The sequence below is a fragment of the Zosterops lateralis genome (genome assembly GCF_965231275.1).
Source record: "Zosterops lateralis genome assembly, chromosome: 5".
In the NCBI taxonomy this organism is placed as follows: domain Eukaryota; kingdom Metazoa; phylum Chordata; class Aves; order Passeriformes; family Zosteropidae; genus Zosterops; species Zosterops lateralis.
This window is the reverse complement of record NC_139766.1, coordinates 61,123,567-61,353,671: the sequence shown is the minus strand read 5'-3', so window position 1 is coordinate 61,353,671 and position 230,105 is coordinate 61,123,567. Positions and strand designations below refer to the sequence as shown.

At 40.3% G+C, this 230,105-nt stretch overlaps 4 protein-coding genes and 1 long non-coding RNA gene across 20 annotated transcripts; 3 read left to right on the top strand and 2 right to left on the bottom strand.

The window, feature by feature from the left end:
- Window positions 1-39,296: 39,296 nt before the first annotated feature.
- Window positions 39,297-71,539, bottom strand: ANAPC10 (anaphase promoting complex subunit 10). 8 transcript variants are annotated; one of them, XM_083861551.1, is made up of 6 exons: window positions 71,383-71,539; window positions 70,507-70,704; window positions 65,242-65,358; window positions 63,838-63,928; window positions 62,976-63,096; window positions 39,297-39,677 (listed from the first exon to the last, which is right to left on the bottom strand). In XM_083861551.1, exons 3-6 carry the CDS (start codon window positions 65,354-65,356, stop codon window positions 39,447-39,449), a joined length of 558 nt encoding a protein of 185 aa, XP_083717677.1. In that variant the 5' UTR covers window positions 65,357-65,358; window positions 70,507-70,704; window positions 71,383-71,539; the 3' UTR covers window positions 39,297-39,446. The 8 variants fall into 8 exon arrangements, with proteins under 8 accessions (XP_083717677.1, XP_083717682.1, XP_083717681.1 ...); XM_083861556.1 differs by having other exon boundaries at window positions 70,507-70,548; XM_083861555.1 differs by lacking the exon at window positions 71,383-71,539 and adding an exon at window positions 71,067-71,110 and having other exon boundaries at window positions 70,507-70,548.
- Window positions 71,232-88,696, top strand: ABCE1 (ATP binding cassette subfamily E member 1). Of its 2 annotated transcripts, none has more exons than XM_083861550.1 (18): window positions 71,232-71,345; window positions 77,988-78,155; window positions 78,465-78,550; window positions 78,935-79,032; window positions 79,429-79,546; window positions 81,359-81,496; window positions 81,640-81,709; window positions 82,773-82,869; window positions 83,829-83,918; window positions 84,511-84,632; window positions 85,296-85,517; window positions 85,941-86,000; window positions 86,085-86,143; window positions 86,298-86,408; window positions 86,499-86,641; window positions 86,735-86,857; window positions 87,810-87,921; window positions 88,164-88,696. In XM_083861550.1, exons 2-18 carry the CDS (start codon window positions 78,053-78,055, stop codon window positions 88,209-88,211), a joined length of 1,800 nt encoding a protein of 599 aa, XP_083717676.1. In that variant the 5' UTR covers window positions 71,232-71,345; window positions 77,988-78,052; the 3' UTR covers window positions 88,212-88,696. The 2 variants fall into 2 exon arrangements, with proteins under 2 accessions (XP_083717676.1, XP_083717675.1); XM_083861549.1 differs by lacking the exon at window positions 71,232-71,345 and adding an exon at window positions 71,839-71,940.
- A 1,663-nt stretch (window positions 88,697-90,359) lies between these two features.
- On the bottom strand, window positions 90,360-115,608 carry OTUD4 (OTU deubiquitinase 4). Of its 5 annotated transcripts, XM_083861546.1 has the most exons (22): window positions 115,450-115,607; window positions 113,808-113,891; window positions 110,854-110,904; window positions 110,450-110,496; window positions 108,590-108,662; window positions 108,050-108,131; window positions 107,674-107,818; window positions 105,680-105,737; window positions 105,175-105,292; window positions 104,881-104,945; window positions 103,067-103,167; window positions 101,677-101,801; window positions 101,379-101,559; window positions 100,649-100,814; window positions 99,725-99,842; window positions 97,989-98,044; window positions 97,281-97,439; window positions 96,625-96,763; window positions 95,539-95,618; window positions 95,349-95,463; window positions 94,637-94,677; window positions 90,360-93,042 (listed from the first exon to the last, which is right to left on the bottom strand). In XM_083861546.1, exons 1-22 carry the CDS (start codon window positions 115,534-115,536, stop codon window positions 91,816-91,818), a joined length of 3,318 nt encoding a protein of 1,105 aa, XP_083717672.1. In that variant the 5' UTR covers window positions 115,537-115,607; the 3' UTR covers window positions 90,360-91,815. The 5 variants fall into 5 exon arrangements, with proteins under 5 accessions (XP_083717672.1, XP_083717670.1, XP_083717673.1 ...); XM_083861544.1 differs by having other exon boundaries at window positions 95,349-95,618; window positions 115,450-115,608; XM_083861547.1 differs by having other exon boundaries at window positions 95,349-95,618; window positions 97,356-97,439; window positions 115,450-115,608.
- A 3,726-nt stretch (window positions 115,609-119,334) lies between these two features.
- LOC310909340 lies at window positions 119,335-132,693 on the top strand. Of its 2 annotated transcripts, none has more exons than XR_014590065.1 (4): window positions 119,335-119,448; window positions 121,864-122,027; window positions 123,420-123,584; window positions 128,572-132,693. It is a non-coding gene; the product is annotated as an uncharacterized lncRNA (long non-coding RNA). The 2 variants fall into 2 exon arrangements; XR_014590066.1 differs by having other exon boundaries at window positions 119,335-119,487.
- An 11,437-nt stretch (window positions 132,694-144,130) lies between these two features.
- SMAD1 (SMAD family member 1) lies at window positions 144,131-222,747 on the top strand. Of its 3 annotated transcripts, none has more exons than XM_083861021.1 (7): window positions 144,131-144,185; window positions 199,199-199,822; window positions 211,302-211,559; window positions 214,186-214,302; window positions 217,089-217,310; window positions 219,276-219,532; window positions 220,927-222,747. In XM_083861021.1, the coding sequence occupies exons 2-7, from the start codon at window positions 199,423-199,425 to the stop codon at window positions 221,068-221,070; spliced, it is 1,398 nt and encodes a 465-aa protein (XP_083717147.1). In that variant the 5' UTR covers window positions 144,131-144,185; window positions 199,199-199,422; the 3' UTR covers window positions 221,071-222,747. The 3 variants fall into 3 exon arrangements, with proteins under 3 accessions (XP_083717147.1, XP_083717145.1, XP_083717146.1); XM_083861019.1 differs by lacking the exon at window positions 144,131-144,185 and adding an exon at window positions 178,648-178,753; XM_083861020.1 differs by lacking the exon at window positions 144,131-144,185 and adding an exon at window positions 178,899-178,985.
- Window positions 222,748-230,105: the final 7,358 nt, after the last annotated feature.

Here is a 230,105-nt window from a genome sequence, read left to right as displayed (position 1 = left end):
ACTAGAAATAAACAATATTCCCTAAGAGTATTGACAACAAAACTATTTTGTCTCCCTTCTTTTTCTTCTTGGTACTTGGCTAAAAGTTCTGGATTAAATTTTATGTTCTAAAATTAAATACTCACAGTCAAAATTTATACCTTTATGTCACCTTCTACTCAAAGTTTCAGATAGCTTCAAAAGGGTCAATTAACTCTCTAAATATATAATGAATATTAGCTACATCTTATAGAAAAGAAAGCAAAAATAAAGCTGGCATAATGAATTTGAATCTGATTTTTAATGCTGACTAGTCCAAGATCTGGAAACAAACCATTTCTGTTACTGAAAGACTATGAATATAGATTCTGAATAACAACCACTAAGTTCAAAAAAAATATACACTAAAATAGTGCTCAACAGATGTGGAAAAAAAGTCATAGATATTATCCAATAGCCACTTCTTTCTCTGTGTTATCTCAATCATTACTCTATCCTCAGTTCTGTATGAATATCCACCACTCACAGACATCTTTTATGGAACAACCTCTCTTTACCTGGAAGCAAATCCTGTTCTTTGCGGAGGCCTCTCCCACTCCACTCTGCAGATTCCCCAGAGCACAAATGCATGACTTACAGAAAAAAAAGTTTGAGATATTTATTCATTTGTGCTGGCACACCTGACCACACTTCTCAGTAAGTTTCCTACAAAACCCCAGGCGAAGCAGAAGGCTTTTCTAAACATCTGTGGGAGTCTGTCATACCTATGCCCACAAACTATTTGCCCGTTGAGATATCCAAAAGCTGTCACGGTCTTTAAAAAGTCAGCCTCTACTGAAACAGAATCCTTCTCTAAACAGAGTGGGAGGTTAACTGATTTCATTCTATCTGCTTCTATTCTTTGATTTTATCTTTTAATATTAATATCCTTGAGACCACCCATCAGCTAACCTGCCTAACAAAACTTACTGCCCAGTTATCTGATCAACAATTGCAGTGAGGCAGAACTCCCTAAAAAGATGCAGAAGGTAATTATTTAATTACATTCTTATATCATGGATCATTCCATTTGATTTTTTTTCATCTAAATATTCAAAACAATATAGTGGATATAGGTTGACATTTAAGATGGTAGGACACTTAAGCACTGAGATTTGATTCAACAGGATATTTAGACCCAAGTAGTTCTACTCAGATTAGTTTGCAAATAGTAAGCTCCAAATGCCCTACCTTTAGAACTTAGTAAAAAAAAAATTTCATCCTCTTTAAATTTTGAAAACTTAACTTGATGTGATATAAAAATAATTTCTATGCAACATACAAGACTTACTGAATGACCTAAAGTTAAAGGAGAATGAGAGGACTGTTTGTGGTGAACTTGGTAGCATTAATGTTTGAACTTGATGATCTTAAGGGTCCTTTCCAATCTAAATGGTTCCATGATTCTATTTTTAAAAATTCTGAGGGGAAAACAAACCAAGAACCATTGTTATATCTCTTTATCCTATATTGTATATACCGTTTGTTTCAAACAGATTCGAAATTAAGCAAAGCTAAAATGGAGCATTGCTAAAGTTCTATGAAGCCTGAGAAGATTGAAAAGCAAAGGAGGTTTGCATTACAGATATTAAAACAGCTGACTTTTCCATTTGGGCAGCATACTACAGTCCAAAGCATAGAACACATTCTGAATGCATGGCTGCTCTAGAAATGCTCCTCAGTTGCAGGGAAGGAAATATGGGATTAATAACATTCGCTCCAAGAGCAGAATTTACGACTTGTAAAAGCACAAACCACACACTATATATTGATTAAAGGAAAAAAGGTCCATCCAGTCTCATTGATGTGTTGTCAACACCATGTCACCAAGTCCCCGAAAATGTGCCACCTAGTGGAGCCTGTGCCCACGTCCTGCAACCCAGGAACAGCCAGATCTGCTCTGGTTCCTTCTGTTCCCTTGCCTGGGAGAACTGCTCGGCATTCCATTCCTCTCACTGCAAACCACCCATGCTCCTCTGCCCTCCCTGAAAAACTTGCTCTGCTTACAATTTAACCAGAAGATTTCTAGAATATCGACTCCTCATGACTAAAAACACCGAAATAAACCCTGAACCAATACCAAAATTAGTTGAGCACAGAAAAATGTGCAAACAGGAAAACTCAAATGCAGCATTTAATTCTGCTGTCTGCCTAAGAGTGGAATCTGCATGACACATTATTCCAGTATAACAACATTTTTCCAATATAAGATATTCCTGATTCTTTTCCCCTAACCAGAAGTAAAGGATGGAGATGATGAGAAAAGAGCTTTTCACTGCTAAACAGGAAGAGAGACACACGCATAACTCACATGCCTGAGGAAACAGCTGGGAAAATTAATCTGGAGACTGAAGAAGGCAGATGAAACCAAATAACATCCAGTTTCAGCTACCTAGAAGAGAGTAACTTCTGAGCCTAAATTCTACATTAATATGCAATTTTCCACAGGCTGATTTTATTTTCCAAAGATCCTGAGCACTTCTGATGGCAATGCTATAGTTGCTCCTATAAATTTATAGCACAAACCCAATCAGCCTCCACCTTTCCCCAAAAACTAATTGGTCTTTTTTTCTTGAATTTGAATACCAAAATACATAAATTCTTTCAATCTTAAATTAATCTTTCAATCTTATAATTAAAGAGTAGAATTATTTTTTTATGAAGCATAGTTGTATTAGTTATAGGAATAGTCCAGGACAGAATACACTATGGGAGGAAACAAAAATTACACGACTTCAAAATTATGCAAGTTGTGAGTTGTATACGATAGTCAGTTAAAGTATGAAGTTGTCAGTGCTGAATGTCTTTTAGAAGAATAATAAAAGACATGTTCATAGAGCCTAAAATACTCCAAAAGTTATGCGCCCTTACCTGTTTTCTAATTGCAGGAAAACTTGAGGGTACTAAAACAACAAATAACTGACAGTGAGGTGTAGTTTCACAGTTTCACTTTTCTTTTGCATGAAATTTTCTGAGGTTAAGGATCTTTGCTTCATGTAGTGGGAGGTACAGTAGGCAATAAACATAAGAAATTTCAATAGAAATAGAAAAAAAAAGGTCCAGAGAAATATGAACTACATTTACATACTGAGATTCTCTGGCAGCTGCACCAATGTGCATTTCTAACAAGACCAGACCCATACAGACCATAGAAGGATCACCTATAGACCTTTTTCCCCTCTCTTGTTCAAAATTAGTTGTAAGTAAATACAATAGTGAAGAAGCAAAGGAACAACACCCATCCCACAGAAAGCACTGTATGGAACAATTGGGACTCTAGTCCAAAACATTACAATTAAGTATTTTTGGAAAATGTGTAAATATAGGCATCGCTTTACCAGTCAGAGATTTATCGCAGTGCAGAGGTTTCTAACACAGATACGGCCAGTGCTCTGTTAAATTCTCTGTTTGTTCTTTGAGAAGGAGCAGTCTGGCCAGAGGAAACAGAGTAGGTTTGGTGATAACAGGGGAGTGCAGGCATTTCAGAAGACATCCATGTGTTAAGATCACAGGGATGGATATTAAGCATCTGCTGAGGAAAATGAACATCATCTAGATTTTTATCATGTTGCCCTCTATACTATGGTAAGGCCCAAATGCTTCACTTGAGTTGCAGCTGCTTTATTTGAACAAACAAAAAAACCAACCAACCAACCAACCAACCAAAGATGAATTCCTGCCATGTATCCAGTCTAAAAGACTCAATTGGACAAAAAGCTACAGAATGCTTTCACACTCTGAAATAAAAAGAAAATCCCTGGAAAAGAAATCTTGGTTTTCCTAGGTGAGACAGAGACACACCTCCTCACCCCAAGACACAGCATGTTCTGGGAAACAAAAATAGGCTATATTTGTAATTTTTTGTAAAAAATAAGTTCAGATGGTTATTTTTTCCCCTCCAGTTGCCTATGTGCTTCTGCTGCCAGGACCTTAGCTTGTGGATTGGAAAGGTAAAATGTTTTCACCTTAGGCAGATGCAAAGATTAGTAAGTTATTCTATAATATCGTGGCAGCTGCAAATTACCCAACTAGTCTAGTGAAGATTAACTTCCTTTGCTCCCACATTGTCAAATGGTGATTTCCTCTTGTAAGAATTTTTGGTGTTCTGGTCAAAGTATAAGCAGAGCCACAATATTTCAGACTTTTGTGCAGTTGAATTTTCTCTTATGAGAAATTACAGATTCCTCAAGTTTGTGTCAGATGGGGGGAAAAAATCTAATCTAAAACGAAGAGCCAATTTTAATGAGAAAGAATAAGCAAATTAGTCATCACATCTCTAATGGTTTCCCCATACACATGTTCCCTGTGCTGTCCAGCACTGCCCATGCCCACAGCCAGCCTGAGCTGTGAGACAGAGTTCCACTGCAGTGAGCCTGGACCAGAGCAACCATCAGGAATTAACAAGGGATGAGAAAAGCAACTGGTAACAGTTAAAGCAAGTGTTCACAGGCTGCTTTGAATGGGTTGCTCTGCATTCTTTTGCAATGAACAGGGAAAGTTGTGATTGGCTCCATATGACTGGCAAAGGTGATGATAACATGACTTATGAGCAACCTGCCACAAAAAGTATTTATCTTGCAATATATGAGGTGTGCAGGAGGAAAGATGCTCCTCTAGAGGCACATCACACAGTAGTTAAACACACAATTTAGTGAGGTGATTATAAAATCACCTCAATACTCATGTAAGCAAAGAACTTTTGCAGCCACAAGGCAATCACAGGTATCAGAACTGTGAAGAAAGCAGTGGATTTTACTCAATTCCTGCTTTTAGAATCTCTACTAAATAATCTCAGACCTTGAAACCAGCACAATGTGCCAAACAATGACACAGGTATCATACTTAGTGAAAGTGATAGAACTTTCCAAATCAAAAGGAACAATCATGTTTGCTTCCTTGCTGTGTGACACATTACCACAAAGGTCTCCTCTTCGCTTCTTCTGTTCTTTTCCAACCAGTTGTAGTCTGGGTTCTCTCTTACTCATTGCAACTTCAGTTGTTTCCTCTTTCAAGTCAAGTTTCCAGATGTTGCTCACCCTATTTTTCCCTGCCACACACCATCCTTTGCCTGAACTTCTCCACCATTCCCTTCTGTGTTTCCCCCCACTATTCAACTCACAATCTAAGGCAAGATTTGGAAACCTGTTGTAAATTACATTAATTGGCAGTTCTTTCCTGCAGCTGTGTGCATTTCTTAAGACCACATACTTACAGGGCTTGGGGGGGTGGTTCTTTTTTACCTTCTTTGGACAAATTTTATACTAAACCAAATTGCACCTGGTTCCAACACCATCTGAATAGTCATGCTGGTACCTTTCAGGGGTCTTAGCAGGGACAGGTTTATAATTATTTTGTTTCGTGTTCAAATGGAGAGAGTTGTATTGAAAACTTACGAGGAAAATGGGAATAAACAGAACATGCTTGAATACTTCATGTTATCTTAGGTAGCTCATCATTTTTTTCCTACATGTTAAATGCAAAAACACATTTATTAATATAGAGCTTTAAAAAATGTGAGTCATAAGGTTGTCTAGTAAAAAAGTGAGGCTGCATGAGCATGGGCAAAGAGTTTTATTAGCCCTACTAATAAGGAAAGTTTCTATTTTTATTTAGAATCAATTTAACCCACATTGTTTCAAAAATAATTATTTAGAAAATAATTTAGGTTACCTTCAAATTATAGTATTAGTTTCCACAGTTCATTTTATAATATGGCCTCATAAATTAAAAACAAAATCCTGAAATTATTCAAAGAAAATACAAATAAAACCTACAAGTCAGACCACAGCAATGTAGTATGCCAAAATAAAACCCTGAATCTGTCCAATATCTTTGAGTCCTAACAAAATCACTCAAGAAAAGGTACTGTTTCTTTACACATGCACTACAAAATCAGTAAGGAAAAAGTAACTAGGAAGAGAAAAAGAGAGGGAAAGGCTTTTGAGTTTAGATATTGTGACTTTTCCATTTAAAACTAGGGGGGGAAAAAGCCCCTAGCTTTGTTGAAAAATGAAAAAGTGACGTCCAAATCTTTCATTTATAGATACATCTGAATCAGAAAGCTCAAAACCACTGTGGCGGGATATCTGTAACCAGTAAGGTTGTCTGTAGAAGACACATTTCCTCTGACCTCCAGTACCTCTTCCCCAGTCTAAAATCTTGATTGCAAATGCAAGACACACCTGGAGTCATGTAGGGAAACTAAAATTACCTCCATCAGACATATCTGAGGCCCCAGCAGTGATGTATCCTCCCATATTCTGTGATGTCAATGAAGCCCTGCTCATTCCCAGCTCTGTGTCCCTGTCCCTGCTCCCTTTTCCCTATGCTCTGTAGTACTCTGGCTCTCTCCTATACCCTTTCCCCTCTTTTCTTCATCGCTTTCTTCTCACCCAAATAATACAGATGACAACCCAGCTCAAATAAATGCTGTTCCTTCAACGAGAGCACTAATGGTCTTCATGTAGTTACCAGTCTCCCCAAGGACTGGAGGAATGAGGTATCCCTCAAATCTCTCTCCTTCTACCAAACAGATTTTAAATTAGTCAGGGTTTTTTTTAAAAAAAATCACATGTTAAATTGTGAATAGAGTGAAAAATGTAGTAAGTACTGACTGTCTCCATGCATAGAAAAATAAATTTCAGATACTTTCTGGCTGCATTTCAATTTCTGTTTGCTTTACTAGACATTGGAGAGTAAAGGGGTTGACAAATAGCTTTTTTTCATGTCTAGTAGAAGAATGATGCCACCTACTCCAAATCCTACAGCTCTTTGAGCTGTGAGACTCTATTGGCAACTTTTGAATGGCAGCATACTGACCAATTTACAGATGAATACTAAAACTCATGCAAACTGAAATAAGTTAATCTCATTTGTTTTCATCGGTTTTAACAACAGATTTTGTTCACATTTCCTCCAAGAATATACATTATTAAATTAGGCCTACAAATGCAATATCAAAACAAGTACACATGTCACTGATTTAAATTTTCCTACGGACTTTTTCTGTATCTTGCTGTGCTGCCAGGTTTCTAACACAGAGTTTCTGAAAACAAGGAGCTTGGACAGGGTTGAAATTGATGAATATTTGAATGCAGTGAAGCTCCACAGCATTAGACCAGCAGGTCTGGTGAGGCTGTGTACAAAATAACATTCTTTAAAAGTAATCTTGTTACAATTAAATTAACATGTAATAATACAGAAATTACATGCATTTCTTAGGATTACATACAAAACCCTGACAAGCCAAACGTATCTGAGGTTTGTCAGTGCCCCAACATGGCTATACAGTGATTCACCAGCCTGCTGGCCAATCTATAATGAATTAAGAGAGCTTCAGCTGCATCCAGGGTTCAAAACCACTTGGGTTCAATTATCATCCAATCAACTAATAAAAAATATAAATATTTTTATTTTTAAAAACAAACTTGTACTATTGATTGGACTGTGTGGTTTAAATCAGCTATGGAATTTGGACAAACAAATAAGAACCATTTTACATAGCCAGCTGCACATCAAAAGTAATTTTGCAACACAAAAATTTTCTGGCCAGACCTGCCTTTCAGACAGTTATAGATCCCAGTGGAGGCATGGGAAGACCAGAGTTCAAATTCAGTTTACTATGGCAGTTCTCCCAGCTCTGAATCTCAGCCATGTGACTGGCAATGCTTACTGTCACCACAGGGGAGTCTTAAAAGGGAAAAGTGGTAGCTCTGACATTCAAAGAAAAAGCAAATACTACCATACAAAACTCGTGTAAGAGTAGAATATTTCTCAGTCAAATTTCAAGCTGTTTCTTAGCATTATGCTGGTGGTTCTTAGCATTGTTGAGCTTGAGAATGACTGCAGACCTAGAATAAATACTATTCACCCAGAAAAGTGCATTTGTCACCTTATCTGCTTCACTGAGCACACCCTGAACAAAGTAGATACCTTTTCCATGAGGAAAAGGTAAGAGACATGATAACTACATCTACATGAGCAAGCAGTGTTACTGAAGTCACTCCCCTACTGACAGAGCAGTTACTACACTGACAGCCTTGAGAATCTGACATCCTGTACAAATACGATTCTTGACACTTTCAGAATTTCTTTAGTTTGGGGTTGTGGATGGAACACCAGTAGAGTCTGGAGTGTGCCTTCCTGGAGTACAAATTTCTCTTGAAAGGAATCAAGTTTTTGTCCCCTGGGACTTCACTGTGATACAAACCAAAAATGTAGCAAGTGGAGACTACTGTGAGGTTTGTTTCAAAAGCACACCCTTGATCTGCAATAAGCATGTACCTGAGGTTTAAAAGCATGAAAAAGTGTCCCAGGGGAAACAAACCAGTACCTACTATGATCATCCTCAAGTCACAAATATTTATCATCACAGCAACATATCCAGGCAATGGATTTAATCCTTCTGTGCTTGTCTTAATGCCAATGCAATATTTGGAAGGGACACATGGCATTTTAAATTTTTTTTGCAAACTTTTCAAGTCCTTTCTTCCCAACTCCAACATTATACCTGTTCTAGCAATCACTATCCTTTTGTATGTTTCACTTTAACGGTAATTTAGGAAGACTTCTTTCACAGAATCACAGATTAGTTAGGGTTGGAAGGGACCTCTAGAGATCATCCAGTCCAATCCCCCTGCCAAGGCAGGGGCACCTGGAGCAAGTGACACAGGAACACAACCAGGTGGGTTTGGAATGGCTCCAGAGAGAGACTCCACAACCTCCCCAGGAAACTGTTCCAGTGCTCTGCCACCCTCAAAGTAAAGAAGCTCTTCCTCAGGTTTAAGTGGAACTTGTGTTCTGGTTTGTGGCCACTGCTCCTTGTCCTGTCACTGGGCACTACTGAAAAGTGTCTGGTACCATCCTCTTTGCACCTGCCTTTGAGATATTGATGTGCATTGCTGTGATCCCTTTCAGTCTTCTCCAGACTAAACAGGCCCAGCTCCTGCAGTCTCTCCTTGTAAGAGATGCTCCAGCATCCAGCCCTCTCATCATCTCTGTGGCCCTTCACTGGACCCTCTCCAGGAGCCCCTTGCCTTTCTCGTGCTGGAGCCCAGACACAGCACACCAGATGTGACCTCACTAGCGCCAAGGAGAGCGGCAGGATCATCTCCTCCAGCCTCCTGGCCCTGCTCTTCCTGATGCACCCCAGGATACCACTGTCCCTCCTGGCTGCTCGTGGCCACTTGCCATCCATCAGGACTCCCAGATATCCTTTCACACAGAAATGCTCTCTTCTTTTCTTCTTCTGTTAGCTTCTTTCAGTGATTTATTTATACTGAATTCAGCACCATGAACTAAACATACAAACTACATGTTTATATCAATATAACTTATGCATTGTAATCAATCCAGATTCAAATAAGAAAAAGAGCCCAGGCATGGTAACTTACCCTGAAAAACCATTTCTTATGTCCCTATACACCCCAAAGCAACTGTAACACAGAGGTTGAGAACTTTAAGGGACCAGACACAGAGATAGCACCTCTTCATAACTGAAAAGTACCACGGATGAGGAGTGACGGTAAACCTAAATTCAGGATACTGACATTATTCAAATTGTGCTGGTTGTTTGTGACATCAGCTAGTCTATATTAAATAGAATACCTAAGTCTGGCCAGTGCACAATAATAGCCAAGATGAGTATAATAACTATTATCATAAAAGCTTGTTGAGAAATCAAAATAGAGCATAATAATGCATATGGGTAGTGTAGTTTGTGAGGAAAACCTATGCAATTCCATAGTTGATTTTATATTTCAATATTTGAGGGAGCAAAGTATCCAGCTTTCTATGCCAAAAGCACATCAAATATGAGAAGATTGACAAGATGCTTATTTCAGGGAGCAGTTTTGGGGAACAGTCACCAGGACTGACCCAGTACTGACACAAACAACCTCAAAGCCCTGGTTTTACTCACTTGTACAACTGGAAGTAATGACCTGTTCTCAGCTTTAGCATAATGGTGATTCAGCATTTAATCCAAACCTCTGGCAAGCTAACAAGCACTGCTAATCACAAATTGGAGGAACTGAGGAACAGGCTGACCTTGCAACAAGAAACATCATATTTTACCTCTTCTGTTACTTCTGAAAATCTGTAAACTCATAAATGCAAAGTCATAAACTATAATAGAAGACTACTGTTAGTGAACAAGAAATTATTGAGATTTTGTGGAAGTCTTTTCATTGCCAATTTTATCTGCATATTTTAAAAGCAAATGGAAATAATGCTGTCATGTAGCTGCCACTTAGTACAGCATACACACAGATTTGAAAACTTCCCTTCAACTATCTTCAGCATTGTAATTTTTCAATAATTTAGCATCATTCTCCACCAACAATACAAATGTCATTGACACATCTCTTTGTAAAATCTGTCTCCAGCTCTGTATTATAGAGTCAGTGACAGCTATGACAATGTGGCTTTGGCATTGAAAGGTGGCTTTGCTATCAAAAGTGCACAGAGGAACAAAATGTTTCAAGAGTATCAGACAATACATGAATTTGTCATCTTCAGATCATGTGTGACCTCTCTAGTCAGGCCATCCCTAGCTGGTGTGACAGTGACTCCTTTAGAACAGATTGGTGTTTTAACAGTAACTATCAGATAATCAACCGTATCAATAGAATTACTGCTATAGTTGCCAGCATCTGTGAAAAAGCCAATCAAGAGTTCAAAAACTACATGAGCATTTAAAAACCTACCAGACATTGTATTTTTTTCAAGTGACTTTTACCATTTATTTTAAATCTCCCCTGCTGACGGCACTACAGCTTAAGGATAAGAACATTTAAACTTGTTTCAACAAGCTAACTCCAGGAGGAGAAACAATTCTGTTGAGGTATCAGCGAGCACGGTATTTGGTTAATTATCCTGCCAAAAAGCCAAGTGATTAGCTTAGCTAAGTGCCAAATGCAGGGAACATTGTACAAACACTGCTACGTGTGTTGAGCCTGTGCTGTACAATCACCAGATTACAGGGCTGTCGGTCTGCAGGGCTGAACTGGGTTTGTGTGGCAAGGCTTTGGCACAGTGGTGGCTTCTGTGAGGAGATGCTGTGTGATGGAGCCAGTGCCAGCCTGGCTTCAGGATGAGCCAGCCTCTGGCCAAGGCAGCCATGGTGGTAATGCCTCTGGGAGAATGTATTTAAGAAGGGGAAAGAGCTACTGAGTAAAGCAAATTACAGCCAGAGAAGAGGAGAGAATACATGAGAGAAGAAGCCCTGCAGACACCCAGGCCAGTGAAGAAGGAGGGGCAGGAGGTGCTCCAGGTGCCAGAGCTGAGATTCCCCTGCAGCCCATGGTGCAGCCCAAAGAGAAGAAGCTGCACCCCTGCAGCCCATGGAGGACCATAGTGGAGCAGAGATCCACCTGCAGCCCATGGAGAATCCCCCCACTGGAGCAGGTGGATATGACTGTGTGAAGCCTGCACTGGAGCAGGCTCCTGGCAAGACCTATGGAGAGAGGAGCCCACACTGGAGCAAGTTTGCTGGCAGGACTTGTGACCTTGGCGACCCACATTGGAGCAATTCTTGAAGAACTGCAGCTTGTGGGAAGGACTCAAGCTGGATAAGTACATGGAGAACTGTCCCCTGTGGGAGGGACCCCACACTGAAACAGAGGAAGACTATGAACAGGAAGGAGGGGCAGAGATGTGTGATGAAGAGACTGCAATGCCCCTTCCCCATCCCTCTGTGCCCCTGGATGGAGAGGAAGTTGGGAATCAGGAATAAAGCGAAGCCCAAGATAGAGGGAAGTTTGGGTTGAAGGTGTTTCTAAGATTTTATTTTACTTATCCTACTCTGATTACTTGGCAATAAATTGAATTAATTAACCCAAGCCTTGCCTCTTGTGTCTGTGACACGAGTAGTGGGTGAGCAACTTCTCTCTGTCCTGATCACCACCCACCAACCTTTTGTTATATTTATTGCTCCCTGCCCTGCTGATGGAGTGGCTTGGGTGGGCATCTGGCATCCAGCCAGGGTTAACCCACCACAAGAGCCTAAATTCTTGTGCCAAATGGTGCAAAAGCTGGTCTACGCAAGATATGTGCACAGAACAAAATAATGAATTTTGGCAGGACATAATTGCAATTGCTGAGTCAAAGCTGTAGTCATACTTTTTAGAACCATTTAGGAGACATATTTCTGATACATAGCTTATAGATAAAATCATAATTAAGCTATTGCTCTCCCTGTATTTTTGCCACTTATTTTTAAAAGAGCTGCAAAATTTCTTTCCAAAGACAAAAGCAGTGGGCCATTTTTACCCCTCAGATTGGGAAAGTTCTGAAAAACATTGCAAACATATCAAATGGTTTCTTTACATGTTTTTCATCTAAATGAAATTTTTAACATATAAAAATTGCAAAAGTTAGAAAGCAGTACGTTCACTTGAAGGCTTCTTCAAGTGCTTCCTAGCTCCAGCTACTTGGGTTCCATGCAGGACAAATTTTTATCTCTGAGAAAATTATATTTCAATGATAAAGCCTGGCAAATGCACTAGAAAAAGTTATGAAGATAAGAATACATGTCACAAGACTGTAGCCCTCAGAAGGAATGGGACCCTTATTCTACCACAAGCAGACAACTACCAATCTGATTGCAAAATAAAGTATTTATGTTATTTTGAACAAGTCAAAAATGGCCCACTAAGGAAAATGCAACTGTTTTTTTTAATTTTCTTGTTAGTGTTTTTTCTGTAAAAAAAAATGCATAGAGAAAAACCATTTTTTATTCACAAGATATAAAAGGAGTATATAATTCTCCATATTATTTTAAATTCTGTTTTTAGTGGGCAAACAAAATAGCTTACTTAGGGTGTACTTAATATTCTTTTAGATTAGGAAGGTCTCTTCTTGGAATCAGGTCTTCCTAGTTCAACGGCAACTGTCAAACTGAGCCTCCATGGGAGCAAAAGGGCTGACCAAGTTATTCATAAAGGCAGGAAAGACAAACTTGTTAAAGGTTAACAAAGTTATAAGGAGGAGAACATATTCTGATTCATTCCCCTGGCTGCACCACAGCCAAAGGCACTGCTGTCCTCATGGGGAGAGTCAAAAGACACCAGGCTTATAAAAGCCCAGAGGGCTAAAAGTGGATAACAACCAAAAGTGATGGCTTGAAGCCATCAGTACATTTCCTTCATTTGCAAAAAGAACTTCAATATGTGCTTGAAATGCTTTGTTTTAATTTGTTAGCTGTTCTGCAAAGATCTCTTGATAATACAGAATTTTTCCACAATAAATGTTGGCCAGAACAAGTTTACTCTAGAGTTTTACTCTATCATTGAGCATTTACAAAATAAAATAAATTTAAATAAGTCAGGTTGGCCAAATGCAAACCACAAATCAAAAAAACCACCAAGTAGGGCCATCCTCCCTGCCAAAGCTTAATGTGACCTAATGGGAGAGCTGTAAGAGGTTAGAGTTGGTTTTTTATGTAGCTTCATGTAATATTTGGCAAACCAACCGGGCCGGGTCAGGACTCCTGATCCTTAAGCAAACACTTGATGTAATTTTTTTTCGCTTTTTCACTATAATAATACTCTGCATTCTGCCCTCCTATGACCTCAGCCCCTTTTCCCCAGGGTGGGTCGGATTTAGAACCTCCTTCTTCACTTACGAGTGCCATTTGAATCAGCCCCTTCCAGATGTGTTTCACCTCCACCCACAACAGGCCCTGCAGGTCCAGCAAAGTGCAGAGAGGGAGAAGGAACCGTGCCCTGGCAGCACATCAGTTGGCTCCCAGCTTCTGCCTGAGTTTATTATTCATAGCACTGGTGGGAGGGCAGGGGGCAGGGTGACTCACACAACATCTTGTCTAAATTGAAAACCAATACCAACCCACACCCCTGCAGCAGAGCTGTGGTGGGTCACTGTGGTCAGCTCTGCTTCCAGGGGGTGTCTGGGCCCCAGGGATTTGCTGCTCCAGGCTGAGCAGGTCACTCAGTATCACTGAAATGGGAGAGAACAGCAAGTTTCTCTCTCCCTCCAACCCCTTCAGAGAAGTGACCTCCATTGTCTGTTCTCTCTGAGAGAAGTTGCTTAATGCTTGTGACAAAAGTGAGAGTCAGTGTGAAGTTACACTAAATATTTTATAATTTGCATGAAATATATAGAGGAGTATAAACCTCCACCCCAGCATTCCAACTTAGTGCTACCCTAAAATATATATAAAATTAAATAACCATCTTAAACCAGCATCCATCCAAGTAGAAAAAGGAATGTTATTTAGCCTGAACTCCACAATATTTCAAATGCAAGTGGACAAGAAAATTATGGTCCTAACTACAGATTGAAAGAGTAATGTAGTATGGCAGAAGTAAAGAGGTATTTTCTTTCAGGTACTGCTGTCAAGAAAACAGTAGTTTAGCTGTACTGGATTCAATAGCAAAGTATTTGCCTAGCAAAATAAGAGTTAATGTGTTCCAATAATATTTTAAACTAAAAATTCCAGTGTTTCTGCCACCATGAAAGAACTTAACTACCTCAGAATATGTGTGTATCTTCAACAGTGATGATATGACTTTACTCACTTGTGCTGCTGTCCAGGCTTTCACTGTTTAACAATTCTGTATAATCTCACCTTCTGCTTGCACTCTTGTGCTATTTTTGATGATCAAATACCTAATCCTGTTGTCAACACACCCTGCCCCGAAGAGAATAAGGGCAAAGTAAAAAACTCCAAAACCCCAGCACCTGGAACAGGTGCTCCCAAAGAATAGGGAGCTGGGATGGGGATCCATCAGCGCCAGCCCAGGGCTGCCAGGGAACCTGCTCAGCTGAGGAGTGATAGGAAGCTCCTGGGACGCTCGAGGTTGTTTCAGCCGCCTAGAGCGAAGCAAAGGCAGTGAGGACAATAGGAAATGTCCTGCCTCTATGTCACAACTTCTACCTCCCAAGGGTTCCTTCCCGCCGGGGATCCAACAGGCAGGAGATGCCCCACGTTTCCTGCTCAAGAGTGTCACAGTGGCCCCAAGCGGTAAGGAAGGAAAACTTCAAGCTGAAACCCGCAAGTCTTCCTGCGGCGGAGCCAAATCCAAAATTGAAGGAATGTGTGACAAAGCTGCCAAAAGTGTGACACTTGGCAGCTCTCCCAGCTGCCTTCTACTACTTCCCTTCTAGCCCCCAAAGTATCTGTGATGTGAGTAAGGGGCACTCTTTAAGTAGCTGTTGGCCCTTTCCCACTGCAACTGCTTGGAAGGACTCTTGGCTTCTTCAGGCGTCACTGGGTTAAGGTGGAGAATGTGGCTCCTGGGCCCTCTGCCCGTTCCTATTCAGATGGTGGAAAGCAGCACGGGAGATGGCTGGCTCCTCCTGAATTGAGGAAAGCTTCTAGCAAAATTAGGCTCCTTTCTTTGCAAAGCTACACAGAAGAAAATAAAGCAACAGCCAAAAATCTCTGCCCTTGCTTTCTCTGAACCCCAATGTCAACTGGAGTTAACTCCCACTGAACTATATTCCAGCTAAGGACAGGAATATCTCACTCTGTTCACATCTGTCCCACAAACCATTGTCTCCCTGGAGGTACACACTGTGCCTTTACAATCTTTTTTCAGTATCTTTGATCCCAACACATTGGTAGTGGGAATGTTGGCTTTAACTCCTTTCCTTGTAGGTAGGACACTCACACTTCAATGAAGTCGCAAAAGCAGTAAGTATAGAAAAACCTCTCCCACCTCATCCTTGCTTATAAACTCTTTTCATCTGGCTAAAATTAAATTAAAATTATTTCCTCACAGTTTATATTGATATTTCTAATATTTCATCTCCAGAAGGGGTAACAACCCATCAAATTACCAAAGTGTTCCATATTAAGTTACAGTCTCCATTGAACTGAATGTCTCACTGATTGCTATCCATGTAAGGATAATTGTGTTTCACAATTGCACTAACATTAAAAAGCATAATTATGTGTCAACTTTTACCCCAAAAGTTGAGCTTTGTACAAATGTGCAGGTATATTCAACCAACAGTGCTAGCTACAAACCAAGAGAAAAGGACTATTTGCACAAACAAGAAACCAGTCACAGAGGAGCAGAATAAAAATGGAAATATATTATACCTAAGTTATCACAAGGATAATTTAATTATTCAAATTATAATTTCAGTTGGCACAGATATTTACACACAATATTTATAAAAGGTTTGAAATGTGTGAGCAATGCTTTCATATCTTACTGATAACTTGGAGGGCACAGGCATGCAATTAATTATGCGATTATCCAGAGGAGAAAGCAGCACTGCATTATTTCAAGTGAACTCTTGCAGTTCTTTGGAACATTCCATCCTGCTACCCATCTGACGTTACCGAGTTGAATTTGAGATATCTGACACACAAAGCAGACATCATAGCTGGCTATTTTGTCTTTTTTTTTTACAGCCCAGAAGATACAGCCTGATGTAGGGATTTAGGTTCTTATCCCTCCTGAGCCACTGGCTAATTGTGTGAAATCAGCAAAGTCTATTAACCCCTGTAGTTGTCCCTGCTGGTAAAAAATTACCTTTTGTGACCTCTGAATGAAATGTAAGATATTGCCATTGATGAGGTGACCTGAGGAATTTACAAATAAGTTCTAAAATTGACAGGGCTATGTTAGGAAAACAAGTTTTATATTTCCAAACTATAGACAGATATTTATATAGAAGACATAGATGAGATATTGAGGCCCAAATCCCTTCTCTGAGTATCCTACAACTACAAAGACCCCTCAGGAAGCTGTAGGCCAAAGTAAGACCATTTGTTTTACATGACCAATGTCTTCAATAATTGGACACTTCAAATTTAAATGTGTTTCAATACAAAAATTTTAATTGCATTTTGTCAGTGAGTTTTTAATAGAAGTTGTCTTAACAGGGAACCACAAAGATTAAACAAATCTAAGAAGACAGTAATTTCTGCTGGAAAGGTCATTGAAAAATAACTATGGAAAAACATATATCTTTCCTTTTCAAGAATTCTGGGCTTCCATTTGGGTCTGAATGCCAGAAACCAAATGTTACTTTTCCTACTGTCATCCCTAAAGAAGCAATCACACAAAAAATTGTACCATTTTTTTTCCTCAAATTTCTGTAAATGCAGCCACTTTCCATCTTCCTAAATTGAGAGACTTCACACAAAAAAGCTAAGACTGCTGTTTTTTAATATCCTATCTCCGTGTTTATCTCCCTCTCAACAGCACAAGTTCCTTAGGAGCATAACTCCACTCAGACACTCAAGCTCTATTTGCTCATCTGCTTCTGCATCTCAAGAGCCATTTCCTTCTGAGAGAAATTTCAAAATGGAAAATTGGTTTTCTCAGTCAAGATCTGAGCCCTCCATACAGTGTTCAGAGCCTGGCAGGAAGTTGCCTTGCTTGAACTGGAAATTGGAAACTGGAAAGAGGGAATAATTTTCTTTATGCATGTATGTCTTTCCTTGGTTCTCTTTGAGTTACTTAGCTTAAAATTGCCATCTGTTTACACACTTATTTTTAAGTGTAGGGTTGAAGTTTTTTCTTTCACACATTTTATTTTCTCCATTTGAAAAAGAATTAGAATTTTTTTTAAAGAATGGGGTACTTGAGCACTGCCTTAATGTAAAGGGAAGACTTCACTGGCCTGTGCTCAAGTCTCTCACAAATTAGTGTTTGATATTCAGTGGCCCCCAATATAAACTTTATTGTATGGGTGAAAAGTAGGATATCAGCACACAACAGAGATGCTGCCCAAGAATTCAGTTTGGTTTAGAGCCCTGAAAAACACCACAGTGATTTTCAAACTTTCACCACAAATCAAGGAGGCATGGTAACTCCAAAAGAGGATGAAAGCCCTGGTCATCATTCCACAGCCTGCTGTTGTTTCACAGCACGAGGGAGATAAGGACAGAGAACAGTAATTTTTCACAAGTGAACAGAATGTTCAAATCTGCTTGAACACAGGGATTTTGTAGAATAGGATAAATGAACTAAACCTGCTGTTCTACACATCCCAAACAAAAGTAGTTCAGCGACACAGTGGTACCATAATTGCATCAGGGGGCCTGTCAGAAAATTATTGAATAGCTAAAGCATTAGGTATTTTAAAATTTATTATATTTTGTGACCAAACTGGCAACTGCAGAGGGGTTGGGACTATATTACAGTGCAATAAAAACCTCATAAAACATTTAAACAAACTCACACATCTGCAGAGAGATGGGAGGTATTATGTAATGCAAGTCATTGCTAAAGTCACCTCTCACCCTATGAGCTGCTGCAGGAGCAATGTTCAGTGTAAAGTACCTCTGTGGTTTCTCACTCTGTCTCACTCACTCCAGCCCCCAAAACACACTCAAACACTCTCCTGCATGGATGTTATTTACAAAAAGGACAACCCGGGTTTGAGTGTGGTTTGGTGCTTTTTTCAAAAATATTAAACTTAGGAGAAAAAAAGTTGAAAATAAAACCTAAAAAAATCTGGAATTATTTTAGTTTCAAACAAACAAGTGTAGAGGCAAAGGAGATCCAAATCTCATTTTGACTTAATCTCCATACTAAGGAGGTCTTGGACACAGGTCTTTCCTTTAACTCATATCTAACAACCTCCAGAGGATTTCACTGGATTTAATAAAGAATATTCCATGGACAAATTCTTGACCTACATCCTAGGCTGGCATTCCTATTGTGTTTGTTCTTAGAAAATTTAACAAGAGCTCTACAGCATTCCTTTTGCAGATTGCCAGAGAGCTTATGTCTCAATTATATGCAAATGCAGATGATAATGTGTGAGGTAGGATCCACAATTTCACTCAGGGGACTACCTCAAAACCAGTCCAACAATCAACAATACTCTGTCCAAACCACAAAAGACAATGAGAGATGAGTGCTTGGAATGTTTTAAAGGATTATGGCCGCCAAGTTGTTTGAAGGCAGTCAGGAATGTATACTGAGTTCTCATTAGAGTTCCTCCCTGGCTGCTCTCTTCACTGAAACATATTCAGATCAGCTCCCAAAAGACCCTTGATGAAATATTAAGTTACTGAGCTGGAAAAAACAAATATCTTCAAAGTTTCATTTCTTTCATTCTTGATTTTGTACTGACCTACTCTGAGACATGACACAACATGGGATAAGAACACTCTGCAATGCAAAGCAGCATAACCACCACCTTTCCTACTATTGAAAATAGCACTATTTTTGCCAGCTGGAAGCTGAGCAGAAGCTTTGTAAAATGCTGAAATCCTTTGTAGCCTGGTGGTTTATGTGAACAGATATTATCTTAGAATACTGAAAACTTCCATCCACTTTGTTGTTAACTCGATTCTTTTCTGCTTTTATTTCCTAACTTAAAAATCCCATTTTCACGAGTAAAGGTGCAGACCAACAGAATCTATAACCCCAACTGTTAGCAGTAAAACCACTCTAAGTAGCATCATATGCTTCATCTTCCTCTGGTAGCAGCATGTCATTAGTAAGAATATTCCAGCACAAGATAAAGAAAAAGGGATGGATGAGAGGGGAAAAAATTCTACTCATAATGATGATTTCTAGGCTGTTAAATTGTTCCTAAAGAACAACTCAAACACAACAATCTCTTCCCAGTTTCAAAAACATTTTTCAGAGCTATCATGAGATAAAATATATATTAAAAAAGCTGCTGAAGTCATCTAAACTCTAAATAACCTACCTACATCTCTTCCATATATTAATTGAATACTATATTAAAGGGTAAATTTACACAGTGTCTCTTGTTTACCAACCCACCATAAAATCATGTTGTGATCATGGATTGGAGAAGTTTTGAACATATTAATATTTTTGGAAGAGACCTTGAAAAGAGTTCCAGCTTTATCAGCTTATCTCATGAAACCAGCCTAGCTCTCCTATGAGACTCTTCCTCTTAAATCCCATATAGTGCATTCCCATACAGTGTAATGGAAAGCTGTTCAGTGAAGCACAGAACCCACCTGGCTTTGGGAAGAGCAGTCCATAGGGGATATTAGGGATATAGTGTCTCCATGACACCACGGAGTGGTGGGTGCAACAGTGTTTAAGCAGGAGAGGCATTCACCAAACCTACTTTTGGACTTCTGACTGAAGACTTTTCAATTGATTGGTAGAGCTCAAATTCTCCTCCAGTGGTTTTGAAAGATCAACATGCAAGATCAACATGCACTTCAAAATTACAGTATAAGATCTCATAAAATAAGCTCCTGGTCTTACAGTTTTGGGAGCTAGCCTAGCTGGACTCTGTAGGGAATGTGTTATCTCTGCTTAAATCCTTTAGGCAGATCACTGCCAGCATGGTTTCCACAAGAATTTAAAATAGTTCAGGGCTAGTCATAGTTTATAAGGGCATTCAAGGAACCACTGTGCTGGTTTGGGAGTACAAAAGCTCAGCACTACTGTTGCTATCTTTCCTAACCATCTCTTGGTATGGCTGCTAAGAGAGTGCTTTGTGTCAGTATTTTATGACTGTCTCTCAGCAGTCCTGCAGTTCCAAATTAGGCTTCTGTCCAAAAGGAAGGCTATGTGTACAAAACAAAAGCTTTAAATTACCTTTGCTGACACAAAAAGATCTGGAATGCCAGTGATGAATTAGATGCATTCTAGGGTCCATGTAATTTTTTGTACTGAAAACTTTAAATACATATATAGATGCACATTCTCCAGGTCAGTACCTGAAAGTAGTCATGATGAATGCTTATGGGAAAAGAAAAATAAGAAACAGGCAAGCATAACTGATACTTCCTGGACACATTGTCCCACATCTAGCCATGTGTGACTTAAGAGTGTTTCTGGGCTATTCATGTTATCCTTCATCCTCTGAATTCGGCAGAGACTATGAATTTATCATGGTCCCAAAAAGGAAGGATATTCAAATTAAATAAAGTTTTTTAAAAAGAGAAGTATAGTTCCAAACTTTCAACTCACAACAACTTAATTTAGAACCTGCTGAAAAGTGTGTTAGCTTCAACATGAGACAGGCCAGGCTCTAAAGCTTTGGGTAGCTGGTGCACAATACAGTTATTACAGCTTAATTAATTCTACGGTAACGTGTGATCAATATTCAACATTCCTAATAAACACAATCACGGTGTGTTTCTTACCAATGGATAAACTCATCTGTCATTAAAATTAAATTAATTGCTCATTGACTTCCACTTTTTGTTGGAAAGGTAGCTTTTTAAAACTTGCAGTGCAAGCTCAGTAAGTTCTTCATATCTCAAGTCAGTAAAATGGCATCTTTAGTAAAGTTCCTATGACTGAACTGTTTCTATATTTTTCTGATGTAGAAACAAACTCTAACTTAATATTCTCCCAAGAGTGCAAAAGTACAAGTCATTTGATATGTGAGTACATTCTAAAATACGATTAACAAATATTTATCAATAAAAATTGCGTTGATTTTTTCTAGGACAAAACATCTTAGGATGTGACAGAGCAATGCACAGTCCAAAGCTTCACAGTAGCACAGCATTGAAAAATGCATAAATAGCATTTGTTAATCATGAAACATCAGTGGAGCTGCCAGAATGAAAAAAAAATCCCAACCCTGAGAAGTGACATCACCGATAAAAACAAATACATAGATATTCAAGGAAAAGGCACTTTTCTCTAAGAAGCTTAATCTCCATTGAGTGAGAGATTTTGCACCTAAGACTGCAGAACTTCTAAATACAGAGCACAGAGTAGCTGTGGATTTCTTTCAAACTAAACAACTCAAGCTACATATAGAAAATTGCTCAGCCATGGTTTTTATTGTGCACTCAAGAACAGAGAGAATCCAAGCACAAATAACAGTCTCTTACTGTTAAAGCAAATGCCATTTACAAGACTGTGTTCTACTAAGTGTAGAAATCACACAATGCAGTTTAAAGGTTATTTTACAGTATTCTTGGAGGAAATAAATCACTGTTCTCAGTAAGCAGTCTTAAGCAGCACAGTAATACAAGACTGCTGTACCTGATGTCCTTGGCTGCTGCAAATTATAGTAATTCTGGGTCAGCCAGTGAAGCCTCTTCCATTGATAAAACAGTGTAAATCTAGTATCAACTATGAGAAGTTCAGTCTTGCTTAATATTCCTTCAACTGTATATGTATAAACTGATAACTAAATTAGTACATATAAAATTAATATACTTCTATAGGCATACATAAAAGAAGTGAGGACTAGAGTTGATGACTCAAAAAGTGTCTTCAATCTCGTATCTCTATCATTACTCCTCACAAAAAAAAAGTTTCCATGACTGTGATTGTCAAATGAAATGTAGCAATTTTGGTTTGTTTGTGAATCAGCAGTATTGATGAAAAACAGGAACAAATTTAATTATGAATTCTATTTTTTGGTCTGTCTGTTTGAGACCCAGATAATTGAAAGGATGTTACAAAAATATTTTTGAAATTCCTCCACAGAGTATGGAAGGAGAGTGAGTATCCCATAGAATAATATACTAGTCAAATTTTACAGCTTGAAAAAATGTTTTAAAATACCAGATATTTTTATTGAAGTTGTCTGTTGGATTTTATTTTTTTTTTAATCTCTTTCTGCCTTCGTTTTCCACACAGTAGAAATTCTAGACTTAATGACAGCATGTCAGAGGACATGCCCTCTTGGGAGAAAATGAGTTCTGGAGGCATCACCAGCTAAGTCTTACACATTCAGCAACTGCTCATTACTCCAGTTAACCCAGATCCTGAATTCTGACCTGCCAGAGGACAGCACATCACACAACAGAGGCAGAGATGAAAATTCAGTTTTAAATACAAAGTATTCAGTCTCAGGCCACGTCCCAGCAGTAACTGGAGCTGTTTCAGCAGCTGGTGGCTGCTGTGCCCGTGTGCCCACACCATCTCAGTTTTCACAAATCTTACCGGAATTCCAGGAGAGGTGAGGCAGGGGCCACTCTGGTACACACACAGGAGGAACTGACTTCTCTCTGGCTTTTATGCCTGCATAAATATGCCACAGTAGTGCCTGGCAGCTTATCAGAAGGCCTAGTGCCTGCTGAGTGTGTAAGGAAAGTAACACCTGGAAATTCTCCAGATATTCATAATATTACTCCTCTGTCAGAGGAGGCTTGACTAAAGATTTGTCTCAAAAGTGGACATGAGAAAAGTCTACAACCACAGAAGCTTATGCAAGTAACAATTATGCTTCAAATTTCATTGAGATTAGATACGCTCGTAAATGAAGAAAATGTAAGTCCACGTTCTGACTTCTTCATTCCTGTCAATTAGTCTAAGCAGTATTGACACACCAAATTCTGTGAATGATGCGACTGAATCCCCACTGACTCCAGCCTTATCATCTCAGTCAGCCCGGTCTCCTGCAGCAAGAAAGTGGGATTTTTTAGTTTTAGAGAGACTTGTTCTATTTGTACATAAAAGGTACAGGACAGATGATAGGTTGCTAAGTACAGGCTTATTTAGCCCATTTGGTCCAAGAAAAACCCATCTGCACAAAAAACTCTTCTAGCAAGGGACTTAAAAACCCTTAGTTGGGGATTAAATGGCTAACTGTATTCCCATTGCCCTTTAGAAGCATGAGAAATCCAGGAAAAGAGGGTGGAGTAAGCTGAAAAGAAGCTAGTTACTCAAGAACAGTTTACGCCAATTCAAAAGAAAAATTAGAATTCTTTCCAAAAACAGAGAGTTTAAGTGAAAGTCACAATCTGTGTTTAGACCATTTGTGTGGGATTTCATGTTGAGGAATGTATTTGTTTACTTTTCAGGAGAAGCAGCCATACTTACTGTAATCCCAGAAATATATGAACTCTATTCAAACACATTTCAGTAGCAGAGCCCAGGAACTACCACTCCACAGTGCAATTTTGTGCAGAGCCACATTACAACGGGGCTTTCCTTCTTCCCTTTGAACATTTCTTTCTCCTACAAGTAGGGCTGTGGGGACCAACCCCAGGATCCACCCTTGAGAAGGCTTTCCTGTGCTTAGGCTTCTGCTCATTTATAGATGACATCTCACTTGTCACTTTAGTAACATCAGGGCTCTAATTGAAGAAAGGGTCCAAAAATTCAAATTTGTTCTCCCTTCCCCAGAGCTTGCAAGACAACAACATTAAGCCTGAGTCTCAATAAACATAAAAATATTGTCACAGAGAATCAGAGTTATATCACAGAAGGTGTTCCCTGAAACAGCTCCCAAAGGTTTATTGCTTTGCCAGCCAGTGGAAACCAGAGTTCCAGGCTGGCTAATCTCAGTTCCCTTGGCAGTGTCTGGTGAGAGACTTCAAGGAAGAGTCCTCAAAGGGAACAAGTTGAGCATGGAGCTGTCTAGGACTCATCTACAGCAAATACCTTGGAGATGGGGTTGCTTTACTCCTGAAGCTAGAATATGTTAACAGAACACAGATAGGATTCCAGCCAGTAAACCTACACCAGCAGTGTATGTGCCATGGTTTCCAGCAGCGATATGTCAGGACTGGGGTGCAGACACAGCCAGCACAGTCTGAGATGGTGGTACAGACATGCTCCTAAACACCTCCCTCTGCACTATGGAGGAAAGTGGAATTCCCTCTCCCTCACCCACCCACCATCCATGTGCAGGGCCAGAGCTCACCAGCCTTCCTGATCCAGTGATTTCAATCCACATCTGTTGGGTCAGAAAGGATGCAAGAACAGGGAAAGCGAAGGGAGGAAAATAGTTTATTGATTTTTCATGTTAAGCTGACCCACTTGAAGGAAACATTAATCAGGCCAGCAGAGGGAAGAGAACACGATTTTTATTAATTCCTAGAGACGTGCCCAAACAACCAGACTAGAGTATTTTCCTCTGCTCGTTCATAAACACACACACCAGTGACTCATAACTGCTAATTAAAATCAGATGTGGGTGATTCCATAGATAGCCAGAGGAAATGAACCAGTGAAAATACAGGTCCAATGGTTTTCTGGCATAGTCAGATAACAGAGTGGGCATTTGGAGATTTAAAAACTGTATTAAGAAACAAAGGATGGCTCTTATTTAAGCCTTTAAAAATTGACTTTGTGACCTAGGCCAGAGCTCACATAGATAGAGGAAGACATGAAATTTCTGGGGCTACTCAGGGCTCAGAGAGCCCAGGGAAAGACCATTGCAGGTTTTCTAGTACAGGTATCTCTTGGAACTTTGCACAGCTAAACTCCATCACAATGATGGAGAAATTAATCCCTGTTGTTACATCTACTTTATACAACATTTCTGGCAAGTTCTAAATTATCACAGGGGAAGAGAAAGCTTTAACTAAAGTGCCTGAAGGGCCACCAAAAATCTAGCAAAACAGAGCATTTTTCTGGTGTTCTTAAGCTCACCACCCATGCACAAGTATACTTAAAAAAGAATCTCTCAGCAATTGAACAAAAGCCATGTCACATTAATAGAAATTCAGCTTTTTCCTATCTTCTGGAGGCAAAAGAGCATTGTCCCTTCTCTTCAAGAAAAACTGGCACAAACTAGACTCACAATAGCCCGGCCTCAGAGTACCTTACATTAAATATGTCAATATTGCTTTTATCAGTACTTATATTTTTGTATTGCAGAAATTTTATTTTTCTCCTGGATCCTTATTTCCCATAAAAAACTTTCTTTAAGTTATATATGGCCTCATATGTGCTGTGCACATCCAACTAACAGAACAATGGGTGATTCACTCCTTTTCTGTCATTAGATTGAAAGAGATTCTGCATTTCATGTCAGGAGAGGAGATGATTTGGTGCAATTTGCTAGAACCAATCTCTTGGAGTTTGCCATCATAGTCCCTGCTTCACCTTGTATCAGGATCTGGAAGATAGCAGGTATAAGAGAAGGCATAGTTTGTTAGCTTTCTGCCACACAGGGAATATTTTATCCTGTGAAAATTCCTAATCCTAAGTGTTCTTGGTACTGAAAGACTTCTCAGCAGGATGGAAAATACAGTCTTTGGTTTTGGTACAGATTTGTTTCTTGAAGTTTTGACTGTACATCAGTTTTGATTGTCTATAAATGTCAAAACTAAGCACCTGTAACATTCTGCACATTTTATACTCTCTGAATGCTTTGACTTCAGAAAATCTGACACCATTTTATGACATGTAATAGTTATTTCCAGAGCAATAAACAGAATTTTCTACTCAATAGCCACCTCTGACGCATGGAATAAGCCTCAAGCAAAATTAGGTCTCTGATATGTCAATACAATATATTAAGTAGAGAATAATGAGCTTGATCTTAGTCTTCAAGTTAAATAATTGATGCACTTGCAACAGTCCTTCAAGACAGCTCTGACAAATAACGTGTGTATTATTTAATGTTAATTTTAGTTGTATTACTGACTTTTAGGAGATTGATTCTGCTGAACATGTATGAGTAACAAAACCTGCAAACTGCCATTATTTAGATTAGCATGCCAAGACTAAGCTGTTTTAAGCATAAGCTGAAGCATTCAGTACCACAATGCTTTCTGCATGGTCCTGCAAAGCTCTTTGGAAGAATTAGACACAAAATAATCACACAAATCCTGAAGTTGTAATTTGTGATTCGAAGCAAAATGCTACAAAAACAGGAGTCTGTTTGATTTTGCCTCCCTAAAATAGGAGGAAATGGAAGTGTGTGTTTAGAGAAGATTAAAAACTAGAAGTCCGCTGAGTTTCTTCACCAGTGACAGAGGCATTTCAACTTCCTATTGTTTTATATTACATTATAAACAACCTAACAAAACACTATGTTTGGAGGTTTAATAAATAAACCACTATAGAAAGTGCTGTTCATCATCATACATAATTTTCACTACATACAACTCTTGTAACTTCCAGTGTATCAGCCAGCATATCCCTCTACTACTATTCACACAGAATTTTTTGAGAATGATAGAGCACAATGGTGTCATGCTGCCTCATCCACCCATAGAGTTAATAAAATGTTAATGTTGTAGCAGTTTTAAAAAAACAAGTTTTGGTCCTATCCCTTTGAGTGGAAGTGTCCTTAACCAGGCTGTCATTGACAAAATCCTCTGATTTTTAAAAGCTATTTTTTTCTCGTTAGCAAAGTATAGCCTAACAGTGCCTTTACTGTAGTCTTGCATGAAAATAATAATTTTTCTGTACTTTTCCTATGACAAATTTATTTTTCCTATATGCTTTTACTGGCTGGTGCAGTTGGCATGGCTTGACTGACAATGAGCCAGAAAGATGTTGAGTGTAGGGAAAACTCACAGCTCTCTCAGCTGCTGGCACAGGGGAGGGGAAGAGCACAGCAGAAGTGATGCATTCAAGCACAGCCCTGTGAGTTAGCATTCCCTGCCTGCCAGCTTGGGAACACTGCTGCCAGTGCATGCAAATGCAGATTATTATTCAAACCCCTGTAAACTAAGAGAAGGTGTTGGAAACCAACTGCCCAGAAAAACATAGCAAAATGTTGTAAGTATTCATCAATTGTAGGAGCAAGTGAGCACTGTTATTTGAGCCCAGGATTTGAAGAGGTGAAGTCGATTTGCAAACTAAAATGCGCTATCATGCTTAAAACAAAACCTGCTAAGGAAGTTTACAGCACCTGTAATGTTTTACTGTGTTTTGTTACCAGAACAGAATTACAGCCCTATTAGGACACCAATCTAATGTATCCTTATCATTTATGAGAATATCACTGGATCACAACACTGTAGTTGTGAGTCTTAGAGAGAGCACTTTAATAATTCTATGTGGTGATAGAGTCTATCAAGTGATACAATGCCAAAGGAAATAGCAAAGTTGGTGGTCCTGAATAAGAAATCTGTATAAAAACAACTCATCTCAAATCTCCAGTCACAGTTCACTGCTAGCTGGGCATTAGTGATTTGAAGGTATCACTACCTATGATTGGAGTTTTAAAATTACATTCAAAGAAATTTTGTGAATTTTCATCTGAACATATGGAGAGGAAACATCAAAATATCTCTCTGGTAAACAGGTTCCTCTGATTTTGAAACAAATCCTAGTTATGCACGTGCCTACAGAAAAGTAAATTAGAAAAAGTTCAGGAGGTGAAAACACATATTAAAGAATTATTATCATGCTTCATAAAAAAACCAGAGGAAAATCCCTTTGTCAGATAGGACAAAAATAGTTTTGAATCAGTGAAGTTGAATAAGAATGAATATGTGGTTCTTCTGATCTAAGAAAGCCCAGAAGACCTAATAATGTCACAGGACAATATAATAGGTCATAACACAAACATACAAGCAAGATAAGCTAATCATCCAGTCCAACAAATGCCCATAGACTCTTTTTCTTCTTACTTCAGTAAGCTGTGAAGTCCAGGAGAAAAACAAAAGCGTGCTCTAACAAGAAGCAGATACCAATTCAAAAAGAACTTATCTCAATAAATGCTAAAGTAGGCATGGACAGAAGAACACATACATTAAGAGCTAAAGCACTTTCTTTTTGGAATCTGTGATGACCGAAACCAAGATGAATATGACACTATCTGACTGGCCTAAGTTTAGTTGTAAGCAGTGTTGGCCAAAAAGTGCATTCAATAGAGTATATCTAAGATCCAGTGCTGCATGTGTTGGAAAAGAAATGGCAGAGAGGAACACCAAGATCTTCTGCAAACACAATCAAGCAGATACCAGAGGTAGAAGTGGAAAAGCTTTAGAAACTGCATTACTTGTGATATTTTTGAGAAGCGGGAAATGACAAGTAAGTTCTGTGGCAAGGAGTTTATTTTAATGGAACAGCAGTAAAAGGAATGACACAGTGGAAGCATTTTGTGTGGTCCTGTTCATATTTTCACTGGATGGACAGAGTGCTGATTCCACCATAAGCTTTTATTAACGGCCAAATCCGACAAGATGTGATTTTAAGCTAAAATATATACATTTATAAATTGTTTATTATTTAAATTTCAAAACAAGCATAGCATTCAGACTAAGAATTAAGCTCTTGCCAATTTCATAGAACATAACACTACCAAGGTTATGTATCAGTCTAAATATTTTCTCAGTGTACTATGATGAGAAAACAGTTAGGGTCTTTTCCCCTCCTCCTTTCTTAAACATACTCCTTCTCAAAATTTTGGGTTTTGGTGTTACTGAAATGCAATATTTAATTAACAAATCATAATGTTTCTACTCTCAGTTGGCTTCACATTCTACACAAGTTTTGCCAACAGCAAAATACTAAAGAACTTAATCACTGAAAAATGCACAAATGGCAGCAACAAATAAATCCATAAGGTCCATTTAGTTCAACAACCTGTCCCTGACAGGAGCCCAGGGAAGGATCCACTGGGTTCTATGATATTTTCAAGCATTTTCCAGTGCTTTGGAGAGTGCTCTGAATAGCAGAGAAAAATCTTCACCTTTGAACCTAACACATATACTCATTCTTTTTCCCACATTTGTTGTCCCCTGTAGTCACTTCATTTCTCCAAATTCTTGTTTCCCTTATCCTTTTCCAAGCAAAAGTTGTTGGGTCTCGTTAGGGGTTGACAGCATCCTGCTCCTAGAAAGGCACTGGTATAGACCAATGCCAGCAAGCAACTCCCAAGGGAACAGAGTAAGAGGACAAGGATGGTATTTCACACAGTACTCCAGAAATCTCCAACAATTTATGGCCTTTCTTTTGGATTTCATATCCTTCAAAGGATTTTTCTCCCAAGAATTTGTTCAGTCCTGTCTAGAAACGATGCAAAAGCTTAAAATGTCTCCAACCTGCTTCAGCCAGGTTTAAGCTACACAGCTTAAATACAGCTTTAAGAACAATATACTTTTATTGATTTTGAACTTCTGCTGACATAACCTGATATCCTCTCATTTTTTGTATTGAAAAGATATAGGGAGGAGAAATCAAATCAGTCCCTACTCCCTCCACAGTATTCATTATTTTAATCAGTTCATTTGACAGTGCTCTGTTCTTAGCAGGCTGCTTTTGAACAGGTGTGTGAAACAAGGAATTACATTCAGAGCAGGGATTTGTCTGGAGGTAGCACTTCTTTCTAACCCAATTCACCCACCCCCACGGTAATAGGAGCTACCATGAATTAGGTGGGGAGAGACTTTCTATGCCTTAATTATCTACCAGGATGAACAGACTGGCTTGGGTTGTTTTTTCCTTTGGCTCTTATTTTGGGTTGAGTGCTTCAGGACCACCAGAGCACAAAAAGGCTCCAGATGATCCAAATTGTCTTTGTCAAGTACTTGCTTGCTTTCAGCAGGGCTTTTGCATTTAGGAGGTTGAGTTTAGAAGCCCCTGATAGCCCAGATGTTCCCTGGTATTTGAAGGCCACACAGATATTTGAGACAGTCAAGATGGTTGAAAGATCTATCTAAATCAAAGAGAACCTTGCATGACAGAAAAAGCCTGGCTTTTTAAACACTCTTTAATAGATTGGGCATGTTACAGGCTTACACCAGGAATCAAGAACCATCAAATAGCCCCCCAAAAAGGCTGCAGTAACGAAATTATGCCCAGGTTGAAACCCAGTGCTAATCTAAGGGGAAAGGGGCAAGAAAGAAGAAAGGAAAGATTAATAATGACAGAGCTTAAAAAGCAAAGAGTGCAACTAAGCCAGGCTCACAGGAGAAGCTCAGGAGAACAGGACAGGAGTTACTCTGCTCCTTTTATTACCATACAGACTGCACACTGGGGAAGCAGATTCACAGCAGGGTGCTGCAGACAGTGCTAGGTTAAAACTCTCTCAGAGCTCACCTTGGGACACTGCTTACTCCAGCACAAATCCCCCCTGGAAGCTATAAAAAAGCATAAAAGAACAAAGATATTTTCACTACAAGTACCCTTGGCAGGCTGTACCTATATAGAAAGGTACTTCAAGTAGACTGGGGAAGCAAATAAGTGATTTTAAAAACTCTGAATCCATAAACCTCAAATAAAAATAGCTATTCTGATTGTACTGAAGCTTAGCTAGTTTCCGTAGAGAATGAATTTCTTCCCAAATGGGAAGGTCCACACAAAGTGACAAAGCACATTGCCCAGAAGATACTTTTTGGTGAAATGTGAAACATTACCCAGGGTTCATTCCCTCTCACAGATCTCTTCCGAGTTTCTCAAAACTTCGTCAAATTGCAACTCTGTTAACTGAAATTTCCCATACCAGCTGTCTGCCTCAGGCTGAATTTATTTTTGAAAACTCCAGCCAAAACTATTCGGCCATTTCAGAGAAATGCTCTCACATCTTTTATTTGGAAACTTTTAGCACTCAAATGCTTCAGAGTTTCTGAAATTAGATGGGAACAGAATGAGAGTAGGAGAACCATAGAACCATTTATGAAAGTCTGCCCAGTTTTGGCCAAGCCTAAAAATGCACAGAACAATCCTGAACATGATTTGGTGTGAAGCTACAGAGCAAAGTCAACCTTTTGCTGCAATAGCTGCTTTCAGATACTGTATCCTTGGGCTGGGTTGAGTATTATAACCAAAAGCAGAAAACTCTCTCCCCTGTGCTCTCAATAATCTCATCATCTGTGACTTCAGCGGGATGGGAAGAGAGCTGACAGGCAGAATATGGATTATGCAATGTGGGGAGGAAGCATGTGGTATTAGTTGGGACTAGCTGGGAAAGAAAGGAAAATCTTCAGGATTAGTGGAGGAAAAATGGAAAATTAGGGGATTCAGGGGGGATATTGAGAAAATGAGAAGTGGGTGAGAAAATGTATGACTAAATAGGATACAAAATGCTGCCACAGTGACTGGAAAAGGGACAGAGACAGAGGGGGAAGGAAAATGGGGGTGAGGGGAAAATTAAAGCCTAGGGTGGAAAAGTGCTCAGACTTGGAGATGAGACTGGGGCAAGTTTGAAGACTGGGGAGGAAGCAAGCACTGTAAATGAGCAAAGCAGGGTCCAGACATGACTTCTAGAGAAAAAAAAACCTAGGGCTTCCATCAGAAGCCAGAGAACTAATTGAATGCAAACTTTTGTCCCCAATAAGTGAATTACATAGCTTTTAATGGAAAGCACTTTTTGGGGGAGGTTTGGGGATTTTTTAAGGCTGAATAGAATGAATGATGCAAGCAAGCCTCTGCCTTCAGCAACACCTGAGAACACCAGGTGAACTTTCACTAATACTTTAGAAAATCTGAACCAGAGCTTTCAGAGTAAATCCTCCAAGAAACAACGAATGATCACCTATGAAAATATTCAAGTGACTTTGCTAGGGTCACTGTGTGGGAAAATAAAAATGGAGTCCAACTTTCCAAACAGCAATCTGTCTTAATCAAAAAACCATGTCCTCCCTTTCTGCAAGACTTCACCTTATTCACTCCATACTTTTCAAATTTCCAGAAGAGCCAGAAGTAATAGACTCCTTTGGCTATGTTATTTTGATTCACTCTTAAAATAAGGAGAGGAAAAAAGAACACAATCATATACAAAAGACAGCATAAATTATGGGAACAGGAGAATAGTACAAACTATTTGGATAATCCTGATTTTTGACAACATAGATAAGCCTGTCATTGCAAATTTCCCAAGACATGTATATCAGTCTTTTTCCATTTAATATGCAAGAACTGATTTGTGGCTTCCACAGTTCCACCAGTTTAATTAGGTTGCCTTTGCTTTATGTAAACATGAGAACAGTTAATTCTTCTATCTGGAAGAAATGAAAACTACAGTATCTGGAGGAAAGCAGTCTCAACAGCCATTTATATACTCAAAAAATATTTCTGAGAGATCCAGGGATGACACAAACACTTTGTTGGTAAATATCATAGACAAATAATCTGTTTTTTTCAGGGCCACTCATATGAACTTATCTCCTCTTAGAATTACAACTACTCGATAAAAAGCCTGCATAAAATATGAAAATGAAGGCAACAGACAAAAAAAAAAACCCATCACAAAGGAAGAATTAAAAGCAAAGAATGAATTAATTTTTTTTTAATTACCTTCCTCACTGTCTTATTGTAAGGCCTTAAAAAACAACACTGAAGAATACAGTAGGGTTGGAAATGTGGGATACAGCAACATCTGAACACATGTGCTCCCACTGAGATTTACATCTCTGCCTACTAGGAAGGTTTAGAATAACTTGAGACTTAGCTCTTGTCTTAGTACAAGTTATGTATATCTTCATTCTGTTTGATTTGCTAAAACCAGAAACCTTTATATTGTCACTTCTCAGTTATCTCTAGTAGAAGATTAACAATAGCCTGGAAGCTTTCAGTAAGGCCTCAGTTTAAACCTTTGCTTCACTAGTATTCCCACTGATTTTCCAAAGGGAAAGTGCACCTTTAGAAAGTGCTGTAATTCTCCCCTGTCAACTGCCAAATAACAGGAAATAGTACCAGATAGAACAGACAACAAAGCATAACAGATGAAATATTTAAGACTAGTCTCAACTAAAAGAGAATAAGCTTTAATACTGAATACAAGAGGTCACAGGATCCTGGCCTAGCAGTAGGTCTTATATTAAAAATCACACTGCATTTAAAGATAAAAACATTGCAAAAATCACACCAAACAAAAATGAGGATTAAATTAAATACAAAAGATTAGATTGTATGGGTTTCTTTGTTCTTAATAGAAATTCTCTTCAGAGATGTGTGCCCCAGATTAAAGATTCTACTCTGAAGCACCAGAATGAACACCTCTTTATTTTATACCCACTTTCAATGACAACAGGAGAGCAATCTGAAGCAGTTGTCTAGAAAAACTAGTAAAACCTTTGCAAAAGAGCAGTAAGCTCACCTTTTACTTGAAATTTCTAATCGGTTTGAGCAAAGGGAGAAACATTTTTAAAGAAAATGCACAAATGCAGAGAACAAGACAATTCCTTTCCTGAGGTGTTTTCTAATTAAAATGCCCAGACATTACTTTGCCATAAATTATTTGCTTGTCATGGTAGTGTTTTTCTAGGGTGAATGAGACTGTTTATAGAAGCTTTCCTCTTGGCTGCTTCACTTTACAGATTGTATGCCAGTACAAAAATATGGTAAATATTGAAATGAAACAGCCATTAGGAATTTTGTTTAGATCATTCTGCAAGCAAGACATTGTCACCTACGCAGTATCAGTCATACACTCAAAAATATTAAATATTCAAAAAGTGAAGTGTTGCAGAGCTCTGATGCTTTCATCTTATACAAGGAATTTTTGCCGTCTAAGTGTAGAAGATTTCAACAAATTACTTGTTCATACTCCATTGCATGTGTATGGAATTTACTCATTAATTTTGTATATTGAAAGAAGCATTTGAGAAAGAAACTTCCAAAACTGCTCCAGGTTTGCTTCTTTTTTATCTATATAGCTGGGAAGTCACTGATCCCATTTAATTTCCTTAAATTAGAGTATCGAATATTGGCTAAACTGTTCCCCTACAGTTATTTATAATTATTATTATATAGTTATTTATAATTAACAGCAGTAATTCACTTCAGTGGGATCAGAGTTCAGGTATTTAATGTTTCCAGTGATCCCAAACTTACTTTCTCACTTCATATATAATTATGTCTGGATCATATCTTCTAACAGCATCAAGTATTAGCATAATTTTCATTACCTGGGCTTTAGGGTTGGGGCTTTTTTTTTTTTTTTCCATTCTTCCATTAAACTAAAGCATGCTAATACTGTTGACTGCTGCAAGAGAGGTTTATTCTTTGGGGCAAACAGAGGAACTGTCACAGGCAATTGTTAGGCTGACATAAAACAGCTCGTTGAAATGTCAGCCTGGAGTTACAGCAAATATGTCACGTGAAGGATGACTTTCAATTTGCTCCCATGAACAATGCTTAATGATGCTTTATGCAGCTTTATAAAAGCACCTTAACACCTTTCTGATCTAAACCAGAACACCTAAGTATTCCAAACCAACAGCAGACCACCCAATACCTTTGCCTGGAAGCCTCAGCAATCCCATCTTTAGAGGGACATACTCTTAATACTATGAATATTTTAACTGCATTTAGATTATTATCTTATGCTCCAGCAAAAACACTATTGCACTTAATTAAAGAAGTAATGTGGTCATTAAATATTAAATAAGCAGCTATTTTTGTGTATACATGCAAAGGAATGCAAAGCATTCTTGTAATCAATGCATCAATGTTAATTAACCATTAAGACAGAATGACAAAACTTAGGAATAAGAGCGCAAAGGTTACCAGGAATTAAACAAGTCAGGCTCTGAAAGCACAGCACTGTACTGCTTCTTATAACCATGGCCTCTTCAGAGCCCCAAACCTCTACTTCCCCCATGCAGGCAAGCACATGCTGAGGTCAGTCTGGGTCATCCAGTGATCCCAAAGAATTCAGATACATTCTCCTAAAGCTGCAGAGCTTACTGGCAAATTCAAGAAAAATATCCACTGAAAATTATCTCCATAATTCATTTACACAGCAAAACACAGTAACAACACTATAATGACTATTTATTCTTTCATTTAGGCCTGGCAGAGCAATGAACTCTTCAAAAGAAGTATATTGCTAAGCAGACCCATCCTGAAAATACAGGTTATAGAAAAACCCACTTACCATTCTGAAGCAAAGACACATTTATGGTTGACAAATGGCCAAAGTCTTTGGGATTTCCTGAGACATTCACTGGAGTAGTTTCTGACTCTCCTTTCTTTACAGGGTGTAGTACATTTCAGCTCTAATTAGGAGGCCCAGTCTTAATACCCTGACTCACTTCAGGTGACATGAATTGCTTAAGCACCTGTTTCACTTGCAGTTCTTGAGTACAGGCAATTACAATTATTGCTGGCTATTGCTGTGTGAAAGGTGGGCATTTTTCAAGGAATGACTTAATGCTTAGAGCTGTGGCTTGCCTCATTAGGTGAGGTAACAATCTGCCTTCCCAATATCCAGTAGCTCTCCATGGTCCTTCACTCTCTTCCATCACTTCATTCATTGTGCCCAAGTTCATGAGTTTTTGCTAATCAGTACTGGCAATTTCAATATCTGTCACTCTCTAACATATAAACAGATTTCAAGCCTAAATGATGTTTCAATACAATTACTTCCCTTAAACTGTTTCAACACAGGTGAAGAAAAACAAGTACCAACAGCAACACTTCAGGGAGGTAAGAACAAGCACCAAGGCTCAGCTGAAGTTTCAGTGGTGCATCTATAGTCAGAGTGCTGGCAAAAGCACTTCCCCTACAGACTAAACCAGAACAGCAGAACTCAAAACACAGTTTAATCTTTTAAATGGAATTACATACAGAAAATGCATTACTGAAAATTTTGTCTTTGAAACAAGATCATTATCTGAAAATCAGCTTCACAGTGAAGAGAAGATAGACAGTGATGATATGGCTTCAGCTTCCAGCTCTGCCAGAGATTCCCTATGTGAATTTAAACAAAACAGAAATGTTTTGCTCTTCTGTATTTTAGAAACCAGGAGCAGCAAATACTTCTTTTCTACCTCTCCTGCCATCTGCCTTTTTTATTTACACTGTGGTGCTAAGAAGACACACAGACATGACTTAGTCAAAACACAAGTACTGTCCTTCATTTCAACAGGAGCTCCTCAAGATCCTGGTCACTTGGTTACCTCCCTCTTCTTAGTGTCTGCAGAGGAAATAAGCTAAAGTCCAATTAAAAGGAAGGTTTTCACATACACTGGGAATCAAATTTCTGTTCTGTGAGGCAGAAAGGCCCAGTGACCTTCCAAGAAAAGGTCTTAAACCCCCTAAATTTCTACTATTTGAAGTGATGAGTCAGATTGCTGCCAAGTCATGATTTTTCAGGACAAATACATCTTCCATTTTGTCTGTCATTTATTCCAGTATTACTTGTATTACTCTGTATTTATCAGGTGCTTCTTATACAAAAAGAAAGTCATAAGATTCCAAGCAACTGCATGTCTGAAAACAATGAACAAGGAAAAGAAGCTGCAGCTAAACAGAACATACGTGTAAGGAACTTCCTGAATGACTTGGCAGCCCAGTTTGTTTATCACAATTCAAATACTAAGTACTAGATTCATACACAAAGGCAGCAACTTGCTTTATTTTTCAGACACACTCATCTAGGATCTCATCACTTAAAAATCAGCAGCCTTATGTGACCAAGTGCCAAAAATGTTAAAAACCTAATGTACTTCCACAGATGTTAAATACCAATGCAATGCAATATATCTACAATTGTTGCAAAACAACACAGAAGAGATTTCATATGGATTTAGAATGGCCACTGCACTTGTTTCCAAGTAAGTAGAGATTCTTTCCCCGACAATAAAGCTGGACATAACCCAGTTTACTATGGGTTCTTAAAACCACTTGAACACAATCTGTAATTTCAGAAGAGCAGGAGAAGTAGTCAAGCTCCATTTCAGCTCATTCAACGACATTGCCAGAATAACAATTCCAAATTTTTGACACAAATGCTGGCCCCTACCCTGTATGAGCATTGATGTCCTGAAAAAAACATTAAAAACTAGAATAGCTCTCTAAAGATCCAAAAATTATGCCTACTGATTGCAGGACAGAAATAACAGCAAGACTGTGCTGACAGGCTTGTTCCTAGTTTACTGGATAATGTTTGGCACAGAGCAGTATTAGTCCAGATATCACTTGCAGAGTGGCATGTATGAAAAAATAAATGTTACTGACCAAAGTACAAAATTACCAGAGAATTATCTGTGGTGGAATCTTTAAGTAGGAAACAGGGGCTTGATGATGCAAAGCTAGGATGGACAACTACCATCTTAACTTCTGGGAGAAAACCAGGAAAATTCCATGCCTAATAATCTCCTTTCTTAAAAACAATCCATAACTTTCCACAAGTAGATAAATCTAAGAGAGGTTTATTGTTTTTTTAAACAGAAGAATATGAAGTGGACATCAAAAGTACATGATTTGCTTCAATGAAGTGGAGTGTACAACTCCCTGACACTACATAAGAAAATTCATAAAGTGACAGATTTGGTAAAGAGCACAAGTTCAGCCAGCTTCTGCTGAACAGGAATTCTGCACATGATCCATCCTCCACAGGGAAAGGTAAAGTACCATTAAGGTCATCCTGAAATGACTGGATCCACATTTAAATAGAAACCCCAAACTAGCCATGCACTCCTCTACAAGGTTCTTTATCAGGAAATGCCCTGTTTAATGATCCCCCTGAATACTGTGGAATTCACCCACAGAAAAAACTTCACAGTAAACAAAAACTTCATCAAGTATAGAAAACAAATTTCAACAGTTCAATCTTCCTCCTTCTTTGACAACTTTCCCATTTTCCTCCATTTTACCTCCTTTCTCCTCTGCAGGATGATGTATCATTGTTTGATGAGCCTCCATTATTATTAGCCTTTCCTTGCTACAACTAAGAGGAGTGACAAAAGTTTTCCTTCACTGAGAATAGTCTGGATTGACCATCAACTTTCATGGTGCTATGAGGAAGAATGGGTTTGATCAGTACTGAACATTTTAAAAGAAGCTTTTGTATTCAACAATCTCTCTCTCTAAAATCTAGTCATTAAAAAAAAAAGATTAAATAACTAGTGATTAGATTATGAGACATCAGTAGAGTAGTCACAGCAAGCAGACAGAGCACACATTTTCCTTGCAATGCCCTTTACTTTAAAACACACATTAAAAGAATTCTGTGCTCTGAACATGAGATTACTTGTGTTCAAGGGAATCTGAGTTCCCAGTACTTTAGAAGGTGCACTGGACCACCACACTCACTCCTGTATTGCTGCAGGATGCCAGAGCATTCCTAAATTGCCTGTTTTCAACAGCTATCATGTCTTAGATGACCTACACTCAGTGTATCTGTATTAATGTATATACTATGTTGAATAATTTGGAAAGGTTTGGTTGTCTTCATGTCATTGTCATCTTCACTGCATTATCAGTCACTAGAACAGGCTCCCCAGGAAAAGGATTATGGCACCAAGCCTGTTACAGTTCAAGGAGCATCATTTAGCTTTAGGTAGTCCTGCAAGAAGCAGCAGATTGGACTTGATCTTCCCATGTCCCTTCCAACTGGAGATATGCTGCAATTCTATGATTAACTTTGCAGTTACAAAGAAGGCTAAATCCATGCACACAGCCACTGAGCAGAAACAACCCTCTGGAGACAAGGTACAACACATCAGCATAGGCAATAATGGGAAAATAGTACTGGTAATGTCTTTAGATCATGTCTGTTCAAGAAGAAGATAAACTTTTTACAGAGCAATTTTTAGGTAGAGGAATGAACTGTTTCCATGCATCATCATTAGGGGAAGAAATCATCCCCCAAAATACCTGTATTGTATCAAATTAATTATTGATTCCCACCCAGTCAAATACATTCTTTTAAGAGTGCCTGGATTGTTTTTTCCTCTCTCAGAGAGCACAAGAGCACTCAGACTCCTTGAAAAAGAAACAAAATTACAGACTACAACACACTGTAACACAAGATTACCTTTATTTCAAAATTGTACAAAGTATAAACATAAAGATATAATTACACTGAAGTAAACCCTGCTCTTTAAGCATCTGAACACTTTAGCAATGATACAGTCATGAAAAAATACCTTTATTATTATTCCTCATGAGGAAATTTTATCTGATGGAGCGATACATCATGAAATCAATTGTTGTACATCTGGGAAATTTACCAATGGAGCTCTCTTCCACAGGGGTGTACACTTTGATTTGCCTCATGTGAGTGTCTCTCCCATTCTGGTGATTGGCCAGAACAGCAATCTGGATCATGAAGGTGCGAATGGGCTTCTTGTGAGTATCTGTGAGAGGAACATGGATCCAGCCACTGGGTTCCACTAATTCCAGTTGCTGCCAAAAGCAAGACAGAAGAGCAAATCATTCAGAACCAGTTAACATACTCCATATAAATGATCACATATTAAACCCATTTAATAAAGCAGTCTTGTTATTAGATTTTAATTATTTTTTCAAATTAATTTGAAATAACAGAGTTGAATACTCACAGCTAATTTACTGCTCATGTAAATGTATACAAATTAATTTGGTTGTCTAGAGCTGTGTTTGCTTTTGCCTTTCAGAATCTACTCCTAATTTTTTGCCCTAATCTTAAAATAAAAATCAATATAAAAGAATAGAGACTTCAGTATAAATTCAAGAAAGTAAAAGTGTAGCATTTGGACCTTCTTACTGAAGATCAATGCTCAAGGATGGCAAAATATGCATTTTATATTGTTTTATCTAGGCACCCTGAAGTACAATATACTAGAGTGACTTATGTAGGAAACTAAATGCACATAAAGTTCTGGGTTTTCAGAAATTCCTTAGATTATTAGGGGGACTGGGGAAGAGGAAAAGGAAGGTGACAGGAAAAAAGAGAGGATACCTCAAATTTCATCTCATGTATCAAGACAGATGCCTGGCCAATTAATAATAGCTGCACAGCCATTAAATCACATTCTAATCACATATGACTTGCCTTTTATACAACATACCCAGTGTGATATGATGATCTTTTCTTTTTCAGTTTTAATCCTCCATAAACCAATGTCAAGGCAAGCAAAGAACAGCATTTTGTTAACTCTAAACCACATCACTGACACAACAGATTGCTGAAATCCAGCTGGATGCTATGCAGAGCATGGTAACAGCTTTTGTTTAAAGCTAGCTGCCCAGCTTCAAAGCACAGCTCAAAACACACATGGAAGAGCACACAAGTAAATAGAAGTCTTAGGGGGGAAAGAAAACAAAACACAAAACAATTGTCCACTAGCAAGTGGATTCACACAGCTAAGCAAATAAGAGTGCTGCTCTTAGCAGCTGAGTTCCCCTAAGGAAGATGTATGGGCTTTGAGCAGCACAAAATTCCCATCTTTCTCCTGAAAATACTGCATGGCACATCCTGGCAAATGCCTTGTTTATGCTGAAGTTTTCAAAAGACCCATCTGAGAGCTACTGGTTCAGAGGCAGCAGACACCCTGAGAAAACAACCCAAGAAACAAGTAAGACAGTTTGATGACTACTTTGGTTTAAAGTAGCAAACAAAAAAATCTTTTACGCCTCCACCTTAAAAGAAAGAACAAGAAAAAACAACCCAACAAATAACCACAACCCAAAGCTCTCCACTGCTGCAGACTCTCCAACAAATTATTTCCAAAGCATTACATTCACTAAACCTTAGCAGCAAATCATTTCACCCTGGGAGCTAGACATTTCCACAAACACACAGTCACTTATTTGTCGTAGCACTGTCCCTTGCAAAAACTTTAAAAATCTATTTGTTTGTGTGTAGGAAACTTCAGGTAATGGCTGACTTTACAAAGGGATGAAAAAAAGATGTCTTGTGGAAGCAGCTTTACAAAGGGCAAATTTATCACGGTGAGGTGGCAGTAAACAGCTTGAGCAAAGATGCTTTCCATCTTCATAGTAAACAGAGGAAGTGGATCCTCCTAACACTTTATTCAACCACTACTAAGGGCCAGTGACTGTGATTTTGAAGAGAATTACAAGGCTATTGCTAATTAAACTCGCATTTAATATCATTCTCAGTGTTTACAAATTTTGACTGCTAATTGAAAGAGGAAAATTTGAGTTCAAGAGCTAAGACACAGATTTTTTATGTTTAGATCAGTATGAAATAGATTAGTTAACACTAAGTAACTTTTAGTAAAAAAAGAAAGGTATGAAAGATAAAAGTATGGCATATTTTTCAATGCTTTGTTTCATCCCTGTTCAGGGGAGGTGGTTATATGCTCTATTTACAGCATGTTATTTTCCAGTCCTGCTACAAAGACAACCTGTTCTCCCCAAGTCTTTCTACAGAGATGGGACAAGTTATTTCTTCACCTGTAAAACCGGCAACTGAGGCATTAGGTTAATTAGACTAAAAGGTTCCCTGGCTCCAGATGTCAAACTTCACATACTCTGAGCCAGTTTTCACTGTCTTAAGCGAAATACGGGATTTTAAAGGAGGTTTAGCTCCCACTGAGTTCACTTGCAGTTCTGCAGTTCTGTGAATGGATACAAGTTCCCAAGCCAGCCACAACACAGAGCCTGAGCAGCCACCTAGGAGCAGTCACTTGAGTGCCTCTTGCAGAAACACCATGACTGAGCACAGACAGCACAATCCATCAGGCACCACTGAACTGTCTTAGCCACAAAGACTTTTTTTTTATTTTCCCAAACCTCTGATTCCCTCACTCCACATTTTCCAGCTTCCCTAACAAATGAATACACAACCTTTACTCATACAGATCCTGGGCACATCTTCAGAATAGGCCCCTTCCCCCAGTCCAGTCAAACAGTTGCCTCTTGACCAAAACACTCGTGATGAAGTTGGAGGCTACAGTGTACTAAATGCAAATGTCAGAGTCAGACTTCAATGTCTGAAAAAAGTGAGCTCTTGACTTCTGCCCTCTAAGCAACATTCCTCTACTGATGTTTGAGTCCAACCTTTTTATTTTAAATTGATGACCACATAGTTCATTAAAACCTTGATACAGACTCAACTACTGAGGTTTAAATGCAACGAAACCAAACTGAACATTCAGTAGAAAAGGAAGTATCGTTTTGCCAGTATGATACATATTTTCCGTGACCAAAGGAATGGTATAAACCAGACACACACATTCTCCCAAATTCTTCTCCTCCACATCTGTCATGCTCTTTCAGATGAGTGAAACAGTTTCTTTTTCCAGAGGGCCCAGGTCTGTCACCAGGGAGAAGGAACAGGACATGGGAATAGGCAGGGGAGATATAAGACAATGCTGCCCACTCCTAGCTCAGTGTCAGCACCCAGACCCAGCCATCACAACTCCTAGCAGAAGTGGGATGAAATATGCAGCTCTACTCTGCCTGGAGCATTCCCAGTGTGAACAGAATCTAAAGGAAGCTTACTGTGAAGTTTTAAGAAATTCCTATTAAGTCCATGCAAATGGCAATCTTTCAAAGCCTTGTAAACTGGTCTGGAAATTTGGGTGGATTTTTACAGGGCAGCAAAAGGCACATCCTCAACACAAAGGCTGAACTATTGCCAAATTTCAAATCCTTGCTTTAGAGCTTGGGGGCACTGGAGCATCAAAGAAGGACACCAGAATATTCTCACACAAGCAAAACAGCATACTTTTCACTAGCCTTATTCTTGGAACAGAACTGCTTTGGCTGAAACTTTCAAAAAATTCAACCCAAAGCAGATATCTGGCATGGAAAAATTTGCCTGAACCTAACTTTGGCAAAAATCAAAGTAACCAAGAGTTAAACCTTAAAATGGAAAGGGTCACACAACCTTAAGTACAGGTGGCACTGGCAGCTCCACCCATAATAAATACTATACTTGAATTTCAGTTGACTTTGCTCAAAGTCAAGCTTGTTCTTCAAAAGCACAGACCACTGTATATACATATAGACACACAGATATTTATATTTCACCTCAACTCTATAGCATCAGTCCCCTATGAGCAAATACCAGATAAAGTTTCCCCCTGTGTTTTTAATCTTATGTAGATCATTAACACTCAGTCATAATTAACTGTCTTCCAACAGATTTTTAAAAATCAGCTTTATCACTATTCACCCGAGGGAAATTAAAAATTCAAAGTTTCTTTCTGATATGTTTTTTCTTGAATTTTTTTTTTTTTTTAAGGAAAATGTAGGAATGAATCAGTGCAAGTTCAGTATTGGTAACTCAGGACAGTTCCTGCAGCTCTGGACTAATCTTACTGTACAATATACTAAAAGCCCAGGGTTTGGGGCTTTTTTTTATATCTGCTTCTAATACTATAAATTTTGTGACAATTGGAAAACAAGAAGATCATGAAAGTCAAAATAAAAGAACAAAGGGATAAAAATTGAAATGGAAAAATCACTCACTTGTCCTTGCTGCTGTTATACTCTAGCTCTTCTCCTGCTTTCTCTCCGTTGCTTTCTTATTTTTCCTGTCCTCTGCGTGCTACAGCTTTACCTATGGACATATACTTCCAACTCCATGAATCCACATTATTTGGAAAGCCAAAGGAAAATTAATGTTCTCAATGGAATTCTCCTCCCCAGCCTATTTAACAGCCCTTTTTCTTCACTTTATTGTCCAGTCCAGAGGTTCTACAGAATTCCATATGTATTTGGCAAGGCTACTACTGCAACTAATGTGTGTCCTACCATAGCAGATGCAAACCACACAACAAAATGCAAATTTAAAAAATTTTAAAAGACCAAGGCAACTTGAGGATACACTTCAGAGAGATGACTGAACACAAGACCAGGGCTTTTGGGAGGAAGCTGCTTGTACAATCCCTAGCCTCTTTATAGGCTAGGAAGTTATTTTCCCAAAGAATACTTTTCTAGTGTATTAATCCTACCTAAATTGAACACTGACCTCTTTTCCATACTCAGTGATATTTTGTCTACATTCTGTGGCGTCTCCAAATGGCATATAACTCTAACTGCTACTTCTACTAGGGTTACAAAGGCAACCCAAATTTTTGGCTATATTTACAGTCGGCTAACTTCCTTGAAATAAGACATGATTTTTCCTGCCCTTTAAAGGTATCTTTTGTGAAGATATAGAGAGGAAGAAACTCACTGTAAGTAGTTTCACATTCAGCGTAATTACAAACACATCCCAGATGTATGTTAGACAGGGTTCCCAGCTCAGGGGAATAAATATATATAAGAAGGAAAAGCAGCTCATTTTTTTCCTCTGGGAAGCATGTGCAGAAGAGGACCCAGGTACTGACAGAAAGCTGAGAATCCTTGCTGCCATCACAGCTTCTGCATGAAACAGGATTCTGAGATGTTTGTACCTCATCAAATTTCTGTTTTATCAACTTTACTACTAGATTCAAATGGCTGTGAAATCAAACAGCATTTGATTTTACTGCTTCTACTTTTCTCATAAAAATGTTAAAGCTGCTTTTTGTTTTAGTGACTCAGCCAACTATGAAATTAAAAGTAGTGGCTAGACTCTTCTTCATACATATGATTTTGTCTCTCTCTGTGCTTAGCTAGTTCTTACAATACAGTTTTTATAAAAACCTAAGCTTTTCAAAGCAGGTGTTCTCAATAAACAATGTATTCTTCCAAGAAGAAGATTATAAAACTAAGTTTCAGGAAAAAGAAATGCTATGTTCAGAAATTAAATATTTATCAATACACAAACTTTCCCATGTAGGAAAAGGCTTTTTCCTGCTTAGCCATTGTTTTTTACATCTATCTGAATATGTTTTCACAACAACTGGCAAGGAGAAAGAAGGCTGGCTCAACTTCCAAAATTCTATTTCCATAATTGCCATGTCCTACCATTTAGTTACCAGGACTGAGAATCTGTGTGCCTCTGCATAATTCCAAGTATTGGAACTGTCAACACATGAAGTAGCAGAGCTTGGGCTTCAGCCATCACTTCACTTAGGAAGGAAGAGAACCAGTTAATAGCAGTGATGCACCAGTTCCAGCAGAAAAAATGAAGCATGTCCAAAAGAAACTTGGCGAGTTCCAAGTGAGCCAAAGGAGGGACACCACATTAGCAGCTTAGCAGGGAACACAGCAACAGGCTCAAAGGACCCACTGTGAACAGCACACTTGTGTGCTTGGGTGGAGCAGCGACCACCTAAGGAGGTGCCTCTGTGGTCTTAATCAGCCACCTCCTTAAACGGTCAAGAAATCTCATTTCAGCCCATTAGGCAAGAGAAGTTTTCCATTCTTTTAAACAACAGTTCCTGAAGAGTCTAAAGGAGCACAGTCCATCCCTCAGGAAGAGTCAGCTGTGGATTTGGGTAGACAGGAGACCAGTGAAACCTGCAAACACTAAAAGTTCCTCTCTTTTAGTATCCTATGGGCTCTTTCTTCAAATAAAGTGAAAGAAATAACCTTTGGGAAGACTGGAAGGTTGAAAAAAGGTCCAAAAGATCCCTGCAAGAAGTTTTATAGAACTTCCTTCAGAGTATTCTGCTCCAGATGAAAACACTAAAAATTAATCAATGCCCAGGTGTGTTAGAAAGTTGTATGCAGTTAAAATAAAGACAACTGAACACTCAAACCAAGCTATAAAGAATATGTAGAAAAGAAAGAAAGGTAAATCTAGAAAAGCAAATCCTTGGTGGGTCAAGGACTAGTATTCACAATGCTAAAATACAGATTCTTACACTGCGCCTTTCCAAATTTCCTGTTTGGATTACCTGAGCAGCACAAATACATTGGACAACATCAGTGGGTTGTGTCCCATTGCTGCTTTCTGAAGGGAGCAGATGATGCCAATTGAGCCATGTATGATGGACCCTAAATTTCATCTGGCAGAATGACTCACCAGCCAACTCATTAAATGGTCTCAGTGCCTGGTCCATTTTGATATTCTTTAGAATTGGGTGTCCTGATTATCATTTTTCCTATACAGTTAAAAAGAATTCCTTTTATTTGATTCTGCTAAGAAACCAATGCAATATCTTCTAAGATGCACATAGTTGATTCAGGCAGAATTTCAATATTACAACAAGAATAAAGTTAGGAAGAACCGAAATTTAATCCATGGAATGGTAAACTGGGAAAGTCAGCTTTATGAATGTCCTCATAGTCTGTCTTTGAAATCTGCTGAAGTCAAATGAAGAACACCTAAGTGGACAACAGTTAAGCCCTAGACATGATGGGGAGCCTCTGCTGAGTAAGTGTGCACATACACTGACCCTCAAAAGGAGGAAATGGGGCAGTGGCACACACTGTGGAACACCAAGAGCTTTAGACATGGATTCACAGGAGAAACAGCTCTTTCAAAAGCACCAAGTGGCAAAGAGTCCCACATAATGATGCCTGCAAAAGGGTCAAGGCTGTGCTGAACTGCCCACATACGCAACTCCTGACAGATGAACTCATGGATGGTCTGGACATGTGTGGAAGGGCCCCTGTCCGTGGTACTTAAACAACCACCACCCTACCCCACAGACCTTTGCATCTGCTCACAGCACTTGCACAGTCAGGTACATCCAGCCTGACAGACAAAATAAATAACCTGCCAAACGTTCAACCTCTGTGAAATTGTCAGCCAGAACTGTCTGACTCAATTGCAATTTCAGAAAATATTCTCTGTTTAACTCCTGGTGGCAGGAAAAAAAAGCAAAAGGAAAGGGAAAAAAAAAAAAAAACCACAAAACTGACAGCAGTCTTTGAATACTTCATTCTCTAGAATGTGCCCGAAAACAGCTCTTCATTCTAGAAAATTTACCTGCAGAAACCAGCAGGAATTTGTCACAGACTGTTTACTAGGAAAATCTCTCTGGAAGAAAGAAACACTGTTTTCCCATTTTCTCTGCCATATGCACTTTTTTTCTTATAGCATGTTCTGTGAAGAACAATAGATAGGCATTTATTGCAAAAATACATACCTCAAGAGATATATATTGCTTCAGAGAAGGACAAAAATGTTGAACAGTCTTGGACAGTTTGCTTTTCAGTCCCACATTATTAAGTCCTATTGTTATGTGAGGTCATTTGAACTTTCACATAATATTTCATGCTGGACACATCCATAAACTAAAACTTGTTAGAGAAAGAATGCTATGCTGTGTATGCTTTAAGTGGCAACCATCCTAGCCACTGGAACTTCAGAAAATAATAAAAAACCTTCTCCCTGTCCCTTTGAAAAGCAGGAAGATCCAACCAGCAAACACAGAACAACAATGCAGTCTAGAATGGAGTTTCATATGTACAAGTATGGAATTAATGCCTAAAACTCCAAAGCAAACCTTCTACCCACAGCAGGGATCTAAGTTTAGTTTGGTATCAGCTAAAAAAGATTTCACCTTAACAGGAATCTCTTGCCCCAGAAGGAATACTGCCCCCAACTGAAATCAGCCATAACAGCTGTGAAATTTTGGATCTTTGCTTTAAAGGAAAACGAGTCTCATAACTCTTTTAAGAGAGGCAGTCAAGAAGTGGAGGAAGGCAAGGCAAATACACCCTAAGTGCAGTAGTATTCTCCTGCAGGGACCTAATCATAATCCACAGCTGTCACAATGCACAGAAATGCCAGACCTTTGTAAGGGCACTGCAACTTGAGAAGATTCCTGGTATCAGGGAAGTCCTTCACACCTGCAGGGACTTGGCTCCAGTGTGAACCTGTTACTTCCCCTGAGCTTGGCAGACAGCACACTGAAGATGAAAAAGCTACAAAAAAAACCTTGAGCTCTGGAGTGGTGACCTGGCTGACAGTATCAAAAAACAGGTAATGCAGCCCAAAACAAGCTTTCTGCCTCAGTTTGCCTATTTCTGGTACCTAAGGGAGTTCAAGTTTTAGTTGCAGACATAGTGGAACAGACTGCATCTGGACAGTGTGGCCTTAAAAATGAACGGTAGAAAATCCATGGTTTGCTGAAAGTCTTTTCAAAATTCCAGCATTCTGAAAGAAGAATGAGGGACTTCTTAAATATATTTTTTTAAACCAGGCTACTTTACAACTCAAATTATTAGTAGCTTAGAGTATTATGGAGGCAGAAGTGACAAAAGAAACAGCACATTTGAAAAACCAAAAAGCAATGAAAAAATTACTATAAAATATATAGCCAGCACTGTACACTGCACATTTACAAAGAAGTGCAAATCTCATTTAGTGAAAACAAATGTTTCATACCTTTAGGGAAGCACTTCAAATCACTCACTGCAATGATTCTTCATTTTACAAGTAAGTAACTAAGGAGGAGACCCCACGTGCACAAGGTAACTGTGTAGGGATACTTCTAAGTGAGGATCTGGCAGATGATGACCAACCCATACAAGTACCTTTTCAAGTGCTTTTGAAAATCCTCAGTAACTTTTACCTGATCAGAAGCTTGGGAAAAAAAAAAAAAAAAAAAAAAAAAAAAGAAAAAAAAGAAAAAAAAGAAAAAGAAAAAAAAAAAAAAACAACCACCCACCTGTCAAACATAACAAAAGCTACTACAACATCCCATGTTTACTCAAACAAATAGTACCACCTGCATTCAAAAGTTTTTAGTCATAACACAAAATACAAAATAGTCACAGAAGTATCAACCCCCCCATGTGGTTAAGTATGTGGACTAAGGTTTTCGTAACAATGGAAATAGGGCACAGAGTTCCTACTTAAGACAATACATTACTAGCACTTTTATTTAAGTTTGTATCTTAGTCATAAATTTGAATTCTCACCCCCCTCAAGCACTGAAAAGCCCTAAGATTTTTCTGTACTGAGAAATCAAAATCTAAGTCCTTCCCTTTAGAGCAGCACTCACCCAAAGTAAAGACATCATCTCCCGCAACTTCCAGGTGAGCCTGGATGCTCGCAGGGAAGAGAGCAGCACTTTAACCATCTACTGAAGGGGAAACCAGTAATGAGAGAGCAGAAAGCTTCACAAAGAGAACAGAAACAGACTGAAGTGGGGTAGTGGAATATTCTACTGCAAAGAAGTCTGAACATATATTTAAAAAACCATGTTGAAGCTCAGGTGGATTTGCATTACAAATGGAACTGCTGACTGAAGAACGGGACAAAGCAGCTGCCTTTTATGAAAGGTAACAGAACAGGCTGAACTTGCTGATCTTAGAGGTCTTTTCCAACTTAAATGATTCTATGGTTAACACCACAGAATCTTCCAAGAAAAGGAGTATAGACAGAATTTTCTATGAGCAAGAAACAAGTGCTTTGAACAGTGGCCTCATACAAAGGACCTTAAGGCAAATAGAATGAACACATTAAAACCTAGAAGATAGGAAAGCATAAAGGGAGAAGCCCTATGAATTTTTTTCAAGCTAGAGCTGCTGGGTACAAGCAGGGACAATATAAATGTATTCTATGGGTGCACTGCACAAATTGATTGCAAATGGAAGTTAAGGCTGGAAAACATTTCTGGGAAATAACTAATTTTACAAAGGGGCAGAAGTTTGCAAATTCAGTGAAAACTGTATTGCAGATGTCTGCAGTTCCCATTTCTCCTAACATACATAATGGAATGATACTGTGTTTGTGTGAAAGTGAAAAAAACCCCAGGTCATAATTTACCTTCAAAATTGTTTAGCCATATCCAGGAAATATGTCTAGACATAGCTACAGTTAAATTATACAAAGAAAGTATTTTTTAAAAAAAATTATGCAAGGAATATTAAAGATTTAAGTGTCTGAAAACTGGCCACACTGAGTTAATTCTCTATCAAACCATCTCAAATAACTTAGCGGCAATAACCTAGTGACCACATTTCATGCCATGCACTTTGCATCCCAGAGAATGCAGAAAATTAATATGGGAAATGAACAAATGTTAAAAAAAAAAAAAAAAGAATATCACGATATTTTTAAAATAGTCCATAGGAGTTGTAGCAGCCAGCTGCTAGCTCTCAAGCACTCTTATAGGTGAGGGGAAGAAAGTACATCAAAACTAAAAAAAAAAAAAACCTCATTCCCCTCACTGAGAAGGGCTATTACTATACACTGAAAAGAACTAGATTTCTGATCTTCTACCAGAAGACAGGTCCATAAAACTGCATGGCTCTAACTTTTTACCTGTTACACAAGATGAGTTCCCAAGTGACTTTATTTTTCAGGAAAAGACTGGAACAAATTATACCTGAGTACTACCAAATTAAAAAAACTCTACTCATTCTTTACCAGTGAGAGGACAAGTTGGTGCTTTAAGACACGAAAAGGGAAAGCATTTCTCCTGGTTTCACAGGAGTGGCTTTTTTCTGAGAATTACAGAGGGCCGTCTCTCCCAAAAATCAAGGAATTTAAAGACCTTAAACCTCTGTAAATAATCCCCAAATCCTGCAGAAGTACACTATGCAAACATTTCTGTGTCTGGATAAGGAGTCTGTGGACACTCAGTAAAGGCAAGTGAGGCAAAATCTGATAAACTTTAAGATCATTTAAGTGTGTTGTAGCACACAATAAACAAATGCAAAAGATTGTTGTGAAAACTATTTGTGCAAATTTAAAATGCAATGTAGAGTCTCATCTCAGAAAGATCCCAAATTCATAAACATGTCTCACTGGAGATATATTTTCATATGAACAAACTTTAAAAGATAAGAAATATATCTGTCAGAGGTTCAGCTGGATACTTTTATGTGAGCCAGAATATACTGCCATAAATTTGCAAAGCTGGAATCAGAACTGTTGCCCAATGGAAGCATTTAATTTTACATCCAAACAGAATTTCTTTAATGTACTGGAACAAATGCAGTAGAGTTTTTACCTTTTGCTTGTGTTTTCTTACAAATCAATAAGAAAGCGTGTCCAAAAAAAACCCACAAGGCTTTTTCCTGTTACCGTATGTGGAGATCAGACTCTGCTTCTTTCAATCTAGATAAATCTTACTTCTTGAATTCTTTCTGGGAGTCAAAGGTCCCTCAAGTCACCATTCACTCAAAAAAATGTACAGTTTAAAAAGGTATTCAATGGTGCTATACACTGTTGGGCTCCCTCACTGCAAGAGCATTTCTGCCACAAACAGCCTGGAATGGCCTTAGTGCTACATCCTACAGACCAGGAGCATGAGCTCTTCACCAGGAACTGTATAAGAATCAAAATAAAATTACATCCTAAGAATGCTGCTGAAAAATGAGGAGGCAGTGGAAAACAAAGCATGAGAATGAGATAATTAAAAACTTGTTTACCAGCAGGCCTGCTATTTACTAAGTCTACAGCTACTGTGGGGTGTCATCTTACTGCTTAGCAAAGTGCAGTCAACAACAAGCAGATGGAATTGGATTGCAAATCTATGTGACTTTGTATATCTACAAGTCCTGTGGCTACATATGCTTCTCTGCTTAATTTATTTCTGCTATGCAAGTAAATCTTTAACTTCTCATGACAGTGTAAAGAAATAGAAGAAAGTCCAGTAATTCCACAACAGAAGTTCCTACCCCAGCAGTGCTGGATTTACCAAAAGCTGATTTATGAAAACCTCTGTTACACATGGTGAGCATCATGATCACAACACAGACCTGGTCAAGGAGAGGGAAGCCTACTTCACAATTTTATTTAATCATTTCTCCTGATTCGAAATTGCAATTCTTTTTGAAACAATGAAAAAATGTGACTTGATTTTTCTCTTACTAATTATGTTCAATAACATCATCTTCCTAAGAAGTAACAAATTAATCTCAACTAAGAGAAACAAATTAGGGTTTTTTGCATTTGCTAGTAGAAATAATCCAAAAAAATCCTTCATACCCATAGCTGAATTTGATTCTGACAGACACAGAGGGGGGAAAAATAATAATTAAAGAAGTATTAGGGGCTTGGCCACATGATTCACTCGAAAACTTTGACTGAGAACAGAATTCATAAAAAGCTTCAATAAAAACTGCATTTGTTAACATTCCTTTAATGTGAGACATAAAACACTCCAGAATTCATTCTGAAATAAAATAGGACTGTTAGATAAACCTGCTTTAGGAATTGGATGAAGGCAGCTAGAGAGCACAGGCCCTCAAGCCAGACACATATGCTACATTATTATTCTCACTCCACCCTCTCCTGTGTGTTCGCACAGAAAATGGAAAAAGCCTGGGAAAGGTTTTTCCGATTCAAACACACGATCTCGGTTATCTTATGACAGATTAAGACAGAGAACAGCCCTCAGAAAGAAAAAATTTATACTTCATATCTATAGAAACATTTCCATGCATTACTTGAGATAAGGAGCAGGATAACACTACATTCAATCCCTTCCCACCCAATAAAACTTAGCAAAGAATTGAATGTAGACCCCGGGCAGCAGCGTCCTCATCAAAGCCAGACGCAGACACGGGATCCCTGACCAACAGAACAGTTCAGCAACCACGGGAACAAGACCTCCCTCTGAAAGAACTGCCATGGTGGTAGCTCTGAAGCAGCTGAGTCTCTTGCTCCAGAACCCTACATTTGTTCTAGTTCTCTACCACCTAAACACTGAGGATTGCTGTAATTTACCACATCAACAGAATTCCTTTCCAGAACTACTTTCCTAGTGACACCGTGAATAATCTCAGTTTTCCACTAGAATGTTATCCTTAAGAGTTAAAAAAAAAAGGTTGATTGTAATTATAAAATCCCCCCACATACCTACACAAAATATACTTGTTCCTTTATTTCTACCTGAATTCATGGAAATTTTTGGTTGGGTTTTTTTTTGGTCCTGACTTGACAAAGCATGGCACATCCAGTGCATTTAACAGATTTGTTTTGGGGTTTTTTTAATCCTAATTAATAGCAACACCTGATAATTGCCACAAGGCAGTATGTGCTACAAATAGCCAAGTGTGACTGCATCTGTAGGGATGTAAATAAAGGCAATATAGCATGGAAGCCACACATACAGAGAATAATAAGTGGTGGGCAAATTGGCTCCTAATTCCTTCTGAATTGGGGCTACTTCCTCTCTCCACCCACTGCCAAACTGTTGGTTTGGCAAAGGGTGGTGAATGCAGTCACAGGAGGTTTCCAGCTCCTGGTGCTTACAAGATGTTCAAGTGAAACAGAAAATGAGGTCTGCTATGCCAGCTGACCAGCAGCAGTTGAGAAGACAGCATAAAACTTTCTCAGGTATTCAAGAAAATTCCCATTCCTTTTATATCTTTTCTTATGCTTAAACCAAAATTAAATGTTGACTGCTGGCTTTACTCTTTGGAGGATTTTAATCCTATGCTAGTAGCAGCATCCAGAGGGATCAGAATCAGTCTTGGATTTGACCTTGCTGCACGTATTTAGCAGTTCTTAAACTCTGAAAATGCTCCCTCCAAGGATTACTCTCCATAGTTAAGTCTATGATGGCAATCAGGTAAATCAAAGATGATTGTTTATAATTCACTGACTTTATCCTCCCAATCCTATTTCACAGTGTAGAAAAAAGTAGCTTAAAGGCAAGAAGTTTCCCAATAGTGAGCAACCTCTCCAGAAAGAGGAAAGCAGGAGTGAGTGAGTGAGCAGCATCCTACTGTCAGCTTTGACACAACTGTTTTACATCCTTCAAGCAAAAGATGGTGGTGTGACTCCCACGATGTTTTCACATTTGGATCCAAAATCAGGGGAGATAATTTTGGATTATTCAGGCCTAGAGAACTTACAGAATGGGAAAGAGCATGACTATAGCATGTGGTAGGGTACAAGAAGAAGAAAAATAAGATAGAAAAACAGCTCTTCATGTAACAAATTCCATGCAGTATGCAGGGCCCTTTACTACACAAAAATATAATTTCCCTTCCAAATACAGGTCGGCTGCACTTTTCCAAGATCTCCTTCCTAACATGCTGCCTTCTTGAGATCAAAGAAGTGTCCCTTGCTCCAGATAGTTTCTTCAATGGTACCTACCTCCTTGCTCTGCTAACTAACAGCAAGGCTGGCTGTCTAGAGTTCACTTCCTCAAAAGCCAATAAATGATACAGCCAGCCAACAAAGATTTTCATTTTTCCCTAGTTCAAACCTTGAAGCTTTATGTGACCAGGAACTCCTTCAAACACCCAAGTAAAAAGCTGTATTAAACAGTTTGTCTCCAGGGTCTCCATCCTGCTGTCCAAGTACAGAGAGATCAAACACAAGAGAAAGTAGATGTTGCTACATGCTCCAGTTTGCAAGTGCAGGGTATCACATGTTTTGTAAACCACAGTTCAAATGAATTCCGATCAGCTGAGGGGGTTCACCTGACTGAGCACCATGAAGACGTTCTAGATGAGCATCACACCGACACCCACCATAAGCTGCAATGCTGGAGGCACTTGGATGTTTTAAAATGTCAACTAGACACTACACTTGCATTAAAAAAGGAGGGGGAAGGAAGGGAAGGGGTTAAATATTGAAGTAGGGGAACTAAGTATGTGAGTGTCTTCTGTGATGCTGTCACCTCCTCCTCCATCCACCTACCTTCTTCCTCACTCCCATGTTCAGTCTTGGAGAGAATGCTTAAAGGAAGTGCACCGAGATCTTTCTTGTTACAGTTTTTATGTTGCCAAATCCCTGCTTGCTTCTCTTACTTCTGGAACATTAATGATTATCTGCAAGAAGTATCTAGTGAGCCTACACTGGTAAACTGTAATTAGAAATCCCTACAAACTTTGAAAAACTATTGACCAACAAGTATCCCAATACACTCTCCAAACACAGAACCTTTATTCCAACAGGAACTCCCAGTAAAAAATGATGTGTGAACAGCAGACACTGATGTTCACACAAGCTTTCTGCATACAACCCAGCAGGCGATTTTTCTGGGTTTTCTGGACTATGCCCTGGAGGTGCTGGCACAATGGAATTTCAATACCATAACTGCTTATTTCTCTGTGTGCCAGCCTCTGAAATAACAGGTAAAAAGAAAAAAAAATACACATAAAACAAACATTCTCTTTTTTAAAATTACAGGAATCACAAAATGAAATGTTTTTAATTCTCTAGTTCAAACGATGTAATTTATAACCATGACACAAATAGGGAAGAAGCACAAAAGAAGGGAAAATACAGAAATAACATAACGTTCCCAAGGTTCAGTTTACAAGGACCTCACACAAAGTTTTTTTTTTTGCAACTCTTACTAGAAACAGTATTATTTGCTAAAAATGCAGTAGCTGCCAAAAGCTATGATCCATCTAAAGCAAACATGTTTAAGATGGAAATAGAGTGCTAATGCTGAAGAAAGACAGAATTGAGTATACAAGTTTTCTTTTTAAAGTGTAGAAGCAACTGCAGTACAGAGTTAAGTTTGTTTTTCATCTTTCTGAGCAAAAATCGATTGTATTTGCAGATAAGCACCTAAATTAGAGAGAAGTTCATTAAGACAATAACAGAAGTAATCAAATTTCAAACTTTCTAATTAAACCTCTTTTTCCTGCAGAAGGTTATTGGGAATTCAACACTAGCCTCGGTTCACATGATAGAACAATGGGAAAATTTTCCGAATGGTTGAACGCTAACCCTGACAAGTGTGGAGAGCCAACTACAATACATTATATGGTAGCATAACCTGCCACCCACGTTGCTGAGAGAACAGCTTTCAAACACATGCACCGAGCTGTAAAACCACAAAATCCCTTATTACACATTGTCCCTTACTTAAGGTGAAATACACTATTCCCCTCCCGCCTCCTTTTACAAATCTTGGTGGGGTTTTTTTAAACCTTCATCTCTGAAGTTTATTTAGCAGCTAACTAGACCATTTTTCAGACTTTATTTTCCAAATGCCATTTTTCCTGTTTTGTTTTCTAACCAAAATAAAATCATGTTTTTATAGTACACAGTGAATGAAGCCTGTTGTGTCTTTCACTGTTGCTTTTTTTTTAATACTACTTCCACCTGTGTGATATTATCCAAACTTCTAAAAGGAAATGTCTGATATATGACTAATTCACTTGTGAAGACTTATTTCTGGAATGAAATGTTTTCCTCTTTTAATGGGAAGATACATGACTCATCATTGGGTAAAGTAAAAAAATGGTTACATCGAGCTTTTGATTGGAAGACCAGATATTCTGATATTTACTGCAATTCTTTTCCACCGTTATGCAATCCCAATATATTCAGAAAGATAAACTGCCACAGCCTGTGTGGTTATAGACACTGGCATTCATAGAAGTCAACCATTGCTGCAGAATGACAAACACACTCCACCCTCATTACGACATGCTGTGGTTACCGGCCAAACACCTTTGCCTTTTCTGAAAAGGCGACATTATAATAAAAGCAGACCAGAAAACAGATCACACAGGGGGACCCAAGGGATGGTAAAAGTATTAACAACTGGTAGAAAACATATCTCTGAATATGGAAAGTGAATCACTTAATGACTTGAGGAATGCCTACAGCCTCACGCTGCAAAAGGAGCCCACTGAAAACTGCTGGTACATACAACTTTCCTGGTTAATGATTCCCCCCTCCTGCCCCCTCCCACTGCACATGTCTGCTGCCTGAATCATTGCATTCCAAGATAGTTAGAGGATATACACAGTTTCTTCAGGGGTTTTCAGTTGCAACTTTGCTGGCAATGGGAATTTTATTTGCAAGTGTTTCTATTCTACTGACAAGGTCAATTAGTCCAAGGAACGATTGGTTGCTCTGTCTGATAGCTCTGTGTATTTATTCAAGCAAGCACTTTTATAACCCACAATTGAATGCAGACAGTTACCCTTGTAAACACAACTGTCCACTGGGATTTTCACTACATTTTGAGCATGTAAAAGAAAAACATGCTTTTCTTCCTTCAGCCTGATAGCACATAAGTTTGATTACAACTTGGAAATTTCAGGGAGTGAAGGGCATGGAGGCTACTGTTTTAAATAGATATGATCTACTGTACATCAATATACATATATGGACCAATTCCTAGGAGCTAAAGAACACAGAAATTTGGCTGATCACTCTAAAAATTTGGGAGACTATCAAAGGGAGACATATCAGCATCTCTGCTCTATCCAGGCATTAAAAAGGAAAAGCCACGGTGTAAAAGAAACAAAGCTGTATGTAGCACTAAGGACTAAAGGCTACATCAAATGCTTTCACAAAAGCCAAAAGCACAATGTGTGTGTGTGTGTGTGTGTGTGTGTATGTAAATCAGCTGCAGAAGTTGGTAGAGTTAAAAATAAAATTAAAGAAAAAAAAAGATTATTCCACAGCTCTAGCTAGAATTTTTGTATATAGGCAGCATGGCCATGCCACTGGCAAAATATGCAAAGAGGAAAAATGACAGATCCTACTGTCACAGAACTTTTATTAACACATACACGTGCTCCCTTCACCATACAGGTACTCCACTTCCCTCATAACAATTATCTTCTTGTGGAGAAGAGATCCTTCATTTATACTAATTAGGAATGGTAAAGGGGCTGGTCTATTGGTACACTGATCTCCATTATTGAAGTCTTCCCTGAATAAATCTTTCAGGGATATAGAGAAGGTAAGAAACTATCAAGGAAAACCAGCAGTTTTTCCCCTAATATGACTTCTAGTCTACAGCAGTAGTATTATCCTACATACTTCAAAAGAGTGCTAGAGAAAATGCTCACTGAAATTTGCAGTTGTTTTCAATATAAAAAGTTCAAGCATTTGGTTCCTGCCTCTCACACACAGAGCACTGTGTGCAACCTGCTCATGGCCACCAGAGAATTTGTTTAAAGTATTGTAAACAGAATATAATAGTGAAAGTTTGCACTAAAGCCAATGAAAAATTCCCCCATCATGCTGGAGGATGGTTTACCTGCACTGATAACATACAGTTTTAAAAATCTGAATTTTTAAGCCACTAGTAGCAGAAAGATTTTTACAGAAGTAAAATATTTAACAAAGATTTGGGGGAAATCTTTTCAAATCCTCCTACTAGAACTTCACGCAGAGAAAAGAGATGAAAAAAGGTAATCAAACACTTGCTACAGGAAGAGAAGGTGTGACCTAATTGTGGCCTTCCAGTACCTAAGGGAACCTACAATAAAAGGAACAGAGACATTTTACAAGGGCATGTAATGATAGGACAAGGGGGAACTTAAACTAAGGTTTAGATTAGATATTAGCAAGAAATGCTTGACTTTCCAATTTCTTTTCCATAGTGGAACTTAAACGAATAATCATGAGAAAGGTTGTAGGTGCAGGAGAGGTTTTCACACACATGTAACACTCAGTGCTCCAATGCATTCCTAGGCTCTCTGTATTTGAGTTCCCCCGAGGAAAGCTCTGTGCTTCATCAACTTGCTGCCTTCCATGGAGCTGTTGCCACATTGTTTCACATGGCTTTTCCTCTGCTTCAGAAAGTAAAGTCAGACTGACAGAATTAAAAATACAGGGCCTCTTTAAGGTACCCTTGCCTAATTGAGCCCTTGTGTGGCAAGAAATAGGTTTGTTTCTGAATGCTCAGATACAAAAGAAAAAATATCTTTTACATGTAACATGTACCTCAGCATAAAAACCATGTTTCATTTTCCTCTACAGAAGAGATGTTTGTTTCTATTAAAATATTATTTCATAGCAAGGTAAGATTAAAATGCTTAACAATTTTATAGTGTGCAGGCCGAACTAATTTTCCACTATTCTACTAGCTCTAATTCGGACCTCCCTATTTGTATACACACACCTCATATGCATAAAAGGCTATTTCAGTAACTGCATTTTTCATGACTGTACAGAAAGCTCTGCTCTGATGTCTTACCATTCCACAGTATCAAAGGGCAGGAAAATTGTAATCCTGTTCATAATTTCCACAGTTTGAAGCACATATTAGTTATTTCCATAAGCACATGAATGATGAAAAGGTCATATCATCTACAGTGATGATGATATTGGCAGGGAACAGTGATGTTACATCATTTAATTTGCCTTCTTTTTGTAAAGATGAGTTCATGTGAACATCCCAGTTGGGGATTCACAAAATATCCTCTGCTGAAAGGTGGAAATTTGTACAGAGTATAAATGGAAATAACCCTGCTTCTGAAATTTGATTCCTACCCTTGACACCAATCACAAGGCTTAATAACTAACCAATACCAGTAGAGCATTCTACTCCCCTGCTTTGCAAATTTCCAGCACCAGTTAATTTTGATGAAAGGAATGGGTCCTGTGTGCATCCTAATGAAACAAATCCATACTCAGCCAGCAGTAACAGCAAGACAACCAAAATGAACAACTGGTGTGATGATTGTGTCTATGGAGCATCCTAGAGAGCAACAAGAAAGACTACAGATCAAAATTCTACAAAACTAAAGTTTACTTAGTCTTTTCTTAGCATGAAGAGTAGCTTGCAGAAAGCAGACTATTTTTAATTGATATTCTGAACTCAAGGAATGATTAGTGGTCAGAAATGCCTCTTTTCTCAATTGGAAAAAAGAACAGAGAGGAATGGTTTCTAACCAAAGTACCTGAAGCCTAGTCAGAAATCTAAAGAAGCAACAACTCAGTACTCCACTTTCAGTGGAAAGCAGTTTAAAATGCACCTTAGAGATGTTTGATTAGAAACTCACAAGAATACATCCTCTTGATTGGTTACCTTGCAACAGCCCTAGGACGAGCTACCATGTCCTTGCTCGTCAGGATATAAATTTACTCCACGTGCAGAAAACAAGTGAAGATTGCTCACTGATGGATTTCAGAAAACGTCTGGCTAAGTCCAACCTCTTCACTACAGCCCCTGGACACTGCAGGAGTAAAGGCATTAGAGTAGGGTCACACTTCCTTAACTACCTCTTGGAAAAGCCCCCCAGCTTGGGCATTCCCCCAGTTGGTAATTCCCCTCTCTAGTGCAGAACGTCTCCAAACATGAAGAAGGAGCCCTGTCCGTGGTGCTCAGCCACAACCCCACAGCACCAGGGAGGATCCTGTGCTGGCACCTGGTTACAAAACACCAGGCAAGGCCAAAGGGATAGAAAACAAACTGAAAACAAACCAGACAGCAGTCCAAAGGAAAAGCAAGCAGACAAAAAACTCCAACAAAAACCTTAAAGAAAGACCTCACACTGTTGCCATCAAAGGTGTATTAACATTAGAGGGCTTCCACCTGAGTCTGTGTAAAGACCCTACATTATAGGCTGACAGCAGAAACACTACAAGGTGTGTGTATATATATATATCCTGAAATACTACCTGCACTTAGCATCAAAACACTTAGTCTCCTTACAAAAACATGAAGTGCTGAACATCTAAATTGGGCCTCAGAGGGGTACAAATGCAATAAGCAGATGAGCATCACTTGAAGAGACCAGAAATCTCTCGCAGACAACATTTCACTCATATCCTTTGCAATGGGTTATTTTTACATAATGAAAAAGTGTAATAACTTAAATCATACCCCGAGGAGTCTGGATGCTGTTACAAAAATGCCTCTACAGACTATCTTGTCCATCCAGGCTGTTTGTACCATCATGTGGGAAAACCCCACGACTGGAAATGAGAAAATATTTGCTCTCCAAGCTTGACAGCTGTGACACAATGGCACTTAAGTCACAGGAGAAGGCTGAGTGCACACACCTTAACTGCAGTGAGCAAGGGAATAACCCTGCCAGGTTGCAAAGGCTGTTCTCACCCTTACGATGGGGTACAAACAAGGAGGAAGAAACCTTTTATTCAGAAAACAAATTCCTCTTAGGTTCCAAAAAAGATATGTCTACAAACTAGAACACAAACTAAAGGTGATCTTACATTTGTGACAAAGTTTAGCCTAACAGCATATTGCATTGTGTTGAAAATTAGACCATTAGGAAAGAAAACACGTTCATTAGACACTATGAGTTGGGCAAGCATCCATGGAAAAATATAAAATGCTTTAGCCTGATTTTCCACCCAGTTAATCAGTACTGAAGCCAATGGAATCATTGTATAATTAAGCAGATTTCTGTAAAGAGCTCATAACAGTTCACACTGCTTTAATAACCTCCCCATGTGTCAGGGAAGCTGAAGAAAGTTTCAGGACTGAAAATTTAAGAAACAGTATCGAGCAATTTAGGAAATATGAAAATTGATAGCAACATGTAACATCATGGTGATGACTGTCACAAGCATTTTACAGCATCAGTGTATTGTATCTCAGTAATAAGAAGCATGACCATATTTTCTCCTCAATTTGGAAGTAAAAAAAGCACATGAGCATGTGGTATGCATAAGAATTACTCTGTCATGCATCACATTATGGTCACATTCATATCCCATAAAAAATGCTAGTAACTTGTTTCAATAGAAGTACCATTTTTAACTACATACATTATGCATAGAATCCCGTGTTTGGCAAGAAAAGAGCTAAAGAAATACTGCCTGAGCCACTGGAGAAAACTAACACACTTGTTACACATTTTATTGCTTTACAGTTCTTTAATATGTTAATAACACACGTACCCTCAAGAGTGGGAGTTTATCACTGTATGAGAAACTTGAGTTAGGCAGTGAGATGTATAGTGCTGTACTAAGCATGACTAGAGAGAGGATAATAATCATTTAGTTACTGAAAGGGCAGATAGAAGTGCAAAAATCAAAGGGATCATTAAGGACAACAATGACATCTAGTGGACACTCGGGAAACTGACCCGCAGCCCGACGGGAAAGGCTCCAGCGGCCGTTCCCCAGACACCGCACAGCTCCCACAGTGCTGCGGTACAATTGGGAACGCGGAAAGCAGAATTTGCAGCGGATCAAAGTCAAAATAACGTGGGGATTCATCTCTTCCAAAAGAATATTTAATTAACTTACAGAAAAATAAAACACGTCAAGGGACTTCCATTTAAGATAAAAGTATAGGTCAAAACTTCAGAACACCACAAATCACTGACAGGACGTAGATAGATAATGCCAACAGACACCTCTACTACACTTTTTTTTTACTCCCACTGCATCTACAACCTTTTACTTACAACTTGCTCTTGGGGCTTTAAATTGTTGGAACTGAAAACCAAAGTTAAAAAAATAAAAATCCCAGAAGTAAAATACATTTGAGCCACCATTTAGCACAACTCTTTCCTCATCATCCCAATCCTTCTGTTATTGTAATACCTGCCATATAAGGCTGTTAAGTTAAACCTTCCCAAAATACCAGCCAGTAACTGCTGAGCTCCAGAGAAGAGGAATTTGAAACATGAGGCTACCCTGACTCAGAATGAGCAAAGATACCTGCTTATGAGTAACCCAATTAGTTTCCAAGGTGGATTTCTACCAAGATCATGGATTATTTCAAATCTGCTTTTACTGTTAACTAAAAGGTAAGCAGAGAACTTAAAGCAACTCAAATCTTACCACAGTTCTGACTAAAAACATCACTGTAAAAAAATACTGGCTTTGATCATTTTATAAATAAAAACATTAACAAAACACTACAACTCTGTCTCATTCAAAATCTTTAACTGATCTGAAGAACTGAAAATTTGATTTTGCATCATATTGATAAAAAACTGCATCCCATCCAAAATTTTTACATCTCCGTGACTGTCCAGTATTAAAGAAAAAAAAAAAAATTAGAAACAATACTTACTTAAAAGTAAAACTTAACTTATGCACATATTCAATTATAATGATGTTTGGTAAAAGTCTGATAAAAAAACCCGCAAAAAAACAGAAACCAGTCTTCTAAATTTACAAGATAAAAACTAAAAGCAAACATCAAAATAAACCCAGCCATTTTCCCCTTTCAAGCACAATGCCATATTTTACCTCCAAAAAACCACTTTATTACATCAGATGTCCTAACAAGAGAGAGCTATTTTAAGACAGAATACAAAGCATCATTGACCTACCCGGATTTCCTGGAGGTTATGGAAATTATTTCCTACTCTGACAGAGATTTTGCTTGGAGTGTAACTTTCATCAGATTTGTAGTCTGCATAAATACATAAGGTCTTCACTGTTGTTTTTCTTCTGCAAGAATCAACACAAGCTATGTAAACATCATAAAGAAAAATCTTCAAGATGAGTTTGTTGCTAGCTTGCAATAACTAAAGATTTAAATATTCTGAAAATGAATATAGTGATTCATAAGTAACTTGCTGTTGAAGAACTAGGTGATTTTTCACATTTATGCACACAGTTGATTTTCACCATTCTCCTTTGCCTGCATTCAGAAATGTCAGTATACCAAGAAACAGATGCCAAATAAGCACTTAATGAAGCTTAAGTTAGGCTTTTCAAATATGGGCTCTCTTATTAGATCAAGGCCTTCTCAAGAAAGTAAATAAAAAAGGGGGACAAATATCTCATCTCAAGTTTGGTTAAAGAAAAAGTACTGAAAGCATCCTATATAGGATGAAATTAAAAAAAAAGGGTTTCTAAAACTCATCTATTATGTTACATAGGAGTCATCTACTCGCCAGATGACACTCAAGAACACAAAAATCAGGACACAAGTCACCTCACATGAGCAAATGTGATGCTGTCACAACTGACATACCATTAAACATTCCTTTTCGTTGCTTATTAAGGCATTTAGTGATCACAATATTTGAAAAATCTCATTTTTAGAAATGCTATCTGACTTCTTACCAGTTGGGTAACAGAACTAACCCAGGAGCTCTTGCACTTCCAGAATTCCTATCTTGGTGAACAGTAATGGATATAAAGTTACACAAAGCACCCTAACCCACAGGGAGTATGTTTTAATACCTAAATTGGATGTTCACCAAATGAGGCTGTGATCCATCTGACTGCCAGTAAGTTTCTAGATTATCATCTCGTAACTGATCCACTCCAAACCCTAAGAAAAAGAAAATGTGATAATCTTGAACACCCCATTTCTGTGATACAAATGTAGCTCTTCTTCAACTGTTACAAATTAATGCCTCCCAAGTTATAACATACTAGGACATATTTCTATATATCCAAGGTGCATCTATGCTTTTCTGACACAAAGCTGAAATAGGGGAATCTGCAGAAGTTCAATACTATTGAGGTCTGTGGGGTGCAAATCCATGTCAACATGTCCTGGAATTCCAAGTGGTTAGGTAGTAATTCATATTGGTTGCCAGAGCAATAACTAACAGTTAAACTTTTCCACCTCTTCTGTAACTTAACTGCTGAACTAAAGAAAAATTATTAGCAGAGACCATTCATTATAAAATTTTAGCCAAACGTAACATTTTCTTTTCAGGTCATGTCCTGAAATATTTTTGCTTTTTCAAGGACTAGCTAGAACAGGCAATAGATGGCAAAACCAGTATTCCTAAAGGTTAATGCCACCACATTTGAAGAAGTAACTCCAGCTTTGTATTTTCTATTCTCTCATTATCTGTCCTTTTACTAATCATATCCTTTTGTTGATTGTCCACACTAGTTGCAGTTCTAATACAGCAGCTGAAGTTTAATCTGCAATAAAAAATTCCCTTCACCTTGTTTAAGCAACAAAACCATGAAACATTTTTCTCCAATATTCCAGGATTTCAGAACAAGGTCATTCAGTCTGAGCACAATATTGTGACATAAAGGGATCACTGACCCTAGGCTGCAGCTGATCAATTCCCAACAGATATTTCTGAAATAGCAACTCAACTACCCCAACGGGAAAGAATTTTCAGATATTTTGAGCAGGTATCACTAACTGCACCTCAGGACCACAGGTTCATTTTACTTGCAGGGTTTTAGGGCCACCCTGTAATGCCTGAGGCCACACAAAGTTACAAAGTTCAGGCAGAACATTTAGGTCACCCAGCTGCATTGTCATCCTTAGTTAAAAATGGAAGACACTCAGGCAAAATGCCAAAGCATAGAAACAATTTTACTGTGCTGGGGTATGATTATGCTTGCATGGCTTAGTTTGTTCATTGTGTAAATAAATTAAAAAAAAAAAAAAAAAAAAAAGCTAATATAAAATATGTAGGAGTTCTGTTTAGCTCCTATGAGATAGTTCCTCCTAGCAGGATTTCTGATACAGTTCTAACTTTCATACTGTATCACACATAGAGAAGGCCAACATTAGTTGTAGAGACCACAGCCTGCACTACAGCAGTTTTACTGTGTGGATGCCAGAACATAAATGTACATTCAATTTTTCACATCATTGCTGTGGTTTACCTGGCTTACAGGATGAAAGAGACCAAACTGCTTGTGAGCCTATTTCTCTGACAGTACCAGTCCTCTCCAGCTGCTTTGGATCAGCACCAGGTGGGGTCTTGTTTGGGGTAGTCATTTCTAGTGAGAGAAAACAAGTGAGTTAGTTGACATATTTTTAGCTTGATGGGGAAATTAAAGGATTTTGTTTGTTCACACAGTCAGTTTAATTCTTTGGGCCCACACTTTTCTAATAGCCTACAGAATATGGGTTTATACATACACACACATACACTTTTGCATGTCAGTAGAAAATTTTATATATATATATATAAAGTAATATGTATAAATATATAGAATATATATGTGTAATATATCTAAGAGGTTCAGCATATATGTAAATTTTGTGTCCTTAAGAATTCAATGCATACTTAGAACATTTATAAGACACACTTCACTTGTATCATTCTAAGTTATGCATACTGAGTTAGGGTTTCAGAATTTGGTTTTTGCAGTTCTGTTTTTTAAGAAATTAAAATTTAAAATGTTGATTTAGAGGCTAGCAGTACAACTTCATTCTCTCCCACAGATACACTTGAAAAGTTCTCTTAACCTACAAATTCAAACTCCAGCAAGAGATACTTCTCCCCTAACATAGGAAATGGGAGTTTAAACAAATTGTATAATTTGTAGCAATTGGTTATAGCCACATTTATTCACAAACCATTTCCTTTCCTTTACAACTTCATCTGGAACCATTAACTTGTGACTTGCATTGTTCAAGTAATCACACTCAGTCTCAACAGCCAGACTACCACCACATATACAACAACTTAATTAAGTTGGGTTTTGTATAGTACACAGCACTTCATTATTTCCTAGGAAGTGGCTTAAAATATTTTTTTTTCATTCCAAAGAAACGTAAGTTCCACAAAAAGAGCTACATTAAAGTTTAAAATTAAACATAGAGCACTAAAGAGTCAAGGAATTAGAGCTGACCTCTCATCCTTTGCTTACATGCATGACACCTAGTCATGCTCTGCTTATCTCAGGAAAAGTCTTGCAGTGCCTGTCCCAGGCAGAAAATAAGGGACTGAGTCAGGCTGGGACCCACAGGATCCAGGCCTGACCCACTACAGAACAGGCAGAGACAACATTTCCTATGCCCCAATGACTCTGCAGCTAGAAATCCTTTGTGGGACACAGGAAATCTGAATTCTGTAGTGCACTAAACACTTCCTATTGGCCCTTGAGTATTTTCTTTTAATTTTGCAAACACAAGACTTGACACAGATATTTTACCTGCTTTCTCATATACAACACTGCAGTCCTAACTACCATAAACAAAATCTGAAGAAATCATTGCATGTGTGAAAAAATCTAAATACTGACAACAGCAATTGTCACAAAAGGCTTCAGACAAAATCCTTGTTCAAACACCATCCTCTCAGAAGAGAAGTTGGACACTACACAGCTAATCCTACAGATGTCTCATATATATATTCACAGATATATTAATCCTAATGCCATCTAATTAAAAAAACCTTGGAAAAAATTTCAAAACATTTAGTGCACAGCTATTTGAAAAACAAACATTTTTCACAGAATCGCAGAATGGTTTGGAGCAGTGGAAGGGACCTTCAAAAATCATTTAGTCCAACCCCCATGCTGCTCTAAAATTCAAACTAAGTTTATTAAGCATTGGGGAGACTATTGTCCTGGACTTGTGAATTTTAAAGCTCAAATAACTTTCTCATCCAAACCTTGTGCAATTTTTTTTTTTACTTTTGTGACAGTGAACTAAGAGAGGCTGAGTTGCATTCATTTTAACTCTCAGATTTACAGACATCAAAAATAATGTTCTTCTGACCTCTAAAAATAAACATAGAAAATTCAACGTCATGAAGTAAAGCTGAATTGTTCACTTGTAATTCAAGTGATCACATGTCAAAAACATCATAGAAAACACCTTTTCAATATTATCACCAGCAAGTCTTTACACTCTTTTGACTTCAAGGGAAAATGAATGAAACACTCCAAATCCCACCCTCAAAACACAAGGACTATGCAAAGATTCCATCAAAACCCACCAAAATAAAGTAAATCACAGAAATTACATTGTTCACTCAGATTACATCACAAAATTGATTACACATGCTTTTAGAAAAAAATTGGAATTTTCAAAGTATGCAAAATCCCTTAAGATAATGATGTTAATATTTCCTATAAGCTTCAGCACACACAGCAAAGTTCTAAATAACTTAATAATGCAAGACTTGTATTGTACTGGTTCTCAAAAGTTGGAGGCATTACATCTTGGGGGTCTGAAACATACAGCAGGAAACACCATTCAAGTTTCCTACTGTTTTAAACTGAGCTTATTTCTTTCTATCTAACAGAAAAAGCTTCTCAAAACCCAAAATTTCAACGCCAAACCACTGCTGGCAAATAAATCACCCACATATTGTGTACTAGTGATGAGAAAGACTGAAAATTTTCAATGGTTGAACTAAATGAGTCAGAATTTCATGACAGAACTCCTGCTCAAGAACAATACATTCTGGATAGCTTTGCTGAACCTCCCCAGTACTCTCAGAACTTTAAAATCTGAAAGCTTATAGAAGCACTAAGAAAAAATAATGCAGTAACAGGCCAGCTCACTCAAGTAACACTTCTGGACATTTTACTAGCAGAAGTAAAAGTACCTCATTGTAAATGAGACATCAATACCTAGCTCTAAAAGGAATTTAAGTCACCTAATAAATTTTTTCTTTGCTTTTTCAGGCTGCGTTAGAAGAAGTATTTTTTTTTAGAAGGCATGTGCTGAAAAATGGAAAGACACACTGCATCTTTATAAGCATTGCCTGGAAACATCTCTGATTTTCCAATTCAGTTATTCCAAAAGATCATTAACAGGCTGCTGTTTCCTTATTAACAGTGTGAATATCTGAATGTCTTAATGACATGACCAAGGCCACACTTTCATTTTGCCATTTTTCACTCTGTGGTTTGCACATCCTTTGATCAAGATAAAACGGCAGCTTTCTCTCCCCTCCTTAAACTTTTTATCCCTCATCTTCCTCAGAGAGGTCCTCTCTTTTCCAGAAAATATCCCAGCCCTGTGAAGTATCAGCCAATTGAAGATGTTTTAGCCAGCACAGTTTATGAAGAGAGTGAAACGGACAGTCTGCCTTCCACAACCAAAGCAGTCAGGTTGTTCTGAGGGTACCAGCAGGAGACACCTTTGCAAGGTGCACAGCTGGAAGCAAACCCTTGTGTAAGCACACAGCACATCCAAGAGGAGATACTGCAGGATTCATCAAGGGCCTTTCCTACTAAAGCTCCATAAAAATCCAGGCTCAAGGAAACCAGCAGATTCCAAAGCAGTTTTCCCCTACCAAAACTTGTAATTCCAGCATGTTGTATGCACAGAACTGTTTAAATACACACCTGCAAGGGCCCTTGACAGACCTGACTGTGCCTGAGAGGTGTCTGTCCAGACATTTACTTCACAAAAAAAGAGATCTGTGGACATCCAGCTTCAGATTTCCTAAACCTAAAAGCTAAAAGTTTCCCTGTAGCATCCAAATCAGGTATCACCTTCTAAAAACAAGCATCTCTTGATCTACAGAGAACTCAAAGACTTGTTAACCATTGGCCTTTACTTCCCAAACCCTTCTATTGATGTGAGGGCACCCATCAAATTTGCACTTAGTTTCTTTTTTTCTAGAGTATCTATGCCTTTCAAACTCCCCCCACAAAGTTTAATTAACCTAATAGAGTCTAGGTATTCAGCACTATTGTTAAAAAAACCCAAACTGACCATTTTAGCTAAGGTCCTTTTTCAGCAGAGTAATCATTTTCCTTGTCTTTATATTTCCTCACACTTGTTTATATGATAAAGCAACACCTGGGTAGTTGAAAGAACATAATTCTCAATTAATACTTGTTTCATCATGTATCACAGTGCTCCAATGCAGTATAAATACCCAGTACATTTTGGGATACTGTTTGCTGTTCACTGACACCCTTTCCACTAACCAGGCCTTTGATTTATTTTTTTTTATTCCTGTGTTCTCTTCCTCCTTCATTTCCTGAGCTTCTCTTCCTGTGTTCTCTTCCTCCTTCATTAACTGAGCTTAGTTATGCTGATTTCCAACCTGCCACCAAGCTTCAAGAAGCCCTCAGCTGTACAGTGCTTGCAATCCTTTCAATTTCATGTTCCACATTACAGGAAACAGTGAAAATACACTCAAAACTGAACCCTCCAGGAGCATGTTTCATGACACCCCTGTTTAAAAATGAGTTATTTACAAGTCAGATTCAAAAGCTCTTAAAAAAAGATCTTTTAGAGCACACTTCAGTAGCTGGAACAATGGCAGAAATCCTCAAGACAGACTCCTCATATTCCCTCCTCATTAAGTGCACTGGCTACTGTAAAAAAAAAGTTTGATCCAGACTACTCTCAACAAACCATACTAGAATATTTCCTGTGTGCACGCTGATTTTAATTGTCCTCTACTTACCGACAAATTCCCTTCCCAAACCACCTCCTCAGAATCCTTCAGGGGATCAGAGATCATCTGGCTTTTCCCTCTCTTTTTTTTTCTTTTTTTTTTCTTTTTTTTTTAATTTTTTAATAGTCTGATTGCATTCCAATAATATAATTTAATTCCGTTTTAGCAAATATCTGACTGCAGTCTTTCCAGGAAAACTGAACAAAGGCTGCACTGACAACTTCAGCATTTTTGCAACATCCATATGACTGTTTTTCTTAACAGAAGGAATTTCATACCTAAGATTCCCTGATTATCTTAGCTGCAGTACTCATTTTATTACTCATTTGCAAGGTCTTGTCCCTGCTCTCATATTCTTTGGCTGGACCCTTACTCATCTAAGGCCTTTAAAGATCTCAAGATATATCCAAAACCCAGCCTCTTGCTATTTTTTTCATCAGATGGAAGAATAAACGTTAAACATTAAAATTATTAATCATCAATTAATATTTAATGATAGTAAGCATTCAGCAGCACCCTATTTCAACCAGCTTTCTTGTAGATTTGATCCCTCAGATTATTCTCTCAATACGACTTTAATAAACTTATTATTTTTACCCTGCCTCCAGTGCATTGCTTTAAACCTGTCGGTGAAAATTATTACTCTTTTATTGTCAAAAATGCATTTCATTAAAGATAATTGAGAGAATTAATTTAGCTATTTTATACATATATTCCTCATCAATCTAAAGACGCACTTTTTAAAAAATACATTTTTGTGAAAGCCAGTTACCTGGTAAGGCTACAAGCTGTTCCTCAAAGGAGGCGAGCACATCTTTACAAGGAAGGTAAAGTGCAAATATTAGGTGGAAGCCGTCGTGAAAACCAAGAGCAACCAGAGGATGAAGCTGCTTTGAAAAACCAACCGGTAGCCGCCGCCCCACGACTTGTTTGCAGGACTTTCGACCAATATTAATTATATTAATTATAACTGCAACAATTATAAATAAATATAAATGAAAATTACCCAGGTTTACAACACCACATTACAGCCGCGTCCCCCAGGCCTACAAAGCGCTCTAGTATGGGAAATAAGGCAGCAGCACCCACTCACGGCAGGGCCCCGCCGGCTCCCCCCGGCCCAGGCTCCGCTCTCCGGCCTCGGGGGCGATGCGGGAGCCCCGCGCGAACGGCGGGAGGGACGCGCCCGGGCAGCCCCCGGAGCCGGCGCCAACGGCTCGCCTCAGCCCGCCCAGCTCCTGCCCGGGCTGGACCTTCCTCCTCCTTGTCCTTGTCCTTGTCCCTGTCCCCTCCTCACAGCCCCAGTAAAGCCGCAGCTCCCACCTTTCCCACCTGATCCCGCCGGGAACAGCCGCCGCCGCCGCGGAGGGGCCGCAGTGCGCAGGCGCCGCCCCGCCCGCTCCCCCCGAGGCGCCGGGGCCGCCCCTCGCGCGGGGCCAGGGGCGGGGCCAGGACGGGGCGGGGGCGGGGCCAGGGGCGGGGCCTCTCGTCCCGGCTCCGCCCGTGAGGGAGCGAACCTGGGGCGTGCTCGGGCCCGGGCATGGAACACGAGTTCCCCGGGAAGGCTCATGGAAATGCTTCCCCACGGGAAGGAAAGCGCCTAGTCCCAGGGCAAGTAAAGGCTAACAAGACCATTTTATCTTGGTACCTTTCGCGTTGTATCAATCCCCGGGCGTATCCGACACTGCAGTTCGGTTCCTAATGTCGAAACTGCTGTCGCGAAAAGGAACGGCAACACTTTTCCTTAAGAAGAGAAGCACCCGGTCGAACTGTTGCTCCCTCCCGTCACCACCTACCCAGTGGAGGTAGAGGCCAGCGAGACCTTTTCCAGCGTTCCTGGGAGCTCGTCGGTCCGGCCCGGGGGCTCCCCTCGGAGCGGGGCGGCCGCTCACAGCCCGGGAGGCCCTCCTCCCTCCGCGCTCTAGGTCTCCATGGTGAGGAGGGCCGCCCTTCCTTCCCTTCCCTCTCCTGCTGTCCCTGCCGAGGGCCGCCCTCCCCTCCCCTCCTCTCCCCGTGGCGGGTGCCGAGGCCCCGCCCCCCGGGCCGGACGGCCATCTTGGCCGGGTGGCGGCGGCGGCGCGAGCACGTTGCGCGCGCGGGATCACCGGACGCCGTTCCCCCGCCCCGGCGCGAGGGCGCCGCGCGCGCTCCCCGCCCTCCTCCTCCTCCTCCTCCCGGCCCCGCCGCACCCCCCCCACAGCTCCCGGTAAGTAATTCCCGGGGGAGAATTCCCCCCTTCCCGCACGGGAATGGAGGCGGTAGGGAACGGGCCCCCCTCCCTGTACCGCGCTGCCGGGCCTGGGCCTGGGCGGCGGCCTCGCCCGATCCACCGCGGGAGAAGGGTGGGCTGGACCGCGCCCCGCCCGGGCCTCGGGGCCGGAGGCTGCCGGGGATCGGGGCGCGCTGGCGGCGTGGGCACGGCCCGGCCGGCGCTGCCCGCACACGCGGTACGTCATCCCCGGCGGCTGGGGTTTTGTGCCAGCCGGGGTCACAGAGCGCCGGCCCTGCTGCTGCTCCCGGCCGCGGGAATGGCTTCCCTGGGGATGCACGGCGGGATCCTCGCCTGCTCCGGCCTGCTCCTCCGTGCCTGGCTCTGGGAGAAGGAAAAGCCGGCATTTTGCTCCAGTGAAAACGGGGAACTTCCTCCTCGAGGTGGGGGGGAAAGGCGTATTTTGCCTTCTCTTGGGGGAAGCTGATATCCACGTGGGTGCCGGTGGGGCGGTGAGATCGAGCCTTCTTGCAGGTGCGATAAGATAGCGGGGTAAGGCCATTTTCTGCGAGTGTATGTAAAAACAGAAGAAGAAGTCGGCAGGGCTTTTCTCAAGGACCATGATGGTGTTTCCTGGATTCCTGCCTGGAATGCACTTGGATGCTTCACCTGCAAGTTCCTGTGACAGTTTTCACGCCCTAATTTAAGTTCCCTGCTGTGGTTCCTTCCATAAACTGCAGTCCTAAACCAGTGGTCGTGAAATACTTTCATTACTTTCATTAGGTTGCTAATTTATGGGTTCGTTCTCACGCGTTTCCCTTCATGTTAAGGGGAAACGTTGAAGATTGAGTGATAATTAATACTGCTCAGTACAAGCTAAACACACCCACTCGTTGTGCAGCGTCAGTATATTTGACCATATGCTTTCATGTTAACGTATTTTCTTATTCATGTCGTGTCTTATGAGTAACGTAATGATTGAATACAGTAGGGAAATCTAGGGCATGTCTAAACTTCTTTTTCTTTACATTGCCTCAGTTTCTAAAACAGATATCAAAGCCTTAAGCACAGAGTGGTTCTTGTATCATTTGCTATTGTTTCTGCTTTAATACTTAGATATAATGATCTATATGCAGTTTGAAAATCTGTTTTAGCTTTCATTTCAGTTTTTTTTTTTGGGTATTCTGGTTCTTGGCTTGCTTGGTCTTGTTATGGTGTGACTGTGTGTAGTCCATCAGCAATGGAATTGAGAGGCAATTCTTGACCTCGTTTTCAATGGCAGCTGGAAGTGCTGCTCATCCTCACTTCCTTCCTTCATTTCTCTCTGAGGTCTGATGCAGGGTAATTTTATAAAATGCTCATTGGTTTTGTGCAAAGTAACTAAAGCATGACACAGCTATGGACCCAGACCTTGCCTTCACATCTTTCATTGAATAGTCTCTGCTTCTGTTTCAGTCTTCATTTACTTTTGATGTTTTTTCTTTGTTTAAGTCTGAATAATTCCTTGCCATTACAAATCCTTCTCAGTCGTAATTGCCTTGACTTGAGAAATTAGAATTTAGTTCTAATGTCTGTGGAAGAAATAAATATTATTAATGCAAGCACATTGCACTTGTTCTACAGATTGTACATTGGTGTTGCCTTCTGTGACAGATAGCAAGGTCTGCATGTGGGCTGCTTTTTTTTTTTGTAATCTGGTGTGTCAGGGTGTGCAGCAGCTGTGTCAGGCAGCCTGAGAATGCGGACTTAGAGTGCTTGTGATAACATGTTTTGTGTCTTATTTTTAGACATGTTTGGGTTTTTTATTTTAATTAAATTATATAATTGAACATAATGGGCAGCTTTTGGCTTCAATAAATGATACTGACAGAGGTTTTAGGACATTTTCTTTTTTCTCTAGCCAGCAGTTTTTAGTCATTCTCTCCTTTCCTTCACGTGTGTTGCCAGTCTGTTCTGGGAAGATTTTCTGTTGCCACACCATCATCATTCACTAATTCAAAACAGCTCTTTACCCCAGTAGTTAGTAGCAAATGAATATTTTCATACTCTGTTTTTTATTCTCTTCTTCTTGATATGGAAAGGAGAAGCACAGTCATGAAGTCAGAAGCTTCAGAGTTCCAGTTTCTCCTGCCCCTAAAGTGCTGACTGCACTGCTCAGTTACTGGTGTGTTGTACTGTAACAGGGCTGGTCTGTGCTCAGTGTCCTGAGAGTTCTACATCTGTTCCTTGGAATCATCAACCATCCTAGTCCATATGGGCATTTAAATGCCACTCAGCTAACTGGATGTAAATATGTAACCTGAGTTCAGTCTGGTTTTGGACAATTTATTTATTTGTTTCTGAGTTCTAAGTAGATATTATTATTTTCTTTTGTGGACAGTTGTAGATGTCAGTACAGTCCTGGAAATATTGCAGAAGTTACAAGAGCTACAATTTATTTTTTTTAATGAAAGTGGTGAAGACCACTAGAGAATTTTGAATAAACTGATGCTTCTGTCACTTAGATGTGAGCAGAGTGGGAGGAGTGTGTGTCTTCATGCTGCTTCTTGCTTCTGTTCCCCCACCACGTACTCTAATAAATGCTTAGTGTACATTCTTAATTCTCTGACCCCTTCAAAACTGTTCACCACAGATGGGCATTTTCACATGTAAGTCAGTATTGGGGAAAAACCCAAACTTGGGCTGTTTCCTTGCTTACCAACCACAGTCTGATCCAGCAGTGAGTGCAAACTTCAGTCTGATTATCCCACCAAGACCATGGAAAACTTGCTGAGGGAATTGGCAAGAATTGCTTGTTTTGAGCCTTTCCTGCCTTGGTGTTTGAGAGCAGCCCCATCCCACTCTCCTGCCTTGGAGCTTGGGGCTAAACCCCGGCTGAGGGGAGATGCCCGGCTTGCTCTGCAGGAACTCAGAGCAGGGGCTGGGGGGCTGGGCAGAGCGTCCTGCTGAGCTGGGCCACGGCAGGTTTGGCTGCTGGGGCTGCCCTGTGCAACCCACAGAACTGGTTCACTGCTGCCTGCAGCTCTGGTGGAACATCCACAGTGCTCTGTCTGCTCAGGCCTTGCAGAAAGGGCTGGCCCACATCAGACACTTCCTTTGGCAAAACAGAGGGAATGATTCACCCCCCAAATACTCCTCACACTGTGAACTGCAGGATTTTAGTGAAAAGCACTGACATGTCTTCCCAAAGAATGTATCTTTATTTGAAGTAATGACAGCATCCAGTACCTGTCCCCAAGAAAATGACCCTGACTCAAGCACCTTTATAGTCTTTGAAAATAAGGCTTTCAGTTTGTTGTTTTCTGATGTATTAAAGTGAGAACTGCAGACCATAATTCCCTGTCTCTTGGCCTGATCTATAGATGCAGTTTCAATGTTCAGCCCTACTTTGTCAGTCTGGTCTGACAATACAGAACTGTTGAACCGCTTTTAATTTTATTTTTAATATTCTGTCATTTATTTTAAAACAGCAGCTGTGTTAACAGGACTTTCTGGCTTAGGAGATTTAAAATAGTAAAGAAAAAAAATGAAATATAAGTAGAAACTGCCACAATAAGGTTGACAGCGTGACTAACAGTTACATTCATTTATAGGTGATGAGGAATATCTTTTGACGTTAGTTTAAAAATACTTTGGAAACTGAATAAAGGAATAAGACTACCAGTTTCAAAAGGAACCACTTAAAATATTTGTACCTATGGGAGTAATGGACTTAAGGATACAATAACATCTGCTTTTCTGACCTTTGCTGTTAAATGTCCATCTTCCACCTATTGCAGTAGTATCTGGAGGATTCCTTCCAACTGAAGTTTATGGAAGTGTAGAGTTTAATATGATAAATTCTTGCTTCCTTCAGGAGTTTGCAGGTCACAGCCTTTCTTCATCCAATAGCCATATGTAGTAAATATAGTCTGTAAACCACTGTAGGATACTTTTGTTTGGTGAAGCAAAGGTGAGCTGGACATACAACAGAAAAAACTTCCTTTAATTAGAAATGTTGGAATCCTTTGGATCCAACTACACCTTTGGACTATGTGGAAACCTGAAGTATTTCCAGACTCCTTCCCAGTTATATCATTGAACTACTGATACTGTATTGAAATGATTTTGAACATGCATCATCTGTAGGGCTGCCATCCCTTTATTTAGTGAGATGGAAATGCTTTGTACTTCATGGCATTTATTTTTACCAAAAAAAAAAAAAAAAAAAAAACCAAACAAAAAAAACAACCTCAAAATCTTCCAAGAGCCTCATAATTCAATTGTCTTTATTGTTCTGGAGCTGGAGGGAGTTGTCCTTAGGTGTGCCTTCATAGGAAGATAAAAGTCATTATTACTGCTATTTTCAGTATTATAAGGAAATATAAATGCACTTTAAAAATGCATTCCACCTTTTTTATCTATCAAGACCTAAATTTCAATTTCTCTGTCCTTCTCTCCATTTGCTGCAGCTGTACAAAGTCCCACTCCAATCCAGTACTTGTCAATGTACATTACAAAGAGCTAAGCAGGAAAAGAGGGGCTTATAGAGAGGAATACAAGTCAAAATTTCACTTCTTCACATGCGTTTACTTGTGATTTTAGGAATATTTAATCATCTAGTACTCCACAGAATTACAGGTTTTCGGGTTGGAAAATACCTCCAAGATTATTGAGTCCAGCCATTAACCAAGTGCTGGCCCCTGAGCTGTGTCCCTGAGGGCCACATCCTCATGTCTTTTAAATACCTCCAGGGATGGTGACTTCACCACTTCCCTGAGCTGCCTGTTGCAATGCTTGTCCACCTTTCAGCAAAGGTAGTTTTCCTAACATCCAATCTAAGCTTCCCCTGGTGAAATCTGAGGCTGTTTCCTCTTGTCCTGTCTCTTGTTATTTTGGAGTAGTGTCCAGTCCCTCACCTTGCTGTACCCTCCTTTCAGACACTTGTAGAGAGTGGTAAGGGCTGTCCTGAGCCTCCCTTTCTGGACTAAGCATCCCCAGCTCCCTCAGCTGTTCCTCAGAGCTGTGCTCCAGACCCTCCCCAGCTCCTCTGCCCTTCTCTGCGCTCCTCCAGCACCTCAGTGACTTTCTTTAGTGAGAGGCCCAGAACAGGACACAGCATCAGGTGTGGCCTCACCAGGGCCCAGCACAGGGGGACAGTCCCTGCCCTGCTCCTGCTGCCACACCATTGCTGCTCCAGGCCAGGATGGCACTGGCCTTCTTGGCCACCTGGGCACTGCTGGCTCATGGTCAGGGGCTGTTGAGCACCCCCAGGTCCTTTTTTGCCAGGTATTTTTTCTTACACTCTTCCCCAGCCTGTAGCACAGCCTGGGGCGGTTGTGACCCATGAGCAGGACAAAGCACTTTGCCTTACTGATCCTCAGGCCCATGGGTCCAGCTTGGATAAAGAATTTTACTTACTTTGATTGAAATCTGTTATAGGCGTGGATACCATATTAGGAAATGCAGAATGTAGCTGTAGTTACTCAAATACTAATAAAACTCAAGATTAAAGAATTAAATATCATCATGAATGTCTGCTCACAGTGCCTGGTTTACTTTTTATATGCAATTGCAGATTTTCACTTTGAAAACTGGTTTGCATTTTACACTGTTTTAATCCTTTAATACAGAATATTGGCATACAGTTTGTAAATGTATATTCTAACCATATCCTTGGAGTAATAGTTGCAGTCACAATTTGACAGAATGAACAAGGGTGCTTTATACAAGGCAACTTGTAAAACTAAAATTTGGAGCTGTATGAATTCTTATGTTCTTACTACAATGTGCTTTTGTCATTTTCAGATACAATCATAATTTTGTTTTTACACTGGTGAAATAGTAATGGGATGGAAAACTGATGTTAAAAATTGGTGCAATTATCTACACATCAATATCCTTGTTATTTGTATCTCTGACTTCACTCTGTTTGCTGTGTTGCTTAAAGGAGGAAAAAATAAAATAATTTTGCATTTTCCATCTCTGCACTTCACCAGCAATAACGTCTGTTCTCTGTGCTGTCAGTAACGTGATCTCTTATGGGGTTTTTTCTTTTCTTTAAGGTCTGGAAGACTCCCACTACTCCTCCTTATAATTGGTGTATGTGTTTAACCCTAAATTGTGCATTATGGCAGACAAATTAACAAGAATTGCTATAGTCAACCATGACAAGTGTAAGCCAAAGAAATGTCGTCAGGAATGCAAGAAGAGTTGTCCTGTGGTTCGAATGGGTAAGAGATACAATGGAACAAAGCATTGAAGCAATTTGAGACATTTTAAATTACTTCTACTAGAAGGAATGAGCTTTTTATAACTGATGGATTTTTGTGTATTATTCAAGGGTTTTTTTTCATAAAGCCTTTAGAAATATCACTAAAAGTATGAACAATTCTTATTAATAATAATGCTTTTCAAGCCTTTGGATAATCTGAAACTTCAGTGAATGTTCATCAGTTACATGTTCCTCTATGGAATTTAGTAGGCAGGAATTCTGATTCACCAGAAACTTTACTGACCTTATCTTAATGTTTTTTCACCAGGAAAACTTTGCATAGAAGTCACATCACAGAGCAAAATAGCATGGATTTCAGAAACACTTTGTATTGGTTGTGGTATTTGCATCAAGGTAAAAATTGAACTGCTTTATTTAAAGTGCTTTACTTTCCTTATTTTGCTATTATATTTAGTAATGCATCCTGTAACTTCAAAAAGCAGTTTTCTTTCCTGGACTGATCAGAGCAAGGTAATTTACTGTTTATAGAAAGTGAAGAACTGTGTCACTTGACCGAACAGGTTGGGTTGTTGGGTTTGTTTGTGTCTGTAGACACCTAACAGGAGAAAGATGTTTTTGTGAAAGGTGGAGAACATATGGAGTGCGCCTTACTTGTATTGTAGACTTTTGGTAGAAGTCAATTTAAAAATGAAAATGCACAGCTGGGTGCAGTACAAAACACAGGCTTTTGTTAATAAATTGTGTGCTCCAATAATCTATTATTTATTTCAATTCCAGAAATGTCCTTTTGGAGCCTTGTCAATTGTTAACTTACCTAGCAACCTGGAGAAAGAAACAACACATAGATACTGTGCCAATGCCTTCAAACTTCACAGGTATTTTATTTTTCAAGTATCAAAGAGACAAAAAATCCAAGGTTTTGATAGTGTAAACATAGTGCACATCAAAGTGTTCTTGGTTCTTACCTCAGTAGCTTCCTTTTAGAATGTTAACTACATTTTTTCGTATTAAAAAGTATTATAATAAAATAAATTAGTGTCAGAGATTATTTTACAGAGCCCCTATTTAAAAACAGACTGCCCTTAAATATTTCTTATGCTCTTCTATTTTTAAGGAATTTGATATAATTTGAGTTAGCTATTACAGCCTTAGCTAACAAAGGCTGTAATAATCAGAAAATGTGAAAATGGGTTGCAACATTTACTTGACCACTAAATGTTGGTGTGTGATGGCATAAATATAACATAAACTTTGATCAATGTTTTGTACAGGTTGCCTATCCCTCGTCCAGGTGAAGTACTGGGATTGGTTGGAACCAATGGTATTGGAAAATCAACTGCCTTGAAAATTTTAGCAGGGAAGCAGAAACCAAATCTTGGAAAATATGATGTATGTATCAGCAGTAAAATAGAGTTAGCATTTTAGAAAGCTGTGTTTATGTTTTTGGACTGAACGTTTGTATCTGTGAATGTGATGGATTTGTGGGGATGTTGGCACTTTGTCTGGTGACAGCCAGTGACCTACTCCAGACAGGACCACTAGTAGAAGGTTATTGCTAACAAAGGCTTTCTTGCAAATTGTGTGTATCTCTCAATAAAGATAAGGGTACTAATTGTAATTGTAACTTACAAAAGATAAAAATCAGAGGTAGGTTTCTGTCTTGAAGTCACACTTAAGAGCTTGGGGTTTTCTAATACCAGTCTTTTTAAAATGTCAAGTTTTCTTCCTTGCATAATTTCCCTCTACCATCAGGGATTTCCATAGCCAAAGTATTGGAGTTTTTTCTAAATTACCTTTGTTTCTATCTGAACAGCTCAAGTGTCTGTGAACACTTACCAGAGATCCCTGGGATCTCTTAGGCATTTTTATCTTTGATTCTTTTGAGGAAGATTTCTCATAAAGTATGTTGTTACTGTAAGTTGTGGTTGAAGGTGTTTCCCACTGTACATTTGAACACTGAGCTCTGAAAAATCCTTAGTTTCTTCATGTTGCTAGTCTGCTGGTATTCCTGGGAATTCATAAACCATTTTCCTATGTGTTTATTCCAAGTCAAACTGCAACCAGTGAGCAAAATATTTTACAAGGGCACCTTTACATAGCACTGCTCCAAAGAGTGAATGCATTAGAGAAAAGGCATAAATAATAACTATTAGTGCTCATCTTAGCAGTATTTCAGATGTTATTTTCTTACTTTCAAATTGCACAAGGACAATTGAATTCTGATGCACACTTTTGTCCTTCAAGAAGCACTTGTAAGAACAAGTGTGTTCAAACATTCTTCAGCAGTTTCTTTACCTGAAAGAATGTTCTAATAAACTGTTCATTTCATGGCTGCTACCTAAACCTGCAAAAAAATAATCATTTCCCAGCTAGATTTTACGTTCTCTTTCAAATTTGGTTTATATTATTTTGTGGAATTCTTGTTTCAGGTGGTAGTATTGCAGAAATAGCAAAACTTTTGACTTTCTGAATGTGTACTTAATTGAATTACCATGCTTCCAAAATCAGACTTTGCTGTGAAGGAGCCATATCAGTATGACCACAGAAACACGTGGTATGAATTGAATCTTCCATGTTGCTTCTGCTCTAAAACTGATGAAGCATTTCCTCTGTGTATTTGCTTGGTTTGGAAATACGACTGTGTCGGTCTGGTTCCATACTGTTTATCATCAAAGCAGTTAACTCAGCACCCTTCACAGTAGTACAGTGTGCAAGGGGGGACATTTTCCTGGGTGGTTGCTCTGAATGGTTCCTTTTATTTTCAATTTGTCATTTTTCCTTTGTTTTCTCCTTCTGTTTCCTTGGAAATGTTTGCTAGAAGCAGAGAAAATTACCAGATTTGTTGCATCTTCTGTGCAAGTTTGTGCTTTTATCATTCCAGTCCTTTTCCTTTGGATTAGCTGTATCAGGTAGCCAATAAGTGTGGTTACACTAATCCATGCTGTCGTTTTCCCCATGAAGTTGTTTCAGTTCAGTAGCTTCTTAACTGTGCAAATTTAATTTTTTTTTTGAAGTTGAAGGCTAATGCAACCTGGGAAAAAAAGGTCTCTAAACTTGGTTTTTAGAATGTTTTGGGGGATTTTTTTGGTGTGTTATCTTACAAGCATATTCTCTTTGCTTTATTGATTGGAATTTAAAATTAGGGTTTCTTATTATGTTTTTAAATGGTATAAGTAAACTCAGGGTTTAATTTTGTCACAGGATCCACCTGACTGGCAAGAAATTTTGACTTACTTCCGAGGATCTGAATTACAAAATTATTTTACCAAGATCCTGGAAGATGATCTTAAAGCTATCATTAAACCTCAGTACGTGGACCAGATCCCTAAAGCTGCAAAGGTGAGCCATTTCGTGAGTTAATAGAAAGCTGGGAGCCTCTTCTGTAGCACTTCTCGTATGTTCCAAGGTTTTACTTAGCAGCATAATTCAGATATCTGAAATTTTTAATATTTGGTTGGGTTTTTTTATTATTTATCGTTCAGGGAACCGTGGGATCAATTCTGGACAGGAAGGATGAAACTAAAACACAAACTGTTGTATGTCAGCAGCTTGGTAAGTAAATTTGTACAGTCAAATTTTAAAGCATTTGAGAAATTCATATTTACTGAAGCAATCAAGTTACCATAATGTGATAGAACATGTAAATTACACCAACTCAAAAAAAAAAGAGAGAAAAAGTAAAGGTGCTTTAGTGTAAAGCCCAGGGCATGCTGTAATACAAATAATACTTTCTGGTGGCAAACTGGTTGATGTATGGTAGTTAACAGAATCTAATGCAGTTTCTGTTTCATAGTAGAAAGTGCTTATTTTTAAATGTGGGAAAATTCCACTTAACATCTGCTGCTCTTGCTTGCTCACAAATGTGGCAAAATCTGAGCATCTCCCTCAGGAGAACCACTGCATGTAAAAAATGTTACTCTAATATACCACACTCCCCCCCAAAGCTTGTATATATCTAATCTTAGTGGGAGTTACACTGACTTCTGAGATTAATACAATTAATAAGAACATCTGCATAGTCCAGCCCCAGTAATGTTTTGTATTTAGTTGTTACTAAATTTAGTTGTTGCTAAATTCACAGTGAGATTCTCTGGTGGAACTGGGTACTGAAGGTGGGACTGCCATTGTGCCACCAAGAACGTGGGCTTTAAGCTTGACTTAATATATTAGTGACACAATTTATTCTTGAAATGTGGCGTTCATTAAACTGCTTAGAAAATAACTCCTTCACCCATCTGTTGTAAGGTTTGAGGGACTTGATTTTCCTGAAAATCAAAACTCTTCAGCCAAGGCTGACAAGAAACGCTTTCAGAACTGGTATAGTTCTTTTTAGGGTCAGAAATCTTTACCATATATATGATGGAAGAAGAAATAGAAATGTAATCCTTCTGCATGATAAGAAGCAGCCATCCAACTAATGCTGCAGAGAAGCCATAGCTTGCTGTGACTTAGTGTTAGTACTATGATACTGATGCTGTATAAAGTGAATGCTTATTCTCCTTCTGTTTTCTTCTCTGTAGAATGTTTGCTATGTTTATACATGTTTCTGTAGGTAATAAAAATATGGATTGTTGTGTTGGTTATAACATACCTAAAATTAAACACTTATTTGCAGACTTAACACACCTGAAAGAAAGAAATGTTGAGGACCTCTCAGGAGGAGAACTTCAGAGATTTGCTTGTGCAGTTGTTTGCATTCAGAAGGCTGATATGTATGTTTAATTTACTTCTGTTACACATTGCTTCTAATAATCTGTCTCAGAATACGGTCCTCAAATTTACACATACTCATAACAATAATACTTCTGTTTGAAATATTGAAAATATTTAATAATAATTAAATAATGTTTAAAAATAATTTTAAGAAACAACTTTTGGCCAAGTCATCAGCCGAAAGCCATATTTACTTCACGTGTCATCTCTGGATTCTGTATACTTTTATTTATCTGAGTGGAAATAGCTGATTTCAGAAGCCAGTGTTAGATTTCAGCACCACAACCTCATAACCTCTCCCTAATCCCAGTTAAATGTATCATATTGGACAGCACATCTCCCTTAGCCTCTCTGAATGAGAAAAGTACAGCTGCTTCCCCACCTCTTGGAACTTAAGTCCCTCCTCTCCTGTCTTGCAAGCAGGAAATTACTGTCTAATCTTTGTTGTTTCCTGACTCGTTGGGACCAAGAAAGCAAGATCAGAAGAGTTACAGGGTTTGGGGTTTTTTTGCTGTCATGAATTTTTAGTTGGTTGGTTTTGTTCTGCTTGGGCTGCTATTTTTTGTTTGGTTGGTGTGGATTTCAAGTGGGCTTCCTTGTTCAGTTTTCTTTTTTTGGAAGATGTCCTTCTTCCAGTCTTCTACACTATTTTTGCACTTTTCAGTTCATGTTAAATTTAAGATAACTCAGGGTGAGTGCATGGGAATCCTAACTGCTGATTCTTGTAACTTTTAGCAACTAGTTAGGAACTTCTGGCAAAGCAATACTTAACTCACTTGCACATGACAGTCTACAGAGAATGAAGGAGGGTGTGCACAATTCTCATTTTTTGTCTCCCTTTCTCTAAATAATGATAATTTTTTATTGCCATGTATTTAATGGTTGAAATGTTAATATTATATTTGAATAAGTAGAAAGCTTGCATTCACTAAGACTTTACTCTTCCTTTTGGGATTAGCTTCATGTTTGATGAACCTTCCAGCTACTTGGATGTCAAGCAGCGCTTGAAGGCTGCCATTACCATTCGGTCCCTGATAAACCCAGACAGGTAAATACAAGCTTCAGATGTTTTGCCAGGCTGTAATAATGCATGAGTGCTTATAGAGGGAAGAAACATCCAGTCCATCCCCTCAGAAGTGCTGTTCTCAGTATGGTACACTAACAGATGTTTCAAATATTCCAAGTCAGTAATATTCTATTCTTTTGCATTTTGGAAACTTATTTCCTGTAGTTTCTTGTCCTGTTTCAAAATTTTGTAATCAGGATGGGAAAATCTCAGTGGTTACTTTTCACCTGAATATTGCTGTTCCATCCCTTTCTCACAATTATTTTTTTTCTTAAAATGTGCTAAGTATTTTTCACTCAAATCAACCAACATCCTTCCACTTCCTGTACATAAAGAAACTGCCAGTTTACACTGAAGATGGACTTTCAATTTATCATTCACGAGTTTATTGGACAGTTTAAAAAATGATTATGAGAGATTTGAACTCTCTCCTTTTTTAGTATAAAGTGAAGAAACCATATTAATTAAAAATCATGTTGATAGCTCTTGTTTATGCAAGACTAGAGTAAGGAAACAAGAAAGAAAAATGTTTTGCATTGAAGTAAAAAAGCATCTCTCTGGCTCTGTTTTTCAGGTACATTATTGTTGTAGAGCATGATCTAAGTGTGTTAGATTATCTCTCTGACTTCATCTGCTGCCTGTATGGTGTGCCAAGTGCTTATGGTGTTGTAACGATGCCTTTCAGCGTAAGAGAAGGTAATTATTGTTGTATTTCTCTTTTTAAACATACCCAAAAAAGACAGCAAAATGCCAGTTGTCTGTTTTATAAACGTGTCTTCTTCCTGTTACAGTTCAGCAATGAAAGAACTGTTTGATTTCCTGCAGAATTTTTGTGTTACGTGATACTAAATGTGTAACTGAAGCCAAAAGCCTTCATTATGAAATGCCCTTTTTCTCTTGCTGTGGACATCATTTTGATACTTGCAGGTGTTTTGTAAACAGTGGAGTTACACAAAAGACTGTATAAGTAGTAGAGAAAGGGCAGGAGAGAGGTTGCACAGTACAGAGGTACGTAGTGTTCAACTGAATTGACCCCACTTGTAGTACTGAGACTCAGTAAGAGCTATCTTTGAGAGAATGGGCCCAAGAGCAGGAGTTCCTTTGAACCCCACACACATCACTAGCAGTGGGTTTTCAGGAAGAGCTGCTCCAGCCATTCTGTAGTTTAGTAAAGCTTTTCTTCATTCAATTTGCATAATGTGCACATCTTAAAGAGGAGGTCTTGTTACTTCTTTAAACATAGCACTTAAAATCCAGCATTCTCATTACCTGAATGTAATTTATAGTCAGGAAATGAAAGTCATCTTGTTTTACTTTGTTCTAGACCTCTATTAATGATCTTTTTTCCTCCTATCATAGGCATAAATATTTTCCTAGATGGCTATGTTCCAACAGAAAATCTAAGGTTTCGAGATGCATCTCTGGTATTTAAAGTAGCTGAAACAGCTAATGAAGAAGAGGTTAAAAAGATGTGTATGTACAAATATCCAGGAATGAAAAAAAAGATGGGAGAATTTGAACTATCCATAGTAGCTGGAGAATTCACCGATTCTGAAATTATGGTGATGTTAGGAGAAAATGGTAAGTGCAATTTATGTTGGAAACGGCTTCTCCAGCCCCGAATATGCTCCTAAAAGCCCTTCTTCACTTTGGGAGCCAGGCTTCAAAATTGCTGGGTTTGAGTCAGGTTGAGCTGCTTGTGTCCTGGTGAGAATATCACAGCATGAGTCCCCTGATTAGGGAGAATGTGAAGTTACTGAGTGTTAACAGTTGCTACCGTGTTTGTCTGGTAACCCCTTTTAAAAACTGAGGTGGCAGTTTTAAGATGTCTCTTCCATTTGGAAAAGCAAGTAGTAGCAAGTGCTGGAAGTTAATAGAGGTATTTTTAAAGCAGTCTAATTTTAAAATGTATTCTTTATTAAATAGTCTTTGTTGTTGTATCAATGACTTAATTGTTAGAGGTCTAAATTACTAGAAATTATTAAAGTGTAACTTTTATTTTAGGAACTGGCAAAACAACATTTATCCGAATGCTTGCAGGAAGACTTACACCTGATGAAGGAGGTAATGTGTTACACCTAAGCTGAAACCTATTTTAAGGACAGTGGAAATTCTCTTGTTTACATTATAAATTTTGTCTTTTTATAGGTGAGGTCCCAGTCCTAAATGTCAGCTACAAACCACAGAAAATCAGCCCTAAATCTACGGTACATTTCAGCCTTATTTATTAAGTACTGTAGAAATTCTTTTATGCCTATTTTATATTTGTATCTGTTTTAGACAGATTTTTTTTCTTTATTCTGTTTCTGCTTGTTTTCTTGTGGTGCATAAAACTGAACAGCAGCATTTTCCTTTTGCTAGGGAAGTGTCCGTCAGCTGCTGCACGAGAAGATCAGAGATGCCTATACACACCCCCAGTTTGTAACTGACGTGATGAAACCTCTTCAGATAGAAAACATCATTGACCAGGAGGTATTAATTGCTTGAATCAACATCCTCATTGTCTTAACTCTCAACCTGTAGCTGAACTAAGCATGGCCTTGTTTCCCCCCACACCACCAGGTCCAGACGCTGTCTGGTGGTGAGTTGCAGCGTGTGGCATTAGCTCTTTGTCTGGGCAAACCTGCAGATGTTTATCTGATTGATGAGCCCTCAGCATATCTGGACTCTGAACAGCGTCTGATGGCTGCCAGGGTCATTAAACGGTGAGTACACGTGGTGGGCAAGGAACTGAAATTTGCAGTAGTGTGACAGTGAGTTCACATTACTCTCTCTTTTCTTTTTTCTTCTCATTTTAGTTTCATTCTCCATGCTAAAAAAACAGCTTTTGTGGTAGAACATGATTTTATCATGGCTACATATCTTGCTGATCGTGTGATTGTTTTTGATGGCATTCCTTCCAAGAACACACTGGCAAACAGGTAAGAGATTCATTGGGATTACTAAGTAAGATTGTCATCCCTGTCTATAGAAATTTAAGCTGCATCCAGGGCTGTCCCAAGGGGTCTGACTTTCGTTTTGAATTGTGGAACAGAAAATGGGACTGATCCTCACTTACAGGCTGCCTAAACCAGGGTTGGGGAACATAACCAAACCCTCAAGCCTTAAGCAACTGCATGATGGCTAAATTACAATCAGAAGAAACCAAGGAATGAAAAACGTACCAACTGTAAACTACCATTCTGAAAATAACTTTCAGATGTATTAAAAGAAACCAGTGTACTAATGGTACCTTTGTGCAGATGTAGTGACGGGCAAGTCTTGACACCAACATGCAGTGTGCTTTGTTTTACTCTTTCAGAGCTGTCCCTTTTGATGTCTGCTTTTGTTCCTGTAAATAATTTTATGTAGATTACAGAGACTTTTTGATGAGCAGCCTCATCAGAAACAAGGCTTTTAGAACAGTGAGTACTTGGCACAAACCAGATGAAGTAAACATATTGGTCTGCCATGTGTCTGCAGTCCCTTGCTACACTGGCTTTGGTGGTATTCCTTCCAAGAACACACATGTTGGAATTCAAAAATCACAATCATTCACTGATATTGAGATTTATGTTATGATCTTTGTTAGATTTTGTTTATGGTGCAAGTGCTGGGTTTTTTTTTTTCCCTTGAATCCAGCACACACATGTAGATACAAAATAAAGAGAAAGTAAAGGTCACAGCTGGAAGCCACCATGAGATACTATTCTTATCTTTCAGCAGTATCTGAGACAGGATTTGACTAAAAATGTAGCACATAGTGGTCTGTCAAATACAGCTCACATTTGCATTTCCAGACCTGAGTGAGCTCAGGATGGAGATCAAAGTTGCCTGTAATCATATGAACAAAACTTCTGAATTAGTAGCTAAAATATTCTTCTCTCTCAACAGTCCACAGACTCTTTTGGCTGGAATGAATAAGTTTTTATCTCAGCTTGAAATCACTTTTAGAAGAGACCCCAACAATTACAGACCAAGAATAAACAAACTCAATTCCATCAAGGTAAGAGTACAGGAGCCATCATTGTTTAATATGTAAGCCAGATTTTAAAATATGGAACAGAATGAAGATTGACAGGGTAGTTCTGCTGTGCTGGAAAAACACGTAAGAGTATGTGCATGTGAAACGAGTAAGAGTAATAAGGGAAGCAGAAAGGAGTTTAGGATAAGTGTCTTTTATTTCAGCTATGTTCAAGTTTGCCAAAGACTGGTTCAGGTAATGGTGACCTTTTTTCTCTTCCCAAGGATGTGGAACAAAAGAAGAGTGGAAACTACTTCTTCCTGGATGACTAAATATTGAATCCCAGCATCTTTTTAACTGGCATCTAGACATGCATATTGGAATCTAAACAGCTGTGATGAGATGGCTCAAATCAGGTTTTAGAACAATTAATCTTTTGGAGCTTAAAATCTCTTGCTGCATTTAACATCTGAGACAGTAGCAGTAAACATCCTAGTCTGAGTAAAACTGCCACTTTCTATATTTTGGTGACACAGCCCTATTTTCAGTGTAATAATTTCAAAATAGACCACCTTGAAATTGTGCAAATGGGTCTCCTGATTTTTCAAAATTTAAGGGAGGTTTTCAATTCAATATATCCTACTCATGTACCAAGTACTGACTGAACTTCTCATTTTAAAATAAATCTTTGAAGCTGTTTTCTGTGTAAGAGAGAAGTTTACTAAGAATGTCATGCTACAGGAGTGACTCCTCTTTTAAAAAGGTTGAATCTCTCTGGCTGAGGGTTTCAAAAATAAAATATCCACCTAACTTACAACTCTTCTGTGACACTGCAGAATTTCTTCAGCTACTAATTCAGAAATGTGTATATTTCTATAATGTCACACCCCCTATTCTCACACTGTAGTGCTCACAGAAGGTACAGTACAAAGAATGCAGAAGGTAGCTACACCCTTTTTTAATAATCTGTCCCTGTGCATGTTCTTAGACCTAGTGAGATGAAAATAATCAGTGAAATGATCTTAAAGAAACATCCTTTCCATCCAGCCAAGTCACTCTTCCATGAAGTTTTTGTAAGGCTAAGATGCAGGAATTACTTTTTCCTAAGGTAAAAGCTTTGACCCTTACTATGACAAAAAAGTAAATTTAAAACATCTTGTTAAAAACTTACTTCCATATACATTAAAGTCCTTAAGGGAACCAGAAGGAAAATTTAAAGGTTCCTGCTTACTTTACCAGACACATAAAAACAACTTTCAGCTATGTATCTTAAAAGTAAGGAAGAGTATTGTCCATTCAACAGTTCTCTGCCTTCATTGACATGTGACAGACATCCTGAGAAAACATGGCTTTGTTCCTTGTTTACATTTTTGCCTCAGAATACAGAAAGGAGTCGGGGTCTTTGGGTGTTTTTTTGCTGTTCTGTGTGAGTAACATGGTTATTTCATAACCTTGGCAGTACTGAGCATTATACACACACTACCTCCCTGTGTCTTGAAGCAGCAATGCACCTATACTACCCCAGCAGAGGGACACCCTGAAGAAGTGCAGGTATTGAATACATCCTTACACAACCACCCTGGTCAGTCAAAACTTCCAAAAGCTGACTAAACTTGTTCTCCTCTGCACAGCTTAACTCCCTTTGGACTGGAGTTGTGCTATCTTCTCTTAATCAGTTGTAATAAGGGTAAGGTAAATATGTGGTTCAGCTGTGTGTCACAGCTCATTATATGCTGAATATTACATTTATTACCAGGAGGATCCTGCAATCTAAAACATCTTGCCCCAGGCCAGAGGTTGGGCCAATCAGTCTACTACTCCTTCAGCAAGAGACAAAACCAGACTTACTTGATCAGCATTGGAGAAAATGTATCTACAGCTTCCAGTCCTTCACTGTCCTAGAGTAGCAAGGCAGTGTAGGCCCAGCCGAAAAAAGCTGGATTTCAAAAGGAAATTCTAAAAGCACATCCCTCCCAGTTACTGCCATGTCTCCCTTCCCCAGTGTTTCCCAACAAATTTCTGTGGGAAGTGTTACTGCCTTCATTCTTGCAACAAAGCTTCTGATGAACCTGCTCTAGGACAGAATGATCAGTTCAGTGACTGCTGCACAGATTTGGGGTACAGCTGGAGTTGAGAGTTTAAAATTCACCAGTAAACTCAACAGGCAGCCTTCTTTATGTTTTGGAATGGAGTTGAAATAAATAGAGAACTCCGATGGTAACAACAGTTAAATCCCTCAGTGCTTGCTTTGTTCTCAACCTGAAAAAGTGAAGATTGCCTCTTTTGAAAGCCTGAAAACATTCTGAATGAAAAAGTATTTAGATTAAAAAAGAAAAACCAAAAAGCCTCCAGCATGACCCCTACCCCTATGAACAAAAACTCCAATTTATGGCTTTTGTTTGCTGCTTGCCACATCCTGTTCATCATTCTGCTGCTTACTACAACTGGCTCTGGTAAGAACAACACTTCATTTAATGCCATTGCAACAGGTTTAAATACATAAATATAATTTAGAAAGCAAGTGAAAAGACAAAACATTTATTTTAATTAGGGTTTTTTATACATAGCATGCATCTGAAAACAAACTCTTTATCATGTAACTATCACTCTGGTTTCCGCACCAAGGGTGTGCAATCTCAGACACAATGAATGGGTACCATCACCTACACTACTGTATATAGAGATATAAAAATATACACAACAGTTCAATTTTACAGAGCAACAGAGCTGAGTGAATACTGTGCACACTGCACTCTCCGAGCCTGGACAGCTGAACATCCAGACTGCAAAGGCAACGGGAACACTGCGGAGATCGTAACCGGGCTCAGAAGAAACAGCATCAGAACTCTGACACAGTGTAAAAATATAAGGCAGAAGCCACTTTCTTCTGAATTGTAGGGAAGAGCAGAGCACACTGAGACCCTCCATTCTTGCTTTTAAAAGTAGTTCCAGCAAGGAGTTGTACATGCAAAACATCAACAGTGCAACAACAAAAGAATACTGAACAGTAGCTCAATCGTACAAACTTAAAAAAACGTAACACGTACTTTATGCATCTCCTCACAAAATATCTAGGATTTGTCAGTGCATTAGTGTTAAAGTGGCATTAAAAAAACTTCTGCTATTATAACAGATGCAGAATTATCTTGGAAATGCATAGCATCTACATTTTTATTGTCTTTGTAATTATTCAGTTGGCATAGGCACCATTCTAGTCACACCAGCATTAAGAAGAACTCATGGTGGAAACAGCCATTCTTATCAGTTCACACACAGGTATTCTTGACTGCTTGTCTTGATTTTGATTTCAACAAATAAATGCTTTTTAAAATTCAAAAATATACCCTATGATTATGAAAAGAACTATATACAACATACCTAAGACACAGGGTTAGCTGGCTGCCGTACGTGTAACACACAAGAGAAACATTCAAGTTTGACAGATATTTTTTTCTTTTTGAGATGAAAGGCCTTTGGGTTGGAAGCATATCAGAGACAACAGTGCAGTAGGCTGAGAATTCCTTTAGCTCAGTTCAGAACTAAGGCATTGTATGATAAAATATACATTTATATTTGGTGCAATGTTACTGTCAATTTTAGAATCTAGATCACATCAAATGCTGTCATTTGTCACTCTAGTAAACACACATACCCATCTTCTATCACCAACGCAAACCTTTTGGGGAAAAAAATTATCAAACACTAAACCTAATTTTTTTTTTCTAATTTGACATTGAAGAAAAACTGCTAAGCCAAACAAACTCTAGAATCCCCCCAAAAACCCTATGGTAGGACTTGATATCCTCCTAGTTTTTACTTGCCAAAAATTAGCCAAAAATTAACTTATCATTGAACTTTACTAAAAAGAAATTAAGATTTTAAACTGCTACTTCAAATTACTTTTTGCTTCTTAAACTTTCCAATTATCTACTCATTTTATGCTTGCTGCCCCCTCTGATTATCTCCCAGTGCTGCCCTTCTCCTGTCATTCCTATATGGCTGTCCTCTAAAGTTTCTCTGATACTGGTAGCCGTCATCTCTGCTTCTGCTGGGTGGTCCTTTCCAGGCCTCCTCGTTTCTTTGGAACTGGTATCCTCCCCTGCTGGAATAACCCCTGTCAGGTCTGGGCCTTCTGCCTCCTCCATAAGTCTGGTTATAGAACTGCTTGGATCTGCCACTCCTCAGCATGTCAGAAACCTCAGTGTCGTCTTCAGAGCTCTCTTCCCTCGTTCTCGGGGCCCTGTTTTCCGTCTGCACGCTCCCAGGACCCTTGGACTCTCTCCCTTTAGCAGGCTTCTCCTTCCTGCCAGGAGTGCTGGGTTTCAGTTCATTTTTGGGAGGTTCTGCCAGCAGGGGCTGCGTGCCGGGCCCCGCTGTCGGCCTCTCCGAGCCCTGTGTCTGTGGAGGGCGATGCTGCTGCCCAGCTGCTTTCTGCTTAGGAGCGGCCGCAGGACAGGTCTGCTCCAGCTGAGGTGCCCTGGCTGAAGTGTCTTTTGGGGTCCCTGCAGCAGCCACTGGGAACGGGACGGTGTTGGAGCTGCTGCCACTGCTGGTCTTCTGGAGCTGCTCTCCACAGTTCACTCCAGGAACTGCAGGGCTGCATTCCTTCCCCACGTACATGTTGGCAGAGGTGCCCACTGCGGCCTCTTTGTCTTCAGGCGACAAGACAACATTAGGTCTCGCTACTGAATTCTCAATGAAGCCCTGAACTGGGTACCCATACCAGAAGTGAGGAAAGAAAGGAGGTGCTATGGGAACGGCTCCCAGAAAGTGATTGTGTCCAAATGGTGGCTGCGGGAACATGTTCTTCCCCCTCAGGGACTCCTCATAGTTCGCGTGAAGAGCTTGCGCTGGATTCTCCGGTTCGACACAGACCTGTCCTTGACTTTCTGTCACCTGAGCTGAAGGTATGATCAGAGGCAGTGATGGAGATCTGTCAACCTGTGGAATCTGACCATTGGACCTGGCCTCAGTCTGGACAGCAAAGTGCCTGTTTGGTCGTGCAGTTTCATTTTCGTTCTGAGTGGGAGCAGCCTCCTGGAACCAGGGGTTGTGTGGATACACAGGAAGGGACACGTTTGGGTACATTCTACAAGCAGCTAAATAGGCCTGGTGCAGGGGGTACAGGTAAGAATGGGGTGCCCACATGGGACAACTGTATGCCTGCAAGACAGCAGGGAAAAAAAATTAAAAATCAGTTATTTGGTCTTTTGAATGTTCAGAGACATAAAAGCACACCAGTCTTTTACCATTTTGAAACAGTTAATTATAGGAGATAAAAGTTGATTTTCTTTACAGTGACTGCCCTCAATTCTAAATCCTACAACTCTAGGATGGTAGTCTTTTCTTTTCCTTCCAAATGCAGTTGAAATGGGCAACAGTTATGACCAATAAGAAAACTTAGTGACAACACGCTCTAGCTATGTGTTTGAAAAGAAACATTTCAAACTCGTTTTCCAGAATCACACTTACTAATTGCCAATTTCTTCTACTAGACCTCACTTTACAAAAGCCACAACACTGAAGCTGTCCACCTCAGGTGGTGACCCTTCCCTCTTCTTGGCCTCCACTTTAATGAACTGACTCTGTAGAAACAGTCCCTGGATCAAACCATCCTGAAAAGCCTAGGCAGACCTCTTTTGCAGGAGCCCCTTCCCTCTCAATGTGCAGTGGAAGGGTGTGGGCACCAGCAGGGAACAGAGCAGCAGACAGACAAAGCAGAAGGTATTCCCCGGGCCTGCTGTGACACCAGCAGAGCAGCACAGCCACTAGAACGCGGGCTGGGACCAGCAGATGGTGCTGAAGCACCAGAAGGACAGGCTAGATCCTAAATAATCCACAGCAGCAGTAAGGAGAGTCCCAAGCATGTCAGCTTTGGAAAATCACACTGTTTAAATGCATTGTGGTGACACTTGCTAGTTAACGACTTACAGATTTCCTATTAAGCACAGAGACTTCTATTAGGCAAAGGTATCAAATTTACATTGGAAATTGTGCTGAAAATTCCCTCTTTCCATGCCCAGACATGAAAGAATATTGTTGCTATGGCCTAAGTTTGATGAAATAAGCCCAAGAGCTCTCAGCACCTTCCCCCAAGTCGTTTGCCCGACACAAGGAGTAAGAAGGTAAAAAACAAGCATTTTTATGTGCAGAAGGGAGAAATAAAGCAAACAACTACTCCTTGCCAAGCAATGGAGAATGTTGGGATTTGGCTGAGCCTCTTCTCCAACCACACTCAGAGATTTGCACCACATTTACACATACACTACTGTAATTATTGAAAAGTGAAAATACTGTTATCACTAACCTGAGCAAAAAGGACAGACATGCAGGTTACTTAAGGGAGTGTCCCCAGGGAAAGATTTTGGGATCTGTAGTGCAGTGGCTTTGCCAGTACACAGCCAGGGCTGCAGTCTGAGGGCATTTTCTCATTCCCTAGGTATGTCATCCAAAATAAGCATCTTCACACTCACAATTTATCTGGGACTTTGTAAAGCACAATTCACTGGCTGTGCAGCCACAGTTGGAAGCCAGTAATTCTCCCTATACTGTTGACATGAATTTAATTTCTGCTGACTTGAACTGCACTGTGGACGAATGCTGGAATCCCAGTTAACAGAACACAAAATAATAAAGTACCTCAAACTGAAAGATGGACTTTAAGTGTGCAGTTGCAGCAACAAAACTTCTGCACTCCAAGTTCCAACAAGGGATTTTTACAACAAACATGAAAACATAAGTAAGTTTGAAGACTTACCTTCACACCAAGATTGAAGAAAAATCTAAGAATATTCTTATCTACAAAAAAAGAACAAAAGTATTTATGAAGACCTAAAATATTTCATTTGACACAAAAACTGCATAAAGTTCCATTTCAGTAGAGAACACTGGTATTAAAGCATTGCTTGCATGTCTTCCATTGATTAGCTGGGGATTTTTTTTTTTTGCCCAAGTAAGATATTTAGAACACAACAGCAGTTTAAATTTCAGTTTTAACAGACTGTGAACTTGTTTTTAAAAGAAACAGTTAACTAAACAAATATTACTGCGCAGTCAGACATGAGATGTTCTTTATGGGCATACCTTGCATTCATAATATACCAAAACCTTTATTTTCCCAGATCAGTTAGGAAATGCTCAACAGCTTCCAAGCTTTTAAATGACACGAGCAGTTCTGCAAAGATAATTCTTGACATGCACAAAACCTCCAGTTATGGTGGGGCAAGCTAAGAACCACAAAATGATCCAGATTTCCAGGTGTGACCACCTGAAACAGTCCCAATGTTGGCAATGCAAACTGAAGAGTTACAATTCTTTTCAATATTCTCTCCCGCATCTTAAATCACAGAATGACAACTATGGGATCTTTTGACAAAGAATGACAACAGGACCAAAAAAAGTTGTGTTTATCTACATTTTAAGAAAAGAAGATTTATTAGGAAAAATGGTGTAAAATTCAGACTTCTCACCTTTAGGTAAGTCTTCCCCAGTACTGCACAGGGAGTAAGGAGGTGCAACGGCTCTTTCTCCCTTTTCATTAAAAGGGAATCCAGGGTATAATGGATCCTGGTAGGGATTCAGAGTCTGAGGCAAAGGCATTAAAGGCTGGTTAACTGCTTGTAGCCACACAGGAACTCCAGCACCTGAAGCAGATGTTACCTGAGCCTGTGATACAATAGAGTCAGGTCCCGTTGCTGGTCCTGGCATCAGTGAAGAAGCAGGTATTTGGGTTGGAATACCTAGAGGGAAGAAACCCAACATATATACATATATATATATATAAAACTAGAACAGGTATCAATGCATATCTATATATATGTATAAATAGATAAAATAATCACAAACCAAATACATCAGAAAAGCAGGATTCATAATGCAGAGAACAGTTTTCAGAAAGAATGAAACAAGTAAGCGAAGCCTTCCAGATATATCTAAACTGATCCTATGTTTCTTTTTAAAATTATGAATGCCAGAATGAAATAGGAAGGAGGAAAAAATGGGGGAACTGTAACCTTTATGTAAATCCCTTAAGTTCTTATTCTGACTAGTCATTTAGAGTCAGCTCTGAATCTGAGCTTAGATCAACTCAGCTCCACACCTTCTGTCATAGTCACAGTCCTGTCTCAGTTGACTGTGTCTGTCTCATGTGAACAAAGCAGGCTGATTTGAAAGCTGGTTCTTGTACAGAAACAGCATTGTGAGAGAAAATGCAGCACCTGATCTACTGAGCACTATTGATTCCAAGCTAACTCCACAGACCACAAGATATGCATAGTACACAGAAACCCATTACACTGGCTTTGCAGCTCAGGTCGAAATGGATCTCATTAGTTCCAGACATACAAGCCCCAAGCCAAGTCCTCAGTCAACCAAGGAGCCTATTACTACATGGAACACAGAGCACAAACACTTACCAGGTTTCAACAGGCTAACAATATGTTCTACATTAAGCAGATCCTCAAAACTCAATGCTATCCCACTCAAGAGGAAAAATGGCCAATTAACTACACAACCCCCTTATACCTTCAGGTTGGGAGTCAAGCAAACTGTAATACAGGCAATCAAAGACCTGTTAGAACTCTCACTAGCTTTCAGCAGTGAGAAACTACATTCCTATGAATGCCTGCCTTTGGAGTGTGAAATTATACGAGACAGTGTCTCCTGGGTGCATCTTCAACTTTGTAAGAGAATTTAAGCATTTTCCAGGGTTAGTGATTTCTGATTAATGTTAATATTTCTGCAAACCTGCTGGTCCATATGTTGCTGGCTCACTTGGCCAAGCTGGCACAATGGCTGGTACAGAAGGCACTGCTGGAGGTAAATGCACCTCAGAGAAGACTGGAGAGGGTGTCGGAGTCACGCTGGGCAAGCACTCGGTCAGGTTCTGCAAGAACAAACAAATCTAAATCCCATCATGGCTGGTGACCCTGATGACTCAGTCTTATCCAGACTACCACCATCCCCACAGGGAAGTACTAACTAGGAACATACCCCAAGAGACCTGAGCTCCATCACTCTGTGGAGAGCTCTGCTCTGAGCTCTGTCCAGCCATGCCTGTACCACAGAGCCGTCAGTGCTGGAACCACCTCCTCAAGACTTACATTTAAGTATCTCCCACCCAAAAGAAAAGCCACCCTCACAAGCAATTAGCAATAACCTCAGAGAAACCTGAAAAGGAAAAGCTAAAAAATTTAAAGAGAAAAGCACAGTTACCTTGGTAGAAAGATATGAAATAACCCATCTCTCAGAAAAGAATAGATACACTTTTACTTTTCTACCAAGGGTTGTCCTTTTACAATGTTTATGCTGGACATAACAAATTCCTAACTGTAAATATGTTATTTTAGCATTATCACCATAGAAATGAGTGTGTAATTAAAAGCCAGTACTGTAATACATACGTGGCTGTGATGAAGCTCCCCTTTGTCTGAAGTCTCCTGACTGGAAAACTTTGAAATCAAACAAACATTTCTTACTTGCTCAGCAAGAATCGTAGAATCTGTTTTTACTTGTTCCAAAGGAGATGAAGCTTTTGGATAACTCTCATCTTGACTATTCTTCTAAAGTAAAGTTAGAAACAATATACACAGCTAGTCTAATAATACAATTAACTTTACAAAGAGTTATTCACAAACAGTAAACCACACTCCATACAAAGTGGGCTAAGCACCCATCACATATTATACTAGTATGACATTTTGCTCATTGAAAGGACAGCAAAGGTTAAAAGCCAACAAGAGGCCATGAATCTTCACTGAACTTCAGAGCTCATGGTCTGTTAGCACAATAACTATTAGCAAACATCAAGTCTTCTGTGGTCCCATTACACTGAAAGTACAGACTGTACTAAGCAATTACAAATCCAGATTCATAAGTGCTCTCGATAGCCCAGGTTTGAGGACTCCGATTGCAGAGAAAGACTAAGTATAGGTTACAGGGCTGAGGAAAGCTGACAGAAATACAAGCCTCCAGCCTTAGGAGTATTTCACTAAAAGCTGTAAAGCAGCAGCAGCAGCAATCATAGCTCTAAAGGCAGCTATTGCTCTGCTAATCATGTATCAGAGAAGCAATAACATTAAAAAAAAATTTGGTCTTTTCTTTAAGATTACCTCAGATGAATTTGGCTCAAGCTTCTGACTTAAGTGGATCTGCCTGGAATTTGACTCTGCAACACCAAACATAACCTAGTAAATGAACCATTACACCACTTATGGCTATCACAACTTAAGCCAGTTAGTTTGTCTTTCCAAAATTAAACTTTTAAAACCAAACCTATACCTTAATATATATTACTTCAGAAAACTTAAGTTTATATTTTTACCAAAGATCAAAGCATCCTAAAACAAACAGTTGTTCAGGCAGTAACCGAGCAACTACATCAACCTGGTTTCTCCAAGCTCTGCAGTTCTTTACAGATGTCTGGAAACTATTTCAGTGATGCTTGGGGAAAGCAGAAATGAGATGCAGCTGTCCCTTTAAATATATTCATCCTAAATTGCTCCTAATGAAACAGAAGTTTGTACTTGGCTTAAAGTGAAAGTGCTCTGGTTGGCATTTTCATATTCAAGTGTTATGATAACAGAAGCTCAAAGGTCTTGTCTACTTTTGACTGAGTAAAAACAGTTTAGAATATTGCAGTGAATTAAAAGATCTCAAAAAGTTTTCAGACTGCTGCACGAAGTGTCATTTCCCAGGCACCAGCAAACGCTTTGGTGGTGATGACAGTGTTAAAAAACTGTCATGACATAATAAGATCTGAACAAGTTCTTCACATTCTGGCTCACATTCAGACCTGGCTACCACTGCTTGTCAATCAAACTCATGCCCAGATTATCAATAGTAAATAGAGACTTTTTAAAAGCTTGTCATATACTCTGTCACAACTAGACGGCAGTATAAATGGAAACAGTATTGATTTTGAGAGTAACTGCCAAATCCCCAAGCAGCAACAGGAATCCCTAAACACTCAGAAGGAAGTACACTTGATTCCCATAGGATTGTTAACCTAGTTTCACAAGGGGCAACACAATCCAGAGCGTCACAAAAAGCAGAGAAAGCTGGACATGCTATGCCCTTCAGCCAAATCCATCATAACACTGGAGTTTTTACTTTCTCTCCAGCTTTCTCTATGTGAGCACTCCTTAAAAAGCATGAACATTCCTTAAAAAATTCCTTTGCAAGTAGCAGAGATTTACTAACTACCTCCTCCTGGCACCTACAGCTTTCATCTATTACTGCCATGTTCCACTTCTTCACAGAAGAGGAAAAGCTTTAAATCCATGAAGAGCAGCTAGTGTTGTAACTGACTGGGGGGAGGGAGAAAACCCAAACAAAAATTTGACCAGGTGACAGCGCTTTCTACTGTAAACATGTTTGTTTTTCCAGCCCTTCTGTACACCATCTTCTCCCCTTCCTGTACCATGGTATGCTAACTCTTAACCATGCCATAGTGAATACTTTTACCTGCTTTTCTCATAAATGACTCTTAAGGCTCCTTCCACTGGCACTTTCTGCCACACATTCTAGAATTTCAAAAGGATCTAATTTAGGGTAGCTCTGATAAGTCTTTTAGTTTTTCTCATTTCTGTTCCCATTTACTACAAATATCCCAGCCAGGAGTCTACTCTCTCAGCCACATTCACAAAGCAGGGAAATGTATTTTCTTCACAAACCACACCCTTGCTACCTCCAGCCCAGTTTGGTACTGCTACTTAGGATAACTTTTCCCTCATTTCCTAAACAGATGCCCCATCTTGAACAAATTCTGAGGCTGGTAACAAAACCAAGCAAACAAACCAAACAACAACAACAAAAAAATCCATTATCTAAACCCATTTAGTTTTACCTTTCTCCTGCTCCTCCACCTCTGCTGTCCACTTGCTGTTTCTTCTTTCACTATTCAAGAACTTTTTCTGGTTTACATTATCCACAGTCTGTGTAGCAGCCTGACAGACTGACTGGTTCTGAAGAAGTTGACAAAAGCAGAAATATCACTTTATGTAATCAGTCCAGTGACACTTTACCATCATCTGCTATGATACTATTACGCCTTCATGACCAACAATATTTATGTCTGTGACAGGCAGAAAAGGGAAGGGGGGAGTCTGGCTCAGTATCCTGCAGATTCACCCACTCTTTCTCATTCATTGCTACATTTTGCCAAGTGCCCTTAAGAGCATTCATGTCACTAGCTGACATGACAAAATCTGTTTCACTCAGACAATGAATCACATCCTCCTGCAGGTGAGCAAATACAGCAAACTGTTACTGCTCAGGGGGAGAGACCAACTTCTGTCCCTAAGGCTTCAGTCTTTCACCTAGTCCTTCTTCCCAGCCTTGTTTCTGTTTGCCCTAGGATTTAAACCCAAAAAGCCCCACACATCTCTAGAACAAACCTATGTGGAGAGTAGCTCTTTACCCACAGGATCTGCTCACTTTCCTGATGTACTGAGACTCCCACCCACTTTCATTAAAATTGTATTAATAGAATGATCTCTCCAAAATCCTACAGCTACAGATGCTCATGTGTCTGCCATATTTACAAGCCTAAAGCACTGTGTGGTGGGTGTTCAAGGATAAACTACTATGTGTATTTTCTTATCTTTAACATGTTATAGATACCTGTACTTCTAATTACAAAATGAGTGCAAAATAAATATCCCTAATTTTTGGATTGCAATGTGATTTGAGGACAGCAAACCAATGGCTAATGGAAGGCTGACAGACAAGTATGGACAGTGCACTGTTAATTACAAGGAACAGAGCCTACATTGCAAAGAGCAGGAAAAGCTTGTTCATCCCGCTGCTGGATCTCATAGAGGGAACGAGACTCCTCTATGGCCTGCTTCTCCCTGCGCTCCTCCGGAGACAGCCCGAAGTAGTTACAGTCCCGGCTGCCGTGGCTCAGCTCCTCAGCTCGCTCGCGCTCCGCCTTCCTGTGCGGGGAAAAGGAAACACTGTCACTTGGACTAGGACATGCCCCATCAAACCCACCGCAAACTCGTGGGCAAGGAGGAAGGAAGAAGATGCAGTGATGGAAATAGAAGCTCTGCTGCTGCAGCAGCCCAAGGAATCAAAAAGTCACTACCAACAAAGGCAGGCAAAACGCTCTTCTCATACTGCTTTCAAGTGGTAAGTCAGAACACAATGCAGTCTCCTATGAGAGGTTCAGTAAAAGCTGAGGGAAAATCTTAGCCATGCCCAAGAAGCACTTGCAACATTATTTCAGCCCCAACCAAAAAGAAACTACAACAAAACCCACACTAATATACACTTCCTAAGACAAAAACGTGGCTTTGTAGGCAGTTTTGGCCATGCAAAAAAAAACCACCAAAAAATTCCCAAGCCTATGTGTATTCTTAAGGACTTGGGACACTTCCTAAGAATTCAATGGCAATGTACTTCAAAACAGTACGCTGGAAGCATCTGAAGCAAGCATCTGGGCTCCCAGAAGCCCAGTCAAGAGTTTGAGCCAGGGAAGATGCTGTTTGCAGTTTTACCTTGCAGACTGGGAAGGACTCCTGCCCGGAGCTTTTTGCTCAGTTGAGGTCTGATGAGGTTGGGGCCCAGAACACAAGAACTGGTGCTGTCTGGTTCCCACAGTATGCTGCAGTCGAGGAGGTAGTGCTGACTGGGGTTTGATTGACTTGCTCTGATTCTTTGGCCCTCTGCACTCTGCATCTGTGATAACAACATGAAAACAGGTAAGACTTTTGTTTTCATCATTTTTTTTAAGCTTTTTGGGACAAAACATATGACAAAGAAGATTCTGCCACACAAAGACAGGTAGAGTCCTACCAGGCTGAGCATTCTGCCCCCACGTTGGGTAAAACTTTTTTATCTTCTTCCCTGGCACAGTGTTCCAGCCCTCCATAGGAGAGGTCTGTGGAAGAGGTTTAAGGCTCTTCAGTGAGACAGCATGCCTACAAAACAAGGAATTATGGAGGGAATAATATCTTAAAAGACCAGACTGAGGCTTGCATAAATTAATACCACATGTTAACTTATACTGATCTTTCCATTTTTGAGAACATTGCATTCAAAGTCCTTTGGTTTTACAATTCAAGCAATGTGTAGAACAGCAAAGACTTTTTTTTTTCCTTTTTACATAAAAGTGGTAAGTTGACACAAACTTATCCAGTAAAGAATGATCAGCCATTTGTGAAGTGTCCATTGTAATGTCTTCAGGGCAGACAGAAAAAGAGAATGGTCACAAAAAGCAATGTACTTAGATAAAAGCAATATACTTAGACAAATTTATTGCACACTGCTATAGGTGACAAGATGGAAAGATGTTACATTGATGGTGTACATCCCCAGAACAATTCCTGCCTTTTTAAGTGAGGATGCTGTAGGATGGTCCAAGCCACTGTTTACATTATTTGAAAGGCAGACGTTCAAACAAGTTAAACTCCAATTTAAAAAGGGTTCTAACTCCAAGATAATCTTCATATCTTGAAATATGTTTTTTTTTTTTTAATGGAGATCAAATGAGATTAATGGGCATCCTTCTCATTTACCTTGATTGAAAGTGTTTCCTCCTCCCAAACTACAATCAATGTGGGGATTTTTGACCCAGAAGTTACAGGGCTTAGAGCGGAGCTCGGGATGTCTCAAACTGCTCTCTCCCTGCCTCCTCCCCGCCAAAACACCCCAATAAACAAAAAAACCCCACCCCATACAACCAAAACCATCAAATCCACAACTTTAAACACTTCTTTGTCCCAGGTAGGGCAAAGATGATGCTGATCTAAACAGCAACTTGGCACTCTCTGTATGAAATCAGGCAGAGCTACCAGAGGAGCTCGGTGCTTTAATGGACCTTTCAATATGAAAAGCTTGTCACAAATCTACCATCTAATTATTAACTACAAGCAAAACCTTACTAGAATGGTGTCAATCTGTTTAGGATTGAATCTTGTGCACAAAAATAAAACTAAAATGCTATTAATGTAGTTACTGTTCTACTCTGCAAGTAATACCCAGACTACTTGGAACTACAGAAAGAAGTATGAAGTGATAATAAATTTTTCCTTTTTTTTCAATAGTATGCTGTTTTTTAACAAATTTGTGGTAGTACTGCTCCAAGTAAAGAAGCAGATACATTTCAGGGGCTGAAGTTAACTCTGAACCAAAGTAATGCTTTGTTCAGTTCAGTGCTCCCTTCCAAAAGAGATTAAGCACTCACTTTGCTCCAAGCTCTTCTACAAATACAACAACTGGCCCATTCTCTGAAAAAACTTCTTGAATATGGGCATTATAAAATTTCCCATTATGGTCTAAGCGCACCTGTAAAGAACAAGAGTAAGAAAAAAAACGTGGATTAGCTCCAAAGATGACTGTGAGAGGAGGTAACTCTTTAAAATATCAACAATGTTAGAATCAGAACTTTTCCTCTAGGCAACAGAACACCTGAGAAATATACATCACAGTTCAGTAAATGAATCAAAAACGAATCTGCAATCCCGACTGCTTCTTCAAAAAGAAATAAAAATACTATTAAAACAAACACACTCACAACACTAAACAAGCAGCCCACAAAGAAACAGCTTGCTGGGGAACACTACTTAATGAAATATGCTTTTCCAAACCACATGAGAAAGTTAAAAGCAATCAGCGCAGCCAGGCTTTTCAGCTTTACTGAAAACACTCTCTCTCACAATAAAACTCAAAGCTTTTCCCTATTAAAATCCACTTCACTTCAGTGAAATGTAGTCTAATTAGGAACATAATAAACACCAATTACTTCAGGAGTTATTCTTCAGAAGGTTTTTTTAAGAACAACCAAAAGAAGTTCTTTAGACACGATCATAGTTACTTGTTACATAGTTACTTGTCTGACTGACATTCCATGTTCTTAAAATACCTCTGTTGAATAAAAAATAAATTTCTTTACGTTTCACTACAGTATTTGGCTTTACAGTTATATTAATTTGGTCAACTCTAATTTTCATTATTCACTTCATGTTTTGTTCCCACGTTTTTTAACTATAAATTTACTGTCTATACATATATAATTTGACAGAGAGAATATGTTATTTACCAGACTGTTTTCTCCTAATATCTGTACTCTTCAATAAATACCACAAATGACAGCCTTAGGGCCTTAAATGCAAATTTTAAGCTGGTACTATTAAGCAAAAATAATCAACTCACCATTAGGTTGGTTTGGTTTGGGGGGATCGAGGGCTTGTGGCTCTGTGGGGTATTTTGTGGTTGGGGTATTTTTTAGGTTTAAAGATGTGTTTTCCCCGCAGTTTAGTCACTAGAGTTGATTCCATTACACAAATAAAAAAGCCCAAACTGAAAGAGCCCCTGTGCTTCATGATTACCCCAACTGAATTTAATATTAATAGTAATATTCTATCATTAACCCTAATAACTTTAATAGATGGTCAAATGTCCTAAAAAGAAACACATATAGTTGAGTACCACCAGTTTCATTAACACACTTAGGAAGACTAATCTACAAATTGAAAATTTAATGGCAAACCCTGCTTCTTCTTAAATAGCAACACTTAATACAAATCTTAGCAGAATTTGAAAACCAGTTGAAGAACACACTTGCAACACCTTGAGAAGAAGTACTGCCCAAGACTTCAGGATCTGCAGTAACTAAAGCAAGCTGTACTTCATTACTTCAATGTACTGAGATTTTATCAAAGCCAATATACAAAGAGTAATCTCTATCTCCAGTGTCAAACATAAATACGTGGATCTACAGTTCCATGATTAACGTTGAGGCTCCCAGTCATCTTAATACATATACTCTTGAAGTTAACCTTGTGGTTTTTTAATGGAGCAAAATTGCACAGATCAGCTGTATGTGTGTTGTAAGTCATGAATGCTGCCAACAATCAAAGAGCAAGTATATCCTCAGTTGAAGACACAAGCCAAGAGTATTTATAAAGCAGCAATATCAAAATAGTTAACAAAGAGGGAAAATGGGCATCTTGAGCAAAATGTTAATGTGTCTATAAACTACGATTCAATATTACTTACTTGACATTTATCTCCAATGGAGTATTGCATGCCAGCAGCAATAGAGAAATCTTGTTTTTGCTGATCTGTAAATACAGAAGCAGTAACACACTGTTAGTTTAAATATACCAAAAGGATTACTTTCTTGATGCAGGAAAAATGCCAACCAGGTGTTCAGGCCCTAAATCTGCCCTCTGACCCATGTAAGGAAAACCAAACTAAACCCCAACTGCCACTTGCATCAGTTCTTCAGGAAAGCTTCACTTCACACACAGCTTTGCAAAAGCCGCAACTTTGAAGGATTCTGTTTCTCACCCCATTTGGATCGGAGCCAAACATCGTATTCAACGTTTCTGTAAACCAAGGGATCCAGCGATTTCAGAACCTTTTTAGGCAACACCAGCGAGTTGGGATTCCCATTGCTCTCAAGGTGCTGCATGGAACAGAACAAAGTGATAAATGGTCAACTACACAGACATGTCCAGTTCTGCATTTTTTAATCACAGTGCTCAAGCCTTGTACTGAAACACAGAAATGCTGAAAATACATAGAGCATACAGAGCTTTGGGAAAAAAAAAATAATTAAATGGTTCTTTTAACCACACCAGAAGAAATCTAAGAACTAAGCAGCACTAAAAAGTACACTATCCACCTCTGAGCACATCAAAAATATACACATGACTTTCCTAAGAGACAGGTAGCTTTTAGGATATTACATGTTAGGAAAGCTATTAACTGAAGAGTCTTTCATGAACATTAAATACTAAAAAAATATAGCCGAGTACAAGTTATTAGAAAATAAGTCTCAGTGGATAAATACCTTGTTGCCAGAAAGAGATTTCATTCCATTTGTATCACAAACTGTTGTAGCTTTACTCCTGTAATAGGACACAGACAAGTCAGGTTTTCATAATGAATTACAGCATTACTTAGGCCTGAAAATCAGGTAAGACACATCTAAAAGGGGATAAAAATAGTGACACTACCATTCTCTGTATGTTTTCCTGACAGTAAGCATATCATAAAATATCTTTTGAAGTGAAAAAGCTGTCTAAAATAAAAACTGGCTTTTTCACTTACTTTGATAAAGAAATAAGATTTTGGGCTTAAGTACAAGTTTTAGGAAGTCCATCTCATGTGTGCTTTGTTGTCACTTAAAAAAAAAAAAGAAAGCAAGGGATGGAAGACCAGAGAAACGAAAGTTCTCTTAAAAGTTTTGCAACTATATGAGGAAAACATTGCAAAAGTAGACAAAAAAAAAAAAAAAAAAAAAAAAAAAAAAAAAAAACCACAAAAGTCAAAACCAAAACCTACTCCGTTAGTTAACTTGCATCAGGCACTCTAATTTGCTCTTATTTTCTACACCTGACATCACTGGAAAAATACTTTCCACAGAGAAAGTCCCAAGTATTTTTCCTACAACAGTTGTACACGAGTCTCATCATTAACTTCTCCCAAAACTATTGCACTTAATAACAACATAATTGAGAAGTTTATATTTATAAAATGAAAAGTATCTTCTGGAAAGCTAGCTGATGAAACATGCTGAAGTCAACTTCTTTAAGACAAGCAAAAGATTTAGGACTTCATAAACTCAGCAAAGTGTCTGTAATTTGTGTTAACTGGGTCAAGAGTCACATACACACACACCAGCCCCTGCATTACAGGACATATGGTTTAAATCAAAAACATTGAGTTCCACAGTCTCCAGTGAGCATATGACCTTATTTCCAATGGTGCTAAGGTTACCAGGACATTTTCTTAGGAATCCCAAAGATACAAGGTAAGGCTACTGCATTTGCATCCCAGGAAAGCTCCAAGAACAGAAAGGAATCAAAGATTTCCATTAGCTGACATTTAGCTATAATAATTGTTTCCTGAGGCAGAAATACTTCATATTTTAATTGGCAACATTCCCTAGTATTTCTTTTCCAAACACAAAAATAAGCTAATCCCTTTCCCAGAATTTTTTTTTCTGTGATCATTTCCTTCATCTTCCTTTCTGATTTTTCCACCTGTGGGAGAAACCAGCTCCCAACAGCTCAAAGAACTTCTCCCACATGCCAGAGAGAGCCCTAGGGGAGGACTGCAACAATCAGTGGGAAGAGGGGACATGATCCACTGATGCAGCATCATCTCCACAGTTTCAGTGGAATTTCATACAAGCCAGAGTTAAGAACCCTATTAAACAGAAGAAAACCTGCCAATGCCTAAGAGCAAAAATGGCACTGTGAATGACTGACTGTGCAAAAAGGGTCAGGTCAAAATCTCAAAGCTTGCTAGAGGAGCATCCAGCAAAAAGAGTATTAATCCATTTCTTTATGATCAAGATCAAAATGGAGCAAGTTATATCTACCTGTATTGTCTCCACTAGCTTCACCTCAAGCAAGTATTCCAGCCCCCAGATGTGGAAGCCACACAAGTTGGATCAGATTCCTGTAACTCTACTCAGCTGCAGAGTAAGCCAAGTCATTCTCACAGAGTCTGTGGTGCCAGACTGGCACACTGACAGCTCTCCCAGGGAATTCTGCTACTCTAAACAGGAAGAGGCACATGTTGCAATGGCAATAATCCATTATGTAAAGAGACTCAAAGCTAGACTGCAGGAAGAACAGAGGAAAGCCAGAAGGCTGTCCTCAGGTAAGTGAAGATTACACATTGCATTCTTTCACACTTCCAATCCTACTTCTTCGTGCTTCTTTTCTTAGTAAATTTAAAATGTTTTCAACCCTGACTGTTGGATTCTACTACACACCAGAAATTCAGACAACTCATTTAACACGTGTTCACAGGCAACTTTTCAATTTCATTTACCTGTAGTTGTCATCTTCCGAATCCGAAGCGGACACTTCACTGCTCCCATTACTTTCCTCTGCCACACCAACAGCACTGAGCTCTGCCATGATTTTCTTTACATCCATATCAAACACCTTCTCATAGAGCAACTCGTACAGCAGAGCTGGGGGAGAGGAAGAGAAAATGGAAGAGCAAAATCAATTACCAACTCAATCAGTTTTTATTCCAGCATTTCAGATGGTAATCATACAGGCATTGACAACTCCAACTGTGAACCAAGCTACTGAAAATGACCATAATAAACTTCCATACAGAGCCTCTTCCTGAAACCTAACACTGATAGCTTTAAGGTTTTTGGTAAAAATATGTTTTTAACTAACAGCTTAATACTTACACTGGCACAGAGCAGCCTTCTCTGCATACTCTATGGGATACACAATATCATAGTGGTTTCCATTTGAGAAGCACAGCAATACCTATTAAAGAGATCACACGGATATTTTAGGCTTTACATCTCACTTGGTTGTTCATAAGCACTACCTTTAAATTCCATTTAAGGCACCTATGGACTTTGTTATCTCTCAGGATCTCAATGTATCAATAAAACAATCAAAATGCTTAGCAGGTATCTTTTAAATCAAACAGAATTTTAACGAAAGCCAAAAAAAAATTAAGACACAGGTTAGTGCCTGAAAATTGATTTTTACAGAGTAAGTTAGTAGGATATATGCCACACCCTAAATACATCTCATCTACTTAAAAATAAGTGCTACATGTATTAACAGCACAGCTGCCTTAAACATGTACAAAATAAACTGCTAAAATTGAATTCTCAGAACATTTCATTGTGTTGAATAATAAAAGCCACATGCAACCACTTGCTATTTATAAAGTATATTCAGCCTGTCACAATTGCCATATTTTTTTAATATACCTTATCAGAAAAGCCATTTTCAGTTACACGTGAAGGAGAAGCATTTGGCTCCTGGTATATTATGAAATCTTTCCTGGGGGAAAAAAAAAAAAAAAGTAGCAGTTAAGAATTTATTTTAAAAGCAGTATCAATAAAAATTTGAGCACTGAAGTCAAATTCAAGGAAGATACATAACGACAGAAAACACCTAGTGGTTTCTCTGCTGTAATCAATCTCTATCATGATTTTAAACTTAAATATTTTCTCTCTCTCCCTTCCATCCATAATGTTCTCTTAGAGTTCTTTGCTTAACAACATGTCACTTCCTTCAACTTTCTCACATAGGCAAAAGTGTTATCAGTCTTGCGAAATAATTGATTATATTCACAGTTTCTGGATTAAAAAAAAAAAAAAAACAAACCCACAACAACTTTTTACAATTACTCAGAAAAAGCAATTCTGAGAGGAAAAAGAAGACCCACCCCCTTCAGGGAGGAAAGAAAAAGTTACTAGATAACCAACCTATATTTGTGAGAGGTCTGAGGAGTGAAAGTGAAATCAAACCAATTTGTACAGAATTTCTATCCTATGGCTGAAAAGTCACTTATTGGAACAGAGCAGGAAATTCTTATTTCCCTTAGCTCTCCCAGCAAGCAAGAAAGGGAGCAACTCTTTTCCCCTACCTCCACCACTATTCCTACTTTTCCCTGAGGCTCTAAATTGCCTTTTCAATAGCAGCCTGTCTTCCCAAAACAAGCACTGCAATAACCACTCCTGCGTGTTCACCTCTGCAGTGAAATACCACATAAGAGTTGCATCTGTGCCACAAAACCCTCCTGAAGCCTTCAACAGAAATTTTAAAAAACCCACCATTATCAACCAGGATTTGTCTCTATTCATTTATCAACTGTGGCCCTGGATATTAGTGTGGCATGGCTGCAAAATAAACTACTCCTATTTATGAGAATACATTTCTCATGGCCAGAAATACAACAGATCATGACCATCCCGTTTCTGATGTGATTAAGCATCCAATTCTTCTGACTTAAATTGAGTTACACCCCTCTACAACCCGGCTCAGTGTAACCATCAGACCTTCTCACTAAGCCTCTTGAGCCAAGCTTTGCTCTGACTTTCAGCTCAGTCCTCCCCCATCGCTGCAGGACACACAGCTCTGAGCTGGCCCACTCACCTCACAAAATGCAAAGGTAGAATTCCATGCCACTTCCCACACAGAGCACTCAAAGTGCCCAAAGGTAATGTTTAACTAGTTTGATTCTTCACTCTTACCAGCTATCTCGTCCACAGACATTAGACATAGACATTAACTTACAGTAAACATTTTGAAATTCTGAATTTTTAATGAGTTTATAAACAGTAGACAGTGAAGATGCTGTGGATTAGTCACTCCCTTGCACAATAATTAGAATGCAGTTATAAATATTCAGCACATTGCTTCTCACTGCTTTGTGAAGAAATTTTTAGTATATAGGCAATGAACACAGCTCACATATGAGCAACAGGGTTAGTACTAAAGCCTTGGTGAGAAACAGGAAGAAAAGCAATTTTAACAGAAAAATTAGGATATTAAAATGAACAAAATACAAACTGTATGAGATTACCCACAACTGGCTGTGCAGGTGAGATACATGGCATTATTGCAAACCTGTACTCACATTCCAGATTAAATGTCATTTTCTAAACTCACTTTTCTATTTTTATTTAATCCCTTGACAGCTGCAATTTTCAAATATATTTATAATTTTACAGAAGACTATGGTCTGACATGGTACAACATAATTCTCTCTTTGCTGTTCCAACTCGTTTACTAACAAAACAACAGAAATTATCTCAGTAAAGCATACTGAAAGGTTTTCTTACTTGTACATAAGAGAAAGGGCACTTATTTCTACTTGTCCAACCCATTCCTGTATTGAAAACAAAAGAAAACAAAGTTCAAACAAATACACAATTATACCTCCTCATAAGCAGATCAAGAGACATAAGAAATCATTGTTGAAAATAAAATATACAAACACTGAATCTGGAGTTCAGCAAGACATAAAAGAACATTTCCCCAATGTAGAGAGTACATAGATAAAGTGTAGTAGAGAGTACATACATAAAACACAGTGTAGTAGAGAGTACATACATAAAACTATACATTCACATAATTCAAAGACCTCCTAAGCTCAATCAAAAACACTTCAGAGGGAAAAAAAATCCAATTAGCCATCAATTTCAACAAAAGTACTTACTTTCTATAATAAATCTAGTTTACATACCTGTGGATTTTCCAAACTTTTTAAATAATCTTCAAATGGCCCCTCTATGAACTGTATTAACAAAAAACAAAAACAAAAACAAATTTAAAAAAAACAACAAAAAACACAGCAGTAATTAGTAATTTTTAGTAGTGCAGCATATGGAATCCCCAACCTGTGACCCACTGTACCAATGAAATGTACCACTGAAAATGGAAGTTTCCCCCGCCCTCAAAAAGCTTACAACCTAAATAAACCCATATAAACCTATATAAAGGGATGTCAAGATGAAGGAATGAACAGGCAAACACAGAGGAGGTTTGCCTTGCAGAAAATAATCACATAAACAGCTTTCAAAATATCACACAAGTCAAAATAAACCAAACAAACGCCCCCAAAAAAGACACTCAGCAGTCAAATGGGGAATCTGGAAGAAAACAAAGTTGATGTCATGTAGATGTTTCTGGGCAATTCATCTCAGGCATGCAGAGCATCACTGAAGAGAGGAATTGCAGACTTGAATTCAAATATCTTGTTAAGTAAACAGCAATGGACAATCAGCAACAGGAGTCACATTTCCGTAGTATGGAAGCAGTGGTAAGAAATGGTGCAGCCAACTCAAACAGCACTTTTTCCTCTGTTCTCTATCATCTCAAACTGCTTTTACTTTCAGCAAAGGATGCAAACAATCAGGCCACACTTCAAGTGCCAGCCCAAGAAAGTGATCCTCAACTGCACTCCCCAACACACACGAGGAGGCCAAATTCACATTTGCCAAGAGCAGAGAAAGATGCTGCAGTAGTTGACACATCTTAACTTCAAAGTGTCTCAGCCACACTGGCCACAGAGAGGCTGATTTAAAAATTGCTCTTTTGTCACAATCTGCTTGATTCACTTGAAATAAAGATCCACAGAGGTGCAAACTGAGAAGGGAATCCCCTTATGATCTTGAGCTACAAGCTGGATGGCCTCTTTACCCACAGTGATTAAGAAAAAAGACAGTAAAAGAGAACTGCATGGAGTAGTGAGATTGGAAGTTCTGCTTTAGCCACTTGGAAGTGAAAAGAACTAACAAGCCTGGCCCAAATTTTTAATTTAGATAGAAGCAATTGGGTGTGAAGTTAGAAAAGGTGGATCTGCCAAACACGATCATAGACAGCAGTTACTTTTTATGTCAAAATTAAATGACCCGAAGATAATGCACAAAGGAAGGACACCAGGAAGTTCTCATAGGAAACTGAAGAGTTAGAGAATGAATGTAACACAGCAGTAATTCAAGATAACACTTCAAGAAAGGCTGAGGATGGAAATGAAGATGGTGGCTACACTCCTGAAATCTTGGTTATAACAGTATCAGTGAAAAGAAAGACACAAATTCAAGCTGAAATTATTACAATAAACAGAGGGAAGAGGAACTTCAGGAAGCACCAACATGTCAATAGAGAATAACTACAGAGGAGGCAGCAAATGTATGGCTGAACCAGGAGATTAGAGAGAGAGGCATTTGTTGTTTGGGTTTTTTAGAGCGATAACAGTGGTGTATTCCAGACAAAAACCACAAAGCAGAGTGAGAGGCAGCAAAGGAAATCAGCAGAGCTGAAACAAGGTACCCGAGGGAGGAAGAATACTGGGAAATGAAAACAAATATGAAACACCTAACTCTCACAAGAAACTTTTAAAAAAACAGACATTTCAGAAGGACAGCAAAGATGGACAGAGGACAGGTCATACCTTGGGATAATGTCTGAGGGGGGAAAAAAAGAGCACTGGGACCAGGAGTTTGGATGAGAGAGACCAAAACAATACTAAAACCAGCTAGGGCTAACAAAGCAGGGATGGGGAAAAAGCATACACTTAAGAGTCAAAAAGGACATGGAATTTATGGAATTTCAAAACTCTACACAGTAGAATGAGAGAACAGAACTAGAGAAGCAGATATTGCAGTGAGTAATTCTGGAAAGCAAGGGATTAAAAAGTCAGCAGTGAAAAAAATGAAGTAAGGAGAGAGACATCCAAGAGTAAGAAACAACTGGAAGGAGTCAAGTCAGAGCAGCATTGTTCCAGGGAGCTCTGCTGCATTTTATATCATTAATTCCTGATAACTTCCACATTTATGTGATCACTCACATTTGAGCTGAGGGTACTAGGTCAGAAATTACAGCACAAAGACACACCCTTATTCCTGCTTTCCTTCCCTTCCCTATGTCAGTGCATACCTAAAACAGTCTTTGTATTTTGGGTCTGGGTAAATTTAGAACAGAAAAAGAGAGTAATAATCTTCTAGTAGCAAATCCTTACACAGACCCACTCCCTTTTTGTCTGCCCTGGAAATCAGGTAACAGCATATACACTGGAACCCATACAAACACAAACAGAAGCACCATTATTGATTAATGCTCTTTTTAAAAGGAAGAAAAAAAGAAATTTGTAATGTTAACACTGACAGCATTGACCAAGTATAATGAGTATCAAAATATTTTACATCCATGGTTGATAAAAAGCTTAGTTACAGATGTTTAAAGAAAAAAACCTACAGTGTCAATGTATAAAAAACTGCAGACCCTGAAAAAAATTCACTAATCTCATCAGTCAAATCCCTTATATACTGGAAAAGCAATTAATTAGCACAACAAGAACATTTTATGACTTTTATTAAAGTAGGCATTATACTAAACTAAAATCCAGATTATAGTAGCTTCACTAGAGACTACTGAAGATTAAGTTTGCATTTCTTTCTTCACGAGCCTTAAAAACTTCCCCCACACCACATCACTCCAGTCCAAGGAGTACACAAGTCTCTCCTGGCTTATGAAAATGAGTTACCACCACATAAGTGCAAATTAATTAAAATAGCACCAACTGGTATTTAGCTATGATGAATATTGCCACAAACACAGGGAGGTGCAGAATATGCCAAAGTGGAAGGAATAAAGTAACTTCTCTAAAATACTGACAAAGAAAACGGGAATACTTACTGCTTCAAATTTTTCCCTATTTTTCCGAAGATAATCTACACAAGCCATCCTAACATCAATGTGCCGAGACTGAGAGTGCAACACCTACAAAGGGAGAAAGAGAACAAGGTGACATTGGATCTCAGGAGTTTTGATGACAGGCCACAAATAATTAATGACTGCTGTCTAAATACAGGCTTGGAAATACTCTAGTTTTATTTTTAAGAATATTTAATATGCATATTCATTCAGCAGCAACATCTTCAGGCAAGTGAAATCTCAATTACTTAATAAAAAATTAAGTAACTGCAGAATTCACAGGTTTGCTAAATTCAAACCTTCAATTTTATGAGGATTTACGAAGCAAATGAATTGCATTTATTGTTAATCTTTAACTGCCTCCTTTGTAAAGGACTTCAGTAATTGAAGGAAGTTACAGCAGGAATGGATGAGGAAGTCACCTACCAAGATGCATTCATTCAAACAAAATCCAACCAAGTCTCACAGTGCATGTTTACCTTCCCTTCAAAAGGCCTGTTGCCCAAACACTTTTTTGGAAACCAGGAATTCGGTTCCTAGTATGACACTTGCATTCTAAATCCCGTTCAAATCTCTACTGGAAAACTATTACTTCATCACGGGTTCCAAGTTATCTCAGTACAACGTAGGGAAGTTCCAGACAATTTAAGCTGCAGTGTCTCTTGCAGTCCTTACACACCGCCCTCAAAATGAATCACTTCCAAATTCAGTTTTTTCGAATGAAGAGTACAGAAATGAAACCAAATTTGCACAAATTTGCAGATAAACACTTAATAGGTCTGAATTAAAGATCTTGTTTTCTTAGCAGTCATTTCCAACCTAAATGTTTCCATAATAAGAATGGGATGTTAAAAATGTAACAGCTGAAAAAAGTTCTATCAACAGTGGAGTGTAAGAGAAACTTTCTATGTATTTAATTAAAAAGTCAGAATAGCTATATATATATTACATATACATATATTCCTTTGAGATAAAAAAAAAAAAAATATCCACTTCCAAACACTAGTGTTTGCTTGCCTGAACTTATCAATTCAGCGGGGAAAGGATTTTTTTTTTTTTTTTTTAAGTTATCTGGGTATAATTAGCACAGGAATCTGGGTTCCCACAACCAGAAGCACCAGAGCTCCCACTGCTGTTTGCTTGCACTTAAGACAAGATGACGCTGTCGCTTTTTTCCTTTAACACTAACACTGAAATGGGGGAGGGGAATTCAACAGGAAGAACAGAAAATAAATTACTCGCTTTCTCTAATTTTGTAGTCAGCTAATTAGCAAAACTAAGAACGTGGCTTTTCAGCTCTTTCCACTAAATTCCTTTTCCTAGACAAACTCATAGCCAGCAGCTGTATTCCTATCTTGAGATCTTACACTGAAAAAAGCTCTGAGGAGGCGGTGGAAGGTCAGAACAGATAAGGGTTTCTGGGTGGCAGGAGGCAGCTGTACACACGTAACTTCACTCACCTCGCAAGGTGGAAATTATTTTAACAAAGTCACGGTTTCCCCTGGGACACGACTGCACAACCTTAACCTATACCTGTCTGCGTTTTAACTCTAATAACCGCCCACTAATGAGATCCACTTCCCAAGCCTTCGTGAGAAGGAGCTTTGTTTATGTAACCGGTTACCTGCTCGGCCACAGCCCTGAAGAGGCAGGACCCATCCTTGGCCACTTTCTTCCTGTACAAGCCCTGAGATCGCAGGTAGCGGTCCATGGAGGTGTCCCCGGGGGCGTCCCCGCCGCTGCCGGGATGGCTGTGCTCCCCTCCGCCGGCCCTGCCCGCCGCATCCATGTTCACCGCGGGGCCCGCCGCACCCCTCCTAGTCCCACATGGCCGGGAGCGGCCAAGGCGCGGCTCCGGGGCCGGGCGCAGGTGCGGCGGCCGGAGCGGGAACGGGAGCGGCAGGAAGAGCGGCAGCCGGCTTCACGTCGTCCACTCGCATGTGGGGAGCGCCGAGAGCAGCGGCAAAGTTTCCTGCGCGGCCCGGCGCGGCGGCCCCGTGGCTGGCGCGGCTCCCCGGCCGGGGCGGAGGGCCCGGGGCGGCCCCGGCGGGTCCCGGTGCCGCGGGGAGCGGGCGGGTCCCGGGCGCGCTGCCGGCCTAAGGGCGGAAAACAAAAGGGAAAGGAAGGACACGTGCGGCCCGCCGGGAGGGAGGGAGAGAGAGGGAGGGGAGGGCGCAAACAGGAGCGTAACCTGGCGCTTATTTTCACTTTCAGCCCGGGCGCTGCTGGGAGCCGTAGTCCCGGAGGAGGAGGAGGCAGCGGGAGGAGGCGGAGGCAGCGCCCGGGGCCGGGCTGTCAGCCCCGCTCCCGGCAGGATCGGTTCATTCCTTCTCAGCTTTACAATCACCACGGGGGAGGAGGAGGTTGGCCAAAAACGCAACCCAAGCCGGCGGTGTGCGCTCGCAGCCCGCAAAGCCAATGTGTCCTGGCTGCATCCAAAGCAGCGTGGGCAGCAGGGAAAGGGGGGATTCCCACCCCTCGACTCCCCTCCGCCGGGACCCCACCTGGAATACCGTGTCCAGCTCTGGGGCCCCCAGCACAAGGAGGACACGGAACGGCTGGAGCAAGTCCAGAGGAGGCCACGAAGTTGATAATGGGACTGGGGCACCTCCCCTACAAAGACAGGCTGAGAAGGTTTGGGCTGTTCAGCCTGGGGAAGGGAAGGCTGCATGGAAATCCTACAGCAAACCTTCAGTATCTGAAGGAGACCTAAAAGGAAGCAGGGGAGGGACTCGGAACTGTGGTGCTGGGACAAGAAATAACAGGTTCAAACTCAGAGGGTGGAAATTTAGGTTAGCCCTTAGGAAGAAACTCTCCACTGTGAGAGTGGTGAGACACTGGCACAGGTTTCCCAGGGAGGCTGTGGATGCCCCATCCCTGGAAGTGTTCAAGGCCAGGCTGGATAAGGCCTTGGGCAATCCGGTCTAGGGGAAGGTGTCCCTGCACAGGGAAGTGCAGTTGGGACTAGATGAGCTTTAATGTCCATTCCAACCCCTACACAGTCAATGATTTTATCTGAAACCAAATCCACAGGATGTGGGGTTTGTGTGTTTAGTCAGGCTTTGTTTGGTTTGGGGTTCCCCCCGCAACAGATGAGATTGTAAGATTACTGTTTAACTACATCCACTTGCAGGAAAGAAGATGAAAATAAAACAGAGATAGTAAAAGAGGGCGTAATTAAAAATGGATTTTAAAAAGCCATAGCCATTCAACACTTTTAGTGTATTACTTCTCTTGTATGCCACTCTTAGTTGTAAGAAGCCTGAACATTGGTATCACCATTGCATGACTAAATTTTGCTTGGTATTATAAACAGGATTTAGAAGGTTTTGATGCACAAAATGTGACAAGAAAGGATGCTCTTCAAACTTGTGAGGCAACTTGAATGCAAACCCTGACTTTTACTTTCAGCTGACAGTAATAAGCCTAGGGAGGGTGGTGACTTGAGATCCTTAGATGACAATAATAATAATAATAATAATAATAATAATAAGTAACTTATTTAATCAACACAAGTTGCAAGCCAGCCCAAGTCTAGTGCTCCACCAGCTCCTTACAAGCAGCTTCACACCATCTTTCCTAACAGAAGCTCAGGTTTGCCAGAAAGGAGCAAGAAACAAATGCCAGTTCCCGGGATCTCTGTAGACAAGGAGAACAGAAAGTGAAAGAAGTGAAAGCAAAGCTCTACCCGCAGCCAAACCTCCAAGACACAGTGAGGTCCTGAGGCAGCACTAGGGGATGGATGTTTTAGACAAGGAAGGGGATAAAAATACCAGCAAGGGGCTGGAGGGAAAGCTCCAACTTCTCCCCAGAAGATGGGAAAGGTCATCTAACAAGACTGACCTATAAACAGTTGCTGCCACTGACTCACTATCACACTCACTCAAGGAATTCAGGGCAGCAGAGTCCCGCATGTGAGAGCTGCTTCTTCTGTAGGTAAAAGTGATTTGGAAAGATGCTTTTGAGACCTATCAAACTGGTGTCCACTTACAGAGTTTCTTAGGAATATCCTATTTCCTCCTCACTCTATTTGTCATGTTTAGAGGCAGAACTATGCTAATATTTAACAAATCTGTCTTCTCATATATTTCAGCCTTTTGTCATTGTGATTCTAAAGGCTGGCGAGGGGAAGGGCAAGTGCCTTTCATCACATCTGTTAGACTCAAGAATGCCTATACACACCAGGCCATTCAGTATGTGACAGGATGTAAATGTGGTTCTGATAAGTGAATACACAGAAAATTAGAACATTAAAGTCGTCTAGTTGTCGGTGTTCAAAAATTCTGCTCTCCCTGCAATCAGCTCCTGAAGCTGATTCAAGTGATGATGACCCACAGAGTTTTTTCCAAGCGCTGCTATACAAGAATCAATCCATTTCTAAAGAGGTTTTGTTCACAATAAAGAAAAATACACCGTACATATTTGTTAAGGCTCAAGGAGAAACCTTGCACCCACCCAAAAGCACCTGAAACACCTCAGCATTAAAATAAACGCTCCGTCAAGATAAGAAGGACCAAATTATAACTTATGAGTTATTACAGATGTTCTAAACAGAATCCCTACAGATGTTCTAATTAGAGTTAATACAGATGCTCTAATTATCCATATCTCCATTAACACTTCCAACCAGCCCTTGCACCACGTGCAGCAGCCCCAGCCACGAGTCTCTCCCCTCACTGCCCATTGCCCCCAGTGAGCCCAGGAAGCTGACTCAACCTGAAAAAAATTTTTTCAGGGAAAAGAAAAAAAAAAAAAAAAAAAAAAAAAAAAAAAAATTAACCTTATCATTAAAGCAAGGTTGGTTTTGCACACTGATCCAGGTCAGGGCCTGCCTGTCCCCATCCACACCTGGGCCGGGAGCCCTGTGGAGCGCAGCCCGCCCCGCGCGCCCTTTCCCGGTTCGCCCCGCGCCGCCTCCTCCCTCCCGCGGGCCGGGCTCGGGCACGGGCGGCTCGGCGGGGCGGGCCGGGCACGGGCACCGGGCGGGGGCGGCCCCTCCCGGCCTCCCGGAGCCGCGGCCGCTGCCCCGCCGTGCCCTGCCCGCCCGGCCGCCTCCCCTGCCCGCCGCCGCCGGCCCACGGCACTTACCGGCCCCCTCCTCCTGCTGTGCTCCCCTCACGCAGCTCGCCCCGCCGCGGCCCCGGCACTTCAATCTCCCGCGGCGGCCGCTCCGCCCGCGTCGCTCCCGGTGATGCGCCCGCTGCCGGCCCCGTCCTGTCCCGTCCCGCCCTCCCGCCGCGCCGATCCCCCCACGCCCGCTGTTGGTTTGTCCCGCCGGCCACACCTGCGGCTCGCACCATTCGCCGCGCGGGGGGCGCCGAGGGGGGGAAGAGGCGGGTGGGGAGAGCGCCGGGCGCCGAGACAGGGAGCGGGATGTAGCGCCGGGATGCTGCGGTGGGATCCGGCCCCGGTCGGCTCGGAGGAGCCGGATGGTGCCGCACCGAGCGGCAGTCGCCTCATGTCGTCCTCACCCGCAAGGCCCGCAGTGGTACAGCCGAGGAACCTCTCCTTCCCCTCACGCAGCAGGTCCCGGCCGGGGGCGGGAAGGGCCATGTGCCGGCGCCTCTCGGCTGTGCTGCCGCCGGGCACCCCGCTACACCTGGGTGTGCAGCGCCAAACGTTTGTAAGCGTTCTCCTGACGGGACTTTTCTTTCCTAGTGAAGTAACAGCCCGGGGAACAAGTGTGGAATAGGACAGGGGACACCCCGCGTCACTCTGGCCGCAGGGATCACCCCTCAGACACACAGGTTGGAGGGGACACCCCACAGCCACCACACAGGTTGGAGGAGATATCCCACAGCCACACAGGTTGGAGAGGATATCCCACAGCCACACAGGTTGGAGAGGATATCCCACAGCCACACAGGTTGGAGAGGATATCCCACAGCCACACAGATTGGAAAGGACATCCCACAGCAAGTTGTGTTGCCACAAGGAGAAGTTGCTGAACTTCTGTGCTGCCGCAGTAATTGAGTATATTTCTGAAATATAACCGTATACAAAGGGTGTATTCTCATATTCCATTGATCTTCCTTGGAAATGCTCTAGCAGACATGAGGAAATACGTGAAACGTTTGTAAAGCAGTAGTGGGAAGGTTGTGAGAAGAGTAAGCAAGTGTGTAGCAAATTCAAATTACATTTTTTCCCCCCTGACTAAAGCTTATTCAAGCTGGGAACTCAAAAGCAGTGTGGCCAGCAGGGCAAGGGAGGGAATTCTGCCCTTCTGCTCTGCTCTGCTCTGGTGAGAACCCACCTGCAGTGCTGCATCCAACTCTGGGGTGCAACATTAAAAGGGTGTGAATCTGTTGGAGGGGGTCCAGAGGAGAGCCATGGACATGCCCAGAGGGTTGGAACACCTCTCCTATGAAGACAGGCTGAGAGGATTGGGTTTTTTCAGCCTGGAGAACATTCTGGGGAGACCTTACTGCAGCCATTCAGTACCTAAAAGGGGCTATAAGAGAGCTGCAGAGGGATTTTTTACAAGGGCCTGTAGCAATAGAACAAGGGGACATGGCTTTAAACTGAAAGAGGGTAGGTTTAGATTAGACACTAGGAGGAAATCCTTTACTCTGGGGGTGGTGAGGCACTGGCACAAGTTCCCCAGAGAAGTTGTGGATGCCCCATCCCTGGCATTGTTCAAGGCCATGTTTGTTGGGACTCTGAGCAACCTGATCTGGTGGAAAGCGTCCCTGCCTGTGGCAGCGGTGTTGGAACTAGAACCCTTGCCAACCCAAACCATTCTCTGAGTCAGCTCTCCTGGCCATGCTCCCTCCCAGCTTTTCTTGCACTTCCTCACTGGCAGAGCATGAGACACTGAAAAGTCCTTGACTAAGGGTAAGCACTACTTAGCAACAACCAAAACATCAGAGTATTTTTCTCATACTGTATCCAAAACAGAGAACTGTACCAACTACTGAAAAAAAAAAAATAAAAAAAAAGAAAGAACTCTATCCCAGCCAAAACCAGGACATCATGGCAGAGGTGTTGGAACTATGTGATCCTCAAGGTCACTTTCAACCCAAACCATTCCATGATTCTGTGATTCTCTGATCAAGCCGAAGAGTTTAGAGGGCATTAATAAATAAATACTTCAAGCTAGCTAGCATGAATGTTAATAGTGGAGATGAAGCCTGATGCTTAAGGGAACACAGTTAAAAATAAATAAATAAAGAGGGTGGTCTGGTTAGAAAAAATATTTTGTATTGTCTCTTTGCTTAGTAGTCCATGATGAGATTTGTGTCCTGTCAAACCCCAGCCTGAAAGACAAAGAACTAGAATTTGAGTTGTCTCAACCCCTTCTGAAGTGAATCTCAGCAGCCTTAAGTTTAATTCCTCCATGATACCATTTTATTTATGGATGTCTGTGTGTGGACAAACTTGGATTTAATTCTGCTGATGAGAACTAGAGCTGGATTTCATGTCCCTCATACAGAATAGAGGTGCAGTTAGAGCAGAATATAGTAATGGTTGCATTATTCCTGTATGCTATTTATAGCTGACTGCATCTTTGTGCTTTATCCATCAGCCAAAGATTGTACCCTCCCAGGATCTGCATTCCTTCAGAACCTCTCAGGGAACTACAAAAATGCATTCTGCTTGACTTTGAAATAATTATTCCCCAAAAATTTAGTAATCATGTAACATTTTACCTTCTGGAGAGCTTTGGTCAAGGCTAGAATTTTAAAAGATTTAATTCCACATTGGATTCAAGGTGTTGAACATTCAGCACCTGAAAAATGATGGGCTGATGGCACAGGCAGCAGCTTAATATCTCAGCACAACAGAGCAAGCAAAAGAAGGGCTGGTTTGAGTTTGTGGAATGAATTCCTGTGGGACCAGCTGATTAACACTGTTCCACATAGAATGAAAAAGACAGGATAAAAGGGTGACATGATGGTCACACTTAGTTTTACCCAGAAGTATTTATTTTTTTTCTGCTGTGGAAGGTGTATCTTCAGATTCTGGGCAGGAAATCCCATTGCCGTCTCTAATTGGGGAAGAATATTTTCCTTGGTTGGATTTTTTTTTTTTTTTTTAGACAAATGGTTCCCATTCAGTGTAACACAAATGGCACAAAGCATGTTGTGGTAGAAGCTGTTCCTTCCACCTTTGAGGAACACTTCATAAACTGTCTTGAAGATGTTGGTCTGAAGATTTGTAAAGTCAAGAACTGCTGAGAGTTGAGGCGAGAAGGTATCTGAGGTAAATCGAGGCTTTTAAAAGCTTTCAGAGCTCGTGAATGGTTGTACTCTAAGCACAGAAGGAAGATGGCAGAACCATATCCATTTAAAACAGCGTTTTTAGTGGCATAAATATAAAACAGGAGTAATTTGCTGTAAACTGGGGGCTATCAATTCAGGTAGTGTGAACGGGTAGTTACATTGTACTAAAAAAATACTCTTTTCACAGTTTCTTTATGCTGCCAGAGCTTTGTGTAGGGTTCATGTGGCAAGGTTTTGGCAGAGGAGGCCCACAGGGGTGGCTTTTCTGCAAGAGGCTGCCAGAAGCTTCCCACACGTCCAAGGGAACCAAGGCCATAATCCTGTTTACAGAAGTAACTGTGTGACTGCAGCTAGAAAAAGCCAGGAGTCTGGCAGCAGTGTTTGCAGAAAAAATATTTCCTGTAGCTTGGAATGAGTAAACAGTAACACTGTGGAGGAGTGCTTTAAATCAGTCTAATGAAAACCAATGAAAATTAGTCTTAACGCCAGTGAAGGGAAAAGTTTGATTTAAATGATTGTTTATATTAAATTACAGTTGTGTTGTGTCTTAAAGACTGATTTTTCACTGTTTGGTCACCATTAAAATGTGCTGATTATGGTCTTCATGCATAATTTGACATTTATTATTGCTAGCAAAGAGGATGTGGTGTAGTTACATACATCTGAGACATTTCAGATTTCAACATAAGATCTTAATTTGTACATACATTTCACTAGTTGGGAAGCTGAGGACTGTTTATATTCTTTCTTCTTTTTTTCCCCCCCTAGGTAGTTATTACACTTTTACTTGTTGTTCAGACTCCTACTGGATAAATATGGGAATTGAAAGAAAGTAATGAGGGAAAAAACCTTCTTTATAGTTGCTTTTAATTTAATAAGATTACTATGTATCTATTTGATCCTTCTTCTTAAGGAGATTTTCTAAATATGTTTTGCATTAAAAAATGTTTTATTAAAACAATGGAAGTATACTTGCAGGAAGAGAATGTGACTGGTTTGATTACTCAGTCTCGTTCCAGTGTGTAGAACTAGCAGAGATCATCCTGTAATCTCCACCTCTTTTTTATTTATGGATGGAAAGAATGAAAAAAAAATCAGCTGAGGTAATCCATTTGAGTGAGCTGGTTGAATGAACAGAAGTGAAGGAAATGCTGCCACCTTGTTTGCAGAAGGAGATCCTTGTCAGAAACTGGTTCAACACTAGAGTAAACCAAGATTAATCCTTCAGCAGCTTGAATAAAAAGTCCATACTGCTTAATAACTCTATTCCTGTAGTATTAGAATTATTATTTTGTTTAGCAAGGCAGACATGTTTAAAATTAAATTTTAATTGGTCGAACTGATTGATTTTATTTTTATTATTTTATTTTAGAGATCCAGGGAAGCTACCAGGGAAGAACCCTTTTTTTTTCCTTACCTTGAAATCAGGCACAAAATCAGAATCTTCCAGAAACCAAGTACTTTTCTTCATATGAAAGGAGGCTGTATGTGATTGGAGGAGCCTGTCTTTTAACAAGGCAGGAAAAATACCTTTCAGGTATATAAATCTCTAATATTGCTGCAGAATATTTATTCTTTGAAGTGTTTTGGAAGGAGCAGCAATTCGTAGCACTATCAACTTTGTTTAAAGTAAGTGCAAGCCCATAAAATTATATTCATTAATAAAGTCAGGATAGGTCATGTTACTAATAGAGCTCTAGTGGTAAATAGAAAAAAATACAAAGAGATGGACTTTGTAGGAGCCAATCTTGCTGAATAATAAGAGGGTTTTTTGTATTTTGGCGTTCCAGCTCTAGCCTTCTGTTGCCTGTGCTGTTCTGAGCCCCAGAAGCAGTGAAAACCCGTGGCGTTTGGGGGCAGTGGTTTTCCTCTGGCTGGTGATGCCGGGGCCGTGGCTTGTAATTCAGCTTTTGGTCGTTAGATGCCGGTAGCTGCCCGGGTATTTTGGGCCCTGGGTTTTGTGACGTGTTCGAGTGTGAGGTGAGAGCACAGCAGGGACTTCGGGCTGGTGTTTTGGTAGGGGAACACAGGCAGTGCACTCCATGCGTGCTGTCCGACTCCAAAAAAAACCCCAAACACAGTCTACCCCCCAAAAAAAAAAAACAACCCCAACAAAACAAACCCAAACCGCACCACGACAGAAAAAGAGATTTTTGACTGAAAATGCAGCTGAGTGAAGGATGCAGCCCGGCTCCAGAACACAGGGCTAAATCGTGTCCATTCCTCTGAGCTCAGTCTCTCCCCAGCCATTGTACTACAACAGCTCTGAGGTGTAAATAAAGCAGCAGGGGATTATCAGGTTGCTCTCCCATTTATTCTGCCTCTGCCAGCTGAGTACAGGCACAGAAATGCACTGTTTTGTTGGCCTGATGCCACGAGAAGCTCTTTGTATGCATTAGTGGCTCCCTGTGCTGTGGCAAGGTCAAGTCCTACTGTTGATTTGTGCAGGGACGGAATTGCAATACCTGCTTGTGATTAAGATTATGCCAAGGAGTGCCACTGATAGCACACTGCTTTGCTGGAAATACCACCATGTTCCTAGGTTTTGTCAGTGACTGCAAGTAATGCTCTTTGAAAGTATGGATTTCCCACATGCTGTGTTGCATTTCAGTGGGATGCAGGCCTTCTGCAGGTTTTCAAGTGCAGCATTCACGTGCATTTTGTGCAAGAGTTAGTATTAATTCAGCTGATGATGACACTTTGGGGCATTTGAACTGTGTATGCCTCTACTGCAGAATGTTTTCAGTGATAAGCCAAATTAACTGAATAATGCATTAACTGAAAACAATTAAGTAAGGCTGCCATGGTTAACAATGTGCAATTCTTCTTTAACTGCAGACCTTTTAAGCCTTTTTCATCTCAGTCTCAAAGCACAGACCCTCTCGAACAAGAGCTTCCCTGTCCATTTTGTAGATGAGGAAACTGGAACAACAAAATTTGATGATACGTACATGATCATGCAGGAAGTGTCTGATGCATCTGGAAATGAAGCCTGGGTGGGTTCCCAATCTCTATTCTTGTGCTTTCACTGCCACATTAATTTTTCCATTTGCTGTACAGCTTTATATGGTAACAGTGGTGTTGCTGTTTTTCACAAGACGGTCTGAGCTGGTGTCCAGATTAGAACAATGGCCATGACAACTGTTTTCTCTTTGATAAAGTACCATAGAAATGCACAGTGCTTTCAGGCAAGCACATGTGTCAACAAAGAATGCAGTGCCTGTTCCTTGACTTAAAAGTTTCCTTTGTGAGCACAGATTTCACAGGATGCTACTCCATGGACTTTCCACTGTTTTTTCCCAAATCAGTGAGGCTGCAGCTATATAAATGAAGTCTGAATTTTGCCTTCTAGTTTCAAAGTAGCCATTTAATAATCAAGCAGACATCAGAGTGTATTTTGTGCTGGCTTTTAACTCAATGATATGCAGCACTGCAGTTGAGAAGGCTTTCACTGCAGCTGTGTCTCAGCTTGACTTGTAAGGTTGCTAAAGGAATATCTCATTCTTGTGCCATATTTGTCTTGCTTTTTTTAAAAAAAAATATTTATTTGCTTTAGAGAACAGAACCAGACATAAGCATCTGTTTCTCAATGAGGTGGGGTATTTTGGGGGGGATGTGGGGGTGTTTTCACCCTGTGTTACACTTGGTTTCACTAAAGAACATAACTGAGTAGCCCAAGGTGATTCAGTGAACTGATCAACCTCCCTGAAAATGTTAAACTCATCTGGCTCCTTGTATTTTAAACTTGTCTAGCCACTAAATATTGGCTCCCAAATGAAACAAAACTTTGGGAACTGGAAGTCACTTTTCATACTGTCTAATTGCCATTCTTATGTGGGAAAATTAGTATAAAAATCCTGCCTGGGAATGCTACCAAAATTGTTTTAATAATGTTAAACAAACTCTTTGCATCAAATAATTTATTATTTGTTGACAGTGATTCACACAGTGTGTACATAGGAAAAGCTAAGCATGTTTTACTGGACCAAAGCAGGAGTGTGTGAGGTGATGCTGTATTGATCAGCCCAGCAGAAAACAGATGCCGTTTAAGAAAAAGACAACAGTTTCTGCCAGTATAAAAACAAAGGGGAAGAATTCTCTCAGAAAAGCATCTTTTCTTGTATAATGATTTAAAAAGACAAATATTTCCGGTTACTCAAAATTTTTCTTTCCAACTATTATTCAAAGGCTTTCTTCTCTCTATGCTTTTCCCTTTCTCATCCTTTCTGTTCCAGTTTGGAAAGTGTTGTGATGACCAGGACGATTTGAGGCAGTAAGTGAGGAAAGGTTTGTGAGGAGAATCTATTATTAGACTGATAGAGTGGTAGAAAATGACCATACTTTAAGGCACAGGTGTGATCTGAGGAAAGGTTTGTTTGTTCAGTGCCTTATCTGTGTTTGTCACTGTGTCACCTGGTGTAATAACAGAAAAAAAACCCAACAAAATCTTGACTTTTATTTTCATATTGTCTGTCCAATTTATGTTTTTTCTCTCTGTCCATCCTCTGTTTTCAACTCTGAAAACAAATGGAGACAAAATATGGAGAAAGTTGAATAGAAAGGGAATGCTAAAACTTTTTTCTTACTTATTCATGGAGTGAGGGGGGTTGTTTGCCTTTGGGAGAGGGAGATGACTTCTAATAGCAAAACATTACTTAAAAACAAGAGAGAAAATACTACTGCATAAATAAATTTTGCATATAAATTCATGTAAGACAAAACCTATAAACTGAAAATATATACCTCAGTTTAAAGTTGAGCTTGCATCTTTGTGTCTTTTAGAAAAAAAAAACATTTTATTTTGCACACCAACTTTTAAAACAAATTATGTGTCTTCCAGTCATGTGGCTTACAATGTAGTATTAACTACTTATGTAAAGGTATTTTACCCACATTTCTTCATATTTCTTTTCACTTTCTTTAAATGCAGATTGTTTTATGTAAATGCTTCTCTAAATAAAAATCTTTCCTGATTTGCTAATAAAGGGAAGATAAAGATATATACTCCAAGGTGGACTGACATAGCTCTTGCATAATCAGCTATTCCAGGATAACAATTCTTGCTTGGATAGGCTTTTCCAGAACAAAAAACAGTTTACTCCAAAATAATAAATATTTTTCCAAAGTAGAATGACTCCTCACTGATTAGGTTCTTGTCTGCTGAAATAAAATACTTACCTGAGAATAGGTGGTTCAACCAAATAACCCCTTTGTAGCAAATATTTTAGTTAGTTTTTCTGGGGCAGCTCAGGTAAGATGTTGGCATCCCAAGGTTTTCAAACAAGGGGAAATTATGTAAGTTTTGACTGAAAGAGGTGCCTACCTAGCTCATTGTATCATTCCTAACTCACCAAGACGTGCAGTATGGAATTTCAGAAGTACAATAATTGGGAGATATTTCTCTACAACAAAAGGTTATGTTTCAGGGGGAGACTGCTTGACTTCTTGTTCAGTAACAGTCACATTCCATTCTCTTCCACATCATCTTATTTACTCTAGCAACAAACTCAGCTGATGGGTTTGGCTGGTACTGTTCACTTCTGCTCTGAGCCTTGGCCACTGGAATTTTTAACATTTCCAAAGAGGTTTCCAGGGGTTACAGACTCAGAGCCCTTCCTGCTGACCAGCAGACCATCATCTCACCCAGATATTAGTCCAGTGCTCAGGCAGCAGAGTGGTGACCGAAGGAGACAGATAGTGTCTTCTCCTGCTAGATTAATCACATAATTGTCTGTCAAATTACTCAACTTTCCTCCACTGGCACTGGAACTGAGACTGTCTCTATTCCTGCCAAAGAGTACTCCCCTATCTTTGGCTGTATTTTAAGCTTTTCCAACTTGTGCAGGCTATCTCTGCCTATTATTTTTCTGACATCATACATTCTGCTGTCAGTAATCCTGCAACACACAAATAATTTGTTTTTTATGTCTGTAATTTATGCTCCAGAGTTGAGTAAATTGCTGCAGTTCAGACCCAATCCAAAGTCTAATTAAGTCATTGGAAACATTCCAGTTGACTTCACTAGGCTTTTACATCAGGCCCATAAGTAGTACTTGCCTGCCGCTAAGTCAGAACTTATAAAAGACAAACAAAGCAGAACACTTTTTTACCGTTCCTAGTCAAAAAATACCAAGGTAAGAAAAAAATAGTAAAAAAGAATCAGACTGTGGTTTAAATTGCAACTCTTTCAGCTGCTAGTCTTAAAGAGTGCTTCATTCAATAAAAAATACAATAAAAAAGCTACTTAAGCATCAGTACATTAAAGGATTTATGAAGAAGTTTATTTTATTTATTTCTGGTGTTTTTTTCTTGTATTTTAATTGCCTATTTTGGTGGATTCTACGTCATGCCAACATGAGTAAATCTCTTGTGATTGCTAAATGTTACTTTTATTTTCAAAGTCTCATTTTATATGTTATAGAGAGCAAAGTGCTGCAGCTATCACCAAATGTGTGATGCACTTGATGAATAAGAAAAGTTAAAAAGATAAGAAAAAACCCCAGTATTTATTATTTCTTTTGCAGAATCCGAGCAGCAGTGTGAGAAACGGGGACTCTTGCTCCCCCTAGTAATTGTGCCGACAATTGTGCAAACTGTTCAACGTCTCTTGAAAAAAACTGAACTCAAAATGTTTAAAAGAAAAACCCCACCACGCTGATTTTTTCCCCAGAGGTGCAGCAGATTCTGTAAGGTAAACAAGCAGTAGTACTGTGCTGTGGGTGCAGGTGGCTAATTAGTGCTCATCCCTATCTTTAATCCCAGGGGAAGGGAGAAAACCTTTCAAATCTCTCTATCAAAAATGGATGTAGTCAAGCTTGAAAGGAGGCCATGACAAGCTGACTGTAGAAGCTGTGTGAACAGTTAGTTCAATTAGATCTTTAATGCAAATATCTTTGGAATACAGTTGCATTTGCATATCCCTCAGCTAGGACTTAAGTCAATATTTTTAGTACATTTTTCAGCATCCACTGAAATTAAATTAGTGAAATATTTGTGAAATGTAACTTCGGCATCTAGAAAACAACAGATTAAAATACCATTTATGAACTAAATGAAAAAGAAGTTTAACTGAGTTTCAAGGTGCCAGGGCAGAATCTGAAGAACCTGCCAGAATCTGAAGAGCTGGATTCTCACAATTCTAAAGAGATTATATAAGGTCAGATTCACAGATTTAATTAGGTATCTAATTTCCTTTGGCCTTCTTAGTGATGTTATAAAGATCTGGTTCCTAGCTTTGCACCTCCTGATTCTGTGGATGTTTCTCTCAACAGCATGTCCTCAAAACTAGAAAAAAAAACAAAAAGAGGAGGGGAGGAGGAAGAGAGCTTTTAGTATTGGATCAGCTCTCTGCTCTGGTTTATTATTCAGCTCCACAGACAATGGCAGTAGAACAAACAGGGCGTGGGCACAGGCGTGGAAGTGATCAGGGATGAGGAAAGGGCTGGAAGCACTTTGCTCTGCCCGTGTGAGAAGTGGCCTTGGAACCAGAGCCTCATCTCCTCAGGCCTCATCTACACCACAACGTTTTCCAAGCAAAGTTACCACATGTTCCCACACGAGTTTGTAAGTTGGCAAAACATAACCCTTGGTCTGGGTGAAACTTCCCATACCACAGCAGCCCTCAGCCACCAACCATTCTGCTCATGACACAGCAGCAGTGGCATCCAAGAGCTCCTGCCCCTGCCTCTGCTCATAGCAAACATTTTTTAAGCAGTCATTCTTTGTGTAGGGGTGCATATCTAACAGGTTTTCTGAGAGGTGATGGCAAAGCCTTCTGGTTACACAGATAATCCCTACTGCTATTTTGTTCCATTTTTCTGTGGAAGTGAGCTCTTTGCAGTCAGACTGTTTGTTACAGGTAGTGCACTGTAATAATCTTTAAATGCTTTCTATCAGGAAAACCTTACATTTAAAGACAACTTATAAATCATAGTTATCAAGTATGAAATACCCGAGTTTAAAAAAAGAGAAAACATTTTCTATTGCATTCACATCTGGGAACAAGAGGAATGAGAGAAAAAAAGGAGTTTTCTCTCCCTGAGCAGGTTTCCAGAATTTAATTTAATTGCGTTTGGGAGACTCGTCTATCGGTGTTGTAGCACTTACACTGTGTGGTGGTAACTGCATTGCTTGGTAACTGTTTGGACAGGAAAAACAATATAGTAGAGAAGCAGAAACACCTGCAGTAAACCAGCTTGGTGCACACAACAGCAGGAAATCCTCCTGAGTGCAACAAGTGCATGAGGTAGATACCATAGCAAAGAAGCCAAAACCAGGGTAAATATTTTGTGCTGTTTTCCTTGCGCAAGATACTTGGATCAGTTGCACTCTCCTGTGTTTAAGCCAACAATGTTTTCTGTTCTGTGAACACTGACAGTGGCAAGTGGTTATGCAAAGAGGTCCCCACCAGGGAAAGCAGTGGAACTGAATGAAAAGTCTGTTCCTGTTTCTCACCTCAATGTTCAATCAAATACACTGAATGGAGAGAATGAGTTTCTTTTGAAAACTTTATTAGTTGTCTGAAGAATGTCTGCTGCACAAATAGGATGACTGCATTTTGAAACTGGTATTTTTTTGCTGCATCAGTTCAGTTCTAGAAGTGCTCGCTAAGATTTGCACAGGAGCATTCTAAATCCTCTCGATGTCCTTATTTAGTGGAAACTTGAAAAACTAGAAAACTAGGCCATGACATACAAATGTGCATGTCTGTACTAATATAGGCTAGGCTAAGGCTTCCACAAACTTTTGATAGTAATTCTCATTCTGATGGCAGCTGCTGAGAACTTCGTGGAACAATAGTCCAGTTTGGAAAAAAAAAGACCAAAGTATACATAATTTCAGAATTAGAAAGGCTTCTGCTCTTGATTTACCTTATTTATTATTTATTTTATTACCCTTCTTTATGCAGTAGTATCAGTAAACACACTGTCATGATAAATTTCATTTCAATCGTAATGAACATGGTTCTCTCCTCATCCTTGACTATAGCTATATAAACAATTATTATAGAAAGCACAGAAAAAGCTGAAAAATATTTTCATATTTCTTCACTGATTCCATCCTCACAAAAAATATGTTATTGCTGTAATCTGAACATAATTTTCCCTGAGATTGTAATTTCTGTCAATTTTGAGTTTAATATTAAGGGCTCCTTTACAAACTGATCACATTAGCTTTTTATTTCAACTAAAAGCCCTGATTCTGCAATTATATAGATTTAAAAACCTTTTTCTTAAAAAAATTCTAAAAATCCTTTACAAATTACAATAGCTACTGCTGATAGATAGGGGATGTAACACTATGGAGTAACTATTTTATATGAAGAGAAGAGAAATAATGAACAAGCAATTCAACCCTGCAGCACTAGCCCTTCTTTACTATCAAATAAATCCTTACATATACTTTCAAACACCACTTCTATCTAGAGTCTGCAAAATTTGAAAATAATGTAACTTTAGACTGAGAAATGCAGTCCCTGTCAGCTGTAGTGAGAATAATGTACAGGAAAAGGTGATGTAATGATCATATCACTTACATTATTCTCTCCCTAATGAATAATCTTCCACACTAAGGATGAGCTCACTTACTATTATTGGAGCACATCTGTAGGCCACAGCACACTGCTGAATGTAGCAGAGTTTGGATGCTGTGTGATCTGCCTGTAGCTAACACTTTTCATTAGAATTGCAAAACCATTATATGGACTACAGATGGAGGAAATTTTTCTCATGAGGAATCCGACAGAATCAAAGAAACAAAGCTTTTATTCACAGCAGTTGTACTTGGGATTCACACACTTCCTAAGCGCAGCTACGTCTTTCTTTGAAAACCAGTCCCAGACTATTATTAGTTTGAAACATCTAAAACATGTGATGAATGTTTTCTCTTCTTATTTCAGCCAGAGCTCACATGATTAGTATAGTAGTCTAAGTTTGATTTCAAACTAAGGATAGAAAATCTACTCTATTTCCATTCCTATTCCTATTTGTACCTTCAGTGCAGACAGTCTGTGTGCTCAGTTGTGCAACTGTGTAACTGACTTATGTAATGTGCTTTCTGTAAATGATGAATCATATTCTTATTTATACCTGGTAATATAAGTACGGCTGGGAGTCAATTTGGAACTCAAGAAATAACATCATTAGAGCCACTGAGTAATGTAATTCAGTATTACAAATGTCTTGAATACACAAGCTTTTATTAATATTAATGAAGCAGGAATGGACAAGGAAGAATACAGTGTGTAGTAGAAAGTCTAAAATAAATAGTGTGTCCCATGGAACAGGCACATTCCCTTATGCTGTTCTCCTTGTGCACCTAATGCAGTAATAGTACTGGGATGGAAGGAATACTGGGAACATTTTAGGCTCCAATTCAGGAAAGGGTTAAGCATGTGCTTAAAATGACATGTGTTTCTATGTGTTTTGCTGAGTGCACTACTAGGAGCAGAACATAACAGACTAGATTCCTTCTTTGTGGTGGCAGTGTCTGTGTCTGTGGGAGCAGTGTTTCTATGCATAACTATACATTTCTCATTTAAGTAGAAATAAAGTTTTCTCATTTCAGTGTTTTGGCTCTGTACTCATAAAATCAGTTAGAGAAGTCGATTTTCATAAAATTTTTTGAACTAAAAATATAGCAAGGATTGCAAAGGAAACTTGAAAACCATTCCTCTTCCAAATATGGTCCTAACACTGGGATCTTTCCCCTTAGCCAAACCACCTGTCATCACAAATCCCAAACTAGACTTATATGTGTGTGCCCCCATGTTCACAGGCAACCCCTTGTGTAAGCAGCAGTTACACGGTGTTAGATTTGAGTAATTTGCCTCTGGGGGTAATGATACCTCAGGCTCCCCCACACTGACACTGATGTCCCCATTCCCATAACAGCTGACCCAGCTCTCAGCCCACCCCTACTCCTCTGTAGCTCTCGGGCTGCTGGTGTCCCCTTGCAGGATGAGCCTGGGCTGTCCCTGTGTGTGCAGGTGAACTGGGGGAGTTGCTGGCCTGATCTGTGGCTCTGTGGAGATTTCTTCCCAGGTGGCTCCTGCTGGAAGCTGGAGCAGCTTGTCATGTTTGTGCTGAGGTCTGCACCAGCCTCAGGCCTTGCCCAGCTGGACTGTGCTAACAGAAAATTCCTGGTTTGGATTCAGCCTAGGAGGTACCATAGCTCCTGGAGGATTGCCTGCCATCTATCCCTGTGGTTATCTGTGGGAATGAAGCACCAACAATTGGCATTAGTGGAGGCTGGGCCACTCACTGTGAGAAAGACACTGAGGGGCTGGATGGAGTCCAGAGAAGGGCAACAGAGCTGGGGAAGGGTCTGAAGCATAGGTCTGGTGAGAAACAGCTGAGGAGGCTGAGGATGTTTAGCCTGAAGAGAAGGAGGCTCAGGGATGACCCTTTCACTCTCTACAAGTGCCTAGGAGGAGTTTGGAGCCAGGTGGGAGTTGGCCTCTTCTCTCAAGTAACAAGACAGCCTTATATTGTGCCAGAGGAGGCTGAGATTGGACATTAGGAAAAATTTCTTCCCCAGAAGGGTGGTGGCAGTGGCTCCAGGCAGTGGAACAGCACACCAGGGAAGTAGCAGAAGTGTCCAAAAAACATATGGTTGTGCCACTTAGAGTCATGGTTTAGTGGTGGACTTGGCAGTGCTGGCATAACAGTGGGACTTGATGATCTTAGAAGCCTTTTCCAGCATTATCAGTTCTGTGATTCTATAATCCCATGTGTAGAAATTCTCATTTGCTTACTAAAATTTGAACTGCACTCATTGCAAAAGACATTTTGTCTTCCTCTCTTATGCTTAACTGGACATCTTTCTTCTATCACTTCCATCACAAAACATTTTAAACTTTAATTTTTGGGATATGGATGTTTCTTCTAGATTTACTAATTGGAGCCCACAATGCTTGCCTTGACACATTTCATAAACATTTTTTATGTTCTGTTTCTATTAGCTCTCTTTCTCCTAGCTGTCTCCTCACCATTTCCTTTGAGAGGCATCAAGATTGTTCCTCTGCCCTATTTCAAGACCTGAATAATTCTACAAAATTAATGCATGATGTCAAGTATGGGTAGAAATAAGCCATTATGTGCCTCATCACTATATTAGTCATTGATTTATTCAGCTCACTCTCAACCTTCATACAAATATATCACATCTTATAAAATTTCTGTCTGTTGCTATTTTTAGTGGATAAACATCAGCCAGCAAAATAAACATTTCCATTCCATAGTATGAGATAGAATGGAGGAAAATATATTTGGTTCCTCCTATTAATTTCAGTTGTCCAAGTGATTTTTTCTCAGTGTTTGTGTCTAGTCTTTGCCTGTGTAGACATATTTCTATAAATTCTAGAACAAGTCAGTTTTATTCTGTGCAGTGCAACACCAAGTGAAAGTATCAGCCCCTACCCTGACAAGCCAGTGAGTAATTTTTCTCTCTCACAGCCTGCAAAATAGTCAGAATACATAGTATGTATGTATATATGTGCATTTTGTGACTACAATATATTTTCTCAGGGAATGTGAAATTTCTATAATTGCAGCAATGGGCACAGTAAAACAAGAGTACAGATGATTACAGTTTTCACAAAGTGAATGGAAGTTTGTTTTCCCATAAAGCAGCAGGTAAGGAAAACACATAAAACCTCTTTGTTGAAAAGGGATGATGTTTCCACATCTTTTACAAAAAGCACTTGTTTCATAGATTTTTTTAGTTCCACTAGAAAAATCTAGCCCAAGAAAGGTGAACTGAATGCAAAATAGAAATAAAACTCTTTTATTGTAAAGAAAACAGTAAGGGGGTAGAAGTAGAGTGTTCAGAGACACTGGTCAGGCTGCTTTTGTACCCTTCACTCCTGCCTTCAGCATTTACTGCCATGCCTCATTTTCTCTTTCAAAGCTGAATTGTCTGCAGCAATCCTTGAAAGGGATTTTTTTTCTCCTTGGTTTGAAATCTTTGAGTCAATGCTTAATAAACTGGTGAACAACTTGCAAGAACCATGTGATGAGAATGTGTTTCCTTAGGAGTGTCTGACATAGAAGTATCTGCCATGCAACCTGGAGTTACTTGTCTGTTCAGGAGACTGCTTACTGCCTCTTATGCAATATAGAAAAGATAGTCCAAAGAAGAAGATAAGTTTATTGTAATTCTGGTGCTGCTGTACGAAGAGAAGTTCTTTCAAGCATAAAAATTAGGAGTTCAGCTTTCTTTTTCCCCGGTAAGAATCCAGATTAAATTGGTTTCTGAAGTAGATCTAAATGATTTCATTTGAAAATCAGGTTAAAAACCTCAACATCTTGCATGACTTAAGTGCTTTCTTGCTTCATTTGGGTTCGACAGACCACAAGAGTCAGACACTTTTGTGTTCATGTTTCAGTGAACGCAGTATTCAGCATAAATCAGTGTTTACACGTGAAGTCTCTTCACAGTTAATGTTAAAAGGCTGCTGGTTCTGGGTTTAATCATGGTTACTGGTTATCAGTGCAGAGCAAAACTGTGGGACAGCTAGGAGAGAAATGAGGTTCAGCTCAATGGAATGCAGCTACCCAGGGCAGATTTTCCCTATTCATCTTCCATTTCAATCACAGAGTGCTACAAGATGTCTGTTTTCCTGGTATGGAACCAGCTGTATCCTGATTACATTCATGGAATCCACTGGTCTAGGACACAAGGGATACAGTGTCCAGCTCAGTCATGCAGCAGTATTAGCCATAAGAAAATTAAAACTCATCAGAGAGAGAAACACAGTTTTCTCAACCACCTCTTTAGGGCACCTAAGAACCATTGCAAATCATCCCACCATGTTTTCTCTGTCCAATATGGACTTCTTGGCCCAATGCCACTATTATGAATATACAAGAAGATACACTCTAAGAAGTAAAATAGCAAACACCTAATGAGATATTTCACAACAACCAAACAACCCACTTGCATACCAATCTACAAGCTAAAAATTATCACATTTCTAATTTCAATTTTTTTTTAAAATTGTGCAATAATACAGAAGTAGACTTAATTTCCAAATGACGTAGCTTATTAGAACGTCTGGTTTCACACACAAAAGCTGCAAGTGAATATTAGCTTTGAGTTCTATTTTTTCCAGTGCTTCAAGATTCATGACTAATGTATGAATTGTAGAGAGGGTGTTTTATAGATTTTATTTAGCCTAATGTATAAATTTGTGATTGATTCTTAAGTTCGCTACTGGTAAACATCCATTTGTCATCTTTGAGAACAAATGTTTCAAGTATCAGAAAATTAGCTGTAATTTTAGTTGTATGATACACAGCTAAACCCCATCTACCAAAAATACAAACACTGTCGGTACTGCTAAAATTCTCTGTATTACAGATAAGTAATCTGGTGTGCTTTTCTATTATTATGATATATTCTGATAATTATAAACTTAAATATATACATTTCAGTCATTTTTTTCATTTCGCGTTCCCTTTGTTGTAACTCTACTTCTGACTGAGAAAGGATTTTTGAAGACAACAGCACTAAAATCCATGCAGCTATTGAAGATGTTCTCCTCTCTCCAGCTGCAAAGCTTGCTGCCTAATGCCAGAGAATTAATAAATCATGTAAAAGGGACAGTTAAGGAATAAGTTGACAGCTTAGGAAGCGCTGTCAGCCCCTCTGCCCATGGGTTCCCCATTGATGTCTACTCCAGTGGCGCAGCTCGGGGCTCTCACCAGATGTGATCAGCCGCATTTCCCACTCAGGGCACTGGGGACACAGAGAGTCCATTCATCCCTCTGCACCGTGCATGGGCAACTCCCACCCCCCCAGGCAGATCCCCAGGCAGGCCAGAGCCCCATCTGGTAGCCATTCGGAGCATGTGAACCCAAATATTATTTGAAACTACTTCTTTCTTCTTTCACTAGGCCCCATCATTGTTGTGATGAGACATCACCGCTGATGTGAAGCCCAGAACTTGTTTTATGTTATAACATTGGCAGCAAACAGTATTGTGAACTTCTTCCAGTCTTCTCAGAAGTTCGAAGGATGCTTGAACTTGGAAGCTGCCAAATTTCATCAAAAGTTTAGATAAATGGATAGATTTAAGTATCTGTAAGCTAATATATTTCAAAAATATCTAGGAAAGGAACTGGATAATTATTAACTATGTTGAGTACCAACACTGAACATAGCTGGCAGAGAAAGGCATCTAAATTGTAGTATTACCCTGGTGTTTGATGGGTTATACCAGAATAAGAATGGAAGAAATATCTCCATCCCTGGGCAGCAGTATCTTCCACCTCTCATTTTACAAGTTAGCACTGTATTATAGATTACAATAAATGGGAGGAACTAAGCAGATTTTCCAGATACTTCTCTGACTGTCACTGCCTGTAAATTATGGTACATTATGTAGTATTTAAACTTACTTACCAATACCAAGTTCCCCCAAATTTTAATCAATTTGTCAATGAAATTGCTGTAGAAATACATCTGAAAACAGGGAAAAGTATGATATAATCAGAAGAGAAATGAGTCATATTTGCTGCCCTGAGGTCTAGGCTGACCTGCTGACACTGCACACTCAAAGATCTTAATTAGCTGGCCAATTGTAAAATGCATCTCTTGGTACATGTGGAGTCTTCAGCTGTGCACAAAAATAAGGATTACATCAGCCTGATTCGGTTATGAAATCAAAGGGTAGGATTTTTAAGTAAGAGTTTTAACTAAAGGTTAACTAGAATGACTTGGATTTAAAAAATGAGACTTTGTAAATACTGGATAATTATAGTAGTCTTATGTGAAGTCTGAGAAACAAATGCTTTCTTTTAAAAAAAAGGTGAAGTGAGGGCCAGAAATAAAGGTTTACCAATTCAGAATTTATCTACCTTAGATCTTGCATCTAAACACAGGAAAATCTTCAGCTCTCCAAGTCCACTGCAGGTAATAGTAGTCTCCTTACAGACAAGGAAAGCCCTAGTCTGCTTGTATAAATGCCAAGAAAAAGTTCTGAAATGTGTAACTTGAAATCAGAGCTGTCACCACCAAGTTTCTTCAGGAAAACACCTGACTTCAATTCATTCCCTGAATACAAGCTCAACAAGTCTGCTTTTCACTGAGGCAGATCTTGAGTTAGAGGTATCCTGTTATCAGATGAAGCTCAGTGCAATAGAAAGCCAGTAAAAATGCATAGGGTTTGCATCAAAACTAATGCAAAAGCTCTTAGGATGGTGTTCCAATATAGCCAACTCCCCATCTCAATTTTGATGTCAAATTTCATTAATTCAACCCTAACCCAATCCTAAACTGTATATGCTTTCCCATGGTACTTCAGTATATGACACAGTCTTGCATATTTAAAGACTTAAAAGGCAGGATTAAGAACTGGTTGGCTCCTGGACCTTTAAATATTCAAGAGTGTTTCAGTGCACTCTACTGAACTGCTGTAAAACTTCAAGCATAACTAAACCCTGTTACAGTTCACTACTACTGGTGCACTTAATAATGGGCCAGCAGAATCCTCAGGTGTGCTGCCAGGATCACTTGCACTAACCTAAACTCAGGGGTGGCGCCAAAAGAAAAGGTCCTACTCTGCCCCAAAGTGTGCATTTCCACAGCCTCCCTTAGGCTTGACACAGGCATTAGAGCAGCCAGGAAACAGGCCAGATGACAAAATCGATGTGGCTTAAAACTGTCTCACTAGAAGAGAAGGATCCATCACAAAAAAAGTGAGCTGGAGTAGAATCCTTTCTGTATCATATAATGATCACATGGGCTTTTAAAGATACAGGCCGGAAATCTTCCTGGCCAAAAAGGACCTGGGGGTGCTCAACAGCCCCTGACCATGGACCAGCAGTGCCCAGGTGGCCAAGAAGGCCAGTGACATCCTGGCCTGGAGCAGCAATAGTGTGGCAGCAGGAGCAGGGCAGGGGTTGTCCCCCTGTGCTGGGCCCTGGTGAGGCCACACCTGATGCTGTGTCCTGTTCTGGGCCTCTCACTAAAGAAAGTCACTGAGGTGCTGGAGGAGCCCAGAGAAGGGCAGAGGAGCTGGGGAGGGTCTGGAGCACAGCTCTGATAAGGAGGGGAGTCACAGGAGTCCCCTAACTGTGTGGAACAATGAGCAATGGCATATGAATAGATTCTTATCTTGAGAATACTGTTGCAACATAATTTTATTTTAAAGGCACTGTAAATAAAAGAATATGATGTGGAGGCCTATAAAAGCATAATTCACAGGAGAAATGTTTCAATTGAGTTAATGTAAAAAACAATCTGCAATATTAGGTCATAAATGAAAATGAACATATAGAGACTTTTGTCTCCAACTACTCCCAACGCCAGAATATGGGACACTTCAGCAGAGGCCTATGCAAAGAATAATCTCCAAAAGCTCAAGATAGTGATAGTGGGAATCCTACAAGCCAACAGTGGGAACAGACTCATCAGTATTTGTGTGGGCGCGCACAAAGTCTGTCTGTGCTAAGCTTGGCTGAAGCCACTGCTATGAGTCACTCACAAATTTAAACAAAAAGTGTTGTGGAAGATTAAACAGAGACTGAATAAGGAGTTCGCAGCCTTCACCGTGTGTATTTAAGATCCTGTTCATTTTACTACAGATTGACAACATGAACAAAACAAGGGAGCATTTAACAAGTGTTGAAGACAAACGCCTTCAGTGTTCCAGGTTTTGCCTCATTCTCCCCTCTACTCCTTGCAGCAAACCGAAGACATCTAAAATAACATGTTTAAAATAAGTATTTTCTCATCAAAAACTCTTCATATTTCACTGCAGCTAACTATGTTGGTGTAGTAGAAAACAACATTTAAGATGTGTTGTTTGGAATGCTTATTGACAAATATTTTGAAAATTTATGTCTCTTGCCATCTTTCTTCCTTTTTGAGGAAAGCAGAATATTGAGAAGGGATATCTCCAGTCTGTAGGTGGGAAGACAGTAAGATGGCGCATTTATGTCAGCTTTTTATAAACCAAACAGGTAGAAAGCAATAGCAAGTGAAACAATAGCTTGTTATTCTGTTACTTTAGCAGTAAGTGCTGGTAGTTTCAGAAAGATGCAGAAAAAAAGGAATTGATTCTTCACCCTTCCTATTCTGGTTTTATAGATCTCTGATGTTCAAGGCCTGGTACTCATTTTTCTTAAACTGAGGCTTTCTAGGTATCTAGAATAGATAAAAAATAAATATAGTTAAGTATACTACAAAAAGCATTCTATCTTCTTTGCCTTTCAGGTGACTGTCTAGTTAAGTTTGTACTTACACTGTGGATGTTTGTCAGCTGCTCCTCTGGAAGTAACAAATGCATGAGATCGTTCCATTATCTTGTAAATTAAATTACATTCTAGTTAGCTGAGATGTGACACCACCAGTGCACTGCAGCACATAATTCAATCTGATTGCATTTTTCTCATCTTTGTGTGCCACTTGTAAAATCCAGATGTATTGCCAAGCTCTTCAAACACATTTCCAGCAGCAACCTGAGCTGAACAAGAGCCTCTCATTCCTTGACAGACTCCTCAGGCAGCTGCGTGGGTGGCTTTGGAGTTTCTTTGTGGTCTTTCATGTGGTTGAGTTGCTGATGGGCTGTTTTGTCTGCTTTGCCCTCCTGGGTATCAGTTCCCTTTGATTTTGAGGAATTTACACATCTTTATCCATCCGAGAATATGGTTCTGTGTAAAACTCTTCTAAATTATGCAGAATCTACTTCTTTGTTAGAAAAGCTAGAAAAGCGTACCTTCTAAATCCATGATTACATGGATTACATGGATTACACTGGGATTGCATAAAACCTAGAAATCTGACATTGAACATTTGATTTAAATGATTTATTTATCTGTTTATAACAACAGGCATCATTAAAAAGCACAACCTGATTATAGTTTATGAAATATCAACAGAGAAACAGGAAATAGAAATTAAATGTTTTCCTGAGAAGTTTCTCAAGCTAAATTTTGTGATTGCTGCATTCAAACAAATCATATGTTTAAGAGATGGTTTTGTATAGAAACTGAATGACACTGAATTGTGATTTTTAACAAACTGTCAAAAACGTAAGAGTACTTTTGTTCTTCTTTTTTATTTTCTTGACTGACTGCAGCTCCTGTCTGTAATCCCAAGAATTTAAGGGGCACTGTTTCTCTCTACCTGGCTGCAAAATACTACCATATGTAATCACATTCCCTCTTACATTTGCTATTTCCCTACACATAACAGATAACACAGAGTTAAACCATGTGGTTAATACGCCAGTAAAGAATTTTTAGAACAGTTAAGATTAGTCCTGGGCTCCTGAAAATCTTTGCTTTGAACTGCTGAAGTGTGACAAACTGTTAGATGTAAAATCTTGGAGTGTTTCTCACCACTGATAGCCTGTTACCACTTGTTACTGAGCCGGGCACTGGTTTTTTCCCTGAGGGTGGCTGTTTGTCAGGGAAGTTTTATCACAGCAGGGCTCCTGACACAACAATGTTTACCGTGTAGCAGGAACAAATAAGTGCTCCTGGCATCTGCAGATAAATATGGAGAATGTGAACAGCGATGACAGAAGGAGAATGTATTTATGATAGCTCAGCTAATTAGTATGATTAAATTAGAAACAGATGGGATAAACTGCAGCATACAGTCTAGTGTTTTTTCTTGACTCTGAGTTATTTTAGTTCACATGATATTCTGAGTGAAATGGAAGAAGCCTCCAGACTGAACAAAGCACGCTGTTGTTGTAAGTAGGATGGCATAGTAAACCTTTTTACCACTAACTCCTAGGTTATATTGTTCTAAGTCTTTATGATCTAGGGATACAGGAAGCTCTCTGACAATACAAATGGTAGCAGTGAGATGAGAATATGTTTATTTCTGCCTGATAGACTTGCTCTTTTCCATCAGCAAAACTTTATTTTGGAGCGCTGTTAAAATTATGATCCCATAAAGTGGTTTATATTCCAAACATAAATTTTCAATGTACTGTTTTTAAAAGAAAAACTCACAGTAAAATAAAAAGCCCTGATATTGTAAATGACCACATAACACATCTCTATCATAATAATGACAGAGCTGCTTCTGTTCATCCATTAACTGCATAAACTGGAATTTATTGAAAGGGTTGCAGCAAAAAAGGTGGGTTGCAGGTCTGCTTTGATGTGCCAGTGAAATCAAGGCTTATCCCTCTCCATTGCACATCATGGGAAAGTTGTCTGGGTAAGGTGAGTACAGGTGAGAGCTACCAGGAGATAAGTCCGGGGCAATGCTGGCCCACAGGAAGCAGGCAAAGCTAAGGTGACAATTGTGTCTATTTCTGTCACAGATGATACAGAGCTGCTGCCTTTGTTCTCCATGGGAGTAGTTTGACCTTCTGACCAAATCTATCAACCAAATCCATGACAAAACACTGTTGAGCTGAGCATGGTTATTATAATTTGCTGCTTGGTAGGCATGGTCCCTTTTCCTTTCATGGAGCAGTGAAGAGTGCGGGGAGGAAGAATGGGATCCAGAACTCATTTCTCTGTGTGAAAGTGCCTCTCAGTGCTTCGTCTGATAAATAAATCAGTTTGTACTCTGCCCATCCAGCTTGTAGAAGGGAAGTGCCTTGAGCCACTCTCTGGACTTAAAAGAGGTGAGGCATGGATGAGAATAAGCGACATATCAGCTGCTACATCAAAAAATGGAAAAAAAATCAGTAGAAATTTTATGCTACTGTGGTTCTGTCTGCATTGATGATAATTTCACCATCTACCAGACAGATTGTTAAGAGAACACTGCTTTTCAGTAATGGTACAAGGCAATTGGATTTGAATCTGTCAAATCATGGCTACATGAGATATTCAAACACACCATCTGAGTCTTCATTTTTCAATCTGTTGTGTTTTTTCAGGCAGATAATGTGAATTAGCGATTAAAATATTAAAGGCAGGCAAAAAATGCCTTCTGGTAGTTTTGAGTGTGATGTGGAATCCACACAGACTTGCTCACACAGACACTGAAACTGATATGACTCAGCAAAGATCCTGAAGTAACTTGAAATGATTTTCTGCTGCCATTTGCCCACTTCTTGGCTTACAGCCTCAGCCACACATCTTATTAACTTCCCAGAAATCTGCGAAGTATAGAGCTTTGATGCTTTCCCTCAGCCACAATGAGACATGAGTGCTTTAACCATTAGTCTCCTTTAGCACACCAAATAAATACAGTCTAGTGAATTTGAATTAGGAGGCTTGTCAATATAGAATTGCAGCACCTTGGCAGTTACATTTTAGATGTAAAATTCCTATGATGCTCATAAAGGTGCTTCAAGGAAGCCAAAATTTTGCTCTGTCTTTTAAATAAGCTTGTCTATATCACTGGTGAGTTATCAAGTGTTGCTTATTGAATGCATAAAATAACCAGAACTGTCTCCAGTTATGGTAAAACATGCACGCTATTTTAATCAATACTGAAAGTCGTTATCGAGAAGATTTTGACTGTATCTGCTGACAGATAAATGTGCATGAATAATGTACACAGATATGCTTTTACTGCTCTGCCAACTTTCTCTTCTGTAAGCGTAGATGCAACTAATACCAAGTAGCTGTACAGAAAGCAGGGGTTTGCTCCTATTGTCCTGAATTGCTTGTATATAAAAATCTAATAAGCACAGTCCAAATCATGATCTTCTACTCAGCAGCTACATCAGTGTGGCCATATTGTTAAAGAACTAAATTTGAGCTCTAGGATAAAATAACACAAATTTGTTTCCAGCCTGATACCTGCCGGCACATAAAGCGTGTGATAGCTGGTGATCATCTGCTATGAAAAATCAAATTCCCTTCCCCTCTGTCCTCACAGAGAATTGTTGACAGGCCTTCTTGATGCTCTCCTTAAAGTAGAAGAGCTGTAAGTATTTTAAAAAATACTTATTCTTGAGGGAAAATAGATTCTGAAAAGCAGGGAGTCCGTGAGCATGAAGCTGCTATTTGGAAGCACTTTGCCTCACCGTCTGTGTGCGCCCCAGCAGTGCGAGGAGAGGCGGGCTCTGTGTGTCAGCAGTTTACCTCATCAGGAACCCAATCCTAGGGGTTATTTATTGGCCTTATTTCCAGAGCAGCGATTGGGACACGAGTCTCAGCACTTTTTATAGTTTTGGGTGGAAGGACAGAGCTGCTGCTGTGAGGGAAGCCCAGTAAGTATCTCTGAAACAATCTCTTATCTCTATAAAGTGTCTCTTGAAGCTTAAGTTTTAAGGAAGTTGAGCCATTTTCACATGACCACAAGGTATTTTTTTTTTTCTCCTGTCAGGGGACAGACTGTTAGAGGAGAGATGTAGCTGGAGTCTAGGAGAGTGCTAAGTGCTTTCATCTTTATAATTGAGGCCTACTGGTTAAGAAATAGGAGATTGTGGTAGTGATGCTTACTAAATATGCTCCCCTCAAGGATATCAGTGTAATATTTTTCTTCAAATTTTGCTTTTTGATTTTTTTTTTATTTATTTAATTTTTTAAGACAGACCTTCCAGGTGTCCTTAACAAAACAGACAATTTCCTTGCTTTCCCTTCTTGTGTGATAATTACTGAGATTTGAATGTGGCTAGACATTAAGTTTATTCATGTGCTTGGAGCAGATTATCCTTTGAGAAAATGACAACATTTGAGCTAACTGGCAAATTGTTAGCTTGTAACACACCTGGTAAACTAAATATACCAGTGTGAGTTACTTCATTCAGGATGGGAGGACATAGTCTCAAGCTGCACCAGGGGAGATTCAGGTTGAAACAGGAGGAATTTCTTCACAGAAAAGGTGATTAAAAATTGGAATGAACTTCCCAGGGATGTGGTGCAATCATGATCTCTGGAGCTGTTTAAGAAAAGTTCCGTAGTCTGGTTGACATGATGGTGTTCAAAGGTTGGACTCGATGATCTCAGAGGTTTTTTCCAACCTAATTGATTCTGGAATTCTCTGGTTCCTTATTGTAGGCTGCTATTCTGAGAAAAGACTATGAAAATACATCTTGAAGGAATTCTGTGATAAAAGGAACTATCTTGCAAGTCAGTCTTGGCTAACAGGAGGAAATCAAGAGCTTACTTTAGTGAGTGAGACAAATGACTGGAATTCATAACAGAAGGAGCACTTGGGTTAAGCCAGAATTTGCTGTATTGACTAGTCACTCAGAAAAGATGCATCCCTACACTCCTTTTCTTAGAACTGATGTCAAACAGTCTGTTGTGTACTAAAGGATATCTACTTAGCCATGAAGGCCTAGCTCAGCCTTTACAACACCTAGAGAGCAGATGGTTATCCCATCAGGATACCTGTGTCAGGTACCCAGACCTTGGGTGGCGTCACTGGAGAACGAGAGCTCTGAGCAGGTCACTTTGGTGACTGACAGTGTGAGTGGAACCCATATGTGATGGGGGGTATTTGCTCAGCTCCCTGCTTAACACCACTGCTGCTGTGTCAAGTCTTAGAGAAACCACAAGCCCCACACATTTTGGCTAGGAATACCAACTTTTCCATACAACTACACTTTTTTCTATCTCTTATTTTTTGTGCTTAGTCTGCATCACTTAGAAACTGAATTTTCCATGGACCTTCTTCATCTCACAAACATAATGTTTGTTGCACCTGCAACAAATATTTAGGTGTTTCATAGATCTGGGTGTGTGCTATCTGTGGTTGTAAAACTTCCTTTGTCTAGGTACTACAATGTCTTGGGTTTTCTTCCTGTCTGAATAGAGTAATATATCATTCTTCAGCTTATCTGCTCTCTATGTGCCATGTACATGAGCTCTCAGTTTTCTTCAAAGGGACTGCCTTTTCCAGTGCTCTGCATGTCAAGAAATGCAGGGATAAGTGGAGGCTGATGAGTTACACAAGATGCAATAACATTTCTTTTAGCTCCTCTTTCAATGGCTTCCAGCTCAACTCAGATAATCAATGGATAACAAATCTTGTAAAAATACTAACACTGGTAATGTAATTTTTGTGATTTATAGCCAATGCCCAGCCTAAGGTGGCTTGAGGCAGTAGTACACAGTTCCTTAGTTATGCTTCCCAGTTATCAGTATCCTTTCTTAATGTTGATTTTTACATAATTGCTTAAGAATAACAATATACTTGCCATAAAATAAAGATTTGAAGTGTTTATCACAAAAAGAACTACACTAAGGAGGGAGCTACATTGGCAAGTCTGGGAACAACCAAAAATACAGACTTCTGTTTCATATGGTAGTTATTTTCTTTAAACCAGAATAGCTAAGCATTTTCTTAAAACAGTATCTAAGTCCTGTAGAGACTGAAATACCACAAAGTGGCTGGAAGAAAGGTTTTATTATAATAGATTATTAGGAATTGCTATTCCTGTGGCTGCATGAAACTGGAAACAAAGTCTAGTGGGTTTTTAAATTGTTTGGAATCAGAAGGGCCAAGTTCTCCTTTTGTCCTGCAAACAAGCAGTTTCAAAGAATGTTTTCAGTATGAAAAAAGCTATTTATCTATCTATATATATATATATATATATATATATGTATGAGTTCTGCATGACACAGCTAAATGACTTGACAGCTATTTCTGTCTCTAGATGTGTGTTTCTGATACCACTGCTCATTTTCAAGAGTTGCACAAATAGGGTTTGGATTATTCTGCACTTTATTCAGCTCAAGTGAAAGGTAAACTGCGGACAGGATTTGCATCTGTGAAGATTGTAGGGTTTATTTCTCTCCTTTTTAAATAAATTCCCTTGCTTTCAATGATGCCAATTCAGAAAACAACATGAATCTGAGCATAAACTTAAGCATTTTAAATCTAATGTCACTAGCTCCAGTAGATTTCAGACAGGTTTTTAAACTTATTTGCTCAATAGGAGACAGAGTTCTCAGCTACATTAGGATTAATATGCTTTTCACTCTGAGCCTTTCTAAGCAGTTAATCCACTTTTTTCTAAGTAAAATCCACTTTCACACTCCTGATAGCTCTTTTTTTTCTTCTTCTTCTTTTTTTTCTTGTTTTTAAGAGCTTTTTGAGGTTATTTTTAATTCATTTGTGCGTCTAAAAATATTGGAATGTCTGGTTGGCTATCACAGGTTTAACCTTAATGCTGAGGTTTGGTTATGTGCCACAGCTAATGGAAACAATATAACCATTCTAGTGTTTTAAAGTTAAAGCTTAGCACCTTTGAAAATGTTCCCAAGTACAGAGGAGTTGATTCCTAGCTGTGGCATTGGCATCTGCTACTACGTTTTCTCTTTATTTCGTTTCTTCACCACCAGTGAATGCAAATATTCGTGAAAGAGATGAAACTCATTTGGTAGTCACAGAAATTCAGGTATAAATACATCTGTGGCCTCTGAGAAGAATATATAGAGAGAGCAACATGAGCATATAGGTTCTTTATGACAGGTATTTTTTCTGTTTATCTCTTCAATCCTTAATCATGTGGCTTTTAAAACTCATTGTCTATATGATGTTAGAACGTAGAAAGTATAAACCATATAGGTTGAAGTCCAACATGTTCATTTTCCTGAATAAGCAGTAAAAAATTTTGTTATGTCCCAGCTAAAACTGATAACTGTAGTAGTGATAAGCTCTTTAATAATATTGATGTTTTTATCAATACTGATGGGATTCAAGGCCAACACACAACAGTGACTTTGCAAACTTCTCCAGATATTTCTGTACATGGACCTTGTACAGGCATAGATGGTTCCTCTTTAATTGTTGATAACAGTCTAGATCAGCCTCCCTATTTGCAGATTCACAAAACATTCCTTATGGCAGTGCAGCTATCTGCCCAGCAAACTTTCATTTGCTGGTTTTAATTCCTTATCTCCCTATGACCCTCTGGAAGCCACCCAGAGACATCTCGAATTCCACAAGTTCCTGCATTTTTGTGGCTCAGCAGCTGAAAGTTGTTCAAGGTTCTAGGCCTATTCAGGGGCCTGCTGAAAAAACTGTCAGAAAGATTAAGTTATCTTGAAAGTCTTTACTCTTTCACACATGCACAGACACAATCACTTTTATTTGCAGTATAAAATGTTAACCGAAGTTTATCAAAGCTCTACTAATTCTGTAACTGGTTAAAATATGAAGAGGAAAACTATTAATGTTTTCCAGCTAATATATTCTCTTGGTTTTATTCTGCATTAAAAACTCATAGGTTTTAAGAAGGGCTTTTATGTTTTTTAAGAAGTTGACATAAAATTCCGCTAACATCAATGAAAATACTTCATAATTCTCTAGCTTGTGTTGAGATTTGAGAGGCTGAAACCATGATTTTCCCACAGATTTTGAAGTGACCCAGACAGCAATAAAACTGCCTATGGCTCTGAAAATCATGCTTCATGCTTGCCTGCCTAGTGTTGTTGGCCAGAATAGCTCTTCAGAATAATTGTGCATATGTGTACTGTCATCCAAAATAAGTCAGTGATTTTGTGGAATAAAAATGTCACAGTAGGGAGTCATTCCAGGCTGACACCACCATTCCAGAATAGCTGCACCATTCGCTTTTCCTGTGCAGTCCTGCAGTGTTGTCCATGCTTTGCCCATGTTTTATTGCCTTGCCTGATTAAAAGCTTCTACTTGCTCTCATAAAGTAGATTTTAAAAGGAAGGAAGATATTAATGGAAACCCTCAATCTCTTTATGCTAGCAACAAATGTTAGCTGAAAGCCTAGATCATTTTAAAACAGTGATATTCTGGAAAGGTGCTTCTCTCCTCACCTCCACTATCACATACAGTGACAGGTTTTTTTATCAAGCACGTATCAATTATGTGTAGAATGGTTTGAGGAGAAGGAACTTTAAAGATTTTCTAGTTCCACCCACCCCTGTCATGGGCAGTGTGGCCACTCATTAGATTAGATTTCTCAGGGCCCCCATCCAACACCTGAGCCCTTCCACAGATAGTGCATCCACAGTTCTCTGGGCAACCTGTTCCAGTGACACAGCACCAGCTGAGAAAAATTTCCTCCTATATCCAATCTAAATCTCTGCTCTTTTAGTGTAAAACCATTCTCCCATCCTATCAGTATCGTGTATAAAGTTGCTCTCCATCTGTTTTATAAGCCCTTTTTTAGATACTGGAGGGCTGCAATGAGGCCACTCTGGAACCTTCTCCATGCTGAACAACCCCAGCTCTCAGCCTGTCTTCACAGGAGAGCTGTGAAGTTGCTCTCCATCTGTTTTATAAGCCCTTTTTTAGATACTGGAGCGCTGCAATGAGGCCACTCTGGAACCTTCTCCATGCTGAACAACCCCAGCTCTCAGCCTGTCTTCACAGGAGAGCTGCTCCAGCCTTTTGATAATCTTCATCACCTTCCTCTAGACTCACTCCATGAGGTTCCTGTCCTTCTGATATTGGGGGATCCAGAGCTGGCCACAGTTTATCATACAGACTCTGGACAGTGTTGCTAAAACTAGAGGTTGATGAAGAGCTAGGAAGTAATTTAGAATACAGGTAAGAACTGCTCACAGGAAGAAGATGAATCTATGTAGCCTAACTTCCATTTTGGAGCAGCAGTGTCTGAAATGCTTAGGATAAAGACAATAATCCAACAGGCAGTACTACCTGCTTGTTAATTCTCTGAGCTTGTGTGCTGTCACATTCAAAAGGAGCTGGGAATTCAGGTGACCCTTGCATGAGTGTACTAGAGCATTCTGAACAGTTCACCCACGTTGCCCCATTCAGAGGTGAGGTCAGGGTATGATGTGCCAGGACAAACAGAGTCCTGTGTGCTGGGTTTGGACATTCTTTCAGACAGCTGGTGTGCCAAGGCCAAACGGAAGCCAGGGAGATAAACCTGACTGTTCAAGGTCAAACCCAGGAAAACAAGGACTCTTTTATTTAGGCCAAGTGCTGGAATGAGATGGGCTGGTCTAGGGATGTATTCAGTTTTCTGGTCAGTTTGCATCTTGTTGTTCAGCAGAGTGTCCAAGAATGTGCAAGGTCTGGCTGGGTTTTGTTTTGCTCATAGTCTCAGGACAATATCTGCAAAGGAGGACTTTGTGGACTCCCAGATGTTTAATAATTTTATGCTTCTGCCTTTTCCTGACACATACCTGATCAGCATACATAGAGAAATATTTTCAGAGTCTTTGCCTGTTTTGCATTCCCTTTCTGCATAAAACTTTGTAGGAATCTAATTGCCTTGAGATGTCTATGCTTTATCAAATCCAGCCATGTTGATGTGAAAGGTATTCAGGTTGACAGAAAGATGTGCAGAGAGACATTGGAATCATAATGATTTTGTTTCCATTAGGACAAAAAATAAGGGGAAATTTTATTAGTTATTCTTAAGAAATTCAGTAAACTTTCAGCTTTCCAAAACTCCTAATGATGAAGGGAAACTCTCATATGTATTAATGCAACAGGCCTGTCTTTTATCTTCTCCAAAATGAGCCTTGTCACAAAATAATTGCAGCTCACGTGAGGAGAGTGGCACAGCCTGAAACCAGAATTCCATCACTGTGCTAAAACAAAGAGCCCCCATTCTCACACTGTGCCTTTAGCTTAGTAACCACAGGGAGGGGAGAGATGTATTATTGCTGAGGTGGGAGATATCAGGATTTCAGCAAGCTGTTGCTCATCTGGAGTGCACTCACTCCGTGTGCATCCCATTGATTCCTCTGTTGTACTCAAATCCTAACAGTCACAGTGGGTGTGCAGTTAACAAAGAGGGTGTGTGCAGGCTCTGAGTTCTATATAGGGGTGCTGGTAATGATTTTCAAGGTGTCACTCTCAGTGGCTGTTTATGAGAAATGGCTGCATAGCATGACTTTAATCTGCAATTTGGGCAAGAAAAATACAGTCTGGAAGACATCTCTAGAAAGCTGTCAATCCTAGTCTTTTTTTAGCCATATAGGTATCTTTTTCATGTATTATTGATTAGGTCATATTGGTCTTCAAACTGGATGTGCTGCTGTGGAAGCTTTTTCCATCTGACAGCAAAATCATTACGACTAGCAACACAGCTATTACCTTTGCTGGTAGTCAAAATAAGAAGATAAAGTATCAGCTAGAAGTAAAGGCTAGCATTTTGTAGATTCCCAAAGCCCGTGACTGCTAATCCTCTCCAGTTTGTGAGGCCTGGAAGATGAAAGAGATTTTAAAATACTTCTGGTCTTTCTCCTTATGAAGAGTGCCTTGAAAATATAGTGTGATTTAAAAAAAATGAATCGCTCAAGTGGAAGACCGATGACAGATTTTTCTGAGATTTAATAGGTTATTTGTGATTCTCTGTCAGAAACTTAGATCTGGAGAGAAAAACATAGCTATATGCCATGGGGTTTGCTGGGAAGGCAATCTGTGATGCTATCAACCAGAGCAAGAGGCTGTGGCAAACTCCCTAACAGGTATCAGGAAGGATGATCTGAGTATAACACAAGGTGCAGTTTGACCAGGTGGAGCAGAGAGCACTGGTAGTAACTACCTGGCTGGCCTAAGTAATATAGGTCAAACATTCAAAGGACCTAAAATTGCATTGTGTGTTGATTTATTGTGTTATGCTATCACTGCTTACAAGGTTTTCTTGTTCCAAACAGCATTACAGGATAGAAAAGCTGGATCTTCTACTATGGAAAAACAATTAAGGTTTCAGAACCTATTTTACATATTGGCAAAATCTGTAGGCATTACACCTTTGGAAGATTTAGGACAAAAATGAAAAGTGCTTCTTTCTGGCAATAGGGAAAATACTTTCAGTACTAAGCTTTTATTCTGGAACCAAGTATAGGCAGACATTAAGAACAGCTCATCATTTGTGCTGTGAAGGCTCCTCTTTACAGACAGATATCTTTCTCCTGTGTCTGTGCAACTCATCCCTGTAGGGGCTCTGACCAGCTCCACATTGCTGCTCATGCAGCTACAGGCTGCTCATAGCTGACACACTGACACTCAGCTGTAGTGGTTTTTTTCTGAGCCAGAGTATCTGCAGGCACTACAGGTGTATTGACCAACATTCTGCTCTGAGGGTCCCTTTTGCCATCAGTGTTGTTGCTGTCACTGTACCTTTGCTTGTCTGGCTATTTCTACGAAAGATGCTCTTTAATTGTGGTGGCAGCCAAATGTTGGGACTTTGATAGCCAAACACTGAGATGCTAAAACAAAATAGGCTGTGTTTGAAAATGCAAGGTCTCCATCCTAATCCCATGACAATGTCCTAGCATCAGTGTAGTACTGAAAGGCCTAGACCTTCTTTATTGGCCATACTTTGTTTTCTCTTGAATTTCTTTAAAGTGCTCTGCATTGTTTTCTGCCAGTCACTCTTGATGAAGTGTTTTTCTCATTAGCAAGGCAACCCTTAGTGTAATCCTGCCTGATTTACAAGAGAAAATACACAGCACCCTGGAGCTGAAGCTGCTCCACTCCTGGCATGACTCAGAAGCAACAGCATGAGTGGTACTACCAATGTAAAATCAAAACTGCTGGTAGAGACAGCACTGAAAATGTTTGGGGCCCGTTTCAAAACAGTCGTGGTCAAATGGCAGGGAAAGGGTACAGCAGAGAAATTAGCTTTCACGTATAAAATTACAGCTGAAGACAGATACCAGTACCTGCTGTGGACCTGAAAGTACCAAAGGCAGAGGAATGCATTTATGCTGTGGACAACATCAACTATAAATCTTAATCGTCTGTGGCATTTAATAGTCTATAATTCAGCTCAACATGTAGGCAGCATCTCCTCACCTTTCACTGCTGTTAGTTCAGGCCCTGACTTGTTTGGAGAATTGTCATTTGAAAATATTATGTATGCCAGCAATTATGCCAAACTGTTCTGTCAGTGGAGTGGATGGAGCAGTCAAAATGATGCAGCATTTACAAAGTGCTTAGTTTCTCATTTGCTTACTGCAGCGTATGAATAAACATTAAGCCGTGGTCTACTCCGAAGGAAAACTTTCCCACAAATTCTTAGCGCTTCTAACCTATATTTGGGAAAGATATTTTAAAATCGTTGGTGGTGTGCAGCTCCAGCTCTGGGGACACGCTGAACTTGGAAAGTGTTTATTGGGCTGGGACACCCTTCTTCGCTCTGTTTCCAGGTCAGGATCCCGATGTCTCTCAGGCTTTGCTAACAAAAAAGGGTTTCCTTCCAACAGCGCTGTGGGAAAAACACAGCTCCATTTGAATATTGTCTGTATGACAGCTTCCTCAGGCTCTACAGCTGACAGCAATCCTGATTAAGGGTTACAGGCTCAAAAAAAATCTCACAGTAGTCAAGGCCCTGCTGACTTTCATTAAAGTTACTCACATGATGACTACAAAATCAACAGTTGTTTTTCCCATATAAAGACCTGTTTGAGAAAAGGTCTTCAGGAAGAATTGTTTAAATACAAACTAAGTATTGGAATTTTAAAAAGAAGCTGCCACTCAATTCACACTAGAACAAAGTCGGAATCATTCATTCAAGGATTTCTTTTTTTTCAATAGAACATTAGGTAGATTAGCAAAGCTAAAGCTTTCATGGCTCAACGTCCTTGCTGCCTGCTGTAGCTTTTAAACAAAGCTGTTTCTGAGTTTTCCCTTTGGAGCTTTTTCCCTAGACTGATTAGCCAACGTTAGTTGTCTGTAGTTTTGTAATTTCCACTTCTTGGGAGAAACGTAAATCAAGGCAACTTTATTATCTCGGAGCTTTGTATCTCCGTGAAGAAAAGGCAAAAGGTTTGCTGTTAAGGCTATGTGTGAAAAGTCACCTTCTCATATGTAAAGAGCTCAGCCGTCTGTCTTTGTTTTGATGTGGGTGTGGATTAAGCGTTTAACAAAAAGTGTTGGTAAAGTTCACACTACTTAATGCTTTTGTGAAAGCTTGCTTAAATACAAATTTTCTAAAATAAAATGTAATTCAAGGCTTCTCAATAAACAAACTTATTTTAATTCCTTCTTTAACTCATTGATACTCACCTGGGAGCCTTTGCTCAATTTTAATACTGTCTACATCAAAAAAACGTCCTGTCTTTCATATGTGAAAGCTTGGATGATTTTCCCATCCCTAACACTTGATCTAATAAAAGACATTACCTCTTCCTGCAAACCTTGGTTTATTATATTGCATAGCAGAAATAGTTGGAATTCAAGAGGTTATTATTATGGAGAGATTTTTGAATAAGAGTCTGAAAAGATCAGAACTATTTTAGAAAGAAAACCAAATAACTGCCAGATGTATAAAAAATATTTAAAAAAAAAAAGGCAGAAAGGAATTAAATCTGATCTGATTTCACTGCACCAGTTTATAGCCTGGTGACCAGATTGAGGTTTGCGTTAACTGTATTTCTGTTTCATTGAAAATGAAGTTTGTGTTGATTTTACCTTGTTATAATACAGCAGTACACAGTTTTATTTATTGTTTTTTGGTGGTTTTTAATATAAGGGATTAATAGTTTTACCAGAAAACCTCTGTGATTTGAAAATTCCCCAGAGAAAGGTTTGCTTCCATTTCTTTTGCAGTCAGGTTAAAGTCGCTTCCTACATCTGAAGAGTTGTACCATTCAAACATGGGCAGGTCGTCAGGATTTGTAATTAGGACATGTTTTTGGGACCCAGGAAAGTTATTTTCCAACACCAACTCTGCAACTGATTTAATGAATAATTGTGACTAAATCATTTGGTCTTTCTACTTCAGTGCTGCATTTATAACATCTCACCTCAGGAATAACATCCAATGAGGCTGTGTGTGAGTTTTGATTAATTTAAGAATGCTCCTTATGTTAAAAAAGGATTAAAATTTGTCTCACGGATATTACAGGCAATATCATTATATACTGCAAACACTTCTGAATGTCAGTGGACTGAGGCATGGGAATACATTCTGAGTAGAACAATAAGGAGTTGACAGTTTTCTTGTGGGATTTTTTTTGTTTTTAGTAGTAGAGCCAAGCTTGTCCTACTCACACTTTTGATATCAATGTGACTGCTGTCTTGTAGGATGGGATTGGTGACTTGCAGAGTAAGAGCTGTGCAGTGTTGCCCTGTGTGGGTAACTTTCTGCAGGATGCAAAAGAATTCTGTGATTTCTAGCACTGCTAGTGGCAGTTATGGGTGAAAAATATTGTCATAGGGCTGGAAAAATACGGGCATGTACTATTCATTTTGACTTTAAAAGATTTTTTTTAAAAGTTAATATCCATTATTTCTACAAGAATTAACATTCCATAGTTCTTTCCTTTAAAAATAGATTCGTAGGGAGAATGAGAAGAGTCTGTTCAGGTTTTCCATGTTCATCAGGCTAAACCGATCTGCCTAATTGCATTCCACAGCATCCAATCTGTAGCATTGATTAAAAAAAGCCCCCAAACAAACAACAAACTTCTCTTCGCGACTAGCTTATCCTAAAGCATTTAAAATGTATCTTTGTAGAGCCTAGTAAGGCAAACACGTCCCCCGGTAAGTAATTATCATGAGTAATTAACTGTTAACAGTGTTCTCGGGAAAAGCGTGACATTTTGTTAATGTTCTACGGGAACATAGAAATATAACCATGGGAGAAGTTTGTTGTGAGCATCACAAAGAGAGCTGACACAGAAGAACTAGGGAGATTGTAATGTGGGAGAAAAGAAAGGAAGATTAATTACTGATACATTTAATGGCATTCACCTTTATGGTTTCAAGTTTTGTGGTAGCATCTCTCCTCCAACCTATGAAGAAATATAGGAGTCTGAGTGCCAAAATTTTAGTGAATTTGTAACAAAGATGTGTTCTGTAGATAGCATTTTTTGTTAAGAGCAGTGTTTCTCTTGAGTTTTCAGAAGCAATCGCCTTTTCCAGGTGAGAGATTTCCATTTCCCTTAACCCAGCACAGAATTACTATTTTGCTGGCTTAGTGAAGACTCTGTAGTAACTGAAAGTAATATTCCTGGTTTGTTTTTCTGATTCTGACTGGGACCTTTCTAAAAGGATATTTTTCTGCTAATAAGAGAGAAATTATTATGACAAAGTGATACAAATCTCATAGACAGAAGTGCCAGGCCACTGTCTGGCTAAGGACAACAATGCACATTCCCAGCAGGACACTGATCTTATGTGTATTTCAGTCTTGCACTTCTTGTGGGCCAGGGTATCTCCTCTCCGGGGAGCTCTGCCTAATATTTGAAGAAGCTTTAAGAAGGGAGAGAAAATAATATGCATATCCTGGGAGAGAAGTGGGAAGAAAGAAGAGGGAAGAGGGAAAGGCAGCTGACTGGAGAGCATATGGCAGTAGACAGCAGAGTGAGTTGAAACTGGGGATTAACGTGGCTCGCAGAAAAAGCCTTTGCTTTCAAGAGCATCCAAAACACTCAATCCTCCTTCTCCTCCTCTGTGCCCTTCCCTCTGCTGGCCCAGAGTGAGCCGCGCTGCTGCCACGGCAGCCCGGTGGTTCCTCCTCTCCTGCCGGAGCCCAGGCTCACCGGTTTGGGCACGGCAGCTGTGGAAGGCTGCTCTGAAGGGCAAGGCTGTAGGGCAAGAGGTGGTTGTCTCAGGAGGTGCCTTAGCAAGCAGAAGATGCAGGTATTAGGGAAATGAAGGGAAGGGCCCGGAGGCAGCGCTTTGATGAGGCTCTGAGGAGTACAGAGAAGGAGCTAGAGATGCTGGGGGCTCCTGCTGGAACACGGGCAGCAGGATTGCCCGGATGAAGCCTGCACATACACTGCTGTGTATTTCTTCATGCAAAGACTTGGAGCAGGGAGAACAGAAGGTGGGCACTGTTTCACTCGAAGAACTGAAGCACCTGGGTTGGGACAGGCAAGGAAGTGAGGGTAGGAATAAACAGCAATGGAACAAAGAAGGATGACAAAAAGGACTGAAAATGCGAACAGTATTTTTTAAAAAACAAATGGAAGTTGGAAAAGTTCCCAAAGCTGGGAAGTTACTTAAACTGGTTGTTACTTAAACATTGTATCAATCTTGAACTTTTTTTCTCTTGCTTCAGCAGCTTGTGAAGACTGTTTGGGAGGCAAGGCTGGAGGTAAAGAAGCCACCTTAAGTGAAAAGTGGAACATCTCTCTGGCTAGCTAGGGATGGAAGAATTTCCTGAGTCTTTGTTTCTTCAGAAATTATGTCTGGTCATTTTAAGTATTTAGTCATAAAACCTTTCATGTAAGCAATGTGTCCTGCTGCCCAATATTAGCAATGGCTTTCTCTTGATTGCAAGGTTGTCTTTTAGTGATATGAAGTGGTTAGGAAATACATCCCCCTTCTTCTGAGGCAGCTCAGTGAACAAATGCAGCTTTTTGGAATACCTGAAAAGATCTGCATTTGTGTTATTTAAAACAGATCAAATATCCCACCTGCCTCCGTGGGCTACCGTGGTGTGGGAGAGACAGTCAGCAGCAGGAGCAGGGGAAAACTTAATGCCATTGTTTCTGCAAAATCCACATAGTTCTGTGAATCTGTATCATTTAGGATCCTAAGTTACTATTCTACGGTGGCTGTGTTAGAATATTTGCAAGTTCCTCAAAATTCTTCCCTCTTACTGGCATCGGTTTGAATTTGCAAATTGCTTTTCTCACCTTCACTGATCACTTTCTAATACCGTGCCTGAGGATGCAAAAGCATGACTCACTGGATTATCACCTGTTTATTGGTAAAGTCAGCAAATGAGCCTCTAGAATCCCTCACTCTTTAGATGTGTTTGTCTAGACTTGGATAAAATCTTAATTTTTTGAGAACATGTTAGCTAGCTTCAGCTTAATTATCTAAATCCCATGACCATGCTTATGAAATTGCCCAGTTAGTATCAGAAATTTAGACCCTGTTAGAGTCCACTCACCAACAAGCAACAAAATACCCACTCTATTATTGCACTGCAGGCAAAACCTGACTAGTTAGGGGCAGGTGATAAAAAGAAAACAGGGAATCCTACATCTTTAACAGGCTTGGACAATGGAAAGATAATTATTGAAAATTAACTCCACACTTCTGTGGCTCTCAAATGTGTGTTTTGCCCTCACTTTTGAATCACTTTAGATTTACGCTGCATGCTCTTACACTTTTCGTTCAGACTACTTGCCCAGCAAAAGTCTGGACACCTCCTTTTTTCACCTGGATCCCTTTTCTGTTCGATTGGTGATTTGAACTGGCCTAGGAAACAGGTTGGACAAGCTCTGAGGAGGGCAGCTGGTAAGCAGAGTGATCACGCTGCTGTGAGAAGAGTGGGGAGACCAGGTGAGCAGCAGTGGTGAGCTGTGAACTTCTTTTCCACCAACTGGACATTTTTGGAAGGTATAACAAGGCCAAGATGTTCTGGCAGCAGTGGAATCCACAGATGAGTGACCACTGTAAGACCCTCTCCTAAACTGAACCCTATTCACATGGGTCATGGGAAGGCAGGAGACTGAGTTGCTGCTTTGCTTGCCTGGGCATCTTGATTTGGCTTGAATATGTTTTGAGTTCCATTGAACTTTTTTCTTCAGAGGGACAGAAATCAAGGTAACTCCAAATATTATTGAACTGTGGCATCAAAATGAGACTGCTCACAGTTAATTGGGCAGGTCTGTGACTTTATTTCCTGCTTACCTGCTGAAATAGTTAACGGTGTTGACATGTAAATTATCTTTACTGTTGGTTTAATAAAGAGCAGAAGTTGTTTCTCCCAAACAGGTACAGTCCACCCAAGGAACCATTACACAAATACCCCAAGACTTGCTCCCAGCTACTTGGTTGCTTAATTATGTGCCCCACCTCTTCCTTATCAGACCAGGAACCCTATTTCATCAGCAGCAAAACTATCACAGACACAACATAGCCAGCAGCGTTCCTGGGATAACTGCAATCCCTTCACCTCACATGCACTGCCAAAACCCTGCTGGCCAACTCATTGTCAGGGGACACGGCTGTCACAGTGGACACACCAGTGCCAGGCAGAACCTGCCTACCTCAGTGCAGATTTCACCAGGGCTGGGATAGTTGGACATGGCAGAATTGCCATCACACACTTTCCAGTTGTATTTGTCAGCCCAGCAACTGTGGTCATCAAAACTGACAACAGCAATGGGAAAGAACCTCTGACACTATTTTACTTCTGATTCAGTCCCAGTCAGGTGAACAACTACCTGCCTTTGGGCTCCTTTGCTGCTTCTGGAGCCAGTTGAACTGGTTTGGATCTGGCATGGTCTGCTCTGCCAAAGCCAATAGTGCCTGGGGCACCCAGGACAGCCTGTTGTGCCTGTTGGTAGTGTAGAGGGTGCTTTGCTCTTGCTCAGTAGCTTTTCTATTCCATGCTGGATGATCTTCTTAAGAAGGTTGCTACAGATTTGGATGTCATTGATTGTTTTGTGACTGTTTGGGTGAGTTCTGGAACTGTTCTAAACCTTGGCTTGTTAAAAATATGAAATGCTTGCATAAATAATGAAGTGGATGGAGAATTTGTGTTTCTTAGACCTCTCTGCTATAGACTTTAACACAAAAATCAAATTTCCTGTGTTCTGGCACAATGCAGGAAGATGCTCAAGGATGGGAATATACCAAGGGGGAAGCAAAAAGAACAGTGGGGATTTCTGTAGAGACAATATCTGCGAATATCTGTTTAACTATGGCCTCAGTCAGATGAACAGATCACACTGTCTGTGTAGCTTTGCTGTGAACCAGAGAAGGGAATTAAGTGCATTTAGTTCTTTTTCTTTCTTACAGCTTGATTAGGTCCCCTATTCCCATTCCCAGGCACAGCTGTGCACACTGGCACAAGGGAAAGGGTGCTGTAAGTGAAATTTGGACAGGTATAAACTCTGTGTGTGTGTGTAGGGGGAAATTATGGTGTTCAGCTACACAACAAGCCAGTATTACTGCTGAAGCTATAGCCTGAGGCACTACCTCCCCACAAAAAATAGAAGGGGGCAGCTGGAATATTTTTATTGTGTCTGAGTTTGTATATCCACTTTGCAGCATAGTCCCACAAAGTGGTAGAGCTGAAGGAACAGGATGCAGCAGCTTGAAGTTGGGGCAAACAGAAGGGAGATGCTGGGAGTTCCTGCAGCCTCAGTGTCTGCACAGGGAACCACAGCTATGGGACTTCTGGCAAGCTGATGAAGTAATTTATGTGAAGGTTTGGACAGTAACTCAGCACAAATGAAGTTGTAGGTGTAATGATGTTTTGAATCAAAACAAACTAGTTCAAAATTTAAATCAATAACAAGTGCTTAAAGCTATCATTCAGGAGAGAACTACTACTGGCATAATGGTCCACAGTTTTGAAATGCAGATCAGCAAACCTCTCTGAAGGCCATTTGTTGGGCTTCCTGTGAAAGTATATGTGGTTCCTGAGATAGGCTTTAATGCAAAATGTGTATCAGCATATTCTTAACTGTAGGTATGTGAAGTCTTGTTTACCTGCATGGCTGAAATGAGAAATGAGACATAGGATGTTGTTTCACAATACTTTTAGCTGACATAAGCCAGCACTGCTGCCCAAAACAGTGCAAGAGTGGAGTTAGAAGATCCAGTGGAGCCAAACTAATAGGTCATTGCTGCTGGAAGAGGGAGGTTCTTCTGTCCTTCTCCTCAGCCTGTCTCCCTGCCTGCTGGCCGTGCACTCCTTCCACTTCTCTTGCCCTGGCTCTGTATTCCTCTGTTCCTTCAGTGAGTTGTTCCAGCTCCAATGCAGTTAAAGCACATCAACAGTTGTTCTGTGATTTAATGAGCTGAGCTGGCTCACTGCAAGGTCACTTGGACTTTAGGGATGCACAAGCAAGAAGGACCTGGCTCCACAGCTGCAGACAGGTGCAGAGGAGGGGGGGAAGGAGGGTGTGGGACTGACATTTTTGGCAGCAGCAGGCCAGTAAATTGTCTTGGCTGCCTCTTCTAGCTGCAAGCAGAGCTAACCCTGCTGCAGTCCCACACAGCTCTTGGTTTTTTCTCTCCCCCCACCTCCCTCCTTGTGCCAGCACCAGCATTTGCACAGCCAACTGATGAACTGTGCCAGGCTCCAAAGCCAGACCAGCCAAACCATTGCCCAGCTCTGACCAAGATCAGCTTCACAGATGAATGGCAGGGGGGCAGGAAGAGTGGGGCATAGGAGTGGAGGGAAAAGACTCTGGGGTTTTATTTCAGCAGCAGAGGCTGCTTAAGGTGTTGGTGAAAGTACATCCCTGCAGGCCTGCTACTGTGGTTAAGCCCTAGAAAATGAGACATAACCGAGTTTCCAGAGCAGATTTGCATGAAGCTCAGAGGGTAAAGGCAGTGGATTCCTCTGTTTCACTTTTTTTTCCCTGACTTCTTCAGAGGGTAACTTGACCTAGTTATCCATCTCAGGCAACCCCAAATTTCTCCTCCCGTTAAAATCACCCTATGATTTAGTAAGGAGTGTGGAAATGAATCACCTTGTCAAACAAGTGGGGGAAAAAACCACACTGCCTTTCACTTGTTGAACAACATCTTAACTGTTTGCTAGATATTTGTTTTAAAACATAATAACTGTTATTACTGCTGGGACAAACACAATGCAATGCCAAAAGCTAAGCTGGATTCACTGTCAATTTTGCATTTTTAAGTTCCAGTTACCCAGGCTGTCTGTTTTCAGTTCCAAATCATCACAAAACAACCAGTTTTATCTTCTCAAGAAATGTTGGATTTACTTGAAAGGACTTGATAGATATTAAGAGGTTGTTGGATGTGTTTTAGTGTTGGCTGTAATGGCTGAAGCTTAAAAGCTTGAATTTTAGATTACACAAGCCTAAGGAGGGTAGAGCCAAAAATGGAAAAGCTGGAGTGGCAATGTGAGTGTAGCCCACACATTGGCTGCAGGGCTGAATGCACAATCACACTTTTCCTCAAGAATGGCCTTGCAAAGCTGCCTCACAGAATGCTCATGATGTGACTGGGCTCGGAGGAGGAATAGTGCAACAGCTGGGTCCCTGAAAGGAATATCTGTGTGGCTGTAACCTGTGGGGATGTGTTGGTGGGCTGCAGTGAGAGGCAATAATGCTGATGTGGAGGGTGTGAGGCTCCCACTAAACACCACCTTCAGGGAAACCTCATCTCCAGCTGTGGCCTTGTTTACATGTATTTAGGGCAACTACTTTTTTATTTATGATTGGGGGAAAAACCCCTCACTTTTCCACATTACAGCATCTTTACTGCATGGCTTGCACATTTAAAAAGCTCATTATTATTTGTTTTATGCTGGTGTTTAGCTGGCTGTTATTAGCTAGGTATGCAGTTTTAATGTGCAGGAATTTCCTTTTATCTATTTTCTTTCTACCTGTGAAAGTAAATTGAACTTCTTCTGCAACTCCTGCAGAACACTGAAATTTGCTTTCTGTATACATGTATACAGAAGCAACTTCAGTGTTCATGGGAAAAAAGAAGGGTTAAGAAAAAGGATGAATACAAATAATTTTAAAATCCAAATTCACTTTAGATTTCCATTTTATTTATTTATTTTGTGCTGCAATTACACTTCTGAGTTCCCTTGCTCTAAGTAATCTGTTCCATTAATTGAATGTGCGTGTTTTCAAAATAACCCTTGGAATGACAGACTAGATGAGATCAGAGTATTTTAAAGTTGTATTTTATGAGAGCTGGAGCCATAGGTATCACCAAATGCAAGAAATTATTATAAGTCAGTCAAAACTTGGGGCAAGTAAACACAAATGCAAAATATTCATTCCATGAGCATTCCATTTAGTGTCAGCTTGAGCCAGGTTGGCCACGTACACAGATTTTTAGCATGCTATAAAATGCTTTTAGGAACAGGCCATCTTTGGGCAAAGCCCACTCTTTGGTAAGAAGCAAGAAGAAAAGAACTTTTTTCACTCCAGAAAGAAATATCAAGAGACAGGCCCATATTATCACATTACTCATGATAATGATGAACATCATATTTCATGGTATTAGAGCTATTTAGAAAGCATCTCCTTCAAAGCAGCAGCTCTTTTTTTCAGTCATATAAAACAATCCTGCTGCTGCAGCCCTTCTTTTGCACTAGTGCTGACATCTGTCTGGGCTGCCCCGTTATGCTCACCCAGCAGAAAGTAAATTCAATAGTTTCTGCCACATAAGGAGCATCTCTGCTACTCCTAACATCTGTCACCACTACTTTTGCTTACCTTGTGTTTATAATCCCCTTCTCAATTCTTCTTGTTTTGTGAAAATGTTGTTTGGACAAGGGAAAACAGTTTTAGCTAAAAGAAGAGATTTAGATTAGATGTTTGGAAGAAATTCTTTACTGTGAGGGTGGTGAAGCATGGGCACAAGTTGCCCAAAGAAGCTGTGGCTGCCCCATCCCTGGAGTGTTCAAGGCCAGGCTGGATGGAGCCCTGAGCAGCCTGATCCAGTGAGAGAAGTCCTTGCCCATGGCTGGGGGGTTGGAATAAGATGATCTTTAAGGTCCCTTCCAGCCCAAGCCTTTCTATGATTCTGTGATTGCTATCAATCTGTTATTCCGTTTCTGTAATGTTCAAGTTATATTGGTGGCTCTCCAGAGCAAAATCCCATGGCATTTCTTCATCTTGCCCAATGACTATAAATTAAAATGGACTTGTTTTTTTCTGTTTATATTTGTTCATGCATATGTTTAATTTGGTTTCTTATTTATGGCTTTGTGTTCTCAAATATCTTAGTACATTCAAATTGCATCAATTTTCACTGCCTATTTGAAATTTCACCTATTTTTTTAGCCTAAGTATGGTTTCATACTACGATAAAGATAAAAAGGAATACAAATACTTTATGAATTAAAAGTTCCACTATTCTAAATGAGGGCAATGCATTTTGAGTTGGTTGAGCTTTTTTTATACACGTTCAGAACATAATTTAGGAACAACTCCCATATTTTACAAGCATGGGGCAATAACATACAAATACCCCACTGACACCTGAAAATTTAGAACCATATTATTCAAGACTGTTATACTTCAGGGATTTTAGTACTTTGTGTCATGCATGCTGCTGAAGTAAAGGCACATTACACCTATGCACTTTCATCACCTTGTCATCTAGACTGGACCATAACATAACCTGAGATGATGCAGGCAGGGAAAATACAACATACCACTCAGTTCACTAACTCACATGCAACATGCTGAAGAATGTTACTCCTTGTGAATAACCCTGTCATACCCATTTCTACTAAGGCCTCACAGCTCAGTCCTTGGAAGCTGCTAGTGAGGTTGAAAAAAATGATGAGGAATGATGAAAATACCATATGAACTAAACTGTGAATCTCTCTGTCCTCTCTCAATCTGTTCCCACTGTTGCTTTCCCTCACACATGCTGTTGTGAGGCAATTAGTATAAATCGAGATTATTCATTTTGCTCATCCCAGAAGTATGAAGTTTCATGTATGTATGCCAAACTTATTGTCTCATATATACTGTAGTTCATGTTTATCCATGTTTGGAAGTTTCAGAGAGCTCATCAGAGGAAAATAGATGCCGTTTTTCCATTGCACAGTGGAGCAGACACAACGTTAGTCCAATATTATACCTGTGTCCCATTGTAATATCTTTGTTTGTTTAAAGACTCTAAGTCCCTCTGGGAGTGTCACGAATCCATATAATGTCCCTCTGTGCTAGATTTTTGTCTTTCTATCTCTGATTTAGTAGACAGATGTGAAAAAGCATATGATGCCAGATAAATCCCTAGTAACCACACAGCTGCAGATGTTGAAGAGAGTGAGTTGTTCTGGCTAAGGTCAATATTAATTTGTGCTCAAGACTTTCCTTCCAGACATGCCATTTTTTGATGGTATAATATATCTTACTGGTATTTTGGGCTGATCCCTCCCACATTGATCAAACTGCTTCCCCATCTGTGGCCTCTTCTAGCATAAAGTTGCTTTTCCTGGGCAAGGGGAGTAGTCTTAATTCACAGACAAAAGCAAGACTGGATTAAAAAAGTCTTGAGACAGCAGGATTTCAAGGCTTTATGATCTTTTATATCTACAAGAGTTTGCAGAACCAGTTTCCTCTCTTACCCTCATCTTGTTATTTCTGCTCAGAAGGGCAAAACAATCAACAGAAAATAAATTCTAATCTTCTTTTGTCACTGGCCAAATTCTGAACACTCATGTCTCTTTTTCTCTTCCCTTTGATCCATCTGAAATCCTTACCAAATTCCCATTCTGCTATGACCCCAGGTTTGGCAGAACCACATGTTGAACTCTGTTTAGTGTAAACAGATAGTAGAAAATAAAAGAGCTGCTTTGCACTCAATTGGCATTGCCAGTGGTCATTCACAGTAGGGTAATATGGTTGCATAGTGCTTCAAAATTTGGGGTGGGCTGGGTAACCATGCAGTTTTGAAAGCTATTTTTAAACCATAAACTTATCTTGTTTAGCTTGGACAGCTGCCTTTCCCATAAAAGAAAAAGTTAGTTTGAAATTTTTAAAGCATATTTTAAAGGATTCTATGTTAGCGAAGGTAATTCAAGAGTCTTCAAGTCCCTTCTGGCATCCTTCTGAGTTTAGTAGGAGTCTTCCCACCTTTGTCGAACATCACTGGGTGTTGAAAAACCACAAGCATCCCACCTTCAGTGGGAAGGCTTGAAACACAACATGGAATGTTGCAGGCATCTTGCCTTTTTGCTGTCCACCAGCCAGCAAAGGTACAGAGCTGCCCTAACCCAGCACTTTTAGCAGTTCTTACTAGTTCCAGCTCAATACCATGATCATGAAGCTGAAGGGCTTCAGCTCAGCTTGGAGCATGGAGTAGGAGCAATTTTCATCTGCACAAAACAGGTTGTGTAGCTGCACCTACAAAAGATCACCCCATACACACATTGTCCAGTGCTGAATGGATCTATCAGATTAGGTCATGGCCCAGCGAATAATCTACTGGCTCTGGGAGCAGAGCAAGAGGAATTCATTTGGAAAGGAATTGATTCAGGTTTGGAAAAGAGTACCAAAAGAAATATCATAACCTACCGGGGCAGGCTAAGAATGCTATAGTTTCCTTGGTATTATTACACAGAATTTAATTGTGCCTTGAGATGAATACCTGTCTGTGTAATGTATGCCCCAAAACTTTCCTTACCTGGCACATAAACACCAGGCTCCTCACAGGAGAATTTCAGTATTGGCCCATGATCATGACTGGGGACAGACTTTTAATTGGACCTGTAGCAATACAGGAGACAAGGTCTTAAACTAAAAGAGGGTAGATTCAGACTAGATATAAGGAAGACATTTTTATGAGGGCAGTAGAACAATGGGAAGGGTTGCTCACAGAGGTGGGGAATGCCCCATCCCTGGAAACATCCAAGGTCAGGTTGGACGGAGTTCTGAACAACCCGATCTGGTTGAAGATGTCATTGCTGGGAGGTTGGAGTAGATGACCTTTGAAGACTCCTTCCAACCCAGTCTATCCTATGATTCCATGACTGACCTGTGTCACAACACACAGTATTGTGGTGTTCATGCCTGGTGAAGGAAAAAGTTATTTTGTTTCTGCTACTTACCAATTTTGCCTGTGGGTTTTCCTCCATATGCAACAAAGGTTCAGTGTTTGCATTTAAGGCAGTGCCAGAGGATTTTTTTTCCTTCCTTGTAGCCACTTGCACTGGAAACAAAAAGACAAAGTCAGAAGAAAAATGTATGGTCTCAAGGAAAAAAAACCCAACAGCAACAACAACAACAAAATCTTGTTTTTTCAAAATTCATAACTAGGGGCAAAATATCATTAGACTGTTATTGTTTGTAATTCAGTGACTAGGGCTCTGGCCAAAGCATGCCATGGTTCCCCCTCAGCTAGTGTGCTTATGTTTCTCCCCCTGTGGTGAAAGGGGAAGTGGGAGCCTGCTGAATGCATCTGTCTCACCCCGAGATAAGGCTGTAATGTAGCTGGCTTGCACACCCAGGGGTTTGGGAGCATTCTGGGTGCTTAAGTTAAGGTATAGTTACTGTGATCTTTAGTAACAATAAACCAGCATGTTAACTGAGTGAGTTTAGTGTGGTTGTAACCTCTTGCATTCTTTGGACTTTGCTGTTTATCTGGTATTTGTGCTATCAGATACACATTTAAGACACTCCCTAGATCCTGGTTTTGTTACTGTGTCTCTACTGCTTATGCCAGTGGTTGTGTTCTATTCTGAGAGGTGTTACTTTGTCAATATACACTGCCCCTTAAAATCACTCTTATTTATTGCCTACAGCGCACATGTAATACCCATCTCGAGCAATTTGCAGATGATCTCTTGGAAATGCTGCCAAAATTCCAGGAAGGCTTCACGACGGTTCCCTTTACTTACTGGATGGAGTGTTTAATGGCGAGCTCATTTCATAAATGCTTGCCATGTTTGTTCAGCTGTGCACCTGCTTTGGAAAGAAATTTGCAGTGGAGCCTGGTGCTGCCCTCACAAGACAGAGCAGGCTAACCCCAGGCACAGGATCACACTGTGCAGCAGAAATTCCAGTCACCGGGTTTTGCAGATGCCAGATCCTAAGCTTCAGCTCTCCAGCACTAAGCTGCAGCTTGCCATGGATCTCATGCCAGAATCAAGGTTGCCTGTTCATAGTATAGACATGTCTTTCATCTTTGAAATTATGTCTAAGGAAGAACCGGAGATAAGACAGATATTGGCCAAGGGAGAGAGGAGAAAGGAATTTCTACACTTATTAGTCATGTTACTGAAGAAAGAGGGAAGATTTTATCGTGCCTGTCTTGCTGAAAGCAAGGCTTTGGGTTCACAAGATTGCTGGCTGGAGCGTGTAACCGAGTCTACTTTCCTACCGGTTGATGCTCGAAGGTTACCACTGCTTTCCTCACAAAAAGGGGCAAAAAGTTCATGTGTGCTGCATGTGTGCTTCTGTAGGCATGGCCAGTAGGTGAGAATGAAGCTGGCATTTTTTCTGACCTTACTAAAATGTGTGTGTGGTGAAGGGGAACACGGGACTAACCCCCACAGGGATGGAAGAGGAGCTATGGAATGCCCACTCTGCTGGCCCAGCCGGATGAAAGGGCTGAAGTCCTCCCCGCTACCCACTGCTTGGTAAACAGGTACCTGCTAATTAAAGCACTTGTCAAAAACGAAATAAAGACTAATGGTGTGAAGAGAACTACAGCATTCCGACCTATGGAAATCCCTTTAGTGGACCAAAAAAAAGGACTGACTAACTAATGGGTTTTGCTGTTTCAGTGGTGAGAGGAGCGTGGTCCCTTTAAAAGCTTTGGCCTCCTTTTCTAAAGGCTGTTGCTGAGCTGTGCCCCACCCCTGCATAAGCAACACCTGCATACCTGCAGGGTACTGTCTTCTTGATAGCTTGTACACCTTAATAATACCTGGTGGTGGAGTGGTCTAGGCTGGGGATGTTTCTCTATCCAGCCTATTAATGTAAAGACGCTGAGGTAGCATCTGCCAGATCCTCGGTGATGTAAAAACGCAGAGTGCTCCTAATATCCTTTCTACAGCATTTGTGTTCTTGGTAGCCACTAAGCTGATGAGTTTTAAAAGGAAGAGAAGGCACACAAAAGCACCTCCCTCCAAGATAAACTTAAATGGCAAATCTTAGCAAGCAGAATACAAAACAATTCCAGATGATGTGGGAGCCGTGCACCACGGTTTTCTCATCAAACCAATAGTGTTTCAGTTTCTCAGTGTTGACTGACTGCTTATGACATATGTTAAGCTGAACTGGGGTATGTGCAATTGCTCTGGATACAGAAATGCATAACATGTCCAGGAATCCTCAAAGTACAGATTCTATGTGGTCTGAGGAAGCCTGATGGATTTTAAGGAGGAATGAGGCATTTGGGAGTGATAGAATAGTCGAGGCTTCCAGAAATCTTTCTTCAGCACACTATATATATGTGCATTGCTCTGAGAAGAAATAGATAACTTGCAGAAAAAAAAAGTAAATGGAGTAAATAAGATAATCTTTTGACAGAATTAATGAAGTCTTCATTGTGTGGGAAAGAGGGAGAGAAAGAACAAAATGTTTGGGGTGAGATCAGGGAGGTAAATACACAGAGAAAAGTACTTTCAGAGCATAAACACAATGTAAGCTGCAGAAAGAGACATAGAAGAAACAAATATGGGGCTTACTGGGTTAGGACAACAGGAGTCAGGGAAATGGTTGGCAGGGAAAAAATCAAGCCATATGCATGCCCACCAGAAAGAGCTGCACAAACATCAGCCATGCTCTCCAGGACCAAAGAGCAAGTGCAGCGTTTCAGTGTGTGTTTGTATAGTGTATAACACCTGCAATTTCACTCCTGATTACTAGTAAAACACAGTGTATACACAATCAAGAATTATCACATAAAAGCCCCAGTAGGAAACACAAGACAAGGGGTTGGCAAACCACTGGCTGACCTAGTCTGTCACTCCTTGTTTTGTTCCCAGTTACTCATTGTAGAACTAATTAGTGGCAAATTGCAGAACCGAGGTCATTAAGACTTAGAACTCCTTGCATCTTCCCCACCTAATTTTAAAGCCAACTAGAGTGCTTTGGTAAGTTTCCTTTTTGTAGGCAATGCCACTGCATTCAAACCTTCCCCCCCTCACCCCCCCATGGCCTTTATTTTGGCATTTGCACATGGTCACTGCCATTAGTAGGGCTTCTTTAAATATAACACACTGGCTGGAGATGTCCCAGTGTAGACGCACTGCTGTTCTTTCCTCTGGACCGTAGTCGTTCCCTGGAATGGGTGGGAGCAGTACCCAGATTCTGCCCCTCATGGTTCACATCAAAAGGATCTTACTTGGCTGTAGATGGAAAACTGAGCTGCACTAGGAAAAACTTCCAGGATGACAGACAGCTCTGGAAAATCCAATCAGCTTTAAAGAGAAACACACTGCATTCAGCTGTCTCCCTACTGATAATGAGCATTTACAGTCCCGAGATCCTGACAACTGCACCATGCCGGGGTAATTGTCTGTTATAAATGGCACCAGAATAAGGAGGAGACCAGTGATCTGTCCTTAACGTGATTATGCACCACAAACCAACGATAAGGCAGGCATTGCTCCTCTGATTCACTTTCAGCAAAGATGAATGGCCATAAGGCAAAGAAAAACAAAAGTCAAAACAAAGCACGTACTATGGAGATTCTTTGCAGACTAAAAAAATCTAGAAATTAATTCTTTTGTAGACTGATAAACTCATACATCTGAGCAATGCAATCATAGGGAGAATGCAAGATTTATAAATTCATTTTGGCCTTAGCATTTACTCTGCAGCATCCTGCACTGCACAGCATACAGGAGGTGTTCTGCTGAGATGGCAATTGGAGAACAGAATGAGTCCTGACCACTTGAAATTACCAAAATCCATGAGGATCATATTTCTCTTTAGCCCATCATGTAATTTCAGTGTCTTGGCTAAATTTCAGTTTGATCTGTTACATTCTGACTACTTAATTTCCCAAGAAACATACTTGTCATCATCTTTGATTATTTGGAGATAAGAACTTGCATGTTTTTTTGAGAATAATAGTTACCTGTAAAATTCTACTATATAACTATGTTTTTCAGGCAAAGAAAAAGATACAGAACTGAAACCAAGGAGCTGAAAATCATTATAAAGATGAAACCACATTAGACTAACGTCTGGGGAAATGAGTTGAGGTAAAGATTGTTAGGTGGGAGTGTGAATGGATGGGAAATGTGAATGTAAAGGAAAAGGAATGTATCTGTAAAGCAACAGATTATATAATTTGCTTTATTTTGCATGTGTCTTGCTCAAAAGTTCTCATGGGTTTGCAGTCTTAGAGGAATTTAAATTTCTTGGGTCTGGTGCCCTAGTATTGAAAAGCTTTAAAATGGGATTTTACAGAGAGAAGGCTAGCAGGTTGTACTAGGATCATAGAAACCAAACAAGCTCCTTTTCTCCATTTATGTTGCCTCTGAAAATGTCATGTCCACAAGCAAAGACAAGCATGATTTATTTAATTAATCACAAGGCATGACTGTAATTTTATTTCTCGTCTGAAAAATGAGAAATGTGGTTCCAGCAGTGCAGTGCCCCTTCTGCATAACAGACCAGGGACCTGTTTGGGTACCTCAGACGTCTGGGAATCCAGCCTGAAATCAGGACTGTGCCTTGGGAGCTCTGTCAGATGAATCCTAAATCCCAATCCTAAACTGTTTCTTACAGTATCCACGTTTTCCCTAGAGTGTATCTCATCTGAACACTGACCAACCTTGACCTATTTTGTGCAAGATTTGATTAGATCACAGTGCAAGCCTGCCTAACTGCAGGCCATAAATTGCAGTCCTCCATCTGGTTGCTCTCTGACAAGTGAACGTGGTCCATCAGCGCTGTCTCCCAGGTGCTGCAGGCACATGAGCAGGGTGGAGGAGCTGTAGGGTCCCTCAAGATGTAGGGTTCATGTTCTGTGCAAATGGACATCGTAGCAGCTGGACCAGCTGTGCCCTGAATGTGAGGCCTCTTTGACTGCAGGTTTTCAGGCACAATAAGGCAGCATTGCTATCCCTTGCTACCTGCAGTTTTCTTCTGGGGCCTTCTGTGCTAATGTCCATACTGAATGTTTGATCCTTGTCTGTAAATACTTTTAGACATCCAGATAAAATGCTTTACACTGAAAGCTACTAGTTGTCTGAAGAGGCAAATGTGCACATTAATTTTTTTCCTTCATTTTCTCCCCCTTTCTAAAGAACCACTGACTGTGGTATTTAAAGCCATTTAGTCCTTTCCCTTCTCTCTGACACCTCCAACTCCAGCAGGATCTCTGGATGTGCATAGAGTGCTTTGGTCCTTTAAACTATATTATTAGTGGACTGAGATCATCTCTTGTAATTTAGGTTGCCCAGTGCTTCCCCCATTGAGACTATATTGATTTTATGTGTTTAGAACATTATCAAATGTTAATTGGCCTTGGTGTGTGCTTTGGGCAAAGTATATGTAGAAAATGCCAGTGAAACAGCTTAAGTGTATCTGAAAGGAGGATAAAAACTAATGCATTTATTTTTCAGGACTAATAATACTAGACTTTTTTTTTTTCTTTTTTTCTTTTTTTCTTTTTTTTTTTTTTTTCTTTTTTTTTTTTTTGAGAAGCTCTAGTGCTCCTGTTCATGCAAGAAGGGAGCTTAAATTTGGCAGGGAAAGAGAAGGTGAGGGATGAGCTGTGTTGAGGGATGAGCTGTGAGTTGCAAGGCAGTCTTAGTTTTGCAACTAAATATTGCAAAACCAGTGTTCATAATGGCTAGCTTCAGCATGAATCTGAGGAGAAAATGAAATAACTCCTCATTATTTGATCACTTTTTGTTCTGTTCACTGAATAAGACAGGGTCTTTAGGAAGGAACACATATGAATACTCAATTAAAGAGAGGTACCAGGATGCACTCAAACTGAGTGCTTAACTAAGATTAAACTAGCAACACTAATTTTGATTGGTTGCAACTTTCAAGCATTTAACTTATTTTTTTTTAATTACTTATATAGAGGATTTTCTGATGTGATTTGTGTAACATTTTATGAAGTGTGGAGGAGTTAGATTTAAAAGCTACTCAAACCTGTTTGTCAAAAATTTAGCAATTTTGAGTCAAGCAAGAAAATAGTGACATTTAAAATTGGTCTAAAAGATATTGTCATGTGGGCAACCTTTTCTAACACTTTCTGGGACTGCCAGGTTGTCTGAAACCTGCAAGGTAATTTCCTCCTCAAAGTGCAAACGGAAACTCTTATAACACACATACATTCATTGTCAGGGCTCTCTGCTATTGAGAAGTCACTAAGAGCCCATTGCCTTGTGATGACTAATTAAATCTGATTTACTTACTCTCCAAAGTTCAATTTCTTCCACACCTTAAGCAAAGAGCAAAGGAAAACTCTGGAGAATATAGGAAAGAAAAAAACAGATGGAAATGCAGGCATACCCACTGCTGAGATATTGGCTTCTTTTAAGCCAGCTGAGAATAACTCTGTCTTTTGAGGAGTCAATTAATACTTTTTGGTAGGATCCTTCAATTCTTTGGCCTCTGGTTGATTCATGAACAGCTGAAGAGCAACAGGTTTTTTCCTTTTTACCATGTAGTGCAATGCCCAACAGCTGCCTTTTCTAATATGCAGTGATCACATCAGCTCACTGAATTTCTCAGTCCAGTCATACATTCTCCTTGTCTTCTGTTATTCACCAGTGAGCCCTGTTTGTATGGTTAGTGCAGTTCTAAAACCACCTTTGCAGTTATGCTCAAAACTAAAGAATTTTTCCTTGGTTAAAAAAAAAAAAAAAAGCTTGCCTAGTCTATCACTGTGTTTCATAACCACCTTAAACTGGCTGAAGTCAACAACACAATCAAAAAGATAAGCTTCACCCTTCCTCCTACCTCAGTCCTGCCTCTGCACAAGATCAGCACAAGGATTTGGACAACCACATAATGAGCCAGATCAGGAAACTGATCCAAATTAAAAACGAGCTTGGCCCCTGAAACATTTGCTTTCCCCAGCCATCTGAGTTCCCTGGGCCTGTTCCGCTCGCAGCTGCACAACAACTGTGCCAGCACAGAGCGGGTGGGTGACACAGGGTTAGGGCTGAGCAGCCCTTCTGGAGGAGGGAGGGTGGGACTCTTTCACTACTGACTATTTCACCCAAGAGTGACACGGAGCTCAGGCAACCTGACTTAGAATCCAGAGCCTTTTCCTTTTCTGTTTGTAATCATTATATAAAATGGGCTGAGTATTTTGTCACAAAATATCAACAAAAACATGGAAGTAAAGGCATGCTTTTAGATGCAGTATGTGTCATTTTGTTAGTCTTCCAGTGATGTGATGTAGTTGTCTCCTCTTTGGGTATAAATGAGACAGAACCCTCTATTGAGACAATTACCATGGTTTTTCCAGCCTTCACACATTGCCACAAGCAGTCCTGCTCCAAGGCTCCTTATCCCATGGATGTAGTGCAGCTGTGTGACCATGGCAGTCCTGAGTCCTGCACACCAAGCTGTGGCACACAGCCACTCACAGCACAGCCCAGGCATTTGGGCATTGCTTGTGCAGCCACTGCAGCCAAGGGACCAAGAAATAACACCTCAGGATTGCCAAACCACCTTTGATTTCTTTTCTCATAGAGTTATTAGCTTTAATTTTGTCTCTGCCACCTGTCTGAATAAATTTTAATACATCATTCTCTGGTGGTTTTCGCAACAAGATGTAACTGGGACAAGGACTGTAAGAACTTGAAAACAGTAATTAAAGTGGGAGATAAGATTAATCTTAGTGGTGTCTTCCAAGAAACCAGCAATAGAGCTAGTTTATTCCAGTTATGTAAATCTTTTTAAGCTGAATGACTGAAGAGAAATTTAATTTTCAAAGAACCAATAATGTTTGATTACACCGAGTCCATTATCCCTTGCTGAGGTGATAGCCAGGAGAAAGTGAAACTACCTTCAAAAGCTTCTGTGTGGATTCAGGCAAGATCCAAAGGGAGAATTCCATCCTCAAGAAAGTACAATAGTGGTGCAGTGCAGTGGGCAGGAATACTGTGATTGCTGGAAGCACGTGATGAGCTGTCAGAACAGAGGGCAACCTCCCTTCTTTACCAGAAATGTAACACTGCTGGAGCAAAGTCCTTACATCAGAGTCTAATGAGAAAACAGCCAATAAAGGAGAGAAGGGAGTGCCCTGCTCAATACTTTGTTTCAGCCCAAATCTTTTCGAATCGTAACTTTTAATAAGAATCTTGGCAGCTTTAGGTGGGCACATTAATCTTAAGGAAGTAATGAATTTAGGTCTGATTCCCATCATCCCAATGGTGGAAAAGATGAATGACTACTCAATCTGATCAAAGACCTTTCTGGTATCTGCAGATAGATTTATGGCAGAAGCCTTCTTTAATATAACAGAGTAATAATACATGTAATAACCTTGTAAAATTATCAAGTTCCACATTTATTCTATATGAATCCCACTTAATCATGGTGGGCCAGTTTAGGAAGAACTTCTGAGAGCGAAATGGATTTTTTCTTTTTTTGCCTATGACAGTGAGTCAGAACACTAAGGCAGGTCCCAAGTAGATCTTTGACTCTATATAGAGTCAAACTCATGTAGGGCTTATTCTAGAAAATAGCCAGACACCCAAAAGCAGGACTATAGAGAGCCCTCATGTCACAACTGCTACCTTCAAGGCCTTTCACAACTTAGTTCCTTTTTTTCCTGTGCTTGTACTGTGTCTAGACAGGACCTTGTATCCAGATGGGCTTGGAAAATCATATGCAGTGCTGCACAGTTATGATGACCTCCTAAAAATGCTCCTTACCTTCTCCCACATGCTGTCTTCTGCCTGAGGCACCTTTCCCAAACAGATCTGTGTAGTTGCTAAGCAGGCTGCATATCCTATGTTAATAATGCTGAGGTGGGAGGCTTGTCTAATACCTCACCTAATCAAAGACAAAGCAGACAAGCTGTGAAGGATAGAGGGTGATAAATTTTACCAGCCAGACCAAGAAAGAAGGCAATAATGAAATCCAGTATCCTTAGAAAGCTATTATTCTTCTTGAGAGAACTGCCTCTTCTCTCTGAAAATATTGTTGGTATTTTCCCACGCTAGGACAACAGTGTAATGGCTGAAAAGAAAATTACCCCAGTGATTTTAATGTAAATAATAAGTTGTGTGTTTGATATAATTTAATTATTTAATTATCCATGAAACTCTTAATTTCTGGTAGAAACCTGGTGGACATGAAGGTGAAGCAAAGTCACTGACCTTGGAGCTAAACTGTCTCCATCCCTGGAACCTCTTGATTAAGCCAGATGAAGCCTGGCTGAAGTTAACAAGGAATAGCAAATCATAACCTGCATACCAACTTGGATTTTAAAGGAACACTGAAAGCTAATAGTTGTTGTAGCCACAATATTAGTTAGTAGTATTTCTTATATACTTGTTACATATTATAATAGTATAAAATATGCAGCATAATGAATGTCTTTTAGCACTCAGCCTTCTGACAATCAGTTTCCGAGACACAGATTTTAAAAATGGTTGGGCAGGTACTTGGTGAGATGTCAGAAATTAGAAGTTTATCTGCTTTATGTGCCTCAACTCCATTAAAATTCAGGTTCACAGGCCTTATGACTGATGGTGTCATCAGATTGTGCACCTGATCTGATGAAAACCCAGGCTGAGGGCTGCAGGAATGGTTCTTCTCTTTCTTCATTGCCCCAGCCTCATGGCCTGTTTTCCTTGCACCAGTCTGAGTGATCATGTAGGTGCAGAGCAAAAAGAGAAAAAACCCAGTCTCTGTTGCCTCTTGAGATAGCAGAGTTATTCAGCCCACTGCAAAGAAGGAGCATCAAGGTTGATACCCAGGTGTACATACCCCTGTGATCTCCTTTTTTCAGTTTCCTAATGTTATCCAAAAAAGCCAGGAAGAAGTTAATGATGCAGAGTATTAAAGTAGCCAGTGGAGTTAGAAGTGGTGTGTGCAGTGAGACACTGCTGATACTGCTCACCCACAGAGTAGTGGGTATGGACAGTCAGCTCTGAGTCCACATCCTAAAGCAGGGGGCAGATTTGAAGTTTTGTTCTGGCCAGTGTGCCAGAAAACCCAGCCAGGGAAGCCTCCAGGTGGATCTGACCTGAGCACACTGTTTCTGCCTTGTCCCCTGGCCTCCTCACGCCACTGCTCTGAAGCCAGGTCTACTCAGCCCTCTCCAGGACAACCACTCTGGTTATTAAACATCAGCAGAAGACTCTCCTAGGCTGTTTTATAGCCCTTTTTAGGGAAAGCAGCATATTAATGTGATCCTCCCCAAGCCTCAACGTAAGTAGAAAATAATTTAATTCTCTCATGCCAAAGGCAACCTACCAGTCAACCCTAACAACAACAAAAGCAGTAAAAACGTGGTTTTAACAAGACACCTGACAAACTGCAGTGCTTCCCTAATTATCTCCTTGTCATATCTGTTTAGTGTGAATCATGAATTGATACTTGAGCAATCGGGATCCAGTGGATGGAGCTTGTGCCTGCCAAGTCAGCGAGCAGAGTAGAGCTCAGGCACACGTAGGGCCTTTTCCATGTATTTCTCTGTGAGAGATGGGATCACTGAGACTGCCAAGCTCTTGAAGCAGATACTACTGCTGCATCCACTACTCCAGGACACCTGGACCCAGATTAAGCACTACTACAGTACAAAAAATGGTATCCATTTCATGTTTCTTCTGTACTTTGCTTGTAAATGTCTTGATTACACTGACAAAATTTAAACACCTCTCAGTTTGTCTTTACCAGTTGTATCTGCAGTCCAGTGCTACAGTCTATCTGTGTCTGCACATACAAAGAAAAGTTCACAGTAACTAACTGTGCTAACTGTAGTTGTGTACAGTGCAAACACAAAATACACGTTAAAGATGATTACCAAAGTTAACTCATCTTGAATCATTTAAGGTTCGAAATTTAAGTAGTAAAAGAGTAATTTTATTCCAGGCTTTCCCCATCAATATTATGGCATCATCCTGTGTGGGGGTTCCTCTACTATTATTGTAGTATAATACCTAACAACATAGCACAGTTTGCCTGTTTGCAATTTACGTGGTATTTATGTGGCAAAAAAATGGATGAATTTTAGATTATGAAGTTAGAAAGATGTGCTGATACCCTCACAGGCATAAACCTGGGCATTTTTTACTGCTGCTGTCGTGCTCCTTCTATGATCTTGGGCACGCCATTTCAATTCTGTGTCTTCAGACTCCCAATGCACCTGGGTGGGCAAGGACCTCTGTTCATCTGGTAAAACTCTCAGGGCCTTAAGTCCTCCAGGCCTCAGTGTTGCTGGATTTTATAATAAGGTTAAAGTCATACTCAGAACTGCCTATACATGTGAAAATTTACTAGCCTAAGCATAGGGATATAATTATGCCGGTATAGGCGTATCAGAATATTTTGCCACGTAGAAACATTTTGCACTTGTTGCTTCATATCTCCTTCCAGGAACGATGACTGAGTAAAAGCCAAAGTATTTGTTAAAGAATCAGTTTCAGTTCAATCTTGCTTGTGCAACACTTATCTGACTACTACAAAGATCCCTGTAAACACAGCAGGCAGGAGAGGCTCGCAGTTCCACACGTGGGCTCCAAACTTTCAGCCAGTTCCACTTTGGAGCTGACACTTGCAGGTCCAAATGGAGTTCACGTTCGTTTCAGAGGGACAGCGGCGTGAGGCCTCATTACTGTGGGTCTGGCTGCACCAGGAGCCTCACGCACTGTAATGGGTTCCCGGGCATGGATGAGGAGTGAGGGCAGCAATCCCTACGGGCAGGAGGATGCCCACCTGTAAAACACCTGGGGACAGAGAGTGCTCTGTCACTGGCACCTATTACAGCGATTACTTCACTATTAAGACCAGACCAAGTCGAGGCTGAATCACCTGCGGCAAGCGGCAGGACATGATCCTGTTCGATCAGGGATTGACTTTAACTCCAAGTCTGGCAGCATCCCCCGCTGTCCCCGAGGCCCCGCTGCCGGAGCTCCGCAGCCGCTCCGCCGGGGCAGAAACGCCCTTTAAGCCGCGGTGAGGGTCCCGGAGGGGGCTCACACCCGGGCTGGGCCGGGCTCTGGGTTGGGGCACACAGCAGCCGGGCCGGGCCGGGCTCTGGCTTAGGGCACACAGCAGCCGGGCCGTGCCGTGCCGGGGCCGCTCTCCGGCGGCGGGCGCAGCGCTCCCAGCGGGACCCGGCGGCGCGGCGGCGGGGGCGGGAATTTGGGGAGGATCCCTGGCCGGGCCGGTGCGTGTGTGTGTGTGTGTGAGTGAGTGTGTGTGTGTGCGAGTGTGCCGGTGAGCGGCGCGGGGCGGCTCCGGCCGCCTGACGCCAGCCGGGCCACATCCATCCCGCTCCCGCTCCCCGTCCCGCTCCCGGCGCGGAGGAGCTGCCTGCCGCCCGCCCGTCCCCGCCCGCCAGCCGGTAACAACTTCGCGTCCCCCCGCGCCTCTCCCTCCCCGCTCACTGCCCCCGGGGCCGGGCGGCCGTGCCCGCGCATCCTCCTCCTCCTCCTCCTGCTCCTGCTGCTGCTGCTCCCCCGCGGTTTCCCGGCGCGGGGCGGGAGCGGCTCGGGCAGCGCTCTCTCTCCCGCTCTGCTGCTCCCCGGCATGATGGCGTCCCTGCGGCGGGGACCGCTCCCGGATCAAGTTGGAGGGTAGGTGCCGCGGCGGGCCCGGCGGGCGGCAGAGCCCTTCCCCGCGGGAACCCGCCGTCCCGCGGCTCCTCCCGGCCCCGGCCCCACGGTGGAGCCCCGGCCGGCCGGGCAGGGGCCGCCTTTGTGTGTGCGGGAACAGCCCTTCGCCTCCCGCCTCGGCCCGGCCGCGTCCCTCTCCCTCTCCCTCTCCCTCTGATTTATCTTCTTTCTTCCTTTCCCCCCTTCCTTTCTTTCTTTTCTTTCCGCAGCCCCTTCCCCTCCTGTTCCCCCCCACCCCGCCACCCCTTTCTTCTTTAATGACAAATCTGTGCTTAGAGGTCAAGGAAAGTTCACTTTTTTTTTTTTTCTTTTCCCTGTTAGAGGGTTTGGATGCTTGAGATTTTCCCCCTCCTCAGTATAGTTGCTTCATATACTCGTACAGCCAAATAATCTTATCCTGAATATAGATCTTTAAAGCTTATTAAAATTTACTGGCGTGGAAATATTCAGTCATGCGTTTGAAAGGATCTGGGCCAAATACTGAGCTTTTTTTTTTTTTTTTTTTTTTTTTTTTTTTTTTTTTTTTAATATAAACTGAAGTCAGAGGGAGTTCTGACCGAGGCAGGGTTGCTGTGATTGCTCTTTTGTTAGTAGATCAGTCTGAAGAAGGTACGTTCTTACAGTTCGCTTTTACAGTATCTGGATAACAACAGCTTATTCTGAAAATTAATCGTTGTTTTGGTGTACTTTAGGATAAAATGCACGCCTACAGTTTTATTTGGGGAAGTATTTTAAGCAGAGGTTAATAAAAATAGTATTGTTAGAGCCAGATGGGGAGGAGTAAAAGTAGATGTGCATTTCAGATACAGGCAAATGGAACAGATCATTGCCTGAAACATGTCAGTGTTTAATGGATGTCAATGTTCAAAGATCCTGCACCTTAAAACGAACATGCTTAGGAAAGAGCTGTCATAACTGATAGTTGCAATCTCTTTTGCACACAGAGGGGAAGTCAGAAACAGAAAACTTGTTTAATATTTTTTCTTCCAATAGTTATATGTGTTTTTAAGCAGCGCTCAGGAGTAAGAATAAAAACTGTAGCTTACCCTGCCCGCGGAGAACACTTTTCTTTGCAGGTGTGTGTCTGTAATTCTTCATGTGGCTGACTGTATGCACCTTGTCGTGTCAAACAATAGAAGCAAATCATGTGAGGAAACCTAAGTTTGGCTTATTTTTTTCTTTCGCTTGTGAGTAATGACTTGGCTGAATTATGAGACGTGAGTTTTTTAGTCGCAACTGATTAATACCTAATTTCCCCCCTGAACCAGAGAGCAGTGCTATGAAGCTTTGTCAAGATTCTTGTTGGATTTTAGTGCAGATTTTGAGTGCTCACTTCTCTGTCGTGACTGGAAGAACATCAGTATGAAAATGAGAGGGATCTGGCCCTTTTTGGAGTTCTTGCTGTGGTCTTAGGGATGAAGTGTTGCAATTTACTTCAGACTGTAAGTAGGTGCTTGAGAGAAATTTCCCTTGATTTGGGTGATCCAGAAGGCTTCCACAGCTATGAGAAATGATCAGTTCAAGGCATGATCAGGTTACCTTAAGGGTAGGGATTTGTCCTTGCATCTGTTTTGACCCCATTACCATTGGGTATGTAATCAAATACATTTTTTTCCTGCTCTGTTCTGTTCAACTTGCTTTTTTGTGTACCCTTGAAGATGTGATGATCCGATACTTTTGAGAGAAGTGACAGAGTAAACAGATGGAGATCTTTCTGTTTTGGTATAAATATTAACTATCAAATCAAATATTTGAAAACTGAAGAGTTTAGTGTTTGCTTTTCCTCTGTAGTTTGAAAACAGAAGTAAAGAGTTGAATGTGAAGAAAAACAATACAAAGGTTAACGAAAGTGCTACTTGTGTTTCTGAGTACTAGGAAATTATTCAGATTAAACTATGAATTTCTTTGCTTGCTATAAAGATTTAATTTTTAAAAATTAAGGAGTTATGACTGTTTTGGGCATTTTTGTTTTTTAAATTAAAGCATGAATGTACTGGATGTTGCATATTGCCAGTGTTCTGCTCTGTGCAGCCCAAGCTGTGTGTGTAAAATATCATTTGAGTAGTCTTACAGGCCTAATGGAGGCATCATCTCAGCTTTATAAATAATGTAAGTTGTGTATAATGTGGAGTCTCCAGAGACTGCAGAGAAAGCATCATTACCAGCCTTTTCAACCTGCTGGAGATCTTAAATTGATTTACAGCACTGAACTGGTGCAAAATGATACATCAGGATGACACAGGGTCAACCTGTAAAAGTCTATGATGTGAGCCTGTTAGTTCAGTCATCATAATTAAACCATATTATGAGGGCAGTGAAGCAAGTGTCTGTGACATGTCCCATTGTGCTTCAGATACGGCTGGTTTAAGAATCAAATAAAGAGAGCACTGTGTGTATTATTTAAGTTATGCAAAGAGTAGTTGAAATTAAAGTTTGTGGCCCTGTGAAGAGTAAAAGCTTGAACCAATTTAGGCTGACTCTCAACGTCTTCCCTGCAGTCATTAGGAGCTGAAATAGATGAAGGCATGTGCAGCTTCGGGATGTGTGTGTGGGGAAGTGGTTGTGGGTGAATCTCTGACTTTTATCCATCCTTTCTCAAGGACCAGCTAGACTTTACCTGCAGAATGTGCTATCAGATATCAAAGGAGCACACAGGCAAACAAGCCAGTTGTTTGGCTTTTTTCCCCCTAGCATTTCTATCCTACTGAAATTTGTAACTGCCTGTTGAAACATTGCTGCAGATATGAGTTCTTGTATAAGACAGAGCATTTAAGTCATTTCTTGAACTGTATGGCCAAACTTCTTCCAGAAGAGAGACTGTGATTTTGAATATGAGTTTGCATAGTTTCACTTTTTTTAGTGAAGACAACAGTGGCTATTTGTGTTTTCCTTTAACAACCTAGAAAATAGCATGCCACAGGTAGTAAAATGTTTGCTAAATACTCAGCATCTTAGGTCTTGCTGTTTCTGCTGGTAAAATCACTATGATGTGTTTTGGGAAAAATCCTGCAAAAACACCTTTTTCTTTTTTTTCTTGCTGCTAGTCAGTGTGCTGCTTGGGGATTTGAGAGGTTTGCATTTTTTAGTGTTTAAACTAACTCCTCATACCTGAATTGGTGTGAATTTTTAATCTCCTGAGGTTCTCCCAGCCCAGAAAGAAATGCACCTCATTTTTATTCATAAATATAAGTAAAAAAATAATTTTGAGGCATGGAAGTAAAGCAGACAAAATAAATGGTCACTAGTGGTAAGAGATTTATTAGTGGCCAGTTCAGTTGCACCTCAACAGCATGTGCTTTAGACAAGGTGCTTTTTGAGTGGCAGATAAAGGAATTAAAGCTCACTTTGCCATGCAGTGGCTTTTACAGTGTGGATGTGAAGCTGTCTTCTGCTGTGTCAGTGCAGATGGAGAAACTACCTGGATTGGAGAGAGAGCCATAAAATCTGTGAAAATAAAAGTCAGATTGCACAAATTGCTTTATAGTTAATGAAGTGAGCCTGGTTAATGTGTGGGGGTTTTGTTGGTTTTGTTTCTGGTTATTTTTTTAATTTCTGGTTTAGGTTTTCATTACAAACTCACCCACTTTTGCTTTCAGAGTGGGGAAAGGTCTGTTTTCCCCATAAAAACTTCACTGTTTTTCCCTGTAGTAACAGCAGAATAATGTTCTTCTACTGGTCTTTCTTCTGTGTATAGCAAAAAACGGAATGCATACCAGTCTTAATAATTAAAAGATGATATGTAGTTCCTAGAAGTTTTCCTTTAAAATGTACTGGGTGGAAAATTGGAGTTTAAAATATAAACCCCAAGCTGGCAAGAAAGGCTTGAAATGCTGGTGATGTACAGGCTCATCTGCACAGGCATCGTGCAATTCTCAAGCTATTTTGCTAAAGCTGTAGAACAGCATAGAGAATTTTTATTTTAGAATGGACAGTTCTGCTTGGGGTGGGAAGGAAGTTATTTTAAATTGATATTTTTTAAGTTTTAGAGTTGTATCCCTGCAGTGTGGGGCATAACTGTTTCCATTAGAATGTTACTATTCTTCATGATTTGAAATAACCAGAGAAAATGTTGGATGGGGCCTTTTGTGGAGGGCTTTACAGAGGATGGATTCAGGGGTGAGGACACCCTTGGCTGGCTAATGGCTGCCACAAAGATCCCTATCCTCCTTCTCAGACAAATGGTAATTTGCATTACAGAAGCTTTTCGGGTTGCTGTGTATTTGAGTGGGGGATGCCTGTGTTTTTTAACGGAATAGAGAAGGCGAACATTTCATAAAATGGGCTGATTTCAAGGAATGAAAACGTTTTCTAGAATGAGCCCAGATCATACAGGATTCTCTCCCTGCATCCATTTGACGCCTGCATGTGTTGGCACTGGAAGTTCCTTAGTTTAATAGGAACAAAGGGCAAGCACACTACTCCTAATTATACTGTGTGAGGTCAAGTATTGTACACATGAAACACTGAACTCTGTTGAGCTGTGGAGATGGGTCCATTGGTATTATTTTTTTATTCTGGGAGAGGAGGAAGGACGTGTCAGGGACTGTGGCAGTGGGGTTGCTCTGGTGGAAGGATTGTGGGGCCATAGTGCCACACAGCAGCTGGGCTGAGCCAATTCCAAAGTGTTTTCTGTAAGCACAGATTGCTTTGCTCAGTTATACTCTTCTGGTGATTGCTGTCTTGGAAATTGTGTAGAAGCTGAGTTTAGATCAGGGGTTGAAGCTTTTTTCTTCCTGTCTCTAGACTTGCCATTGTAGGCATGCTGAGCTATTCTGGACACTTGCACAATTTGGTTGTTCTAATGCGGCTCTGTAATTGTTCTCTGGATTATGTCACTTTTATTCCAATATGTGTTATCCACTCGGGAGAGTGATATTAGAACAGATGTCACCAGTCTCTCCCATTTGGTTCTTCCCCCACCCTTTCTCCAGCATGCACAGGCAAAGTCTAGAGTACAAGGAGGAAAACAAATTATTTTTAAACATGCCTTTATATAAGTCATTATATTTAGGCACTGTTCAAAGCAGTATCATCCAAACCCAACTATTATGTTGAGTTGGCATGTAAGCAAATCATTAATGTGGTTCACCAGTGATTTCTGAAGCATTATTTCATATTTCTGTACTCATAAAGGGAACACTCTTCCCAACATGGCAGCAGATGAAACTGTCTAAGCCAGTGTAGACAGTCTGAATTATAGCACTTAATGATATTCAGAAGCATATCACTTGCATGTTTTTGTCATTAAAACTACTAAAATGCTAATCCACATCAAAGTGATCTATGGACTATCAAGTCAATATTGGGTAACTTGAAAATAAGATACCCATTAAATTTTTTTGCTGAAGTGATTATAGACAGAATCATGAGAGTTTTCACTGTCTCCTCATGTCTCTCCCCAGCATGGGTCTAAGACTCTCATCTGCCCTCCAGTTTTGACTGATGGACCTTCCTTCATTCATTACTTGGAAGTTTTTTGAGGGCAAGCTGAAAATATGTCCTCTCAATATAGATTTCATCCGTGAGTAGAACTTGGATTTCAGGGTTTATTCTACAGAGGTGGCAAGACTGATGTACATGTTTAAGGACGTGTCCAAGTAGATGAAAGCAAAAAAAGCATATGAGCACACACTTGACACTTCTGTAGCAGGCTGAAAAGTTTTCCATGAATTCAGAGAATCTTGTATGTTCAGATTGATTGGTGCATGCAGTGACCATAGTTGATAATACCTTTACTTGCTTTTCTTTCTCATTGCTCAGCACTGCGAACTGGTATCTCATTCTTCAGTGTTTATGTGAAAGATTAAATTGCTGAGATATTTCTCTTGTAAATAATTTCAGACTTCTGATTTCAAGCATTTTAAGGCATTGAAAATAATATCAGCATTCTGTCTAATGTAGCATGTTGAAACCAGGGCATGAGGCTCTTAAAGATATTGTATTCTTACAATGGTGTGTATATAGGATCCTTCAAGTGGATATATGTGCCATATGTGTGTGTGCAAATATGAATACCTGAAATAATAGTCAGTGCTGTTGAAAGTTAAATTGTTTCGATCAGATAAAGGTAGGCTACACCTATATATAGTTGAGAAGAGCCTGTAAATTTATCAAGGTCTATGTATGTAATAACTATTTATATATAAATACTTAAATGCTGTTTAAATGCTTAAAAGCCTAAAATCAGTTTTGGTTGAAGATGAAGTAAATAACTGGAGAATCATGTTGCAACAAATTGTGGCTTCCCCTTAAATGTGTCTCTAAGGGTGATAGGAGGAGGAAACATCTGCTGTTTGGTCAGATGCTGTTAATGAGCTGCATATTTGACTTCATTCTGCCCATGTATTTCACCTTTGTATCTGTTAGGTTTCATTTGAATATTGATGTGGGAGGAATTAATCAAGCACCCTTGTTGTCTTACATGCATCCTACTAGTAAGGACTTTGATTCAACTGATCTGTTGAGGGAAAAATATGTAGCTTGTAGCTGGACATATTTTCTGTGGTAGGGGAGAGAGGGGTCCCAAATTTTTGTCAAGATAAACATGGTAGTGTGTGTAAGAGAGAGGGTGGAAGGTGGTGTGGAACTGACATCTCCTGTTCTTTCAGATGATGCTTTAATTCTCTGGAGTGTCCCTGTAATTTATCCAGCTGGAGAATAGCAAAAAATGTATTGGTTGGCTTTTTTTTTTTTGTTCTCTGTTGTTTTTTAACTACTTTCCTTTTCTTTCTAGCCCTCCCAAGATGTTGTAAAACAAACTCTGCTAATGTTTTGGTAGGACAAAATACTTGGCAGAACACCCTTGCTCACTGTTGGCCAGTTGTCTTTTTTCCAAGGGTTTCTGGGCTGTCTTACATGAAGCAAGAAATTTACTTTCAAGTTAGGCCACTCACTAGCACCTGCTTAGGAGTGTAGATTCTACTCCCAGGTCCTGAAAAGTTATTAAAACTGGCTGATCAATAAAATGCAGTCCTGTGTGATGAAGGGTCTTTCTCTCGATATCTAAATGCTCTGGTGTGAAATTTGGCATATCTTTGCCACTGATGTGGTTTCTGGGCTGAAATATACTTTGGGGAAGGTGGGTTTGGATGTATTTTAATCTAGGAAGGGCTTTATTCAGGTTAGTAAAACTAGAAACTACAAGATGATTTATTTTTTTAAATTCCACGTGTAATAAAATAATCCATCCTGCCTTTGAAGATAGGCTGGGAGACAAACAGGACGTGAACATGACAGGGCTTAGTTGTGGTTGCTTAAGGTGCATCTGTGATGAGTATGGAATGGAAACCTCTGTAGGTCACAATCTTCCAGTAGCTCACAACCAGTGAAAAATGGGGTGGAAAAGTGGCTTCTTTCCTGGGCTGTAGGTGAAGCAAGGTGACAGCAATGAGGGCTTGGTTTTAATAGAACACAGCCATACATGAAGCCAAACTTCAAGGGCACAAGCATGAAAGGAGGAAGAGCTGATTCAGAAGGTTTCTGGACTCTCTGAAGTCATCAAAATCAGGGAGAAAGCAGCTTTCTTGCATGTCTGCCTGTGCACAGCAAACGAAGCTCAGTCCCTACCTCAGTGTAGCAGCACTTGATGCAATGTTGTAGTTGTGCCAAGGCAAGCAGAGTTCTATCCAGTTTACTTGAAACAGTTGCTTTCCTGACGTGTGACCAGATTAATTGGCAGGTGGCTGAGAACTTTACAGAATCACAATATGGGTGAGATTGGAAGGGACCTCTGGAGGTCATTTGGTCCAGGCCCCTGCTCAGTCATGGCCCTATAGGTTGCCCAGGACCGTATTTGGATGACTTCTGTTTTTCCAGTTGTGTGACAACTGCTCTATTGTTTTGTCCCAACAGTGAATAAAGTAGATTTGAAATTTATTTGAGCCTCAAAAACCTGCCAACATGTACATGATGGCTTCAGGGATTGCTCCATGCATAATGCCGTTACACTGGTTATATTTCAAATGTGTGGTAGCATTTCAGGAGTCCCAAACACATCTAAAGCATGTGCTTCCCTGTACAGGGTGGAAAGAGGGAGATGGGAGGGACAGAGAGCCAACTTGAGTGGCTTTACTGAGGTCTTACCCTGAGTCTCCAACATTCATGACCAGAATTTCATCTCCCTTCACACAGTCTCTTGCTCTTTGCAAAAGAGTGAGTGAGCTGGTAGGGAATATTTTGGTGTCTGCTGGCCGTGCTGTGAGGATGAAGGGATAGGAGGTTGTGTGAAGACCAGTAGTGTAAGCCACTGTACAAGGGACAGGGTGAGGTGGCTGTGCCAGGGACAGGAAGCAATGAGCTTAAACTGCAGAAGAAAGAGAGAAGGAGAGAAAGAGCCAGAGCTGTGTGGAACTGCCCATGGGAGGCTGCAGAGGAGAGGTATGAAAGACTTCTAGATAGCAAGGAGCTGATACCTGAAGCCCTCTGAAGTTCTACTGAAGCACTCTGAGTGCATGGCCATCTCTACTACAGCATTGTCAGACACTTTTCCTTTTTATCACTAAAAAGATAGATAGAACAGAACTTGGTTCTGTCATCATCTTAGTTCTGTTAATTACCTGGTGAGTGCAGTGATGAGCTATACTAATCTGAAAAATGTGAATTTTGACCTTGCTGAATGTCTTGGAAAAGCTGACTTACATATAGGTTGCCATCTTGACTATTGCAGTTTCCTGTTCTGCATTTTTGCCTGCTGCTGGCTTTACAGTCTGGCCTATTTAATAAGAGGCCCTTTATTATCCATGCTAGCTAGTGTCAGTGTTAAGTGCTTTCTCTTGGATGTAGTAGCCAAAGGAAAAGTCTTTGTATTTATTAGCTTAAAAACTTAGGATAATGCAATTATAGTTTCTGTAATGTGTCGTATTATATTTCATGTGGAAAATATTTTATAAATGCTCTCAGCTTAAAACTGTGCAGTGTGTGATATTTTTTGGATAGATGGATATGAAATGGTTCTTTTTTTTTCCCAAGTTTGCTGTCTAGCTACTAGAACAGAAGGCAGTGGCAGTACAGGGAGGTTGAATTGCTTGCTGGAGTGTTTGGTTTTTCAGAACCAGCCAAGGCAGGGCTCCTTGCTCTGGGCATGAGAGCAGGTTTTGCAAATCAGCTGAAGTACTTGTGTCTGAATGTGAGCTAATCTTTGACCTGGATGTCACTTAAAATTGGAGGGTGGCAGCTCCCTGAGGTGGAAAGAACCCTTAAGAGCTGGGTTTCTCTCAGTCCCAGCCATGGATTTCTTTGTGTAGGCTGACTGGGTGACATCGGTGCTCGGAGCTGATCCCCCAGAATGTGTTTTTTGTTTTATGTTGGTTCTGCCAGGTTAGGAATGTGAGCTGACTGAGAGGTATAGGGGAAGTTATGTTGCACTACCAAGGCTGGCACAAGGGAGTAAAGGGAAACCTTTTCCTTCTGGGTGGGGGTGAGCCCTTGGGGCTGCTCGTTGGCTTGTGGATCTGTGACCTTGCTGGCCCGAGGCAGCTGCTGGAGATAGCCACTCACAGGCGAGTGCTGTAGCGCTCCCAGATGGAGACTTCCTTAAAGTGCCTGCCAAGGAAAGGTCTAATTTACAGGGGTTTTTGTCCAGATACTTATGTTGGTGATTAGCAGGGAGAGACTCGACTGCCAACAGTTACGTCAGCCACAAAGCCCCAGTGTAGCTCTATTGGCAGCAAAACGACAGTGATTAATGGAGCAGTATCTTTTATGGGGGGTGAGGGAGGACGGATGGAGAGCAACACTTAAACAAGCTTCTCTGGTCAAGTGTTGTTTTGCTGGTATAAACTGCAAGCTGTCTTAGAGATGTTTTTCCAGTTTAATGCAACTGCATGAGCAGAACAGACATCACACAGCATGTCCTGTGTGAGACAGGACAAGTGTTTTTCCTATGGAGGAAAAGAATGTCCAAGTTTAATTTCTTGGTAGTAGAAACTTTATTCTCCTCTTTAGAGGATGAAATAACTTGAAACAATTGGCAAACTGGGTACAGTTAGCATTATCAAGAAATCAGAGAAAAGGCAAACACTTAATCCACTAAAAACCCTTCTGTAAAAGCAGATTGGTGTTACCAGAAATCACTGCCAGTGATGACAGTTAGGACACCTGAAGCTGATCTGTGCTGTGAGTCAGTGCACTGTTTGTAGCTTTCCTGGGTTCTGCACCACTGCATAAATCACTTTCAGATTTTTGGCTTTCGATCCACTTTTCTCAACAGAAATTTAGGAAGCATTTGTTTTGGTGCTATATGGTAAATGTGTTTAAATGCCCTTACTGATTTTCTGTACTTGCATCTTTGTAGTGTATTAGACTATCTACAGATTTATGATACAAACTGTAGGTATTTCCGTAGTGGTGGGAGCTACTACTTCTCCTGGTGCAGAACAAGGTACTCACTGCATTCCCCTGCTGCTGTGCTGAGGATCTCTCCAGAACATGGGAATCTGACAGTAACATCTTTTTCATTTTTATCTCCGGCTTGGCTAGAGGCTGCTTTGCAGAAAGCATCAGCATTAATTGGCATAAATGCTCCAGGGCTATTTTCTGTAAGTTGGCTGGATAACTGTTCCCTTTGCCCTTCTCCCCCACAATTTGTCTGGAATGACTCTTGCTCATGGTCAGACCCAGGCATCTCCTGTGGTGGTGAACTGGAACAGTTTAGAACTGGCAGTGCTGATGGCAGGCTGCTTTGGCTCAAGTCTGATATTCCTGATTTTTTCCATCACACCTTTGCTTCCCTACCTTTTTGCTTTCACTGATTTGGGACATGAGGACTCTCAATCTTTCAGGTCAGCCAGCAGTCAGGGTTGTTTGAGCCTCAAGGCTTTTTATCTCGGGAGCTGGGGAGTGCTGATTTCAGCCCCAGAATGAAAGACATCTATGTAATAGCTAAAAGACAAGGAGTCTGAAATCTTTGTCTGTTCTTTCTGTGCACTAGCTTGTAGCCTAGAAGCAAGTAGTCTTGGCAAGCGACTTTGGAACTTGGAGTTCTTCTGTCCATCCTCAGTACCAGGCCAGCTGTGACTGTTTGTTCAGTAGCAGACAGCAGTGGAAAATTTGGAAGCATTGTGGCTGTTCTAAGCTAGCCTGCTGCTGGCCTTGCAGAGCACGTGGGAAACAAAAATGTGTTTTGGTGTCTTGACTGTAAGAGACTTTGCAGAGTCTCTTTGCAAACTTTGCAAAACCTGACTTTTGAAACTTCAGACTGGTCTCAAAAAATTACAGTGGAGTGATTTGTAGGTTGCCTTATTGCCATATGCACAGTCATACAGGCTCTGTTAAGAAGAAGAGCTTGCAGATAAGGAAAGGGTACTGAGTGATTCTTTATGTGGCTTGGTTCCTCTTCCAAAAGTCATGAAAAGCTTACAGATAACCAGGGAATCAGACAGATTACAGCCTTTTCTCCTGTTGTAAAACCTCCGTATTGCCAGTAAGCCATGTAGGAGGATATCTCCCACTTCCTTTCAAGCTATGCTGTTCCCAACTGCTGTATTAACTATCAGTTCCTATCTGTGGGTTGAAGCCTTTGTACAGAATGCTCCAAAGCCTTGATCTCAGGAATATGAGAAAACAGTTTGATGTGAGATTCTGCAGATGTTCTGGCACAGGGCTGTGACAGCTGCTTTTGCCTCATCCCACAGTTTTTTGGATCTCTCTGACTTGTGTATGTCTGCACCCTTGTTTTGCCCTTTTGGAAGGAGAAAAATTTGTCCATGACTTCTGGGTCTCTTTTTAGTGTAGGCACACTCAGAGTTGTACCTCACCTGCAGGTAAAGGCTGCAATCAACCCTTTCTAAGTGTTTGTGGGGGTATTTTAAATGTTAACCCAAAGTGTCCTCGACTTGGTCTCAAGAGGATCCCTAATTTGTACTTGCCTGTAAATTGCAAAATGCTTTAAAGAGTTTGTCTTGAAGCTGGAGGGGCATCTATAAACACTGTGATGTTCCATTTATAAAGGATCTGTGACTTAGGATGGCTTGATAAATACCAAGGAACTGCCAGGGAGTATCTTCTGTGGTGGGGTTGTGCAGCTGCTCCTCACTGTCCTGAGGACCTGCAGCACACTGGGCTTTGTGTCATCTGGAGTCCAGTCCCAGTTTTCAGAAGGCCACTCATGACATGCTGTAATTAAATAATGTTTCATTGGACAGTGGAAGTCTGGCAAATATTGGTGTTTGTGTCTGAGTTGTATAAACTTGGCTTGGAAAGCTGTGTCATCTCTAAACACTTTCTCAGTCCACAATGGTAGTTGTGAATTGCAGGGCGCTTGATGAAATTCAATGTGGACATTTTAAAGACATGAAGAAGGTACAGTGTTTTAAAAGTTGTTTAAAGGCAAAAAAATAGCTCTCTAGTTTTCACTAGATAAAGTAAAAACCAGGAAAGCTGGAGGAATCCTTTTAAAAAAAGTAAAGCATGCATCTCATGAAATGCACTGAAATGTCTTTAGCATTCACAAACTGACTCTTCATATTTTAGGTGTCTAAATGGTTGGTGGAGAACTAATTTGTGGAAAGATTAATTGAACAGCATTACTTTTTTGGTTTAATTTTCATCAGTTTGTTCTGTTTTGCTGAGGCTTGACCCAATAACTCTTTCATTAGTGGATAATTTTTCTTCTCAGTTTTTGTCATCTCTTGATTTGGTGGAGGATTCTGCTTTAAAGCTGGGGATCTTGAGCTGTAATTTAACATCTTTACTTAATCTCTGATAAATGAGGTCTGGGTCACAGTCTTTAGAAGTGGTTTAATGCAGCTGATGTAACTGTATTGGTGCATGCTCTTGGTGAAATGAATCATTTGTAGGAGCAGTGACTTGCCTCAGCTGAGCATAACTGGAGTGCATTTGGTGGGGTTCCCCTCCTTAAAATACACCCTGTTGGAGCACTGCTCTGGCTGGGGCTGACAAACCCCTCCTTAAATTCATGCAGTGTGTGCTAGACTTTGCTGTTCTCTGAAGACAAAACACATCTTGCATTTTATGAGCTTCACTCAAAAATTTTGATGCTTGAGTGGTGATAGGCATTTTTCTTTCTTTTCTGTTTTTAAGGTTTTCCTTTTTGCTGCAGATGTATGTTTTAACTGCCTAAAAAAAAACCCTGAAAGTGACATGTCAGTAAATTTTCCCCATCTCACCTGTGAAGGAAGTTCTTCCCGCCCTGTGCTGATGAATTGGAGGGAAATGCTTTTTTCAGCTGATAAAAAGAAATAAAATTCCGTGCCCTTCCCAAAGGAGGAATTCAACAATTGGACAAGTGATGTGGGACCATGTGTTGGTTTGTAAAAGGATATAGTTTGTAAAGATGTTTCCTTTGATGCCTGTGATGAATATGGATGTGTTTCCCTTGGAGAGGGTTTTGATTAAATTATGCAATTAGAGCTGACCAGACAGATCTAAATATAGGAAGAGGTTTCAGTTATCCTGCCTTTGTGTGTATTAACACACCCACACAGATGTGTGTTTGTTATTGTTGTAAACAACACCTGTTTTCTAAAGACAGTTCAAAAAGTCAGGAAAGGGAATGGTCTTTGTGGAAAAAGGGAGTTATGCAGGACTTTTATGATGAAAGGGAAAAAAAATTAATCTGTTTTCCCCAGATTTTCCACCTTTTAGAAAAGGACTTCTAACTTATTTTGATAGCTAGGCTAGTCCTGGCATCCTTGTGAGTGTTCACAAACCAGCACAAACCAGTGCTCCAGTCTGGTCTTAGAGGTTCTCCTTCATTTTTCAGGACTTGGTCTGTGTCATCTAACAATGCTGACTGAGATCCTTGGCTGCTCCTGTACTCCTGAGTGCCCTTAGTATCCTGGTGGGACAATGTGTGGAGTTTAGAGACACCACAGCACAAATGAAAATGATAAACCTGCCCCAAAGATGCGCAATGAAATACTCACTGTTGTGGCTGGGGATCCGTAATGTCTCTTGACAACTGTTTCTTTGGATGTATTTTTCTTTTGACTTTCTTGTCATAGTTTGAGGATTTTTTTTAGAGACCTTTAGCTTGGAGAGAGTGAAGAATGAAGAGTCTCTTCCTACATAGCATTTAGGAAAAAAAAGAAACAACCCAATGCCTTATGAACACTATTCCGGCAAGTTTCATGATTCACAGTCTTGTATTCATCTTATAGGTTATTTTAGTGAAGTTCATATTTTGCAGTCCCATCTGTGCCAGAGTTTTGACTAAATCATCAAGTTACAGTTTCTTCCTGACCTTGGTTAAAGTACTAGGCTGCGGTTTTAGAGATAATCTTTGAAAGCACATCCGATTCAGTCCCACTGCTCGCTGACACCAGAAGGGATTTGTGCACACCTGGGTGGATGTTTTGATCCATCCTACTTGTACTAGCCCTGCTGTGCACCAGGCTTCCTGACCAAGTCTCTTGGCAAACTTGGTTTTAGTTTTTTCCTGTAGTCTTGGCCATATAAAATATATATAAAACAAGTGTGGCAAGGAGACCAGCAGGCGGTAAAGGGAGAGCTGGTGCTTTGTGACTTTGTGGAATCTCACATGCATCTGAATGCAAGGATGAGTAAAGCTCAGCAGTGTGTTTTTCATCTCTGGTGAAAAAGGCAGGATTTGAGGATCTGATGATCATTTAAGAGGCTATATAGTTTGAGTGTTTTTTGTAAATGTGGTGGAGATAAAATTCACTAAGGATGTGGTGTTTAAATTTGTTTTCAGGAGTATGTTTTTCAGTAGGTCAAAACAGTTGCAAAGGCATTGGGAAGAAATGTTCTTAACCAGGACAAGGGCAGATCTAATTGTTGATGCATGTTTGTTAAAACTGGGAAAGAGCTTTTGCCATGTTCTTTTCTCACAGTGATATACTTGCTTAGAAAGATTTCTGTGCCTTTTTAGTTGTGTTGTAACACAGGATTCAGTTTCTAATGTGTATGGAAAGTGGTTATTTTTTCCCAGGGAAGCAACAGTGAAGTTACCATGCATCTTTCAAATCTAGTACCTTCAAATCCAGAAGACCTGTAAGAATTTGCTATTGTTTTACTCTTGCAATTGTGGTAGCTGGAACTTCAAGGGCAAGGAGCAGTGCCTTGTCTGCCAGGAGCCAGGTGAGGAGGTGGGTGGGAGAAAAGCTGTGGTTCACTGTAGAGCCTGGCCAAACACTGTGTTCTTGCTCTGCACTGTGGGGAGCACTGGGAAGGAGCTGGCAGATGCTGATAGTGTAAGGTTATCCCTTCATGCTCTGGACTAACACAGCAATGGGCTTTTTGGGGTTTGGGTCACTGTTGCCCTCCTCCCCTCTGCTGGTAAATCCTACATTGCCCCTAGGATTTCATTTTGCTCTACCCCTGCCTGCTGAACTAAAGGGTGCTTGTAGGGATGTGACAGGATTTTTCCTGTGAGCTGTGCAGTGATACATGGGAGATTTTCTTGGAAGGGCAATCCCTCAGCCAAATAGCACAAGGGATGGCCCAAGGGAAGCTTTGACAGACTGGGTATTTTGGGCTGTAACAGAGGTTACTTCACAGAACTGGCTGCAGATACCCATCCTCCTGGCCCTGGCTGGGTCTAAGTAAGGAAGAGAGTCTAATGCAGTGTCAGGAAAAATCCTGCCTACTCTGTTAGGTATGATGAGGTATTTTCAACACCAGTGTGTTCCTCTTTCCTCGAATGATGTGTTGTATATCAGAACACAGGATCACATATTTCAGTAGTTTTTTGAATTCTTTCTACCATGCCAAGAGAACATGAAAGAGTTGGGTTTTTTTCTTTTCCTTCTTGTCATTTCCAAACCTACAAAGGAAGCCAAGTCAGGTTTTGTACAAGCTCTCTAATGAGTTCTACAGCACTCTGATGTGAAACGTGCCTTCTTTTTGCATGTGTTGTAATGTTACTGAGGTTTCTACCAGGTTTAATGCATTTTTCCAAGATGAGCAAGATCTGATCTTCTGCCATAAGAAGGTGCAAAGAAAGAATTTGTTGACTAAAAGGAGGGTAATTCAGCAGAAGACTCCAGACTTTGTTTCACAAATCACATTACTTGAAGAAAGAAAGAGAAACTTTTTGCTGCCTGCTCCAAGAATAGGGAGCTAGATTAGGTTAGTGCACAATATGTTGTTACACTTCTACCACTGCAGCTGCTTAGACTTCATGCCTTTTAGTAATACATGGAAACTGTACATGGAGATAATTCCTGCTAGAATAAAGAGACAGCTCGCTGCCTTCTATGCCAAAATCTGTTCAGTTGTTTTTGGGTTGGTTTTTTTTTTTAAGGTCTAAATATTGTACTGATTACATGAGTTGCTGAAAATGTCTCTCAGAGAGGGTAAATGACTAAATATTTTTAAAGAAGCTAATTAAAATCTCTTTGCTTGTTGTTTCTTTATAGTGTTTACTAAGTACTAGATGCTGGGAAGAGGTATGCTGGCTAAGATAAATTGAGCTTTTAAAATGTAGTCATAGACTAGATAGTTTTCTCTATTAACAATTATTCTCGCTGTGGTTCCTGCCCATTTTTATGTCTAACTGTGCTAAGCATATATTAAAAATATTTAATAGGATCCTTGTTGCCAGCATCACTGAGCCTGTAATACAAATAATTAAATTAGTAGAAGAGTTAGAGTCACTTCTTGTTTGCCTGAAACTTGAAGTTGTTTTGCTCCCCCATCCACCCCTCTGGGAGAGGATCATCTAATTGTCCAAACCCTTTCTCCACACATCAAAAACAGTCATTTATGCAAAGTGGGACAGTTTCCTATGGGATCTCCTGTGGGAATTTGAAAGCACTCTCATTGAGTGTTTTACTGTCTGCTTCATGTTGCTGAAGGAGTTACTATCTTTTCTTTGATGGCTAGAAAAATAGGACTTCACTCTTAGGCCTTTTGCCTAAGTACATTTGTTTAAATACAAGGCTAGCCAAACAGATATATATATAAATATAATGTGTACTTATTTTTTTATAGGCTGCATACAGGTTTATGTGGTAATCCAAAGATTACAAAAAAGACAACAGCAGTGAAGGAAGACAAATAAAACATCGGGATTTGAAAGAAGTTTGCTGATTCCCATGAATCCATCAGCAGACAGAAGGCATAATAAAAAGTGTATGGGTTTGGATGTGTAGAGAGTATCTGATAAGTGGGTAACAACTCAATTTCCTTTAAACTGATGCCAGACTGCCTTTTGGTGAGTGTCCTATTGTTTGGCCAAGGTTTCTGTTTTGTCCCTACCTTGTGGATAACCAGACCCTTCAAGGGCTGGTGGCCACTTAACTGTTGGAGATATTAACTCCCACTTTCCCAGAAGGGCACATGGATTTGGGGAAGAAAGAAGCAGACTGTGTCATCTGCTGACTCGTGGTTTAATCTTTATTTTGCACTTCCAGCTGATAAGACCACTTTGTGCAGAAGTAATACAGGAAATGATGCAGTGCAGAAACCAAGAGTGGCAGAAAGGGAAATGGAATGTACTGGCAAGGGCTCAGCCCTGCAGACAAGCTCTCTGCTTCTTGGAAACGAAAATCTCCACATACATTGTGGTTTGGGTTTTATTTGTTTGGTTTTGTTGTTTTTTTCTTTGTCTGTTTGTTTGGTTCTTGGGGTTTTTTTTAGCTTAATATTGGTTTTGGAGCTTGGAGAAACTAGTGTACAGCAGCCTGTGAGTTTTGTCCCCCTTCCCTTATCTTGCTGCTTGTTCAGGGCTTGGGGTGTGCTTAGGCTTTGTTTTGGAGGCAGGACTTCAGCAGGAATCCCTGGCTGGAGGTTGGTGCCCAGCTGGCTCCTGCTGAGCTGCATTACTTCCAAGCTCACCTCCAAGTGCTGTGCCTAATGCTGTTCCTGTGCTCCCAGCAGCTGTTGCCACAGAGATGCCACCATAGCTTTGATGGTGAGGGTGAAACTTGTTTTGGAGTGTGTGATTGTGGGAGTGGGATGTGTGTGTGCTGTAGGATTTGATTCAAAAACTTCAGAGAATCTGTTCCTTTGGTCTGACTGCTTGGGGCTGCAGCTGAGTGTTGTCTTAGTCTGTGCAGAGCTGGTGTACTAGCCCATGTTAGGGCTGTATTTTTAGGCATTGATATATACATACAGTCTTAACAGACAGGACTTTTCCTTTTTCACAGCAACTAGCTTGGTGAAAAATGGGTCAGGCCTAGGTAGAACCACATCTGCAAACATTATCAATGTTGAATGAAGCTCAGGTCGAAATGTAGACTTTGTACTTCCTCCTTTATTAGAGCTTCAACTCAAGCCTTCAGAATCTTTTTTAATTCAAATGGAAGTGAAGGAGAAAGCTTTACTTGATATACTACTGGAACTTGTAACTTTTGTGTGTGGAACTTGTATCTTTTGTTTGAAAAGTGTAAAAAAAAGATACTTAGAATATTGATTGAGATACAGACTGTATGAATTGAGAATAACACAGTTACAAACATGTTAAAAGCACAGGCACTGGGGTTCTGGTAATTCGGTTCTTTAATTAGCACAGCATTTTAATAGAGCCCTTTACAGTGCATGTAAGGATAAAGTATACCTGGAGTACAGTCAGTGACAATAATGGAGTTTCAGTTCATTTAACAGTATAGCACATGCCCATGTAACAAAACAAATTCTTAAATTTGCCGCAGGCTCATGCAAATCTTCCTTTGCATTAGCATTATTATTTCAAATACAGTTCTTAGCATAGAAGAAATGGGATGTAGCAGTTTGAAGTGTAGGTAGATGTGGCCCGTGTCTTAGTCCATAATCGTTATTCACATAAATGTAGTTTATGTATTCAGCCTAATAAAACTGAACCTCTGCAATTAGATAACTGTTCTAGTGACAAGTTAATTTGAAGAAAGTGGATGGTTTTCAGCTTAAAGTTCTTCAAATATAGTGGTAGACTATGAAACCATTGGAGTGTATGACAGTCAAGAGAATAAGTGTGCCATAGCATTTGTGATTTTAAGGTCAGCAATCTTTTCTTAGTATAGCTCTGAAATCCTGCCTGACGTTGTTGTGCTGACACCTTCTATTTTCTGTGTGTATAGATTGTTGGTTGGGTATTTTTTGTGTTGTTCTGATGGCAATAAAAACATTCATATCCTTTTCCCCTTCCCCCTTCCTCTGCAACCTGTTGGTATCCAGTCCAGGATATGTTTCCTGTCTTGTCTGTCTATTTGAAAGTCAGTGATGTGGTGCTCTTTGTCTCATTTTCCCCTCCCTGCCAGTCCTGGGTCTCTTCTGTTTCCCTTGCCAGAGCCTTTTGCCTGCTCCCAGCCTGGACAAGGACAAAACCTGCTGCTCACAGCTGGGACTCCTTCAAATGTGATGTTCCTCCCCCTCTTGACCCATCACTTCAGTCCCATTCCTTGTCTCCTAGCTTGAGGGCTACAGTGCTGTCTAAAATCCTCTTATCTGGACTTCCTTGTCCTTCCCACTCCTTCATGAGTCCTTGAGTATATCAGGCAGACATGGCAGCACAAAGGGTCAGTGGATAATCAGTGAAGTTCATGATAGCTTTCCCTCATAGGCTGCTTAAGAGCTCTGAGGGCTCTTGGGTGGAGTGGACAGATGCAGTTTTCTTTCTCGTGTGGGTGAGGGCTAAGATCTTTCTAGTTTGGAATTTTTTTTTTTTAATTTTATTTTTTTTTTATTTTTATTTTTTTGCTTTGTTCCTCAAAGTGAGTAAGAGGTAAAACTGAACAGGGTGGGATTTTTTTTTTTTCAGATTGAGTTGTTCTCAGGTCTAGGTGCTGTGATTTTTTTGAACTTCATGCCTGGCAGTTTGGAGAGAGCTGGGCAGCACATTGCTGTTGAGGAATATTGCTCCCAGCTGCTCTCCTAAAATAAATAATAAAAAAAAGCAGTAGTGATGCTGCACTGTTTCCTTGGGATGTTTTGCTGGTTAAGGTTGCAAGAGCCAACCAGGCAGACTGTAGCACCCCTCACACTTAAGTGTGAAAAATTTAAATTGAGGGACTGTTTTAGGCTAGATTTAATGTGGACTACATTTCTAATGTAGGGCTGTACTGGGTTCAGCAGCAGGTTCTGCTGCTTAAGTTTCAATCAGATGTGCCTCGAGTCAGTCCTGGAGGTTGTCAGCATTTGTTGTTGTTTTGTTGTTGGTTCTTTTTTGATCACACTACTCTTCTGGGTTGAGGTGGGGGATATTTTTTACTGCTGTATGTTAACTTGAAAGGTAAAATTCTATTTTTTTTTTCTCTTTCTCTGATACCCTCCTTTAGGTTGTCAACCAGAAGGATTTAGAATAATGAGAAGGTTGTGACGATCAAGGGGGGATGTCAGCGCTGCCTTCCTGGGACTGGAGGATTGAAAAGGAGAAAGGACCAGCACTGTTTGATCCAGGCTGCTTTTGACTGCTGACACAATCTGCTGTACCCTGGTGGTGGTGGAAGAACAGGGCAGTCGTTCCTGCTTGGTTCTGTGGTGTCACCACAGCAGGGTCACCATGAATGTAACAAGTTTGTTCTCCTTCACCAGCCCAGCAGTGAAGAGGCTGTTGGGGTGGAAGCAAGGGGATGAAGAAGAGAAATGGGCAGAGAAAGCTGTTGACGCATTAGTGAAAAAACTGAAGAAGAAGAAAGGTGCTATGGAGGAGCTGGAGAAAGCACTAAGCTGTCCTGGTCAGCCCAGCAACTGTGTGACAATCCCTCGTTCCCTGGACGGCCGGCTCCAGGTGTCGCACCGGAAAGGGCTCCCGCACGTCATTTACTGCAGAGTGTGGCGCTGGCCGGACCTGCAGAGCCACCACGAACTGAAACCTCTGGAATGCTGTGAGTTCCCCTTTGGTTCCAAACAGAAGGAGGTTTGCATCAATCCCTACCACTACAAGCGGGTGGAAAGTCCTGGTAGGTTCTTCCTTGTTTGTACGTTTACACCTTATCTGAACAATGCAAAGTGTGGCAATTAATTATGTGACTCATCGGCTTAAATAAGCAAAAGTGGCTGTTTGCACATGTCAGATTCTTCCTCTGCAGATTATCTGGATGTAGGCATTAATTAGCAGTTCTCCCTTTCACGGGGTGAATGCTTCACTTGTGCAAATGTTTTATCACTGCACGGAGGTAGTCTTAGTATGTGCCTCAGGCTGCTGGGCCTGGTATCCTCTGGGAATGTTGGTACCCACTATCCCTCAGTTAATTTGTTGTGCAGATCTGTGATTTTGTATGAAATATTGCAGGCTAACATAAAGGATTTATTAGCACTATCTGTGCTTGAAAACCATTCTGATACACAGCAGTAATAACACTGATAGAAGTAGTAGTATTTTCAAATTATTTTACTTTATCACTTCAGTTTCTTCATCCTACAGAAAATAATACTGTTTTTAGTATCTCTCACAATTGTTGCCTATTAAAAAGACTTTGAGTTTAGACAGCAGATTATAATCCCCTCAATTTGAACTTTGATAGCACTGTTTGATTGTGTGCGAAATTCTGTCAGCTGTTCCAAAAACAAAGTTTGCTTACCTGTTACCCACTGCCTCACTTCTTTCCTTAAGGTGCCACCCATTCTCTCTTCAGTCTCCTCTTCAAGGGCCAAACCTCTTTTTGATAACTCCATGCTTAATTTCACTCATGTAAGTTTATTATCAGGGAATACTTCCAGGGACTAAGATGAGCTATGCTTGGATGTGTCATCACTGGTCTCCAGCTGTTTGTGAGGGTGTACAGGGACAGCTGCAGAAATGCACTGCAGGCATGGGTGGACCCTCCTGCTTTAAATAATATGGGAAGTCCATCAGTGTTAGCCATGTCATAAACTCTGCAGCTGTCTGTAGAGTGGCAAGGATACACAGAACCACGATGGAAATGAGGTTGTTGCAAGATTGTTTTGCTGTGGATGGAAATTGCATTTGTCTTGGATCTGCAATGCACAGTGCATATCTTGATGTTAAATATTTCCCTTTGCTGTGTTAGTATTAACTTGGAAATCATGGGAATGGCAGATGCAATACCCATAATGTATGTGTTTATGCAGCAGCAGCTTGAACAAGGGAACTCAGCACTGGAAGAAACAGTTCTGAAATTTTTTTAAAAAAAAACCCTTAACAATTTCATTTTAAGTACAAGAGGGATAATAAAATACTCATGTACTTGTACTGCTAGCTGTGTGCATATGTCTGGGTTGGTTGCTTGCAGTCGGTATTCCAAAATACTGAAAATGAAGATTCCTGAAACATCTCTATTTCTATCAGACTGAGCAACAGTTGGGCTCTTATTGTAATGCCAGATTACATGTTCTAACTCATTTTGCTTTAGTATTGAAAACAATAACTGAGTTTGAGAACGTTCTCATATGGACCATATTTAAAACCAGGTATTTGTAAATGTCCTGTTACTTCACAGAATCACTTAGGTTGGAAAAGACCCCAAGATGATTGTGCCCAACCTTTGGCCAGACGTGACTGTGTCAACCAGACCATGACACTGAGGGCCACATCCAGTCTTTCCTTAAACACCTTCAGGGATAGTGACTCCACCACCTCCCTGAGCAGCCCATTCCAATGTCTGATCAACCTTTCTGTGAAGGAATTCTTCCTAACATCCAACCTAAACCTTCCCTGGTGCAGCTTGAGACTATGTTCCATATTCTTTGTTCACTTCAATGACTTACACAAGATAGAATAAAACTTCCAAATGATGTCTAACTGAAATGTACATTTTAGGCTGGGTATGTAATGTAGGAGGGGTTTGTGTTTAGTCAGCCACAGATTTTTGAGGGATATTGCACAGAGCTGAATGGGAAAACAGCTTTTGGAAACAGGTGGTAGCTGAACTCCCATTTGGCTTGGAGAGCTGTGCTGTAACTTCTGACTTCTTTTTTTCCTGTCCCTTGCTTGTTCTTGCTGTCCTCCAAGCATGGCCTTTATCTTAATTTCCTGACAGTCACTCCCAGATTCTGCTAACCGTTTTTTCCCATTTTTGTCAGGACATTAAAACACCATTATTGCCACGTAAGTGCTTACACTTTGAGATTAATGGGTGGTGAGAATTCATGCATGAGTCACCATTTACAGCACTCTATGGACTCGAGCAGATATCAAGGTTTGTGTTTCCCAGAAGGCTTACAAATGTGCTTTCTCTGCACAAAGCAAAATTGGAAACTCAGATTGTGTGTGGTAGATGGTTCGTGTGAAAGGTACATTATGAAGTTCTGGCTCTGCTTGACAGTGTGGTCTCTGTTTAACTATTTTGTGCAGAACCAGTTACTGGAGATCTGAAGGGTATGATCTATGCTTGGGATGGCATCTATCCTTTCATTCTTCTGCTGATTGTTGTGTGATTTGTTTCAGTGTTGTGTAAGGTTTGAGGAATGGATTAGTGGTAAATCCTCAGATGTGTAAAGTAAGGTGATGTTCTTTGTTGGGAAATCAGTGCTGTCTATATGTCAGCTTCTACAGTGCCAGAGGCATGAATGGATTTTCTACCTTGACATCTTATTCCATCCTCACTGTCTAGCTTGTGAAGATAAGCTTGGAAAGCATGAGAACCAGCACTCTGTGGTGTCTGCCAGCTACAAAGCTACACCTGAATCAAAATCAGATTTTTCTGTAAGCCAGGCTGGATAGGAACAGGTTGTAAACAGTGAGAGGAGGCAGAAAACTGTCAGCAGTCTCAAACAGGGAATCTCCAGGTGTCCCTGCAGACAGAGAGGAACATGGCATCTGGCAGGCACACGGGTGCGACATGGTAGGACCACGCTCACCACTGACTTGACCAGGAGGCTCTGCGCAGGCACAGGGGCCTGCCTGATCCTGTGGCGCATCAAACAAGAAAATGAAACTCACAGAAACCTGCTTTTTGGCACAGTTAACTTGGCAAGCTCAGTGCCCTCAACTCACGTGGAACCAGATGGAGGCACAATAGCATGGGGGCCCAGGGTGGAGGTGGGAAGGGTGGCCTTCCTGCGACACCGTGACACTCTTTCAGCCTGGAAGCAGCGAGCTGATGGAGGGGTGCATGGACTGCTCCTGCTCGTTGTGCTGTGCCAGCACAGCTGTTCCCATGGCCTTGTGCTGAACCAGATCCCAGTCACTTTTCCTCTCCCCTGCTGTGTTATCATTCAGGCTGATCAGGGCAGCACAGGGACTTTTGTTCGGGCTGCAGGAACATCTGTACCAACAAGGGCCTGTGGAGGACACCTGGGGAGCAGTGGTGGTGGAGGGACATGAGAGGCAAAGTAGAGGCTTGTTGCTGGGAGTGGGAATGCAACCTTGCACTTTGAGTGCCAGGAGGAAATACCTCCTTGAGATGGGTTAAAGAAGCTCACTGCTGCTGTTCCCTGGGTCTGTTGTGTGCAGAATTATTTCTGGAGCAGAGTAGTTAATGGCTGTCAGATTTCTCCCTTGGCAAGGCAAAGCAAGCTTTTAATTAAGGAGGGCAAGGTCTGAATTTGATGCCTCTTAAAAATTGGCATGCTTAGCTGAACTGGTGTGCTTGCTTGGCTGAATCTGCTTCTTCTCCTCAGTTTTATTTTCTGGTTTAGAGATACCTGTTGGAATTATCCTTAAGTATGATCAAGACTTAGGTGTAAAGGCACAAGGCTAAATAATTAGGTGTACTGCATACACAGAGGCCGTGAGGAAAAACCTGACTTGATGTTTCTCCTCTCTCTGAAAATGCCACAAATGACCTCTCAGGTTTTGCTGGAGAATGTGTAAAGTCCCTCCTGAGACATTTCCTTCCCGTCTTTTATTCTTTCGATTTCTGTGGAGATACAGCCTCTGCTGCCTTGCCTCTGTCCTCAGTTAAGTCAATGGGACCAGATGAAAGCTATCATCCAGAATTTAAGGGTGAAAAAAGGCCTGGATCCTGTTTGCTCTAACAGCAAAACAACAGGAATGGAATACGGAACAGGGAGGATGAAGAGGTGCTTAAATTGACACTGCTATTAAAAATAATAATCATAAGTCACACCTCTAATGTGGCTTTAGGGGAGGAGGTTCAGTTCTTTTGCCGTAGCTATAGGGGAAGGAAGATGAAGAAACTGAATATTTAATTTTTTTAAAGTGCTAGTGAATACCAGCTCTCCTCCATTCTGATGCAGAATTGTGTTTGCCTCTACTAAGTGTCCTTGCCCATCATCCTGCTAGGTTCTGACTTTATAATATGTTTCAAAGGAAGCAAAAGAGAAATTAACTTAGTTTTCATATTTAACATGTGGAAGTGGTTGAAAGTGCAGTGTTTCAGTAAATGACTATCCCCCATTTTTTTGCAATTACCAATAAAACACAGATTAAAAAGGCTGAATGGTTTTCCTCTGTTAAACTTCTCCAGAGAGCTGGCTGCTCTATATTGAGGGGCTTTACGAAGCTGATGGTGCCAATGTTCCAGCCAAACTGGGGGCAAGCAGTGTTTGCTTTTTGGTGATGCAGACAAATACAGGGTCATAAGAGCTGAATTTTCAATTCTGCCCGAAAACTGTGATGTTCCTTCCAGTTATAACCATGAATTCAAAGTGTGTGTCTGCTTCAGCAAGCGTGTTGCTGGCCAGAAACATTTTACCTGTATGTACAGCTGCTTTTTGCCACAAGAACAGGCCAGGTCCCCAGGCTCTGAGGAGAATGGTAGGTGTGTCATGCTGGTTTTGCTCTTGGTGTGGACTCTCTGCCTGTGACTTTAACCTGATTATTTTCATATTTGTCTTTGATCTCCTCTGCTTTTTGCTCTCAGTGAGGCTTTGTGAGGCAACACACCTACTGCAGGCTCCCACAGAACCAGGCCTGGTGGAGGATAAAGCCAGCAGTGCCAAAAGAGAGAGGGAGAAGGGGAGAGAAAAAGGCGAATGGGAGGTTGCTTCTGGAGTGTAAAATTGCTGCATCCCTTCAGAGTTAATATGTTAGAACCAAGTTACAAAAATCCTTATTCCTGTATGATTCCCATAGCAGGATTTCTGCACCTCTGCAGGCTGGGGGTGAGGGAGCAGAGTGTCATCCCTGAGAAGCTTTGCTGTGCAGCCATGTGTGCACTTGGGTGTGACTTTAAAAATAGCATTGCTACAACAGGTGGGCACAATTATAGGATGGTTCCCCAGAATAGCAGAAGCAACTGTCAGTTTGCTTGGCAAGCAGAATAAAACTTCCTTCATTTTGGCTTTGCAGAATTCAGTTCTAAAATTCCCTACCAGAGCTGACCTGGGGGAGAGGAATTGAAATGATGAGGTGGAAGGAGGGAATGATCTAACAGCAGGGCTTTCCTTGTCTACCCTTACCATGTGTCAGAAAAAGAAACTGCAATAAAGGGATAAAAGCTGTCAAGAAAGATATGTTTCTCTCCTATTTCGTGTGTGTTTTCTTTATTCAAAATTAACCAGATACAGATGTTTCTTCTGATTTGAAAGACCAGACTTCCAAGTTTTAACCTGCTCAGTGGGACGGTGACTGTGGCTTTGGTACAGGTAATTTGAACTCTGGTCTGTGTAAATGTCGGAGTTAATACACACCATCACTGTGACTTCCTCCTGCATCAGGACTGCTCCTCCACCAAATCTGCTTACAAGGACTCCCTCACTAATGTGCATACAATTAGTGCTAAATTCTGAAATTGACCTTGACAAATGTCAGTCTAATCAGAATGTCAGCTTATCAGAGCATCCGCAAATAAAATCTAATGTTAGCTGAATATTGTAATGCAGGAAATGTCCTAATATTACTTGTCAAATGCATTTAGACCAGATGTCTGATGTAAAAGCAAAGTCAGTGAAGTAACAACTGTTTTGCCTTTTTTTTCTTTTTTTTTTTTTTTTTTTTTTTTTTTTTTTTTTTTTTTAATACAGTCTTCATTTGTAACTATGTAAAATGACAAATCAAGTTGTGGGGTCTCTCAAAACTGCAAGACAGCTGTTAGCTTTCTCGTGGAGTAGAAGGTTTGTTTTTATGTCGCCTAAAATGGTTGCTGGATAGCTACAATTACTAGAACGGAGGTTTGGAGCAAAAGTCTCAAAGACTGAAATTTCTCCTTTTGAGAAACCAGCAAAGCAAAGCTGTGATACCACAGCCAAGGGTTATTAGAAGGGTTTTAAGTAGTTCGATCCTCAGAGATTGCTTTTGACACAGTGCTTATTAATTTTATATTTTTAACCAAGAATAACTCAGGCAAACATGAGAAAACCTAATGGCATAAAAAGTTTTCTCTCTACACAACGTTTTACTGTTTACAAGCAGGATCTTGGCAAGGCCTTGCAGTCAGAATGCTTCAGTGACTCCCTGGTGCTGCAGAGAGCAGCACGTTCAGCCGAGCATCTGTTGGTACCTGCTCTGCTCCCACCGTGGGACTGCAGTGCTCATCAGGATGCCACAGCCAGCTTCAGCTGCTGTGACCTCCAAAGGCAGGAAATGAAGCTGGGAGTCTTCAGGAGGGTTCAAATTTGTTAGTTTAACACTGCTGCTGTCTTTTGTTGTTTTGTTGTTTTGTTTTTTTTTTCCTTCTCCTAACTCTTCCGTTTTGTTACAATTTAGTCTTTGCAGGATTTTCCTATTTCCAGATAGTGTGAACTTTTGTTTTAGAATTTTCTTCTTTCCCAACCTGCAGATCTGTGTTTCTGGCAAAACATATGTGGCTTTGCATAAATTCAGATGAAAATGCAGCTATGTAACGCTTGAAAATTAAAGTGCTCTGTCTAATGATAGTGTTGTCAGGTCTTCATTAGCACTGGGGGCCCTGTTGTGGTACAAACCCTTTTACAGAACATATGTCAACCAAGTTATGGTTTTAAAGAGCAAAAAGTGCAGCACCAATTGCTTATATTTTTCTTTTTTTGATTTATTTAATAAATAATTTCTTTTACAGAAGAAGTAGAATCTACTTTGGCAAGGGAAGTGGATCAAAGTCTGCTTTCTTATATGTGGCCCCTTTGTATTTCATTACATGGTCTTTCAATTTTCATAGGTGGAAAGAGAGTTACCTACCCAAATTTTCACATAACATGCAAAGGGTGTGGAAAAAATGAGCCCTTGAGGGAAGCTAACTGTCATCTGGGCTTGTGTAAGATAATCAAAACCCATCTGGATAGAAAATACGCTTCTTTGAAAGTACAGCAGGTCCTTTGGATTGGATTAGTTTGGGGTTTTTCATAGAGAAACTTAAAAAAAAAAAAAAAAGAAGTTATGTTCATAACTTGGAGACTTTCTGTGTTTGCTAAAATCATTATCTCTGGAATGTGAAAATAGAACAAAAAAGAAAAGCAAGAAGATCTTTATTTAGGATAGCACAGCTGTTAGTTTTCTGAAGAAGAACAGGGTGACATGCAGAAGATAAAAAGAGTAGAGATCAGTAAGTTTCTTCAAAGGCCACTATTACATTTTCATAAAAGCATTTCTTCCTTGGTGTGGTTAGTCAGAACATTTATCTGAACAGCCAGGTTGCCTTTGGTCTATCTTCTGTATTTTTGGCATTCTTGGCTCCTAGATGAAATAGCCCTGTGGGTTAAATTGCCCTGTAGCTCTAATTTCTTTAATACAGCTCCTGTTGTTTGGTATAGCAACAGGCATACTTGGTCTTATTTGCATGGTAAAAACAAGCTCCCCAATTCCCAGGCTGTCCTGACAGACACGGGATCTCAGCTACAGTTCCACAAACATACCCAGCCTGCTTCCTGGGGGTTTGTCCCCCTCTTCCTTATTAGTAATCTTTCTGGTGGTACTCATGTATTAACTCTCAGCTCCAGGTCCACATTTATAGAAAAACTTGGGAGCAAAATTTAGCCACAATATAGCACGTAAAACCTTTTAATCCGGTGTTTGAAGAATTACAGAAATCAAGCTGTCGGATGACTTGTGGTTCTGCTCCATTAACTTTAATGAGATTGAGTTGGCAAATCTGTTGCAGCAGCTTTTTAAGACAACAGTGTATTCAATATTATGTTTCCTTTAAATATATGCTGATGATACTGATGTTAAATGAAAAAAAAAAAAAAAAAGAAAATTAATTTTTTATTGTATCAGTGTTCCCTTCCGCTGAAGAGGAAGGGAGGAATTGTGTTTGCAAATGGTTAGAGCCACATCCTGCAGAAATCTGCACAGCAAAGATGTGCACTGCTTCATTATTTCATAGCAACAGGTGTGCTGGCTTAGCACCGAATAACTCTCTCATGCTCTCTCCCCTTCAATTATACCTCTTCCTGGAGCTGGCAGCTGCAGCAGAGATCAGCCTCCTCCCCTGCTGGACTGAGCCTCAATAATTTGTTATTCCATGTGGCTGAGGTCTGCAGCCTGACCAGAAGCTCAGTGCCTTACAGAGGGCCAAGGGGAGCAAGAAAGGTGTGCATCCACCTTTATGGTTTGATCTCCCGCGCTCCAAAGGGCCCAGTCCCTGCTCATGTCTTTACTCCTGAGTGAACAGCACTCAAATTAACTCCTCTGTGGCTCCACTAGGAGCAGCTTCCCTGCAAAAAAGCTGGGAGCTGCAGAGAGATCAGGTTATGGCAGTGAGTGACTTGGAGTTGGACTAATTGGAGCACTGCAGTGTCTGTCCCACCTGATGTGGCCTTTCAGGGCTTTTCCTCCTCATTGAAGGTTTTGTGTATGCAGGGAGGATGTGAATTGGGGGCAGCACTTAAAGCAAATTCTGCAATGGTATTTTTAAGACTATTTGTGTTGTATCAATACCAGTTGTATTCTTTTTCCCCCTTTTCCATGTGCGTTTTGAAGAAGTTGGCGTTTAATTGCTTGAGGTTGACAGAGTTGGACAAAAAGTGTGAGTTTGCATGGAGGACACCTGGGAAAAGGAGACTTGTTTTTATCTCAAGTCCTTCTAAACTTTGCCAGTGGTTCTGCCCAACAGGAGAAAACATGTATATATACCTTGGGAAAATCTGGCACCGCATTAATTTAATTACAGAAAACATACAGAAAATATCCTGTTTTCCTGCTATTTTAAAATGCTGTAAATCATGTGGCTTCCTCTGATGTCATGTGTGTCATTGTTTAATGTGAGGTAGGGGATGGGAAAGGTAGGTGATGTACTTTCTGCACAAATTAACTCCATAAAAGTTAATGGTTTGACCTTCATCCATAGGAAAGGAAGAGATAGGAAAGCTGTGTTTTTAATGCTGAGAAAAGTAAGGAAGACTCATAAAGACAGGAAAGGGAAAATACATTTTAACAAATGATCTCATTGTTAATTTTTTCACTGGTAATTTATTAGCCCAGCAAATGTTGACTGTGACAATTAAATAGTACTTGACCTAGCTGCAAAAGGACTGCTTGGTTTAACAGAACAGGCTTAATTCTGAGAAACCCTAATATTCAGAGAGTTTGGCTCTGACCTGTTGAGGATGAGGGGATTTGTGATGTCCACCTGAATGCTGAGTAACTTTTTTTTAACAGCCTTATCCAGTGGCATGTCAGAATGGTTTTGTTGGAGCAAGAAACAGTCTGCACAGCTGGGGAAGATGCAGCTTCTTGTGGGGTGTTTTGCAATTGAGAACATCCATAGAATGACAGATGAATGTGTTTTGTTTCAGAAAGCACCATAATTAGGTCATTTGTCTATGCCTTGTAAAGTGGAGTTGGGTTTAAACAAATCTACTTAAGGGTGACATCTGCCCCAAATATTTGAGATCTGTTGGAATCTCAGTAGAATTGCTCTAAGAAATTGAGAGATCAGACTAAATGTTTAAAACCTGCTTCTGCAGCCTTAATTTCAGTGGTGAGGGTTAGGGAGTTTTTCAGTATGTTCAATGAAGCTTTCTGGGATCAGACTGCTCCTGCATTAATGCCACCAGCGGGCAAAAATGGGAGCTTAATTTCTCTCTTAGGCATATGCAGAAAAAAAGTCTGAGCAAGGGAAACCTACTTTTCTTTTTAGTAAATCTGTGACTTTAGGGATAGAGAGTGAGATTTTAGTGTGTCATTTATATCCCTTTCAAGCATGAACCTAGACCTCACACCTAGTGTATGTGTCAAGTGGTTATCCTGGTACTCTTGGACTCCAGGAGATTAAGTAAATAAATATCTGAGTGCTGCTTCTGTAAAAGCAAAGTGCTGGACAAGTAAAGATGCCCCAGTGTCCTGAAAGAACCCGTTTGTCATGTCAAGAAAATGTTATTGGGCTTTGTTTTTTTGGGGTTTTTTTTTGGCAATTAGTTTGTAGTTTAGGCTTTTAATAAAGCAGCTGTATCCAAAGCACCTTTCTTAATCTGAATGATAGCTGTGTCTGTTTAGGCTTATTGATTACACAAGCTCCTGTTCCTCCTCTGTGTGCCCAGGTGTCAAGGCCACAGCAAGAGTCTCAAGGAGAGGGAGCGGTAGCCTTGGCTTGTTTTTCCTAGGTTTTGGTGTGTTTTTGGCAGCCTCTCTTGAAGGCAGAGTATCCAGGGGGGATTTCTTCCAGTCCTGCTCAGACATGGAGCTGGGAGACAGAGGTTCCAAAGGGGAAAGATGTGAAGAGGACTTGGTTTTTATTTCTCTTCCACTACTTTGTGCATGGACCTCCCTCTCCCAGACAGTGCCTCTTCTCTTCTATCCATCACCCAAAAATTTCTGTGGAAAGAGGAGCTTTTAATCCTTAGGTTAGCTTGGACTTTGCCATGAGGCACTCAAAGATAGAAGCTGGGGAACTGGAAAAAGACTTGATTCTTTTATCTTAGTATATCTGGTGTCATGTTCATATTCCCAGTTTGAAAGAGACCTTTGTTTCGCTGCTGAGAAGGCTTCAGAAGTGTGGTGTGACTCGTAGTTTCTGATGTTTCTCTGATCCCGTAGTAGCACATAGTTGCAGCTCAATTGCTGCTCAGTTGGGTTTTTTTGAACTACATAATTTTGTTTAAATTGCACATTTTGTAAACTGACTTGAAGAGTTAATAACTGTTTTAATAGTAACTTGTAAGAACATAGTCCAGGTTAAAAATAAAATTACAGCTGTTGAGACCAGACTGAGTTCAAGGCTTATTAGTATTGTCTTCAGAAAAAAAAATAAATCTGTTCTTATGAGCAAGGGTTTGGCTTCCAGGCCATTAGGTGATTAGTTGGATGACAAGTGCGGCAGGAGGAACTGCATGTCAGCACTGTCAGGCTCTTCCCAGCATCTCTTCGTGCGAGTAGGACTGAAACACAGAACTGTGGTTTGTTCTTGGCTCTTCTTCACTGGCCCTTTATGAAAACAAGCTCCCATCTGGCAAACCAGGGAGCTGCAGGTTCGAGCTGTGCAGTAACCGGATGTCAGGGAAAGAGTTCTTGCTTGGACATGTGCTCCTAGGTTTGACTGCCTCGTTCTTGAGGCAGATGCGGATATGCCAAGCGGGGGGAAGAATGTGGGGTTTTCCCCCTATACTCCTTCAGAACTGAATCTCCAACACTCTGGCTTTTCTCTCTTTTTCCTTTTGCAGTTCTCCCTCCAGTGCTGGTTCCGAGGCACAGCGAGTACAACCCCCAGCACAGCCTCCTGGCGCAGTTCCGCAACCTGGGGCAGAACGAGCCCCACATGCCGCACAACGCGACTTTCCCGGACTCTTTCCAGCAGCCCAACAGTCACCCCTTCCCCCACTCGCCCAGCAGCAGCTACCCAAACTCGCCTGGAAGCAGCAGCAGCACCTATCCTCATTCTCCAGCCAGCTCAGACCCAGGAAGTCCTTTCCAGATGCCAGGTACGGTCAGCTTCCCTTGAGAAGGGAGAAGGTGGTTGGACATCACTGCTGTCATGGGTTTTTTGCTTAATAACACCAAATGATCAGCCAACACTTGTGTTCAATAGCAAGCTAAGAGATGTGAGGTGATAAAGAGTATCAGATCTCTTTGGTAATATTGAAGGCTTTCAAACACAGTTAAAACATTACAGTAGAACTCTTGTGAGGTGTGGAGAGGGATCCAAAATGTTTTGGGGACCAGTTCAGCAGTTTAGCCCACGAAGTGTAGTGTTCAATGCACCAGAAGTGTGATGCTAAAGATCATCCTTATGATCACAAGTTCAGTACAAGGCTTTAGTTCTGCAGAAAAAGGATATTTCTCAAGGTGATCACTTTATTGCTACTTGACAATTTCTTTTCATACCGGTGTAGTTCCAAGAAGCAAATATACTTCTTTTATAAAGAAGTATATTTGCCTCTTGGGATTTTTTTTTTTAAAACAGGCCCTTAAAATACCTCTTCAGTTTGTTTTACTACCTACAGTCAGAGAAGAACCTTCCTTTGTTGACTGGTGTCTGTAGAAAATTTCGTGAAGCTGCCTTTTTTTAGTCTTTACACACGGGTGGATAAAAATACTGCAGAAACAGTCTGTGGTGGATTTCTTGATCTAAATGCTGGGAGAAGGATGCAGTACAAATGCTTACTGATGTTGTTTGCCTGTTTCCTTCAGGGGCTGAGGGGAGGGGATGTGTAAACAAAGCAGCAGATTTGTGAAAGTCTGTTTCCTATTACATGAAATTAATATCCATAGATTGCTTCTCTTGATAATTGTTGCAAATTTTTCTCTTGTGAGTGAAGACTACTGAATTTGCTGGAAGGAAAGAAAGAGTTTGTATTGGCTTTCCTCAAAAAATGTGAGAATTTGCTGTGAAACCAGCTGTCTTTTTTTTTTTTCTTTTTTTTTTTTTTTTTTTAACATGATTGCTGTGGTTGGGGCTCTTCCAACAGAGATAAAGACATAACAAGGTCTTCCTGAATGCTGGCTTGTGGAAGTTCACTTGATCTTTGAAGGTCTGTTCTGTCCACATGCCCTTAATGTCAGCAGCTGCTGTGAAGAAATTGAGTTAGAGGGGAGGTCAGGATACTGATGTCCTTGATGCTTAGCCCTTGGACAGTTGTCCATCTTGCACTAATGGGGGAAGAGGCTGACTTCTGGAAAATACAAAAATAAAGGGGCAAAGCAGTTAGCCTTGAAAACTTTCAAGATACTGGTTAATTTGTTGCCCATGGGCTTGGAATCTTGTGTATGACCAAGATCAGGTTTGCACACACGCAAGCATTTAAGGCTTAGTAAAACATGAGACTCAAAATCCAGTGCAGTTTGTTAAGCTTTTAATGCAGCTCTGTTACCATCTCTGTCTTTCTCTGATGCTTTCTCATCCAGCTGAATGTGTTCAAGTAAGAGAATTAGCCAGGCACCTGCCGGCATTAGATGTAAAGCTCTCAACAAAATACCTGAGTTAAAAAAAATGAGTTAGTTAATAAATTTCATAAACATGTGTTTTCTTAAAAAATACATTTAAAAAAAAAGTCCAGCAAAACCACCACTCCGCAAAAAACCCCCAAACTTACAGAGCATTTTCCTGCCTTATGTTGATGCTAATTTGGTTTTCAGAGTTTTGGAAACCCCTGTGATTATTTGCTGTGGTAGTTTGCAATCCATACTCTCAGTAATGGAAGTAAGTGTGGGATGAGCAGCAGCAGAGACAGCACAGTGGTAATCTAAAACCAGCTTTTGCAGTGAAAGCTTGCAGGGATCAAGCAAGGGTTTCTCACTCTTGGATGTACCTCTGTGCAATTGATCTGGAGGAGAGTGTCCTCTGGTGTATTGGGAAATGGTGACATTGGCAGCTTCTAAGAAATCTTTTGGGAAGCTTTCCCAGGAGTGGAATAGGCAGCTGAAGGGTAGTGCTGGCTGCTGGGACATTTCAAACAGCGCTGAAAGCCAGATTTAATGAGCGTGGTCGGTGTGCACGGGCTCCTGTGCTGGTGGTGCAGCCCTGAATGGGACAGGACAGAGACACTGACAGAGAAATTCCAGACTCACAAGGCCACTTCTGTAGAATTTGAGTTCCTGAACACTTTCTACTGTTCCCAGTCTAGGGAAACAGAGCTAATACTTTGCACTGACAGGATAAGGCCCTGGATATAGGTGGGATGTTTAAATAATTTGCTGGTAGAATTGTGCTGGAAAGAAAAGCTTGAACTTGAAGTTTTCTGCCGCAGCTTCTGTTCACTTTTAACATATTCAGTATCTACTGCTGCTGAGACCTCTTTGTGCCCTGATGTTTGTATGGCACCTCCAGCCTGAAGAACTGTGGGCTGGAAACACAGCTGAGCTTTCTTTTGTGGCTTTATGTGGGGGTGGAGTGACTTGTTTTTATTGCAGTTGTGCTTAATATGCACAGTAATTCTTTGCTTTCCTTATTCGAGGTCCATGATTGCTTTTTCAGATTTCTGGTGGGTGGAAGTTTATAGCTGAGTCAGGCTGGAAGCATTTCCAGGCTCAAACTGTTTATGTGGATATGGAGATGTACTTTAAAGAGAGGAAAGGACTCATGTATCTCTCTGCCTTTTCTATATTTAGCTGATACTCCCCCGCCCACTTACCTGCCTCCGGAAGATCCGATGACACACGATACCTCCCAGCCCATGGATACCAACATGATGGCACCTGCAATTCCCCCTGACGTGCACAGAGGAGGTAAGAACACTTCCTTCGTGTTTTCTGCTTCACCTCTTAAGAGTAAAGAATCTCCAGAACTTATGAGTAATAACTGAGTTTGAATTTTGGATGGATGTTGTTCATGAAAATTTTTGGTTTTGAAAGAAATGACCATGTGATTTTTTTCTTCTGTTGTTGTAAGGGATGAAATAGGAAAGCTGGAGATGATTTATAAATGTAAATATTTATTTAAGACAGGAATCTATCCTGTGACTATTTAAAAATGTAAAATATATGGGGCTTATTACTTTCTTACTCCCAACCAACTCAAAGACCAAAGTAATTTTGTTCTCTATTGGGAACTTCCACTAATCTCTGAATGGAAAGAACTCCTATGAGACTGCAGAGCACAGAGTCATCTGCCTGAGGTGTGGCATTGCTACAGGCTTTAAGATTCTGTATGAAAGAAAGGCCTGTTGCTTTATGTACTGTGACACAGACATCTTTTTACACATTGCTTGTTAAAGCCGCAGCAGCAGCCGCGGCTGCTGAGTAAAGGATTTGGTGCATTCATCATCACATTGTGAGGAATGGCCCCTTCAGAGAACACTTCAGCTCACACAGTTGTAGCCCATGCCAAGAAAGAGCAGCAAGCTGGTGCTGCGCCAGAACCATTATCAAGATCACAAGCATATGCACAATTTAACTGCTGTGTTTTGGACTTTTTGGTGTTGGTGAGGTTTTTTGGGATTTTGGGGTTTTTTTGGTACATGTTTTGCTGCTAAGCTCAATGTCTGGTTTCAGGAAGTGTATCTGCCCTCTTAGGACAATTTGGATGGCTTTTGTCTTAGCCTGTTTACTCTCTGCTTGGAATGAGTTTTGCATGTGATAAACCCCATCTGTAGCACTTCCACTTTTTGCTGATCACACAAATTACACTCTGTGTGTATGAGTAGTTTGCAGGAATTTTGGGCCAGAAATTTACTGCTCCAAAATACATTTATCAAACTTTATTCCTAACTTCAGACCTCTGCATGTGTGTCCCTCTTCCAAAATGTGTATTATAGAATTCCTCTAATACATGAGAGATGATAAAGAAAAGAGGGTTTACATTTTTCTTCTTGCTCTTTATCATTCAGTCATTTAAAATTAAAAACTTTCTATTGATATTTTTCCCTTCTAGTAGTTTAGTACAATGAATTTTAATCTCTGTCCCTTCATTAAAAAGAGAGACTTTTGGGTGCTTTCACATGTTTATTATTCACATATGTATGCTGTGATTGCACTACTTCAAAAAAAAATAAATCTGCTGCAGGTTGTAGAAGAAAAGTTTTTACTGTGAACTTACTGCACCATTTTTTGTTGCAAACATTGTAGAAGCGTGTTCTTCATGGTGATTTGTTAGTCTTAAGAGATTTGATTTAACAAGCTGCATCCTGTCAATGAAGTTGGGTAATTTCCATTGTTGGCCCATGCTGGGAATAGAGAGACTGAACGCACCTGCTCTGCATGACTTAAAGCAAATGTAAGGAAGTCAGTATGAAATCTGTGTGAGAGAGATATGATTAATTCTGTAAGAATGGCCAGCTGGCAAGATTTCTTCCTGACTTTGAGAACTGGGGCAAAGCTGCAGCTTTGATAATTGCTGGCATCTTTATGGGAATTAAAAATGTAGTAACTTCTTACTAATAATTAAAGACTGTTTTTTTTCTTCTTTTTTTTTTTTTCCTTTTCAACAGTGATGTGCAGGGATAGAAAGTGTCAGAGTATTAGGAAAGATCAGCTTTTTACCAATGTTTTAAAGCAAGTTATTAGCAATAAACATTCTGCTCAGAAGTTTTTCCATAGTGACATCGGATGTGTTATCCTGCTCTTGATTATTTGCCTCCTTTTGTATCTACTGTGTATTGCTGGCTTGAGGGGGACTTTTGGTTTCTTGTTTTTGTAACAAAAGCTCATAGTGGTCTGATCTGTGAACAGAGGAAAATATGAACACTAATCTTAGTTGATTGATATCAGTAAAAACTTGGAGCTGGGAAAAAGAAACTTCTGGCCAGAAAAAACAAGTTTTCCCATAATACCAGTCTGATTTTCATTTTAGCACTTTGCCCTCTAGGTGGGATCTGCAAAGTTGGTGTTTTAGCAGCAAGTCCAACTTTTCTAGTCTTAGTAGTGAAATAGTGTCCTTCATTTAAAATAAAGCACACGTAAAGCAACCACAACCCCTCAGTAGCCTTCTTTTATTTGGGGATGTGCTTCATGCATGTTCTGCAGACAAATATCAATCTCTCTCAGGTGTTTTGAAGTCTCCTACCATTCTCTCAAGAAACCCTGGAGAAAAATTTGGTCACACTCTGCTGAAAGATTGATCTGCTGATTGTATATTTAAGCTGCCTTGCTGTACTTCTCTGTAAAGTGAGAAATGATCTTTGATGCAGTTGTGTGATGCTATTTCCTCCTATTGCTATGCAACTTTGTGGTAAGCAAAAAGGTGACTTGTTTGTTGGTAAAATGAACTGAAGTAGAAATCCATCTACTGAATAGGAGAGAAAGCTGAGTTATACAGTTATTTCTCTGCTGTCTGGGCCTGCACTGTAGCATGTTGTGAGAAACTAGGGCAGGGATATTGGGGCACTGCTGGGGATGTGCCCAGGAGCTTTCTATACTTTTCTGTTCATACCTAGTGCCAGCCTTTGTCTCTTCTGAGTCTTGAGTTGAAATTATTTTACTGTGTGTAGCCCAGATCTGCAGGGTTAGGGCTCTTTACTCCTCAGGCCCGTGTTCCAGCACTGTTAGGCTGTAAGGTTTCCCTTGTGCCTTTCCAGATGTCCAGGCAGTCGCTTACGAAGAGCCGAAGCACTGGTGCTCCATCGTCTACTACGAGCTGAACAACCGCGTTGGGGAGGCATTCCACGCGTCCTCCACCAGCATCCTGGTGGATGGCTTCACCGACCCCTCCAACAACAAGAACAGGTTCTGCCTGGGGCTGCTCTCCAACGTCAACCGCAACTCCACCATCGAGAACACCAGGCGGCACATTGGCAAAGGTGAGCTCGGGATCCGGCTGTCCATTTGAGATGGGGCTGCTGTTTCCCGAGACATGACAACCTGGGTTGCTTCCCTCAAGAGTAAGCTGCTCTTCCCTAGCATGTGGGAGAAGTGCTGGTGTTGGTAAACATATAATTTTCTGGCCTGGTCTTATAAACAAAGTATTGTTCCTACCTGGTGTGTAATTACAGGAAGCTTTTACCCTTAATCAATTTTTAATTGCCTCAAGGCTATCGAAATCTAAATTAGAGGTTAAGGCAGTTTGTCTAATGAAGTGTCTTGATTTATCTTGATTATTGCAGTATATGAAAATCTAAATTGTGGTTCTTGGCACCAAATATTTTAGCTAGCTGTAGTTCTAACATAAATTAGCTATCCTAACATGTATTTTGGGAGATAACCTGCTAAAACAGTTTATTCCAAATGCATTTTGCACAGGCTGGTGATTCTTTCAGTGGGAATTTTGTGCTTCCCTTCTATGTGACACTCTTCCAAAAGAGAAAATCTTCACCCTTATACCTGACTAATACAGTCCTGTTTTCTGATAGCTCACCTGTAATGTAAATGGCAGGCAAAGCTGACATTGCCCCCTGCAATGGGGCATTCCTGCAGGGCACATTTTTAGGTATTTACGTTTTTAGTAAACTGTAAGTTTTCTGAGACAGTTGAGGGTTCAGCATGCCCAAGCAGTGGGTAAATGTGCCAATTCATGAAGAGGAGGCAAGAACTGAAGCTGAAGAGAACTGTCAGGTCCTTGAGACTGAGCCCCCAGTCTAGAGAGCTTTTCTCTTCATGAGAACTTGTGCAGCTCTCAGTAGTGCACCACACCTGTGTTGTGCCACTCAAGTGCTAATACTTCTTCCTTCTTTTCCTCCCCATCCATCTTCCCAAGTATCAGGATATTTATTTAACACCTCATTCATTTTTCCTGTTAGGAGTAACCCAGCTGCAGGCAGAGTTCTGCCGAAGCACTTAACTGCGTGTGTACCAAAGCAGAGCGTGGGAGAGACAAGGACACAGTTGAATAAGTAAATGTGTACAACTAATGGTGAGGTAGAACTGTTAGTCTTTGAGAGAGGAGGAGTAAATCCCAAACTTGAAGACACAGCCATAAAGGTTTTTGCAGATCAGGTGGGAGTATGTATATACCCACACCGTCAGTGGCAAAATCTTACATGACAGAGCACAGCCAAGGCTTTCTTACTGGGCTGCAGTCGAGTTTTCTAATTCTCTGTGTTCACCTCTGTGATTTGTGACATTGTGGGAGGTGAAAGGTTTAAGTAGCAAATAAACCATTTTTAAACATGGAAGGTAAATTTTCTTGCTTTCTCAAAAGCTTTAGAATTGACTCCTACTGACACAAAGGTTCTCTGTGTGTTACTTTTCTGGGGCTTTGCTGCTGTGGATGACAGATGAAGGAGCAGGCACTAGAAGGGGAAAGGACTGTAAAATTGGTGTGTACCCTCATCTGGCAGATAGGTCTGAGGAATATAAAGGCCTTTTTTTTTTCCCACCTAGCTTTCTGGAATTAAAGCTAGCTGACAAAACTCATGCTACCCAAATTAACATTCAAGACTTTTCCAGAGAATCAAGCTTGGGGCTACTTCAGTATCTAACAAATGATACAGAAGGTTGCTCTCTCTGCTTGCATTCCCAATTACTGCTTTACTTAAATATAATGAGAAAAAGTCCATATGGTCAGGTTGTCCAATGGAAGGCATCAAAACTACTGTGCTTGCTAGTTTAGTGTTGTTGAATATACAACATGTTGATTCACCATACATACATACATACACGCATACCCTTCCTTAAGCTTGCCTGCTGATGAAAGGGAAAAGTAAAAACGAAGGCAGATGATACTTTGATATGTAATAAAGGTTTATCTCTTTGAACAGAAGCCTATCTCTGTGGAGACAGAGCATGAAAACAGACAGAGTGTGAATTTGCCAACCTTCTCCTCGCAGGTGTCCATCTGTACTACGTTGGAGGGGAGGTGTACGCTGAATGTCTGAGCGACAGCAGCATCTTCGTGCAAAGTCGGAACTGCAACTACCACCACGGGTTCCATCCCACCACCGTCTGCAAAATCCCCAGTGGCTGCAGCCTGAAGATTTTCAATAATCAAGAGTTTGCACAGCTCCTGGCTCAGTCTGTGAACCATGGGTTTGAGACAGTGTACGAGCTTACTAAGATGTGCACTCTCCGGATGAGTTTTGTAAAGGTACGTGGGCATTGGCTTGAGATTATTTTATAAGCAAAGTAAATTGTTTTTTCTTAAAATAGTGATTTTGAATGGTCAGTAACTCCTTTCATCAGCCTATTAATGGCTGTTGAATTTTTAGGATGGAATGCTCATTAAGTCTAAGACAGATAAATGAAGTATTTGTGGACAGAAAACCATCTGGCCCACATACTTAGAAAGCTTGAGGTGACTTGCAGAAGATGTTTCTTCACATAAGTCCTCTAAATCTTGACCAGCAACTCCCAAATTAGGAGCTGCAGTCATTATTTCGAATAATATGCATACCTTTCTATTCTGGGAAGGCATGCAAGGTCAGGATTTGTGATGTGGCTGTTGTGTGAGTGTGAACACAGGTACTGATATGAAAGGACTGGTCCTTAAATCAGAGTAATCAAATGAAGATGGTGATATGCTGCAGTCCTCTCCATGATGGGAGGATGAGAACTTTCAGATGTGTTAAAACAGGGGTTCCTAAAATGGGACAGGCTGTTTACAGCTCTGCATCCTACAGAGTTGTATGGCAGTATTGCCTAAACAGTCAGACAGGACCTCTTGTGCACTGGAGGCAGCATTGCACAGTGTTCAGAGCTGCTGCCAGCTGTGCTGGGTGCTGGGAAATCCCTTCATTACTGATCAGTACAGAGCAGAGCAAACTGTACCTGCAGATGTCATAGTCTCCTCTCCAGACATGCCACAAAAATGGTTCACTTAAAAAACAATTTTAAAACAATTTTGAAGTATTTAAAATATCTCTTTATATTTTTGGTAATTACTGTAACAGAATCAGGTATGAGCTGAAACAAAACCTGTCTTAAGTTGAGGAACAGCCTGATGGGGGATGACCATGCCCTCTTTCTCCAAGGAGGAATGCTTCTGACTTACTGCTCAGTTTATCATCCCCATCCTGAGAATGATACTTTAGTTCTTGTCAGACAGATGCCCCACCCCCATTTCCACATCAGTCTTATCACCTCATCTTTTAATTTTTTGATCTGTTTGGCAGCATTTTCACCCAATTTGTTCTATTTCCAGTCTTGGCAGAGAAGATTTGAATATCCCCCTCTTCAGAGGCTTTATAGGGACCTCAGGCAGCTGGCAGTGATGTATGGGGAAATTTTGCACTGCTACAGGTTATGTCTTTAAAGACTTCCATTCTAAGAGATCTGAAATGATACCTTTTCCACATTTATGATTTTTTTAGCTTCTGATTTGTTTGTTGAAATGTGATAATAGTTGGTGGGTGCTATGGGTGCTGTGCCACCCTGCTCTTTAATGACTGTTGAAAGTTATTTTGGTAAGAAGCATGCTTTTCATGTATTTAGTATTATAAGGTGATTTGTTTTTTCTTTCCCTGCTTATGATTCTATTTCCAGGGTTGGGGAGCTGAATATCATCGTCAGGATGTAACGAGCACTCCATGCTGGATAGAGATACATCTCCATGGTCCCCTTCAGTGGCTGGATAAAGTACTTACTCAGATGGGCTCTCCTCATAATCCTATTTCTTCAGTGTCTTAAAAGATCCCAAGCTCCTGCATTTTGGAAACAGTTGAGCCTTGCATGTACTTGAAAGATGTATGAGTCAGACACACATTTTTATTTCCACCCCCCCTCAACTGGCAACAGCTGAAAAAGAGCCATAAAAACACTTGACTTCTGTGACCAACTGTTGGATTCAGAAAACAAAGATAAATAAACCCCTTTGACATACTGTTGGTATAAAGAATTTTAGTTTACATTGTAATGTACTATTGTGGAGTTGATTTACAGGGCTTAGTACAAGAGGGACGACAGAGCCCAAGCCAACTCAGTGTGCTGGAGCGAGTTCCCGAAGGATTTTTCTGCAGCCGGCACTCTTAAGATCCTCCTTCCTTAGATTCAGCACTCACTGCTTTCCCCCACGTCCTCTGGAGCTAGGAGTGGATGTTGGCCAAATCTTTTGCAGCCTCTCTTCAGTACTTCTTAGGAACATTACAATGATGGTTGCTGTTCTCTTTAAAAGTAAAAGACATCATAAGGTTTAATCTCCATAACGTGTGCTATCTCTGAAATTGTGTCCTGACCATACTGCTGTAAGAATGTTAGGTATGTTCTTTTGCTAAATGTATGTACGGTGTATTTGAAAGTTTAGAAATTAATTAGATTTAGTCCATAAAGGAATTAGGAATATTTGAATGGGGGGAGGTGGGAGTGGGAAGGGGAAATGACAACTGAAATGTAGAATATATTGTAAACATAGCGCGTTAGTTTAAACTGAGGTCTGAATTTGGTTGAGCATTTTGTTTTCATACTGGCTTCACCTTGTTAGTTCTGACTATTATTGCCTCTTCCTTTTCCCCCAAAGCAATTGTGCAGCTTCTTTTACCCATGAAGAGGACAAAATGAATACTGCAGTTGGAAGGCTGCAGCTCTATGTATTTCAAGACAAATTTGTACAGAGTGCTCTTTAACTACTGAGCAGTTTTATACAGTTTATGTAACAAAAGCAGGCTTTTAATTTTGTGAGAGAATCTTGTTTTGCCAAACCTAGTAACTGTTAATTGTTCGGAGGACTTCAGTATCCCTGTGGGGGTCTATTTCAAACTTTAAGAAAATATATATATATTTTTAATTTTAATTTTTTTTTTTTTTTGCTGCTTGGTTTATTTTCTTCTCTTTGCTCTTTTATATTCATGTAAGCTGTAGTACTTTTAAGTACTTTTATTCCAAAACTAGTGGGTCCTCTTTACTGGAAATTTTGAATAAAACCTGTTGTTACTGCTTACATTTGATTAAAACCTTGTCTTGTCCACTTCTTAGCAGACTCTTAACAAGCCAGATAAAGGTATGGTCTTGGAGGAGAAACAACTAAAAATGAAGATGTGCTGAGCTTAGACATAATGATTAGTACAGGTTAGTAGCCCTGCTAAACTCAGGAACGAGGGGAGGCTGAGCAGCAGAGCTCAGTGTGTATTCAGGGAGACACTGAATGCATCTGCCTCTCTCTTTAATGAGTAATAGCCCTTTTTGGAGTATGAGTCAATCCTACCTTATTCTCTTCTTTTTGCCTTTTTTTTTTTTTTTTTTTTTTTTTTTTTTTTTGTTTGGTTTGTTTGTTGGTTTGTTGTTTTTGTTAAAGGTAATTGCACTGCTTGGTTCAGTAGTGGAACATTTTTTAAATTAAAAATTCTTCCCTTGCTGGGGCGGGGAGGGAAATCCATAATGTACAAGTTCCCTATTGAGAAGAACCTGCTACTTTTACATTCCAAGAACAGGTTTTTTGGTTGCTTTTCAGATTCAGTTTGACTTATCTTTTTCATAAAGAAGCAGCCATAGCATAAATGTAAGTCTTTAAAATAAATAAAATTTAGAGATGACCAAAAAGAGAAAGAATGCTGTTTGCTTCTCAGGCACTGTCTTTTGTTTTGATATCTTCAGCCCCTGCTCCATAAACTCCCAGCTGTTCCCAACAGTTTCATTCCTTTTTATGGAATGCAGCTGTGAGGTAGTGACTTTTTTTAATTAGTGCTGTAACCATCCATCATGCGAGTCTTAAGGAGTGTTTCTACTTGGATGTTTTCATATTTGGATGATCCTGTGCAAGTTTTGATAAACTTTGAAAAAGCGTTGGAGTAAGAAAAGACAGTTTTATGTTGTGACTGCTTTGAATGTTGCAGACTTTTATGTTTTGGGCTGTAATGCCTCTGTGTTTTTCCTAAATAGGGATTAAAATTAGAAAATAGTAGCTCTGCAGAGCCTCAGAAACTTTCAGTAGTAATCTGAATTGAGACGTGCAGGATCCCAGTTTTTCTGAGTTCCTTGTTGTCACTTTTTCTATAATACTGTTGAAGTGCTTGGGTGCATAATATTTTCATTATCTGTTTTCCAGCTTTTTTCTTGTAGTGTGGAGACATTAGGTGCAAGGAAAAAGTGTACCTTCATATTATGGCAGGGAGTATCTCAGCTGTAGTTCATTAAATAAGATGAGTGGATTGGAGTAGAACTGAGACTCTCAGGTAGTTTTGTCTGGGTTAATTTTTTTTCACAGTACTGGTATGGGGCTCTTGAGTTTGTGCTGGAGACAGTGTTGATAACACAGGGATGTTTTCCTTACTGCTGAGCAGGGCTTACACAGATCCAAGGCTTTCCACCCCACTGCACCAGTGAAGAGACTGGTGGGGGTACATGAGGAGTTGGGAGGGGACACAGCTGGGATGGCCAACCCCAGCTGACCCAACATATATCCTGTAACATATTGAGTCATGCTCAGCATGTAACATGGGAAGAAGGAAGGAAGGAGGGGTGTGTGGAGTGTGGGAGTTTGTCTTTCTGAGTTACAGTTATGTGTGATGGTGCTCAGATTTCCTGGAGATGGCTGAACACCTGTCTGCCCATGGGAAGTGGTGAATGAATTCCTTGTTTTGTTTTGCTTGTGTGTGCAACCTTTGCTTTACTTACTAAATTGTCTTTATCTCAACTCACAAGTGTTCTTACTTTCACCCTTTCAATCTTCTCCTCCATCCCACCTGGGGTGAGTAAAGGAGCAGCCTCTGAGGTGGTGTTTAGTTACCAGCTGGGGTTAAACCACAAGAGACTAACAGCCAGAAACACAGGAGGTAGGACAGAAGTTTACCTGGAAGCAACTGCTGGCTTCAAGCTGTTGTGAAAAATTTTGGAGCATTTTGAAGAAGTCTTCCTACTGATTTGCCCTGCTTTGGATAGTTGGAGACAGAAAGCTGGAAAAGGCAAAGGACAAGAAAGAAAGGAAAAACGTTTCTTGCTGACCTCTCACAAAACAGAGAATGTTGAGAACTAAAAACATGGACAGAGTCTATGGTGTCTGTAACTACCTGTAACCAGGTAAGTTCCTGCTGCTTATTTGGTTTTATTTCCTCATATTTTCCTCCATTTAGTCTCCTGAACAAAACAGTCAAACAACAGAAGACACTACTTAAAAGCCAAGACAAGTCTCTGTTAGGAGAAACTGAAAAGACAGGGATATCTGTATTGAGGAAAAGCAGTATATGTGGACACAAATAATTCCATGGAGCTGAACGTGTTCTGAAATATCTGCTTTGGCTTTTAAGTGCTGGAAATCAAATAATCCTGCCTGAGTGGAGATGACTTTTTAATAATTTAAGAGGATCTGCTAAGCATTTAAAAGATTTGTTGAAAGCTAAGAGAGGTAGTCATGCTTACCTGTATGGATAAAAATAATGCATGTTTTATCATATCCTGTACCATAATCATGGGCCTGATCTTTTAATGTTTGCTAACCTGGTATTGCTGTCTACTTTGTTAAAGCCATTTGCTGCTAAATCACTCTTCTTGCTACTGTAGCTATTGTCCTTTATTGTCTTAAGACAACTACATTTGACTTTTTTAGCCTCTAAACCATAGAGGTGTGAGTATTGTTGTTTGAAGACAATAAATCAGTGTAGAGATGTCTGAAATTGATAGGGACCTTTCTTGGTGTGCCTATCTCCTTGATTTTTCCTTTGTCTTGTCCCATGCTAAACCTTTGATGGACACCTTGGAAGTCAGCTGTGTTTTGGTGCTCTCTTCAGTAATTGCTGCTGGTTTGTTCTGTGAAGCTCACTGTAGCCTCTTAGTGTGCTCTTGAGATTTGTGATTCATGGCCATGAACTGGCAGTCACCTTTTTCTGGATGCTTGCCTAAATATACAACATAACTCTACCATGAGCAGCCGTGGTGGAGCAGTATATTTTTTACACGCATTATCTCACAGCTCATTTTCTTAAATACGTTTGTGATTCTGTGCAGGAGGGAAGGGAAAATGGCTCTTATTTTCCTCTGGCCCTCTCTGTCCTTGACTTAACTCAGTGAAGAGAGACACCCTTGCCCTGTTGTCCTTCAGGGGATGTTCTTCCTTCTCTGTTCCCTAAACTCCCCTCACTGACTTCTAAATTCTGAATGACTTTCCTTGGGGTTTTTTTTTGAACTCTGCAAATTGCTTTTTGTCATCCTCAGGAGGTGCTGTCCCTGTGCCACTGCAGGTCACATCTGTGTGCTGTCATGTGCTGGGAGCTGCTGAGGCAGAGGGCTCTGGTTCCCCACTTCTGTTCAGTTTAGTTGAGATGGCTGACAGGTGGCTCCTGTTTCATTCACCCCACCTGTAGGAGCTGATTCAGCTGGGAGGGCTGTGTCCCCTGGGGTAGGTGGTGAACTGATTTTCATGAGGCAGGTGTGATGGAGAGGCAGCCTCCTGATCAAAGCCTGTTGCAAATACAAAAGTGACTCCAATGAGATTGACAGTGTAAGCATCCACTGGGCTTGATGTGGTTACAGAGCTGAGCAGGTCTGTTGCAGGGAATGGACAAAATGGGTACAGTTTTTATGTAGGCCTGATGAATGCTTTGCAGTTAAAAATGATCCTCAGTGTATGTTGTTAATTGATCTTGTGTGACCAAAGTAATCAAAAGTAATGTCAAACAAACCCCCAAATTTTACAAACAGTCAAAAAATCTGGAATTTGATCTTTAAGGAATGTTAAAACATTTTTATTCTAATGTGTGCTAACTGATAATTTTTTCTCAAGAATTGGTTTGTGATTCCCTTTTCATCCTGCCACTAAGGCTTGAATTGAAAAATCTGTATGTTCTCATCCTCATCCTGCCAGCTAATCTGAGACTAAATGTTTAAAGCTCAGAGGAGGCTGCTTTAGTTTAATTTTGAAGAAATAAGCACTGTCACTAGCTCCAGACTGTAGACAGGAGTTAAGATACTCATAGCAGTGATAAAAACCTGCCACTTACAGTTGCGTACTATAGTAAATAGAAAATGAGCTATAATTATATGACAGGCTTCCTTTGCTCAAGGAGTTTAGTTTATGTGGAGCAGTCACTTGCTTAGATGTGCTGGGAAGAACACAATTTGCCTCTGTGAAACATATTCTGATTTTCCTGTTGCAGCTTTCCCCAGTGTCCCTGTAACGTGTAAAAACATTCTTTTCTATAAAGAAAAACGCATAACTTTCCCTTTCCCTTTCTCCTAATATAACTTTGAACTTCTTGGTCTGCTGTTTCTTTAGATCACTGAGCTGAGCCTAGAACAAGCAGAAGGAGACTTGATGTGTGTAATGCTGCACTAACACTTCAGTATTTTTTTGGAGCCCTTGGATCTTGGCAGGAGAACAGGGTCTGTCTCATCTCTGAGCCCTTCACTTCTGCCTTCTGTTGATACTTTAGGGATTGGTAATCCTGAGTGTTTTCAGATATACATGTGGAGACTGAAAGATGGCTGCTGTCCCATCAGATATTTCTCCAAGTTTGTGGACCAGTCTCCTCAAGTCAGAATCACCATAGGCCACAGTGTTGGCAACAGCACTATTTAGAAACTGGATCCAAGCATGGCTTAATTTTGAACGTGATTCAGCCAATGGTTTGACTACAAACACTTTTCAAACCTCTCAGACACAGCTTGATCTTTCTGTCTGCTGGATTTGGGCCATGCTGTTTCCTCAAGCAGCACAGAAAGAAGCCACCTTGATCTGCATGCTCTGGAGACTCAAAAGTCCAGGAATTGGGTTTTCATCTTGTGCTAAGAGAGCAGTTCTGTAAATACTCTTTCATTGGGTAGCTTTTAATTGCAGTGTGGGGTTTCTTTGTACTCCTACTGCTAATGATTGATATGGCTCTAATTCAGAATACATTCTGGGCACTGGGGCTATTCAGTTTTCTGACCCACTGTGCTGGTCTTGGTATTTCAGGAATCATTGCCTTAGGTGTTCCTGTGATTTCCTCAGGTCACAGGAGCGAGTTTAAACAGATAAAGTTTAAACAGATAAAGTGGTAGATCTTCAGTTGAATTTGATCTTAGGTGATGGAAAGCAGCTTTCAACCAAAATATTAAACCACTAAACTCTCTAGAAATTGACCATCTTCAAAAAGATTCCTAGGAAAGCACCGAGATGTCTTAATGTTGGCAAGGGCACATTATAGCAGTTAGAGCTGTCCCCTCAAGTTTGGGATGTTGCAGCAGCCCTCTTATTAGAGGGTAAAAATGAGCTGAGGCACAGATTTCTTCTTTATCACAGCATAAAAAGGGTCCTGTTTTTTTTCCTCTTCACAGCTTAGTCATCTTAACTCCAACTATTCACTGACTCTGGCTGCAGCAAGCTCCTGCTGTAGGTTTCTCTTGCAGCCTCTGACTGCTGGTTATTTCCTGCTGAACTCTGACTGCAGATATCAGTGTGCAGACTGTGACTGCAGCTTTTACCTGGCTGACTGTGACTGCAGGTTCCAACAACAGGCTCTGACTGCACACCCAGACTGACCTTGCAGCAGGGATTCTCCTTCCCCAGGATTCTACTTCCTCATGATTCTCTCCTTCATGCTCCTCAAGGTTCCTTCTCCATGATCATCCTCCCCTTACCAGCTAACCCCCTCTATTATCTCACTCATCCTTATTCTATACAGCTGTTACTCATCGGGGTGAGGCTGTATTGGTTAATTAACACAGCTGTTACTTACCAGTGGTGAGGTCACCTTTATTCCCTTCTCCTACATGGGGACCCTGATTTGGCAGCGCATACTTTGAGTAAGGGGTTGTCCATTCCCTCACAGGATCTGCTGGCACCATACAAGCCCCAGGTGAATCCATGTTGTGAGTAATCAAAAGAAGCAATGGAAAAAGATCCATGTGTGTACAGTGGCAAGGAAAGGTTCACAGCCAGGTTTTCTCTTACCATCACTTGAGAAAGTCCAGGAAAATGCCCATTTCTGTGCCAGCAGCAGTGGGTGGGTGATAGGCAGCACTGTTACATGGAACAATCCCAAGCATGGTCAGACCTGGAACTTCACAGCTGAATGTGCATGGGGGCTGGTCTTGCATGTGAGCATTTTGTTGGATAAAATGGGGGGAAAGGATCACCAGACCACACTATGAGTGATCTTGTTGTACTTGGTGTTTATTTTCACTGTTGTTTCAGAGCTGTCTGGGTGATCTTGCACTGCTGTTTCTTCGATAATAAGGTGGATGAAAGGATATGCAGAATATGTGGATTTCCTCTGTTTTTCTCCATGTTCTGGTCACCTCTTGTGTTTTGTAAAGCATTACTGTGTCTCCTTGTATTGGGAATTACTATGGCCTGGCCCAGGTGGGGTATACAAGAAGTCCAGTCAAAATTGATTCTTTCTACAACTGTATCTGGAATGCCTAAAAAATGTGACATGGCCTTTCACATAAACAGGAAACAGACCTTGTAAGGGACTGTGTGTAGCTGAAAGCCTAACCCAAATAACACTGTTAGTCATGTCCATCTGGGAACCTTTCAGTGCCACACAAGTTTGGAAAACATGGCTTTGACTGGCTTCCACATGGCGGGAAGAATGGCGGGTACCAGATGTTGCCTTACACATTTAACTCCTTTTCTCTAAATTCCATCTGAAACACAAATGTTCTGTGTACTTGTGGGTAAAAGCCTGCACATGTGAAGGTTTTGGTGTTTGCACAGGAACAGGGCTGGACCTGCACCACTGGAAGCAGGGTCAAGGTTTCTCTGGTCATCTGAAGTTTTTGATGACAGTAAGCAGTGAAAAACAAAGAGGCAGTAAATTAAATATGCAGTTGCCAGAGGTGGAATGCAGTGTGCTTCTAAGTGCTGGCTAGTAAGTATGTCAGCAAAACCAGCCTTATTTCCTCAAAAAGAACACCATGGAATGTAACAATAGACTGATGATATCCTCTTTGGGCATATGTAATAATTAAGCACTCTTCACTTCCATATTTTCAAATGTAGGGGCTATGGATTATATCCTATGTCTGGTTTTAGTTTTTCAAATGCAGGACCAGAAGGCTCCTTGTGAAGTTCCTACCTCTCAGTACTTGTAGCCTGCTCCCTCTTTACACAGCCTTTCTTCCTCTGTGCTTACAGAAGTTTGGAGCCACTGTAAAAGGGCTGGTTACTGAAAAAAGTAGAGTATGAGTTCATGTGATACCATGAGAAGATACTTAGTGTATACCTGGAAAAACAAGCAGTTCTAGGGGAGTATTTTAATTTCTGTTGTTGGGCATTTTTAAAGTAGCCTGTTTATTTTTTGTGGGTTTTTAGAAATGTAGCTTCCAGACTACAAGTCTGAGATGGTTAACCTGGTATTGCTGGTTTGTTACTAAGGTTCAAATTATAGAATTGGAAATAATTTAAAATTCCCTGTTTTAGAGAAGGCAAATTCTGTAAGATAATATTCCTACTTTTAAGGAATACTTTTGGTTGGGTTTTCGTGTTTTGTTTTTCCTGGAAAGCTGGATGAAAACAGGTGAGAAATTTTAAGTCCTCATACCTGTGGGGGGGAGTACAGGGATCTGCTTCACTTTCTTACCTGCCACCTCCCTGAAATGAATTATTCTTCTGTAGTTTTATGGGAGGAAAGGGAAAAATCTAGAGGGACTTGCTCCATGTGGTTTCCCTCTGGCTAAAGCTGACCCAGCCACAGGGAGAGATCTCACAATGGAACAGATGCTGTGTTCTTCAGATGAATTATGAATTTCAGCCTCTGAAAAGATCACTCTAAAAGCCGGAGGGCTATGAGGGGAGGGAAAATAACTCTGAAAAA

Coding starts and splice junctions, on each gene's coding strand:
- OTUD4 (XM_083861544.1), bottom strand. CDS start 115,536: ATGGACCGCTACCTGCGATCTCAGGGCTTGTACAGGAAGAAAGTGGCC. Junction 95,619..96,624: donor AGCAACATATGGACCAGCAG/GTTTGCAGAAAT, acceptor TCTTCCCTCTAG/GTATTCCAACCCAAATACCT. Junction 93,043..94,636: donor TCTTCAATCTTGGTGTGAAG/GTAAGTCTTCAA, acceptor GCTGTCTTGCAG/GCATACAGTTGTCCCATGTG.
- ABCE1 (XM_083861550.1), top strand. CDS start 78,053: ATGGCAGACAAATTAACAAGAATTGCTATAGTCAACCATGACAAGTGT. Junction 81,710..82,772: donor TGTTGTATGTCAGCAGCTTG/GTAAGTAAATTT, acceptor ACTTATTTGCAG/ACTTAACACACCTGAAAGAA. Junction 85,518..85,940: donor GGTGATGTTAGGAGAAAATG/GTAAGTGCAATT, acceptor CTTTTATTTTAG/GAACTGGCAAAACAACATTT.
- SMAD1 (XM_083861021.1), top strand. CDS start 199,423: ATGAATGTAACAAGTTTGTTCTCCTTCACCAGCCCAGCAGTGAAGAGG. Junction 199,823..211,301: donor CAAGCGGGTGGAAAGTCCTG/GTAGGTTCTTCC, acceptor TTCCTTTTGCAG/TTCTCCCTCCAGTGCTGGTT. Junction 219,533..220,926: donor TCCGGATGAGTTTTGTAAAG/GTACGTGGGCAT, acceptor TTCTATTTCCAG/GGTTGGGGAGCTGAATATCA.
- ANAPC10 (XM_083861551.1), bottom strand. CDS start 65,356: ATGACTACCCCAAACAAGACCCCACCTGGTGCTGATCCAAAGCAGCTG. Junction 63,097..63,837: donor TTGGTGAACATCCAATTTAG/GTATTAAAACAT, acceptor TGATTCTTGCAG/AAGAAAAACAACAGTGAAGA. Junction 39,678..62,975: donor ATAACCTCCAGGAAATCCGG/GTAGGTCAATGA, acceptor TGCTTTTGGCAG/CAACTGGAATTAGTGGAACC.